We start from the raw sequence: 288,358 nt of genomic DNA, 5'->3' as shown, positions 1-288,358 counted from the left end.
AAGGGCATGGTCAGGTTGAGTTAACAATGTTAGACAGACCTTGTCCTTAACAGACAAACCATTAAACCAGCACACAAATGAAAAAGTTAATAAACTTGATAAAAGTTTTATAAAAGTTACATCAAATTTCCTTGCAGACACCGAAAGAGTTTAGCTTCCCTAGCAGATGAATTATCTGCTGCCCCCTCATGACTCTATAGGCCCTGACACACCAACCCGATAGTCGGCCATCGGACAGTCTGGCGAGGTCAGTGACTCGAAATTGTTCGGTGTGTTCCGTGCCGTCGTCCGTCGGAGGTGCCGTCGTCCTTCATTTTGGCGATTTGAAATGAAGACAGATTCAGCAACTGCATGGCCTATTTCTCGCTTAAAATGTTTTCAGAAACACGTTTCAGTGAACTATTTTCGTAAAATATGAGATTGTATTTCGAACAAGCCGCTATTATGTTCGGCTGGAGAAGCCAGACCCACGTGACGCGTTCGTCATTTCCGGTTTTCCTTTTTTTTGGGCGACAATACAGATTAGCGCCGCCTGCTGTTATGGAGACGTATTACGTCTTGCGCACGCGCATAACGTACACTCAAGTCACCGTCGCTTCGGTGTGTTCCGAGGCACTTTTTGGACCTCGGGGAGCCAACTGATCAGTCCGACTGCCTTTTCTGCTGACGGTTGGCCGTCGGGTTGGTGTGTCAGGGCCTTAAAGTCTGTCTTCTCATTACATTTCAGCTGTGAATCAAATGCAGTTACCAGGTATTTGTATTCAAGAACGATATGTACATCTCCATCACGTATGATGCTCGCTTCAGGTTCGACACTGGCTTTTCTGAAGTCAATTATCAGTTATTTAGTTTCCGTCACATATAGGTCTAGACAATTTTCGTCACACCATTTGAGGAATGCAGGTAGGGCAGCACCATTATCAGATTTGTGGCCATGAAGGAGAGACAGCAGGGCGGTGTCGTCAGAGCATTTGACGAGGTAACTGCCTTCCTGAGAGGACCTGCAGCTGTCTGTATACGTGATAAAAAGCAAGGGGGTAAGAAAGTGATCTGTGCAAACCTTAGCAGGGAGTGTTGGTTGCTTTTTTTTCTTGTCGTTAATAAAGTGTTGTGTTTTCAGGACCTTCCCAATGCAATGAATGCAGCTGAGATCACAGACAAGCTGGGCCTTCACTCCCTGCGCCATCGCAACTGGTATATCCAGGCCACATGCGCCACTGCTGGAGATGGTCTTTACGAGGGTCTCGACTGGCTTTCTAACCAGCTAAAGAAAGCAAAATGATCCATCACTCCACCTCCTGTCGGTCCTCTCTGTCTGCAGTATACTGGTTCCTGGTCTCATTCTCTCCTTTTCTCTTTTTCCTCTGAAGCGTTGGACCTTTGGCCAGTGCTACCCTGCATCTGTGTACTGTAGGTGTGTGTTTTTTGGATATGTGAATGGGAGCAGCCATGTTGGGCTTTGAACACAGTTAACTCTCAAGCATCTCATTCCTCCAGTGTCAGCACATCCAAAGCCACTGGTCTCCACAAAGCAAAGAAGGACACAGGATGTTGAGTCCTGTGTACATTTGTTTTTAAATCTGCTAGTGACATTAAGGCCTTTTTGAACTGTTTATTCACCTTGCAAAGACACACAGTATACCACAGTGTCATGTTTGATACGGTAAAATATCCCACATCCCAGATCAGTTCACATTCTTTTGAAAATTTTGAGTTTTGGTGGATTTAAGTTGATTTTGACTGCTGCAGTGAACACTGGATACTTATTTATTTTCTCTCTTTCAGAAATGTTTGAATCCCCAAGTGTGTCTGCTGTACGTCCCGTTACGGTCAGAATGTATTCAGCATCTCTGTTTCTGAAGAAAAGTTGTTGAATCATTTCTTCAGTTTTTATATTGAATTCAGTGCCACCTCTAAATGTTATCCCTCTTATGGCAATAACCTGATATATATTTACATGTGGTCTTGTTTTTTACACACAGAGCATTAAAAGATCCATCAGGACTGGGTCTAGAAAAGGCAATAAATGTTACAGTGTATGTTTACATATATGGAGGTGTGTTGTGTGTAGCTACTGCATTGTTGGTGGATGTGTGTATCCTTCTGGTGCTGTTTGGGTTTCAGCCTTGTCCAGTTACTGGAATGGTGAGGCCTTTTTATTTTGGACTTTCTCCCACTCTCTCTTTTTATTTACTGGTAGTCTTATTTTCTATTGTATATAGTTCTTTGTGTTTGTTTTCTTTTTTTAATGTATCTGTTGATGCACAGACAACCTGGTTTGCTTTGACATGAGCTGACATGCCAGGTGTGCAAATGCTCTAGGGACCAATTGTTTTCATTCAGAAAGTGCCCATTGTGTTTGGTTCAGCTTTTGGTTCGCCTGCAGGGCATGAGTTTTCCCACCTGTGGTTTTCTAGAGGACACAGAATTGTCAGCCTGTCTTTGATTAACGGTATAGTTGAATTGGAAGTATTTGCTCTGGTCCCCTTATGAATCAGCACTGTAAATGCTTCCTTGATGCTTCAGGCTTTATGGTGTTTTCCCCGCATGTAGCCAGGGCACTTCCCCTGGAGTTATTTACATTGTCTCCCAGTAATGCCATTTGCACAACCTCAGCAACTTGTGCAACACAGGCCTATGTGAAGACAGCGGTTTATCTATCAGCCTTTGCAATGAACCCATAGACAATAACCCTTCCCATTGTTCTCCAACAGCACACATGCAAATGTGCAAGTACGAAAGTAACAGAATAATTCCCACACACCACTGATGCCAAAGGCTACTGCGATTAATTAGAAACCAATCTCGAACTGTGCACACCAAGGTCATAATATCACACTGACCTCCAAAGGAAAATTAATTTTCCCTTCTGTTTTTCTAGGACTAGGCATTTAGTTAAGTTTTCTTTGGAGGTTTGAATAGCTAATCGACTCTTCTTTTGGGTTTTTGTTTGTCCTTACGTTGGGGTATTTCTTAAACATCAGTAGAGTTCATAGGATAAGTGATTAGGGCTGGGTATCATTAAAAAAATTTCGATACCAATACCGTGACTTTGATACTGGTTCCTTAACGTTATTTTTATAAAAAAAAGGAATTAACAACGTTACACATTATAGCACAATTCTTTTTATTTATTTTTCAGCTACGTCAGTTTGTGAACATGCAGTATTTCTCCTGCAGGTCTCTACCATATGTAATGTTAGACAGCCAATCAGCAGCATTATTAGATCTTGGTACAAGCATGCTGCATGCTTATTGGCTCACTGACGCTGACGAGATTTGCTCCTTAGGTATTGAAATTGGGTATTGAATGACAAGGCATTTTTCGATACTCGATACTATAGAGGCAATTTGGTCGGTGCCTAAAAAGTATTGAATTCGGTACCCAGCCCTATAAGTGATGTGATCTAGTATACAACAAGAAATACAAATGTATATAATATTTTGTCAGGAAATGTATTTTAACTGTGTCATCCACATACCCTTGTTCAGATGTGAATATTCACTTTTCAAGGTTTCACAAATGATGTATGTGCATATGTTTGTCTGGATAACCTTATGTTTTTTTTAAGCTTGTAACATTTGATAAATGCACTATAATAAAGATATCTATTGTACATCTGGTTTACTGGCATTTTCATTGGAATAACTGATCATTTCATGGTATTCATATGAGAATTAAATACCTCACAGATAATCCTTTCAAATTCCTCTATAGTAACCAAAGTTCACATAAATAACATGATAGTCATAGTTTAATATTTAATTAGGGGCAAATGCATTATAAATTTATGAGAAGATTTAGGTCACTGTGCAAGACATAACAGCTCTAAAAGAGTGAGAATTCAGAATATGAATCCTTTTTATTTTGTAAACCTGTCAGCATGTTTTATTGTTGAGTGTAGATTAAATCAGCCATTTTGTCCGAAATCCACTTTTTTATGTTTTCAACATCATTAAAGATGTGACAGATGTCAACAATGTGAGTTGCCTTTCAGATCGTGTTTTCCTGCTCCGTAACATACAGACATAAATCCGCCACACCATCCTCAGTGTGTCACCCATCAGTCAACAGGATCAGAACACAGAGCTCTCCTCTTCAGGCCATATCATGTTCGTTCAGAATTTTTTTTTTCCAACAAGAGCTCTGTTTTTGTTTGTCTGATTTTTTTTCCCTGACAGTCGAGATACACTAATAATTCAATGTATCCACAGTTACATGAAGAAGTTACAAGAAGATAATCTGACAGCATCTAAAGCTTTAAAAGTAATTATCTACCACCGCATCCTCTCACTCTTAATTTAATTTTCCTTCCAGTGTGCCATCAGCAAAAATTATGACCTTTGATGAACTAGTTATGAATTAGTTTCTTACAGTATAAGCTCCAACATAGTTATTCAGCTTTCACGGTGAATAAACAATGGGTATGTGGCTTGAAAAAGAACAAAGATGTTCTGTTTCCAACCATCTTATTTCCAGTAGACTTGTAGTGAAGAGGTGTTAACATGGGTGTTACACTGACAACACATCTGATTAGGTGAATTCCAATTTCTAAAAGAGTCTGATGAATACAAATGGGCAGTATCAGTGAATCTTTTTCACACCATACCTTTCACCTAGGCGCACACTCTAACGAATACACCATATATATATATTTTAACCTTTTACAATGTATCTGTATCTAGGATCAAACTGACGTTCCCAACAGCTGTGTGATCATTTAACAAATCACTTCTTCATTCAAGCCACAATTTCGAAAATAAATCAAAGAATAAAAAGGTCACAAGCAATTAGTTACAGAAATATACATCTTTTTAAATGGACAAATGTAATCTAATATTGCATTTCCTGACTGTAACCACTGGAGGGCAGTGAACACTCATGATTCTAAATACAGGTAGTTTGAGTCTATGGTAAATTGAGAGAGGAAAGGAGACCATGGAGGAGACGCTACATTATCGGTATATACTTTCAAAATAAAGCAATCAAAAGAGGAAAAGGTATTCACCGGAAGTGTATACTATCATATCTGCCTTGACTTGGCCTTGTATGACCATCTTTAACAGGTAGGCTGATTTCCACACCAGAAAACAACTCTTTATTGATAGAATCATTACCAATATGGATGTTAGTGCTGCTTATTTATTTATAATTTCCCCCACTAATACATGAATTTCCACATTCAAATCTGCTTACAGTATTGGTAAGTCTCCATGGCTACTATAAAAGCATGCACTATAAAAGAGATCTTCTGCTCTGGACTGCAGCCACTTTACACAAACAATGTAGACTAGGAATATTCCAGCATTTTGGGCCAGGAGTTAGATGACAAGATTGATATAGGCTACAAATGATCCAATCAGCAACAGATCAAACACCAAACATAGTTCCTGACACTAATGGGAGTCATTTTTAGACATGCCTCTCTCTCATAGGTCTAAGGCATAACTTGCGGGATAACATATTGGGTTAATGAAGATTGATAGTCCCAAGGGCCACGCTGCAGCACGCAGCTGGACAGACGGTGACGCAGTAAAGATGAGTTTTTTTTTCTGACAATCAATAAGCCTGCAGATCACTGTTCACCCTCCTTTTCCACTCCATCTAGATTTCAGGTGTCCAATTCTCCATAGAGGTGTTACCTTGGAAACAGCACCTTATGTATTTATAGGGAGCAACTGAGTAGAAATGGAGACGGTAGAGCAGGAGACAAGACATTGACTGTGATATAGGTTTTAGCTTGGAGCACACACACTGGGGTGCAGATGGATGGGGACGTAGTTATACTTTTATTTTGCTTAGGCTCTTTCATTGAACAGAGGGTTTATAATCCCATCCTTGTAGACACATCATCCCTCACTTTGCAGCAGCTGCCAGTTCTACTTTATATAGGAATTACAAAATGCTCAATGGCCTGATCTGGTAATATTTTTATGTGAAAGATCCCGCTTTGTAATTGAGGTTGAGCTGAGGTGATTATTATCTTTCCAGCACTGTGGATCTGAATCACTTTCACTGGTTCAACACATTTGCCCTCAACATGACATCTTTCCTTCCAAAATCCACCTCAGTCTCTCATACGCTCTGACTATCAGACAATGCTGAAATTACCTGAAATAATTCTAATAGGATATGTAGAATCCCACTGCTCCCCGCCCCAACACACTGTGCTACACTTGACCTTTGGCAGGCACTCTCTGCAGATCCACTAAATCTCACCTTAATGTGTGACTTCACAGCACATTAACTCTTCGCTCACCCCACCATGATGTTGACTTCTCAGCATCCCTCTTTGCACTAACATTGTTACTTCTCCATGACCTCCAGTGGTGGAAAGTAACCAAGTGGCTACATTACTCAAGTATTGTACTGAAGTGCAGTTTTGAGGTTGAGTATTTTGATGTTATGCTACTTTATACTTCTACTCTACATTTAAGAGGGAAATATTACTTTTTACTTGAATACATTTATTTGGTAGCTTTAGTTATTAGTTACTTTTCAGTTTAAGATTTTACAATAAAAAAAAAAAACAGTAGATACGCTTGTAAAATCTTACCAATTCTTTTTGACTTTGGTAGGCTACCACTCACAAATAAGCAGTGTCTGGTCGGGGGCCCTAGCTTGCCATGTTTCAGATATCTATGAGTTGTTACCAGTTCCACCAAAGAGAGATTTCCCCTCTAAACTTCTTAGATGGTTTAATTCAAACTGATCCAATTATCTAATATTTCACAAAAAAGCCAAAATTAGAGTTAAGTCCAAAAAAATAATAGATATTTGTTTAGCAGAACTTTGTTTTTCTTCTTTCCTACCACATTAATCTGCGCCTTTGCAGTAGTAGCCCCTAAACTCTGGAGTCAATTTCCTCTACATATTAGGTTGGCTCCTACACTGTCTGTTTTCAAATCCCGTCTTAAAACATATTTTTATTCTCAAGTTCTTTCTATGTTTTTGTTTTTCTGATTGTACAACACTTTGGTCAACGGTTGTTGTTTTTAAATGTGCTCTATAAATAAATTTGGATTGGATTGAATTAATCATCTCACAACCCAGTTGTACAACGCCCAGTTTATCTTGTGACCCATTGGAGGGGGCCCGGCCCCTAGGTTGGGAACCACTGGATTGCCTATATAAAGTAGTTTTAACTAGCACCTTGATCTGTTACAACAGTAAAATGCTGCTTAAGCAACAATGCAATAGTATTAAGAATCTAATATTCTCATCTATATAGCTGTACTTGTAGTGGAATATGTTTACATTGTTGTAATGCTCCTTTAACTTCTTCCACCACTGATGACCTCCATCCCAGGGGTTGTGAGGCGCTCAACTGCACCATTGTTTGTCATCGACCAGATGTATCAATGATCAACCCTTGAAGATCAATCAAAGGATATTGGTAATCAACTGTAAAGGGTAGAAGGGAATAGACAAAGAAGAAGTAGTCACAAAAGCTACATCATCCAGCATCTCTTATCAGTTTTACCCTTTGCCTGGTGTAAATATGTAATATTGAGCAACATGAAACAACAAAAACAAGGTGTAAAAGGTTGTTTTAGTGTTGATATAAATATAAATATGTGGTGCTGTTTCCTGCTGTGATTGAGTCTTCTGACAGTGCAGGTAAATCTTTTCTATCCACGACTACATCAACTATCTATCTACAAGCTCAACGCATGCATGCATGTGTAACATTGATGGTCACTTGCATTTCTTGGCGTACAGGAGTCACAGAAGGTGCTCAGCAGTGCGCCTGTGGCTAGGCTGGTATTTTAAATCCTGTCCAGCCACCCACACACAGCAAAGGAAACAGAGTTCACCAATGACTGCACTTTTCTGTAAAGGCAGACATCTTTAGCCTTTCACATCGCCATGGAAACACAGGATATGTCCAGTTGATTGGTAGTGGACTAACGCTGAGGCCAAGAAATCTTTGATTTCACAATGCAGCTGAATCTGTAGTCTTGTATAAACGTAGTTGAAGAAAGATGTCTGCTGTAGGTGAAAAAAGAACAACTAGATCATTTAATATGAATAAAGCTTTGCCAATAAATGCAGCTATTGTAGGCTATTGTAGCCTATTCGTTTGGACTCTATGTATGAACGTGTGTTTATAACATATGAATTCCATTCTATTACCTTCATCCTCTTGTTGAGGTTTATGAAAAATCATATTGACTTAACTTGGGAGCGCACAGTAGATCACACATTAATCATAGGATTGGTGATTCGATCTCCGCCTCCTTCTGTTCACAAGTCAATCTGTCCTTGAGCAAGACACTAAATCCTAAATTGCTCCCAAAGAGCCACCGCCATCAGCAGTGGTAGAACGTAACTATTTACTCAAGTATTGTAGGCTACTGAGTTCCTTGTACTTTAGTGGACTAATTCCATTTTAAGCTCCTACTTTCACTCCATTACATCTTGGAGGTAGCCTAAATATTGTATTTTTTACTTCACTACATGTATCTACTTTGCAGATTCAAAGTATTAACACACACATAGCTATATATATATATATATATATATATATATATATATATATATATATATATATATATATATATAGATATGTGTGTGTGTGTGTGTGTGTGTGTGTGTGTGTGTGTGTGTGTGTTTAGAATTCTGAACATTCTGACATTCAAGTACTCTTTTGGTAGGACCTATATTTTGATGCTAAATAGGCTACTTTTATTAAAATTTTGAATGCAGGACTTTTACTTGTAACAGAGTATTTCTATACTGTGGTATTGCTACTTTTACTTCATAAGACACGTACAGTACAGTAACACTACTTAATATAGCCTACTTCTAAGTGCAGTGTGGATTATTTATTTGATAGAGGAAAGAAGAAATAGTACCACCTGTCAATCGGTACACGCTGTAACGTATATCCAACGCACCCATTGAGATTGCGGTCTAGTTAAGATGCTGCTCCGCCGCCGCGGTCCCTGTTCAGCTCACCTGTTAACATTTGTTCACTCCCCAACTCAGTTCTTCCTAATGTTAGCTATCAACATCAAATACACTTCAAGCCAAATGGCAGAGTACTCATGTCCAATGGTAAGTATTTCTGCTAACGTGGATGGTCAGGTATGTCTTTGCGCTTGACTACATTAGCCTGCTATGAGGCTAATGTTAAGATGCTAGCTGGCGTAAACTATTATCTTATTTCTGCTCTAATACAATAATATAATGCTGGCCCCTTTTATTTACATTTGAATCAATTGTGAATTAATTTCATGAAGTTGATGTGCTCATTTTTCAGTAGGCCTGAGCCTACTGTTAGTTGTTTGGCACATCAACGGTCAGAGTAACTAACACTGCAGTATTTTAACACAAGTAAGTAAAAGCTCTGCATTAAAATGTTTACTAACTTACAAAAGTATTATCAGCAAACTGTACTTAAGGTATCAAAAATAAAAAGTGCTTATTATGTAGCAGAATGGCACTTGACAAGATATATTATTGTATATATTAAATTAGCTATTTTTGACCCGTATAAACTTGAAAACAGCAATTTACTGTTGTTGCTGGTTGAGATGGAGCAATTTTCAATGATATATATTGTTAGGCAATTTATTCTCCAACAAAAGATCACATTTTACAAACCAATTGTGTTTTGCTAAAATTCGCAACAGATAATAGATGTGAAGTAAATGCAATAGAGTAACAAATACAATATGTAGGGGAGTAAAAGTATAACAGGCAGAAAATGGAAATACTTAAGTATTGTTAAACTACAAGTAACTCAATTTTATACAGGTTGTACCAGCTATGACTAGTTTTCAAGTGCCTTAAATTTGTGCTTACGTAAAACACTTGAACACATTTACATAGTTATATTTCACCACTGGTTATGGGCTTTAGTGCTTTTGCAGTATATTTCCCTCTTGGTTGTTGCCTTTTTCGTGGGTCTGCGTATTTCCAAACTTTGGTCTCTAGTAGAAGGTAATAATGTGTATTGGCTTTAGGGATGTAAACATGTTTATTGATTTACACACAGTCAATCTATGGTTTCTGTAGTTAAATGTTCTCTCGTGCTACAGTTCACTGTACGCCAAAACAGTTTCTTCCCACATGTCATCACACTCGTGAACAGTGAAATCATTCATATGTCACAAAACAATCCCTGTGCAATAACGCTGTAACACTAAAACATCTGATATTGTACATAGTGTTTTTTTCTTTCAATTATTTGTTTCTTTGTACCTTGTGTTAACTTGTGGACGCCGTTCAGAGTGAAGAGCAAAGGAAGAATTTCATTGTACAGGGAAACTTGTTTTTAACTGTGCATATACGATAAACACTTTGACTTGATTGAACTTGATGTACGACAAGTCGACAAACCATGTACTGCATATTCCAGTTTACCATACAGATTGTGCCATAACATGTACATATTATCTATCATTGTTAAATGTAAATCTGAACAGGCTGTATATGTACTCTACATGTGTGTACACATACATGTAGAGTACATAAACCACCCACTGTATAAGTAACATATCACACTACCCATTAGGGGTGCATGATATATTGACTCAATATCGTTATCGCGATATCACGCAATATTATATTGAAAGTGTCGCGACAAGTATGCAATATTTTTTTATATTTATTTGTATTGTTTCTAATATGTCCTGTTCTGTAGACATGCTCTTTATTTATTGTTTTTATACTGTACAACCAGTAAAACATGTCCTGTTCTGTGCATGGTCATTATTTATTTATTCATGTTTTACCAGTCCAATATGACAGTCAGCTGAAATAACCCGTGTTGTAAGAAAACTTGTTTTATTTGTTATGAATCTATTATGATGTGTTTTCCCATAAGTTTAGTAATTTTACATATGTTTAAAAATATCTAAATTAATATCGATATCGCAATATTCATAATCGATATCGCAATATCACATTTTGTCAATATCATGAAACCCTACTACCCATGCATGCAATATTTATTTCAGCACTCTTTACATTGAGAACCACTACAAACTAGGGTAGGGACAAAATATTGATACAGCAATATATCGTTGTCCTTCTTCATGCGATACAAGAATCAATACATTTGTGCTTAATATCAATATTTTAATTAATACAATAAGGCACCCTAAATAGATTTCCCTTCTCCCAGCGTCGCTACTTCATGGCTCCTAAAAGGTGGGACTCAACACACGAATGAGGGAAACTTGAACATAAGTTAACTAGCCGAATAGGAAGAGGTTTACAACAGGATGGTGGACAGCATTTTGAGGAAAATAACAGATGCCCTAGCCACTTTAAAGTCCAAAGTCTGGACCCATAGTTGCTCTATAGTTCTGTAATTTAAATTTACAGACTGAAAAACCTGTGCTGCAGAATTGTGCTGTTTTCTAACAGTTTGGACTTGCAGTGAATAAAGAGAGAGAAGCTGCACTTAACCTTTTCACAGGCATTTTGTATTCATAGTTAGACCAATATCATGATGTATTATTATAGTATTGTCTAGCAATATATTGATTAACACAGAATTGCTGTATTGTGATATTATTGGTATTGTGAGCCAGGTATCATGTATTGTGTATCATGAGGTACCCTGTGATTCTCACCCGTCCTACAAAACGGAGTGCAATTCCTTGTATGTGTAAACATACTTGGCCAATAAAGCTGATTCTGATTCTGCATAACCGATGTGTCTTAGCATCCTGCTGTGCCTCAGGTGGTGTGCTGAATTCAAATCTATTTCAATGGGCAGCTGATGCCCACTTCTCACTTTTAGTAAAAGGTGCTCACAGTGTATCCCCCCCACCTTTTTGGTAAGACATGCCTAGCAGAGGAATGGCCACACAGGAGTCGGTGCGCTGCCCAATCGTAGTAGATTCCACATAATAAGTCAGGCTCTGTATCTAATGCAGTTTTATAGCAGACGTTTATTATCGCTCTTTATGAGCTGGCTGACTGAATATGGCTGATTGGCTCCAATAAACATTTTTCTCTATTGTCTCCACTGGACAAAGGGGCACAAGTGCTTTAGCAGCAGTAACTGCAGGATTTCTGCAAAGTTTAAAATGGTTAGATGATAAATGTTTGCCATACAGTATAATTGGAACAGTCTTGGTTCATTGTGTATTGGAGGTTTAGCGGACACGAAGAGTAGTGGTGTCCATCATTGTGGACATTTAGACTTGTACGTTAGCTCTTACCTGTTCTCTCTGTACCTAGAGGATCCTACATTCCGCACTACTAGCTCTGAACGTACAGTGTCATTGTGTAGTGCTCTGAAGGTTACAATGCGACATAAGCAACTTTGTGCATTAGTGCATGATGTGCGTGCATACGGTGTGCGTTAGTGCATGTGTGTGCATTAGTGCATATGCGTGCATATGGGTAGTTTCTGCTTGTTGTGAAGGGAAGGTTGAAATATGATTGATGTGTTGTGATAGTTACCTTTGCTCTCTATCATATACAGAAAGAACACCTGCCAGGTTGTCTTGTCTTACTGCATCCAGGTCATTAGTCATGTTTCCATCTACTTGTCAAGGGAATTTTAAGCAAACTTTTAAAATGTCGCAAATAAAAAAGAAAATGCGAATTAGAAGGGTTTCCATCAACTGGTTTAGAGCGAATAAACTAGACTATGCAAAGCGTAGTTTCGTCACACGTTGATGATACGCATGGTTGTCGATTGCAAACCAGCTTGCTAAATCAAAGAGTTTAGAAGCTAAGTTCTTTGGCTAAATGAAGAGAGGTAGCATTGTACAAGTTGGCCACCTGTGCAGAATACAGGGTTGTGGCAAAGACATTTGGTGTCAGTAAGGCAACCGTACACCGCTGTGTATATATGGTGTGCAGGGCCATACGATTCAAGCTGTTGAACCAATTCATCAATTTACACAGGCACATTTCTATCAACATTTTCTAATGCGATACTTTAAAATGCGCATAAAAATACATGTACGTTGATGGAAACATGACTATTGATAGTCATTCCCAGCCCCCCTCTAATAACCTTAGATGGCTAGTTTCCACTGAAGCGAGGGCAGATCTATTGTGCTACAGAATGTGCCGAAGTGTTTCTGGGTCGATGAGCTCTCACAGCTGAGATGGAGAGAAAAAAGGAGGACAACCAGGACAAACTGTTCCTTTACCTCCTTAGGGACAACCAGACCATGTCTTTCAAGACCATGAATTTAAAACTTGTAAAATGACATCTGAAAAATGGCCACATCATTTTTAGATTTAGCAGCCTGACAATTCACACTGCAATATGGTTAGCTCCAGAGCTAACAATAAAACAGCAGATGAAATTATATTAGAAAACAGTGGCAGAGCATGCTCATCACCTCCACAAAGCTACTTACTCAGCAAGTTGCACACCTGCAATATGTAGCTTTGTGCTCGGTAAAATATAGAAGCCTTCAGGCTAAACAGGCCATCAGCACTACACAATCTCCAAAATTGTTTTCTTAAACAATATCAGACAGTAATATGTTGTTTCACAAATGATGCATGTCATCATAGCAATTATCTCAATATGACAACAATGTCCTTGGGTTGATAATCTATTAGATCTACTGCAGCAGTTTTATGTTTATTTGTTCACTAGTTGTACACAGGTTTACAACATGAAATATAGCCACACAGCATGGTATATAAGGCAAGGTTCAACAATAATGATAACATCATGGTCTCATAAATGACGTTATCGTTCTCTTGCCCCGCTCCCCTTGCCCACATCGCTTGTTGAACGATTTGATTTGAATGTGACGTTGGCCAATCAATAATTGAATTGTGTATTGACAGCGATACACTGGTAAGAGCAAATTACGTTTAACCATGTATCCAGCTAATTTATCAGCTCATGTTACTGTATTGTGTTAAAAATTAACTACATTTAATATTGTACAGTATGTGGCGTTTTCTTTAGCGGGGTGCAAATGTTCCACCTAAACAAGTTCCTTCACGAGACCATTTTGCAGAGCCACGCTTGCTGCGTCCAGAGCTTAGTGCTACCCAAGATGATTGTGATTGGTTTAAAGAAATGCAAAAAAACCCTGACCGTTTATTCTCCTATCCAGGAATGTTGTGTGGACTAGCTAGACCTTCCTCCGCAGCGCTGTGGAGATCTTGCAATGCGAGACTACAAGCATCCTGGAAGAAGGAGTTTTCTTGTGTGGCAATAGAGGATGTCGATGCAACAACTACAATGTTTTCGGAAGTTTGACGCAAGTTCAAGGCAGATAAAAGTATAATTTTCACTTCACGTCATTCAGAAAAACAAATGCTGGAGTGCCATGATAAAAGCAAGCAGCATCTCGCTTGCATGGCAGCTAAGAGGGCTGCCGACAACCGCTCCTACTGAACAGATATTCAGTGGGGTGCAGATATAATTGCAGTAAGTAATCAATTCTGCACCAGTTGTGTTTCAGTGATCAGAGATTTGGTGCCATTGAGGGTATAAGCTGCTAAAATAATAACACCTGTGATGTAATTAGGTACTTATCGGCAAACCTATAAGCCCCCTGCTGACACATCATTTTGTGCTTTTAGGGGAAGTGAAATCTTACCTGTTGCCACTTTAAAACTAATTTGATTTCAGAAATGTTCCAATCTCAATATGGGATCGTTTGCTATAAATAGTAACCAACCCCTGCTGGGTAAAATCGTTTTCAGCACCCAGAACAGCATGGCTTTAATTTAGGTCTTTCATGATGTAATTCAGCACATGAACGTGTCCAATATATCACATTTACAATACTCATTTACCTTTTGTCCTCCTGTAATTTTGCTAGATTACATTTACATTTAATATGTCTCTAAACACACATTGCTATTTGTACATGGCATGTGTGTACTTAATTACACAACATACATACTTGTCCCTATACAAATACACATTAAAATAAAATAATTGACAGTAAACAAATCAGAATTACCTTTTTATTTCCCTGGGCATTTGTTTTATTAAAGATTGGCCATCCATTGTTGTTGTGGTGTATAAGTTCATGTTTTTGTGCAGGAATGTATGTGTTTTTACCAAACATGACATTACCTAGGAGGCATTTTTGACATGTAAATAAATGGTGTTTCTATTTGTATTGCCTTTGGTAGATACTGACATGAGTATTTAAACTTCCCTTACCTTAACTTTAACTTATTGTGTAAATTTGTGCTGTTGTAGGGTTTTGTCGGCTTGTTTTTAGCTCAAGTGGACAGGCGCCAGCTGACAAGCTGATGTATCCTCTCCTTGAGCCTGTGAGCCAGCTGGACATGACGGACAGGCCAGTGTGCTGTGTAAGTCGTGCAGACTGACCATACATTATTCATCACTCTGATCATGAAGAGGCCCTCCATCCTCTTTTATCTCTCCATCTCCTGGCATTTTACTTTCTCTCAGTCTCTCTCCCTCCTACTCTTACTTTCTTAATTCATCAGCACCCATTAGCTACTACAGCAAATAAAAGCCTCTCTCTGTTTGACAGCAATACTCTGAATCTCTCTCATCCACAACACCTGACAGTTTCCATGATCCTCACTTTTTGCCCTTGATTTCACTCCATCCATTTGCTTCACTAAGCCACTTGTAGCTCATTTTTAGTCCTTTTTGTCCTCTATCAGATACAGTATTGTACATGATTGATTTCAGTATGGATTTTTCCCCATTGTGTTTCAAGGGCATTCTTGAATAGCTGACATAACGCTGGGCTCTGCCCTACTTCTGGAGTGTGATTGTTGGTGAGTGGAGGTGATAGAAGCCAGGATTCACAATAGCAATAATTTGTGCTTGAAAACAAACATCCAGCAGGGCAGAGCCACAGGCCACAGCGATGCTGAGGTTGCCCTCCTGTGGCGTCCTTTTCGTCATTCTCACCTGCTACTGTGCTCCGATTGCCATGCCAATCTATTACAACCTCGCCTGGGGCCTAACACTGCTTCATCATTAGCTGTTGTCACTAGGGAATATTTCAAGTGTTCACTCTTGTCTCTCTCTACCTCTCTCTTCCTCGCATCACCAGCACCACCCTCTCCCATCCTCCCCCATTCCTGGTACAGTAAATGCTTCAAGCATTTTTCCACCCACCCCCCTGCTAGCTCAGCTGCTGAGCCCCACACAGGACCATGTCCCTGGACTCCCCTTTATTACCATATCATGAGATGTGCCCTAGGCGTGTAGCAAAGCAGTGTGCCGCCTGCGTCTTTAAGAGAGAGAGTATAATGTGTAATGGAGAGGAAATAAGGCATGGAGCGTGCAAGTGAGAGAGAGTGGGTGTGGGAGTGTGAATTTGTCATGGGCAAAATTTGTGCTTCATTTTTAGCTGGCTGTATGCTGAGCATCCCTGCACCGGCATGCACAGTCTCCCAAGGCTCATACTGCTGAAGAGTACGCCCCTCTCTCTCTCTGTCTCTCTCTCTCACTCACTCACTCATTCACTCACTCACACACACACACACTCAGGCTCTCCCACTCAACCTCTCCCTCACACACATACATACACACACACGTGCTCACAGTCACACACGCGCAGTGCTGTCAGGAGCGCCGCTGCTGGACCACAGCCATCTCGCAAAGGAGGTTCTAGCGGAGGGAAGAGAAAGCGAGAGCAAGACAAAGGGAAGGAGGACGGCAGAAGGAGAGGAGCGAATAGGAGCGCGGGGACCGGCACAAGGAAGGAGAGACCCAGCGCTTTGTGAAGACCAGAAAGCGAGGGACAGGAGGAGGGAGGAGGAGAGAGGAAAAAAGAGGAGGGGGAACAGGAAACGCGATCACTTTCAGCTGCAGCGGTCCGTGTCGCAGCATGGGCAATGCACCATCCCAAGGCATGTCAACCCTATCTCCTTGCATACTTGTGTAGCAGGTATCTTTTTGATTCTGCGTGTTGTGTTACCCAACCAGCTGGCTGTCCTCCTGTTACACTCTATGAAAACGGGATGGGGGTTGGGCTGAGGGCTCGGGGAGCGCAGCATCACTTGAATAGAGTGATGTTGTAGGGAAGCATCGGTTAATGGGTAGTAGGTTAGGAGTGAGGTTCATGGGGAGAGGCTTGCAGGGATGTTGAATATAAGCACGAGGTGCTGGGAGCACAGGGTGGAGACACCATTTGTGGGATTATCAAGAAATGGGAGGGGGCTGGTGTACAGCAGAGGTACCATCAGTGAAGCAGGTGGTGTGTGTGTGTGTGTGTGAAGGTGGTGCCTAGGGAGAGAGGTTTTTGATGTGTGTAGTTAAGCGCAAAGTGTGATTGTGCTTGCCTGTGTGTATGGGTGTGTGTGTTTATGTGTGTTGGAGTGGCAGTTGCAACTGCCGCTGTCAACCACATGGATGACCTCTTAGAAGTAAAGTGCTTCAAGGTGTGCGTGTGTGTATGTGTGTAAAAGACAATAAGATAGAGAAGTAACAAAGACAAGTACAAAGAATTAAATAATTGGCGTATGTAATGATAGCTTAATGAGTGGACTAGGCAGCTTTGCCTTGAGTGAATGGGGGATGGTATTGTAAATGGATGATTGGCTGGGTCAACTCCTTCATGTGATGCTCTCTCTATTTCCTTCGGGTCTCTCTCTCTCTCTCTCTCTCTCTCTCTCTCTCTCTCTCTCTCTCTCTCTCTCTCTCTCTCAATCTGTCTTTTAATCTTTATATTTCACTCTTTTACAATCCCTTAGGTGAAATACCAGTTGCAGGCTTTGCATCCTGAAAATGCTTTGCTTGAAAATGAACTGAAGGTCTCTGATTCCTGGTGAGAGGCAGGCATATTTGCTTCTAGATGTGTATGTGCACATATTATATTTCTGCATGCAGTATGCTGTATATTTGCATTTGTGTCCATGTGTGACACTGTGTTTCAGGAAGATGGAGTGTAAATGAAGAGACAAAGAAAAGAGTGCAAAGGGCATGGGTGTGAAAGTAAGAAAGAATTGGGGAGAATCCTGGGATTGAAAGGAGTTTCTGACAGGAAACAGAGGGAAAATATTCATTATCAAGATGCAAAGAAATAAAGAGAGGGGAAAAGGGGCGAGCGCTTACTTTTCTGAGAAAAGGGCAGCGCCGCACAGCTTTGGGAATACATTCATCAACATTTATTTCCCTCTCTATCTCTTCATTCTCCCTCATCTATTTCTCCCTCCTTTCTTCCTCCCCTCCTCTTCATTCCTTGCTTGCCTCTCACCCAGGGACAGTCTGGTAGCTAGTGGGGAGAAGGGGACAGAGGCAAGAAATAGAGGATATCAAAGACAGGGAAAGAATGAAAGGAAGTTTGAAAGAACAAAAGACAAAAAAAGGGTTGGCACATAGATGGACAGGTAAGTTGCAACGTTGAAGTCTGGCATCATCATCATTGTTTTTAACAGTGTTGAGTGTCAAAATGAGGCCATTACTTGGATGATTGCAAGGGCTCAACAGTCGAATAGTAAACAGCTCTTTAAACCTGTTTGTTTGTCAGCTTCTTCTCAGATGCGTTTGGTGTAGAATATTAATGCACTCAACTTGTTTGGTCAGTTTTCGGCTGCTGTGTGTTTGCTTTTTTCCCTGGATAACCTTTGGAATGTTTCATTTCTCATTTCTACCAAGTTGATATTTAAATTCTCTTGTCAGACACTCATATCAGTGTCTTTTAAACGCAAAAGGAAATCATTTTGAGGCTCAGGTGAAGGCAGACACAAGCTGCAGTGAGACCTTTTGCACTAGCCAGTGGTCTGTGTGTCTACTGGATATATTCTTTTGCTTTATCACCGTAAAGCTTGTCCTTGGAGCTTTGTCTGTAGTCAGTGTCTATCTTAGAGGGATTGACATGGATTAGGCTGAATACTGAGCCATGGCTGTCTTTTTTTCTCCTAAAAACAGAAATTGAGTTGGCTGAATGTTAAAGCAATGAGTTTATTTTCAAAAGAAGAACAGTTTTTAATAGTGTGCTGGAACAAAATATTTCTAGCTGTATGGACCTGCAGTTTAAAAACTTTGTAAAGTGTCTTTGAGTGTTTAAAAAAAAGCGCTATATAAATAAAATGCATTATTATTTTTATTATTCAGTAGTAAGAATTGACACTGCTGTTAGTGGCAGTTCAAGGTACTATTTAACTTAATGCAGCTAAAGACCACTGTCACAAACCATGCTAAGGTTTGGGCTGTGCATTCAGGTTACCAGTGAGCTAGCCAGATCAGGCTTAGCTTTGCCAAGTTGGCCGTTAAAGAAGTATAACTTGTACATTTGGTAGTCACCGTTAAACCGCTGCCTATCACGGCACAAAGAAGCATCTCTATAAGCCCATTAGAGTTGTACCAGTTCACACTGCTAGGCTAAACCATAAAGAATAGATTAAGCAGAGTCAAGCATTAAGCCCAGTATTAACCTGCTGCAGAGTTAATACTTATCGTGATGTCACCGTTGTGCAGAGACGGCAGATCCTTGTAGCTTTATGCCTCCATGCTATACCTAGTATGTTCAGCTGAGGTTTATGTCAACACACATGTCTGTCTATCTGCTGATCCTCTCTAGTGAGGCGAATGCAGAACCGTGTCTGGGAGGGGCCTGCAGGAACTGAGATGCTGTTATACTGCATGCATACTGTATGGAAGGAGAATACATAAACATGCTGTGGGTGTAGATGATATGTGATGAAGAATAGGATGTATTTTTCCAGTAACATGCTGTGATTTACAGCAAATAAACTCAATCCAGTAACATTTGGAGGTGTGTGGTGATGTGATGACCTCTTGACCACCGTGTTATATTTTTTGTGATATGTTTGAACTTGATCACAGAAAATGTAGAGGATTTAGTCTTGACATTGGCACAGACTTGTTGGCAACCGGATGATACAGTCAATACTGCGGATATAATGTAGGATGGATATAATGTAGGAGTATGGATGAAGGAGGATACACCTTTGAGTTCAGCCATATTTCTGACAGGGATAGATTTATATTTACATTATAATACTTAGTACCAAACCGGTAGCTGCACAAAGACAGCTTTAAGGAAACTAAGCAGATAAATTCTTTTCTGATGGGATAATATATTTTGTTTTTCAATCAGCTGAGCTCTGTTGGTCTGTTTACCATCTTTTCATTTTCATTTTAGAGGACAATACTGAAAGCAATAGACAGGTGGACTGTACTGGGTCATGTCATCGTGTTCCTGTCTGATATTTATCTAACATGCAAGGACACAACCTCAATTGAACCACATTATATCCTTCCTTTGTTGAAGTCTATTTAAGCAAGGATCAGATCACAAGTAATATGAATTTTTGAAAGAAATGTTTGTCTGTTACTAAATCCACAGCTGATCCCCAGCTTTTAAGGATTATGTTATTGACAGCATGCAGTCGTGTGGATCTCAGGCATTGTTTTGTACTTACGCACCTGCTTTTTCCCTAGGTCTGTGCCACACAAAGCCATATGAATGCCGCCCTGTGATTGGCTGATGGTGATGCAATGTTTTTTGGCAGAGGAGCTGCATGTTTTCAGGGAATTTCTGAAATAATTGACCCTGCTGGGAAAACAGTAGTGCCAGAGTTGTACTGATGTTAAAATAAATCTGCTAAACAAAATATTAACATGATATACACACCCCACACATTCTGAGGCACAACCTTGTGTGCATGAAAGGGGGGCTGAGCACATATTGATGGGGAAATGCCAGGGTTCTCTTTCCAAACCAGCAAGCCGGTCCTTATGTTAGGTTTGCTTCATGCAGTGTCCTTGTCACAGCAAGTTGCAAATGCACCAGGGCTTGAGCTCACAAATGTGCCTTGTGTTAGTGTACAAAGGAGCGATGATACACATGCAACATTTTAGGATTAAATTGATTGAGGCATGCTTCAATATAAATAGATAAATAGATGATAGTTCTGTGATAAAATGATCATTATATATGCTGGAACTGTCTTCACATCTTATTTAAGAGTTTGGGCCTTTTTTCAGTTTGGTAATTTGGTAAGGGAATCCTTAATGTGTGTCAGGGACCCAGCAGTTAGGCAAGAGGAGTCACAAGAGGATTTCAAAAAAGGGGTTTTTTATTTTACCCACAAAATCATTACAACAAAATAAAGATAAAGTTTGGGCCCTTAAAAGAGGTCAAACAAACAAACCGAACTTAAGCTCTGAACATAACAAACTCAAAAATACAACTGACCCCCTATAAGAGAAACAAAAGGGACTTATATACTGGCTGATCAAACCAGGTTTGACACCCAGGGGAAGACTAACAATAACACTAATACATAAACTACAAATAACAAAAAAAACAACTAAACACTTATTCCAGAAGAAATGTAATCTTAATTAACATTAACCGAATAAATGTACTAAATACAACACAAATCAAAACTCAAATATCTTGGGAAAAAATAAAGCTACACCCCCCCCAGACATAAGTAGTGGTAGAGTCCAATTTGGCCACCACCCCTTTAAAGCTGCTGTTGTTCCAGACGCCACCCCTTTGTCCCAGCAGCCTGCATGCCTCACTCCAGGGTGTGGAATCCGCAACACTGGTAAGCTCAAAAGAAAACCGTTATAGCAAAAAGACAATCCAAAACTAATAAAGTATATATGTAAACCAAATCCAGTGTCTTGTACATTATTTAAACTAAATAACTGTTTACAACAAAATATATAATGTGTCTGAAAATATATAGAAACCAATCTTAAGGAAAACAGCATGAACTAAGATAAATGTTAGTGTATGAAGTTACCGCCTTTAAGATGGCTGTGTGGCCACGGCTGTGGCCATCACAATGTGAACTGAGGTTGCAAGTCAAAAATCAAACTCTATGTGAATGGTTTGTTCTTTTACTCCAGGGGTTTGTGGTCTATATGATGAGCGTCTCACAGCTGCAGTGGTAATCACACTAGTTAGCTAGGTCATATAGCAAGGTCATTTATGATGCAGGAGTTTTAATATTACTTCCATTCGTCAAAGGTCCTTGTTTACATGCCACAATTATGTGCAGGGCAGAGTTTGATATCTGTGCATAATGATGGACTGAGGGAAACATCATGGTTTGGGTTAAACTGAATACTTTGCTAGGGTTAGGGGAGCATCATTGTCACGGTTACAATAATACGCAAGTGGTTAAGGTCAGGGAACGATTATGGCCTCATGTTTAAAAAACAAAACAAAGTAAAGTCGGCTGGAAATGAACAGCAAAGCGATTGCAGTGTGGGTCTAGGAGGCCAGTATTTACTTCATTATCCTCTAGATTTTCCCTGCTTGCAAAGCTGTAGTTGGTCCACAGTGATCTGGTAGAACAGTATTGCTGTTCTAATGTGCTCCAGCCTGTGAGTCATAAAAACAACTTGCTGTGTATTAAAGTGCTCATATTATGCTTTTTGGCTTTTCCCCTTTCTTTTATTGTGTCATATATCTTTTTTGTGCATGTTATAGGTTTACAAAGTCAAAAAGCCCAAAAGGGACTTACCATCTCCAACAGGAAACACTGTTCACAAACTGCTCCAAACAGCTCTATTGTAGTCCAGCCTTTACGTCCATGACAAACGTGCGTCACTTTGTAACACATGTTATAATGCTCGCCTAGCTGCTAGCGTGGCACGCCCTGATACTGTGCAACTGACTAGCTAGTAGTCCTTACCTAGTTACTGTGCATGTGCGACTCCCACCAAAGATGGTACAGAAGTGAGATGTCTCACTCTGTAGCTAAAACAGAGAGCTCAACACACAGGGTGAAAAGAGGAGCTGCAGCAATGTGCAGTACAACAAAAATATGGTATTTTTTGAAAATTAAACTATGTAAACCTATTCTGGTACAACCTCTAAATACAATTATGAACCTGAAAATGAGCATAATATGAGCATTTATAGCGAGACATAACAAAATGGACCCTAAATCAAAAGTAGTTTTCTGCTGACTACTTACTTTGTGCTGCAGCAGGAGAAGGGGAAAAGATGTGTATTTCTTAGTGTAATGTAGTGACAACAAGTATAATCGTATAATGAGAATAACACATCTTGGCATGTTAACGATGCAAAATTAGACTTTTCTATTTGTTTAATGACTTTTAATTTAATGACATTTTTAGTCTGTTGTTTAAATGTACCCGAGCAGTAATTGCAACACTTCCAGGCAGTATTTTAAAGCAGCATCTGTTTTCTACTTTAATGATAGTTGGTAGCGCAGATCAATTTGTGAAAATCTAGGAGATAATGAGGTAAATATTCAAATTTGTTAGGCAAAGGTAGTTGTTTGGCTTCAGAACTCAACTTTTCTTGTAGTGATTAATGTTGACTTGTTGCCCTTTTTGATCTTTAAAAACCTTCAGTTTGTCTGCAGGAAGTTATTTAAATAGCAAATATGAAAAACAGACTTGACCAACATTTTCATTTTGGTAAATGATAGATAAGGCTATCCTCTCCTTCCACTACCCAGTCAGTATTTTCAGGATTGTGACATCTTACTCATTTGTGTTCCCAAAGTGTGCTTTTGCTGTATATAGACATCAACTTATAAAATGTGCCTGTGGCGACTTTAAAACTGACTTGCAGCTCATTGAAGATTATGTGCGTGCATGTACATTCTGTTTGCAGTTTATTTTGGTCTAATTAAATAAACCTGAGTCAGTCCTGCTGTACAGGATCAGGCTCAAAACTGAAGGCCCTCAACCACACTGTCTGACTTTTAGCTATTCCAATCTACATGTAAGTATAAGTAATAAGTAATGTTTTAGTCATAAATGTATTAATGTAGCTTAAAGCCCATCTTGCAGGGTTTATTTTCTAATGAATTTGCGCAATGTGCTTGTTGGTAATAAACATTTAAACTGTCACCCAACAACATCAAATACAATGGATATCACAAAACGGAATAAAATACGAAAAAGTAGTACTATTTTACAGCAGTTTGCAATGATTCTCTTTTCCCCCACAATGCATTGCATTACGTCACGTTGGGGAGACAACAGACGAAAGCCCCGTCTCGGTTCACTGTTTATGGGCTCGGTCTGTGCCACTGGTGTTGCAAAATATGGCTTTTGGTCTCGACCGAGTCCATGTGTCTTTATTATGTGTATAATAATATTGGAGGGAAAGTGAAACACTTGGACGGGGATGCTGTTCGGCGTTCGGTTAGCGCAACAGCGTTAGCCTAGACTGCTAGGTAGATATTATGATTGCCTTCAGAGTTTCCTATATCTGCGTCCACGTTGTCAACATAAGACATGTGGCGTTAGTGCTCCTTTTGTACCATAATTTTATTGAATGAAATGTTAAGCTTCGCTCCTACGACATGGGTGGGTTTTTGTTACGTTACACACAAAGCTAACTGGCTATAGTCATGGGCGTAAATCTGATCTAACAGTAGGGGGGGACAATAAACAAAATTTCTGAAGAGCAATTTTTGAAGGGGACACAAATAATGCAGCCACATTTATACTTGTAGAGGACATGTGTACACAGAGGAAAACCTTAATACTATCATTAGTGTAGCATGGAGACTGTACCATTATCCTTCTTTTCAGTGTATCTCTCGATTCTGTGAAAAAGCTGACTAAATTGACCAAAATATTCTTCTTTAAAACCATGTATTTATTTTTAAGTTGTTTACAATCAAGCCACAAAAATTTTGAAAAAGTGTCCCCATATAAAAGAAATACAATACTTTTGTACACTTGTTAAATTAGCTGATCATAATGTTAATTAGTTAGCCACTGGTAAAGCTCATCTGCTCACCCTGACAGCCACACACCTCCAAAAATATGAACTAAGCTCAACACACTTACCTGAGACTCTACACCTGACTGTCCCTGGTCTCCCTGTTCCTCAGTTCTTTCTGTCTCCTTTGCCTGTGACATAGTGACGTTAGTATTTCCATAAGCACCCATTCTTATAAAGATGTTACCAAATTGTCTTGATATGAGGACTTATTGTACTTACTTGGCGTTTTGGTGTAAGCCTACTGAAAAAGGATCTTATGTCTGTTTTTCTTTTCTCTTGTCATTTCATCTGGGCAACAACAACACAAATCTTTAACGTCAGATGTCTAAATATGAGTTAGGTTCACCATGCAGTCATATTAGAATTCTAAAATGATCTTGCGTCCTCCACATAAATATTAGGTTTCGTCTTCGACAGAGGATATATATTTAACTGATCAGCCACTTAACTTCATATTCAGCAAAACACAACTCTAGATCTTTAATATTAACCCTAATATCAGTTCACAAACATAACGTTAGGCTTATCACCGTGGTAACGTTAGTTATAGTGGGTGCATTTCTATCCAACAAGCTATTAAACAAGCTAGGTGACATTACATTATATTACACTAACATAGCAAACTTTTTTGTCATGACTAATTCATTAATTACTCAGCATCATTTCTATTTGAGAAAAGAACAACTTCATCCAATGTTTAATGTGAATAAAATAGCCTTGAACCACCTACTTACTACATACCTGTCACTACCCGATGTGACTGTGAGTCTAGTGCAGATCCTCCTAACGTACAGCAGGCAGTGGACCAAACCACTGTGAGGCAAGGGAGGGGGGACTCAAAATGTTTCTAAACTTAAAAAGCATTTTTTGGGGTTTGTATTGTTTTACTACTTACACAGATATTTTAAGTATACATCATTATGTTATTTACAATACACCGCATTGTTTTAATGATATTTCTAGGGGGGGGACAACCCTTAGATGGGGGGGGGGGGGGTCCTGACCCCCCTGGGATTTACGCCCTTGGCTATAGTTAGCCTGTATGTATGCTAGCGGTATTAGCTAACGTTGCGTAGCCAGCAACTTCGGCATTCGGCAGTAGTTTCGGTGAGCTAACCACGACAGTATTGTCGCCCACAATCAACGTCTGCTGCTAAAACCAGTCAACCTGCAGTGATATTTGAAATGGAGACGTGGATGTGTTAGCTGTCGTGGTTAGCTCGCCGAAACTACTGCCGAAGTTGCTGGCTGGCTACGCAACATTAGCTAATTCCGCTAGCATACGTACAGGCTAACTATAGCCAGTTAGCTTTGTGTGTAACGTAACAAAAACCCACCCATGTCGTAGGAGCGAAGCTTAACATTTCATTCAATACAATTATGGTACAAAAGGAGCACTAACGCAACATGTCTTATGTTGACAACGTGGACGCAGATATAGAAAACTCTGAAGGCAGTCGTAATATTTACCCAGCAACGACAAAAACTGGCCTATTTGGAGACATTTTTAACAATGATACATATCCAGGTTAAAGGAATAGTTTGACGATTTTGGAAAATGCCCATATATGTCTGTTCGGTGAAGCTACAGCCAGCAGCCGATTAGCTTAGCTTAGCCTTAAGACTAGAAACAAGGGGAAAACGCTAGCGGGGTTATGTCCAAAGGCAAATAAATCACCTCTAGAACTCAATTATGTCAAACTGTTTTATGGTGGTCCAGTCTTTATGCTAAGCTACAGTAACTGGCTGCTGGCTTCAGCTACATTTTTACTGCACAGATGTGGGGGTGGTATCAATCTTCTCATTTAACTCTCGGCAAAAAAGTGAATAAACTAATTTCCCAAAATGTTGAACTCTTGCTTTAATAGTTTTTGCTAATAGGTATTTATACCTCAGCTGTGTTACAGGATTCATCTGTGTTTGTTTATTGCCGTCAAGTTAAGATCCATCTTCTCTGCCAAATCAGTTGCCTTCTCTATTACTTTCTCCTCAACCACACACACCCCAGTATGAAGACATGCATACAAATAAAATACTATCCCAAGGAAATATTAAGATTTTTTGAAACACACTCCCTGGCCACTTTATTAGATACTTCTATATAATTTAATGCAATCCATTACAAAAGATCTAGTCTCGCATTGCCAGACCATCCTCCACAGCGTCGCGGAGGAGGGTCTGGCTAGTCCACACAGCATTCCGGGATGGGAGAAAAACGTGCTGTGGTTTATTGGCATTTCTTTAAACTAATCACAATCGTCTTGGAGGGCGCTAAGTGCTGGACGGAGCAACGGTGCTGCTGCAAAATAGCCTCTGGAAGGAACTTGTTTTGGTGGAACATGTGTACGTTCAAAGGTTGTTTTAGTCGTGCAACAGAAAACTCAGATTGGACAGATAGTCTAGCTGGCTGTCTGGATTTACCCTGCAGAGATCTGAGGAGCAGTTAACCATAGTCCTCATAAATCAAGTTTAAAATGCCAACACAAAGAAAGCGGAAGGTAACGGACATCCGGCCGAAAAGAGGGACATCTGGCGGAATTTCCGGCGGCACCTGATAAATCCCGGAAATTAAACGTTGTCGATATAGACTACAAAAGATCTACCACAAATTCTACATTTACAAAGATTGTAAGATTGCAGTTTTTGTTGATACTGTGAGAGAGATGTTAATTCCACTATACGTTCATTTTTTAAGGTTGTAGTTAGTGGTAGTGTTGTACTGGACTGCATTATTTTGAAATGTGTTTTTAATATATTTCTCCCCTTATGCTTGTAAATATGGTGGGCAAAGCATCAGAAGAACCCAATATGAATAGTGTAGTGTAGTTATTTTAAAGGCTGCCATCTGTGCTTTTTTTGTCATCATGGAACAAAACACGCATTTAATTTCTTCCTGTAGGTTGTTATCATTATTTGTCACTTGTAGGCTGCAAAAAGAAATGAGAAAAAAGGAATGAAAAATAGGTCATGAGTTCACTGACGAGCTTTGTGTACCAGAACGCTACTTTCACCGTGCATCCATACCTACTAGTACAACTAAATGGTATCTCTCCTTGTGGAACAAAGACGTCTAACATCCAATTGAGCCTCACCCGGTGTTTTGTTGGGTACATGCAATAGCAGCATGCATACACTCTGCTTTGAATACTCGTAGAAATGGGGCACACAGTGTCAGATTCTAATACATCTGCTTCCTCTTTGCACGGGCCATCGGTAGTCTGAGATGCAGATCATTTTGCGATGTTCTCTTTCCCGCAAGGTTGTGTTTTGTTACATGTTTTGTGGTTGTTATTAAACATTAAAGCCAGGTGAATGCCTAAAAAGGTTCAGAGAGAGTTGAGGTGAATCACTTACAAATGTGTCAACTCCTGAGTGTAGGTTGGAGTGCATTTCATATTTGGGAGAGCCTGATTTAGCGTGCATTTCAGATACCTCTGGGCTAAAGAATCATTTCTGGCATCTATGTTACTTCACAAAGGGGGCTGAACTGTAAAGCAACTGAGAAACAATCGTTTTCTGAAACTTCCCCAGAAGAAAGAGAGGAACGAAGAAAGGGGGAGAGTTAGAGGAAATGAAGAGGGTTGTGTAGTAATAGTCTTCTTTCTTCTCACTCAGACCGTTTCCTCCTACGTTCTCCTCCCATCACTTCTGATTTTCATTCCAAGTTGCTCACGCAGGAATACAAAGCAGGCAGCGCAGGCTCTGATGAATTTGGGCAGATGAGCCGCCTCCTGCTACTGATCCACATATCCCTCACCTCATTCTGGTCTCCGTCTCAATAGACTCCTTCACCATCTCCCTATATGCCCTTCTTTTCTGCTTGAAACTCTACTTCCAGATTAAAGGTTGATTGATCAAATTACAATGAGAGATTTAGCATCACTTTGTGAAATTGAAGCATCTGCGCTGCCTTTGGGCTCGGCTACAACTTAGATTTCCATCTTTGCTCTCAGTCAACATTTAAACCTCCATCGCATTTACTGCCTGTTGCATGCTAGTCTTAATCTCTTAAATCACTCATTTATTTTTGTATATTCTCATGTGCGGATTCTGTGCTGCACTTTTTCATGCCATTGCAAGTCTCTGCAGTCAAAAAGGCTATGCTCTGCTGCAACCTTGTGGATCACTTTGCATTTCCTTCCTCATTTCCCCACTAGGAGCTACCCTTCTGACAAGGAAACCAATTCCCATGTTATCGCCCACTAATATATATGTAATGGCTTGTAACCGGCTGGGGAGGAGATACGGACTTGCATTATCCAGTAGTCCAGCCAAGCTTAAAAGATGGATTTTCTGTAACGGGGGCTGCTGCCGTCACAAACATTGCATGTGAAATCCAAGGATGAGCCTAAACACACTGCCATAAACTATTAGAGCAGTGTGTATGAAAAGGTCAGTTCTGTTTTCCACTGAGAAAGACCTGTATCCCCCTCGTTCATCCGATGCCGCCTGTGTTTTGTGTCTCCTCATCGATTAGCTGGGTGGCATCCATCTCCTCAGTTTGAGGCATTAATGGGAAACCAAGGGCTCTAAAACGTGTGTGTCATTAATACAGCATCTCTGACTAATATATGGAGGGAGTTTGTGTGTGTGTGTGTGTGTGTGTGTGTGTGTGTGTGTGTGTGTGTGTGTGTGTGTGTGTGAGTGAGATACCCGACAGGCGGGAGAGATATTAACACTGTGCAGAGATTTTCTGAGATCATGAGCTGAGAAAGTGTTGGGATGGATTGGCTTTCTACTGTAGTGAGCAGTGTGTGAGAAAGCGGGAGGAAAATGCCAAATATAACTGGATATGTTTGTCTGGTTTTGTGCATAGCGTTGTTTTTGTTGCTGGTGGTAGTGAGTCCACTCGATGGTCATAATTTCAGCAGCAAGGAGTTTCCTGCTAATGTTTGACCTTGTTCAATAACTAGAGCTGTGTTGAATGAACACAGAGGTTATCACTGCCAACGCCTGAGCTCAGCCTTTAGTGTATAACAAGCATGTTTATTGGTTGTTATGGTGTGAACATACTCCTTCGTTTGGGTTTGGTTTCTGTTTATTTTGTTTTATAGTTATTCTTTTTTTTTTTTAGAGCTGCAACTCACAACTATTTTCATTATCAATGGTTAATCATTTCATCCCTGAACTCAAAAATATTTTTTTTGTTGAAAGCCCAAAGTTATTAAATTTACAATTATGTAAAAGAGAAATGCTGCAAATCCAGAGAATATTTGGCAAATTTGTTCAACAAGTTGCCAGTTTATTAGGTACAACTAGCTAAAACAAATGCAGTTTAATACAATAAATACATAAATAGTAAATGAAACAGTACAATAGTCTACATTTATGAAAGGTATTATGTTCAGTTTTTGTTGAAACTGTTTTTAATTCAACAGAACGTTTGGCAGATGTAGTTTGTGGTGTTGTTGAACTGTATTGCACTGAATGGTGTTTCTAATATTAAGTCCACCCTTATTGACATAAACTGTGTGGACAAAATTAGAAACACTTCTAAAGCGGCAGGACTATAACCATAGCTGAACATTATAACCTACATAAAGGTAGACTATATTACAAGGTTATTGCATTAGACTGAAGTAGTTTTAGATACATGACAAACTACCAACATAGGGTATATTCCCATGTTACCATAGACATTCATGTGTTCATGCATACGCACATACACACATAATCATTTGGAACTCAATGCATGCGTGCACACAACTGAGAGACACTTGGGGATTTCTTCTTTAAGCCCTACATTTCTCCCACAGTTACTAGGAAACAAGAGGCTCACAGAGCTGATTGTTGAGTCTGTGGAGGTGCTGTGAGGAAGCAGACCGGCAGTGAGGGGTAACGTGATTATGAGAAGTAAGGCTCTGGGGTTGAACACTAGATACTGTACACATTAGAAAGATCACTGTAACCACGTTTGTTGGCATCACTTCACTGACAACCTGTGCACATGCTGCACTCTCGCACGTACACATAAGCGCGATCTCCTTCACTTCCCCAGCTCTTAAACTCTACAGTCATTCAGTGCGTTTTCTTGGGTTTGCCCACTAAAAACATACCTTCACAGTCTCTGACATTGTAGATTAATGCTACTGTGTAATACAGTAAATGTGTAAACATCCCTTATGACCCCACTTACCAGTTCTTTCACACTGATAAACAATGTTTAAACCTAATTGAGCATGCATAATGCATCACCCAGCCATTCATAAAGCAACTCATCCTTTATCAGGTGTTAGGAAACAAAGTGCAGCAATCTTGACCTCTGTCTCTCTGTTGATGCACGCAGATGCATTTTTATGTTAATCTGTATAATGCATTTTATTGCATTATACATTACATATTATTGCATGCATTGTATTTTTATTTAGTTTTTTTGTGAAAATAGTTATTGTGCAAGATTTTAGTGTCCATTATTTCCCTCTCTGCAGAAGGGTGGCTCCTTTAGCCTGCTCCTTTTGGTTTGGCAGATGTGTTTTTGCTTGGCCAGGAACTGGGGGCTGGCTATTTGTCCAGTGTTGCAGCTTTCTCTCCTTCCTCTTGATTCCTCTTGGCACACCAGGATGCCAAAGGACATCACAGTACAACACCAGCTCCACCTTCTAGATAGCAGCAGGAATGTTGCATCGATGGCTGCAGTGAGAAGCTCCAGGGTTTGGCAGCGGGGCTTATCCAACCTGGCCCGCTCCCTCCCACTGCCAAACAGATGCACTGAAGATGGAGGAGTGCACACAGATGGGTCACTGCCTGTCATTCAGACCGCCATGATATTTGTTCATTGAGTTAAATATTGCCAGGAATGCATATGTGGGTTATGAGACAACGGACCCCTCTACACATGTAAAAGGCCCCCTACCCCTCATACAGAAGAGCAAATTTAGTCGTTTTGCGTCTCTATGCGGAGGTTGCAGAGGAGTCGTTTTGTGTCTCTTTGTTTATGTTTTGCAACCTTTTGTTGTGCGTTTTTGTGGTCATTTCTGCATCTCTAGGCGTTCTACGTCTCTTTATGGTAATTTTGTGTCTTTTTAGTCATTTTGCAACTCTTTGTGAACATTGTGCGTCTCCTTGTAGATGTTTGGGATTTCCTAGTGGTTGTTTTTATAGCCTGAATGATACAGGATTTTTAAGGCAAATACCAACATTGATATTTGAGAGTTTAAAAAAAAAATCTGATAATCATACACTATATCTATGATCTTTCTCTCTCTCTCTCTCTCTCTCTCTCTCTCTCTCTCTCTCTCTCTCTATCTCTCTCTATCTATCTATCTATCTATCTATCTATATATATATATCTATCTATCTATCTATCTATGTATGTATATGTATATATATATATATATATATATGTGTATGTGTGTATATATATATATATATATATGTGTATGTGTGTATATATATATATATATATATATATATATATGTGTATGTATGTGTGTGTGTGTGTGTGTATATATATATGTGTGTGTGTGTGTGTGTATGTATGTATATATATATATATATATATATATATATATATATATATATATATATATATGTTTGTTTGTTTGTTTTTTTCATGAGTAAATATTGGCCTGGCTGATGCATCTGTTTTGCGAGTCTCTCTCAGTGACACTTTGAAGGCCTGTTGAGTAATCTATCCTAGCAGAACTGTCGTTTCTAAATGGGGATGGTGCTGGGTAGGTGGTGTCAGAGATAAGTCATAGTGTTTATGAATATTATTGTATAAGGTATTTATTTTCCATTTATTCCCTGGGAAATCGCTTCCCTGCCCATATGTGATGCCTCTTCAGGTTATGCAGGCAATGTCTGTGCATCCGCTCATTGTACATCAACATCAATCACTCATTTTTTCAGCTTTCGCAAGTTTCACTGACACTCACCCTGAAACAAAGCTTCAAATATTCATAACTATGTAGAATTATAAATGCATCAAGTGTGCTTGAGGGAGTTTGTCTTTTACTGGTTTCATTAAAACATGCTGTGGAAAATGCCAGAAAAAGCTTGCTGAAGCCACGGAGGACCTCTCCTTATTGCTCTGTGTCTTCCCCGGTGTTGTCTTTGAAATTACACAACTGCCATTTTTGTTTCTTTCTCACCTTCTGTGATGTGTCAAGTGCAACTTGAGAACAGTGAAGCCACATTTTGAGTGGCGAAAATCTCCCTTGGATACAGTTTGAAGCGTTGCTGGGAGAAAAGATAATTATGTGCATTCACATTGTGTGTTTACAGTATATTACTGTACATTGTATCCAGTATAACAACAATACACTTTGACTCACTTATATTGGCATGCAAACACATCTGATGTTGTAATGTTTTAAAGTGAATGGAGCCCTCAATAGGCATTAGATGTGATGTGGCAAATACATGCTGACTCCCAGCCAGGTCCAGCACAAATAGACAAATGGGTTTTAGCTCACTGGGTTATCATTGACTGTCTTGTTGTTTGTTACCGCATAGTGCTTGTTATAATGCGATGAAATGTCGTGGACACAAAGTTGTTGTGCCTTTTTGTAGTTCTGCATCTCCACTGAGCTTGTGCACTCTGACTTACTCGCACACAAACGCAGAGAGATAGAAATATCTAAAAGATAAATAGGAGTATCTTCATTTGAAGTTGATCCTTCCTGTATTAGTAGTCTGTTCTGGTTCGGTGTATAAGCACGTTAACCACAAACTGTTGTTGCACAGCATGCAAATGTGGTTCTGTAGGAGAGAGGTTTCACCTTGTGCAGGCAAACAGAGAGCTTTTTGTGTGTGTTTGACATGTTATTGTCTGCACAGACTCATAAATGTAAATATATTTGCTGGTTTTCTCAGTCTTCTATGACAGTAAAGGTAATATCTTTTGGACAAGACATTTACAAGACTAGGGCTGCAACGATTATTACTATTTTGATAATCAAACAAAAATACCAAAAATGTGATGGTTTCAGCTTCTCATGTGATCATTTGCTGCTTTTTTTTGTCTTCCGTTATATTAAATTGAATATCTTTGGATTTTAGACTGATGGTCAGTCAAAATAAGACATTTGATAACATTATCTTTGGCTCTAGAGAATTGTGATTGGCCTTTTTCACTATCTTATGATGTTTTAGAGACGAAATTATATAAATAATTGACAAACTAATCGATAATGAAAATAATTGTTAGTTGCAGCTGAAGACGTCACCTTAAGCACCAGCACATTGGAATGGAGATTTTCACTGCTTTCTGTTTAAAAGACAAAACCTTTAATCAAGAAAATAATTGGCAGATTAATAGATTTTAAAAATTGATCTAAAAAAATCATTAGATTAATATTTTTGATTAATCGTTTAGTCTCTGTCAGTAAACAGTGAAAAATGCTCATCACAATTTCCCAGAGCCCAAGGTGACGCCTTCAGACTCTTTTCATCCATATTTGTGCAGATTTTTGGGCATATTTTTTGTGTGTATCTCTGCGTGTGTCCCTTTCTTCTGCTGATAATGACAGCCGGCTGCGTTTGAATGATTCATAGCTGAATACTAATGAGACGTGCTGCAGATGTCTTGGAGAAGCCAAGCTGTGCCCTTTAGGTGTCACTCAGCCCTCGGGAATGTTGGTCACCTGCAAATCTCGCTCTCACAGCTTCCGACTAACAGAAGCTTCATGGAAAATGCCAACTGATGCAGCAAGTTCTTAATTTCCTTTTTGTTCTGGACTTAATTTAACCTTTCTAACTTTGTGTGTTGTTATGGTAATTTATGACACTTGCACAATGCATACATGATTGAAAGCAATATGAGGAGCAGATTGAAATAGATGAATCATTTCTGCAGGCACTCTCTTGGGAAGAGAGTGCAACAAGATCTAACAGAAGAAGGTCACGGGTAGAAAGAACATCAGCGTTGTGCAGTGGAGGGTGGATAGGGAGCTGTCTAATAACAATAGGGAGCAGCGTTGGCCTTCAAAATGTGCCTCATCGCTCTCTTCCTCTCCTCAGCTCATCTTTTGCTCTCTCTTTTTTCTTCTCTTGTTTCGTCTTCACGGTCGAATATACCTGATGCTGCCTGGGCATAGCATGAGTCGGTATTGATTTCTCCTCCCTCTGCTCTGTTGGTGGGTGTTTGGCAGAGGAGTTCAGGGACACACAGGGCTTTGTTGTGGCCTTTGTTCCTTTTCCACGTCTTCACTCTGGTCCAGCCTATCTATACATCACAAAAATGCCCTATCTCTGCATGCTGCCCACCTGACAGGACGCCCTGTGAATGTTGCCCTTGCCTGGTGTCACAGTCTGGAGGCCACAGGGCCTGTAGGACTTTCCACCGGAGCAGCAGGGTGCACTAAAATCTTAGCACAGTCTTTGAATAATGAAGAAAATATCCCACTGATTGACTCCAGAGCGCCTTGGAAATCCATGTATATTAAACAGTTTGAAAATGCGAAAATTCAGCAGCGGACTAATGGAGTTTAAAATGGCTGTCGATACAGTTACTTGACTTGAGATTAGAGCCAAAAGTACCTATAATGTACTATTTACTGCTGTAAACTAGGAAAAGGTATCACTACATTCTCAGCACTGCAAGATGGAGAATGTAGGTATTTGTGGAGAGCAGCACATGCAGGCAGGCACCACACTACTGTTTATATACAGTAATGTATTTCATGTAAGGAAATCAGTGAGGCAAAAGTGATAGTTCAGGTTTGTAGTATATATATATATATATATATATATATATATATATATATATATATATATATATATATATATATATATATATATATATATATAATCACTTTGTGTTCAATGTCCAGTAGAGCACGACTGATGTCAATATTTTTGACTTTAGGGTTTAATAAAAAAAAAAAAAGAATGATATATTGGTCGATGTTTTAATTGCACAAAAAGCATAAACAAAAATGTTTGACAATAATCCCACGTTTGGTTAATTTGTCAGTGCTCCATGGGGAGCTGTCCTGACATTTTTTTGTAACTTATTGGCCGGTAACAATATCAGCGATAAAATTATATTTGTCAATAAATTAAACTCCCAGACTTTTAAGACTTTGCTTAGCATTTTGGCGGTTTCAGTCGTGGATATTGTTAATCTCCTATGATTAGCTAATTAATCAGTTAGTCAAAAAAGACAAAAAAACTATTTTAATAATCAATTCATCATTCAAGATGATTAACATTGGCTGGTTTCACTGTCTCAAATATAAGGATTTCCTGTTTACCTGTTTATATATCTTCCTAAATTCAGTATCGCTGGTTTTAAGATGACCGCCCGACCTATATAAATCGGCCCTTTCTGAAATGACAGCCTGGTTGCACAGAATTCCGTGAAATGATCACGAATTGTTAACAGCGCATTACGTGGTGGTGGCACGGAATGTGTGAAAAATCCGTGTGACCTTTTCCTTAACTTAAGGGGCCATGTTTATTTAATGGAATTCTTCCGTGGGCCCATCACGGAATGTTTTGTGATTCCGTGAAACTGCCACAGATTTTGAGTTAAGGAGCCGTGTTCATTTCACAGAATTCTGTGAGATCAGGTTGGAACTTATTGCTGATGTATGATATTTGCGTATCACCCAATAAGTAACAACACATTTTACTACAGAAATGCCAAAGATAGTTTTGAGGTAATTTACAGTGTTACCATGAAATAGTTTGTCCACCAGAGGACACTGACAAGTTTATTTTCAAATGTAAAATGTCCCGCTCAGTATGTTTCTTAGCCACAATTCTTTAAAAAACAAATGAAGGTATCTTTGTTGCACATGTTTGTGCATGTTATGTGTTGCAGAAATATATAGTTTAGCATAACTGTGAAACTCTCAAATATCTATATTGGCAGATATCTGCCTCAAAAATGTTGTATCACTCTGGGTCTGTTCAGGATGGTTTCAGCAAGCCAATATCAAGATGTCACATTGGGCTCTAAGAAATTGTGATTGGAATTTTAAAACATTTTATTGACTGGCAGATTAAGCGATTTTGAAAATAATCAGTATTTGCAGTCCTGAGAACACAGCAGTTGATTTTATCTGATGCTGATTTTAAAGGCATTGTCCACTCTCTGAACATACTGTTAACATTGTTAGTTTTGCATTAATTAAAATCACACCAGTTAACCATCATAATGAATTCCAGGCACTGTTCAAACCCTGCAGACCACTTAAAAAGAAGCTGCTGGCACCAGCTTCTGTTGTAAAGCAGCCTAAGTGCATATAAGAGATATTGGGCTGTGACACTTTGTATCTCCTTTCAACAAGAAGTGTGTATTACTGTCTCTGGGAGTTCAAGGGTCGGCTTTTATCCCTCGTCTCTTTGCCCCATACGGTAACATATTACTGGCTCTTGTGTGCCAAATAAACGCCTGGGATAGAGCTGCCTGGGTCTAGCTTTGCACCTGGGCCTCATTGACAAAGAGTCATGTTTGGTTTTCATCATAATCATCATATTACGCTTCCCTTTCTGACACATAATCACTTTAATTGGACTGAAGCTAAAAAAAGAGGCAATTTTGTGATGGATAAGAGAGGAGAGAGGCATATGGCAGAATTGGGCTGAAAATCCTCTGTCCTCTCAAATATATGAATAGGTTTAGGGGTTATGTTTATGTGTGTTTGCATATTATCGTTGGGATTAAGAGGGGTAATAGTCTGTCTTTCTGTAGATTTGACAGCAGGCTTTTGCTGTAGCCATTTTGTGCATGTGCAGTATAACATTAGCAGAGCTCGCTTCTCTCACTTATCGTCTGTCACTGGCCTCTGGAAATCTGATTCACTACACACTACAGCTCATGTCTCATGACAGCAACACATAAGCTGTAAAGTGGGCACGCCGGTCAGTTAATTTCAGTCACATCTGATTGATATTAATCACTTTCACTGTAGCGTCTTTGGCAGATTTAAACTTTATACGTATTCATCCTGACGCTGAAAGAAAAGTATGTTTGCGGTTACATTACGGCAACATCACTCTGCATTATCGATCTGCAGCCTTGCTTATTATAGAACCACCAAGGGTGCGCTACTGTTATAACCAAGACATATTGAGGAGGACTCTCTGTGCTTCTGTGTGGTTCTGTTATATGACTTTAAGGATACAATTAAATCTTTGCTTTTCAATATTATCTTTTTACATTTCACTTTGTATGTTTGAGAAAATTCAGAGATAGACTACTCGCATCATATTGAGCAGAACCACTTGTAAAGTGTGATTTAGCATTGCTGAGTCACTATGGTTGAAAAAGCTACTTGTTATAGGTATGACATTCACAGATATTAGCCTCAGATGTAACAATAACAGGAAGTGAAATAAATGTTCCCAATACATTTCTTTCATGATTTGCATGCTATCTGTGCTAAGCCTGTCATGATCAGTCCTGTGCAAAAGTATCGAACACAACGTGCAGTGTCTGAGCAGATCACACCGCCCTTCACATTGATTTCAAACTCAGCTTTTCTGGTGGCTTTTGCCCACAAAAGCGAAAGTTATACTTGATTTCTCCAAAACATTTCCACTCACCACAGAGAGAGGTGGATATAGATTTTTACTGTCTGGGGTTCTGGACATTTTCAGACAATAAGTCTCATCATCTTGGCAGTTTTGTCAGTCGAGTGCCCATTGTCTGGTTTGTCCTGGTTTCTCTCAAAGTACTCAACTTTACATAAGCAGATGTTTGTGTCCTGCTGGCTGCTCTCTGCATCAGTCCCCAGGCTTTTTGCTATCAGATAAGCAAATTAGAAAAGCAGTCCATAACAAAAAAAGTGTGTGTATTTGTGTATGTCAGTATATGTGTATGCATGATGACTGTGTGTTTGTGTGAATATGCTGACACTAATTCAGATGTCACAGAGAGCAGTATTATGCAGTAGGTGTGTCTACATTTTACTGCCCGTGGTTATGTATCTCAATGACCATTACATCATCTTCATATGATATGGGGTTCATATATATGTGATTGCACAAACTGTGGACAATGGCAGTGTGCATCTTTGTAGGGTGGAGCGACTCTGAGTGAGCAATTCTGGTAGCACCTTGGGCCGAAAGCGCTGTCTCTGCAATCACGCTCCCATTGAGGACAGCCTTTCATCTCAGGCCTTTCATAGAAACCTTTCAGACGGAGAAAGAGGAGGATGGAAAGAGGGAGATCAAGGCAGAGAGAGAGTGCAGAGGAAAGGAGAAGGGAAGTGCTTCTGCAGCCCTGAGCGCTCGTGAATAAGCATGCTGCTGATGAAGAGTGCAGATGTTGAGAGAATGTATAGCTGTGTGTGTGTGTGTGTGTGTGTGTGAAGAAAACGAGAGCAAGATGTGCTGTTAGTGGAGCTCTCCAATTGTGTGTGTTCACTGTGTAATCTGGCCTCTGCTATACTCTAACTGCTTATAAACATAATCATTGAGGCATGATGTTACTGTGGGAGAACAGTGTTGCACAGTATCAATACAGTAAAGTACATTACAGTCCAGTACTGCGATGCATCACTCAGTTGGCTGTAGAGGTTTTTCTGTGCTGAGCTGAGTAAAGCTGTGCAGGCTGAGCGGATGGATAGAGGGTGTTTGCTGGCAGTGCAGGGGGAGGGGATGTTTGATGAGGACTACCAGGTGTTCCTATCTGATGGGCGGGCAGTTGGCCAGGTGTTGTTGTTGGGACACAGGCTTCCTGCTGCAGGAGGTAAGCAGGGATCCATCCCACTTAAAATTCAACGGCAGTCACTTCCTTTAAAAAGCTAAGTTTTTAAAAAAAATCTATTGCACTGTTACAGAAAACCCCTTTCTGCGCCAAGGTTTGCACACCTTCCAGGTTTGAACTTTGGACCGCTCCCGAAATGGCAATGTGCAGCTCAGGAAAACTAGGTGCTCTTTGTCTTTGGGCCAAAAACTTTCATCTTTCTTTGTTTGCCATCATCAGAGTTCTTAGCTTTTGCTTTGTGTAGCATTTATCTAAAACAAACAACTGGCAAGCTTTGTTGCCTCTCATAAATCATTTAGACCTACTTTGTCTGCCAAGTGGAGCCTGAGAGAACATTTCACACAGTAGTGTGAAACAGTTTTTGCTTTTAGTCTCTCTTTGCTCCTGCATTCATACTCCTCTCTGTCTTTGTCATTTCTGTGTGTATGTATGTGTGTAAATTCAGTGGTTTGAGTAGGGGCAAACAGGATAGGCTGTAGAAACCTAGGCTGTGAATGATCACCGGCGAAGGAATGGGAAAGGAATGTGCAGCTTCCTGTTTTCCTCCTTTCTCTTTTAAAGTCACCGTCTGCCTGTCTCCCTATCAAAGGCGGGGATGGCAGTGAGAATAATTAGCCTGCTCAATGCAATTGAAAATGTTCAAAAGACTTTGAAGTCAATGGAGTCAGTTATCTGGTAGAAAAATGAGAATCGATTGTAAGGCAACTATTGTATCTCCTTTCACTATCATAATAATAGGTGTGAAAACTGTCAGTAGACAGGAAGGAAAGGCCGAACAAATGTCACTTCCTCTCTGCATCCAGTGTCTTTATGATCAGCACCAGGGTTGATTTTTTTCAATAGGATCGTAATATAGATGTGAATTAAACTCACCCACAGTGCATTCCCATTGCGAACATCTGCTTGAGTTTTTAACCACTATATAGTGCATACACAGGGAAATTTGATGGTAATGACTTCCACCTCTGCGGCAAGACAATCAAACGCAGTTAATTAGTTGTGTGTGTGTGTGTGTGTGTGTCTGTGTGTGTGTGTGTGTGTGTGTGTGTGTGTGTGTGTGTGTGTGTGTAGTTAGATGGTTATTATGACAATTATTAATCATGATTATCAGTCTTGATGATTTGAGCAGCAGAATTCTGTCCTGCACTTTTGGCAACTTACGGTATATCAAGAACCATAGATAGTTATTGAAATATTTAAAACATTTGTTAACAACATAATGTAACAATAACATATCTTCAGTCAATTGGAAACTTGACAATTTGTCAATAAAGTAAAAAGAAAAAAGAAGTTTACAGACAATCTTGAGTGCAGACGCTTCGCACCACACAGTTTGGTGTTTGAAGCCCCCAACGTCGTCTTCCAGGCAGTCCTACCTGGAAGGCACTAGGATTAGGCAATGGTTATGGTTGAAGACGACAGTCGCAGTACTGCCTTGAAGGTTTGGTTGGGGGCTTAAAACACCATCGAGCCAGCACAGCAGCTGAGCAGACCGATAGCAAAGTGGGCGACTCGGCGAACAGCAGTCCACTAACTTGTTACTCTCTCTAATATAACCAATATAAGCTGTTCTGTTTAGGCTACAAAACGTGCATGCAGGCTAAAATTCAACCGTGCGGTTTTGTTGGGATAAAGGTATAAGCAGAAGGAATATCCGCTAGCTGCTAGGCTGATGTGCAATGGTAAACACACAGAATATAGTACACGCACATAGCAGAGCTTGCAAACTGTGGCTTTTTTGTCGACAACGCAAACATTGTCAACATAGCTCACTAGAAATCCAAAATACTTCCACACTTTCACACACTTCAGTGAAAGAGGAGGGGGTTCAAGTTCTGTTGATGGGTCTCCAGCATCTGCAGTTGCGATGCTATCTTTTGACTGGCTCTAGCTAAGTTACAGGAGGTTGACTGACTCGCAGCACTTCAACACGTGTGTTTTTTTCTGCTTGACAAGCCAACCGGACGTATCGACGATTCCATTTTTTTATTCGATATTCAAGATTGTGACTTAATTTCGATCAATTTCAAATTGAAATTGTGACACCCTTATTCATAGTGATGTAAAAACCTTCATTTTCATGACAAAGCAGTGTCAAGGCGTCAGCTGTAGCTGTGACCTGTTCTCTACAGAGCCTGGATTCATTTTGAAAAAGATTTGAGAGGAATTAAGGAAACAAATGCCTCAATTCAGTGTCAGTCATCATCTGGGTGACAGACTGAGAAATGCCCCTTTGTTCGAAAAAACAAAGCGAAGCTGGGCAGAGCTAAATGAAAGAGTGATATTTTGCTGTGCGTGGCAGCAGAGAGAGAGAGAGAGAGAGAGATTGGGAGACAGTGGGAGGGATAGCAGGAGTGTGCATGATTGAGATAAGCGACAGATAGATGGGGAGCCAGGCAGAAGTCCTCTCCCACACATAGGATCCCAGAGATACCTCCCACAGAAACGGCGAAGCACACTGCAGTCGCACTGTCACACAAGGACATGTGAAGGACAGAGAGAGAGAGAGAGAGAGAGAGAGGGGGAGAGGATGGCTGTACCTCCGTGGCAGAGAGCATTCAAACTGAGTGAGAGGGAGAGAAAAAGACATGTTTTACTGAATTGAATGATCGTACTGTAGCTCATGTTCTCCATCTTAAAAACCTATTACTGCTCGGTTTAAAGGACAAATTGAAAAGTAATACCACCGTCTTTTTTAAAAGGTGAATGAAGGTGAAATTAAATACATTCTCCTATACATAGTGATTGGTACTGTGGTTGGTAATTACTCATAAATACAATTTTGCATGCAACACCACAGGGAATGGAGAAACAATGGGAATTACTAGCATAATATGAATATTATGGAAGAAAGAGAACCTTCCTCTGCCTTGAAAACAGATTGAATCCTCAAATAAGTTCTTTTGCTGATGTTGCATCTTTCTTTCAGATAGAGAGCCTTCCGTTCTTTGTCAGGAATTTATCATAGTGATGTTCTCATCTGCTCATACCTTTATTTTAGCTGAAATCTACTTCTAATTAGTATTCTACATGACAGTACTTGACTTTGCAGCTGCATTTTGCAATTGGGATTCATATCTTTCAATGTTTTATGTTTGTTTGTCCGCCAAATGCAACTTTGTTAATCTGAATGAAATTGACTGCATAATGGTATCATTACAGTGTCATTACAGAAAGAGCTCTCAGGTCAGATTAGATGTCTAAGGTTCAAATAAACAAGGTTATGTGAGCTATCGCTCTCTTTAGTTTTCCTTGTTAATCCCTGTTAAGTGGCCATGTAACAGACGCTGTATCAGGGCCACATGCTAGCAGTGTGGCTGTAGGGATGGCAAGGTCAGTCAGTCGATTGGTCAGTTGGGATGACTTAGGTCCAGGTTGAAATATATCTCGACAAGTATTGGATGCATTGCCATGACATTTGGTGCATTATTGTCCCCAGAGAACAAATTCCTTGGCAGATTTAAGTCTTATTTTTTCTCTCGACTCTTTTTCTGTGTCCCATCCATGTCTCCACCCATCCTCCCTCCCCAGTGCCTTCTCTCTCTGCTCCTTCGTGCCCTCCTTGGTAACAGTATCTATGCAGCAAGGTGTTGGCAGGGCCACAGGGGATTCTCTCTGATTGGCACTGAGGTTGGCATTTTTGATCCAGGATCACATTTGACTGCGGACTACAAAGTTCAGTGGTTTTTGCCTGGCACACACCAGTAAGCCAGTTAACTACGTCTCAGTGGCCTTTATACCGTGGAGCTGGCCATGAATAAGTCAGCACCCGACCGTGGGTTACTGGCTTAATGAGATGGCTGCTGCTGGTTTGCATCACACTTCAGTCAGACTTTTCAGTAGTGTGTGGGCTGAAGACGCTTCCTCCCCTTGGTTTTTCTCCCTCTTGCTGAAACTCATCTGGGAGGTGAGCTGTTATGATTGGAGAGGATGGGGCCCATGGGTGAAGGGCTGAGATATCCTCATCACCTCATTCACCATCCTTCTTACAGAGTGAATCTGGGTCAGACCTCGCGTGACTGACAGCCTGCCATTATCACCACTCAGACACAAAAAAGGAAAGGCTAAGGCCAAAAGCTGGAAAGTGCTGGGAGGTTGTAGAGGAGGGGTTGATTGAGAGGAAGAGGGAAGAGTGCTTTCCTCCTGTTCTGCCTCTGGCAGGGCGACAGGATTGGACATTGCTCCCATGGGTGTCTGGTCCTTTCTCCCTTTGACACATTCACACTCACGCATCCCTGAAAGTAGATGCAGACATGCACACACATAATAAGATCACAGCACTGAGCCAGGAGAGTCGGTAAGACGAGTGTATGATGTCTTGGTTTTCTTTCGTGTTGGACTGTTGGAACCGGGTCTTAGGGTTTAGTAAGTGCAGGCTCTCATTTGTCCAATTCTCACTTTAATAGCCTTGACTTGTAGTCATTCTGTGGTTCACTACACGGGCTGTCATCAGTCTGATGTTGAGATGACAAGGGCATGCGCCCCCACTCTATTTCTAGACTGTCAACACATGACAGTGGTCAGACTCAGACCTAACCTCGCCTCTCTGTTTCCCCCAATTTTTTCCCTCACCGTTCACATCTTTCATCCTTTTTTCATTTCTTAAATCTCTTGCTTTCACATTTACAAATCTCATTTCAATAACGTTAAATGCTCGGCCTTTTACCACTGCCTCTATTTCCCTCACTCAGGCATTATTAACACCCATCTCACTCTGCATGCTCCCTGATTTGTTCAGCCAGTGACCCTGATGTGCAGTCAGGTAGAAGAGACAAACAAAGCAAATGTCAAGCCTTTCCTGTGACCTGAAGAATTAGGAGTTGATTATACCTGCTTTGGTGTTCCAGGTATAAAAAAAACACACACAATCTGACGTAGACACACACAGTCTTCCATATTCCAGAGGATTGAGACAGATGAGGAATCTGGGCACCAGAGAGGAGGATTAACCAGGATAGATAGCAGCTATTGATTGGAGTCCATTAAATGTGACTCTGAGGGTCGAGATGACCAAAGGACTGGGAACCTTAAATGCTGCTCACGTGAAAGTGTCATGATAGCAGTAATGTACGAAAACATGACCTTTTTGCAACCTTATTCTGGTTTTAGAGGGATTAAGTGTGAGAGAGTCACAATATTTTGCTCGTCTGCATCAAACAGACAAAACATCCTAGAATCTGCTCTAAATGATGGCTAATGTCGAGGTGCAGTGGAGTTCATTTTTTCAAATGGAATGAATGACAGGTAATCTTCTTTGTTGTTTCCATTTGGTTAGGCTGAAGGAGTGCAAATGATTCCCTATATTCCAGGGCTAGCCTAAGGCTAAAGCCTAAAGCCTGAATGCAAGGTTTTAGGTAAAGGCTGGGAGTTCCTCTTGGATCTGTCAGGCTTAAAGTAATAAATCCACACATCTCCTTTGACAGAGGCCAGGATTACTTGTTCTGTTACCCACCCACACCCACAGGTGAGTTTGCTTTGGTTTGCTTTGCTGTTTCGGAATGACAGGATGATAGGCTTCAGTTGTGTATCTGTTTGAAATTATTTTGTTCACTTTCCAGACTTTTAAAGATCAAAAGCATGATCAATGTACGGGAACTTATTTGTAGCTGAGACAGTAGCTGTAGAAATCCCCAGGGAGAAAACGGATCTGAGAGCCAAAAAAGGTTTCTTAAGAAAAAACAGTGCGTGTAGTTGTGGGTGTGTGTAAGTGTGTATGCAGTCTTCTTCTTCACTGCCTTTTGTGGCGCATTGCTGGGTTTCTTGACATGTTGCCGTCACTTGTTGATCACTAGAATAGGTTAAGACCATTGGCTGGAATGGGTATGTGTGTCATCGTGCGCATGCACAAGAGAAAACAAAATGGGGACCCACACAAAACAAAATTACTCCACAGGGAACCTTTAAATCTTTAGTGCGTAACTTTTTTTTTATATTAATGAACATCCGTTACATTCAAGCCATTGCCAAATGAGTTGATACAAAGCTAATTAAGACTATCAGCTTCACAAAACACTCTGTATTTCTCAGTATGGCTATGTTTAGAACATGGTGTCATCCAGCGACTTTCGCGCGCAGAAACTCGAATGAAGATAATTACCTCTTCTGAAGACTCCATCATGTTATTTTTATCCTCCGTGTCCTCCTTGGCTACAAGTAACTGTGTGGAGGAGGGGTGGCGGCGCATGCATGATTATGAAAGGCTTGTGTCATGTGGATGCAACAACAGTGGTGTTGTCATTGCTTAGAATTCCTCACGGGGCGACAGAAACTACGTACTATAGCTTTAATTATAAATCAATTCACAGTAGTCTTCTTTGGCAGGGCCGCCGGAACAAGTAAGCAACTTGACAGCAGTATTAATACTATTTAGCTTTTAACTCTGCCAGTCCCATTGGCTCGTTGAATCCATGGTAGAGCACCTAACAACAACAATTAGCTGAACCTCTAAGGTCTCCCATGCAGAGCATCTTTCTCTGACTCTTTCAGTGCCATCAGAGGGCACTGTAAAGGCTGCATTTAAAAAGTGCACACAACTTTTTGAGTGGAAGTTTGTTTTGTTTTGGATATAGCCCATTTTCTTAGAGGAAAAACTGCAGCATTTGATAGATGAAAAAACCTTTTGTAAGTTCTTAATTGGAAGCTGCACTCTGCTGTAGTGAGGCTATGCAGATTTCTCTCCCAGATGGCTGTACTTGCAGCTCTCCACCGGCTCAAGAGACAGACTCTCCGCCCACACTCATGACTATCTGACCTGTCCACACACACACACACACACACACACACACACACAAACTCCCTCCATATATTAGTCAGAGATGCTGTATTAATGGTGTTGATTTTCCCAAACTGTGCCTTCCCTCTGAGCATGTGGCTGCATGTAGTCTATCTAAGTAAATCTATTCTATCACTCCCTAAATACCTTTATTTATTTATTTTCCCACTGGCCTTTTTTCTGATATTTGAAGAATATCTACCCAACAAGTCCTCCAAATGAAATGACAAAACACGTAGTTTGTCCATGTTTTCTAGAATGACACAAAGAAGCGTTTTCTGATCTTACGCCCCTATCGGCAGGACAACATCATTTACGTGTGGCTTTCAAAACCATTACAAATAACTGTTGAAAGATTTTGTGATGTGACACTTTATTTAAACTAAAATGACAAAGTTAGGTTTAGGAAAACATAGTTTGGGTTAAAATTACTTTGTTAAAGGGGTGATAGAATGCAAAACCAATTTTACCTTGTCATAGTTGAAAAATGACATTTGGTGGGTAAATAGGACATACACAGAACCTCAAAATGCCATTGACACCTCTTTCCTCTGCAAATCTCACAATTTGAAACTGCCTCTGAAAACAGGCAAATCCCAACGAGCCCCCGAGTTGACGTCAACTCGGTGGCTCCTCCTCATTTGGCTCTAGTCTCTAGTCTTCGTCACGCCCCAACATTTACATAGGCTACACCACTGAGCTGACCTCAGGTGGTCAGCTAGTCTTCTGAATCTAGGTCGCGCAGATCTCTTATATTCCATTACTAAATTCACAACGGAATAGCCTACTGGCCCAGAGAAGTGTTTAGAACAAGTATATTGGACGAGAGGGAGTTGTGGATCTAACACAGCGCCGCAGAAGCACTGGCAGAGGACATGTTTGCAGGGGTTCAGTCTCCGCTCCCCGTGCTTACTAGCTACAAGGTGAGTTGTGATTCTTTGGTGGAGGTTTTTTTATGTCCCAAGGGTAACGTTACAACAACACTAGTTGTAATGAAAGTCAGTCCCTCCAGGATTTCGCGGCCTTTCTTTGAGATTGTTGTGGCCCAAAATGCCTGATTTTGCAGGAGTTTTTGTAAAAAATTGCGATAAAAGTTGCGATGTCTTTTGTATGTTTGTTGCAATGAAGTTGCGGAAGACAGTGAAAGTTGCAAAAAAAGTTGCGATTTATTTATTTATTTTTTTTTTTTGTATAGTTCTTTAAAAATAAAAAGGAAACTTGTTTCGTGGAGAATAAAACTACTCTGGGCTGAGATTTCCTAGTAACCTTACCAAAAAGGCTCAGGATGCTGCAAATATTGGTATAATATGAAAATGGTTGGTGGATTTAAGACAAAATATAATAATGTATTGAATGAATCAAATTTGAACATATGTGTCAGTGGCTTGTTACATTGTTAGTTAATTTCCTAACCTGGCCTGGGACACACATTCATACGGTTTGATAAAGTACTTATTGGACTTCAACTTATCACTTACAATAACCAGAGTAGCTGTCCTCAATTTAGGTCATTGTGTCGTCTCATCTCCGGTTTTTCCTGCATCCACCGTGTGTTTGCCATGGATGTATTAAGAGAACGTGTGTGCGGGGAGAATTGTATGAGCAGCAGCCCCGCCCGCTGCAGAGAGCCGACAGGGTTGAAACAGCAGCCGCAGACTTTAGAGTGAAAAAATGTTACAGTGTACATTGATAAAATGTATACAGGTTGGCAGGACGGTCTGAAATGTTTTGCATGGTCTTTCGCTGTATGTTTTGTTGGTAAATGTGAAATGTTCGAGTCTCGTCTTCATATCGGAAACAAGCTCTCTCTCACTCCTGCTTGGTCAGTGGCACTCAGAGTCACATTATACTGACGTAAAGTCTGGCACGTGGGACTGCTGGGATTGGTTGAACTTGCGGGAAACTCCGGTTATTGGTCAAATTTGCGGAAAAGTTGCGGTGATTGGTCAAAATTGCGAGTCGCACCAAAGTCACGGTGATTGGTTGAATTTGCGTGAATTGGTGCGATCGTGACATTGCGAAATCCTGGAGGGACTGGAAAGTGTCGAAACGTGTGTGTGTGTGTGTGTGTGTGTGTGTGTGTGTGTGTGTAATATGAGACCTGCTGTATCGTCTCCAGTGTTTGTGTATGTGGTTCCTCAACCCAATCAGCGCGCAGCTCATCCAAATATTCATGAGCATACCATATTTGGAAGAAAAGCTGTTGTTCCAAATAGAGCCAAAACACAGGGATGCATAAGGGCCAAAAAAAAATAGCAACCAATGTTACATACCCTATTAGGAGACCTTAAGGAACAGTGTGAAATACCCTATAATATATAATCATTCTATCACCCCTTTAAGGTTAGGGGACCTTTATGGTTATGGTCACTTGACTTGTTTCGGGCATTTGCTAAAACAACTGAGGCTATTGGGGAGCAGAGTCACCTGCCTTAATGTGTATAATAAAAGTGAGCAAAATGCAAAAAATATGACATAGATGAAGTTCACTTCGCCGGGTACGACTGTGGCTTGAATCTGCCTTGTGTATTCAAACAACCTGAGGAATCATTGAGCTCTCCCTGTGTACATTTAAAGGGGCGATTATGGTACAATATGGTCAACACAGTGCCAGTGTTGACAGTTACTATTAAGCCATTAATTAAGAAATATGATAGAGAAAGAGCTGAATGTTTTACAGCTAATGTAATCAAGCTGTGTTGTTAAGATAACAAATTGGGCATACAATATTTAATTCATTTAAAAACAACTCATTTTACAGTAGCCAAATCAGACATTTTTGAACAGTAACTACTTTGTTGCTATAGCCTATTCCAGGGTTATTTTTTTTACCTTGATAGCAAACACATGTTCTAGTGAAACTGACTCATGCTTTATAGGTACACTGCTGTGGGTGTTTTGAGGGTTGACACAGAGCCAGGAATGAAGAGCCCAAATTAAATTTCATCAAGGGCCCCCAGTAGATCCGGGGCTGCCCTGTTGAGCAGAGAGAGCAGAACATAAACTCTCCAATATCGTTCATAAAACACACATTTCTGGCCTCATAGACAGAATAGAATGAGAAATGTTTTCATATAAAGTAGACAAAAGACGGTTCAGTTTGATGCTCCTCTGTACATTTTTTTGCCTTTTTCACCACCATTAGACATTTTACCCTATACTATCTTATCCTCTCCCTCCCTTTGCCCCCCTGTGATAACCTTGAGCCTCTCTCATATGGTATTCTACATTTTTACAGATATGACAGCTCATTACTGCTGATTTTAACTTGCTGTTTAATACAGATGTCTCTAACTGCGGCAAATTAAATAGCTAATTAGTGGCTTCATTAGTGATACAGTCTCTTTCTCTGCACACAGATTATCCAAGTCAACATTTGCGCGGACAAAGACTAAACAGAAATGTCACTTTTACAATGTGTAAAACTGGTGCCTTATTGTCAGCAGAACCTTGCTTTTTTCTTACAAGGACGTCTGGATTTGCACTGATAAAGTTGAGTACAACAGTTGAAAAGCTGCTTGCTGAAGCCGCAAAGCCTATTAAATAGGAAGCGTTTATAATTTACCACTCTTGAAATATTAATACATTAATACAGCACATCAATAAGTGTAGGCTAAAGCAAATATGAATGTGTTTAAGTGACATTTTTTGAGAGGTGGATTGAGGGTAACGCAGAAGGACAGATATCAGACATAGAGTATGGTGGAGCAAGTGTAGGTACACACACATTCATGTACAAAAGCATCAGTGTGGATTTGAGCTACGCTATTTCCCCCCCTTCCGAGTTGTTAAAATTCCTCATCTGTGTTGCACCGGCAATTTTTTGTTACTTTACAATGTTTTGTCCTGCCTTGGTTACACCGGATTGTTGTGGTCTGTAGAAGCGCAGAGAACTCTCTTTTTTACCTAGTTAAAATTCCTGTCGTCATAGCAGCGGTTTGATGTAGTGGGCTTCTCCTTAATGTGATGGCTGCCAGAGTGTAGGTTGGAATGTAAAGATCCAGACTACCACAAATTAACAGCTAAAAAGTGGGAGTGACAGAGTGTAGCCGTGATGGTGATGGAGCCCACAGTGCAGTACTGCGTAGCCAATAGCCGATCGATATGTCACACAGTCCTGTCCAGCTTCCTGATGAAAGAGCCGGCCCACTCCCTTTGGATCTCCTTCAGACCTCACTGAGTCTTTGTATTATCCAGTGCTGAATACTAATTTGTCCACTGGGCCAGGGACCCACATGCACACTAACAGTCTTTAAACAGCTGCTTAGGACATTACAGAACCATGCGCTTGCATTTTGTTGATTGATTGTTTTAGTCCTTTGTGCAACACAATCTACATAATTAATACACTTTAAAGCATCTTTGGAGTTTTGTGCAGGATGTGTGACAAATATGGGTAATTCAACTCTCAGTAAACTGCAAAGAGAAGCTTTCTCTCATCCATGCTGTAATAATTGTAGAAAACACAATGACAGCTCTATCTGGGCTACCATCCTGGAGTCAAGCATTTAGTGTTTTTTTTCAAAGGATGAAGACTGCTCTCCTCCTCGTCATAGAACTGGGCAGTCATCAGGGATGGAGGATTGATGGATAGACCTTGAGAGGGCAGCTTCACAGAACTGCTGACGTATTACAGCATCACGATTAATGTAAAGCCCTGTCTATATTTGGAAGCCTATGTAACAATGGTGGACTTGTGTTGGGTATATTAGGTTCCTAGTTCTTTTATACAGCATATTGTTGCTCATTTTGGTTCAAAAAATAACATTCATTAGTGTTTATTTTACACTGTATAAAGAAACCAAAGTCATACAGAACTTTGTAAAAATTGTATTTTAAAAATACCGTTTGCAGTACAAACACTCTTTGGTTTAACAGTTTGTTTTTCACTCACTTAGAGGGACTCTGGTGCATAATCAGCAGCTCATTTGTATTTTGTCAGCCTTTTTCACTCTATTAGTGGAATATTTTCTGAATATTCAACGTTGCAAGACTGCAAAGACTTTTTAAACTGGTGGTGGTGAGTCCTCCTGCAATAGGAGACTTGGAACATGTTTTGGCTGTGTGGAGACATAAAAAGGGAGTGAAAAGTAGTTTAAAATGTGCTCATTTGAAAGAGTCTTGGTAGTTTTTGGAGAAAGTTGGTAAAAACTGAAATCAATTCAATCAATCAAATCATATAAAGTAAAGTATATAGGATACAGATTTTTGTTTTATGGGTTCTCTCTGCTGCAGAACATCATGACAAGTCTTTAGTGTCTCTCCTGACACAAGACTCTTTCAGACCCACATTTTCTTTAAAATGACTAACTGTAGCATACAGAGAGAATTTAAGGCTGCCCTCCTTCCACATACATATTGATTCTCTCAATGATGGATCAAGGATCAGATAATGTGCTTCAGTTGTTTACGGTATGATGGTATTAGCACATTGCCTTTATCCTAATCTTCTAAGAGCTGCTGTTTGCTTGTCTCTTGAAAAGTCGTTCATGAGGCTAGGAAATGCTAATTAACAAAAACCAAGGCCTTACTACCCTATGTTTATTACAAGAACGACCAATGACGAGCAAACCCAGCGTTTGAATGTCTTCCCGCTTATGCTTTGGTGTGTGCCGTTGCAGAAGCCCGTAGTTAAGGGAGAGGAAAAGCTGTCGGGAAGCACTGTGAGAGCAGAATAAACAGACAGCACTGTGATTCACTTGCGTTCTTACATTGTTTCATTTTAAAAAGCTAACATCCCAACATGGCTCTGCTGTCTGTTTTGGATTCCTGGTGGACTGATCACATTTCATGTTAATGTTACTCTGCAGCACCAACTCTTCAATGATGGAGAAACTCACTTACACAGCGACAAACACTGACACGCATTCAACACCCAGCCTGGAAAAAGCAGAAATAAAAAGGGTTTTAAAAAGTTGGTCTCATCACAGCCTCTTGGTGTGGCTGACTCTTTGATGCCCCGTCTGACTTAGCTCATTTGTCACAAGGTGCAGCAGCCGGGGCTGTGGGGCTCCTGATCACATTAAACTGAGTTATAGCACCCCCAATAACATTGGAATACTGCAGTGTGGGCTACAGTACAGTCAACAACATCTCTGAGGGTAGGAGGGTAGATACAAAACATAGATGCTGTCAGGGATAAGGAGATAAAAAACAGATTAACGTAAAAAATATAGAAGAGGGACAAAGTTTTTGAGAGAATGGGATACCAGAAACAAAAGAAGTAAGTGCTGACATAAAGGAGTCCCTGGTTTGTAGTGTATAGCAGAGTGTAAAGGGCCATAATCAAGGGAACAATAATGGTGTTTTGTGTGTGTGGATAGTTGTGTATGTGTGGAAAATCTTAGTGAAGGGTGTTCAGGGTCGCTGATCTTATTTTGTGGTCTGCCTCCAGCTGAGGATCAAAGGAGGGCAAAACTCCAAAAACACATTTTAGGTTTCCTCTGATTTTGTGCGCTGCCTTCATTCCATGTCAACTCACACCGAGATGGATGGAACTACAGTATTTCTACACTGCTTGCATCATCAAATACCTGATTACAGACCTAAGGTCAAGCATTTTTACTACTAATAGAGAGAATAGTACAACACAAAGGTGGAAATTTGTTGTTTTGTGACTTCTTACGTCGTATAAGAAAGTCGGGAAAAACTATTTGCCTTTTCTTAGTACAGACCACTCTGTCTTCTCCGCTCACATCCATTGTGAGTGCGTCAGAGAGATTACCTAAACGATACTCAAGTGTCCTTAAATGAGGTAATCTGGACAGCCCTGCCTATCCATTACAGTTAGCGTCATGATTAGCTTGCAGCCATTTACTCAGCAATCCATCCATCCTCTCTCTCTCTCTCTCTCTCTCTCTCTCTCTCTCTCGGCTTCCTTAACTCGTTTTTCCCTTGCTCTTCTGTCAAGCTTATCTTCCATTTTGTCAGTGTCTGCGTTTTCTAAGACCAGTTCTTATCGGCTCAACGGTTTCTTCGGGCTTCCTCTTATCTGTGGCATAGCTTGGCCCCGTGGTTTAGTTGTCCTGTGTGGCCATGCTGGGGTATAATGAGACAAGTGCTTCTTCTTCAGCCACCTTCTCACACATAGATACCAGCTTTATCCCTTTTCCACCAACTCTGTATCTCTGTGTGGGACAGACTGCTTACGAGAATTGTCAAAAGAAGATCAGGCCCAAAAGGTCACAATTGTTTTTGCTGATTTGTCATTTCATTTGTCTCTCTCTCTCTCTCTCTCTCTCTCTCTCTCTCTCTCTCTCTCTCTCTCTCTCTCTCTCTCTCTCTCCCTCCCTCCCTCTCCCGCTCCCGCTCCCGCTCCCTCTCACTGTCTTTCTCATCCCAGGATGCCACATTTGAAGTCAGTAGCACTGAGGTTGTTGAACTGGAACTAGGCAGCGTTAATTAGCTGCAGTGTGAGAGCAATTCTAGGCAGCAGGCTCATCTCCTCCTACTTAGCCCATAGACACTATTTACCCTCACCCAGTCCTGATTGGTATTTCATCTCCTCTTTGCCTTCTTCAACCAGCCCACTGACGCTGCCTTCACTCTGTTTCTGATATCTGGATTTCAGACCCTCAAACTGGCAGTTGAGCCTGAATCTTGGAGTGGTTTGTCTAAAAATCTGGTGTGATGCTGCAAATTAATGAGCGGGACTGCTTTATGGCCATATTGGATGTTGGATTTTTAAATAAATATGATGATCACCCTTATATTTCAGGTAGTTAATTCACTGGATCATCCCCGTCTGGTAATTTTATTCATAATGATGATTTTATAGAAATGTTACTACTGTATATCACAATATATATTATTATTATTATCTCAATCTGAAATTATACACAATATACGTGACAGAGGATTTTATTTCCACTTCCCACTCCTACTTGCATTGTTAGAATAATTAGAGATAAAATACCTATCTGATGTGAGAGCATAGAATAACAAGCAAACCCTTTGAGGGTAGTCGAAGATGGGCGCTTGTTTTTTACTTCTTTGAGGCTGGGTTCAGATGGTCGCACTTGCTCAGCTGTGCTTACTGGTTCCTGGACCTGCGACCAGCACTGGACCATATTTTCTGTTGGTACACACAAGATATTAGATGAGGAAAGTATTAGAAAATATGCTATGGATTGAACGAACAATAGAAAAGTATAGAGCAGACCAATGGGATTAGGAGGACGGATGACATTTAAACTCCTAGTATAGTCACCACCTACTGTACAGCTACAATCCTGGAAAAATGGGTGCACCTCAAGCTTTACTACATCATGTATGATGGAGGTACTGTATAGCTTCAGAGGGGAAAATGCTCACCTGTACATACTGCATCCTCCGACAATACAAATGGTACAGCATCTTCCAGGACAAAAACACTTTGAGGCAGAGAGGAAATGTAGGAGGCAAAGGCGTCAAGCAGAGGCAAGATGGTGGTGAAGAAAACAATTGGAGAGAGATAGATAGAAATGGAAAGATGTAGGAATGTGATAAGCGATGCTATGGTTTAGAGCAGAGACATAGTGAGCTTGGAGAGGGAGGCGGGTGGCACAGAAGGAGGGAGAAAGGGAGGTGGAGGGACGGTGGAAAGGGTGGAGAGCTGAATAAACATCGGGATGATTGAATGTGATGGAGAGAGGCGGAGACAGAGCCTGTTTTCCAGATGCCTCGCTCTGAAGATAAAGGGAAGGAAGGAGCATTGGTCCACTCCAGAGAAATGCTAAGAGGAAGGACAGGAGGAAATGGGGAATGGGAAGAGGGGGCAAACAGGGGGCAAGTAGAGTTCTCCGGTAATACAAGCAGCAAAGCGGAGGACAGGGAGTTAACCAGCTGCAAAGAGACGGACAATATATTGTACCCTTTGTTCCATAACCAATTATGGCCTGTAATGGCCAAATCATTTATTTGCTGATAGAGCATAATTGCACGTCAGAGAGTTTGACTAGTGGTAACTGAGCTAATAAATCTCAGATGATTTACTGCAACCATACAGGCACGCACACAAACAGCCACACACACTCACAGTGGATCATTTAGTGTACACAAAAAGAGTGTTATCCTATCTGCTTACTGATCACAATTCCCTCTCTACTGGAACATTAAGTAAATCTGCAGAGATGCTAATGCAATTACAGCACGCTTGCTTTGTATACAAATCAGAATAATTAAAAGGTCAAAGAGGATGTAGTAAGCCATTAATATCTCATCTGTATGTATTTGTGGGTGCTAAATTGCTTGGTGGGTAGAGGGTTGTTTTTCAAAGGTAGAGGATACACTTTTATGTTTGCTTGTTGTTTACTTGTCCTTGTGAGGCATTAGCTCACAGCGTTAGCTTATGAACATGCTTTATGTGTGTCACTTATCCACACAGGCACAAACAGACAGTATGCACACCAACACACATCCCACACAACACATACATGTGCATGGAGGGAATAGTTAAAAGTGTGTGTGTGTGTGTGTGTGTGTGTGTGTGTGTGTGTGTGAACTCTGTGGGGAGTAAAACTGCATGTTCAGCAGTTGTCAAGCCCTATGTGGCCATTGTTAACCTTGCACCGCTCAGCAGGTGCAGCTCTGCATAGGGTAAGATATCTGTGGGTGTCATCCTCTGCTCTTCTAATGGTGGGTGGGCCTTTGAGAGAGACACACACACACACACACACACACACACACACACACACACACACACACACAGGCTAATGACAGATTTTTTGATAGCAGTAAAAACAATGTGTAAGAACAGTAAGTTCTGCAAGTCATCCAAGTAATGCACCAACATAGTCAACTTAAAAGACTACAAGCTAGTAAAAATGATGCAACTATGCATGATGAAGGAAATGCATTCAACCTGTATATTATGCCTCAAGGACGGACACAATGTTTTTTGTTGACACTGAATGTTAACATAACTTGTCCACTGGGCACTTTTTTAATGTAAAAAGCAATGGAATCTACCATTTCATTTTATTACTTCTGTGGGATCATTGTTTTGTCAGAATTAATGATTTTAAGCAAATTGTAACAAAAAACTAGCGAATTAGTTAATGAAGTTTATACAAATGTTTTGTCTGATCAAAGTTGTAACAGTAGAATATAGTTTATTGCACTGAACATACATTTTAATAATTTATGAGAGTTTGCATACATCTGCCATATTACAATATTCATCAGTATTGCAAGATTGTGAAATATTAGATCTGATAAATGACTGACGCACGCACGCACACACACACACACACACACACACACACACACACACACACACTCTCTCTCTCTCTTGCTCATTCAAAGCAGATTGTCTCACTGTAGATTGGTTTCTTGCCATGCTCTCTGTAGGTTGTCTTCACCTCGAGGGCTGCCTTGACCTCTCCCTGCTTTTTATGAAGGCGTCTCAGGTCCTCTGAATCTAACATGTTAATTAAACATCATCACTATCTCAGAGGAGCAGAAAGCAAAGCATTCATCTTTCTACTCTGATTTTAACCGTGGTTGTTGGTCAGTGCGGTTTCTGAGATTTGCCGAGTGTTGATATAGACCTAAACCCAGGCCCGCTGGTGTTAATTACCACACCATTCCTCTTGCCTCTGATTGGCTATCTTTATCTGAGCAAGGAAACACCCTGGGGGCAGTGTGTGTATACACCACTTTTTATTAGAGCAGATTGAGATGCAGAGATTGACAATCTTTACTATTCCTGTGGGCTACATGAAGTTAGCTCTGCTTGTAAAGATTTCGGAGATGGATGAAATTAAATTTAAAGAGTTTCTCAGGTTACGTCGAGAAGAAGGAGATGGGGGAGGGAGAGGTGTAGGCAGAAGGAGGAGAAAGGGGGAGGAGGGGAGAATGATGAGCGAAAGACGGGGGAAGCAAGCAGGGGAGCGGAGGTGTTGCTGGGGTGACAGGAGAGAAGGATGAAGTGGGACGTGCCAGTGGAGCGTCAGTAATCTGCTGCTCTGGCTGGCTGACAGGACAGTCGTCCATAAACACGATCCATGACCTCCAGCACACAGCCAGTGTGCACAGGTCTACAGTCAGTGGCCAGCAGGAGGTGGCCAGTCTGCAAGGTGTTTTAAGGCCATAGCGAGCCATGTTTTCTCCTGCTTCCCTGCTAGCTTGACACGGCCACTCAGATGGACATAATGAGGGAAATGGAGAGGGAGGCGAGTGAGACAGATAGACAGGGACTCTCAGAACGAGAGAAAAGAGACCATGTTCAGAAGTGGCAGCCTTTCTTCTCTCTCTATTACTCTCATGCTTTCTGTATCTCTCTCTCTCTCTCTCTCTCTCTCTCTCTCTCTCTCTCTCGCTGTGTTTCTTCCCATACTCCTCCTCTCTCCCACCACTTTCACAATCCTTTTGTCCCTCCCTGCCTTCCCTCTCTTTGATTTTTTTTTTTACACAATATTCTGCCTAAGCCAGTGTCCCAGTGAGGTGGCGACGGCTGGGGATGAATGAGGAGATGGGTGGAGGAGGGATGGAGTGACCTAGACAATAGAAGTGAGTTAGGCATTGAGGGCTGAAAGCAGCGCGGATGGAGAATGCTGGGAAACCCTCAGGTGGGCGCTTGGAGATGCTTCCCCTCGTCCCTCTTTTGTATGTCCCAGTCCTTTTCGTTTTAGTCTTTTTTGCTCAATTTTCTATCTCATTTTCCCCTCTCACATTGTTTTTAAAGCATGCTTTTAGTTGGTGCATTTGCGTGGATACTTGTGATATTTAATCTTGATAACCCGCAGCATTGAGGGGACTCTCTGGATGTGTGTGTGATGGTGTGTTTGTCTATTTGTGTGATTGTGGTTGTTGTCATTAGAGTCACGTAGCTCTGCTGTCTGCCTGCCTCCTGTATGTTCAAAGGCTGTGGAGCTTGGTAGCTCCTCCAGGACTCAAGCTGCTGCCTCATTTGTGACAAGCTTCTTCACAAACTGTCATGGCTTTTTGTGTGCCCTTTGGGACTTTTTAAGCCATTTGTAGCCAGTCACTTTTAATTCATTTGATTTCTATTGTTGCTTCTCCTGCTACCACACTGATTCATATTTGCATGTTCACGAGAGCGAACATATTTTTCATATTTGGATTTATTATTGAGGGCTCCTGCTATACGTTGTATATCGAACACGTCTGTTTCCAAGGAGATGTCAGCATGGCAAAATAAAAGCCCTCAGTCACTCTGCGTTGCTACTCCCTTTTCCCACTATGCCTCATTTTCATTTCCCTGTCCCTCTGCTGTCGGCTCATATTTAGTGACAGTGAATGATCTGCGGGAACTAGTTGGATGATGTTAGCAGGACAGCTGGGCCAGCTAGACTGGTTATTCTTCATAATTATACCAGTCTAATTACCTCAGTGACAGCATGGGTGTGTGTGCGAGTAATGTTGTTGGGTGACCACAATGCTCAGAGCGACAAGGACACTGACAAGCAACTAGCCTTTCTCTCGCTAGATATTCCTTCATAACCTCGGGTGAAGGACTGTGGTGAGATGCTAACACACCGCCCTCACACTCCGACACAGCAATATGACAGTAATGAGTGTGTAAGGGGGTCTTTTGTGTGTGTCTGTGTTGGAGTTCTCATTAGCCCACAGGGTTTTAGTCAGTGGAGGCCAACACCTCTCTTTTGTTTTTCCCTTCAAAACACTGAATTGCAAATTAAGAGGTGCGTGTATGTGTGCATATGCATATTTTTTTTTTTTCAAGCGTGCATGCGTCGGTGTGTATGAAGCCTGTGCAGTGATCCTTGATTTACTGCTTGGCCTTCTCTTGCTTTCTTGTATTGTTGCTTCTCTAGAAGAATCTTTTCCCCCTTGTTAATTAGTCAAGTGAACCTCCAGAGCTTAAACCATTATTTATTCATCATGCCCTTAGTTCGATCTCATCACTGAATCGTGTGTGTGTGCATGTTCGTGCGTGTTTGTGCTTGTGTGTGCATTTAGGATCAATGCCAGGGGGATGCAGGGTTCACAGAGTCTGAAGGAACTATAGGGGTCGGGTGGAGTGAGGGTTTGGTGAGCAAACGGAGTCTCGGTCAGAAGACGTCAAGTGATATGGAGTGATGAATAAGAGCAGGGAGAAGGCAGAGTTTGATGCAGCACCAGTGGTATCTTATTTTCTTATCATTCAAGGTGATAATGATTCATTGCATTCAGGTCTGCGTGCTGCATAAAGGGAGAACAAAGAGATAATACAATTAGTGACAGTGGTCAATCAACACATAAATTAAACAATTATACAAATTAACAAAGGAGATGTGGGTTTACTACTCACAAATGCACAGGCTTTAAAAGATAATTCAAACAATCTTTCCACATGAACCATGGCACATGTCTGGCAAACAAAGGAATCCAGTCAGCAGTGCACATGTTAGCAAAGTGACAGTAAATCATGACAAGGCATAAAGAAGGAGAGACTCACATTGACTTATGAAGATGCACACAGGATGCATTGGAGTGCCGGCAGAGAGTGCAAAGGATGAGCTAAACGATTCACAAACAATTTATAGCCAACAGGTGAGGTGGGCGTGGTCAGGTGACAGGTGGCAAAGTATCCTTGAAAGAGCGAAATGGAATTGAAAGGAAATGGAATGGAAGGAGTCTTTTCAGAGTAAGACCATCTAAAACACACACACACACACACACACACACACACACACATACTTACACTCACTCAGAGGTGTACACTTTTAGCAAAGCAACAGCTGACACTTGGGTTTTGCTGGGATTTGTTTAGAGTAGATGCATGTGAGCTCTGCGAAGTATCATAGACGATAAGTAGGTGTAGGTGTGTGTGTGAGACGGAAGAAGCTTTCTTACTATCTTTACTACTACCTCACCTACTTTCATCCTACAGTAAACATTGCCTGTAGCACTGTAGCTTACAATTCTTTTCATTATGAATGTGATATCTTCAGCTTGTTTTTATCTTGGAAATACAAAGATATTCAGTCCACATTGTATAAAACAGAGAAAAGTAGCAATTTCTGACATTGAATAAGCAAGACACAGGGAATGGTTGGGTTTTTTTCCTTGGTAAATGACAATTGAAAAAACGCTTAATATTTCTGAGGATCAGCTAAATTATTTCAGCACTAGTATTGCTTGAGATAACCTCTCAACAAATGTTGTACAACTAACTTCGAATTCGGCACGAAGCCTAAACGAATGTGCACTAAACCAAAGTTTATGTTGTCATTTGTGCGGTAACAAGTAAGGATTTACTTTTAAGAGATGCATCTTAGCTTGGCCTCATTTTTCTCCAGGCACGGGTTGAACTTGAAACTCCGGATATGCACTGTATGTCACTACCGTGGAAAAGAGAAGTGAGATGTGAGGGTGAAATTGGTCGTGAAGAGAGGGGAGAGAGGAGATGATGAAGGGCTGTGGCAGTATTTGTGAGAGCTCCATCTTACCCTGAAAGTGATGTTTCCCTTTGATATATTTTCTATTTCCTGTGCAGTCACATTGGCACCACACGAGCAGTCAACCTCTGTGGGGATGTGTTCTCACCACAAACGTTCCAGCTATATTTTGAATCTATCAGCAATGGCAATTTTCTTAAAACTTTGTTCTTTTTCTAACTTTGTTCGGTGTTTCACTATGGGAATCGCCTCAGCGTGGCCAACTATGGAAGCTCCAATGACACCACGTCTGTCCGTGAGAGACAGGTCGAACTGTGCTAGGGCCACACCCCCTCATATAATCACAGTCGACCAGCTCCTTACAAATCATTCTCGCTTTCTTCCCGTGAAGAAACTATACTAAGCTCCCTCAGCGCTTCTAGGCTAGCTTGGTTGGTTATCTGCTAAACAGTTCACAGACGGACCGTTAAGGACTACATCGCCGAACGCAGTTCCCGACCCAGTCTGGATTTGCTGAGTAAGTACTTCGCAAGAAGTTTTTACCTTGTGGTTACACAGTTTGAAAGGCAGTGTCCGCGTCAAGGCGAACTGCTCTTCTGTTGGCTAGTCGGTAAGATACTGGAAAGGCGACTGAGGGTGGCGGTGGCCAACAGTCATGACCCATGTCTGCCGGGAACCACCTCGAAAGCCACAAACAGTACCCATCAGCCGCGAGCTACACCTAGCTGGGTGGACATGATGGACGAGGAGACCCCGGACATGCCTCCGCTTTTCGAGGACCTCCTCGAAGTGGAACCGGGCTGTGAGGACGCAGAGGGCGATGCCATCTCTGATCTCCTCGATATTGATGGAATGGAGGACGAGGAGGAGGACTCCACGTTCCCCGTTCAACAGTTAAGGCCTCTTAGTGCATCCAACGCTGCTCCCCCAACGGACAGCAACTTGTACAAGGTCTGTAAACGGGTGGCTGCCAAATTGGGGATACAATGGCCGGCAGCCCAGGACCCCGAGGGGGCAGAGAGAGACCTGTATGACGGCAAGATGCTCCCACCAGCCCAGCCGCCTGCGAAACAGCTTCTGCCGGCAGTGCCTGCCTGTATGAAGGAAATGAGCCGGTACTGGTCCAGCCCATTTAAGAGTAAGCTCCCAACCAAGGGTTACTCTAAGCTTGAGATCCACGGGATGGGGGCACTGGGGCTGGCCGAACCCCTAGTGGTGGAGCCTTCAGTGGCTAATCACCTCCACCCAAACCGCCGCTCTCTTTCAGCCTCCCACAGCATTTCTCTGCCTAACAAAATGGGGCGCCTCACCGCCTCCATGTTTCAGAGGATGTACAGATATGCAGCACAGTCCATGTGCTGCATACCAGACTGAAATCCTTGAGGAGATGGGCCGTCAGCTGGACTCAAGGGCACCTAACCCGGTCCTCTGGGACGAAATCTGTGTGGTGAACGACCTTGTGCTGCGCTCCTCACGTGGTGCAGTGCAAGGCTGTGGCCATGTAATGAGGCTTGCAGTTGCAGGTGAGAGGGCCTTGTGGCTGAACCTCTCGGGCCTGAGTGACACACAGAAAGCAGAGGTCATGGACGCAACATACAACCCCACCAAAGGTCTGTTTGGTCCAGCTCTAGAGAAAATGAGAGAGGCCAGCACCCTCAGAAAACAGGAGGGCGAAGCCTTTGACCTCTGCCTGCCCTGAAAACACCCCCGCCCCCAGCAGGGACAGAGAGGTGGCTTTGCTGCAGCAGCAGCAAAGGTAAAACACGGGGCTGCAAGGCCACAGAGACAAGCTGCTGGTCAACAGACTATCCACCAGTCTCGGTCAGACAATCACAAGCCGTGGGGGAAACACTCCTTCGCTGCTGTGGCAGCAAGGAGTCACCCCTCCCACCCCGGAGAGGGGAAGAATTCAATTCAATTCAATTTTATTTATAGTATCAAATCATAACAAGAGTTATCTCGAGACACTTTACAGATAGAGTAGGTCTAGACCAAACTCTGTAGTTTACGAAGCCCCAACTATTACAGTGGTTGCCTCAAGAGCAAGCATTAGCAGTAGCTATTGCGACAGTGGCAAGGAAAAACTCCCTTTTTTGTTAGGAAGAAACCTCGGACAGACCCAGACTCTTGGTAGGCGGTGTCTGACGGCACCAGTTGGGGGAGTGGTGAATGGTGGCAATAATAGTCATAATAAAGATAGTGAAACAGTGATCACAATGGTAGTCGTAGTAGTTCGTGTCATAGTAGGGTACAGCAGGGCGTTACGGGGTGTAGTGTGGCACAGCAGCCTGGGTGGACGCGGTTGGATGCGGCAGGACGCAGTCGGACACTGCGGGGAATCGCAGAGCGTAGCAGGGTGTAGTAAGTCCATAGCGTCAGCTGCACCCAGGACCCCGGTGTAGGTGCCACCCAATTCCAAGGCGATGTTCTGGGTGAAGAAGCAAAGGGACTCCGGGGAGAAAACTCCCCAGAGCTAGGTTAGTAACAGGCATTTCTGGGACTAAGATGCACACAAAAGGAGACAAGTGAAAAGAGAGAAGAGGGAGCGGCTCATTGTGTCCTTGGAAGGAGCTTCCCACAGCAGTCTAGAGTTATAATAGCATAACTAAGAGAGGCAGGCTAAAGAGAGGGGCCCTGGACTGGGCTCGTACTCTCCCCTGCCGGAACGGGCTTGTACTTCCTGCCTCCCTCTACTCTACTCTACTATGCTGCAACTCCTCACTCCCTAACTATAAGCTTTATCAAAGATGATGGTTTTCAGTTTATTCGTAAATGTGGCGACGGTGTCAGCCCCCCCGAACCCAAGTTGGGAGCTGGTTCCACAGGAGAGGAGCCTGGTAGCTGAAGGCTCTGGCTCCCACTCTACTTTTAGAGACTCTAGGAACCACAAGTAGCTCTGAGTTCTGGGAGCGCAGTGCTCTAGTGGGACAATAAGGTACTAAGAGCTCTTCTATGTATGATGGTGCGTGACCATTTAGTGCTTTGTAGGTCAGGAGAAGGATTTTAAATTCAATCCTGGATTTTACAGGAAGCCAATGCAGAGAAGCTAATACAGGAGAAATGTGATCTCTTTTGTTAGTTCTTGTCAGAACACGTGCTGCAGCATTCTGGATCAGCTGGAGGGTCTTGAGGGACTTATTTGAGCAGCCTGACAGTAAAGAATTACAGTAGTCCAGCCGGGAAGTAACGAATGCATGGACTAGTTTTTCTGCATTGTTTTGCGAGAGGATGTTCCTGATTTTGGCAATGTTACGAAGATGGAAAAAGGCTGTTCTTGAGGTTTGTTTTAAGTGGGCGTTAAAGGATAGATCCTGGTCAAAAATGACTCCTAGATTTCTGACAGTAGTGCTGGAGGCCAGGGCAATACCATCTAGGGTAGCTATATATTTAGATAATGAAGTTCGGTGGTGCTTGGGTCCCAGCACAATAACTTCCGTTTTGTTTGAGTTTAACATCAGAAAATTGTGGGTCATCCAGGATTTTATATCTTTAATGCACGCTTGAAGTTTAGCTAACTGACCGCTTTCGTCGGGCTTAATTGACAGATATAATTGGGTGTCGTCTGCGTAACAGTGAAAGTTAATTGAGTGTTTCCTAATAATATTGCCTAGAGGAAGCATATATAAAGAGAATAGAATTGGTCCAAGCACTGAGCCTTGAGGAACGCCATGGCTAACTTTAGCGTATTTGGATGGTTTATCGTTAATATTAACAAATTGGGATCGCTCAGTAAAATAGGACTTAAACCAGCTTAGTGCGATTCCTTTAATGCCAACTAAATGTTCCAGTCTCTGTAAGAGGATGGTATAGTCAATAGTGTCGAATGCAGCACTAAGATCTAATAAGACAAGTATGGAGACAAGTCCTTTGTCAGCAGCAATTAGAAGGTCGTTAGTGATTTTCACCAGTGCCGTCTCTGTGCTATGATGCATTCTAAATCCTGACTGAAAGTCTTCAAATAGACTATTTCTATGCAGAAAGTCACACAATTGATTAGCGACTACCTTCTCAAGGATTTTGGAGAGAAACGGGAGGTTAGATATAGGTCTATAGTTGACTAAGACCTCAGGGTCGAGGGTGGGTTTTTTCAGAATAGGGTTTATCACAGCTACTTTAAAAGACTGCGGTACGTGACCCGTTAATAAGGACATATTGATTGTATCTAGTAATGTGGTATTGACCACGGGTAGTGCTTCTTTAAGTAGCCTCGTTGGAATGGGGTCTAAGAGGCAGGTAGTTGGCTTAGCTGAAGAGACCCTTAACATTAATTGTTGGAGGTCTAAAGGATAAAAGCCGTCTAAATAAGTATCAGGTCTTATCGTTCTCTCTAGCCCTCCTGCGCCCAATGGTGAGCCGTTAGAAGCTGTGGGCAGAAGGTGATGAATTTCTTTCTCTAATTGTTATAATTTTATCATTAAAAAAGGTCATGAAGTCATCACTACTCAGAGCTATAGGAATAGATGGCTCAACAGAGCTATGACTCTTTGTCAGCCTGGCTACAGTGCTGAAAAGAAACTTTGGGTTGTTCTTATTTTCTTCTATTAGTATTGAGTAATAGTCTGATCTGGCATTTCTGAGGGCCCTCCTATAATTTTTTAGACTAGGATGCCAATCCACACGAGATTCTTCCAGTTTGGCGGAACGCCATTTACTTTCAAGTTTTCGTGAGATTTGTTTTAATTTGCGAGTTTGGGAGTTATACCAAGGTGCTAATTTCCTTTCCTTCATCATCTTCTTTTTGAGAGGAGCAACAGAGTCTAAAGTAGTCCGTAGGCAGGCCGTAGCAGCGTCTACAAAGTTATCAAGTTGGGAGGGACTAAAGTTAACATAACGGTCCTCTGTTATATTAAGGCATGACATTGAGTTAAGTGCTGTTGGAATATCTTCCTTAAATTTAGCTATAGCACTGTCAGATAAGCATCTAGTGTAGAAACTTTTATTTAATTTCGTATAGTCTGGTAGTAGGAATTCGAAAGTTATTAAAGAATGGTCTGATAATAAAGGATTCTGCGGAAATACTATTAAATCGTCAATTTTGATGCCATATTCTAGCACAAGGTCGAGGGTGTGGTTAAAACAGTGCGTGGCCTTATGCACCCTCTGACTGAAACCAATAGAATCTAGCAGTGAATTGAAAGCAGTACTAAGGCTATTGCTGTCAACGTCCACATGGATATTAAAATCACATACAATAAGTACTTTGTCTGATTGAAGGACTACGCATGATAAAAACTCTGAGAATTCAGATAAAAACTCAGAATATGGACCTGGTGCTCGGTAAACAACAACGAATATAATTGGCTGTACTGTTTTCCATGTTGGGTGTTGAAGATTAAGAACAAGGCTTTCAAACGAATTATAATTTAGTTTAGGTTTAGGATTAATTAACAGGCTCGAGTCAAATATGGCTGCAACTCCCCCTCCTCGGCCTGAGCCTCGTGGAATTTGGGTATTATTATGACTGGGAGGAGTGGCTTCGTTTAAACTAACATATTCGTCATGGCCCAGCCAGGTTTCGGTGAGGCAGAATAAATCAATGTGGTTATCTGATATCAATTCGTTTACCAATAATGCTTTCGATGACAGAGATCTAATATTTAATAGTCCACATTTGATTTTCCTATTCTGTTCTATCGTTGCAGTGGTTGTTTTAATTCCAATTAGGTTGTTTAGTATAGCACCTCTTTTGTTAGTGTTTTGTTTAAACGGTCTCAGTCGGGGGACAGACACGGTGGTTATGGGATTATGAATGGGTGATTGCTCTGAAGGGAGCACAGAGGGGCGTGTAGCGCTGTATCTCTGATTATTGACTTTGGGAGAGTGTGTCTGGTCAGTGTGCTTGTGGGAGTGTTTACGGGATGTAAACAGTCAATCAGAGGTCTGGGTATGCAGGGCGTGGTGCAAATTTCCACGTAGCATCTGGCTTCCGCGTGTATTGGGATGAATCCCATCCCTGCTGAACAGGGAGCCACGTTCCCAAAACAGATTGAAGTTGTCAATAAAACCTATCCTGTGAATGCTGCATGTGAGCTGGAGCCAGGTGTTAAGGGAGAGTAGTCTACTAAAGAGGCATGATCCGCGACCTAGAGATGGAAGTGGGCCCGAAATAAAAACCGACTTCCCAGTGCTTTTTAAAGCCTCAATGAGAGTGGTAAAGTCTCGCCTTGTGCGCTCACACTCCTGAATCCGAGTGGACATGTCGTTATGTCCACAATGGACCACGATGCGTTTGATAGAGGTCAGAAATGAGGGTATCAGGTCCATAACTTTAGCCAGGATGTCTGCAACTTTGGCTCCGGGAAAACAGTGTGTGACAGCATTATGAAACCGTAGGTCTCTAGTGATGGAGTCCCCAATAATTACTGTGGTTAGGGGGAAGAGCGGACGAGGAGTGGGGGGGTGTGGATAGCCGGTGACGGGAGCAAAACAGTCAGTGTCGGTTTCAGATGGGCAGGGAAAAGAAGAGGAAGATTGCTTACCGTTCGGTTGTGGGGATTGTTTTTGAGGAACGTTGTCATTTGGCTGATCCAGGCAGTGTAGGCCACCGGACCGTCTGACTACCGCATCCCTCAGAAGCTTTCGCCGCGCGGTAGCAATCGTCTTCCGTGACGACGGCTGGTCAGTCTGCTTTGAAGCGGGGCGAGCCCGGTGAGCCGCATTGGCCGCTACCGGCTCCGACTCCGACAAGGCATTGAAGCGGTTGGAGAGGCTGAGGGCAGGAGGCGATGGAGCCCTACCCGAGGCTCTCTTTCGGCCGCAAACCACCTCAGTCCAGGGTGGCTTGATAACCGGTGTCGAGCAGGACGATGGCCGTGGGCAGGCAGCTGGGTCCCATGGCGCGGTATCCTGGAAGGCCGCCGAGAGAGATGAGATCCGGAGCGACTGATTATGAGCCACGTCCAAGCAGGCGGTTAACAAAGCATCTTTGGTTTTTAAGTCCTCGGAAAGCCAACGAACATCTTCCCTGAGGTCAGCAATTTCTTTGTTTGTATTATTAAACAACGAGGAAATCCTGAGGGGGAGTGGGGACTCGCCAGATGTAGAGGTTGCCATGAAGCTAGCGTTAGTTTAGCCGGTAGGCCTAGTCTTGATAAATTAGCGTGAGGCTAATACTTACTTACACGTAAAAATGTATCTTTGGTTTTAAAAACACTTTATTAGTATAATAAAAACTAGGCGATAGAGCCGACTGTTAGGTAGGAGGTTGAAGGCAGCTGCCGGCTGCCTCGTCCCCGCCGACTGCTGTCGCTTGTGGATGACGTAGGTGGCGTACAGGATACAATGTTTCCAAAGAAGAAGAAGAAGAAGAAGCGTCCAGCCTACCCCCCCCCAGCTTCTCCCTCCACCCCTCCTACAAAGAGGAGGAAGGTTGGAGAGGTAGAGCAGAGCCCCGAGGTTTGTGGTTCAGGGGCCGTGGTGTTTCACAGTTCTCCAGGAGCCCCCTCTCAGTTTCTCTCCCCCCTTATCCAAGAGGAGAAGAGTCAGGGGCAGAAAGTATCCCAGTGTCACCAAGCACTTTCACCATGTTCAAAAAGGCAATAAATAAAGCCTGAATTCTCGCGTCCAGGCGCAGAGCCAAGGGCTAAATGCTCCCCTCAAAACAAAATAAAACACAAAATAAAACTGAACCAATGTCAGGTCCCCTTAATCCCTGCAGGGGGAACTCACGCTCCTCCCAGGGCAGACCGCTCCCTCCAGGCCGTGGAGGTGACGTCACTGCAGTGCGACTCCAGGATCCCCCTCTCTGCCCAAGCGGACCGGTGGCGCAATGCGCAGTTCACCCGTGGGTTTTGTCCACTATTTGTCAGGGGTACATGCTACAATTTGCTATGAAATCACCCAGATTCAACTGTGTGTTAGTTTCAATGACAAAAGGGGATGCAGCATAAGTCCTAGAGGACGTAATAACATCCCTATTAAACAAACGAGCGATCAGAGCTGTGCCAAGCGAGGAAACGCATCAAGGGTTTTACTCCCGCTATTTCCTCTTTCCCAAGAAAGGGAGATCTTCACTTCGCACTATTGTTTGGTGCAGAGCAGGTAGTGTACAGTGGTTTTTTTTAGCGATTTCTTGCTGAAATCTTGCCTGCTGTGGCCAATAACTACGCTATGAGAGCGGTGAGAGTGAACCAAAACCGTAAAGTTGCGACCAGACAGCTAAACAATGAGCTGAAACTCACTAACAACGCTGCATAAAGTGGAGGGAAGCTGCAGATTTGGGTGCTAATTCTCTGTAGGTTTATCACTGCAAGCTAAACCTTTCACATTATGTGATACATTGTTGTTAGACAAATATTGATTATAGCTGCTAGTATCAAGGATCTTTAGCAACTAGATCTGCAGCCTAACAAGTTACTTTCATTATTATAATGGTTGCACATCCCATTATTATTTCTGTCACTGGTGTTTTAATGTATGGAAAATTGTAAATGTTTATGTCTATATGGAATATGTCACTTACCAGGGGAAATTAGATGTCACTAGATAAGGTGTCAGTGAGGAATGAGGGGAACAAACAGAATCATTAAACCAGTCATTAGTAATGATCCGTCAGTTTAAAGCGGCTTGGGGTTAGCTATTGGCTGTTTGCTTCAGGTCCTGATTGAGCCGTGTCTCTGAGCCTCCTTTATTCATTCCCTAGGCTCAGCGACAGCTTTATGTCCCCTGATCCACAGCAGGGCCAAAGGGCCATGCTGAGGTCAGCAGGGGGGCACCTGGGCGACAGGTTTTGTGGGATCCGTGCTGATGCTTAGGGAGACTGGATTTATGGAACTTGAAATAGTCATCTACAGACAGAGAAAATGGAGCACTTGTGCACATCTGCTGCAACTGGCCAGAGGGTGAGCAGCAGGTCAGAAAAGGCAAATAACCAGATGTCAGCTGGAGATGAGTGGTTAGTTTTTTCTTTCTAATTAAAGGCATTGCGAGTGATGCTTTTTTTCAGGGGCTGTAAGGAAGGGATGCAAATAAGAGTAGAGCGAAGCCTCAGAGAGACAAAGAAGTTGGAGAACATGCCGTGAGTGACTGACAAGCTTTTAAGCAGGAACCTGAAATATCTTAAAAGCGTCTAGCGAAGCGTGAAGAGCTCTACAGTCGGAACTCAGAGAGATAGTGAAAAGGCGGCCAAAAAGAAAAAAAAGAAAAACCTCATTCCATTCTGTCTTACCATTGATGGTAAGACAGAATGGAATGAGGTTCTGCTTTTGAAAGGTTAAATACAGACATGTATTTCAAAGGGTAACTCAAGGTCATTTTGGCATACATGTCAGGTGTACATAAGGAAGAGTCAGGACAGAGTAAAACAGGCTGGAGTGAGAGAGACAGTCAATAGGAGTTGCTGACTGATAAAATATTGTGCTTGTTTTTGGGGGATCTGTCTGTTTGTCGATCCATCTGTCTTCCGGGAGTTCTCTTGTGAGATTAATGTCCTGCCATCAAATCCTAGACTCCCTCCTGTCAAACACGCTCCAAAGCCTATTTATAACCAGATGCCTACTCAAAATTACTAATGAGTCTCTGGGTGACAAATGGTTTTGGAGGACACCTTGCACACCCCCGCTTCCTCCGCTCCCTCTTCTCCCTCTTCTCCCATCGCTTATCTGGCCCCAATGTCCACTTCTTTCTTAAGTTTTTTTTCACATCTTACACCATTCTCCTGTGTCCAAACATCCTCCTGTCCCACTTCTCCCTGCTCTTCCTCCAGTTTTTACCTGATTTTTAACACCCATCTTAAACCACCAATTTGTCTCCTCTTCACTAACCTCTTTCTGCCAGCCTCTGTATTCCCTTTTCGTCTGTGGCTTTCTAAGTGTCACCCACATCTATTCTTAGCCTCTCTCTTTCAGTAGCTGCCTTTGTCTCAGTCTCCCTCTCTGTCAATCTCCATCTCAGTTTGTCTCTCAGCTAGTTGTGAGTCAGTGCTATTGCTTACTGGATTAGCCATGGGCGGCTCTGCCAAGTGCTCAGGGGCTCCGGGGCAGAACACTTAACAATTGTCAGATGTCAGTTTCTTTTATTATTATCTTTAATTACCGATAGAGACATTTCTTGATGCCTCTATTCATATTAAATGGCTATAGGCCCTTGCAGGAGTCCTGCATTAGCTCCAAAGATGTGAAAGTCAGTCTAATTCTGTGTCCAGGGAGGCAGCTTTCCCCTAGATGAGATTGGCAGCATGATGACTGTCTCTCGTCTGTGGGTGGGACAGAGTGTACGCCTATTTGGTTGTTGTTTTTAACACCAGGCTTGTCAGGGGTTGTCTTTGCTCTTTTTTTGTTTGTTGCAGTGGGCGCTGTGTTGTGTTGGCAGTGACAGCTTGTTAACGTCTAAAACTTGTCATCTCCTCCTCTTTCGTGCCAACTGGTTGCACACCAACCCAAATGAGATGCTCAGAACACATGTGGCGCCGATGGAGACGAGAGATAGAGAGGGAAAGATGCATGACAAGGACAAGGATGAAGAGGAGAATGCAGTGTTGGCAGCTGATACCCTTGATGCATGTGCACAAAGATTATTGGACTTCTGATGAGTGAATGGAAAAACCTGCATCCAAACAGACACACACTTGATGTGGCATACATTACTGCATGGCCATTAGTGTCTGGACAACTTGGTATATAGTAGGACAGCCAATGCTACACATAAGAGGCAGATAAATACAGTAATGGATGAGCAGGATGTATGACTGGAATTTCTTTTAGTCAAGAGTATACAGTATGCAGTACACAAGACATTTCAAAAGCACAGGGACATGTATTAATGGTGGAGAATGCAGAAAGGGCTGCGTGTCATAATTGCAGCATACTGTAAGTGAAACTGAATAAAAGCGATACTAGCTACATAAAGTGCAATTGTTCATCATGGGAAATGTGTTCCATTTGTTCTCTAAACAAGCCACTTGCAGCAACAAAACTCTTTAAACCTGAAATACTGGAAATCAAGTGAAAGCCTTTTGCTGTGCCATCAAAACCAGAAATGTCCAAAGGGATCATATAACTTTGTGTATTCTGAAAAAATCTTTATTTATTGTGGCCTACACATACGAGTGTCGAGCCCACATAGACTTATAAGACTGTTGCAGTGGTGAAACACTCTTCAGACATTAAAGGGAAGATATTAAGCTCATTTTCTGCTTTGTTTTTTATTTTGGGGGTCTACTCTATATGTTACCATCCTTTAATGTTCATAAAACGCATTATTTTCCTCATACTGCTTTGTACATTGTCGCAAATGTACGCTTAACTTTTTCAACATTTTGCATGCCGTTAATTTCAGCTGAGTGTCTAGCACTCGTGGTCAAACTTTCAGTTTTGGTGCTGGTAACGTTAGATGGTAGCTCAGGCCGGGCACCAAGATGAAGTGAGACAGACCTTGACATGTTCTTCCCATCTGTCTGTCTGTCGATTTCAGTACCCGGGACAGTGCCGCACCTAGGCCTACACACACAACAAACTGCGCTTCGTCTGAAAATAACTAATTTAGTGCTGTCAATCAATTAAAAAATGATATCAAGTTAATCACTGTCATGGGCTGTGATTAATAACGATAAATGGCAAATTTAAAATACTAGGATTTACTTGGAAACGTGCAGTGTTGAAATAAATAAATGCATGACAAACTGGTTTAAAGAAACAGATTCTTCGGTTTTATTATCTCAACCATTAACATTTATTAAATGTAACGTAAAAGTGTTGAATAACAATGTTAATTTGTTGAGGCATCCAAATGAACTGCTGACATATTTAGCAGTAACCAACAGCTGCTACAAAGTAATGTCTGCTACAAAGTCACAAATAGCTTACCTGTAATTTTTTTGCATAGTAACATCAACTCAAATGAATGCAACAATAAGTAGGCCTATTTTAGAAATAGAATTCCATAATGTATGTGAAGAGGCAGAAGGAACAGTCTCTACATTCTTGGTGAAAGATAATTACTTCAAAAAGTGTGCATCTGTGCAACATGCCTCCTGTCAACCAATCAAACAGTCTAGTCTTCTTTCAATCGGTTGCTCAGGCAGACTAGCTTGTTCAGATTTTCAGATGATAGAGCTCACCTCTTCTTCTGCAGAATGTTGCCTGCCAAATAGAACAGTCTCTCACATTGCACTGTTGAGGCAGGTGTAGCCAAGTACCTTTTTGCAATATGGGCCAGCTTAAAAGTACTTTCTGCCTACTGCCTCACTTTCGTAGCCAGTGTCGTTTGACGAGCATGGCTTGTTGACCCTGTCTCAGCACTAGCATCTTTGCTAACAACAGCAAAAATGTGTTTTGCCTGAAGATGGTACTTCAAACTCGCCGTGCTTCGGTGGAAGGACAGTTCATCACTGCAATAAGTGCACACAACTTTGGTTTTTCCAAAACTTCCATCTCAAAGCTTTTTATAACGAAACTTGCAGAAAAAAAAAAAAAAACTCATTGTTTACTCACGCTTGCCATGCAACACGTATCACACAAAGCATAACATCTGCGCTGCAATAACGGGAAGAGGTTGGGGTCAAACTTGATAAAATGCTTACTTTGTGTTAAAAAAATAAAGCGTGATTTTTTTTTTTAGATTAATCGCATGCGTTAATGCGTTAACTTTGACAGCCCTACACTAATTATAATTCATGTTGATGCATACATTAATAATGTGGGATTGCTATTCCTTATTTCACGGGCTATTCAAGATAATGCATTATATAATAATAATAATAATAATAATAATAAAATAACGAAGCATTCCAATACTGATTTAGACGTTGATTACCATGGCAACGATCAAAGCTTTGGGTCAGCGCTATTCACAAGTCAGTTCCAAAGTCGATCTCACATTAAAATCCATCCTCAATCCACTAATCCACTAATGGCCAAAACTGATCTCAGAGTATGAACTCTCAAATTAACTCCTGTAATGTGCAAAAAAACAACAACCATATTTCTCAATAATATAATGACAATGAGTATAATATAATTTCTACTCTCAGTGGCTGGCATTCTGACTCTACACAGGGCCACACACTAAAGTTAAAGTAAAAGTCATAGTGGTGGTATTTTCTTGTCCTCTCTGTAACAGGCAGGCAGCAGAGGCTGATGGGATACGGAGATAGGAGCTGCTGTTTTGCAGGTTTTTACCGAGCTTCTCTGCAGACCACTTTGTGATATCCTCTGGGGACTGGTGAAACAAGCAATTACTCTAACACCCCACTAGGGACTGCTGTGTGCCACTCATCTTCGCACTCGTTCTGTGATCAAGAGGCTTGACAAAATCCTCCCAGACAGGCTGGAATGCTAGATACGGGATTTCATCTCTCATCTGTGTCACAGTTTTCACTTTACATCAAATACAGTAGTGTCTTTGTATTTGTGGCACTGTTTCAACATGTTTATTTTGTGATCTATCTGTCCTCTTAGATCAGGGTTTAGTGTTAACAAAATTACAATTATGGCTACAATTATCTCAAAAACATGATTTTAACATAAAGGAGGGGAGTTTAATTTTGATTCTGTTAACTTCACAGCCCTCTACAACATTTGCTGTAAGGCAGCCTTAGGAAAATCCACCACCTACCTCCTGTCCTCTGATTCTCCATTTGTCTCATCTCTGATGCCAGTTGACAGAAAGCAGTTTGTACTGTGACACATGACTATCAGCATCATAACACAGATCTGTGCCATGCTGACTTGATAACTTCTAAACTTTGCGCCCTGCTTGTGCCACATCTGTCTCTGGCTGTCTCCTCACCATCATGCTTGTGCAACCTCACACTGTATGCTTCTTGGATAAATATGAGTGTCTGTGTGTTGGGCCAAAAACAGCTTTGTGGAACAGCTGACCTGTTGCCAGGGTGACCTATCTGCATAGTCGGCCACTGTCATTCTCGTCTTAGCTAATGTCGGGCTGTTTTGATTGATCCCTATTTATTTTCTCCAGTTTCTCTGAGGTATTTTTTGCCTCCTGCTCTTTTGATTTAAAAAAAGTTAGCATTACAATTAAACAAAGAGGAAAAATTGCTCATGTTCTCATTTTTTAAAGAGAATCATCACTTCTGTGAGTGTCTCCCCCTTCAGGTAGCAGTCAAGAGATACTAATCATACTATGAACCCAGCTTATTTCCCAAGGGTAAGAAAACCCTGTACTGATGAGGACAACTGTGCTAAAGAAGCAGGGTTTCGCTTTTAGCAGTTCAGGCTTGTTCTAAGGCTATTACGGCCATTTATTGTCTCTTTCTTCACCAAGTATCATCCCAATTTGTGCTCTTCAGTTTAACCTTTGCCACTGGGCATTGGGGCATTTTTAGGCCTTTATTTGACAGGACAGGGGAGAGAGGGAGAATGACATGCAGCAAAGGCCCGCAGGTTGGAATCGAACCCACGGACACTGCAGTAAGGACTGAGCCTTTGTACATGGCACACGCTCAACCAGGTGAGCTACCAGGGCGCCTCGTGTTTGGCCTCATTTGCAGGGCCTCAGCTCTGCATGCCTTGGTCTGCCACAAAAGCTGTACATTTTAAAAATCAAACATCAAGGCGAGTGCTTAGATGTAATATCGTATAAAGTACAGTGATACTTGCAAATGTTATAAACCCATTAAATGATAATGCTGCTAAGTGAAATGCAACCAAATTGTGTGCCTGCCTTGCTTTTGTCACAGACAACGATGAACTCAAAACTAATTTTTCTCAGTTTCATTGCCCACAGTCGCTTCTATTTGACATTCTCCTTGTCTTTCGGCACCTCTCCATCGCTCCTGCCTACAGTACATCTGTTCTGGTAAATCATTTAATCAGCTGATGCAAGTGAAGAATGAATTTTAGTTTGTAATGTAATACACCACTTTGATTGATAACCCATGGCCAGAGCCTAACTAATCTGACAAAGTTGTTCCTGTGGGAGAGCGCTTGTTAGGTTAGCCCGTTGGCTCTGTCTGGAATAAGAATGGCAGTGTGCTAATACTACAAGAGGCTTGGCAGCAGGTCTGCTGGGAGTGAAGGTAACTAACTACATGTCGGAGCCAGCTCAGTAACCCTGCCCTGTAAAAGAAGTAACCTTAACAGTGCTGCTCCATTAGCAGCTGAGATCCCCTTATTCAACCAGCAGCAATGACAGGATTTACTGCAAATTACACATCATTACATGATCATTAGGAAACCTTAGGCTCCCGATCTAAGCAGAACAAATCGGGTTTTGGCTCTCACTCTTCTGATATGATATTAGAATAATATTAATCTTGTTTTGGTGCTTAACTGTTTAATTAGACACAAGAACAACAAAAAAACATCAGATGCCGTTTGCAATTACCTTGCATTTCTACTGCAGTGCTGTGTTTGTCTCGTTGGGAGTGGAACCTGCCAATTACTATGGGTTAATTCAGTGTTAGATGCAATAATAAATAGATAATAAATTGAGCAATCTCTTTAGTGTTGGCAGTCAGCGTCTAAACATTAAGATCATTTTTTGGCTGCGCAGATCTGACAAGCTCACGCTTTAGTTGTTATCGGAGGGGGGATTTTAACTGTATCACCGTATCATAACGGTTGTTTTGTCTGTGCCATCCTAAACCTTCAGTGTGATTTATTGATTTTTTTTTCATTTATTTTTACTTTTTAGCAGCTCTTGATACTCCGGTAATTAATTTAATCTATCCACCCTGTCTGATCGTCACAGCAATGTGAGATAATTTCTTTCCCACTGGAAGAAAAACACTTCCATCTTGTACACAAACCTTGCTTTGTTATTTTACACCTCTTCTCATTATGTACCTGCTGGTTTTGCCCAAGGGAGCATTTTAAGAAATGTTGGACCTTGAAACTTGGTTCTTGCAGTATCGTTAAAAAGCTATCCTAGCTCTCACTCTCCTACATACAGTTTGTAAGTTCTGACACTTCTGGTTTCATATTGACAGTTTTGGCAAAATGTTTGCAGAATGCTGTTGTTTAATCAGCCTGATGCTGTCAGAGTATGTTGGCCTCTGGAAAAGAGAACCAGTAAGAGGCTCTGACCTGTCCAGAGCCAGCCTAATGAACCTGCAGTCAGTGATGTACAATAACAAGAAATACTGTCTTACTGTACATAAATAGGCTTCTAAGAATTTGTTACTCAAACATTCCTGTTTTTAATTACTTTTTCTTTTATTTCATTGCATTTCAAAAGTTAAACTGTTATTTATTTAACCTTAATTTATACAGGCTTAGCGTACACGCTCTTTTACAGCAATACCCTGTTAACAGTTAGCCTAAATGATATTACATTATTATTTAAACGGAAATCGTACAGTAAAGTATGTCCAGTGAAAGCACTCCCAAGCACGTAAGGATTTTTGAGAATGTTCTTGAAGTTACAGAGTTAACAGTCTATTAGCAGTGGTATTTGCGTAAAAGTAACCTGTTTTTATGGTGTGAACAATAACTGTGATTGGTCTTGATTTAGTATATTACTAGTAAGGTGTTAATTTGCTTTTACTTAAAGGTGCCCTGTGGAGTTTATTTTAATTTTACATTTAGTTTTACTCACCAAACTGCATTGTGTGTGTCTTCAAGGTCTAACAAACTAAGAAAGTCTTCATTTCCTCCCTCATAAAACTTCCTCATTGTTGACCTCCATGTTTACTTGCTAGCAGTCTTCTTCCTTCCTACATTTTGTTCTTGATTTTGGTGCGTTACTCCCACCTGTGTGGAATGATGTGAAACCATTGGCAGGCATGTGTATGCGTGCACAAGACAAACAAAACAGGGACCCACATATAAAATCATTGCTCTGTAGTGCTAATAGTGGTACCTTTTAAAGCTGCATTGGTAAATGCTTTTCTACTAGCCTCTTGTGGTCAGAAGAATAACAAGCTGACAGAAACACAACCCTGACATTACGTAATAAAGTTAAAGCCTAATGTGTAATCAGCAACTGCCTATTTTCAAAATAAATATTAACATTCATTTGGAGCATATTAAATAAAGGAATGATAATTTTAAGACTGAACCATAACAGTACTAGCCTGACAAGCCAGACCCACATCAAGATGTTGGGTCTGGGAACTCACCATTGGCAGGGCTCAATCCGAGGGGCGGGGTAAACAGTTGTCTTTCAAATTCCCTCTGCACTCATAGCCAACCAGAGTAACGCTAGTTGATAGATTAAACTTTTGCCGTATCCGGTCAGCAAAACTCCAAACACATCTAACTTTTTTAAGAAAGAACTTCAGTGCTTAACTCCAAGTCTTCCAGAGTCGCGGCCAAAGCCGATTCGAAAGACCGCTGTTCGCCAGCAGCAGCAGCCATCTTCTTTGTTGTCAAGTAGCAGGGAATTCACGCGGAACCGTCGCAACTCTGCCGCCCTTATGTTAAGCCCGCCCACCGACTCTATACACAATGTGATTGGCCTGACCAGAATTTGGTTTTTCCAGCTCGCAAGCCAACGGGGTGTTGCTAGACTGACCCTGGCTGCAAATTACATTTGCTGCCGCTAGGGTGCGTCTAGATTTCTAGGCTATAACAGTAAATTTGTAGGAACTAAAATAACTAAAAATGACTAAGAAGCTCTGCAGAGCTGCAGAGTTGGATGATAATTCTCAGTGGGTTCATCACTGCGAGTGACCCTTTCACATTATGTGTATTTATTTGATTCATTGTTAATATAAAACCTATAGTGCAGCTGTAAGTATGCATTTTAATGACTTTTTACACCACTGTCTGCAATATGTATTTCAGGCTAGACACTGGGACACACTCATAGTGTACACACACAAAGCAGAAACACAGAAATTGCTTTCTTCTTCTGGCGTTGCCCCCTTCTTCATAATAACCCTGCTCATCTCATGAATATGCAGACACTCGGTGTATCAGCTCAGATAGAGAAGGCTTCTTAAATCTTCCATTTATGTCCTAAGATTTTCTTTGCTGCTTAAGCTACTCCACCAAATTTCACCCCATCAGTCATATTTCAGTTAGTGGGTGATTTGCAGCATTTTATGCACCCCCATGCATCTAGATGTCTGCATGACATGTCTGTGTGTGTGTGTGTGTGTGTGTGTGTGTGTGTGTGTGTGTGCTGTTAATATCATAGGGCCTATGGGATAGATAATTATAGATAATTAGATATATTAGACCTGAGTGATTTAGAATGGAGTCCTTGGCAACCATCACAGGGGTATCTCTATTACCACTGACCTTCACCTGAGTCTTTTTCTGCTCGCTTTTTATTTTTTATCAACTGTGGCTCCTTTGTCTGTCTGTTGTGCAGTACAGTAGCTAGAATGCCTTTAATGTGTGCACCTTTCGTGCTTTCCCATGTGGTTCACGTGTGTTCTGTGGGAGATATGTGGCGATGTGTGAGCAAGATAAAAAAGTACCTGACAGATTCTGATTGGATGGTTTTCATCCATCTGCCTCCGACAGCGTTGGCCTATTTGCGTGATAAGCAGTCATGGTCAAGGAGTCCTCAGGAAAGTCTGGCTTTTCTCTCTCTCTGTGGTCTGTATGTGGAGGTTCCTAGGAGGGCTGGGCAATATGACAATAAATCCAAATAATATAAAAATGTCTATCGTATGTGGGGTTGGGTACCGTTTGGATTTTTACGATTCCGATGCCGAACCGCTACTTTTAAAACGATTCCGATTCTTAACCGATTCTTGAAAAACTGAAAAATAACATCAAAGAAAGGCTCTTTTATGGAGTTTTTTTTAAATTGAAAATTATTTAAATTTAACAATATATTAACGTTTTAAAGTACTTAAATATATAATAAGTAAACCTAAGTCACCTAACACATAACTACAATAATTTAACAAATAACAGTTACACTATTAACAAGTAACAACAAATTAAATGTTTTTGAGTTGGTATGCCAACCAGCTTCAAACTTTAGCAGTTCTTTTGCAGAAAAATGACCATATTTGCCTTCTCTGGCAAGATAAGACACCTCTCCTGACGTATGGCATGTCCTGCACAGGAGAAAACTATCAGATGGTGTCCAAGAGGCCTGTACACACAGGTATGAGTTTGAAAGGACAGACAATTTGGGGAGGCTGTCCCGCTTCCCCCACCACCAGGCTACAGGGTCGGCAGAGCAAGTTTAATATGTTTACTAGCGATCACGTGCAGTGAATGGTTAATATGCTTTTACGTCTGTTTTGGTGAGCCCAGAGGGAAAATATGGCGTTTTAAAAGTAGCCTACATTTACGATAGCTAGCTAACGGTAGACTACAGAGACAGTGTGATATTTTTACGTCCGTTTCGGAGCGTGTACAAAAAGCTGTCTATCAGCAGTGATTGCATGTCGGAGAATAGCGCAGACACACGCTTCACACCCCGAGCGGGCACGTGCACCACTCGAAAAGGGAGAAAGAAAAAAGAGTCTGCCGCTGCCTGGAGTGACAGTGGGAAAATATTTCAGTCTGAACCGAAATGAGGAACCGAAATTTGCGTTCTAATCCGATCCGAATACTACCGTTTGCGTAGTAACCAGTTCCATAGTGGAACCAGGTTTCGGTACCCAACCCTAATCGTATGTATTTTTCTATATGGTTTATGTCGCAATGTCAAAATAAAACAGCGGCCGAACTGCATTACGGCAATATTAATGTCATTTGAACAACGCTTTACATTCTGATCTTTGCACGTTATTTTCATTTTTTTATATATATATATATATATATATATATATATATATAGCTTTATTTCACTCTGCACATAGGAGGTCCACTGTGGTTATGGTAATACTGCAGAAAAAAGGACAGTGGTGTAGAGTGAGCTGCCTTAAATTGGAGGACCTGGATTTAAGCTTTTAATACTGCAAGAATCTGCCCTGTTGATGCTTAATAACAGCACCACAGTTCTGTAACTGACACTCTGATCGCCATGTGGGCAGGGTCAGACAGGAAGAGACATTTCCAGCCATATGATCAATAAGAGTAACAATAATAATAATGGATGGTTATTTAGCATGTGCAGTGGGGAGAACAAGTATTTGATACGCTGCCGATTTTGCAGGTTTTCCTACTTACAAAGCATGTAGAAGTCTGTAATTTTTATCATAGGTACACTTCAACTGTGAGAGACGGAATCTAAAACAAAAATCCAGAAATCACATTGTATGATTTTTAAGTAATTAATTTGCATTTTATTGCATGACATAAGTATTTGATACATCAGAAAAGCAGAACTTAATATTTGGTACAGAAACCTTTGTTTGCAATTACAGAGATCATACGTTTCCTGTAGTTCTTGACCAGGTTTGCACACACTGCAGCAGGGATTTTGGCCCACTCCTCCATACAGACCTTCTCCAGAGCCTTCAGGTTTCGGGGCTGTCGCTGGGCAATACGGACTTTCAGCTCCCTCCAAAGATTTTCTATTGGGTTCAGGTCTGGAGACTGGCTAGGCCACTCCAGGACGTTGAGATGCTTCTTATGGAGCCATTCCTTAGTTGCCCTGGCTGTGTGTTTCAGGTCGTTGTCATGCTGGAAGACCCAGCCACGACCCATCTTCAATGCTCTTACTGAGGGAAGGAGGTTGTTGGCTAAGATCTCGCGATACATGGCCCCATCCATCCTCCCCTCAATACGGTGCAGTCGTCCTGTCCCCTTTGCAGAAAAGCATCCCCAAAGAATGATGTTTCCGCCTCCATGCTTCACGGTTGGGATGGTGTTCTTGGGGTTGTACTCATCCTTCTTCTTCCTCCAAACACAGCGAGTGGAAACAAAAAACTCTATTTTTGTCTCATCAGACCACATGACCTTCTCCCATTCCTCCTCTGGATCATCCAGATGGTCATTGGCAAACTTCAGATGGGCCTGGACATGTGCTGGCTTGAGCAGGGGGACCTAGCGTGCGCTGCAGGATTTTAATCCATGGCGGCGTAGTGTGTTACTAATGGTTTTCTTTGAGACTGTGGTCCCAGCTCTCTTCAGGTCATTGACTAGGTCCTGCCGTGTAGTTCTAGGCTGATCCCTCACCTTCCTCATGATCATTGATGCCCCACGAGGTGAGATCTTGCATGGAGCCCCACACCGAGGGAGATTGACCGTCATCTTGAACTTCTTCCATTTTCTAATAATTGCGCCAACAGTTGTTGCCTTCTCACCAAGCTGCTTGCCTATTGTCCTGTAGCCCATCCCAGCCTTGTGCAGGTCTACAATTTTATCCCTTACACAGCTCTCTGGTCTTGGCCACTGTGGAGAGGTTGGAGTCTGTTTGATTGAGTGTGTGGACAGGTGTCTTTTATACAGGTAACAAGTTCAAACAGAAGAAAAAAAACTAAAACTAACAGGTCTGTGAGAGCCGGAATTCTTACTGGTTGGTAGGTGATCAAATACTTATGTCATGCAATAAAATGCAAATTAATTATTTAAAAATCATACAATGTGATTTTCTGGATTTTTGTTTTAGATTCCGTCTCTCACAGTTGAAGTGCACCTATGATAAAAACCACAGACCTCTATATGCTTTGTAAGTAGGAAAACCTGCAAAATCAGCAGTGTATCAAATACTTGTTCTCCCCACTGTACATGTGCAAGTAGTTCAGGAAACAATGGACTGATCTGCACATTTCTGCACTGCCTTCAGGTCTGTGCCAAGCTCTGTATTTGTGCGTATGGTCGATGTTTACGTACATGTGGCAGTGGACCAAGCTTATTTCATTGCTGTAAGTGAATTGTCAGCAACAGCCTTGCTGTGATGTTATGATGACTTAGGCCTGGAGTCGGCTGCCTCTGTTCTTCATACTCGCAGTGTGTAACAGACCCAATTTAATTTATGGGCAATATTATTAGCCACATTTTGGACCAATGGTTAGAACAGGAAAACTGAATGAAAAACTAAAGTCCAGAAAATAGGTGTCACTATAACACCACCGATTTCATTAGCACTTCAGTGTTTTGAGCTTTAAACCATTGTTCTGATGTTTTGTGTCATTACACTTTAGATTACTTCTAAATTCCACCTCATACCATAGTTTTCTTGGGTTTTTGATAGCCACTGGTTTCCAGTCATTGTCGTGTGGTGTAAAAATCTACTTTCAGAATCTTTTGATCGGTAATCCACCGTAAGGAAAAGAAATGTCTCCTTTTATTTTTGTCAGTTTGGTATTTTCTTTGTTTTCTTTGCAAGATAATGTGGTGCAGACTTCAAATTAAACTATACAACTGAATAACTACTAAATTAATTTTATTACGTGATGAAATTACATGAAATGTCAACAACAATGACAATTTTGTAAATAATCATGGAAAGCACGGAAAAAACCTTGGTATGGTACTTTTAAAGAATGTAATGCCAATATTTAAACAATGAGTAAAACAACTGAAGGTTGATGTATGCTGCACTGCATCTCTCTCCATGCAATGCAGGTCTTTGACTAAGGCATCTACCACCTCTGACTACAGTCAGTGTTGCGCCCTGTGGAGATCAGAGGTTCAGGCGCCGCTGTTAGAGGAGGTGCAGCTGTTTGAAGTAGCTCTGTATGCAGGCAGACATGGGGTCTCCATGCTCTCCAAACATCTTATTTCTCATCTACCATCTCTTAAACTCTGTTACCTCCTTCGTCCTCATCTAGCGTCTTATTGAAGGTAGCATCAGCCTCCCCAGTGAGGTAAACTGAGCAGCACTGATGTAATGAGGTGTGGCCAGAGTGTCTTCTTTACACCCAGTACTGTGCTGACTGTCCTGGTTGAACAACAGGCTGTAATTAAGAGGCTCTCACTTGCTGCTGGACTGCCTGTCCAGAAAAACACAGCCGGCTTTTAACAGGATGACAAGTGAAACAAAGAGGTGCGTTGTGCCTACCTCCACCCGCCATCTGTCACATTTATATATCCTCTCTTGCATTCATCCTCCAGTTGAATACACATGCACATTTTTGTTTTCAACTGTAGACATCCCCAGAGATATTTACGTGGAGTCGTAGCATGCTCGATTTGTCTGAGAGCGTGCGTGCTTTTGTGTATTAACAGATGCTTTACTGGATCCACATTACTGCTGCAATTTTAATGTGGCTGCCTCCACATTATTCCCCAGTGTTGCTCAGGGAAACTAAGTTTTGAGGTGGGAGGGTTGGTGGGTGGGAGAGAGGCAGTTGATGGATAGACAGAGGAGAGCAAAAGGTGAAATGTTGGGCACGTCACTTCTTATTGTACATGTTTTAATGATGAAGAGGGCGTTCCCATCACCTTGTGCAGAGCAACAGATTGCAGTTGTCAGTTTTACTTGAGGCGGTCTTCTGACTGTCTCGGCCTGTTACTACGTCCAGCAGCACAGACGTGCAGGCCGACCTTCCTCTAATGCCTTGCTCTTGCTTGCCAGCCGTCAATTTCACCCCTTTTAACTCTCCTCTCCTGACACAGCAGTGCCTCGAAGCTTTCAGAGATTACCTTAATGTAGATATAAAAGTGAAGTGCACATGCCTGCTGGTTTATGTGTCTTTTTACCTGGAGCCTCATTCTTTTATATGTAGAGTAAGCACAACCAGTGAGAACATTGAAAGAGTGAGATAAGAGAGATGGTTCTCTTTCAAGTTCAGAGTCGCTTTTTTGCTATTCATTGACATTTGAATGGCTACTATTTGGGTTGGTAAATTTCAAGGTTTGTGTGACAGCTTGCAGTCAATAAGAAGGGAGTCACTTGTCAGTCCTTTTGCAGGATTAGTAATGTTCTAACAACAACATCATCGAGAGTTAACCTTACAGGCTCTCTTTACTATCCTCTTATGGCTGCCCGTGATATGGCCCACAGCTGTCATTTTAAGATTTAATACATGTGGAACTGCAGCCCCCTAGTTGGTTTTTGAGTTGTGACCTGCAGGGATTTTAGAGGCCTGATTGGTGGTTTTTCAGAAAGTTATATTTAATCCTGCCATGCCCCTCTCTCCTTCCAGTTATTTGTTTTAACTGTTTCCACTGGAGTGTATAGAGATACAATTGCTGTACAGCTGTAGGCCTTGCTGATTGTCTTATTTTCTGTTGCCATGAGCCCTAATAGACGTGCCGGATTAGCAGTTTGCTGTTTTTACCCACTTGTACTGGATTTACCTCTTCTTTCCTTCTTCTCTGGTTAATATTCAGCTAGTCTATACGCCCTGTGCTGTCATGGCCGGCATCCCACAATGGGCCCTTCCATGCTTGCAGTAAATTAGGCTGTGTATCAGAGGGAAGAGCCTTGCCTTGCCTTCCCAAACCATCTGCATAACGACAGACCTTCTGGGGAGGACTCACTGCACTATCAGAGAACTGGCTCCCTTTTTATAACCCAATTCAACATGGAAGAATAATTAAGACGGATGATTGAATGCTTGGTTTTATATAATATATATAAAAATATATAAATTATCAAGTAAGAAATGAGCCACAGAACCACACAGAGAGGCTAAAATCAATGGCTGCCAATTTCCCCTGTATATTCCCTCTGAATAACCAAATGAATGAATACATATTTATGTCAATCCATTCAAAAGTGCATTTGAACGGAGCTATATGTTTCAAGACAAAAAGTGCATATTGCAACATTAATTTAAAAACTGAGACACATAACAGTAAATTGCCTTCAAAAACAGTAATGTATTGGCATTACTAAACATATTTCACAATACACACTAATAAAAGATTGCTTTTCTTTTGGAATTTGGTATCAGGCTTTGGCACATTTATTAATACAAAGTTTGTCTGATACAATGAAAATGTATTGCTGTAATCTAGATAGTCTAATTATTATACTTATCTGAAGTGCAAACACACACTTCAATGTTGTCTTGACATAATGTTCTGGACAGAGAGTTCTGTTTCAGGGTCTTTATTAAACTAGATTTATTACCTTCACTAATGCTACTTCTTTCCCCTGATGTCTAACCAGCGCACAGTCGAGACTATTCAAATCACAGCTAGAGAAGACCTTGTGCTGTATGTGCCAGAGAGATGAGGAAGACGGTATTCAGAGAGCTACATCTTTAATAGTACACATAAGTAATTAACATTTCTCAGCCACAAAGCCTTTAAAAACAATCTGTCTGGGAAACTGCTTTACCGAAACTTTTTCCAGTTTTTATTAGAGCTGAAACATTTAATCAATTTAAATAGTCGATCGATTGAATCGAACGAATGGCCAACTATTTAGATAATCAATTAAACGATTGTCATATTTCAGCTTCCCAAGTAATATTTACATGCTTTTCAAATACAGCATTTATACAAAAGTAACTCATGTAGCCACACGGTGTAGCTGCATATGTGACCAACAGGTATAGAGTCAAAATATTTGAAGTACCTGTGAATTTAGATTTAGCTATTAAAAAATCCAGAGCTCTGATTGCATATCTGTAGTCTGCAGCGTTCTTGTCATTTCAGACTTGAAGCCTCTCTTACACCCTCCAAACTCCCTCTGACCCACTTGTTTAACATGCCCAAAATATAAAGCTACACCGCCTGCCTCTTCCAAATCCATCAAAGCAATCCCAATCCACTTTCCTACTCACCTCCCGATTCTCCATGCCATACTGTATGTCCATGCATATAATGAGCAGCAACTTCTCTTCCTGTGTTGAAAGTCCAGTTCAGCAAGTGACTGTAAAGGGAAAAAAACACTTTCCTTTTGGAAGTATGTGGTCCAAGATTTGGCTAGGATGATACAGAATATCATTATGGATGTGTGATGATAGTTGTTGTGGGTGGGTTGGCAAATGCCTCATGTCATGGACTGAATTTCCCTACCTATATAAATAACCTACTGAAGGCGGTGGAGACTGGTGACTCAAAAAGTTATAAGTTGAGAATGTGGCTCAGGGAAATGCAGGGCAGGTCTTAATAATTGTGATAAAAAAAATGGCTGTTAATTACATTGTATGAAACAATAGCTAAAAAAAATCTATTTGTCATCTTTTTTATGGTTTATCTTCAATCTGTGAATTGAACCTCCCCTAATAGAAGGAGGTTTTAGGCTTAATCTATTTTGCATTAACCCAGAGAAACACCAAATGGAGTTGGACTGCTTAATCTGACTGTATTGGTTGTTTAAGGTTGTTTTTTTGTTAGTTATTTTCCTGGCAGTATCTTTTTCTCCACACAGGTAATTTCTCCTTGCCTGTTTGTCTTGTCTTATCTCTCAAGGCCCACCACAGCTGGCTCTTTTTATTTAGGCAGGTTAATGCTCTTGACTGTGCTCTCTATCTTGGCAGTGCAGCCCAGGCCTCATTGGCTGGGCTCACAGATCTTATCGGTTCTGATTGCAGGCTCCCGTTGTCATTCAGATCTTCTATTATTTCGTTGACCAACATGCTGCATCTTTTCCTGGGGGTTCTCAGTCTTTGTAGTTCCAATTTGGCCTGCTGCAGACCCAGACTTGCTGACAGACATTGCTTTCCTGTGATAGAGCAGTCACCAGAAACCCACCCCATTACGGCTCTTTTATGTAGGTTTAAATTATGCTGGCATTGCGTGGGCTTGCACAGATTGTTTTGGCTGTCAGGGTTATTGTCTCCCAGCTTATGTGAAAATATATTGGCTGTGAATGACGAAAATAAAGATGAATAACCTGTTCCCATTTTCTATTCTTACTCTTCTGCCCACACAACTTTTACTCCCGCTGTGTTCAAGATGAAGGCTTTGTATACAGTTTTGGAAAGTATATCCACAAACTGCAGTTTGGAAAGTTTTTAGACTGTATTCCAAGCCAGTGGTACAAAGGGATGCAAATCTTAATTTTTTTTTTTTAATTCATATCTTTTGGCAAGCCATTAACTTGTTTAGCATTTAAACTTCTGTTGGACTTTCTGCAGGTGATACATATAAATGTTATTAATATTGTTTTGTTAATGTTTAATTCTCTTCGCAGCTTCATGTTTATCTAGAGGCAGCATAGCCTACTCAGCTTTTCCCTGTCGTTGTGGATGCTCAGTCACAATAATAAGCCTTCGTACATAGGCCCAGCTTTGCCAGCCATTGTAATTGGGCCCTTGAGTCAGGTCCTTGTCAGCTGATGCACAATAAGCTGTAGCCTAATGAAGTGTAAACCAGAGATCTGGGAGGCTGTGAGGGGGCCAGATGAATATGGCCGGCAGCCTTGGTGTGCAGCGGAGAGCTCAATGCTAATGCTATTAGCCAGGAGGTCAGTCCATTTTGCCTCACCCCTGCTCAGTTTATCAGCACTTCATAATGTGTCGAATGTAAAGGGCATGGTGTTGAAACAGTTGATCACACTTGAGTGCGATATCTCTCCAAGGATGAATAGAGTGAGAAATGGTTCACAACTGGTGTGCAGCTGTGTTGGAATGATTGCAGACCTTTTGCCCTTAACAGGCTTCCTCTATGTTAAGGTTTGTCCACTTGAGAGCGTTGCAGCTCTGTTTGGCCTCCATCTGGCCAGCTTCCTCTTCTCTTCCTCTGTGTTCATTAACAGTCCATTTGTTGCTCCTGCCCTGAGGAGCCATCCTGTGCTGCTTACTTACTCACACAGCTCCTCCTAATGCTGCTGATGAGCCTTTAATGTACAGATTGATCACTTCGTTTAGCCTCAGCACTTTTTATACTTTTAGTTTCACCTGTGTTTTTTTATTAGCCATCTCTGATTGTATTGTTTTTCTACCTGCTTAAAGCCTGAAATGTATATGGAGCTATTTGGTCAAATATGAATATATGTCTCGTGATTTTAGGAAATATAAACCATGAACTATTTCTGTGTAAAAATGCGTGACATATGATATTCTTTTACCATTATCCAGGTTACTGTAAGTCACTATTGGTATTCATAGCAAACCATTGCCCCATATGTTAACCCTTATGAATACATTATAATGCATATATAATGCATTTACCAATTGTAATTCAGAGAAAGAACCATCATTTCACAATAGATCTTTTCTGATGGTATTGTGTCCTGGCGTGTTTGCTTGCACATCTGTGCACAAACACACAAATTAACCCTTGGCATGTTTCTCTTCTAGCCAACGCCGGGGCCTGTTTTCCTAAGCAAGGTAACTCACCAGGCAAATGGCTCCCTGCTCTTTGATCACGCTTTAAGTTCATTCTTTTTTCAAGTCACATATTTTTTTGTGTAACCATACCTTTTCCTCCTGGCTGTCTCCCTTTCCTGTCCTGTGTACCTTCCACCTCGGGCTGTGTTGTCTGTCAGAGCGCTGATAAAAGGCCAAGGGCTGTCAGAGTGATGAGCCTCGTTAAAAATGGACAGCAGAATCAGTAACCTCCAGACAAGAGACAGTGAGAATATCTAGAGAAAGTTGCATAGGGTGTCAAGGGATGGAGGGAAAGCTCAGATAGATGGACAGGAGTTGGTGAGAAAGAGCGAGAACAAGGACATAAAGTATATGAAAGAAGTGTTCCTTCATATTCCCAACTGACTTTCAATTTTCAGTATTTTGTTTTTCTCTGTTTCCTAAGAAAACAATGAAAGCCACTTAAAATGACAAGCGTGCATATCACAATGGAATATCCAGCAAAACAAATTCAGTTTGAGCTGCTTCCTTTGATCTATTGCAGAAGCATTTTACTTTTCTCATTTTTCTTCCCTTCAGATCTTGAAATCAATAATTCTGCAGGGAACTGCTCCGTCCTGGTGGCAAATAGTCTAACATCCCATCCCATTTCTTTCTCTCTTTCTCCCTCACTTTATTTCTCTCTCTCCTGTCCCCTCTGTGCCTTATTTTCTCTCGCTCCCTCTGCTCCATTTGTTTCCACTTATGTGTGCCTGCTCTGTGTACGTACGTCTCCTTCCTAAAATCTTTCTGCATGCTGGTGTGGGTGGTGATTCACCTCATTCTTTGCACACTTTTTACCCTTTCCTTCCTTCTTTCGTCCCTTCCCTTCTTGTCTTCTTTTCCTTTATCCTCCCATTCCACTCTTCTGTCCTCGTCCCTCAGATCCCGAGCGTGGTGGCAGTCACATGATCTCGACAGATGACTTGGAGTATCCGCGAGAATACCGGACGCTGGGGAACAGCGCTCGCCGTTTCTCCAATGTCGGCCTGGTGCACACATCGGAGCACCGCCACACCGTCAGCGCTGCCCAGAGCCTGGAGGCCCTGACCAACCTGCACAAGGTTGACATGGAACGCAAGAGGGACGCCTTCATGGATCACCTGAAGAGCAAGTACCAGCAGCAGCAGCAGCAGCAGCAGCTGCAACATCCGCATCATAGCCCACACCACAACCCACCATCTCCCTCACCATCTCACGCCAGCATGAGGGGTACGTCAGAGCGGTCTGCACGAGAACAGGTACGCAGCTCACCGCCTCATAGTGTCTGACAATATACCATCCCAGTGCCATTGTCAAATTAATGTTAATTTATTAATGAATATGTTTCAGGTGGCGGTTTTTCTCATATCATTTTACTGCCTTTTGAAAAAAACTTGGCACTCAGTACATGTTTTTTTTGGCAATCAAACAGGTCAAAACTGTCAATTTGGTGACAGATAAATGACGTCACACGTAGAGACAGAAAGAACACGTATACACTTAATAGTTTGGGTCGAGTTATATTTATTGTGAGGAAACATAAACCTTGTCAGATAACATCCAGAGCGAAAGCAGTGAATTGTTTCACACTGTGCCCATTAAAAAAATTGAGAGAGAGAAAATATGTGAGGAAAGGCTGACAGGTGGTCTTTGTATCTGTGTTATTAGAGGTCGTCATTAAACTGTCACAGCGAAGCGTTTCTTTGTTTTTCTGCTGCCAAAGCCTGCAGAACTTTACAAACGCACTGTTGAGGTGTGAAGGAAGATGGGAAGTCACGCACATAAACATACTGAATGCTCATATGCTAATGCCATTCTCTGAACACTTGGGGATAATGTTTTTTTTTTTGCTCTTTGTCTTTTTATTATTTTCCTCTTCCAAATGTAGTTTATACTTTGACCCGTTGCACACAGCTTTCTCTCGCTATGTTACACACACACATACACACACACACACACACACACACACACACACACACACACACACACACACACTATACTGTGCACAAACACACACTCTCTTTGTGTGAGCACCACTGCTGTGTGTGTATTAAAAAAGGGTGAATTCAGTGAAATGACGTAACAGAAAAGCACATCAGGGGAGAGGGGAGAGAATGAAAGGGAGAGAGAGAGAGAGAGAGTGAGTGAGTGAATGAGGGAGGGCGGGTGAAAGGCAGGTGGAGTCCATAGTTGCCATGGCAACCTCTCCCATAAATGGCAAGTAGGGATATCGCGTTTCAAAGGTCAGGTTGTGTAGAGAGGCAGGAATTGTACAATGATGAAGACTGAAGGGAGAGAGGAATAACGAGGCAGACAAAAAAAAAAAAAAATGTAAGCAGTAGCCGGGGTGAGTGGATAGATCCTAAAGTGACATGGTATTTTCACTGCACGGGGGGGAAGCAACAGAGGCCAGGTGTCATCTCGTGGATGATGTGCAGAGCATGGACAGTGAGGAGGGAGGGAGGGGGGAGGAGGAGCTGGAGAGGAGCGCAGCAGCCAGTCAAGCAGCCCACTGCTCAATTAGCCAGCACCAGCAGGAGCCAGCCACCCATCTGCGAAGGAGTTAATCGGCTGGTGTTGTAATGAATTAAATAAAGAGTTTCCACCGCATGTGCTACCCGAGAGCGAGACAGAGAGAGAGAGAGAGAGAGAGGGAGAGAGGGGTAGACTGAGCGAGGGAGAGGGAGAGACGGGCAAAAACGCGATGAGGAGTTGCTGCACCTGACGGACAGCCTGGGATGACTGGAGTGGTGGACAGGCACAGGTGCACTGCAGGTGAGACGGGACTGGAAGCTTGAAACTGGAAACTGCAGCCTGGTGTAGAGAGATGTGTGTGTTTGTGTGAGTGGGATAAGGATATACCAGCTGGGATTAGATTCCACGCCTGTTGTGTTTATTGTGGTTGTTGTGGTGACGGTGTGCCTATGCTCAGCAGGCTAGACGAAGGCTGAGTGGATGATACTGTAAACTGTACACAGAGCCTTTTGTGCATCTGGGTGAGTGTTAATTTTCTGTGCAGACTAGTGTAGGTGTTTTTTTTAAACAAAGAGAGAAAGGCTGCGACGGCGAACTGGACCAGAGGAGGATTGAGGAGGAAAGAGTAAGAATGGTTGAAATGGGGGGGCAGGGGTGCAGAGAGGATGACGACATGAGAAAAAGACGGGGGTGGAGGAGGGGTGGTGTGAGTGCAGCCTGCTTTACATGCTGGTCAGGTAATGCAGCGCTACACTGCGAGGCTACGTCGTTCTGTAGGAGCTCTGTGGCCAACTCTGAGTGCACATACACGCCTGTGTGTAAATGTATACATGGGGGTCTTTACTTGCATTTAGCCCCTCAGCCCCAAGTTTAATCTGACATCTTAAACATACATCAGCACTGTCTCCTTGGGGCTCACAGCATATTTAATTCCACAAGAGGTTAAAAATGACGAGGTTTACATTTGAGCTAAGTAGTAGAGCCTCAATCAAGAGTTTTGTCTATCATCTGGGATTACTGCTGAAAAAGGTAATGTGATAACGATTGACAGTGTAAAACAATGTCTTTAATAGAATGTCTGCACAGAAGAAATGGATTGATTTCAGTGATGATTCCCATAGATAGAGAATTGTTAAGGGGTAGTGACACATTGAAATAGGCCCTCTCGAGTTTTTCGTTACACCCTCTCAGTGCAGTATTTGTGACTCAAAGTCCAAGTTCAGTATGTCTGCAGTTGTCAGCACAGCAACGGTTAACACAAGGCGCTAGAAGAATGAATGTTTACTTCAGCTGAGAGCTGTGAGTAAGCCTCATTAAAGCAACAAACAGAGAAACACTGGCAAAGACAGACACACAAGACCACAAATCACTTCTGCACCATTAAAGCCAGCCCTCAAAAGTCATTTAGCTTTGTGGGGAAATTGTCTGAACAAGTGAACAGCAATTATTTATAATGCACCAATAGTGCCCCTGAGCCGTCAGTTCAACAGATGGTCAAGGACGAAGCTTAACTGACTGGGCTACACTATATAAATGACACATGATCAGGTATTCAAGGCCAACACATGTCCTACCTCCCCTCATGTATTATCTCATCCCTGAAAGTGAACTACTTTACCCATGACCTCTCACCTCTGAGTCTTACTGAGAATTAGCTTTCTGACCGGAGGTGCAGATTTTTTATTCAGATCTCTCACTGTCCTGTGAAAAACATGAACTTTTTATGAAGTAAGACAAATAGCCTGGTTAATTAACCCTAGAATGTAAGCCTTTAATCCTCCTGGACAGTGACAATATGACATTAAAAAAAAAACAAAGAGAACAACTAGCTTGGAGACAGAAATATTCCTCAGCGTCACATCAAAGAGTTGTCTTTAATAATAATTGCTTTAACATATGTTGGTAGAAATGTATATGCTATGGGAAAAAAGAAGTGTGGGTGGAGATTATGCTCCATATCATTTTCAGTGTCCTACTTGTCTCAGTGCCAGCGAGTGTAGGTGGATATGTGCACTATTTTTTATCATTTAAAATTATAAACAGCACATCAGCATTATTTGTTTATTATTTGACAGAATAATAAACAATAAAATGCCTTGGAATAGCTACTACCATTTAGAATGAAGGGTATAATGTTCAGTTTGTTCAATTTTCGTTTTCAGATAATTGAACTCGGTTTTTATGTCCGAGTTAGAGTTGTAATAGCTTTCATTATGTTGCTTTTATTGAGTCCAACTACGAGTATTATTATACAATGACTATGTTGTGTCCCATTTCCATACTATTGCTCTACTAATGCTACTACTATTAATTCCCAGCAGGTTTTGAGTAATATAGTGCATTTACTCTGGGAAAGTGACAGAAGTAGGTGTACTCAAAGATGCCAGTATGTGTACTAAATCTGCTTGATTTTTAAGTGAGCCATTTCATTTATGTTACATTCATTCAAAGTCTCGGTGAGCAAGACAATTTGGGACATTTCCCACTGTTCCAAGAACCCAAATCACCAGCAGATCCACTTCAACATATCCCATAGGACATATTGGATGCCTCAGAAGAGATACGTCTCTAAAGTCATTCCCACTCCCTACTGCATGTTCTGTCAACCTGAACAAACTGGAACTTTCCTGCACATGGTCTGGGAGCGTGAACAGGTGCATGAGTTCTGGAATAAAACAACATTAATAATATCTGATGTGATAGGATGTCAACTTCCTACTGACCCGATTCTTTTGTTACTTAATGACGACTCTAAATTACACCTACTTGAGAGACAGAAGAAAATTTGGCTAGCCAGATTAACTGCGACCAAGAAAATGATAGCTCAGCGCTGGCTCTCAGCTCTTCAGTTGTATTTGTCTGTTCTGTATGTTCAAAAAATATATAAAAATAATAAAAAGTTGATCTCAGTGAGCAGAGCAGCAGCTGCTTCAATGCTCCGTGAGGATGTAGTGTGTTTACACTGCAAAAGTGACAAATAGAGTAAACTCAAAGCGGTCGCTAAAAAATCCTTGATTTTTGAGTGTCCTGTTGGTTTACTGTACATTGTCCTCCCACTTTGCAATGCATGAAGTAGGAAGGAGGAACAGCTCACAGGGTTAACGGTCCGTGTACTTGGTGGCCAACGGATTTTCGTTTTGAAAGGAAAAAAACAAAAACGAAAAACGGCCAGTTTCCCAATTACCATTAGTAAATAGGAAAACAAAAAACGGAAAACAACCCATTATTCGTTTTTTGTTTTGATATTAAAAAACGGAAAACGAAAAACAATCTCGTTATCCGATTGTCTTTGATGTATTTGTAGATGGAACTCGGAAATTAAAATGTGTGTATAAATCTTATTCCTTTGTCAGTACCCGATCCGTACCGCCTGTAAAATCGGTTCTGTGCACTGCCTGATCAGTTCTACGCTTGCGCGAACACCGGCAAACTTCACAGCTCTATGCACGCATTGGCATAAGGATGTTTGGACATTCCCGGTTACCGGAAGAAAACATTAGACAGTGACAGTAGACCGTTATGATGGCAGAGATGAAGTTTACAAGGTGTTTGCTGGAGTTGCCTAAAGTATCTGTTAATGATATACGAAGGGTCGTCTGGCCATCCAGTACAACACCATGTAGCAAATTGAATAAAGGCTTCAAATTTTACGTTTCATCATTTCTTTGCAACTTTGAAGGTAATTTGCTAACGCTAGCTAGCCTGAGCTAGAAGCCTTGCTTTGGTGTTTTAAGTCATGACTCCGTCCTGCTTCAGGTTAACCATGCTTTTAATAAAGTTTAAGCATGTGTATACCTCTCACTTCATGTGTTTGTACTTTTATGAAAGTATCGGGTAAAACAGGGCTACAAATGAGATCTCTGTGAGAGACCAGCATACTCCTAGTAAACTATTATGTAGCTTAATGCTGGACATTTCACCCCTAATTCCGGTCACTTTACTGTATTTGTATTTGTTTAGTATTTGGTTTAGAAGCCTTTATTGGTGATTTTTACGGTACAAAGTCCTGCTACATACGTACATAGCTAGCTATATGCTCCGCTATGTCGCGTTAGCATGCAGCTACAATAGTTATGAGTATGCTAATGTTAGATTGTAGTGGAACGAAGCAGCACTTTCTAATGTCAAAAATCACAGATAAAGGCTTCTGAACCAAACACTACACAATCGGACATGTTTCAGCAGGAATGTGACCCGGAATTGGGGAGAATTTAACAACATTGCCAGCTAAGATGACCGTTAGCATGTAGCTACTATAGTGTTTACTGCCGTTAGCATGTAGCTACTATAGTGGTATACAACAGTGGTGGCTGGGAGAGCTGTCATCCCATCTTCAAAAGGACACTTATGTACGTTTACACTTCATCACATTAATAATAGACAGTCTATGGTTATTAGTCAAGACGAAGTATTAAAGGTAAAAACATTAACGTAAACAACACAACAACGATGTCGCTATACGGTTTTGGATCAGTGACAAGTTTTGAATGTTTGTAGCTATAACTATTGTATAATAAAGATTTAATAAAAACAAATTTAATAAAAAAGTTGTAATGTTTGGTCGTAAAGTGTTGACACATGGTACAAACATAGACTGTAAATTGCACATGGACATAGAATAGGAAAAGATGTTTATATGTAATTTAGACACGAATACATATTAATAAATGACATGTTGATGTTTAAAAAAAAAAAAATCGCACATGGACATTGTTAGTTTTCTACTACGTAATTATGCGCATGCACAGAACGGATCTTACAGGCGGTACTGGCCAATAAATGGTATTGAAGGGCGGGTCTTGGCGTGGCGGGAGTAACTTCCGGGTTACGAAAAAATACCAATGCAAAATTAAGGAATACGACTTATATACACGTATTTTAATTTCCGAGTTCCATCTACAAATACATCAAAGACAATCGGATAACGAGATTGTTTTTCGTTTTCCGTTTTTTAATATCAAAACAAAAAACGAATAATGGTTGTTTTCCGTTTTTTTGTTTTCCTATTTACTAATGGTAATTGGGAAACTGGCCGTTTTTCGTTTTTGTTTTTTTCCTTTCAAAACGAAAATCCGTTGGCCACCAAGTACACGGACCAAACATAGACTGTAAATCGCACATGGACATTGTTAGTTTTCTACTACGTAATTATGCGCATGCACAGAACGGATCTTACAGGCCAATAAATGCTATTGAAGGGCGGGTCTTGGCGTGGCGGGAGTAACTTCCGGGTCACGAAAAAATACCAATGCAAAATTAAGGAATACGACTTATACACACGTATTTTAATTTCCGAGTTCCATCTACAAATACATCAAAGACAATCGGATAACGAGATTGTTTTTCGTTTTCCGTTTTTTAATATCAAAACAAAAAATGAATAATGGGTTGTTTTCCATTTTTTGTTTTCCTATTTACTAATGGTAATTGGGAAACTGGCCGTTTTTCGTTTTTGTTTTTTCCTTTCAAAACGAAAATCCGTTGGCCACCAAGTACACGGACCGTTGTAGATGGTGGTAAAACAGCTCTAGGAACATTTCTGAAAACAAAAAATTACTAATGCATATTTGGAAAAACCTTTTGTGAAGTCTAATTGGCAGTGTTCTTCTAAAGTCAGTTCAATTGACGAGCAAAAAACAAGTATTGCAATTTCATGTTAGTATAAAACAGTTAAATATGTTGATTTCTTGTATGCTAACTGCAGAACAGTATACTATAAAGATGCACACAGTTTTTTACATTTAACATTTAGTTTGAAAGTGGGACACAGCTCTAGCCTGTATAAAATATGTAAATGGTTACACTGTGTTAGACTATATGTTGCTTTATCATGGCTCAGTGTCTTCTTGGCCAGGAAATTGCCTCTTTGGATTAGTGTAATTATGTCATTTAATATTGTATCAAAACCAAGCAAGAAGTCACACCACAGTACATTAAGAAAAGAGAGAAGAAATATAGAGCGAGAGAAGAGCATAAAGTAAAAGAGACTGTCAAAGAATGGAATCGGAGCCAAATGAGGGACTATTAAGTGAAAGATTAGATTACAGTAAGAACACTTCCTCTCATGCTTGTGTTTACTGAAATAATCTAGGGTTTAGTTGAGATGGTATTAAAATGGAAAGCTGATGATAAAAAAACTACCAACTATCATAAATCAAAACTTGCCTGTCACTTTTTTTCATCCGTGCGCCAGGAGAGTAATGTGGTTCCTGCAGAAGGGAGGCTGAATGGACTGAGAATTGCCTGCAGATAAGAATAAAAAATAGAATAAGAGTTTGGATTAGAATTAAAATTCATGAACTCTGCCCAAGGTTTTTTTTTAATTTTCCTTGTCATTTTGAGGAATTTCTGGGCCATCAGTGGCTTGGCCTGGTTTTGACTGTGGGGTCATTATGTTTAAATGGAAAGCTCACTTCCTGAGGCCTTGGCCAACATGCGAGCATCTTTTCGTAGATGGCAGAGCATCAGGAAGGGCGAATGGACACATGAGAGATTCAGCATGGGCTAGTGAAAATAAGCAGGTGAGGTGGCGATGATGAGATGGAAAAAAGTATGGCAGGTGGATTGAGAGCGAAAGAGACAGCAGAGAGCGAGGAGGAGACAGAGCGGTGGCTTGCCTGTGGTGGAGAAGTCTGGGATAGAGGCCAACATCGGAACACCAGAGTGGGCTGCTGTTTGATTCGATTTCACTCTTTTCATTTCCTCCCCTTCCCTAGTTACAGCCAACAGCACAATCTTGTTTGAGGTGCGGTGTAACCTGACGCCTGCAAAATACTGCCACCCCCTGCATTAACACCAATCAAACTAAATGATTGTTGTTTAGATTAGATGAAGCTGTCAACAATATAAATGAGTTTCATATATTGCCTGTCAGAAGAGGAACACATTACAAGAAAATTATTTAGGAAATGCAACCGATTATGCTTTTTGAGGAAGATGCATTGGAATTTTTGTGTCAAAGGCCTGCATCTCTTCTCCAGTCCAGCATTTTTTTGCACCGATAAGTTTCATTATGTCGGTTAATTTATCTAACGTTTTTTCTTTCTTTCTCCCTTCCTCCCCTTTTTTGTCCTTCATGAACTCCACAGCAACAGCCCAACTACTGGAGCTTTAAGGTCAGTGCTGCATGTCTAAGTGTCCCTGTGTGTTTGTCATTCTCCTGTCCATCGTGCGTGCATGAATGTGTCTGTGTGTTCCGTGCTGTAGGATTACGTCAGACTTCTCGGGCATCAGCAGTCTCCTTGGTCCTCTGGCTTCTGCAACACCCAGCTCTCTTGACATCTCTAGGCTCTTTGGGCTGTGTGTGTGTGTGTGTGTGTGTGTGTGTGTGTGTGTTTGTGTTGTGTGTAGGATTGCGATGGCAAAGGTGTCATGGGTGGCGACAGCTTAAACTTCTCCAGCTCCATTTAATCTGCAGAAGACGATTCTCTGGGGATTTATGATATCTCAGTCATCCGACATTAATGGCTAGAATCCATGTGACCTTGCTGAAGTATTACTCAGACTGACTAAGACATTAAGAAGGCATTTCATACATGCCACTGAGGCATTACTGAAATAATACTTTGACACTAGCACAGAGGCATGAGTCATGGTCGGGCTGCAGAATGTGTTTTATGCACAGGTTGCAGAGGGGAAATATGGGCTGACTAGAAGGCCAGAATCAAGATGTATTGAAAGTGTTTATCACATACAGTATGCTACATTTAAAGAGGTGAGCCTATTTGTTAGCTGGTATGCCTTGTAATGTGTATCACTTTTTTGTGGCATTACACCTCACAGAGGCAGGCAAGGAGGTGTGCTATCTAAACAGCAAGTTAAAGAACTGAGGGCCAGATGTATGTACATTTGAATGTAGTGAATGTAGCGCCATGTCCAACCCGCAGAAAGCGCACGCTGTGATACTTCAGTTTACGTCGTATTTACCAAACCTGCAGTTCATCGGGTAATCAGCGCCTTTCTCCGCCCACTATACCGTAAATTGCGCTGTAGCAAAGCATTAAGTACTTATGCTATGATACGGCTGAGTGCAGACTGCGATATTCCCACTGCTGATGCTATGACTGTTTGAAATGATCCTGATGCCAATATTTGTAATGTAGCGAGGAGTTTAACAACAGCTGGAATGGAATGTGAACGCTAAGTTGGAGATTCTATGTCATCTTTGATTTCTTCTAGTAACTGTAATATTGCATGCCTGCTTAATCTGTAACGCCTAATGATTTCGTGTTCACTCAACTAAAAAAGTGTGATCCTTGTGGCAAAAATCTTTTTAGCTCGTCTCCTTGGCCTATGTCTTCGTCTTACTCGGATTACTGCTGCCATTTCACCAGGAGGCAGATGCGAGGAAACCCGCTTGCGGCAGGTTTACACCTGCTTTTAAGAGGCGGAGAATTTTCACCGCAAAATAGAGGTGCGCTTTCACGGACGCTTTTTGTACATACCGTGGAATACATAATTAGGCGCACTTTACGCTTCCCCTCCCATCTCTTTATGGGAAACTCCCACTTTCCCCTTGACCCTCCCGTGAATGCATATGCATGACATGGTAAAGCGCAATTTGCCATTTTCAGTTCCCGCGACAGGCAGTCTGCGCTTTTACCTCAGTGCGGCCTGTTTGTACATACCTTGCCATGCTTTTACGCGCACGTTGCAAACAAATACGCCTGGGTTGCAAAAGCGTTAGTACATCTGGCCCTCACTGTATTGATGTGTGTGAGTGTGAGGGGAAGAGCCCAGGGCCTATCTGTGGTTTAGTCTTCCCTGAATCCCTGCTTACAATATCATTTGGACAGGTTGGAAATGTCACTGAATATCAAAAGGCATATGCCATGATCCATAGGGGAAGGCTAAGCAATGTATCCCTCACTCCCACAAGTACTTAAACCTCAAACAAAAGTGATATGAAATAGAACTTAGAACCGTTAATCACATAAATCTGTTACACAACCAAATGATTTTAATTCTGCAGGACTTTTAGGTGGTTTGCAAAACATTTGTGGGTATGTTAGTTTAAAAAGTGAAGCTTTAAACATCAAACAAACTAATTCTGATGTTTGTTGAAAAAATGTCTCTCCAGCAATACTGAAAATGTTGAAACTCTGAGCTTAAAAATACTAGAGCTGCAAATAACGATTATTCTGCAGATTATTTTTTTGATGAATTGTTTAGTCTATAAAATGTCAGAAATAGGTAAAAATGCTCATCATAATTCTTTTGAGCCGAATTAACATCTTAGGATGTCTAGGTTTTTTCTGAATAACACTTCAAAACTCTTCAAAGCTATTCAGTTTACAATTATATAAACATTAAAAGCAGAACATGTTCACACTTAATGCAGGAACCAAACAATTATTGGAGAAAAATTGACCTAAACAAATAAATGAATTACCCAAATAGTTGCTGATTAATTATCTAAATATAAACTAATCAATTCATTGTCGCAATTGTATGTTTGTTATTATTGTATGCCTTGCACCTCTTAAACGTGGGGTATACTTGCCACAGCCGACCTGTCGAGCGCCAGTGTGACGTCATGGGAGCGCCGTAACTGTTTATACTCGCGCATGGTGGTCGCGACACTAGTTGCAGGCTTCTCCTGAACAGAGGTAGCGCTAATGAGGAAAGGCTACCGACTTTGCTATTTCTACGGACTAGAAGAAGAAGAAAAAGGTAAACAACGGCAGAACTGGCAGCAGCATTGACGTCAATGCTTCAATTTGATTCGATGACCTACTTCGTCAGATCACGCCTTTCATTCACCATAAAAGAACTCATCTTAACCCAGTAAGTTTACAAGAGACTTGCAGTCACTCTGAGAGTCCTGGCATCCAGTTACCCTCGAGCTCGTTCATGCTTCTTGTTTCCATTTTGTTGCGCGCCGCTGAAAAAAATAGAGTGGTGCGCGACCTCTCGATTTTGACGTCATATTGGCGCATGCCAGCTCGGCTACGGCGACTGTAAAACGGCCTATAGTACACTAAATTGCTGTTCTGCTTGCCACTTGATGTTGTTTTGAAGCAGCCAAAAAGTGCATCAAGTGAAGTAGTTTAATCACCGAACATTGAGAGTTAGAATAATTTATTGGCTCCTCAAGGTGCTGCAGCGGTTATAAAATGTAGAATGAAAATCAACTAAAATGGTCCGAGTGGTAACAGATCTAAAGCTATTTGCTTTGAACACAACACTGTTGTTGACACCTTTTATGTTGACACCTCATCCGCTTCATTTTGCAGTAAAGCTTGTGAAAGCTCCATCCTGCTTCTTCATCCCAACAGCTCTAATCTAAGCTTGATTCGCCTGTCTGCTGAAAATAAACACTAAATGAAATGGAATGCTCATTTTTTTACCTGTGGAAAAAATGAAAGCGTAACTCTCGCCAAAATGCAACCTAGGGTCTTTTTGTGAATATACCTGAATCAAACTTTCGTTTAAAACCATAATTAGGACAGAAACGACACTTTTCAGATTTCCCGTATTCTCGTTTTCGGTCAAATGGCCTTTTGAACGGGAGTGATAGGGGCACTACTATGATAGCATCAAAATAGCTATTTTTAAAACACTAAGAAGGCTCAACACAACATGAAACTTTGCTCGAAGTATCACCGGGGGCTTTACGCATGAACTCGAGCATTGAGAACATTGTTTGTGTACACAGAGTTAACTAAAAAGAAAGGTTTTAACAACTCACTGTAGCTGTTTTTCCGGTCGCCATCCATCTTGTCAGTCAAAAAGTGTCGATCTCTGAATGCGAATGAACAGACTCCATAGGAGGAAATGTCATCTTATATGAGGCTCCTTTTTCAACTACAAGGTCAATATTGTTTTTCACTAACGACAAAACAACAAATTATCCGTGCATTTATATGGAACTAAGCTTTAAGAGCTTTCCATCTTTACTCTCCTCCCCTGTTACGTTACTTTTTTTTAAAGATGATTTTTTGGGCTTTTCCGCCTTTATTTGATAGGACAGCTAGGTGAGAAAGGGGAGAGAGAGGGGGAAGACATACAGGAAATCGTCACAGGTCGGATTCAAACCCTGGACCTTTGCGGCGAGGCATAAACCTCTCAGTATATGTGCGCCTGCTCTACCCACTGAACCAACCCGGCCACGGAGATCGACTATTTTTGACTGGCTAGATGGACGGCGACTGGAAAAACAGCTACAGTGAGTTGTTAAAACCGTTCTTTTTAGTAAACTCTGTGTACGCAAACAATGTTCTCAATGCTCGAGTTCATGTGTAGAGCACCTGGTGATACTTCGAGCAAAGTTTCATGTTGTGTTGAGCCTTCTTAGTGTTTTAAAAATAGTGATTTTGATGCTATCATAGTAGTGCCCCTAGCACTCCCGTTCAAAAGGCCATTTGACCGAAAACGAGAATACGGGAAATCTTAAAAGTGCCGTTTTCGTCCTAATTATGCTTTTAAACGAAAGTTTGACTCGGGTATATTCACAAAAAGACCCTAGGTTGCATTTTGGCGAGAGTTACATTTTAAGTATATCAAGGATGTTATCAGATAGTAATGTATTACATACACACAATTTTTAAACCTTATTGACAACAATTGCAAGTGCTGGAAATGGAGTAATGCACAGCTAAATGTGTATCCAAGAAGGATTTGTCTGGAACTTGTTTATTCCCACCATGTTTTCAAGTTACTGTTTCTCTATAAAAAAGAGAATCACTTCTAGCAATGTCAGCCATCATCTCCCCTCTCGAAGAGAACAACATTCTGCTCCCTCTCTTTCCTTTAGCTTTTGAGGAAGGGCATGAGGATTGTGATGTTAACCATTTAACACCTGTCTCTCAAGGAATACCCAGGAGCCAAACACTTCATTGTCATTTCACACACATCAAGTCTGTCTCTGACATTTCTGGTAGACGTGTATTCTCTCTTTGCTCAAGTCCATCAAAATGTCATATCGCTTAACAGGGAAATTACTACATTCAGGGTAAAGACAGAGAGAAGAGCCGAGCAGCAGCAAATGTCTGGTCAGCTTACCTCTGTACTCCAAGACTCTCGTATTTCAAACCACTAACCAAACCACAACCTAGACAGTTACAGAATTGCTAGTATACTGCAGAGTTATTCATCCATATTTTCTCTTCTGCTTGTTGTATGTGCAAGAATGTCACACACGCTAATGTCTCTCATATTAAATTGACCTTAACTTAAGTTGGGCAGGCACTACACATTTCTCTTAATATTGTACGTTGTGTTAACACTACTGTACATATTTTAATCTGCCTTTCAGCATGGTCAGAACCTGCAACTTTTATGCTCACACTGTACAGATCAATCTACCGCCCACAGCTTGGGTGCTTGTGAAGAACAGAACTCCCAGTCAGTTTTGTCCAATGACAATCCAAAAAGTTGATTCAGACGAGATAGCTGCATCCTCAATAATTTTCATAAAACGAGAGAAAGGCAGCATTACTTTGATCAATTCTACTATGAGCGGAAAGCTGGATTAACATACTCAAATAAGGATCCAAATAAAGCTTACAATGAATTCCTGTCTTCTCTCACTACCCTGTTTGATTATCACTGCCCGATACGAACTCAAAGAAGGCAACAATATGAAGAAAAGCCCTGGATCACTAGGGGACTAGAAAATGCCTGCAAAAAGAAAAATCTATTATATAAAAATACATTACATTTACTTATACAGAAAATAAGTATAAATTATATAAAAACAAATTAACAACTATAATGAGGTACAACAAGAAGGAATATTATAATAAATCATTAGTTCAACACAAAAGCAATATACAAGGCACATGGAAAGTGCTTAACAGCATCATTAAAAAGGGCACAGCAAACTCAGCTTATCCAAACCACTTCAAAAAAAAATAATGAAACAAACATAACCAATTCAAGAGAGATTGTCAATGAATTTAATGATTATTTTGTGAATGTCGGCTATAATCTAGCAAAGGGTATTGTGGAGCCAAAAGTAAAGGATAATATATGTGAAGATAACATCAACACACATGCCAAAACCATCTTTCTGACGAGAATTGAGGAAGAGGAGATAATTGAGGTGGTAAATAAATTCAAAAATAAATAAATCTCCTGATTGTGATGATATTGATATGACACTAATTAAAAATATTATAGAGAATATAGCAAAACCATTAACATATAGCTGTAACCAATCATTCCAAAAGGGCATATTTCCCAACAAAATGAAAATAGCAAAGATCATACCCATCTATAAAAATGGAGATATGCACTCCTTTTCAACTTACAGACCTATCTCTCTTCTTCCTCAGTTCTCTAAGATATTAGAAAAAGTGTTTTGTTCTAAGAATGGACCACTTCATTGAAACCCACAAATTATTGAGTGATCACCAATATGGTTTCAGATCCAACCGATCCACCACAATGGCAGTTATGGAATTAGTAGAGGAGATATCAACAACAATTGAAAATAGGAAATTCAAAAACTAAAAAAAACATTTGACAATATACATCATGCAATATTAATGACAAAACTAGAAAAATATGGCATAAGAGGTGTAGCACACAAATGGCTTAGTAACTATCTGGATAACAGACAGCAGTATGTACAAATAGGTAATGATAAATCTGATTTAAAGAAAGTAATGTGGGGTTCCACAAGGCTCAGTACTCGGTCCAAAGCTGTTCATATTGTACGTAAATGATATCTGTAATGTGTCCAAATTGTTGAAATATGTGTTGTTTGCTGATGATACAAATTTATTTTGCTCTGGTGATGACCTGAGGCTGCTTTCAGATACAGTGGAGAAAGAGCTGGACGTCTTAAAAAGATGGTTTGATATTAATAAGTTGTCTTTGAATTTAAAGTTAGCGGTTAGTTAAGTTCATGATATTTGGAAATAAAAAAATCAATCATGAAGTGAATATCATGATAGAAAATGTGGAAATAGAAAGAGTCTATGAAAGCATTCTTAGGAGTTATTATAGACCACAAATTATGCTGGAAACCACATATCAAACAAGTGAAAAGTATCAATGTCCATTGCGATATTATATAAAACGAAATATGTGCTCAATTCAAATTCACTACATATATTGTACAGTTCCTTAATATTGCCATACATTACACATTGTGTGGAAATATGGGGAAACACGTACAAAACAATCACTAACCCTATTTTTATATTACAAAAGAGTGCAATAAGACTCATTAACAGAGCAGAATACCTTGAACCAACAAACAGATTATTTATAAACTCTCACACACTTAAATTTAGAGACTTGATGGAAGCCAAAACAATGCAAATAATGTATAAAGTCAAAAATAGAATGGTTCCAGAGTCTATCCAGAAGCAGTTTCAGATTAGACAGAGCAAGTATTAACTGAGGGGAATGTGCATGTTCATAAAGATAAAGATTAGAACAAATGTAAAACAAAGATGTATATCAGCAAAAGGAGTAAACTTGTGGAATCTTTTAGATGAGGAAGCAAAAATGTGTTACACGTTAAAAAGATTTAAAAAAAATACTGAAAAGTAGGACGATTAACAAATATAAAAGCGAGGCATGAATGACAATGTGTATATGAATGGGAATGTATTTTGTATTGTTTATTTTTTATTTTTGCACATACCGTATGTGTGATAATATGTATATAAATACAGAAATTAATTATAATACATTTTATATAAATTGATAATATCCTGAGGGACCTAAGAACAAAAAAAGAATAAAATAGAATGTAAAAAGGGTAGGTGTAATAAGCAAATGCTTCAACGTACACCTTTTTGATCAGTATTGATTATAAACAAGTTAAGATGACACTGCATGAACTAAGGTGACACTTTTTTTTTTTTTTTACCATTTATGTTATGTAAGTGATGTGTATTTATGTGATTGATTGAAATAAACTAAAGTAAAGTAAAATTTGGATCAGAGGATGGCTGGAAGAGGCTGTCTGTCTGTCTGTCTGCCTGTCTGCTCTGCATCAAAGTATAATTTTATATGACAGCAGTCCTAAATAATAATATTAAAACAAGGTCCCTCCATTTTATAACAGCCTGATTCTAAAATTAGTCTTGTTGTTGATCACTGTTATATATATATATATATATATATATATATATATATATATATATATATATATATATATATATATATATATATATATATACATACATACATACATACACTATGTGTGCACCTTTAGTGATGTTGCATGTGCAATTGATAGTTGAATAGATGAATTTGTTAATAAAGTCTAACTATCTTATCTAATCAGGGCAACCTATTCTAGATTAAAACCTGGCTTTTCCATACAGTCCTGCCTGGCTTTACAGGTAAAATGTGCACTTCTTAGAGTATTTAACTGGACCCAAAGCATCCACACTGTTTGATCACAGTATGTAGAGTATGTTTAAAACTGGTTCTCCTGTTATTCTTTTGCATTTTTCACCAAAACATTCTGTGGGTGAACTGCAAATCAATTTGTAAGTTGACATTCACATCGAAGAGAAGCCCATTGTACTGTACAAGGTTAAGAGCTTTGCAGACTAAGTAAGACAACATTGAAGTGGCAGATAGAGGTGGATGAGATTTGCTCTCCCAAACATAAAAATCTACAGTATATACCATTACTTGACCTCAAAATAGAACGTGTGTGCGTGCGTGCGTGCGTGCGTGCGTGCGTGCGTGCGTGCGTGCGTGCGTGCGTGCGTGCGTGTGTGTGTGTGTGTGAGAAACAATAAAAAACATGGTGGGAGGTTGCATTGAGTTGAATGCAGTTTGTAACCTAAGGTCTGTTGTCAGGCTGCTGTGTCTCGCTTTCTACTCCTTTCGCTTCTGTTCCATGTAAGATCATCCTGTTCCCTACTTGTTCCTCTTTTACACCGTGTCCTTATAACAGTGTAGAGTTCTCGACAGTAATTGAGTGCTGTTGAAAAAGTCTGCATCCCTCTAAAAGAAAAGGTTGAGGTAGGGGGAGGGCAGGAGGGGAGGTGTAGAGGAAAATAAGGAGGAGGTAGAACCAGTTTCCCTCAAAGGAGGCTGTGAATACCATCATGTATAACATTGGCATGTCTAGCAGGACCAGATGCATGACCAGATGGTGTGTTTGCATATAATATTCACAATGTAAAATTACTGCAGAGATATTTTCGTTTTTCATTTTGCATAAACTACCAATATGGAAGTCAATGTTTGTAGCCTGTTGTAACAAGGCAAGCTGACTAAGAGCATATATAACGACAGCTGCAGTAAGCTTACACACATTCATACATCAGGTTTCATTGTCTTGTTCAGCAGCACATGCATAGTAGCTGTCGAGAGAGGAAAACATTACTTATTCCCTTTCCCTACACAGATTCTTTTTTTCCAGCTGGTTCAGAAATTAAAAATTTGAGACTGCAAACATTGTGAGACTTAAGCTTAGTCATGAAGCACCATATTCTCAATTCCCTTTTCCTTTTCTTAGAAAGCTCCAACTACGTTATTTAGCGTTGAAATAAAATTCTCACATGCGCTAGTATAATGATTCAAGAATTCAAGAAACAGACTTGTTGTGTGTTTCCCTCTCAGCCATGCAGGAAAAAAATGTACAGATACTCACAGAAGAAATCTTCTTTGACGTGTCTTGGATATGGTGGTCTTATTAGCTATTTCCATTCATACTGAAAGCTGTTATTGATTGATCCTGAGTAATAGGATTGGGCTCAGGCAGTCTGGTTCCACTACAGTTGATTAAGTTGATTAAATACCTGTAATTTGTTCAGTCCAACACATCATTGAATCTTTTATCCATTGCTTTTTTCGTTAGCATTGAGAATGATATGTGGCCTACTGAACTGAGTTTTAGTTTTTTCATTTGCTAACCGAGAGATTATTTAGAGAATGCCCTCTATTTAGAGAATATTGAGTAAGAGGACAAGATTGATACCACTCATTTTTGTACAGTAATTATGAAGCTACTGTGAGTAGCCGCTTAGTTTAGCTTCGACAGAGCATAGGCTATGGCTCTGTCCAAAGGGAAAAAAACAGCACCTCTAAAGCACACTCATTAACATTACATGTCTTAGTTGTTTAATCCTTGCAAAAACCGCAAAAAGAAAGCGAATAAGCGCATTTGCCAAAGTTTTGAACTATTCCTTTAAATATAAAGTTAACTTTTGCTTCCTATTAGGGTTTTCAAAGAGACTCTAATTCATTGAGAGGAAGACAAGATAAAATGCTATCAAACCCTAAACGTACTATGTATAGCACTGTGTCTAACCCCCTAATGTCTTTCATATCCCACTGTAGCTGGCCAGAATATGACACTCTGCCGTATGTGCTGCTTCTCTGTGCTGCTGTTGGCTATGTTGTTGTTCAGTGTGGTCACAGTTAAGATAAATGACCCTATTAGAAAACACGGTGGGGGTTATCTGTCAGCATCACCGTCCTTCTGCGTGCTCAGACACTGTCTGCCACCGCTATCACTGGACACCACCACTATCATTCTGTGTGTGTGTGTGTGTGTGGGTGTGTATGACTGAATTATGTATGATAGTAGTGACAGAAGGGAGCGTACATTATAAAAAGGATTGTTCCACTTCTCAGTCATGATGGGGGGTTGTGACTTGCCTTGTAAACACACATGTGAGCATAGCAGTTAATTGAAAGAGCAAATTACCAGTGATAGTAGTAGTTACATGCCACTATGGCTCATTTAGTTTAATTTACTGTAGTGCATCAACAATTTGTTGATCAATTGATTTTTTAAAGTTAAATCAGCAAAAGTTACACGATTAATTGGTAACAATTTATCAAACAGCAAGACTTAAAGCTATGCTAGTGGCTCTGTGAGGCTCCACTTAGGCACAGCTGTGCTCTGAGCATAATGCTAACATGCTAATATGCTCACAATGACAACGTGCTGAAACATTATACCTGCTTAACATGTTCATCAAACCAATTTTAGCTATTTATCATACTAACATTTGTCAATTAGCACAAAAGTAAAGTTGAGGCTGATGGGAATGCCCTTAGCTTTGCGGGTATTTGGTCATAAACCAAAGTATTGGACAAATTGAACTATGAATACATTACATTACATACATGGACATTGCTATCCATAAAGCCATGCCAGTTGCATGGCTAAGAATTTGTTAGTTTTAATTTGTCCTGTGTGACAAGTTGCTGCTCTTTTCTGATTTGTATATCAATTTGAAGATGCCTACTTGGGTTCTGGGAAACAGAGGTGGCCCTCTATGTAGCTTCTGTCAGACTCTTACATGAATGAAAGCCATAGTAGATCCATGCTGCAGTTTGACTCAGGCAGAGAAGGGAGAGAAGGAAAAATCCTTGGAAAGGGGAGGAAACTGTTGTGTTCATGGTGCAAGAAGGAGGAGACTGGTACAGCTACTGTACTGTGGCTAGGGATGTGTCTGCCTCTGCCATCCAAACACCCAGCAGACAGCATTCTGGGGGCTCATTACAGCAGCCTCTGAGCTGCAGGAAACGCTACAACGGTGTAGGATCAGGGAGCCAGTTCAGTGAGCTCAGCCCCAGCTGCACTAACAGTCTTTCAGCGAGCAATTCCTGGGCATAGGCCAGCAGGATAAACCAACAGTGACAGCCCGGGATTTGCATGAGCTTCTCCTCCCATTCCACAAGCACTCATTTAAAGTTTGTAGCAGAAAAGGGACAAGAGTTTGGATGCGGCATGTGGAAGGTGTGCAAAGTCAAGCAAACATGACGTAACTTATACTGAGCTGGTGCACAGTTTCCAGTTTAATTTTGCTCCCATCATAGGTGATTCATGAAGGCTGATGCCCTGGGGTGCTGTGCCATTTGAGAACAACTATATTGTGCTTTTCTGCTGAAGCATTCAACTGATGTCAGATACTGTGACGCTGGTAATTCTTAGTGAATGGCTGGTAGCTAAACCATTGTCAAGGTCTCGTTAATCTTGTTATGTGGTTGATTGTGTGGTGTCCGATTGTGTGCTCACTGTCTCTTTTTCCGGTTGGTCTTTTCTAATCCATTGGCCCTGTCGAATCCATTCTCTCTGCCTTGATTTCACCTCTTAGTAAATTATTGTGTGTATCCATGTGTCCTCTCCTTCTGCAGAGCCGCAGTCCACGGCATTCCCAGTCTACCCAGTCTGGGCTTGCCGACCAGGCCGCCAAGCTCTCCTTTGCCTCTGCTGAATCCTTGGAGACCATGTCAGAAGCTGACATCCCCATCGGGTTTAACCGGATGAACCGATTTCGCCAGAGCCTGCCGCTGTCCCGCTCTGCCAGCCAGAATAAGCTACGATCTCCAGGTTAAGATTTGAACACTACTGGCAGGCTGTCACAACATCATGGTTGGATTCAAGGCAGAGTTACAGCTATCTGTTTACCTAATGAAGCTGGTGATGTGCACCGCTGTGCTTACACTTAATGGGAGAAAGTGTTCTACTCTCACCTCATTTACCGTAACAGTTTTAGTTTAGTTGAATTGCTCTGCTACAGAGAACTGAAGAGTAGTGAGTCCTCAGATAACACAACTTTCTTAAATAGTTCAACACAATATATTCCTAAAATATTCACGCAGCATGTGTAAGCAAGTGTGCATGTGTAAAATGAGCTTGAAAGTACAGTTTATTGTATTTACTTATAATTATTAAAGCACTATATTGTTTAGGAAGTTATTTTGGTGACTGTTTATTTGACCGTAATACTACACACCTGTGCTAATCACACAGGACTGAGTATATGTTTTTGTGCAACTGCAAGATTAAACAAAAGTTTTGAGGACAGGTTTACTACAAAAGGGCCTTGGGAGCATAGAGCGGGTTAGTGTGAGGCTGATCCAGACCAAGGACTGGGGTTACGTCAGGTACAGTTAGATTAAAAAGTGGCTGCAAACTAAAGTGGCAGTGACTGATGAAGGACATTTTAAATGAGGAGTTCAGACAGAAGTAGAACAGCAAAGCTGCCCATCGTTCCTCTCCATGTCTCTTTACTAATTACTTTGTTTTTTCTCTCCCCAACTCATCTGCAGTATTTCACAAATTTTACATGACTTTTAATCACTGGTCTTTCTTTGCTTTGTTTGTTTTTGTTTTTTGTCCCGCGGGTGTATGAAGATGAATATTCAGGTTAGTCAGGCGTCAGACTCATCTTTACCTGTGTAATCAAGGGTTTCAGCATCTGAAAAAGTTTTCCATGAAGTTGGGCTATTTTGGGGTAATTTAATATACATCATTGCAATTTGATTATTGATAGGAAGTAAACGTTTTATTTAAGGCAAAGTAGTCGTAAATATTCTGCATCTTTGCACCTTAGCTGTAAATTCTCACATGGCTACCACAGTCCTATTCTCACTTTCAGAAAGGACTGGTGTTTACTCTGTCAGTGATTATTCATCCTGACATCTGATGATAAAAATCATTATTTGGATTTCGTATACCAAAAAGGCAGAACATTTTGATCATAATTGACTCCACTTTGTCTTTAAAAAAAAAGGCAGAAAAATGCTACAGTAAAAGATTTGACCGAATCGCTTTGCTATTCGTTCCATCCACAGAAGCCATCGCATTCTGACTCAGCCATCTCTCATTTATCACTCTCTTTTAGGCGTGCTGTTCCTGCAGTACGGAGATGAGACACGTCGGGTTCACATCACCCACGACCTGAGCAGCCTGGATACGCTGCACGCTCTCATTGTGCACATGTTCCCTCAGAAGTTGACAGCAGGTATGCTGAAGTCACCCAATACAGCAATCTTGATCAAGGACGAGGCGCGCAACGTCTTCTACGAGCTGGAGGATGTCCGGGACATCCAAGACCGCAGCATCATCAAGATTTACCGCAAAGAACCCATCTACGCTTCCTACCCTGCTGCTGCGCACCTGGCTAACGGAGACCTGAGGGTGAGGAGAAGGGAGCTGGGGGAGTGGGGAGGTAGAGAGGGCAAACTGGGTTATTTTAGAGAAAGAATACTGTCTGATCCCCTGCTAGTCTGATGTTTGACAACTGTACTGTCAGTGAGAACCGCTATAATGCTAAGCCTTTACATAAAGAGCAACAGTGTGCTTCTTTGGCAAGGTAATAGTGTTTTTTATATTTCAATGGTTACTTTGACTGGCTGTTATGGTGTATGTGGGTTAGTAATTTAACAGGTATTCCTCCTGGAAATGTATTTTCTTATCTTCAAGTAGGCCATCTGTTGCTGTGCAGACACCAGAGAACAATGTTCCTCTGTGAAATGAGCAAAATCTAACATCCAAAGCTATTTCTGCTTCAGTGACGCCTGAGGGAGATATTGTTTTTCAAAATGTTTTTTATACAAAAAACATGCTTACCATCTGCATTATTCACACAATACTGAGAATAAAACTGCTTTTAACCATGCAAACAGGCAGTGAAAAAAGATAATGCCTGTGCACATTGTGTGTGCAGGTACTGTGCTGTATGTTTTATGTGTATGTGCATGCGTACATGCCTGTTTGTGCCTGTGTATATAAAGGAATAAGAGATAGAGAGACAGCTGACCAGTACCCATAAACTGCCGAAGCACATCTACATTTTAATACACTCTCAAACTGAGTTTGAAACCAGTAAATCTTAAATGCATTTTAATTTTAAGTGACACATTTAATCGGGCAAAACCAAGAATCATCAAAATTACCCATCATCTTTCACAGCAAGTGTGAGATGCACAGTACATCTTTTCTTTATAACTGTTGAAGAGTCTCAAGGCAAGATAAGCATCTTGCCATTCATTAAGCTCCTGTGCATGTTGTGTCTGGTGCTGTCTTGTGAAGCAACTTGAGGCTTAACTGTGTCTTTATCTATTTGCTTGTTTAAGTTGTGTCCCTACAGTTTGTGCAAACCAAACCAGTTTGGGCATAACAGCTCAGCAGCACAAATTCCCTCGTCACGCTCCAGTATATTCTCTGTATTACAAGGTGCCGCATGACAAGGTTAACTAGTATGCCAAGAAGGGAATAAAAATAAGAAAACCAGGGCAACAAAAGTAGTTATGTGACAAGGGAAAACCAAGAATTTGACTTTTAAAAGCTGCGGATATGAGAAAAATCACAACAGGAGGAAAACAAAGGCAGAAGTGGGTTGAAAAAAAAGCATTGGGGCATGTTTAACTATGTTATGATGCTCTACTATAGAAAGCTATTATTTTTCCATTACCTGCCTTTCTAAGACAGAGATGTATATTTGGTTGTCGGTTGTTCAGAATGAATGAGTACTAAATAGAATAAATACATATGTTTGGATTTGTGATTGAACTCAATACCTACTTGTAGTAATGTAGTTATAAGACAATAACTTGTGGGGAGAAGAAGGAAAAGAATTACATAAATGGTTATGTGTGACCTCCCGAAAACATCGATTTTGGCCAGACAGTTATTTTTCTTTCGTTCTGTCATTGGCCTAATAAAAAAAATCAAGAACATTTTTAGAGAATAAATTGTGCAATTGGATGTATAATTTGTCTTTTCAGAAATTCATCTTCTCTTGGCATGTACAGACAGTGACAGCCTATTTAGTGTCAGTCAGATCACAGTCAACTTCATGTCAAACTGACACAGGGAAAACACAGCACTCTCATCCGTAGGTCTCCATGGTAACCCTCATCCCTGCTTGTTCATTTTAGAGGGACATGGTGTACTCGTCTCGCGACTCCTCCCCAACTCGCCGCCTCAACACCCTCCCCTCCTCTACAGCCTCTGCGTCCTCTGGTTCTCCATCCCGCTCACGCCTCTCCTACAGCGGCGGCCGTCCTCCATCCTTCACTGGGTCCCACTCCCAGCATGAACAGCCCAGACATCCCCACCATCCCTCAGCAGGCCACAGTGCCAACGTAGGCCTGTCTCCCTCGCCCAGCGCCATCCTGGAGCGCCGCGATGTCAAGCCTGATGAAGAAGTTTCTGCAAAGAATATGGCGCTGATGAAGAACGAGGGGCTGTATGCAGATCCCTACAGCCTTATGCACGAGGGCCGCCTCAGCATCGCCTCCACTCAGTCGTTAGCTGCCATCGGAGACCCCTTTAGCTTCCCTGTTTCCAGTGGCCTATACCGCCGTGGCTCTGTGCGCTCCCTCAGCACCTACTCAGCTGCTGCTCTTCAAGGGGACCTGGAGGACTCCCTCTACAAGCCTGGAGGTTCGCTCTACGCTGACACATACTCCTCAGCCACACTGGGCATGGGTTTTCGCATGCCGCCCTCATCCCCGCAGAAAGTCCCTGACATGCAGCTGAGGGACAGAGACTCGTATTCTAGCTCACCCAGCAGAGCCTCACCTGTCAGGCAGACCTTCCGCAAGGACTCTGCCTCCTCCTCTGTGTTTGTGGAGAGCCCGAAGTCAAGGCCCAGCTCCAGTTCAGAGCCTCTGTGCCTGACAGCTGGGCCTGGGGAGGGCGGCAGGGCCACACCTGGCTTTGGTTCTTCAATGTCTGGACAGGACCCTGACAGCAGCAGGTCAGTACGAGTCTGTGTGGTGAATTTCATTAAGGTATTTTGTATTGTTTAAAGAAGGTCCTGAATTTTTTTTTCTTAAAAGCTTCTGCTTCAGCTTCTGAGTGAGTCCTACATGAACACAACATTATCTGCCAAAATACTAAAAAATACTGGTTATTTTGCATGAAAGGTTTCTGTATTTGTGTTTTCTCAGTTTTGTCCTCACTGGTTTCAAACCACACTCACACAATCCTAATCAGGAGGATCAGCAGAATTTTAAATGTTTTAAACTTTAATTCTGACTGGTGACTTACTTGATTACAAGCATATATTTAAAACCAAGTTTGCATGCACTTTTAAAGCTTCATTCCTTACTCTACAGCACTGTATGTTGAATTTTTATCCAAGTGTTCCTGCCTTTGTGTGTTTACAGTTTGGTGAGAGGTATGTGGTATTTAATTTTGCAGGGATCATCGCCTGGAGCGTATGGAGGCAATGGAGAAGCAGATAGCCAGCCTTACTGGCCTGGTCCAGAGTGTGCTGACCAGAGCACCAGACAGTGATAGCACGTAAGACTCTCCATTATACCCCATTAACCCTCCAAAACTCACAGATACAGCTTCAGGTCAGACACGTATGGAGCATTATCAACAGGAGCAGCGGCAGGCTATTACCACAGCCATTATCAGCTCCATAGCAAATAGTGAAGTGGTACTTTACTTTGTGTGAGCACAGCACAAGTATAGAGCACTAAACATTAGCTACACAGCACTGTGCTATTGATTTATTCATTGATACATAGAGATGTGCTTTTCAGTAGATTTTAAGTTCCTCATTTACATGGAACATTGTTGTCATGGCACTTTAGTCTAATGAACACAACAGGGGCTCATTAACAAGAAGATAACTTGTTAATGTAATCAGTCTGATAGTGTCCAGTAGTAGTGCTGTTAGCGTTAGCACTGTAATTGCCTTGCCCTGTGGCCGTTGATCCTCAGATGCGGCCTGCTGCGTCTCTGCATGATGGCGGGCTGCCCTCCGGACCAAGGGACGGAGTTCTCACGGCCATTACCTTTCTCTTCCAGCGAGAAGACCGAAACCAACAGTGACGGCTCCACCACTGGAAGTGAGTACAGCAGCATAATTGCCACCTTGTTACTAACACCACTGCTGTGCTGATCTGTTTAGGAATTATTTACGCTTTCATTTTCCTGAAAACAATGCACCGCAATTTAAAGAGGATAATGGACACAAACAAGCGCTGATGGTGACCTCCTGGTTTATGACAAATGTATCTAAATTTGACAATGCTCTCACAATGGCCCTGCTTGGTTCAGTTAAGAGTTGCTGAGTTGGTTATTTTAAGGTATTTTTACATTTGTAGTTTAGTCCATTTGGTCCAATCCAGGAGAAAAAAATTATAGGCTGTTGACTTTTAGTTCTGGTCCTGTTTCTGTTCACACTGGCTTTTTAACTAACAAACCAAGAGCTGTAAACATATAGTTATACAGACTGACCGGTAACTCATTCATTGAGCAGTTTTGGCAATTGTCATCCTGCATCATCAGGACCCATGTGGGGAAATTCTGCTCACTCAATTTGAAATCATGCTAAAATCACACAAATACTAACAAATAATTCTGTGGTTCGTCCGTTGGCTTTCAGACTACAAACAAACCGCACCAGAGTTCACTCGGAAACACACCAAGACCCTCCTTTTCATGCTGTCTCAGTCCTGTTGTTTAGTGTGCATCAGAGTTTGATTAACAGCTTTCACACCAGCCTAAATGAACCAAACTAAGCGCACCAGAGTTTGTTTTAACCGAACCAAACCGGCTAACTCATTCATCTCTTTCTTTTCTGTTTCGCTATCTTTGTCTTTCTCTGACTACTGACGTTGAAGATTTTCATTCCAAATGACTCATTCACCATTTGAAAACACAGCTAAAAACATATTACTGGTCAAATTGATTTTAGAGAATTCCTTAGGTTTGGGGCCTTTGCAAGACTTTAAAGTAACAGTCCAATGCTTGGACAATTGAGTATTGTCCTACTTAGTCATATGAGAAAAGCATTAATTTCATCAATTTGTCCAGTATGGATATTTAGCCTCACTAAGCACAAATACAGGAAGCAGGGAGGGAAATGTTGGTAAAAGCTTTGATAAAAATGAAAATGTATACCTTCTAACAGCTTGAAGCTGTTGAAAGGTGTTAAACAAACAAACACACAAAACTGTCAACATAACCTTCTTGACGAGGTAATAAGACAGACAGCTTTGAAGTATTTGGAAGGTTTATTTTTGTCATTTTTTTACTATCACTATACTGGATGCATAGAGATTGAATTTTGTGTTTAAGGGAATTTCTCAAAACATCAGACTTTAGCTTCAAAATATATATTTGTCAGCATAGAATATTTGAAATAGTGTTATGAATTGTTTCAGGTGTAGCCTAATACATACTGAACATCATTTTATCATCCTGCTTATCTTTTATTCCTCTAATTTCCCTTTCTGTCTTTCCTCTATGTCCCTAATTTTGTAGCGCAGTTTTGGCACAAACAAACCTTTTCTGTGGCCAGACCTTCACAGTGCAAGGACACAGTAGTCTTTGAATCTTCCTCACAAATTGATACACGGCCAAAAGACTAAGCCATCACTGGAATCATTTTCTCTAGTGTAGTCAATAAAAAATCTCTCCAGGATCATCATTCTGTAAATATGAACTTTTAAGACTTTCCTCTTCCTCATTGTCTCTCTATTACCCTTTTAATTTCTCTGTAACTTGCTCACTCTTTCTATATTCCAGCAGGACGGCTGAAACAGAAAGGTAGTTGCCATCTCCTATTCCATCGGCCTTTTTATTTCTCCTATCAGACTCATGACTCTCTGTATGGGTGTGTGTTGTTGCTGGGTAGCTGGCGGTGTCTATCCTCACGTTTTCCTCCTGGCTGGTTTCCCAGAGAGTGGACCCCCTCGTCCTGTGTCTGTCTCTACTTTCTGCTTGGTTTTTCCTTTGGGAATTTCAGAAGGCTGTTTTGTCACAGACTATGCTCTCCTTTCTGTGTGTGTGTGTGTGTGTGTGTGTGTGTGTGTGTGTGTGTGTGTGTGTGTGTGTGTGTGTGTGTGTGTGTGTGTGCGCGTGCGCATAGCTGGGGACTCAATGGCCATACTTACAAAGCCCTGTGTTGAGATAAGAGCATGGTTATCCCCCTGTGTGTCACTACTGAATAGACTAATTGCACATCTATATGGGTTACTAATAGCATGAGCAGGTCTGACAGTAAAAAGGTAAAGAGGCCACAGCTTGTTCTCTCAAGGATGGGGCAAAACAAAATGTGTAGTTGCTGTAAATCACTGAGGTCTGTTTTGAAAAGCCTTAGGCGACTGCAGTGCTTCTTCTTGTTGTCCCGTTGTTACGCTGCTATGGCAGCGATAGCTAATTTCACAACTTCAACAAGCTATTCTGATGAGGCTAGCAAGGCTAACATGGAATTCATTTCCAAATAGTCGCTGAGTGTACAACCCTTGCCCCTGCTGAAGTAAGAGCGATACATGTTACATGTTGTAACGTGTGTGTGTGTGTGTGTGTGTGTGTGTGTGTGTGAATAGCTGGGGAGTCAATGGCCAGCCCTGTGTTAAGATAAGAGCATGGTTATCCCCCTGTGTGTCACTACCAAATAGACTAATTGCACTTATATATGGGTTACTAATAGCATGAGCTTACATTTCTCCCAGAGGGCTATTAGTTTTGTGAATATGGTGCATTTTTCGCATTCACACACTGTATTTGTTTCAGTGTGTGCACGTATGCCCAGATTTTCTATATATGTACATTTCTTTAGGCCCGTGTGCGGTGTGTGTGTTACAGTTTGTACTGTGTCATGCTGGCTGACTTCAAATCTCAACGGAGCACAGCCCAGCAAACTAACCAATTTGTTTCCCAACGACGTCCTGATGACCCCCCATGTCCTGCTCTGTGATTGGCAGCTCATACACCGTCGGCACCTCTAGCTCTGATGCCGCCGCCGCCTTCTAATACAACCCCGGTAAACAGTGCCGGCCGCTTGCAGATGCAGCTCCACCTGCACGGCCTGCAGCAAAACGCCACCGACCTGCGCAAACAGCTTGGCCAGCTACGCAAGATACAGGTATATGGTATATCCATCCAGATAATCCATTTAAAAAAATTAACTAATTTTCAGTGACTCAAGTAACATCATTTTAATTAGTCTGAATGACGTAGGGCTATTCTTTGCAGGGTCCATCATACCTCACTGTTGACATACACGTTATACAGAATGTTAGACCACATCATGCACTCTACATGTGGTTTGCTTTTGTTCCACAGATTGCCCCAAAGTTGTAGAAAACGGCTAAATTAGTCTTCAGTATTTGAATTCTGTTATTTTCTACATTCAGCAGTTATCTAACATTTTTGTGATGTTGAAATACGAAATAGTATTCCAACACGTGTACTGTATGCAGGAGCAGTGGTTTTGATGTTTTTTTGATCTTCACTTCAATACTATACCTACAGAAAATAACACCTGCAGGTTCACATAGCTGTGCTGCATGACACATTGAGGGCATTGTGCCTTTTGAGAATTAATAATGAAATAGAATGAGTGGAAGATAAAAGCTCAGTTCACATGGCAAAGTATTCTACAGAGATACAGAATGTCATGATGGATGCAGAATCCGATGAAATGCCACAAAGAAGGATTAACGGAAATGTGGAGATGAGGTCCTCATTTATCCCATTTATCTCTGATGCCAGCGATGCCATGGTTACTGCAGGAAGAGATGATGAGTTAAATGCATTCAGTGGCAGAGGAGGATATTTAAGTCTCTTGCAGGGGAAAAGAGAAAGGAGGAGCAATGGGAATAACTTTTATTTGTTCCCTGACAGTAGTCAAAAAGACTTCTTGAACTGGCTGAGACAGAGAGCCAAACAACCGAGGCTGTGCTGTACCCAGAGAGGACAGTTTTGCTTTTTTTTACCTGTATGTGTGCCCAAGTGTGACCTCTGCACCTGGACCCATATTGTTGCCCAGGGCAATGGCCACCGGCTTAAATGTTACACGCGGCTCATGAAATATACAGAGGGAGCATGCAGGAGAGAGATGCAACTGGGAGAGAGGCAGCACAGTGCTGCAAGATAAGAAAATATCTAAAAATGTATTTTTCTTTCTTTTATATTTTTTTTAAACTCATATTCCCTGTGTTTGGCCTTATGCATCTGCAGCATCATTGGTAGTATAATGGGGAATACTGTGTAATTGCAAATGTTAGTGATATTGTTGTCTTGTTTAACTTCCTGGAACATAAGGCTGATCAATAATTGATTTGTCTTGCTTACCAGGTGTTTTCATCTCAGGGAGTTGTATTACATGCAGTAGTCCTGTAGAATATTCCATTCATAACACTGAGAGGGAGCTCAGTTCACGCTCAGTGCTTCTTTCATGGACAGCCTTTGTTCTCCTCAGGGCATCCAGGCTTTTTCTGTTAGGAGAAACATATATATGCACGAGCTGAAACACACACACCACAGAGGGAACTGCATATGCATCTAGCCACACTTTTAAGGCTAAAGACTCACAAGCAATCGCTGAAAAACACATAAGCAGTCAAGGATAGAACAAAATCTTCTTCTAGCATAACAAGGCAGAGAAGGTCTTACAGTAAAAAGGTAAAGAGGCCACAGCTTGCCCTCTCAAGGATGGGGCAAAACAAAATGTGTAGTTGCTGTAAATCACTGAGGTCTGTTTTGAAAAGCCTTAGGCAACTGCAGTTCTCCTCCTTGTTGTCCCGTTGTTATGCTGTTGTGGCAGCGATAGCTAATTTCACAACTTCAACAAGCTATTCTGATGAGGCTAGCAAGGCTAACATTGATACAATTAATTTCCAAATAGTCGCTGAGTGTACATTATGCCCTGCCCCTGCTGAAGTAAGAGCAATACATTTTATCTGTAATGTGTGTTTGTGTGTGTGTGTGTGTGTGTGTGTGTGTGTGTGTGTGTGTGTGTGTGTGTGTGTGTGTGTGTGTGTGTGTGTGTGTGTGTGTGTGTGTGTGTGCGCGCGCGCGCGCGAGCAGATGGAGAACCAGGATTCGGTGCGAACTCTGTTGAAGCGGACAGAAGCGGAGTTAAACGTACGTGTGGCCGATGCCTTGAGGAAACAGGAGGATCCTCTACAGAGACAGCGCCTCCTGGTGGAGGAGGAGAGACTCAAGTACCTCAACGAGGAGGAGCTTATCATCCAGCAGCTCCAGTCAGTAAAAGGATAAGACTTAGTATTAAGCAATAATGATCCAAATATTAGTTATTAAAATACGAATATATATATATATATGATATAAAATATGAATGATTTTTTTGTCTGCGTGTTGAATATATAAGTTGACAGTTATCTTGTTTAAAATGATCCTACATTACATATTTCATAACTGCTTCAAACATCACAAAGTTCATATCTTTTTTTATAATTAGATGACGCACAGGGTGACACAGTGATAGGATGAAATTGTAACTGTAATTAAGCCCGGCATAGAGCAAGATGCTTATTAAGATTTGAGATATGAGACGGTCTAGCAACTAATTGAAGTGACTGCAAACCAGAGCAGAGAGCTACCTTGAGATTTTTATAATCAGATAACTTGCTTCTGTCTCATATGTGGAAATGTTCTGCGGTAATATGTCCTGGATCTCTCTGTGAGCAGCACAAGAGTTCCTGAATTTCACTCTGAGCGGCATTTTGATTGCAAACTAATTGGTTGTACTGTTAAGATGATCTCTGCTAATCAATGTCAGTTATTCAGCCTGGCTAATGGCCAATTTATTTCAGTTAATTATACATGGAACTTTCATTCATTAAATAACTTAAGGCCGATTTATTTGCCGTAAGTCTGAACAGACAAGACACACACTCACTATTAGAGCTGAGCAAACGCACATTTGTACAGATTCTCTGTACTACTTTTCACCTCAGTTGTTTTAAAACGTCTGAGTACCTGTCCACACTCCTCAAGTTCAGCTGTCCAGAACTGTTGGTCTTGCTGCCAGTTGATTGAGAGACAGTTTATTGGTGGAAGTTTTTTCCTGAAACTCAAATAGCATAATTCTGAGATAAATATTCAGTAAAATGTAGGTGTAGCAGAGGATTCCCTGGTGTTCAGCCTTCTGTCTGTTCCATCTCAGTGACCTGGAGAAGTCAGTGGAGGAGATCCAGAAGGAGTCGTCTGTCAACCACAAGCTGGTGACAGTGCAGGAGCTGGAGGAGAAGGCCACTGTTCTGAGAAAGCTGGGAGAAACACTCACAGAACTGAAAAGTGAGTCATGCTGGTGCATTTCACATTTTGTGCACAGGCAGGTAATAGAAAACACAGTTTAAAATGCACTCAATGCATAATTACTCACCAAGGCACTGGTTGTCACCCACAGTCATTCTGTCAAACAATTAATCAGTCTCAGATTGCTCATTGTTTTAATGAACTCCCTGACCATTTACAGTGGTTCAACGTGTTTTTTCTTGATTACCAAAAAAGGCGTTCAAGTGGAATTGATTTGTTTGAGGGAAACATGGTTGGATTCTTGTGTTACTCCTCTCCTTTCTCCTGCAGATCAGTTCCCAGGCCTGCAGAGTAAGATGCGGGTGGTGCTCAGGGTGGAGGTGGAGGCCGTCAAATTCCTGAAAGAAGAGCCACACAGGCTTGATGCCCTTTTAAAACGCTGCAAGACTATAACTGATACCCTCGCCACCATGCGCAAGTATGAACCTGCTCTGACTAAGAGCAACAGTACAGCAGTGCTTTATATGCTAGTTAAGGAAAGCCAATTTGTGTTGAATTAAAGAAACTAAATAATAAAACTCGTATGAACTGTCCTTACATGGACTTGGAGATGGAAAAGTTTTAAGTAATCCTATAAATACTGAGTGCATTTGTGTGATAAATTCTTCCATAGTGATATGTAGTGAAATATGTCGGGTATTAGCTGACACGAAAAAACTTACCCATTTGTAAATCAATTCAAGGAAGGCTTTTTCATTTGTACCTCTGCCAAAGAGATTATGTTTTCACCCCTCTTTGTCTGTGTGTCAGCAGAACATTATGGATTTTTATGAGGTGGACAGCCAGGCCTCGGACCAAGGAAAATTGATTAGATATTGCTGTAGAATCGGATCAGAGATTTCCACCAGTAAACATTTATTAGACAGAGCGATGTTTTAAAATCATAATGTATGTAGAATAAAAGGTGTCCTGAAGGGTTCATTCAAGTAGCTAGTATTAATGTGACCACTTGGCTTTATGGGTAACACCCTATAAAGGCTATTTCAGGCACATGAATAAATACTTTTTAATGTCATGGTGAGTGTGACTTTAGGCATTCTGTCCTCTATCCGTCAGTCATGACACGTCTATCACGTCACGGGAAAGCACCCACAGTTTAATTAACCTCACTGATCAAAAGAGCTTATCAAATTAATTGTATCCTCTCGTCTTTGTGGGTAAAAGAGAGAGAATTGGAGAATTATTGGAGAATTATTCAGTATTGGCAGAGGTTTGTACCCTTCACAGTGTTTTGAGCTTTGAAAAAAAGGCATTCAGCAACACTTGTTTTCACTTCAGGTGATGGATTATTCATGTTTTTTTTTGTGTTACATTTCAAAAATGTGATTTAAGAATTCATCTTCAATGTTTTACCAGACAAGCAAATGATGGAGTGTGGAAGAAGCAGGAGGACTTCTCTATTCCTTCATCAAAGCACAACGACGACTTGCGAAAGTTTTCAGACTTTGACCTCACCACTAGCCCACCACTCACCATCAATGACCTTGGGGGAGGCAACAGCCTGTCCAACTGGAGCCCCCACTCCAGCCTCAGCCGTGGCCACGGGAACCTGTCTGGCCCTCACAAGGACAATCATCCTCCTGTTCCCCACAAAGGCAAAGCCCTGGAGGAGCTGGAACGGCGTGCTTTAGCTGACAAAGCTTTATCCGTGGAGGTCCGACTGGTAGGATTTATTTCTGTTTTCATCTTTTTCTTCTCTGGTTTCACTGCTCACATAGTCTGCATTACAGATCATATCACATCATAGTTACAGCAGTTCTGCAACACCACATTGGCTGTGTGTTTATAAAGTGTTTAGATCAGTGTCTGCACTTCACAGGCAGCAGAGCGGGACTGGGAGGAGAAGCGGGCCAGTCTGACCCAGTACAGCGCCCAGGACATCAACCGGTTGCTGGAAGAGACCCAGGCTGAGTTATTAAAAGCTATTCCAGACCTGGACTTTGCTGCCAAGCAAATAAAGCCCTCCTCTAACACGGCATCCTCCCAAATCCCCCAAAGTGGAGTAGGAAACCCAGAGCACCGCGTCAGCAAGCCCCAGCACAAGCTCTCTGGTAAAGATGGAGGATCCAGGCGTGGCTCTGGTGAGATGGAGAGTTCAGTAAAACAGTCTGCATCATTATCAAGGAACCCCAAATAGGAAAAATATCAAAACTGGAGATACAGTATAGATTCTGAAATGCAATAAGTTACTCAACATAACACTTAATATTGAGTAAAGCAGGTTTTACACACTACACATAATGTCTGCAATTGCCTCATAGCTTGTCCTAATTTCACTGTAATGCCACTGTCACTGTATGAGTCCTTTCTCAAGATGCCTGAATTACTTCCTTTTCCAGATGAGTTGACAGTGCCGCGGTATCGCACAGAGAAACCCTCCAAGTCTCCTCCTCCTCCACCACCTAGACGCAGTTTCCCGTCTTCTCCAGGCATAACCAGCCGCAGCGGAGAGCCCCTCATTCCTGGCAAAAGTATAAAGGTAAGACAGAGATAATTCACAAAATACATTTGTAATATGAATGTTTATCACATAAAGTAAGGATTGTGCCATTAAATAAATGGATTGTCAAATAGGTGTTTTAATTTCACAGGGATGTTCCTCAAATGTAAATATCAACACATTAGTTTTCCCACTTAGAAAGAAGGTTATCGGTGCTAATCTATTGTTTTGTAGACCTAAACAATATTCTTGTGAGATCAAAACATGTTGAAGCTGCATGCGTCGGAGACTGGCTTCAGATGTGTTAAAAGCCTTTTTGTGTATTTGCGATTGTAGAAGTCTGAATCTGAAGAAACTGAAGGTCAGAAGCCTCATGTAAAACTGAGGAGGACCCTGTCTGAAAACCCCCGTCCTGCGTCTACACCCCCCACACTTGCCTCTGGGGACAAGGAGGAAGGAGAGGAGGAGAGAATTGCTGCCGAATTGGAGGTAAACTGAAACATGGGATGTGTATTATGTTGATCGTATACTTAATAGGCTGTTGTTCAATGGCTTAGAAAACTGCTCTCTTTTTATTATTTATGTTACGTCCACAATCTGCTACTGGCTTTTGCATGCACACATACTCACAAGCAGACATGCTCACCATCATTACCACATGTTCAAGCAGCAGGTGCCATATGTCCCCCTGCCCCTGGCACTGGGAGAGCCCAAAGATCACATACTGCTCAGTCACACACATCATCACCCAGGGCTCACAGATCACAGCCAGGCAGATGGACCCTGATGGCTTCTTGGACTGTGTTTGAGATGGCTTGCCTGAAATTTGATGGAACACAAATTAAACAAAAACAGATTTTTGATTATTCAGTGGCTGTTGTGTTTTTATTCTACATTTTATGACAGCTTTTGAACCTGCCTTTCCTCTCTCCAGCTGTTTGAGAGAGCCCCGCTCAGGCTCGCTCTTCCCTCTCCCCTTTCCCTGCCTGTTAGCCCTCGCAGCAGGAAAAGTGTACCCCCCAGCAGACTGGACCTGTGGCCTTCTGAGGCCCCGGGCCCTGAGGTAACTCTGAGTGCTGTGGATTGCTGCCCTCTTAAGCCTTTTTTCCTCTTCACCCCTCCGCCACTCACAGAAACCACCAGCTACTGCTCAGCCTCCAGCCACATCCACTTCTCCTATCTCTTCAAGCAGAAATTAACACAAAGTCGTCCTTCTGCATATAATATTTCTCACCAATTATAAATGTGTGTGCATATGCTGTGTTTGTGGAAAGTCTTATTTCCACACAAGCCTGTCAGTAATCAATTTTTGCTGTTGCTGTGTCTTAAACTGGTGTGGACCATGTATAACCACCATATACAGAATGTAATTATTTGATATTGTGATCATTTGTACACACACAACAAAGTTAAACTTGCATTAATTATTTTTTGGCCACTCGGGGGCAAGAAAAACATTAAAACCTGCTGTCATACAAACGTCACCATATCACTGGCTTATAAAGTTAACAGACAGTTGCATACACATCCAGCAGACAAGGAGCAACATTAGCATTCATTTGAGAGTTATGTTTCTTGCCACTTCATGAATGTAAGATCTATATTCCCTCTGGTTTGATCTTCCTGAAGAAAGTATCCGCTGCTCAACTTTCCTTATTAGCTAATTGCTAATTTTGTCTGTTTGTTGATGTGCAGGTAGCACGTACAGAGTTTTGCTGGAAATTTAGCTGCCTATGTTGATGATAGTTTTGAGCTTCAACCATAAAGCAAGATTACAGCACAACAATTAGCTAAAGATGCTAAAATAGTTGTTTTATGGCTAGAATTTTTCAGCGATTTTGGCATGCTTTTAACGTTTAACATCTTTCTTCATCTATTTTATTTGATGTAATGTGAAAATTGAGAATATTGATTAATGCACGTTTATCTTTGCACAAAATTAAAAAAAATAGTGTTATTTAGTAACAGTGCACACTTTGCCTTAGAAAGCATCCTTGGCACATTAATGCACTTTGGACACAAACTTAATGCACATTGAGTTTCTTTGTATAGAATGCATCAGTCCTTCACAACCACATGAGGACATTCTGTGTGAGTGTTTTCTGCTGTGGGTTTACAGTTGATGTGGTGTGTTTTTGTGTGTGTGAGAGTGAGTTAGTTTGTGTGACCAGCAGTAAAAACTTGTGTCAAACAGCTGTCCAGCTGTGCCTTAGCGGACTGCTCTAAACTTGAGAGAGAGCTGCATGGGGCAGACCACACAGGCAGCACATCAGTTGCAACAGTAAGGAGCACACACATGTTTACACACTGATACTTATGTCAAGAGATAGTGTTCTTTCTTTTGGTTGTCAAAGTCTGCAGTGATCACAAACGGAAAGTTGTTGGATTGTGCTGAAGCTAAGAGCAGTTCATTGTGTTTAAATTTAAACTGCAAGTTCTTTACTTATTTATAGGGAAGGCGCTTGTCTCCTGTTCCTCACATCGTGTTGACAGAGTGTTTGCCAGCTTCGCCGACTGCCTCAGAGGATCCTGTCAGAGATTCAGCAAATGACCCTGTAGAAGAGAGTCCATCCCGAGATTGGACTGATCACCACACCGTCTACCAGACTAAATTTTCAAAAGAAAGGGATTCATTTGGAAGCCCTCCTCAGCGAGAGCAGCATTGTTTTAAGGATGATATGGAGTTAAAACACGAAGTTGCTCTGCTGTTGACAGAGCTGGAGGTGAGGGTGGTGTCTCCCGTTGAGGCCAAGGAGCTCTGCAGGACTATCGGAGAAGCTCTGCAGATCCTGATTATCTCACCACAGACTAATGAAGTCCCTGAGGTCCAGCTGACTGGCCAGCCTCTCCTAGTGCTACTACGAGAGGAAAAAACTGTCAGGGATGCCTACAGGCTGCTGTATTCCCTTTTGGAGTCATCCAAGCCAGTGCCCAAACCCAGAATAAAATCCTCCCTCCACTCGGGCCAGCAGAGCTTTCTGGTGGAGGCTCTAAGGAGAGGGATAGATACAGGGGATCGAGTGCTGACACTTCAGCACAACACAGAAATTAAGATTCCTGAGGTACAGCAGAAATCAATAAACATTCATCTTAAGTCCAGTGGGTCATGTAGCTCTATGGGCAGTCTATCCAGCCAGAGCCAAAGAAAAACAAGAGAAGACATCCGATGCAGCACCTACAGGAGGCTGGACAGCTTGGAGGAGACTATTCGTGAGCTGGAGAACACCTTGATAGAGATCAGTGGCCATCCAACTGCAGAGCTGCTCTACACTGAGACAACCATCAAAAGCACTCCTGTACAGATGACAGGTAGTCCGACCTCAGAGACCAAGAAGCCACCGGTTCCACCCAAGCCCTCCTCTTTCAGCCCAGCATCGATCCAGGTTCATTGCTCACACCTGCTGTGCAGATTCCTGCTCTGAAGCAGCATGCTATTTCTTTCTTCACTGCTTCTCTCTGGGTGACTGTTGGAACTTCACTTTCAAGCTTCTGATGTCTGCTCCCTAACTAAATCGGCATCTAATTTGATTTGAAATCGAAAATATGTAGAAGGGGACAGACAACAGACTTCCTCCTTACTTGCCTGCTCTGTGATTAGTGCTGGAGCTGCTATCCTGCTGAGCCCAGAGTTGTTAATTGTGTCTTTATCAATCATTCCTGGCATCTGTTTTCTGTCTGTAAATCTAGCCAATTTCACCATTTGTTACACCAAACAGGCAATAAAAACAAATGCATAGATGATTTATTCTTATTTTTTCTCCTCTTTACTCATCAGCTCTATCTTCTCATCTTTGTTCTGTCTTGAAATCAACTCTCTTTGCCTCCGAAATAGTTTAAAAAAAATGATGTGTCAATGTACATCAGCTGTTGTGCTGTATTTAAATAAGCTTAAGAGCATATTGTATGTACTGTGTCACATTATTATTGCACACGTTAAAAGTGACTTGGTGAATTTGTTTTCAGAACATAGAAAGACGAATAATTACTTTAATGTAAAAACATTATTTAAAAATAAATAAAAAATATAGAGCGAAAAAGTCAAGCTAGAAAATTGGGAGCAACTTCATTGTCAATCTTACTACTCATGAACCTGTATGAGGACAGAAATCCATCTCTTATGCCGAAACCAAATATCACTTCTACCACGTTAATATCTAATGACCACATGTGAACACTAGTAGTTCCTTTCACCTCCAGTTGACCGTAACACAACAAAAGATGTGTGATAATCAAAAGACTCATTTGGTTCCTGTGTCAGCTGCCACTTCAGTGAGATGTCTTGACAGCTTGCGTAGTATTGCCTGTTGCTCTGAATGTAGCTTCCCACTCAGGGCAGGGCTGCAATAATTGACAGTTGCACTGTCGTGGTGAGTGTCAGTCCTCTGATGTAGAGCCAGGGAGCATTCCCGCAGGCATGGCTGAGGATTGCAGTGTCTTTACACATTATTTCATCACTCCAACTTCAACTGCGTTCAACATTTCAACATGATCCTTCTTCCTACTCGTGTCCAATGTTGTGTACTCACCGAATTCACACTGACAAGTGATCTCCTTTCATTCCCCATTACACTTGAGTTTTTAATAAGCACATTAAATAAAGCATTAAATATACTGTATATTTTGTCTGCTTTTCAAAAATTCAGCGTTGCATCAAGAGAAGAATGGGCTCAAAAGGAAGACAAACAGGTTTCTTTGCCTTGAATTACTGCAGCAGAGAAAGATTTGACAGTTTGACGCTACTACAGTTAATCTTTTATTAGTTTTCCTTTCAGCTAATGTCTCTGTGTGCAGAAGATGCACAGTTGGATGGATATTTGACTACATTTGTATTTGTTTTTGTGCGTATTAGAAACAGTCGACAGAGTAACTCAGCAGGAAAGATCATTAAGCACACTGCCTTGTGGATCCTGCGGTGAGGCTAGGCTACGCAACGTCAGTTTGATGCTGCATTTCTATATTCTCGTCTTTGTCATTTTCTACTGATGGATTATGAAACTCTGTGAACTGGATTGATCAGTTGGATCAGCTACTGTACAAGCTCTGATCTTAAAAACCTCATTGGTCTCAGGAGACCGACTTGCTTGCTGGGACCAAACTCTGTACTCTGAGTTAATGTGTGTCTGATGTGTGTGCGATGTGTAAACTAAATGCACTGAAGAGAAATAAAATGTATGAGCACGTACTGTGTGTCCAAGGTCTGATTCACACGTCTCTTGTCTCTGCTCTTCTTTCAGGGAGGGAATAGTTCAAGTGTTGGTAAGGTCCTCCACTCCTCGGCTGCCTCCAAGCTAAAGCACCTGCAGCAGAACAGCACAGACAAGACTAAAAGTGGCAGAAGAGAGGACATCCTGAAGATCCAGGGCCAGCACCAGGTATTATCTTTATATTTAGCTCTGTCAAGGCCAATGCATGCTTTATCTGGGGGCACCTGTCGAGACGGACTGTACGGTATTTTCCGGACACTCTGTATTGGTTGCCTTTTGCGGTGGTGGCAGCCAAGGCCATAACCCTTATTTAGGAATTAAATAAAAGACTTGCACAGAAGAGGGGTTTAAAAATCATAAAAGTGAAGGTGATGATTGATATAAAAAAAAGGTTTTAACTTTTTTTCAGTTTCAGATCAGCATTTTAATATGCCCTCTATCTTAAACTGAGGCAAAGAAAGGCAATATTCTGTGCCTGCTATAAATCAAGAAATATGGCACAGTTTGTTCTGTTTTTTTAAATATATAGGCAAATTTGATGACCTTGTTCTGGATATAGAAACATGATTTCTAATAAAGGTGGTTGCACCTTCATACACCTCCAGCAAGAATGTATGCATCTGAACAGAACAGAGCCATGCAGCCTCTGTATTTACTCACCAGATCAAGCATAGATTAGCCTTTATCATCACTCTTCATGTCCGCTCAGTCCCCCCCTTGCCCCACAGAACTACTGCACATCCCCACCATGCTCCACTCCTCAGTTTACATTTCACATAATGTGTAATATTTAAGATATCTCTTTCATTTTGGGGGGGGGGGGGTTCAAAGACAGTGGCTATGGTAATATTTAAATTCAGAACCAGTTTAGCTAATGATCATAAATGCTTTGATGGCAAAGTCACATTGTTGTGGCAGTCTCATCTTGAGTTTATCGAAACGGTTCAAAGTATCCTCTGCAGGCTTTTTGTCCCACAGAGAAGACGTGTCAGACAGGTCACAGTGGTGGAGGATGAGCCATTCAATTATCTGAGCTGTGTTTTATGTCTGAAAGTCATGAGCGATCTCTAAATATATAATTTAAACCAATTAAAAAGATATAAAACACATTTACTTAGTATTATACAGTATATTCCCATACTAGACCTGTTTAGGTCTTGCATTATGCTTTATCTCAGAAAATATAAAACTCTGCCTGTTTGTTTTGAATGAGAAATGAGCCTGGTCACACAGACATACAAATACATAGTTAAAGTCTGGTGCCTATTATATTTAATTGTAACAGGCATTAAAAAGTTTAATTGCAGAAAACTTGCAAACTTCCTGCTGCAGCTTCTTTCTATACATATGTCGTTAAACGTTTGCCTGATAGCTGGCTCAGCATCTTTTTTTTTTTTTTTTTTTTTGGTTTTAATTTGCCAGCATTCCGTGTTATAAATTAAAGGACTGGACACAAGGATGCTTGATGGCCTCTGGAGGGGAGGAAATTGAACTGTTGAAGCATGTCAGTCCAGAATAGCCAAGAGAAGATTTTTGCACCATGCCTGTGCACAGGGGGGAAAAAAGCTTAATGTCAATGTAATTTGAAAAATAACAGGAGCAGTGGAGTGAACCTAAACCTCCTTACCCCCACAAAATTTGACAGAGCATTCAGACACAAATTCAGTCTTGAAGATTGCAGAGAAATGAATGTGTTAGGCAGAGAGGGAGAGATTGGAGCGATGGGGACGTAATGAAGCTTTGGTCACCTCAGACTGAGAAAAGATTGGGAGGAATCTCTGCAGTGCCATGTAATAATCGCCCCTTAAGTCACTGGCAATCACTGCTCATTCAATATGAAGAGGACAGCAACCTTTTTCCCCCCACCATTAAGTCTTTCACGTTTCCTCTTCTGTATGTCTCTTTCCGTCTTCCATTTTCGGTACTCAGCAATTTATGCATGCTGCCCGTTTCTCATTTTCACTCTTCCCCTGTCAGTCTCTTTGATTCCCTGTGCTTTTAAAGTATAGTGAATTCCTACACTTGTCTAATGAAAGCAAAATTAGTCCTATTATTTCATTATGACATTCGCACACGGCACACTCTCTTTGTCCACAGACTGTTCAAAACAGCCATTGTGAAAAGAAGCTGTATGTGTGAAAGCTCTATCCTCCGAGGGACAGTGGGCACTCAGAGCTAATTGTCAGCGTGGGAGGTCAGTAGTCAGTGCGTTTACCTGCAGTTTAAAAAAATAATTATATGCCAAGCCGTTTAGAGTGGCAACATACAGGAACTGCATGACGAATAACGACAATAAACAAAGAACCAGCAGACTTAAACCAAGAGAATTAACAGTCAGCTGTGGCAGCTTTCACAATAGCCAATAACTCTTATTTGTGGCATTTTGAAGTATGAGGAGCAACAAGTAGTTGAGAGGTCAAGTACTGTAGTCCATTAGTGCACCAGTAAGAAACAAGCACAGGCCATTCATTGGGGAAGCGGAGGACTCAGTATACAACTGTCAACCATCGAGGTCATACTATAATCTTTTACTACTCAAACTCATATCTACTACTACAGATGAACAATCTAAACTTGTTTGGAGCCCCAATGTGTTCAATATTAAATAAATGATTATGAAATAAATAATCACAAAAATAAATTGTGTGAAATCGTGTGAAAAATAAACAGAAATTTAAAAAAAACAATTTGTAAAATAATTCAAACTGAAGTGATTATTATGAATATATATATATATATACACTTAAGTGTACTTACTTACTCTTAATTAAGCTAGCAAGCCTTACAACTGCTACCAGTTTCAACAAGTTAGCTACTGTATAGCCAGAACAGCAACAGTGTAATTCTGTATCAGCTTGATTGGCTGAAAGGTGAGAGGACGGTGCAAACACCACTTTCATGAAAAGTGACAGTATGAAATAATAAAAAGTGCCATTGTCAAATAATTGACATGAAATAAAATTGTAATTGGAAAAAATTAAATAAAAACAGACTTTCGAGCCAGTAAAAAAGCCTTTATAAGAAAGTGGTTTACAACAGATGTACCCAAGGTTGAAGATTGGTTTGAAGTTATCCACGACATAAATGTGATGGAGAAGCTCACTTTTACTGTAAGACTTGAATGAGATAAATTTAAAAACTGTTGGGAATCCTGGGTTGAATTGATATCCTCAGTTAGATCAGACTTTACTTAATTTATGATGATCTTCATCTTTTTTGTGCTGTATTATGTACACCAATGTGTTCCTAATAAAAATTTGAATAAAAAGCAAACAGACTTTCGAAAAAAGGACATCTTAAAAGGAAAATGTCTAGTGAAATCAAAATGATGATGATGCAGTTAAAGCTATAGTGCGTAGTTTCTGTCTGCCCCATGAGGAATTCTAAGTAATGACAACAACACTGTCAGCGCATCCACATGATACAAGCCTTCCGTGATTGCGCACACGCCCCCACCCCTCCTCCATGCAGTTGCTAGTATGCAAGGAAGACACGGAGGATTAAAAAAACATGATGGACTCTTCAGAAGAGGTCATTATCTTCACTCGAGTTTCTGTGCCAGAAAGTCGCCGGGCGACACTAGTTTCTGAACATAGCCATACTGAGAAAAACAGAGAGAGTTGTGTGGAGCTTTGTAGCAACTCATTTGTCAATGGCTTGAATTTAACGGACGTTCATTAATAGCAAAAAGTTCTGCACTAAAGCTTTAAATTCTGATACTACAAAATGAGTGATGAAATAACATTACATAATAATAAGATGAGTTTAATTATGTCTTGAATTATTGGTTTATTTATATATTTCACATATAATTTCATGATTATTTTATAATGTCTTAATTTATTATTGAATACACAAACTCTGTTAACCATGCAGTGCCATGTACTGTAGCATGAGCTTGGTTGGAAATACCAACACAAATATTTTATCATGGTATTCAAACCTTAATGAAGCTCGATGCTGATAAGCTAGCATTGCGTTATTGGTTTCCACAAGCGGTTGCTTTTAAAATCACTCCTTCTCTCTCCGATTCCTGACATCTTTAATGTCAAACCAAGAAAACAGCACAGATCCTGACAATTTAGCTTACAGATGGATAGAGCAAAATCTGTCTTGTAATTAATTTAAAATTCTGGATAATGAAACAGCTGAGCATGGACTATGCTGGAAAAACACACTGATTATCTGCAGCTCATCTCGTCAAATTATCAAGCCGGCTGGCTCATTTGCATACAGCCTTTGAGTGCTAATTAAGAACTTTCCGATGTTCACTTCACCTGGTGTTTTTTTAACCCGTCACTGACATTGTGCTTGTGATCTTTTTGAAGAGAAATCCTAATTATGGCAGCTACTTTTTCACAACTAAAACTCAAGCAGGTTATTTTTTAAGTATATTTGTGCAAAATGTGTCAAAACAGTCAGTCATCAGCATCTGTCTTTTTAGGATCCACATATTATTTAGGCCTTATTATTGAGCTGTAACGTTGAAATTATCCCTATTTAGGGTAAGCCACCATAGTGCTTGCCCTCACCTCATTTCTCCCTCAAACTCACACGTTGATCAAACTTTTGACTGATACTGTTGTTCTGATAATCAGACGTGCCCACCGTGGGTGACCTCTCTGCTCGGCCCACAGATGAAGGTAAAGGTGTCTCTTCTCTTAAACCTTTCCTGGATATAATTCCCTAAATGTGACCCCATACTTTTACCCTAGTTCCAGTTCCCAATGGTGTTTCTCTTTTTGTTTCCTCTGGCCAAACAATTACTGACATTTCTAGGGCATTTTGAACTCAGAAAAATGAACACATAACTTCAGAGTCTCTCAGTGGTCCCACCCTCAGCTTATACGACAATAGTTCTATATATATTTATACCTTTTTAGCATCAGTGACATTATCTGCCAATACAGATGAAAGGCAGCTAGTGCACATCAACATGTCATGAAACCAGCTGGAGGGAGAGTTAATTATCAGCTAAAACAAGATGGACTGGCACCACATCTTGGTTTGATGTTAGTCCTGCGTTTAGCATTGCCAATTTCAAGTTACTCAGTTGTTTTTCATCAATATAAAATATGCTGGCTGAATGAACATTATGCCGTTCAACCAATCATAATTTGGGATCCCTCCTGGACATGCTCCTGCAAATAATGTGTAATGTGCTTGTCCAAACATACTTTATTATTGGAGCAAAAAAACAAAAAAGCCTTAATGCTCAGTTTTTTTTGCAGAGCATCAGGTACTTTTGTTAGTTTAGGCTCTGATGTTATCTGTGTGTGTTAAAATTAACAGAGGCTTTCTGATGGTGCTCTGTGCCACTGTGCCCAGGCTGCCTGCAAACTAAAGCTTTACTAGAGCATTCCAAGCATTAGGATCTTTCGAATCAATGTGCTGGATAAAAACAGACAGTTCAAAGCCACAATTTCTCCCCATTTGCCTTGGCACAGATCAAGGAGGGCATGACAATGTGAATCACTTTCACACCGCAAAACTCGATTTCCCATTTGGCCTCTTATTACTTCTGGCGGTAAAACAGGCTAGTTAAAGGTGTAGGGTGTGATGTGGGGGTTGTGAAGACCTATCCTGGGAAGCTGTCGTCTGGCAGGCAGCTCCAGTGTGCGTGAGATGAAGGGCAAGGTGACTACTCTGCTGCACTCACAGACCAGAATAAATGTGTCGGCCAGGCTTGAGAGGAGTTCCTCAAGCAGAAGGACGGTTGACAGCACAGGCTCTGGAACTGCAACAGAGTAGGTGATATGCCTCCCAGCAGCACAGTGTAGACTAGCACACCTGCTCACCTTTCATACAGAACTAATCCCCATAATCCCTACACAAACACCTTTTAAAACTTTTAGAGCCTCTGCAAAAACTCTCCTCCTGTTGCTTCCTATGAAATGCGTAAATAAAAACCTGCCTGAAGTGTAAAAAGGTTTACAATAAAAAGCGAAGTTTGGCTCTTTCTCGCTCTTATCTCAACCCTGTCATCACTGTATGTATGTATTTTGTTTGGTCTGCCCCCTGAAGATAAAACTTACAAACTGTTTCTGTTTGATGCATTCACCGTAGTTCCACCTGCAAAAAAAGAGAGATACTGATAAAAAAAAGAGACCAATAGATGTTGTGACAAATGTGTGACCCACAAGTTTCATACTGTTGGAACAGTGCCATCTACTGACTCATTCTAGCATTACACAAAGGGATGGGACGTGTGATGTTGTCTGTCCATCAGTATATTTTGCATTTTTTTAATGAGTAAAAATCATTAAAACGTGCCAAGATAAAGGTGGTCAACACCAGTGTAATCTACATTGTCACTTAGTGTTGCACCCTATGCCAAAATGTGGGTTTATCAATGGTTTGTTCATCATCATGTGTAGATGGCAGCCTGTCTCATGGTTTCCACCACACATGCTGATATCAACCTGAATAACGATCTCCTGTGTTTGTCTCTTGTTCTGTTCTCACCTTTCCCTCACCCTCCCACCCCTTACCCCTCCACTACATGTTTCTTCTGATACTTCTTCCTGCGGCCAACCTCACCCACCCTGCCACCATGTGTGAACCTGTGCCGTCCTGCACCCCCCCGGCCTTCCCACCTACTGTTTCCTGTGACCCTGCAGCAGTGAGCGACTTGTCCTTGTCCAGCCTCCTTTTCCTCCTGTTTACCTGACTAGAGAGCTACACACATCCATCTGCCCTATTTACTTGATCAGCTTCTTTCACATCTCCAGTGTTTTACTCCAAATATACACTGAACCCGTGTGTGTGTGTGTGTGTGTGTGTGTGTGTGTGTGTGTGTGTGTGTGTGTGTGTGTGTGTGTGTGTGTGTGTGTGTGTGTGTGTGTGTGAGAGCAAGCATGCATGCACATGTTTGACTGTAATGGTAGGGGAAGGTGCTGCAGGGGACACTGCCTAGCCAATTTTAAGACTTAATGATAAGACGTTCATGATTTTTCATTTGATCCCTGAAAACCTCCATTCCCCCTTGCCCCACTTCTGTGTCCCCACTCTACCTGAAGGCCTTGGGGACCAACAGCACCAGTGGCAGTATTGAGCCATACCTCTCTGATATCAAAACAGGAATTTTCTCAGGCCGAGTGCCCTCTCCTGCAGCAGCATTTGCCCCTGGCCTGAGGAAGTATCCCCAAGAGGGGTCAATGCCCTCCCTGACAGCCTCCTCCAGCCAAGCGAGGGCCCTGCTGGCAAGCCTGTCTGCCTCCGGCCTGAGTGCTGAGGCCCTGCTCCTCTCCTCCACCCTCCGTCATCGCCGCCTTCTACGTGAGCAGCGAGCCTCCTCCTTGCCCCTGCCCAGCAGCCAGTCTTCCCCTCCTACTCCCACTGCTACCTCCCCCTCCTCTTCCTCTTCACCCACCACCTCTACTCCCTCCCTGTCTCCCTCCTCTCCCACCCCTTTGCGTTCCCTTACCCTCTCTTCTGCGGTTCCCAAGCCCAGCGGTTGTAGCTCCAGCCTCAACACCTGTAAGGAGGGGGCCAGCGAGCATGTGAATAAGGGCTTTGCCCCTGGCAACTCCCGGTAATAAAGATGAGGATGAGGACATGGGAGAATTCAAGCACCGTCACATCATGAAGAAAAAACAACTACAATAAGGACAATTTCAGCATTTTTTTCATGGGCTTTTTCATCTTCTTAGTTTTCCTCTCTACTTTTGGCCTCACTCCAGTATGCAGTCTTCATGTTTCCATGGCAGAAACTACCGTACTGTAAATTTAGTCACAATCTTTTTTTTGGACAAGTTTCCTACTCTGATCTGGTTCCATAGTTGTTAGTGGAGACATCATTTCTAGAATGTGACTTTTATCATAGAAATAAGAGCTGCAATAATCACCAAGTGAGTCCAGTAGTTGTGTGTGTTAATATTGCTCTCACTTTCCTGCATCACCTGGCAGAATGTGCTCAGCAAAAAGAAAATCTAAAGTAGATCAAGGTGATGATTGTGGTTTCAATTTCTGTTTTGTGTTAAAAGGCATTTCTCTGGCTTTTCTTGCATCCCCTGTGTTTTAAACTCTGAACTGGTGCTATATTTTCCCCTCCGTTTGTACACACTGTGTAAAAGGTTTACATGAGTGTCCTCACTCTGTTTTGCTTTGTTGCAAGTGTACATTCCACGTTCTGACTTTGATTTTATGTCACACTGTTTGAATATTTATATACATCACTACAGAATGAGATCCTTGCATCAGAAATTACGAACAATTATAGGACATTTTCAACTTAAAAATGAGGACGTATTCACAAAAGCACATTGTAGGGAGCACATTTCTATTTAAAATAGAACCAGAAGGTACAGTTACACAAACAGAAGGAATGGATGCAAATGGTGAATTGTATAGATATTGAATTCATGTATATGTGTATTTACTAGTTAATTATGACAATCAGGAGGTTTCCGCAGTAGCATCTTATAAGTTGATCTGGCATTTAAGCACCTGACATCACAAACCTTCCCAAAGACTCAAGCACACACAGTGATGAATAACACACAATCTCTCACACATTCTGCACTTGTAAAGCCAAGCTGTTTGCAACAGCAAGTCTTGTGTGATGATTCATTTTCACATCTGTTGCACCAATGATAAAGAGCACCCTGGTAAGATATATACCACATCGACCAGAACATGGTTTCACTCTTTAAGGAATCTAATCTACAGAGTGATGGATCAAGTGGTTTCATTTGGGACATTTGTTTCTTTTAAACTTCAAATTTATTCTGATGAGAAGCAGCTTCCAAAGTTGTCAGCACCTTCTTTGAACAAGACCAAAATGTATCTTTCAATGCAGTGAATCGATCACACTTCAACATCTATTAAACTGTTTCAACTCTTGAGCAGTGTTTGAAAGATAAAGAAAGTTGATCAGCACATATTTACAGACTTCAGATATAGCTTGACCATTAAGGGGCCTAAAATGAGAATATAAAAATATAAAGCAAGCACAGTTTCCTCTTAAACACCCTTTCCTCTAATTTTGAGCTTGTGAATCTGCTTAAATATGACAAGCACAAAGCTACAAATGTTCCTTGAAGGAAGAACAAAAACATCCCTGCATATTTAAAATACTGTACGTTAGATTTCTGATATTGCTGTTGCCTCATTTGGTTTTATTTCCTGCATGTTGAAACAGTTATGAATGTTAGGCCTTTGGTGTGCCTCAATGACGGTAGTTGAAGTTAGAACTATTTATAGCGCATCAAAGGCCTGTCAGCGATTCCCTACGTGTGAACCCCGCACAAGGAACCATTTTGATGCTCCCTGTCCTGTGTTATTGCCTTAGGGCTGCCCACTGGGGAGGTGATGAGGTACGGATAGGCATAGACAAAGTGATTTTTTTTTTCAGTGGTTCACTAAAAGGACTGTGTGAAATGGATTTTTTTGTGGCACTGAGATTAAAACGTGCAAAAGGGGATTGTGTCAAAGAGTAGGGAGTTTGAGGAGAGGGGATTAGTTTGGGGACATGTGTTTGAAGGCTTCTTTAATAAGGCTGGCATTGACTTGCCTTGTCTCCATCGAGAGTGCTTATGATATAAAAAGACCCAAAGAGATGCGAGGAAGGGTCTGACAGTCAGAGAGCCATTAAGCGGCTGTTCTTTCCCTGCCCCTCTCGCTTTGTCTTTGTCTTTGTCTTTGTTGTGGGGCGTCTTTGAACTAAAAACCACTCAGTTGAGGTTATCCTAGGACAAAGTTTGATAGGCCTCAATATGAACAGTAACAGCAATTTTGCCAAGGCAGTGCTCTTTGTGAAACTGTCTGTTTGTCTTCAAAGATCAGTTACCATGTTTTCCCAGTGCCTCTAAGACTTTGTTCTTATTAGAAATCCCCAGTTGATCTTGTATTACAGTATTAGATCAGCACAGCAATGACAGAATAACACTTTTACCCAAAGAAGAGGCTGCGGGAATTGCCTTGTTCCAATTTTTTTCACAGAAAAAAAGAAAATAGCACTTGAAATGCAGAGTTTGTCAGGTTGCAGCGGTGGCATTTGACTAAACACTCCCGGAGCTCTAACAATGCGCAAAACTGCAAGTTCACAGCACAGCGAATTAAGCCTCACCCTGGGTGCTCTGTAGCTCTGCCAGACAGGTTCAAGCCCTGGGTTTCATATTGAGTGAAGTCAAATGAAAGAAATTCACTTACTCATGCTGTTCCACACTCAAATCCATAACTCTCCGAGTTAAATTTGCTGCATTTGCGTCTGGTGAGCGTTGAAGAGGAAGTATTCACGCTTGGCTGCTTTCCCCAAGTAAAGTCTGAGATGAAACCTCCCTGAATTGCATGGCAGTGCTCGCTGGAATGATTCTTTCAAGACAAGTTTTAGTGGGCTGTGATTTCAACATGGCTGGAGGCTTAGAGGGCATGTGGCAGACACTCACAGGAAATGCCCCTGGCAATCAGAAAAACATGCAAACTTGAAATCAAACATAGAAGAAATATACATATATAAATATATCTAAGTGAGATGTTTGTGTATGATATAATTGTGAAGAAAAGTGTGATATATATATAGGCCTAGATTAAATTATATACTGTAAAATGTCATCTCTTCAGTTTTATATATTAGTGATCATTTTGTACAGTTTTCTTTTTTAATTCATTGAGAAATATATTACATTTCACACTGAGATTATTTATTCATATGCAGAACATTTTTATATTTGTTTAAATATCTTTATAGATAACAGTTAGCCTCTGTAATATACGCTGAAGTTCATTTTTAAATTCTAGGGTTTATTATTATTTATTTACTATTTTAGATTTTATGTAATTTTGAAGAGCTTGTCCCTGAAATTGCTTGTCCAGCTCATCTGCACCTTTGCCTCCTTATGTGAAGGGTCACTATTGAGGTGTAAGAGGCTGGATCAGTGCCTGTGCTTAGGGGCTTATTTTGCTACTATGTTTGTTTTAGGGGGTTGTTTTCTGTACCTATGGTCTGTTTTTGTTTTGTTTCACCCCATCCTGTATTTGTGATTCAGCTGGTATTAGTGAGTTAGAGATGGTCAGAAACACAGATATTGGGGTAACTACTGTGAAAGGGCCCAAAGGCTTCATATAGAGCCTTGCTGCTTTGACAAAAGTAAGTTACATGGCTTTAATTTTCCTCTGGGTCATGTCGGCATGTGAACAGGAGTGGAAGCAACGTGAATGTGGATGCTCAGTGCAAAAGCATTCAGAGACAACAGGTTCTTAATCATTAAAACAGGAACATTTTGTTGCTCATTCAGTTCCAGTTGTTGAACTGAGTGGCTTTAAGTAGGAGTTAAGCTAAACCACAGAAGTTGTTAAAACCACCAAGACGGATCAATAAGGGAATTATGTGGCGTTGTGTGAATTAAAAGTTTTATCTCTTCCTTTGCCATTGTATCTTTTTTTTTATAACAAACCTACATTCTATAGTATGTATCGGTATATGAGATTTTTACATGAATGTGTGGATGTTCAAAAATCTTGGCATCAAAAGGAGAAAAACAAAATTGACTTGTAAATATGCCGAGTTATTCCTAGCGAGTTCAACAAATTGTTATGTCCAAAAGATGTTTTATTAATAAACTTTGACGATGGGTACAAAGGTATATACAAAATAATGCATGTATAGTCTCAAGCAATCGCACGGTGCAGTTGAAAAAAAAATGTCTACATGTTTTCTCAAAAAAAATGAGAAAGAGAGGAAGATAAAGGCGGTTTTGTGATAAAGGTTTACAAACATGAAGAATGAGACATTATTTTGGTATTTGTGACACAGGCATGTTCAGTCTTACTGTGATGTTATGTGACGATGAGGATGACGATATAGTGGCCGAGAGTGTTGAACGCACCCCAACCAGAAAAGGCACCAGTGATGGTGTACTCTTTCCACAGAGTGATTCTCCCATTTGTAGAGTAGTGTGATATAAGAACAAAAATAATATAGAAAATAGATCTATAATATAATGATATATAAATTTAAAACCCTACTGATACTGGAGATACTAATTTATCAGTGTGGATGCCATGATATTCTGTGAGAAATGTGTGTTTTTCCTGTGAGAAGACAGTAGGCAGTTGAACCTGCCTTCTTTTGTACATAATTTGCTGTGATTGTGTGTCCAATAAAGTGCAGCTCTCTTGTACAGTGGCGGCGTCTGATCTGAGCTTTATAATGACTTGTTTATGTTGTCTTGTCAGGAAATGAGTGCATCGTTTTTAGCAACAAAGTGTGGATACAAACTGTGGATGTTGCATCACGTGTCAGGTCAAAGCTGTCATACAAATACAGAAGTCATGATTTCTTTTATTACTCAATAAGTAACATTACAAATTTGGAGCATTCAAAGCCTGTGAGGCGCCACAAATAATTCAATTCTTTTTTTTAGCAAGATTTGTAATCAAATTCATGGACTGTTGCATTAAAAATATCAAATAATTCCAACTTCAAACTCTATTTACACAGCAAATTCACACTGAAATGTTAAAATACACACTGCCATATGGCTAATTATATATTTTGATATAATGTATATACAGTACATTTTAAAGTGTGTTCTTCTGTCTGTATGCATGAGTGTGATTCCAGTTACATTTATAGAAAGTCATGGACCAGAAGGGGCTCAAGAGTCCTGGCGCTGGGCTGGCCGTCGACCATCTGTCCGCCTGTACGGTGTGTTCCTCAAATCTGAGGCAGGAGTTTAAAGACCGGCACGTAAACATTAAACATGCAACACACTTGCTCAAATGATGCGACTCCTCCAGGAAGCATGGCGTTACCATACCTGTGATGATGTCCTCCAGCGCGCCGTCCTTCCCCTCGCGTACCTGCGGTTTCACCTGCCTCTTCTTCAGCTCTGCGATCAGGTCCATCTGGGGCATCTTAGGCATCATAGGTCCCTAGCATGGTCAAAAAATAAAAGCATTTTAAATTAAAGTAAATTTAGAATTTCCTACCCCCTAGAGTTTAAGTGTCATAGGTTTTAGTCATGGATTTGTTTTAGATGATGGTTTATGTTGCATGTTGCAAGTATTTCTGAGAAAACTGCACCTTTACAATAACACATAAGCCATTAAACAAACAGTGGCAGTTATTAAATCTCTGATATATAATTTCTGAAGACTGGACCTTTAATATCTTACCTTTTGTACCCCAGCCTTGTCTGGAGATGATGACACTTTTTCCTCACTGCTCTGACTCTCCATTTTCTTTTTCTGCTGAATTTCTTGCTGTGCTGTCTGTGTTCAGTGACACAGTAATTGATTAACACACATTGCAACAATTGTAATGGATAAATATCAGAAACCCAGCACACATCCTCACCTTATAGGCCTTTATCAAACGTCCAAACATCGGGAAAAACATAGAAGGCTGTGTGGTTTTGGGGTTCTCTCCGAAATACTCCACCACAGAGCCGTATGCCTCCTGGAGGGAGACAGGCAGAGTCAATATGTCAAAGCATGTAATAATGTGTTGTTGTGTCTTAGTTTCAAATGAATTGCAGGCTAACCTGTGCAGTCTTGCTGTCTGTGACCAAAGTGTCCAGCTGCTCGCTGTTGGTTTTAATGAATTCCTTCAACACCGGGCTGTCATCCTGCACCAGGAATTCTTTTTTGGTCATTTCCATTCCCCGTTCTAATGAGCGGATATCCTGAAGAATGCCATCCAGTGATACTGGCAAAGAAACAGAAATTAGTTTAATACCATTCCTAATTTAAATCACAAGCCACACAACTGAACAGCTTGACTGTTTGTGTGAATTTACCAAGCGCTGCTTTGTCTACAAAGTGTATCTCAGTGTGGAAGTTGACCAAGTCTGGGTATTTTTCCTGGATGATACCGGTGATGAAGTGAAGTAGCGTCTGTGAGCGGTCAGTTGACTTGGTCTCCAACAGCTGAAATGTTGACAAAGTTGATTTGGTTAAAAATGTTTTCTTAAATTAAGACGGGTAACTTTTGCATCTGAAGTTTGCTAAAATTAGCTACCATTGTGTTACTGGTCATCCCTGACCAAGTTAGGCTGTAATGGTTTAAAGCATGAGTGTTTTGTATTGATAAAAGGTTCATTTAATTTTTATGGCATATGGATTTAACTTGATTTATAAAAGGAAGAATATGTTCTAATTTCAAAAGTGACAAAGTCTCTCTTTGAAGTGAAAGAGTAAATGTACAAACAAAGGCTACTTACAAGGTCCAGACTCTGCAGCCGAAAACCGTACGCTGCACCCCTCTTACTGCTGTTCATATAGTTGCCAAAGGCGAGAACAATCTGAGGGGGAACACATGAGATGACTTATGCAAAATCACAAATTTGGAAGCTACATCGGCATGTCGTATTCTCTTTTACTTACTTCTAAGATCTTTTTCAGTTTGGTTGAAGACTTGATGGACATGGAAGCAGCGATGAGGGAGTTCAGTTGCTATGGATGAAGTGAAAACAAAAATCAGTACATCTGTTTAAGAGCTTAAATCTCAGTCTCTTTCAGTCCAAGTTATAATGCATTTGACAAACTGACCGGCTGTAGGCGTTTGACAGTATCTGGGAAGTTGCCCATGAAAGTGAGAGTGCTTATTCTCTGCTTCAGACGAGGAATCTTCCCAAAGCGTAAAATAAATTGATCCTCATCAGTCAGCTCCTCCAGCGGGCGGCCATCCTTTTCATAGTTAACCAGCAGCTTCGTCTCAAAATCTGATGGTATGAAGGGCTCGAGTAATTCCAGGAAGTCTATGGACAAAGACTGCTGGTCATACCTGTACAAAAGAGTAGTGAAAGTCACACCAATTAGTGTAAGAGAGAGAGTGGAGGGTAGCTCAAAAATTTCAACAATGTAACTGATTTTCCATGAAGCACGTACGTCTCTATGGCGGTGCAGATGTCAGACGGGTTCATTCCCCCCTTGCGTAAAGTGATGGCCAGATTTTTAGCTTTGTTGGTGTCAATCAAGGACGTCTTGCTGGGGACCTTCTGGACCACCTTTGTTTTGATAGTGGACAGGTCTTTTGGATTACCCTGGGCCCTAGTTTTAAACTGGTCCTCAAACATATCCATATTCAACTCCTGATGTAGACAGAATGAGAGACAGAGAGAGGAAGCTGTGAAGGTCAGGATAAAAAAACATTTTCACACTGCAGTTTTCTGACAGCATGAACTGTACAGCGCAAGTGAAAAAAATGGATGCTGTACGTTCTTACCCCTAAGACCTGCTCGTCATCCAGCTCGTTGAAGACGGTGCCTGTCACCTGGTTTGGTTTTAAGGCCTGCCAGTTAAACAGTGGCATCTTGTACTTGGTCTGAATGGGCTTCTTGCTCTTAACCCCTATGGAAACAAAAGAAATTTGAGGAATGACTAAAAAAAGAAGATCTTTACTGTTCCATTGCTACCAACTCGTGACAGTTTTCAGTACTTTTCAGATTTTTTTGTCAACCTGGTTGAGTGTTTGGTGCTCCAGGAGGGGGCGGGGGTCCAGCACCAGGTGGGGGCGGAGGTCCAGCACCAGGTGGAGGAGGTGGAGGTGGAGGTCCAGCACCAGGTGGGGGAGGTGGTGGAGGAGGAGGTGGGGGCACAGCACCACAACCTCCTAGAGGAGGTGGAGGAGGTGGAGGAGGAGGAGCGGCAACTGCCCCTGGACCACCAGGAGGAGGAGGGGGAGGAGGTGGCGGAGGAGCAGAGCCAGGAAGGCTGGATGGTAGGGAAGCAGACTCAGCGACAGAGTGCGGAGCACTGGGCTGGGCAGCTGAAGCTGGGGCTTGGATGTATTCGATCACTGTGACAGGCACAACCTGGATGTCCAGGGCTCCGGAGGCACTGCGTCCCAGTCGGATCAGCCCCTTGTCCTGCAGCTCCTGGAGCTTCTGCTCCAGCTCTGAAGGAGTTGGAGGGGCGGAGGTGCTCAGACGCTCCCTGTCCCTCTCCCTCTCCCTGTTCAGCTCACGCTCCCGTTCTCGCTGCTGCAAGGTACTAACCTGGGAACAGGACTCTCGCAGGCTTTCCTATTAGACACAAACACAAATATAGAAACACAGCTCATCTCCACAGAGAAAATATATATTCTCAAACAAGATCCAGATAGCAAATAGTCATTGAAACGATGTTAAATCAACATCCCGCTGTCAACGATAAAGTCATTGAATCAATGTCGAACTCTGATGTTGATTCTTCATCATGTTGCACCCTCCATTATCATTGAAACGTTTAAATCATACCTAGAAATCAACAGGATTTCAATGGTATTTCGATTACAATGAATATTGAAACAATGTTGAAATCCCAGCATATCAACAACTTCAGATAACCAAAGTAATTAGTATTCATCCTCTTGGAACAATGAATGTCTGGACAACATGTCATGGAAATCTGTCAAATTATTGTTGGGATATTTCAGTCTGGAACAACAGACTGACCGACTGGCATTGCAATCGCAAGAGCCAAGGCCGCTAACAGAGCTAAAATGCAAGGTCATTTACAGATTTGGAGTGGAATCACTCATCTTTCTTATATCATATTGTAGATGATTAGATTTTACTTTTATATTAAGATTATTAAAATAAAGTGAACTGCCACTCTTTTGACCTCATTATAACTAATCACAGTGGAATGGCACACCTTGCCTGGCTAATTAATCGTATTAAACGTTGTACATGTCATGGAGCAGCACTTACTTTGAGCAGCTCAGTCTCCTTGGTGGCCTGCAGGAGCTGAGTCTCAAGTTCAGACATTCTCTCTGTGGTCTGCTTCTCAATCTCCTGAAGCCGGGCACTCAGCTGCAACACAGACAACATTGCTTTAACATCACAACATCAAAGCGTCTTTTTGTTCACCGAGATTCCTATTTTTCTTTCACTTGTGGCTGACCTCTACGTTGTGTTCCTGCAGTTCGTCCACATGCTCCAGCACCCCTCCTCTGCTCTCAGCATCCTCCAGCAGGGCTCCCACATCTAACACATTGTCCAGGTAGGCCTGGATCTGAACCTGCAGCTTCTCGCTCTCTGTTTGTTTCAGACACTAACACACAAATACAAACAATAATGACATATTAAAGTATGATAAAGTATAATATGATCCATGTTTAAAGTAATAATGTACTTATGGCATAGGGATTGATTCAGGTTACCTTTTAAATAAAGATTTATAGAAGATATTTAAAATTACAGAAAATAAATTAAAATAAATTACCGAAACGTATGTGAGATATTATAAATTTCAGCAAAAGTGTGATGAACAAAGATTTTCATTTACCTTATGTTTTAGGGCTGCAACTTAAATATTTTTACCATTGATTAATCTGTAAATATTTTACCAAATAATTATTTGTTTTGTCTGTAACATGTTTGAAAATTGTGTTTCAGTTTCCCAGAGCTCAAGGTGACAAATATAAATATCTTGTTTTATTCGATCAACAGTCCAAAACCCAAAGTTATTCAATTTACAATTTTATGAATAAAAGAAGAAACAACATTTAAGGATCTTAATTTTTTGTAGATTGACTAATTGATTCATAGTCTAATCGTTTCATACTGTTAGATTTTTTTTGACATAGAGAGACAATGTTAGAATCATTTAGACATTTTATCAAAACCAACATTTGCATTGTATCAAAAAGCTTTTTGTATCAGCAAAAAGTAAAGGGAAACTGGATGAGCATGCAGCAGCAACATCCTATTAAATGAGGAAGAGAATGAGCTTTAGAATGGACCAGCTGGACACCACAAGTTGCTTTGTTCAGTAGGTAACTGTTATCAAAAATAACTTTTTGTAATATTTGCTGAAACTGTCACTACAATCTGACAGTACTACATGAGACAGATGATCAGTGAAAAAAGAAAGTTCCTCTGCCTCCCCCTAGTGCTTTAGTTTTTGAGATACTCCTACCAGAGGTAGGACAAAGCACAATGTTTTTTTTATATTCTCTTAGGTCTCCCACATATAAAATGGCTTCTTGTATAAAAATATTTTACTGGGGCACCCTGGTAGTTCACCTGGTTGAGCGTGCGCCCATGTACCAAGGCTCAGTCCTTACTGCAGCGGCCTAGGTTCAATTCTGACCTGTGGCCCTTTGCTGCATGTCATCCGCCTCTCTCTCCCACTTTCCTTTCTTAAGCTGCCCTATCCAATAAAGTCAACAAAAGCCCAAAAAATAATCTTATATATATATATATATATATATATATATATATATATATATATATATATATATATATATATATATATATATATTAGTGCTGTCAGTTAAACGCGTTATTAACGGCGTTAACGCAAACCCATTTTAACGGCGTCGCAAGATTAACGTTCTTTTTTCATAGCAAACTTTGTAGTTTTTTTCAAATGCTGTTGCAACAACTAGTAATGTTAGAAAAACTACAACACCACCCCGGATCTAGCTAGACCGGAAACAAAACAACAGACACGCCGCACACACTTGTTTGGGCTTGCGAGCCGGCCAAAGAGTAGTAGGCTAACGTTACGTTTTGAGTGGATGGCGAGTGCGAGATGCCGAAATGGATGCCAATAAGATTCTGAATGGAAAGTTTACTTTTAAAAAGTTGCCAAATGGTTCCATTGACAAGACCAAAGTGATCTTTGTGTTTTGTCGTTGTGAACTGAGCTATCATCGCAGCACATCCAGTCTGAAATAGCCTACCACATGATGGCCAAGCACACAGCTGATGCAAATTCTCCGCCACCTCGTCAAAGCCAGGCGACAAAAGCACAAAGCAAGCCGATCCACTTTTCCATGTTAAGAGCATTAAAATGAGAAAAAATAATGGGACAAAAAGAAATCTAGGGACATTTAGAATAGATAAAAATGTGCGATTAATTGCGATTAATTGCAAGTTAACTATGACATTAATGCGATTAATCGCGATTAAATATTTTAATCATTTGACAGCACTAATATGTATATTACTGAAAAAGAAATGCTAAATAAATCTAGGCCGAATGGGAGATGATACACCTGAATTTAAATAATTTCATATGCCATCTTAGAAAAAATTGTGAATGTGAATATCTTGATGCATTGAGGAAATACAGTACTACAAACGCATAATTACAATAAGTGGAAATTCTGAAATGGAGTACTTACATTTTAGATACTTTAAGTATATTCTGATGCTCATACTTTGCACTTTGAAAATCTGATGCATTGTTACAGGTTAAACCACCAAGCCGTATATGAAGCATGCAGTTAAAATTAGCTCCACCTCAACTAACTACAACAATACAATTATTTTTACATGTGACTGCATCAATTATACAGATACAATAATATAAAACGTATAGGGGCCATTCTGCTGTCTATTGTGTACTTTTACTTTTGATATTTTAAGTACATTTTGGTGATGCTGTAATATGACAAAAGTTTTTTTTATAAAAGTTACTAACTGAACCTTTAAACCAATGACATGCATAAATGTTATGTGAATTGCAATATATAGATATTTCATATATTTAAACCTGCAATAATGTTTTAAATTTTTTTTTACCGCTTTTTCCGCTTCCAACCTGTAGGTGGACCGAAGCAGGTAAAGTTCTCTAGTGTTGCTTTAAGTTCATATGGTGAACTTGTTAGAAAACAGTTACTTATTTACACATCCAGGCATTATGGAGCAACATTAGCATTCATTTGTTTCTGATCACTAATTTCTCTGTTTTCGCTTTGTTTTTGGTCTCTACGAACTCCTGAAGAAAATATCTGGCTTTTTAGCTGCTAAATGCTCCACACGCAATTTACACTGACCACTGAGATTTGTATGCATACTCACCCCGAGATACTTGTCTAACCCGAGGTGAGTGAACTCGAACTGGAGATGAACACGGAAGTTCATGTTCTCCACTGAATGGACCACAATGTTTATAAACTGCATGCAAGCCACCTGGAGACAGACACAGTGACAATTAATTCTCAAGGACATCCACAATTTAAAAGTCTCTTTAGCTGTTAATCAGTCAGGGTGTAGGTAATACATGTGGCCCTACCATGAAGTCAATGTTGCTGTCATCATTGATGAAGTACTCCATCAACTTTTCAAAGCGGTTCTTTTCTCTGCTCACCTGAGAAGAAATAGAAACTTATCTGAAAATGCATTTTAATTGTTGCCTCAGATGGGTGCGAAATGGGGGCACCAATGCAAAATGAGTCTTTTTCTGACAAGGTATATCAATTACATGTAGTAGCTGATCTCAGCTACACAAATATGGCATATTTCTTACCCTTGCACTGTGCTTGCAATTACACACCGATGCATGACTGTTCTACATGTGCTAAAAGTAGGACCCCAGTGCATGTGATGGGTGGATAGTGTCAGTCATAAGATGAATAATCAAAAAGGGGAAGTCTAGAACAACAGTGTGACTGAAAGAGAAACGGTCAAAGTCAAATGAGACCCTCACAATGTAGTAAAATTACAAATAAACTTATTTCACCTCTCTGAAGTTGTCAAAAGCAGACAGAATGATGTCATGCCCTCCTCTGACAAGACACACTGCAGCCAGCAACTCCAATACAAGGGCTTTGGTCCTGTTGCAGCATAGGAGGGGTTAGATATGGATACAGGCAGACAGATAACACACACTTTGTCTCAAACAAATACACTCACCTGGGATTCCTGCTATTGAGACTGAGGGTGATCTCATTCACACAGCGCGGGTGAGTCATCACCAAGTTAAAACCAGACTGAAAGCAGAAGGAAAGCATAAACAGCTGCTCCCTCCAAGGGAGCTGGTGTGCTAAAATATGCAGAAATAGTCTTTGTGTTTAGTTTGAGAAGCTTTTCATAATACTTTAAATCAAACATCTAGTTTCATTTTAAATTATGTTTAACTTCAAACAAGCTAAGTGAAACAGCAGTGGAAAAAAGTGGATTTATGTCAGCCCACTCGCAAAAATGTTTTCTTGGTACAGTATAGAATATACGGTAAGGTATGGTTTTTATGACAGAATATGAGATAAGTGACTGTTTTTGCACCATAGGGAAAGCATCAGTATGTTCAGGTTCTACCTGGTAGTTCATGATGGCTCGCAGGCACATTATGCACACATGTACATCATCTCTCTGGCTGGATGAATGGGACTTCTTATGCATCTTGTTCCCCAGAGTGGAGCTTATTCTGTAGAGGGATAAACATGTATAAAGACAAATTTAAGGAATTCTTAAAGAGAAGAGAAGCTACTGTATATGCAAATGGTTTGAAGTTGAGGCCCTGAACAGCACAGTTGGCCAATTATAATGACTTCCAGCATTGTTTTGGACATCTGCTGTGTCTGTCTGACAGCTGAAATGTGGCATCATGTGGAAAGGAAAATAAAGAATAAAATACTCAACAAATGAGCAAAGGATATGAGTGAATGATGGTGTGAGAAATGGAGGTATTCATCATGGTTGTAATGTCTCAGTTTCAAGATGAACTGCTATCTAGCAATAAGATGGCCATGAATTTGAATAAGAAGGGCAGCAAAAACGGAATGATTTACAATAAATAAATGAAAGCATATTGATTGAGTTAAAACAATTGACATTTAGCCTGCTGCACAGTTTGTTTAATATTTTACAAAGATACACATCTTCTGTGGTTGGTTGGTCAATCAGGGGTTCCACTATTTATGAGTATTTGTATCAATAAAGAAGATTGTGTAGAGTTAATATATAATATTGAATATTCAAAATAGAAATAGATGAGGATCAGTTTGACACAGTTCACCACCTCTAATAATAGAATGACATGGCATCTGGTCACCTCTGTTGCACTACAATATGCCACCACCACACCACTTCTGCCTTGCATAATTTTATTTTCTGACTATATGTGCAACTCTATAAGCTGAAAGTTTCTCTTTAATAAGAGTTCATGATGTATCCAATCCAATCCAATCCACTTTATTTATATAGCACGATTTTAACAAACACAAGGTTTCCAGTGTGCTGCACAAAAAGATAAAACAGAAATAAGTAGAATAAATAAAATACAATATGACAAACACAATACAAATATGCAAGTATACACATAAGATCAACACTCTACCTGGTGTTAAAAGCCAAAGAAAAGAGGTGGGTTTTAAGAAGATTTTTAAAATTAGACAGAGAGGAGGCCTGTCTAATGTGCAGAGGCAGTCCATTCCAAAGTTTTGGAGCTGCAACGGCAAACGCTCTGTCCCCTCTGAGCTTAAGCCTAGCTTTAGGCACCATCAGGAGCAGTTGGTCAGCTGACCTGAGAGATCGGCTGGGAGTGTAGGGGTGCAGCAGCTCAGAGAGGTAAGGTGGGGCAAGGCCATTCAAGGCATTAAAAACAAATAAAAGAATTTTAAAATGAATCCTCAAATGGACAGGCAACCAGTTGATGTATGCTGATGTAGTGTATATATATATATATATATATATATATATATATATATATATATATATACTACATCTCATATATATATAATCATATTAATAGAACATCTCTGGGTCTGAAACTCTGTAGCTGCTGTACCTCTAACACCGTTCATGTCTGAAGCTTCTTACCTTACAGTCAGTGCACGAGCAGCTCTGGTCATGCTCCCATGTGAGTGGGAGCCACCGGAGCTTTTGGTCAAGTCCTCCATCGCCCTATCTGCTGGCTTTCCTCTTTCTGACAAGCTGCCACCATTTTCAACACTCTCCACATAAAACCTACAGAGATTATACAAAATAAACATCCATAGTGATACATTTGACATTTGCAAGAGCGTTATCAGTTTCTGAGAGTTTTTCACACCCTGCCTGTACTTACGAGGCGTCGCTTTGTGCATGGGACAGGTATTCCACCAGAACATCCAAACCTTTGTTCTGATCGTTGAGAAAATCTTGGGCCCATCTACAAAAAGACCCACAACAAAATAAAGAATGAGGGATGATACAATGATAGAGAAATGGTTTGTTATTATAGATTCTGCGTTCAGATTAAAGCAGGAGTATGTAACTTTAGAAAAAGAAATAACACAATCTTGCTCTTACAAAGGAAATGCTGAATTCATGAGCAATAAACTGCACTCTTGCTCAAATCAATAAACTCAACTGCTTCAACCTTACGTACTTGGTCTGGTGTAACCAGTAGCTTATGGTGGTTAATGCTAGAAAACTTTAGATAGTTATTGTTGTGTAACTGCCATTACTAAGCTAGTTTGCTAACTTTAAGTGCCACTGGTGGTCTGCTACATTTTAAACTATTATCTTGTTATTGTGTCTTGTGGATACAGTGACTGGTGTTCAACAAAAGTTAACCGTTGATTGCTCAGTGAACTTAAACTAACCTTTAAAGCAGCCATATTATGCTCATTTTCAGGTTCATATTGTATTTTAAGGTTGTATCAGAATAGGTTTACATGGTTTAATTTTCAAAAAACACCATATTTTTGTTGTACTGCACCGCTCTCTCTCACTGCTGCAGATCCTCTTTTCAGCTGGTCTCTGTTTTAGCTACAGAGTGAGACCTCTTTTCTTCTTCTTCTTCTTCTGTACTATCTTTGATTGCACTCGCACATGTGCAGTAGCTCAGATGTAGATCATGTCAGCTAGCTAGCTCCATAGACAGTAAAAGAAAGGCTGTTTCTACAACTTCAGTCAGTTACAAGGCAGGATTAGCTGGGAGACTTCTAAATGAGGGCGCACATGTAAGTAGTTCTTTTGTAGATTATGGTGAACTTGTGTGTGTTGTAGCAGTGCTTTGCTATTGAGAACGAGGTAGCATGCTAGCGTTAGCATGCTAGCGTTAGCATTAGCATTAGCATTACGAGCTAATGGTTGCGGTTAGCCTGCTCGTTTCGGCTTGTGACGTCACAAGCCGTGCTGATTTTGAACAGCTCACCCAGAGACTGAAGGCAGGACACATTCAGAAACCGTATCTCACTCTAAACAGCATGGATGGATTTTTTTCAAAGTTTGTATGTGTGTGGAAGCTCCAGAGACACAAAAGAACACCCCAAATCCCAGAAAAAGTGATTTTTTCATAATATGGGCACTTTAATTATAATAATGACATCAATGATTGGAAACTTCTTCAGCATCTATCTTAAAGGTACCCTATGGAGTTCTTGACTTGAGTGTCATCAAGCAATGCTTTTTTCTTTTGTTTCTAAAGTCCACAGGCATGAAAATGCATGCACCTGAGCACATTGGCAACCCAAAACACATTTCTGCCATCGGTTTCACAACCAATTCCACGGATTGACAGTTGGCGTTGGCGGCAATAACGCAGAAAACAGTGTATGTAAACATAACTTTATTTGCTAATGCTTACCCAATGTGATTGGTGCGAAGGGATATCTCCAAATCCTTAAGGACTTTTGTGGCATCTTGAATTCTTTTCTTCAGCTAAAGAAGCAGAAGAGGTGAAGATCAAGACATCATTGCGCAGATAGAAAATTAGGACATGTCAAATATGAAAGGAAGGTGATGCTTCACACTGACCCTGAGAGACACCCCTCCTTGATCCTGGTAGAAGCTCTTGATCTTAGCCAGGTAAGTGGACGCGGGGCTCTTTACCTGGAAACGCTCCTGGGGAAGAAGGATTCACAGAGTCAATAGGAGTTTTTTACTGAGTTCATTTTATCAGCAACCCTGAAAGATGACTGGACTGAAAACACATTTACCAGCACACAGCATCTGAAAAGCTATTATTGCCTGTGCTAATACAACAGACACAAACCGCTCTCTGTTTCCATGCCAACGCCTTCAGTTGCCACCACAGAAACTGTGTTGCAAGGTTTTCACACAGCACAATCCTGCTCTTTACCACATATACACTTTGGGTATTTATGTACTTTGTGTCAACTCTGTCCCAGAGAAGCCGCAGGTGCAAGAATCACCCTGTGTTTGACGACATATCAGTAGTATGTTGAGGGTTAATTGGGAAACCAGCTCATCATCAATGAAAAAAAGGTCTTACCTGATCACAGACTAATTCCCACTTCTTTTCATTGTCATACTGACTCAACAGCTCCAGTTTGTCTGGAGGCAAGTTCATGTAGCTCTGAAAGAGAGAGAAAAAGAGAGGTTGTTTCAATTTAAAGAATCTGAAGTGGTCAAATAAATGTATGCAAGAATATGACTCAAACTTTCTGTTCTACAATTCAATTTAACCCCTCCAGTGTCATTCAGCACACAATTATACAACATATACAATAAAAAACATCTTTCCTGCTTAGGCAACAATATTCAAATCAACCAAACCACAAATACACTTTCTGAAGGGTGTTCAACTCCTGCCGGAAGCACAGATGACTCAGTGTTTACACGTACTGTATGTATGTACAATGATGGTTGTCAGGAGGTACCATGTACCTCAGAAAATACATATTTTTGAGGGCGTGATGATATATCAAATTTTACACTATGGCCAACCTTTAATAAAGATGATGAAACAGGGCACATATAAAAATTAAAAAACCCACTCCACTACTAACTATTTGTTGGTTTCTTTACCATTTTATTTATGATCAAGGTTTGAATATTAGAATTATTTATATAGACTTTCTAACAAGATTGACATTTTATCTTATCATAACATCATATTTCTATAATCCTCTCAACTGTTTAACAAAGATCAAGAACCCCCCCACCTCCACAACTCTGTGACTCAGAATAAAAACATAATGTTTCACTTCGCCCTCAACCTACAGTGAAATGTTTGACTTCTGAAATAAAGGTTATTCCCCCCATTCAAATGGCTTAAGAACTGAATGATTTAATGAACCCAAATGATTCAGAACCTAATTGGGAGTTTAAATGGAGAAAAAAGTTATTAAAGGGAAAGATATTTGAAATATTCATTGGAGCATGAATTACATAGTTCTAGCGCTTTCTTTGGTCACTGATTTAGTTGTTTTTTAATGCAATTTTCCTTTACAGCACTGCTAAAATCTACACAACTGGGTATGCAAGGACAAGACCAATTGTTTCTGTTGATACTGGGTGTTGCTTAGTTTTTTTTTTCACACCTTGAAAAACAAAACAAAGAGAAGAACGGAAACAGGCGGTTGCCTTTCTGTTAAGGAGTTGAAGTTTCATCCTTGGTGGGGTAAGGGAGGGGTTGCGTTGTGGGTTTTGTGGTACAACACTTAAAAAAAAAAAGTAAAAAGACACATGAATACAAGTATAAATTCACTAAGTTTAGAAACAATGTCATGCACTTCTCATTTCTTTGTAGAGCTAGTTACGCAAATATAAAATCCTGAATTTTCACAATAAAGGAAGGTGAAGTGTCTCTCTGAAATTCACATTGAAAGTATTTTGCTAAAAGAGGAAGTGAGGACATACTTTCATGCAATGCCTGTGAGGGCTTTGTAGGCATGAAATGGCACAGGCCACCGTTTCTGAGCAAAATGTGTCACATGGGTATTATGAAATGATTAACCCTAAAGCCACACTACGTATTCATGTTTTCTCACATGACGACATTTCCATACTCAGAAGTTTTTGTCAATTTATGTGAAATAGTCACATGCAAATTTTAACATTAAGTGAGTGTTTATGTATAGTATATACATTGTCAGTTTCAAACAATACTCTGATCATGACTCTCCTAGGCCTTGAAAATTCTACTTTTTCCAGTAATTTTTAGATAAGTTACAGAATTTTAATTGGAACAATTGAATGATGTTAGGATTTTATGTTTGCTAATAGTTTGGAAAAAAAAATGAAAAATGAAAAACCTTCAAAACCTATTTGATAATTGTTCATGTTAGTAACAACAAACGCCACAATTGTCATTGGCAAAAACGTCTTGCTTTCCTCCATCCTAAATAAATAAAAGCGATTACCTATTACCAACTAACTCTCAAAGTAAAGTGAATGTCTAATATTATTTTTTTAATGTTTCATTTATGGATTTCAAGTTTATGTTTTGTTTTTACAACATTAACAGAAAAAAACAAAAACAAAACAACAACAGCAGCAGCAGCAGCAAAGATATTACCATGGGGTAAATAAAGCCCATTTAGGTGTAAAACATGAGACAAATTGTGAAGGGTCTTACAGCACCTGTTAATGTTGTTAATGAAGCAGCTGCAGGCTGCAGTGTGTCAGCATGGCATCACAGTTTATAGTCTTGTTTGTCTGCAGTTCACTTTTATGTTCATTAACATGATTTTTGTTGTTTATTTCACTAGCAAAATATTTAAAGATGTAAGTGCTTCAGCATCTTTGATACTAAACAATAGGTGTTGATGTGTTATTCTTAATAGTGCCTCAAATGCTTAAAGTATTTATAATGAGGTGTTGTGTTTTTCAACTTGTTATAAGACTGTTGAAAGAGTGGTGCAACAGTTGCTTTCCGGTCTTATGGTCTCACCCTTGTAAATATGTTGCTCAACTTCCTCTTGGCTAGCCACTCGAGCATGTACTACCACCCTGTTCCTAGCCTGACATTTTCAAATCTAACTGTACAGTCAAGAAGTACTTGAATTTAGCAACTTGTTGATAACATTGTTTTTATTGTGATATCCCTGCTTTAAACGGAGCACTTGCTGATGACATTTGTGCAAATATGATTGGGAAAACTATGTCTTTGCTGGATCACATTTAAAGCTGGTATTTTGCTAAATGTGGCTCTCTGGACCCACCAGACAAATTGGCATCTGGATTTAGATTCAGATTAGAGACTAGATTAGACTGATTGTGAGACAACAAAAGGGAAAAGGCTGACATCATATCCAGTTGATATTTAGTTAAAATAGTTTTGGCAGCATAAATTAGTCACAGAGGTTAAGTTTTCACAACAGGACTCAGAACGCATAAGCTACTTAAAACAACTTGTTTTTGTTATGTGGCTCTGAATCATTTGCACCTGCATAATTCTCACATACTTTACATTTAGCCTCTAATACAAAACCTTAACTGCCATAGGAAATACACCAAGTGCATAATATCTGTTACCATGTGCAGTAAGGGTGTGTGCCTTTATGTCTCCTGTGCAGCCACTCACCAGCACCACATTGAAGCGCTCCTCCAGCTCCTCCTCTGGGGGCATAGGTAGTTTCGGGGGAGCCGTCTGCTTCTTCTGCAAGGTTGGAGTGGGGTCACTCATTCCTAAAACTCCAATGACTGAGTTGCTGGCCTCTTGGCCCTCAGTCTGTTCCTGCTCCAAGCCCCCTGCAGCCGCATTCCCCATTACAAATCTCCACAAGTAATCCAGGAGTAAGCTTTACACAAACCCTTTCTCCTGAGAAATCTTTGTATTCCAAAACAGAGTGACAAAAAGTTATCACTCTGAATGACAAGAACAAGCAGGCCTAAATCAAACCAAGTCTTTAGGCCTTCAGGGAGATAGACATCAAGCCTCTGGTCTACTGAATCTGCCTTGGTCCTAAAAACAGGGTGGGTAAAGAAAGAAGGTAGTTCGTCGTCATGTCTGTCCTCTCATCAACTGTCCCTCTTCCTCTACAAGTACCTTTGAGAATACGGTAACACGCCTTGTTGGGGCCTGCTGGGCTCTAAGAAAAGACCCACCTCTCTCTTCTCCACTACTTCTCTACACTTGTTGACCGAGAACTCCTCTGGTGAATGAGTACAGAGGGCTGCGTGTGAGAGGAAGGAGAGGGGAGTATGACACACTCTGTAACACAGACAGAAACCACAGAAGCACAAAAGCAGAAGAACAACTTCCTGTGCATGATAGCAACAGAAGCTGGGGTGGAGAACAGGGTGGAAGATGAATATGGTAATTGTTAGGTGTCGTTCAAGCAGTAGGTGAATGATGAGTAAGATAAGGTAGCACAGTAGTGGAATACAGCAGAAAGAGTGTCCAAGGTTAAGGAAACATGATAACCAAGCAGGTGCAGATGTAAAATGAACCAACAGGCAAAGGAAACGTTCTCCCATTTTAATCCACTTTCACTAAACTGGAACCATTCATTCTCTTGAAGCTAGCTTAAATTAGTGAGCCTGGGGTTACATTTGTTTTGGTCATTTCATCACACGTGAGACCAGGTTGATGTGAAAGTCTGCATGTATGTGAATGTAAAGAGACGGTTGTCCAACCATATGTCTATGTGTCTAACAGCGTCTCTCTGTGTTTGAAGCCAATTACTACATGTATGGTTGCTGCATTCGCTGTCTCCTCGGAAATTGCTACCTATGGTTCTCAACGTCAGAACAGACAGCAAGTTTTAAAGGAATGCAGCGGCCACGGACCCTGTAAAGAAGAATAAGAGTTATATGAATAAATACTGCACTTTATGACTAAGCCTACCTGTTGTTGGTAATTCGTGCACACAAATTGGGTCCATTGGGGGAACTGATTGTGAATCAGCCGTGGATTATTATTATTATTATTATTTATTTTTTTTATTTTTTTTTTTAAAGAAGAAAGTTAGCCTAGAAACATAGACTGTATAATATATACAGTCTATGCCTAGAAGTCTAGACGCACCCTAGCGGCAGTAAATGTAATTTGATCTTGATGTGGGTCTGGCTCATCTCTATATGTCTAGGGTCTGGCTTGTCAGGCTAGAAGAAAGTAGGAATTTACGAGAAGCACACGAAGGCAGCAGAGCTATTAGTTGTTTTACATTCTAAAATGACGGACCCGACAACGTCGCCAGAGGACCACTGGAAAGTAAGTGACTGATGTTAGTTAACCTCAACTATTTTGTAAATCGACTCTTACGTCTTCCGTGTGACAGCAGTGATAAGTGACAAACATTGTTATGTCTATAAGTTAAAGTTTTGCTAACGTTGTGGAGGAGCTGGGCTTTGTTAGCTCGCCAGCTAACGTTAGCTATGTGACGTTTGCAACTAGCTATAGTTAGCTAGCTAAGTAAACAAAACGTCCTTAAGGGCAACACATGTTCCTCGTTTTGGCTTAAAATTGATTTGCACCCACCTAAAATTACATTTCTTTTTTTGCATTTCTTACAAACATCAATGTGGAAGTGAAGTGCAGATTTGTTGTAGTATAGTCTGCCAGAATGGTGCAGTAAATTTACCATTAGTAAGCTTGTATATCTATATAGGCTGTCCATCGGGCAGGCTAGCTATTGGGTCTATTGTAAACTTATTTAGGGCAGCACGACTTTTGCCCTTTTTATCCCAGCATATCAGCCTCTATTTTCCTCTTTTTTTTCTATCTTCTGTTGTCTGATGATGGCTTGGCAGACAGACGGTGCTTTCAGCGACAGTGGCTTTGACCCTAGTGAGTATTCAGTCAGATCACATCCTGTTGTTTGTCATATCATTTCATATTTAGGCTATGTGATGGTGACCTTGTGTTTGTGGTTTTTGAGATTAGCATGCCAATCTGTTTCTGGCCTTGCAGTGAAAAACCGTTGATGTCTGCTGTCTTGTTGTGTAGGTTTCTTTGCTGAAACTGTCAGAAAGGGTTCAGTTGTGTCCAGGGCCAACAGCATCGGCTCGACAAGTGCCTCTTCAGTACCAAATACAGGTATTATGTTTTGTAACACAGGGGAACTGACATGGCTGACAGTTTTAAGAGAGAATTTGTGCATTTAGATTGTGATGTGAATGTTTGCTTCGCTGACTGAATGTTTGCTTCGCTGACTGTGCTTCACTTCGAATGACTTTCCTGTAATGCATAATATATGAAGTCTAAATATTTTAAAATTGCATTTCAAAGAATAAAATGCCTTATTTGTATATCACCTATTATTCAAAGTAAAAGCTCATTAGTAAATGGAGACATGGCCTGCTTTTTTTCACTTTTGCTTCCTGCTTATAAAAATAAAAAAACAGTCATCCTACTCATTACGACAACGATTACAAGGCATGTAGGTACTCTTTTAACGATATAGAATGACAGTAATTCTAATAGAGGGGAGTATATACGATGTATTTATGTGTTTAATAAAATGCAGTGCATGCAGAACTGTGTTCAATCTTCATAGCTTTCAGATTCTGTCAGCAGGTTTTTATGAGTTGCCTCCATTGAATAATGTCTAGTGTAGGCGAGTTTAAAGTGCATTACTGTCATCGATTGAACTAGATTAATGAATCAGCTTGTGGTGGTCCAGTGTTGGCTACATCTCTGTGATGGAAGAAAATAGACTGAAGCTCCAGGATATGCATTTTAAATAGATCTATAAATTCATCTTCCAGTCTCAGAAAAAAAAATCGTTTTATGGCTTTAGGCCAACTGAAATTAGCTTAATCCTCATCATTATGTTTCCAAAACGTTGTATTTAACAACAAAATTGTTCACTGTGCATTTGTCAGTATGCCATAGGGGTGGGAAAAAGAATCGATTCTTGGATGCATCACGATTCTCTCTAGAACGATTCGACGATTTAAAAAAATAAATAAATAAAAAGTGTTGATTTTTATTTAAAAGTTACTGTCTCCAGACAAGTACAAATCAGAAAACAGAGTGTCTGAAAGAGGATGGGATAATGGACAACAACTTAGAGTTTAGGCAAGAGTACAGAAAAAAAAACACACAAAATGGCCAAAAGGAGAAAAAAAATTAAATTTTGTATATATACACGTGATCTAATAAGACATACATAAAATAATTAGGCATAACACATATAGGCTGTTCATCTACTTTATCACATTACATCTGACAGCTTCATGTTCTAAGAAGCCAGTTACCCACCTTTAAACATGACTGAGCCTCTGACATGGAAGATTACTGGGACAGAAGGTGACTTTCACAAGCATGTTTAAGGCTTAAGCATGGAATGACTACAAAATAAACACCTCAGTAGACAAAACATTTCATTAAAACTTGCGTGTGACAAATACCGTATATGTCAAAATCTAAGCTTTGTCTAGCTGCTTTGTCTAGGAAGTGATTAGCAAACTCTGAGTAGCAAACTCAGATTTATATGTATATATTTAAAAATCATGCATGGAAATGTACATAAAAAAATTGTTGCATCGATAATAGGTTTAGAATCGAATCGTTGGCCTCTGAATCGGAATCGAATCGTGAGGTGCCAATCGATTCCCACCCCTAGTATGCCAAGTGGTATTCCATGTCACTGTCAGGTCAGGGGCATGTTTCTTAATCTAAGTGTTAATATATTCTTGAATAGATGATGAAGACAGTGACTACAGACATGAGACGTCATATAAGGACTCGTATAAAGATCGACGGAGACAAGCGCACACGCAGGCTGAGCAGAAGCGTAGGGATGCTATCAAGGTAAGGCTACAATAGACTGTAAATGATGTGTGTCTTTGTGACTTACTGCAGATACATCACAAACACCTTTGAAAAGATTTAGAGTTGTATGTTTTCATAACTTCATTTGTTCAGTACTTATACATTTTTTGTTGTTGTAACGTAAGAAAGGCTACGAAGACCTCCAGTCCATAGTACCAACCTGCCAGCAGCAGTCTGAATTTGCAGTGGGAGCACAGAAGATCAGCAAGGCTACTGTGCTACAGAAAAGTAAGCTGTGATGTTATTAGGTGAACACTTAAGGTCACCCTTGTGAATGATGTTTGTAATAGTATTTAATACATCATTTGACATCTCACTATCTCTATTAGGGCAAGATAGTAAATAGCAGTGTCAATAAAGGTCAGAGTTTTCTGTCCAACTTTCAGCAGTGGCATTATTATCTAGTATAGATACACACATGCTCACATTACACAAAGCAAGCAACACATTTTTTTTTTATCGTCATCGCAATATCAACTGGCGCAATATACATTGCGACATATCGCAATAGACTATAGAATAGAATAGCAATAGAATATGTTAGTTGAAATAAAGTAGAAAACTGCACAATAAAATGTAACAGTCATTCTTTTTTTGTGGTGCCTTTTATATTCAATATAATGTTAAATTTGTTCAATAAAAGAATGTTGGAAATGACTTCCTTGTATTTGTTTTAAAAAATGATTGGTTGTATTTTAGCAGAATACTGAAAGCAGCAGAACTGAGTTCACTTTAATATCTGTTTATTTATCGTGAGTAATATCGTTATCGCGACATTCAACTTTATCGCATATTTTCCTCATCTCGTGCAGCCCTACAACAAATACAATAATTGAAAAGAACAAAGGGCATACATGTATATAAACTAGCATGTTCCAATCACTTGAGTTTAATAGAAAGATGGAGACGAAAATATCACGCAACAGAGATATCTGCTCTTGCTCATATTTCCTTATTAGGGGATAAAGAGGAAGTAGCAGCATTTATTATTTGTGAAGGGACAACATTTCTGGGAAAATTGATTAAATCTGTGTGGAGTGCAGAAATCACTAACGGATGCATTTCTGTATTTGTTTGCAGCAATCGACTACATCCATTTTCTTCATAAAGAAAAGAAGAAGCAAGAGGAGGAAGTTTCTGTACTAAGGAAAGAAGTGATGGCGCTGAAAATCATGAAAACGTGAGCTAATAGTTCACATACTTTCTGTTTTTTGGCAAATTAAGACCTCCCTACTTGTTCTGCATCCAGACAGATGAAAAGATGGATTTAAAAAAAAGAAAAATGCTGATCTTGTACAAAGAGAGAAAACTCTTGAGTTAGAAATGCTTTGATTGCAGCGCTGAAACAACACATTGTAAAGGTACGATTGGATCTAAAATTAAAAAGTGAAACAAAATATCCTCAAATAAAAGCTTAAAATGCAGCGTTTACATTTTTAATGTGACACTTGCTGTGGCGGCAAACCAGTTAATCTAGCTCAAGTTAGTCATTTCTTTATAAATTAGTTGTGGCCATGAATTAAATTGCATATTTTGTGATGCCTGTGAACAGTGATTGTCTTTCTTAATAGGAACTATGAGCACATAGTGAAGGCCCACCAGAACCACCCACAGCAGGGAGAGGATCAGGTGTCTGACCAGGTCAAGTTCAACATCTTTCAGAGCATCATGGACTCCCTGTTCCAGTCTTTTAGCACTTCTGTTTCAGTGAGCAGCTTTCAAGAACTCTCCGCCTGCGTTTTCAGCTGGATTGAGGAGCACTGCAAGCCACATGTAAGGAATATATGTGTGTTTGTTTTTAGAGTATTGCACACACACATGACATTGCCAGTTCTTTCTTGTTGTTGGTTACATAGAGTAGTAACAATACACACACAGTGTAATTATCACTGTTTGAGACCAACATGGTCACGATACTCATCTTCCTATTTCTTGTTTCTCTCCTTTTTAAATAAGAAAAAATATTCCTAAAAAATAAAAAAGCATTTATTCTTACATATATATATATATATATATATATATATATATTACACAGTGTTGGGAGTAACGCGTTAACAAAAGTAACGTAATTACAGTAATGTATTCCTTTTTGCTGTAACGCAGTAATATAACGCATTACTAATTAAATTTCGGTAATATTATACTCGTTACAATCTCAGTAACGCGAGTTACAACGCATTTTAACGCAACATTTAGTGGTGCATTGTTTTTTTTAAGAATTCACCAACACCGCGACACATTTCTTCACAGGAAAAAAAAAAAGCCGTATTGTTTTCCTGTCGCTGTATTCGATGGTTGAGATGACTGCAGAGACAAATACATTTGCGAGATGGACATTATTTTCAGGAGTTATTACGCTGCGTTGAAGTGAGCTGTCCTGTTTCTGTTCCCGTGGTCAGAGCCAGAACCAGAGACGGTACGGACAGCATGTATGTCCCAACAGGTGACGGTACGTCAGCGGCTGACAGATATAAACATGTCGGGAATTAATGTTGAGGCTTGCTACACGTAAATATCATTGCATTTTTATCAGCCGTGGAGAGTAACTATGCCTGTAGTGGAATGGCTTCGAATGACGACCAAAAGCGCTTGTCTTTTACTGTGACCATTTACTGTTCAATATGTTGCAGTTTTACAAACAAGAAAGTGAACAACTTGAGCTTGTCGGACATGTTGCATCTCAGTAAGCTAGCAAGAGTAGGCTACACAACAGACAACTTCCGTGTAGCTTACTTCAAAATAAAAGCACTTCCTGTGACGGTTCGCAGTAAAACTAAATTACTGTTAAATAAGGTTGTGTAGGCTACCTTTTCACAAATCAGCTGTAAATCAAGTACTGTAAATAATGTTAATAGTGAGTTTTAATCACACTATAATTGAACATTTCCTTTAGAGTGTTTTAACCTAAACAACATGAATTTCTTATTGAAGTGCTATAAACAAACATTTTACAACAATGCCGTACTTTTAATTGAGTATTTTCATTTTCTCCTACTTGCCTATTATACGTTTTACTTATCTATTTTGTATAGCTTTAGTTACTTTGCATATTTATATTAATTATACAAAATATGAATAATCTATGATGTATTAAAGTGGATAAAGAGGAGACTTTATTGATCCGGTGGTGAAATTCACAAGCTAGCTGCCAAATCAAACTTCCCCTGTTATTTTGGTGAAAGTAACTCAAAAGTAATGCAAAAGTAGTGTAACGCATTACAATTCAGAGACAGTAATATTGTAATATAACTAATTACTCTCAAATGACAGTAACTAGTAATCTATAATGTATTACATTTTGGAAGTAACTTGCCCAACACTGTGTGTGTGTGTGTATATATATATATATATTTAAATAGGTAGAAAAGAAGGAAATAAATACAAATAAAAATGTATATGCACATGTACACACACCCACACGTGCCCATATAATAACAGAACAAAGATCTAGCAAAGATAAAGCTTCTTTAAATGCTTTATTAAATATGTGGAGGAGGCTTGGTTTTAATTCGGTCCTAAAAGTCTTGTACCACTCAGATGAGAATCCTTCCGGTCCCGGTGACTTGACTCTTCTGTTGTTATATGTGCTAAACATTTCTCATTTTGAACTAATAGAGTTGTTAGGTTGAGAGAGTTTAAAACGTGTCTAATATTTTGTCCCTCCTCCAAATGTGGTTGAGTATATAGTTGCTTGTAATATTTTTGGAAAGCTGTCTGTATTTCCAGTCTTTTGTGTTCTAGGGTCTTTGTAGTTGAGTTTCTGATTTTATAAAAAGTGTTATCAGCTTTTTGTTTTTGAAGTTTTCTCGCTAACAATTTAGCAAATTTTGGACCAGCTTCATAATATATCTTTTTTCTATAGATATGTGTGTTATTTATTTTTTTTTTTACCTCTTGTCTTGTTGTACCTGATTTCCTTTTAATTGTACTGCAAAATTTGTGTTTGGGTCCTTTTTTGTGTTTTGTTTCAAGCTCTGTAAGGAATATCTTTAACGCTTTGTTGACAGCAGATCAGACACAGTGAGTGGTCGGTGTTGCTTTGTTAATGTCGAGATAATAACAGTTTGTGTGCTTCTTCTGTTCTTTCTTAGACGCTGAGGGAGTTTGTCGTAGGAGTGCTCCGGCAGCTCAATGGTCAGCTTTATTGATTGAGTGAAACCTCTGGACTTAATTCCCCAGAAAATTGACTTTGTGCTTGCTCTGGCCTCTCAGGGTGGAGAAAAAAAACTTCAATCAGCCTCAGGCCACACACTACACTCACTTCAACTCATCAGTGACTCCCTGGCTGCAATTGGATTACCTCAACCTCACACTATGGGCAGGGATGAGAAGTTGCATTGGATTGAGCAGTCAGGGATCACTTTCTGATTCTAAGTGTACATACATACAGATAGCTGAGTATATTCCAGCCTCTGCTGAATGTTCGTAGTTCTTACTATTGTTCTGCTAAGAAATGCAGGGGACACACAAAATATAAGTTTGCAAATGAATGCATCAGTTAGACAAGACAGTGTAGTGTGCATTTAGTTGGAGTCACAGTCTGAAGTAACTAGAGTTGCCCTTAAATAAATCAAAACCAAGACTGCTCTTACAGATTGAGTTGATTGATTGTGTTGCTTATACAATCTATCAACTCAATCTGTAAGAGCAGTCTTGGTCAAAAAATAGAAACTGAGAGAAGGGTGATGAAAACTGTAAAAACTCATGAGCCCACACCCTCCCCTCTGTTACATCAAGCATATGTTGGGAGCCTAATGTTTATCTAAATGGCTCCTATCAGCTTCAGGGCACAAACATCTGGAGTCAGCCATAACACTCTTGAACCATACTGTAGCAGACAACGTTAAATACTATACTACTGCAGGGTAACTCATTTCTCCTAACTGTGCAATCAGGAACACGCTCTATGGTGCGTCAGCATTTTAGTACTGAGGTTTAAAAACAAACTCTTCGACCTTTTTATTGTGACAAAATTTGAGTTTTTTTCCCCCCCATTAACAGAACTGTGACAAGCCGACAAAGATGCTGTAATCTCATGGGTGACAGGTGTGCAATGTAGACATCAAGATTTTTAATCTCATATATATATATATATATATATATATATATATATATATATATATATATATATATATATATATATATATATATATATATGCACATTGTGAAGTTATTTAGGAGATGTTAAATACAAAATGTTGATTTTGATTAACCTTTCAGATTGCAGTTTACTCTACAATAAGTACTTAAATTGATGTAAATGTCATCTTTAAATTTCAGTTCTTTTTAAAACCAACACGACCACATGCTTTACTTTGGTTGTCAGTGGCTTTTATTATCAGTAACAGTTTACTCAACATGAATGAATATTCAACACCACTAAGTGGAAAATGTTCAGACTCTTCAGGGCTGATGCTTTGTAAAAACCATCACTGTAGCGAGATTTATAGTGACTAATGAAGTGAAAAAGATTTAATTTTAAGCTAATTTCCTTGATGGCTTTGTTTCCACCATAAGTAAAATCTGTCATACAAATGACTAATCTATTTAATACAGAATTGCTTTACTGTTGTTGCTTTAATCACAGGGAAGTGTTACTTTTTTATCCTGTCTTGTTGCTTTAAGTATTGTCTTTGATAGTTCTAATTAAAAAACAAAAAACAAAAAAAAAAACACCTATATCACCAATATTGAATGTTTGTCCGGTTTAATTTTCCCCAATTAAAATGGAAATAAAAGTGCAGCAGAAAAGGACAAATCATATGGCTGGGCACTGGTCCCCATCTCTGCAGCAGTAAAATATCTTTATTTTAAGATAGTTAAAAAAAAAAAAAAGAGTTTGATTTTTTTTGTTGGAGAAATTCTTTTAGCACAACAGTTATTGTCATGAACATTTAATAACTTGGAAGCAATACCGAGTTAAACAGTACAAAGGATGATTAACAAAAGGAGAGGGGAAAACATGACAACCCTCCATAATACCTGAAGGTCATGAATAACCCTTCATGCTTTATACATTGTGGTTCTTTTATGTAGTTTTCAAAAAACATGGCAGCAATATGGACTTAACCATATGAACAAAGACCATACAGCTCTCAAAGCAATGACCAATTCATTTGACATTTTCATCACAGGCTCAGGATTGGTTTTACGGCTTTAAAAAGGTAAAAAAATAAACCAACGTTGCCTACGAGGTATCAAGCATCCGTCAATGCTGTGTAATGATGTGACGTAGTGTTAGTGTCTTGAAAATGACAGCTATTTTTGTATAAATATACTTTCAATTACAGTGGAAGTTTTTTTCCATTGAACTTTTATTAAATGTGTACTATTTGTTCAAGAGAGACTATAAATAAAGAATGTGCTGTGGCTCAGACTGCTCTGATGTATAATCTATATTCTTAGCTAAGCACTGCACAGGCTTGCATTGATGACGTGGTTGAACAAGTGTTTTCTTGTTCTTTCAAGTACTTGGAACAACCACCTTGCAGTCCTCATCAGTCTCCACTCCAACTTCATCCTGTGAGGGAAACAGCACATATATTATTCATTAGTACTGTGAACAAAAAACATTGGCACACAAGCAAAACCCATACTGTAGGTGGCATAAAGTTAAGTTTTGGAAAGTAGATTTTATGAGCTTGTTCCACTCACCAGGAACTGCTTTTTGCTCTTAGGATAGCCTTCCAGGATTGCATTCATCATGTCAGAAGCCTGAGAGAATCAAAGCACAACAAAGTTTGAGAATTTACTGGTAACAGCTTGTAATTTTACGATAACGATGTCTTTTTGTCTACAAATCTACAAAACTCCTTTCCTTTCTTCCTTCTGTTTGTAATACTAGCACTGATAGGAGGAACAAAATATAGCTTTTTTATTTAATAAATAATTTAAATATGGCAGTACAGGGGCTACAGTTGCAACATACACAAGTTATTTTGTGGCCCTCATTTAAATGTACTTTACTTAAAATAAACACGTTTGACTATTTTCATTATTTCGCGATTTAGTTTAAAAACGTAAAAACCCCGCAAATTGTCATGTTTGAGATGCTGAAACCAAAACATGTTTGCTTACAAATGTACAATCAATGGATTATCAAAATAGTTGCTGATTAATTTTCTGTCAGTCAACTAATCATTGCAGCTCTATATACATTACCAATCTTTTCCTCTTTTTCCACTCTTTCACGTAAGCATTCTGCTCTTTGTAAACCTGTGTAAATCAAAATATGAGCATTGAACCACCATACTGTACATCAACAGACAAAAACAACAACAGTAGTATCTTCAGTACTTTTCCTAAGATGTTTTGCTGTAATGAGAAAGCATAAATGCATTCCTAACCTTCTCTTTCTCTTCTGGTGTGACGTGATTCGTGGCCGACTTTATCTTCTCCACACGCGCTCTGTACCCTGAACACTCTGCTTTCAGCGCTTTGATCTCTGACATCACTTCCTCTGTTGTCAAAGAGCTGCTGAGCTCCTTCAGCTCTGTTAGCGGAGATTTCACACAAATGTACACAACAGCCCCTTTTCAGAATGCAGTACAACAAAAACACGGTCCCTTAAGCATCGAGAAGTCATGTAAATCATTTACACTGGCCTAAAACTGCACAATGCACATATCTTGGTACTGTGTAGGCTCTGTGAAAACACTGGAGGCACCAACTTTAACAAGTTTACTACACCTGAATCTAGCTGTCTGCAGCTCTGGTTGAGGGAATGCATCTCTGCACTGAGCTGTGAGATCTGAGAGTCCATCGCCTTCAGGTCTGCATCATTCACATCTTTGAACTGAGACTGTAGGGAAGGTTAGCAGCAGCATATTATTCTAAACAGCAGTGTTGGCATACATTACTTTCAGTGCCTACTTTCCACAACAATACTGTATTTCAGATGAACAGACTAACCTGATCAGCAAAATAAATCTTTTGCTTGCCATATGCTTTCTCCTTTATCTTGCCCTCTAGAGCCAACAGCTCCATGGCTTTGACCACTGCCTGGTGAATCACAAATATGCAATCAATCAATAATAACACACACACACACACACACACACATCTTATTGGAAAGCACTAATCTCACGGTTTTGCCCAATCCATGTTGCTTTTGTAAATTGCAAAAGACATCCTGAGAACTGTAGGGTCGGTTCTTCTCATTCAGATAGGCAAGGATGAGTGTCGTGCCTGTGGATGACAGCAGAATGTCTGAATGTGATCATATGGGCTGACACAAACATTCCCAAATGGTGCTTAAAGTTAATATTACTTGATACTCAAACATAGCTAGAAATACAAAACTAGAGTTGTGTGGTCTTCGAAAGTTCCTTGACGCACTTTGATGGTACTCTAGCACTTAGCTACTACTGTATTATGTTTAACGTTATATGTTTTATATCATCTTTGTTTGTGTTAAGTCATAGTGAGCCTACGACACTGGTAAACAATGAAGATATAACTTATTTTATGTAACTTAATAATAAAAGATCCCACATAAGGTGCTTTAAAAAATTTTTTTGTAAAAGTGAGCGTATTTGGAGTAAGCTCACCGAATGTTTGAGAGCTAATGTTAGCGTAACTTGTGTTTAGGCTATGTAGCTAACGTTAGCTGATGGCTACATCTTTATTATCGGTGGAATTAAACGAGCGTCGTTCGCTCGATACGAGTGTCAGTTACGACAGCTAGCTTGCTACAGCCAAAAACATCCTGACATGAAGCTAACTCTTACCGTTATCCTTTTTACTCATTTCTAACTTCTCCGCTTTCACTTTAGCTAGCTTCCAAAACCGAGTTTCGCGCTAAATATGCGTCACGGAAAAGATCGTTTATGCTTTAAGATGCATCACACTAGTAGAAATATCTCCTGCTCTGCGAGGGTGCAGTAGAGAACCCTCGCACATGAGCTCTTCTCCGTTGATTTTATTTAAAAAAAAAAAAAAAAAAACCTGTTACTTCTACATATCAAGAGCGCTCTAAAGTTAATTTATTTGCCCAAAAACTATTACTTTGTTAATAACTTTGGCTGTGAGTGACGTACTTTAGATTTGAACTTTTTCATAAAGTTTGCAATATCCAGAAAAAGAGCTGAGTGAGAGTTCTGCCATTTTGGCTCATCTCAGACAGTAAATGCAAGGGTCCTGGGCCTAAAGCATTTTAATAAATAGTACAGTTTTAATGTGGGCTAATGTGTTGGAAACAAAATAAAAACAAATATCAAACGTATGGCAATAGAAAAAACACATTTGGTAATATCATGTAGTACAGTGTGTCACATATACTGTTTAATAGAGAATGGTTTCCCTCAGGAAGTTGTTCCAAGTGCAGAGCCTTTTATTATTGTAAAGGGTTTTGTTGATTTTCTTAAATCTTCCTAAAACCTTCGTCATCTGAGATTACTGTACACCTTTCACCTCCTATCAAGTGAAATGACACCAAAGACAGATTGGCACACACATACCAAACAATCTCCAACATACAGATGTTTGTTTGATGTGCAATGGCGTCCTTGTTTGGAGATGTTTAGTCAAATTCAACATGTTCAGTCCGTGTTTGTCAATGCTTTCCACTGACAATTAACCCGACAGTACGCATATAGTACATATCCACAGCAAAATCCAGAGCGAAGTCGTGTCATTGCTGCTGTGCGGGACACACAAAACCTTCATTAACAGTAACCTCAGTCAGGGACCTGTGATAGAGCAACTGCTCACAATTTCCTCAGCTAATGAGGAGATTGATCCCGGTTATGCTGCATTTGTAGCTAATGGTTATGTTTAACTGGTTGGGAGTGACAGGAAAAGTTCCTGTAAAGATATTAAGAGATTCAGGGGCACTTGACTCATTTATTGTGGACTCTGTGCTATCTTTCTCCGGTTCCAGTATTGCTCCCCGGGGGAAGGGTTTGACTGTTTTTTTCTGCCCCACAGCATACGTTTACACTCTCAAAATGTTGAAAAAGTCATAGTATAGTATGTCGAAAAAAGTAATAAAAGTCATAGTATAGTATGTCGAAAGTCATAAAAAAGTCACAGTATAGTATGTCAAAAAATGTGATAAAAAAGTCATAGTATAGTCTGTCGAAAAAAGTCATAGTATAGTATGTCGAAAAGAGTGCTAAAAGTCATATTATAGTATGTCGCAAAAAGACATTAAAAAGTCATAGTATAGAAAAAGTCATAGTATATTATGTCAAAAAAGTGATAAAAAGTAATAGAGTATAGTAAAAAATGAATAGTATAGTAAGTAGTAAAAAAGTCATAGTATAGTATGCCGAAAAAGGCATCAAAAGTAATTGTATAGTAAGGCGAAAAAAGTGATAAAAAGTAATAGTTGAGTATAGTAAAAAAGTCATAGTATATTATGTTGAAAAAAGTCATAGTATATTATGTCAAAAAAGTGATAAACAGTAAGAGTATAGTAAAAAATTAATAGTATAGTAAGTAGTAAAAAAGTCATAGTATAGTATGCCGAAAAAGGCATAAAAAGTAATTTTATAGTAAGCCGAAAAAAGTGATAAAAAGTCATAATATAGTATTTTGAAAAAAGTCATAGTATAGTATGTTGAAAAAAGTGATAAAAAGTAATAGTTGAGTATCATGAAAAAGTCATAGTATAGTATGTCGAATAAGTCATAACAAAGTCATAGTATAGTATGTCGAAATAAGTGATAAACAATTCATAGTATAGCATGTCAAAGAAAGTCTGGAAGAACATGCAAACTCCACACAAAAAGGCCCAGCCTGGACTGGGTATCGAACCAAGGGTCACAATCTGTACTGCCTACCTAATAATTTAATAATAAGAATTAAACATTTTTATTGATCCACAGTGGGGAAAATTACAATTTTTTCACTCTGTTGTTAGAACTCAAAACACAGGCCTGAAATACAACACATGCTCAGGTCCTATACATGCACAAATGGAGAGATGAGAGAGAGGGGGCTGCGACTGCTGGTACATCTCCAGCTACCAGTCTACATTCCATTCTTTGGTCCGTAGGGGAACTTGAACCAGCGACCTGCAGTTAGTAGTATGTGACTGAAAATTGTCTGAAAGAATCGGATAACAATACTGTTAATGTTGCTGAATCAGCATTCACAGAATAACAGTCATAGTATAGTGTGTCATAAGTTATAAAAAGTCATAGTATAGTATGCCATAATAAATGTCATAAAGTCATTGTATAGTATGTCATAAAACATAAAATAACATGCTATATTTATTGTGTGTTTAAAGATGTCTTGCCACTTTTAAACAGTAGTAAGAGTATCTCTACATTACAGTATCCCATTTACTCTCAAATTGCCCTGTTAAGTTTGGTCAACTGTTTTGATTGATCAGTGTGCCATGGGAAGTTACGCTTTAAAAACACATTCTTCAAAGTGCCACCATTCGAATGTTCCATGTTGTTGGAGAATGTAAGTTATGTATGGTGTGCCATGGGCTGAGAATGGTCTCAAGACCTTCATTTCAGATTACTGTACACCTTTCACCTCCTGTCACAGAAATAATACCAAAGACAGACTTTATTGGAAACATTTTATTCAATATGATTTGCACATCAAAACATATCAAAACCAGTTACAGCGAAGAAAATACACTACTATGCACATTACATTATCAATCCTCATACTGAGGAACTGACTCTTCATGGAGCAGCAATGAGCAACATTCTGGTTAACAAAGGTGACCAAACCAAGTCAAACAACTAAAACTAATTCCTCCTCCTCATCTTCTTTCAGCCTTAAAATTCCAGCAATTTCAGTCGGTGCACTTTTTTTCTACTTTACCTCCATGAATGTGGATCCAGGAGTATTTTCTATTGAGCTAAATCTTTTGAAGCTATAATTTCCTCTTAAAGTAACACAATTAAAAAGAGCAATGTGTTTTCCACTTTTATAAACCCAGCATTTATATTTCATGTTTAATAAAGCTTAACTGTGGCTCATTTAAGTGTTAAGTGTCAACTCCACAGTAAAGTTTTGACATACTGTAGTTTGTCCATCAAAAGGAAATCAGGCTAACCAAAACATTCAACCTACGAACACTTAAAAAGAAAGGATATAAGGATAACGTTCTATACCTAAATTTGATGTAAACATGTTTCCCCATTAAAATAGTAAAATATCTATGAAATGAATGTTTAATTTTTCTCTAAAATAGTTCAGCATGTCAACTACATGAAATAAAAGGATGATACAAAGCTATTAAGACATTTGTTTAAATATTACTTTCGAAAAAGATAAAGCTGAGGGCTCGTTCAAGGTATTAAACATGGACATCATATGTCATTGAGCTGTATTTAAGGGCAGGAAAATTAAAAATATTCTAAACTTACTCACACAGAGAAAAGAAACAGACCTCCCCCTGCTGGGGCACAAGTTCATAAATACAATGAACAAGCATAACATCAAGTGTTACTCCAGTTCAGATATTATATTATATAAGATTGTAATAGGACATTATTTAAGGAAAAATAAAATCAGCTCCCAAAAATGCATGAAATGTCTTCATATGTTAGACAGCAGAAAGGAAAAAAGGAAAGAAAATACATAGAAGTGAAACTTATCCAAATAATATTCATCTTCATCATGGAAGAAAATTGCTGTGTTTTAAAATCTAAAATTAAAATCTGTAAACCTGTAACATTAAATATATCATCTAAGAGCCACGTCACTTGAAAGGATGGCAGAACATTAACATCAACATAAACTGCTGGTTCTTGTGATGGAAAAAAGAAAAGGTTGATTTATCTAACTCAGCTGTTACAATGAACTTTAAAATGTAATGATGTTCCATAATGTCATTATCAAAGTCACATGGCTCAGCTCAACCAACGGGAATGTCATATTTGGTCCGATGTTGAATAGCCCTGTATGTCTCGATCTCCAGGTAGAAAAAATTTGATGGGCACTGTTGTTCTTTATTTAAAGTCATTAACATGTACCCTAGGAACTTATGGGTGCACATACTGTAATTGCAAGACTGCAATGAGGCTCAATAATGCTGGTTTTTAAAATAAATGTCTGAATATGTTTATTGTTGCATTTCCTATTGCTCAGCCTACAAAGTAAACGTTTTCTGAATGATCAGGGTTTAAAAGAAAGGGAGGAAAGAGTTTGTTTTTTTAAAAGGAAAAAAAAATTGAGTTCTTCACAGTGATAAAACTGATGCCAATCAGGAGCAGGGCTGCTGGATCCTAAAATCATTTCACACACTCACAGCTCATCAACACTGCCCAACACTGCCCATGAAGTTTTACACACACACACACACACACACACACACACACACACACACATCACTGTGGTTTACCCAGCAGGCTAGACAAGAAGTTAGACCCCTGGCTCTCTCCCTGTCTAGTACCCGCTCCTCCTCCAAGTGGATCCATCTGGTTCAGTTCAGACTGATCCAGCATTTCAAAGTCCTCTCCGTCCATGTCTGTGTCTAGCTCGGAGCTGGACTGCTTGCGGTAGCTTCGGCGGACCCCAGCCCTGGGTGGGCCTTCTCTGCGCCGGGTAGCAGGACGCTGAGGTTGCATTGCCCCGGCCAGCGCTGCCTGGATCATGTTGCTGGCAATGACTCCAGCCAAGTCACCGGCGAAATCAGAGGCAGGTGGCAGGCCGCTGAGAGAAAGTTCTTCATCCAGATCCTCCTGATCTGAATCAAAATGACCATCTACATCCAGCACTGAAGCCCGGTGACTAGCTAGCCCAGACAAAGCCAGACTAGGTAGACCTATGCTTGTGTCATCGTCATCATCCATCAAAGTGGCATCAGGGTTTATGGAGGGGAAGTCTGGCAGGTCTTGAGCAAAGGATTCCTCAGCATCACTGTGTCTGTCAAAATCTGACCAAAATACAGACAGGGACACGGTGAGGGAAAAGAACCAACCAGAAAATAAAGGAGGGGTAAATCTGCAATGTCTGCGTTCTTACCCTCAGAGCCCTCTGTGAGTGGGGTCTGGCCACGCGATAGGTTAAATGTTCCATTGTCAGTGTAGGACACCTCAGCATCAGAGTGCTCAGAGTCAGTCAGTGCAAGTTCCTTGGCAACAACAGCATCATCAAACTGTGAGAAACGGCAGATTTTAAGATTTTTTTTAAGACGTTAAAAAACTTTTTATATGCTTTTACCCTTTGCTCTGCTATAAAAGGGTTGCAAACTTTCTCTGTTACTGTTTAGTTCTATTCTCTCTCTTTTTGTTCTCATACCTTCTGTAAATACACAGGCACATGACAGACACAGCACATCATGTGAATTTTCTTAACCCCAACAGGAAGTGGCTCAGATGCGCTACTATAACTATACTATAACACTGTGCTGAAATACAAAGCCATCGCTATATAGTGAATGTTTTATCTGTATATTTTATTTTATAACATACACCGTCCACACTTAGGGGGGTGCTTAATTTAAGATGCCTTTAGTAACCAACAGTCCATTTATGGAGCCTTAAGTGCAATATCAACAGAATTAGTGGCAGTTTGATTAAAATATAGAGTTTGGGAGTTAAACAGACTTACCGTTGGGCAGAAAGCAGCCAACTCCTCTTCCTCGCTATCACTGTCTTTACCTGAGGCGAAACCACGGAGAGGCCTCCGCAGGACTGCAGAGAAGAATGACAAACATACAGAGAACACTTTTACATTTACAGTCACAAACAGTGCATGTAATCAGCTTAATGAGTAAAAGCAAAAGCATGTGGTTTTGTGCCACCAGAGGGCAATAAAGCATCAACAATATGTCAGTTGCTGGCTACAAATGAGCAGCCTGATGACATCACTTATATCTAATGCAGTGAAACCACGTTGAAGTGTTATGCCACGTTCCATTTACCTCGCAACTCGTTTTTTACGAGGTCAAAGTCGTAAACACGCCCCCTGACCTCGTATTTACGAGCTCGGAACTCGTACAACCTCGCAGTAGCCCGAGTTCAAAATCCAACATGGCTGCCCCCTGTATCAACAGTTGTGAAAGCTGCAGTAACATAAAGTTATAAGCACTTATGTCTTATTTGTGTCTCACTAAATCAGTCGCTCACACAGGCATGTTCAACTTCTATCTGTGGACATGTTGTTACGCTGTTTGCATGCACAAAAAACGGCGTAATGCGTTGTTATCAACTGGTATTGCTAACAATAGCTAACCGGGCTAGAGCTAATGAAAACAATGAAAATCCGACTTTTAAATAGAACGCATTCAACTCGGGTATGACGTCATTCCCAGTTGCGGCTTCTGAGTTCCGAGGTAAATAGAACGCGGCATTATTTGAACAAACACAACACTGTTAGTAGTAAAATAAATGTGAAAGTTATGACGTTACATTTATTGTTATGGTTCAGTTGTGGCTTTGACTTTATTTTCATTAAATTTGCAGTGCCAAATCTGCATGCAAAGTTTTAAATATCAAAAGGTAGTCGGATAAAAAAAAAAAAAAATTAATGTACTACTTACACTGATTATCAATAGGCTTTGACATCATGTATCCACAAACACTGAAGTCCAGTCGCTGCAGGACCGGATCCAGCTTCACACACACATGCTGAAAAACCCTGTGATAGGCTCCCAGAGGAGCCAGGAGAGTAGCCCACACTAGAGGAGAGAAACATAGTACTAGTCATTATAAAGAAAGAGGGAGTTGTTTAGTATACATGGTAAGACAAAGCTGTGTTTGTTTATGTTCTGTACAGATTCAGTTTCTGAATTACTAGAGACAAAGGCAAGGTGAGGCAGAGGGAGCAGCAGGGAGTTAACATGTAGAGCTGCTGTGGATCGTTTCAGACGTCAGAGTAGAGGGCCTTGGCAGCTCTTGCCTCCCAGGCTCTCCAGCCTACATGGTTGGAGGTTAGGAGATTAGCCCAGTCTCAGTCTGACCTCCTTAACTTTCTGCCTGGCTCCCTTCCCTCACTCCTTCCTTCCTTGTGTGCCTCTTAATGGCTTTAATCACCTCCCAGGCTAGGCCCCACAGATCTGGTTTCACCACCCATGTATTTTTTAGTTTAGAGTTTCCTCGCCAACGTGGTCCTGTGAAGGAGTCTGGATCTGTAGTTAGGACTGATTAAACTGCTGGGACTCACCAGCAGAGTATGAGAGCACCAATCCAGGAATGTAGCGTCCAACCACAGCCAAGCAGGCGAAGACTCCACAGGTCAGGATGCAGAACTGACACAGGGCAACAACACATAGGGAATCAAGTCAGCACCTACAATACATGTTGACTATGGTGCATGTATCCAATGCTTACAACCAGAATAGGGCTGGACAACATGTTGACATTCGCTCATTCATTCACTATAATTATAATATGGGGTGGATTGTGGTGCCTAGTGTGAGAATAATGAGATTAGATGAGAGTAATAAGATTTTGCATATTTATGAAATTAAATGTGACATACAATACACACACACACACACACACACACACACACACACACACACACACACACACACGTTAAATATACATTATATATGTATATCTATATGAGAGATTTTCTTCATATTGTGTGTTGTCCTTACCTTGCCAGGGTTATGTTGTTTGTACTGCACCGCACTGGATGCGATAACGGCTCCACTGACCCAGGCCTCAGCGATGTGGTGGCACAGTTCAGGCACACTGAGGATGCCAGGTTGCACCAGACCCCAGCTGGAAAAAATAGAGAAAATTATTAAAACCTTTACCTGCTTTCTACTTTTTTATTTACCGTTATTATTGTTGTTGGAATACTAGCTGGTGGTTACAGTAACAAACCTCTCATTTTCTGATTCGTCCCGGTTTCTGACTGTGGAGAGAGAGAACATTCATCACTTTAGGAAACAAATTGAGAGTACAATATATAAAAAGTAGTCCAAATTGTCTGATCAAGCATGTCTCCAGTCTTTGATCTCTTTGGAACCCTGCACACTTGGTATGTTACATACGTTCAAACACAGGTTTGGGAGATTAACTGTTCCAGATGTAATACAAATAATTTGCAAAGTCCAGAGTTTAGGGCTGCTGACTGGTGGCATATCTATTCTGACAAAGTTCATTTGTTGCAATCACAGCAACATGGGGAATGCTATATATGGTACAATTAATGCAAGAAAGAAGGAAAGTAAAGGAAAAGAACAGAACATGTCAGAGTGTGTTAGAGAGATATAAAGAGCCCCCATAAAAAGCAACTGGTACCACCTCCAATCTCTGGCCAGATCTTATTTCTCCAGGTATCAACAAAGACAATCACAGCCAGACCAGAAGCCAGCAGGAACAGCAGGCGCAGTGAGGTCAGGGCGAAGAACCTGAGGGGAATAAAAACAGAGCAAACACATGAACAGACAGTACTTCTAATGCCTGTTACCCCATGAGTAAAGGACAAACAACGTTACAAAATTCAAATAAGGGAAGAACTGATAAATAAAATTCCCATCCACTAACAATGGAAAAGCTACATCTAAATAGTGTTGTTTCAGGTGCTTGTTGCCCACTTTTACACAAATGGATTTCACTTCCTTGGGCCTCCACAATTAAAGTGTTGCTCCACTTCACAAAATCACAAGATCTCAAAATGTGTTGACCACAACAATGTTACAGAATTCTGCCAATCAGCAGTTAGAGATTAACCTAACCAAGATTTTGTTGGCAGAGCGAGGTGTGTTGGTATTTGGGGTAGCAGTGCAATTAGTAGCTACAGTTAGTTACATAAAATACAAACGTCTAAGTAATCCTAGCTCTATAAGAACACAACAAGATGTACACTTGTAGTACAAATTAATGCAAAAAATTAAAATGGAATCATTGTCAAATGCTTGAACTCACTTAAACAGCACTGTTTGAAGATGCATTTCATTGTGCAGTGGCATTGGATTTTATTATTTTGTTAGATTTATCCTTCTCCCACGCAGTGCTTTAAGAAGGAAAAATAAGACAACCTCAGTGACACTACAGTCAGAAAGGTTGCCCATATTGCCTCCCCATCAACATGTGACTTGCCATCGTCAGTCACTTGCATTTAGTATATCATGAGTGCATTATCCTTGGGAAGAAACTAGCCTGCACCATCATGTGTGTGCTGAAGCACAAGTAAAAGGGAGACAGGACAGGGCGGCCTAACATGCCCAGTGGTCTAATCGAATAAAGGTTGAATGCCTGAGCTCCACAAGGAGGCTGGTGAGCCAAGCTTCCCCTCTCTATGTCCCAGGTCAGTGATTCTTACCATACAACAATATCAAGGTCACCTAATTAAGCCAGAACTTGTCCCAGTCCTACACTTTCTCCTACTGATTTATTCTTGGTTTTCTTGTTTGAGTACATTTCTGAGTTTAGGGCTGGCCTAATGGCTGAGTGAATACAATCACACATGATAAAAAAAATAGACTGATATTCACAGACGTGCTTAATTCCTCATTTTTGTACTGACAACACACTGATCTGTAAATTGCAGATTTAACCTAAATGTACAGCCTCACACTCGCAGCAACAAGGGCACTGGTAAAGAGGATAATCCACGACATCATGCTGTTATCAAGATTAAGAAAACAGTTCGGTTAGGAGAAACATTAGAGTTAAGGTAGAAGTATTTGTAGAGTGTGTCTATAAATAGTACTACTAGCCAGCCATCTGTCTTGTCTTGAATTGACAGGTGACACATTTGCATCGTGTAAAAGCACCAGTGGCTGGCGGTCACATTGGCTTTCGCCCAACGACCAAACAGCTTCTGTATTGTCTGAATGTAGGTTGCTATAACACTGGTACAAACTACAAACAAACAGACTAGGGAGACAGAACAATTTTACCATCAAAATGAACTAAGTTTGCGCTGAAACTCACCAGAACACAACGTTGACCACAGTGTAGAGAAGCACACACTGTAAGGGTCTTTCCCACACTAGGACAGACTGTAGGTAGGTCAGGACGGGCTCGTAGGGCCCCAACCTAGACTGAAGAGCAGCTTTGACAGCCCGTACCTGACCGTCTCTCTCGCTGGAGCATGGTCGACTTCGCAGGCAGACACTGGACGCCTGCTGGGCAGAATAATCATTCAGAGATGCGTCTTCCATTGCCCCAATGTACGCCATTTTAGCGTTTACGGTCGATAAAGTCTGCCTGTAAAATAAAGGCATAATAGAAACAGGTAACGTTAACATTACATGAGGGACACCACAGCGCCACGGAGCAGCACCACTCACAACATCGACTTAACAGCTAGCTACGCCAGCTGAATCATCGTGTTAAACACCTAATTATATTATAAACAAGCATGTTATCAAAAACTGTGTTCAAACGTTTTAAAATAAGATGACACGTACTATTTTGTCATGTTTGCAGAAATGTTGCGCCTGGTTGCGCTTTCTTCGGAAGCTGACAATATGGCGTCACCTGTTTTTCCTCAGCACTCAGCAGCCCAATCAGAATCGGCACGACGAGCCCGTGTCATGCTGCGTTCAGGTGAAATAGAAATCTTTAGGAATGTTGTTTGCTTTGAAGCAGTAGGCTACATTGACAAACAAGTCAGCAAGCCATCATAAAAACATATTTTAGGTTAAAATATTCATGTACCCATTTTATTTTCTCTTGTGTATGCTATGGTTTTGTATGGCTTTGTACGAACTAAATAAAGTTTGTTTGTTAAGAGGCTCTGTCGGTAGCTATGTAACGTTAGTGGGTTTTATGTGCAACAAGATGATGATACATAACATGTTATGTATCCTAAATTATTGAAATGTCAATCAGAAGCACAAGTCCGCTGTGACCTATTTTATACAGTTTATGCTTTTGAGCTGTATGCAGCAGAGCTCTGATTACAAGTACGTAAATAGTACATATTTCCCGGATGTTCTGCTTTGAATGTGTCTGCTTGGCTTAACACGCTCCGATACAGTAGGTGGCGGCAGGCACCTTTAATGTCGGTTAGCAATCCGCCAATAAAGGGAAGAAAATTCTGCTTGGAGCGTCATCCATGCGTCACATCAGCACCAAGCGCAGAGCGGGAAGCGATATTTATTTTCCTAGGATGGCGAAGGCATAGCCCGCCCTACTCTGTCTTTGATTGGCTTACCCTGGCATTCTTTACTCTAACCCTAACCAATCTCACTCCTCATGCCTAAACTTAACCAATCCAACCAAGGTAGGCAACGACTACTAGCCAATCAGAGGTAGAAAAGGACGGGTCATGTCTTTACCATCCTAAAAAACGCAAATTTGCAAGCGGCAAGGACTAGTGGTGGTGGTAAAGTGGCTTGAGCAGCAGTCTAGCTACATATTTCTTGTATTATTTAGCTAGCAAAGAGGCTAGCTAAATAAAGAGCAACTGGAGACTGAACATGCCGCGGGAAATCATAACGCTGCAGCTTGGACAATGTGGAAATCAAAGTACGTGAAAGACGAGGTTAAGGTTAAGATATCCCTCTGCTCACATGAGAACATTATAACGTTAGCCAATGTACAATAAATGAACTAGCTAGCTAAGATGATCTGTCATGTAATGGCGTTAGCTAGCTAAGTGCTAGTATCAAGCTACGATCAAAACATAACACAAAAAGCGACAGTATAACCTAATTTAGCTGACTTGTGTAATAGGCTCTCTAACGTTACATAGCAAATGTGATCTAACGTTAACGCAAGTTACCGTTAACTAGCGTTAACGTTATCTATGCAGTGTCATTCAGATAACGATACTGTTTGTCTAATAAGTTCGTAACGTTACAGTCACAGACGACATATTAACGTGACCTAACGTTAACGTTTTAGCGAACCTGCTCCTCTCTGTGTTTTGCAGTTGGTTTTGAATTTTGGAAGCAGCTGTGTGCAGAGCATGGCATCAGTCCAGAGGGGATTGTTGAGGAGTTTGCAACTGAAGGGACCGACAGAAAGGATGTGTTCTTCTATCAGGTAACTGGTGCAAACACTGACTGCTTCTCTTCATTATCTCTTACATCATGAGTTACAAAATTAGTATCTTTTCTGCACACCATTGTAAGTTCAGTCTTTTTCGGATGATGCTTAAATAGCAACAACATTATGTGCCACTAGATGGAGTGGTTGTAGTTTGATATTCAGTTTACTGTCATAGAGGAGTGAAAAACCAGACAAATATTCACATTTGAGAAGCTGCAATTAGAGAACTTTGACTTTTTTTCATAAAAAAAGAACTTGAACCAATTAATTATCAAAATAGTTGGTGAATAATTTAATAGTGGACAACTAATCGTTTAATCGATTCATCTTTACAGCTCTCTTGTGCAGTATGACCAGCTAATTCCTGGTTATTCATAAAACTCCACAGGCTGACGATGAGCACTACATCCCCCGCGCAGTTCTCCTGGATCTGGAGCCGAGGGTGATCCACTCCATCCTCAACTCTCCTTATGCCAACCTTTACAACCAAGAGAACATCTACCTCTCTGAGCATGGTGGAGGCGCTGGGAACAACTGGGCTAGTGGATATTCACAGGTGATCACTGGAAATGACATGTTTCTTTCTTTAACCCTAAGAAATAAAAATGTTATGCATGTAAAATTCTGCGGATTTTTTTGTTTCCTCTAGGGCAAAAAAATCCAAGAAGACATCTTTGACATCATTGATCGGGAGGCAGATGGCAGTGACAGTCTGGAGGCAAGCTTTCCAAATTATCACATAACGACTGTCCCTGGGGCTGGGAGTGATCGGGGCTGTGGCTGTTTGGAATTTAAAAAAACGGATTTAAAAGTAATGTGATATTGCTGAGACGCCTGGATAGCTCAGTTGGTGGAGCAGGTGCCCATATATAGAGGTTTGCTCCTCGACGCAGCGGGCCCGGGTTCGACTCCGACCTGTGGCCCTTTGCTGCATGTCATTCCCCCTCTCTCTCCCCTTTTATGTTTTCAGCTGTCCTGTCAATAAGGGCCTAAAAATGCCCAAAAAGAAATATTGCATAGTATAGTCAACTTCAACTCTTATCTCACTCAATAGCAACTTGCAACTGGAACCTGAACTTCGAACATGCAAGAAAATATTCGTTGCTTGTAGTTAATGTGATGAGTTCATTTCCGGTTGAACCTGTAGAAACGGAAGGAATATCGTCTGAATAATGGACAAATTATGAAACACCGGGGCCCTGGACACAGAAAAGGCCCCTAATTCCTCCAACATAGGAGCAAAATACCCAGACTGAAAGATGCAGAACGACTACAAATAACATTTGTTTGTGGTTGATTTTTGTTTCTTTTAGTGACATTTTGGAGGTGTAGCCCCCTGGCCTCTTGAGCCTCTGGGCCTGTGCCCGGTAGACCCTTTCAGTAATTCATCCATGGTCTGAATAATAACAGGGAAGTCTTGATTGTACTTAAACATTACTTCTTTTATTCTTTCAGTCAGACTCTTGCATATTTGTTGTGGTAAAATAGAAAAGAATGACTTGATCAAAACTATGTTAAAATGGTGCCAGTGCCTGACATCTTAAAAATGGCAAAGGCCCACCAATGCCTCACTATTATTCTTAGCCTCTTTCTTTTTGGTGAACTTTCTTCAGCTGCCAGCCTCCCATAAAATAACACTCGCATTTCCCCTCTCATTCACATTATGACCCCACATTATTATTTAGTGTGTGCACTCATGTGTGCATTGGATAAGAAGGTAGGCCGAGCTGCCGTGAGCATGTGTATGTTGGCAGGGTGTGGCGTGTAGAATGTCTGGTGATAATAGCCGGGCGAGTGTAGAAGGCAGGTATTACAGGGCTGTGTTGGGGGGGTAAGGGAGCCTATTTGTGAGGTGGGGCTGCACTCCCATTTATATAAGTACCTAGGAAGAGAGGCATTTGCTCACCCACGCACAGTCGTTTTTTTTTTTTGTTGCATTAGTAGAGGTTACAGTAATCTTTATACACACGTGGCACATGCTGTAGCTGTAAATGTGAACTGCAAGTAATGAGTAACTCTTTGTCTTTGTAGGGATTTGTCCTGTGTCATTCCATTGCTGGGGGGACTGGTTCGGGGCTGGGATCCTATCTGCTGGAGAAACTCAATGACAGGTCCACAAACACACATGCAACAACAACAACAAACTATTTGTTTTAGTGAAAACATTTTCTCGTTACCTGGTTTGTGTGAATAATATGCATGTATATTTTCTGATCTCCAGATACCCAAAGAAGCTGGTGCAGACTTACTCTGTTTTCCCAAACCAGGACGAGATGAGTGATGTGGTCGTTCAGCCGTACAACTCGCTGCTCACACTGAAGAGGCTCACACAGAATGCAGACTGCGTGGTGAGCAGCAGCACTCATGGATAGATGTTGCTTAATCCCATTGCTCGCTTTGCTTCACAATGCAGCCATGGCTCTAAATAACCTCACAAGATGGAATGAAACACATTTTTATTCAAGCCACGGTTAGCTTGTAATTGTGCCACTTGGACAAACAAAGTCAAAATAAACATGGTAGCTTAGCAAAACTAATTTTACAAAAAAACAGCCAACAAAATTATGATGTGATGTCAGACTGTTAAATAAATTTGGCCTCATGTGCTCTGACGTAAATGTTACGGGTCAAAACGCAGCAAGTAACTGCTAGTACACATGTCAAGCTGTTAAGACATCAAAGACATATGAAACTCTAAAAAAATAAGTTTAATTAAGTCTCACAGGTCTGTTACACACTTCAGTCTCAGTGCCAGGAAAAAAAGAAAATCCAGTGGACTAGTTTTGGCTAGGTTTGTTTAATGTTGTGATTGAAGGAATACTCCACACGAAAAAGAAAAAAAAATCATCACAAATATGAAGACAGATTGTTACTTCACCCTCTGTGGTTTTGTAATTTGACTACCCAGTTGTCACTTGTCTTTTAAGGTTATGTACCTGATATTGTGATACATTTTAGGCTTACAGTCCCCTTTAGATATAGTCTAATGTTTACACACACACACACACACACACACACACACACACACACTCTGCCAGTTCGTTTGTTGAAAATCTTACTTTTTAGGCCACCTCAGTGCTTGTGTAGCAGACTAATAAAGAAGCTAACTGCAGTGCCAGCTGCAATCAAACTTCATAAAACTCAGTCTTAAATTGGTGATTATATTAGTCTGAGATGCTCTAACAGTCTAATGGTGTTTCCTCTCTAATACCTACTTCCTCCATGGTCTTGCATAAGGCCCTCATGTTGATTAAATTAGCCAGAGAGCTAATAGAATCGGCCCCCCTTTTGCAACTGTACAGTGCGTCTTTTATGTTCAACTCTGCTAACAACCGCACACTGTGTTGCTCCTTAAGAGGTTCTTTGACTGTGTCATTACTCTGATATCCTCGTTCTTCTTCTTTAACATGGCAGCAGTGTTTTGACCTTCTTCATTATGTTGTGGTGCTGAAGCTCTTCTTTTCTGTTATGTTTTCATTTGTCTAATAATTGCCCCATTTCTCTCATTGTGTGTTGTATATTAGGTGGTGTTGGATAACACAGCTCTAAATCGCATCGCCACAGACAGGCTGCGTATCCAGAACCCCTCGTTCTCCCAGATCAATCAGCTGGTGAGTGAGAGACGCCACTCAGTGTTACAACCTCTACCTCCTACTTCAGTTGTTTTCACAGCTCGTCAGTCAGCAGGTTTTAGTCTTAGTCTCAGAGATTGCAGTCTACCTGACTGTATTTAAACAAAGGCAAACGTTGAGACAGGCTGTACTAGATTCATGCTGCTCACTTAAAAAACTACAAACTAGTTTGGCGAGTCGGTTGCACGTCAGACTGGATTTCAACTTTCTTAGAAATGAGTTGCACAGGGCTGCACTTTCCAAATGGTATGTCAGCTTGTTTGGAGCCACTCTTAAAGATTTTGAATTTAGGCTGCATTCCTTTTTCGGGCTGGTCGATGTGGCCAAGAAATGAAAATCTACATATTTATTCCAGATTTTAATACAAAATGTTATGCAAAATGCAGGAAGAATTGAATTGAAACCGCATTAGACAGCTAATGTTGTCACCTTTTGACTGAAAGTACTCTTTTTGTGTGTTGTAAGAACAATATTTCATGAAGTAGACATTTTACATATCGTGCAGAAACAAAAATTCAAATTATTTTGATATCTCGCTCAGCTCTTACTCCTTTTAAAACTTAATTGTAAGCTGTTAGCGGATTGTAGTTAATTGAAAGCTCTGTCTAACTGAACTGTCATACACACAGGTTTCTACCATCATGTCTGCAAGCACAACCACCCTGCGTTACCCGGGCTACATGAACAATGACCTTATTGGCCTGATAGCATCCCTCATCCCCACACCCCGCCTCCACTTCCTTATGACTGGGTACACTCCGCTTACTACTGACCAGTCGGTGAGTGAAATAAAACCAAATGGTGCAAAATGTTTTCATGGTAACCCAGCATCAGTGGATTGTAATGTAAAGTATTCTTGCAATTAGCAGTTAATATTTCAAATACTGAATGTCCATTTTCAGGTTGCTAGTGTGAGGAAAACCACAGTGCTGGATGTGATGAGGAGGCTTCTGCAACCCAAGAACGTGATGGTGTCCACAGGAAGAGAGAGACAGCCGAGCCACTGCTACATTGCCATCCTTAACATCATCCAGGGAGAGGTCGACCCCACACAGGTACGAGTGCACAGTATGTGTGTGAGGTGTCAATCTATATTCTTATAAATTCCAAATAACTTAACATGTTTGGAGAGTATTCAGGCGTATTATACTCTACTGTAGGTGCATAAAAGCCTCCAAAGGATCAGGGAGCGCAAACTTGCCAGCTTCATTCCGTGGGGTCCTGCCAGCATCCAGGTGGCTTTGTCCAGGAAGTCCCCGTACCTGCCCTCGGCCCACCGAGTCAGTGGCCTAATGATGGCCAACCACACAAGTATCTCCTCTGTAAGTCCTCATCTTAGAGTTGCATCACCTCAGCCTGTTCAGTTACATTCTTCACCAGTGTGTATTTATACAGTTGAGACCTTTGCCTTTGTTTGTTCTGAGTCAATACTTGAGGATATGCATTGTCCTAAAGCTGAAGTTCAAGCAGTTACAACAATTTGGCTTTTCATCATCATCCTGTCAAATTTCTTTTTTTCCCCCTTTTGCTGGTTTAAAACATGAGCTGTGAAGTTGAGGGAAAATGCAGTCCTGTGATGTCAAAACTTAATCTGAAAAAGCCTTTACAGACTGTCATAATGCCCAAATCAAACTTTTTTTCTTTCATTATTAAGTAAGGGGAAATACAGTCATCCAAGGAAGTTTCAGTGAAGTCATACATTTCATTTTCCTTTCTGGTAGCCTGGAAGTTAAAAATAAAACTGAAAGTGTGCAAGTTTTAAAAGAATAAGAACCTGAAACGTATCCGTTGCTGTCCCACAGCTGTTTGAGCGGACGTGCCGGCAGTATGACAAACTGCGTAAGCGTGAAGCCTTCCTGGAGCAGTTCCGCAAAGAGGACATATTCAAGGAAAACTTTGATGAGCTGGACAACTCTCGCGAAGTGGTCCAGCAGCTGATAGACGAGTACAGCGCAGCCACACGGCCTGACTACATTTCCTGGGGCTCGCAAGAACAGTGAACAGACTTTCTTTTGTCTTCTATCTCAATTACAACTCAGTCAACATACATGCTTAGCTAGTTTATTCTAACTCAATTTAAGTCCCTTCTTCAAAAATATTTTCTCCAACATATAGGTGTCCCAAAATAGACAGGTATTTGGCTATAGCTGCTTCTCTGAAAAACTATTTATTGGCTTGTTATAGCATTTCATAGTATGTGTCTCAAAATTGATAAGAGACTGAGGGATGACTGTTAACAGCCAATTTTATTATATTAACCAAAAAGTAAAATGGACTGGACTGTGTCACATCCATGAGATTCTCAAGCCCAGTTTAAATAAAACAATCCTTGCCCAACAGTCCAGTGAAGTGAAAGTAAGAGTACTTTTTTTCCTGCAAGTATGTGCAGAAAGCATCAATATATTGTACAAAACAATCTGTACATTTCTGTTTATGGTTGTTTTTATCCTTTTTTCCTAAACTCAGCTTTCCCGTCTTTGTAGCCTATTTCTTTCCAGCAATGTAACCTGTTGCCTTTCTTTGGTCTATTTTATACCATACTTAAGTTTTTGTGCAGTTGATTTACAGTAAAACGTCCACTGTCTACAAAATGATTGCCTTGAATAATGGGAATAGGATTGCCAGAATGTGTTGCGTGATATTTGATGTAGGTTTTTTCATCCTATACATTTCTGTCATGGTTTTATTGTACCTCTTTGTCTGCTGCTGATACACTTTGCTCATTTGTTACCGCTGTACATGACCAACAAGAATGTTGAGTGGAAGTTGGGCTTGAGCAAGAAGTGATGTTAAAATACCTACCATACAAACGGCATCAGTATTTAACAGCATTTGTCACATACGATAAAGTAACAGTTTGCACAGGTGAACATGGAGTACAAGGATGGATCTCGTGTTAACACTTCATCTCGGTGCCTGTAAATATACTTCAAGGAATAGCTGTTTTACTGGTATTCACGGTATTGTCTAAAAAGAATATACTGTTCCATGTTGCTTTGCGTGTTGGACCTGTTTGAAAGGATGAATAAACACATTTTCTATTTTCCATTTGAAATGTTTTTGGTGTTATCTGAAGGCACACTTGTAGGTTATATGTAAAAGGTCATTTTACTTCGCATACAAAATAATAAAACACCACTTTTCCCCCCCCTCACCTGGAGCTGCAGTGTATTGGTGGCCATTCATCTAACTCAGTTAAGGCTCATTACCACAGGGGAACGTAAAAGCACTTAGCAACGCTTGCTCAACCAGCTTTTGTTTTTACCCAGAAAAAGCTTCGGGGGAGGCAGCTCTCGGCTCTGCTCCTGGCGCCAAACTTCAGCCTTTTATAAAACGTCTGGTTGAAAACAATAGTCTTACACTGCTTCACTAGTCAAGGTACAAGAAAGCACATTTTCTGAAAATGAAATGAAGGCTGAGGCTGAACAACACTATTAAATATGGTAAAATGGTGCCGTTTTATTAATTACATACAGTATTTATAGTTTTTTTTATTGCACTTCCAGGTTAGTTAAAAACAAACAATAGTGCAATTAACTATACACACATGAACATAAAAAGGTACCATGCAGCATACAAACAAGCTTAATACAAAGCAACAACATCTGCAGTTTGATTTATTTTATTTTCATACTTGTAGCTTGGAGCTGCCTGCAGCTGCAGTAAAAAAAGCAAAAGACCTGATTGTGAGCAGGAAACGGGGCTGACTGTGCAATGACGTTCGTAAGTCTTGAGGCTGGTTATTGCATGGGGTTGTGTAAAAGACAGTACTCTAAAATTATATTTACAAAGTCTATGATCTCGGATTTCTAAAAAGGTCATCTACATTAAAATAAGGTGTACAATGTATACAACAGGATGTTTTTATATTTCACATTCAAGTTTAAAGAAAAATGAGTAAATGTGAAAACACTCAAATATAAATTGGGGGATCTGTCTGCTTTGGGATCATTTCTTGTTATAAAAGCTTATTTAAAAAAACATCTTTGGTCCATGCTCAAACCCTTGACTTGGCGAAACTTTGGCTTCACAAGAACACTTGAACAGTGAACACAAAGATGGAGCTACACAGGATTTACACATCTGAACTGCAGGAGGATCAAGGGGAACACAGCTTGGAACACAACCAAAAGCATTTATGGCTTTTGGTTAACATTTTATCAGAAAACACATCTGGGTCTGCATTTAAGACAAAGCACAGAGAAAATAGCAAAGTTTGCATAAATAATACTACAAAAGCATCCATGGCCTGATTAAAAAAAGTTTCGGTTTAAATAGCAGGGGAACTGCATGGTAAATATGGCGTCACTTCTTCTCTTATGATCCCAATCTCTGACTAGGGGTTTTATGTGTAGTCTAAGTTTAATTTCTTCCGTTATATATACATTGTGAAAATAACAATAATAAACAGAGAAGCACCTGATATTTTCAGCAGAGTAGAGCTGCATTAGGATAGAACCAAGTTTTGTGTCGAGGATTACAGCCAAGACAAGCAGCACAACGAAGGACATGAGAGAGCATTTGCTGGAAACAACTAAGAAACAGCTCCGAAATCCTTTTTGTTTCTGTGACAGATTCAGATCCTGAATGTAATCCAGGAAAATTATTTTCTTGATCAAATAGAGACAGACAGACAGACAGACACACACACACACACACACACACACACACACACACACACACACACACACACACACACACACACACACACACACACACACACACACACACACACACACACACACACACACACACACACACACACACACACACACCCATAGGTAAGAATCTATATGGCATTGGCAGCCAAAGTGACTTAGCTACAGAGTTCAACATCTGTTTCCAGTTCCAAGTTCACATGGCTCACTGCATCAACAGTTCCAGGTAATGCAAACCCGGCCGGGACCTTATGAAAACGGACCGTCTCTGATGAACATGTCAGCATAAGGGCATGTGAGAGAGTGTGTGTGTGTGAAAGAGACCACTGAGGGAGGGTGTGTGTCACTGAATGTTCTCAACACTATTCCAGCAGTGCATGAGGGATGACTGCCTTCTAGGAAAGGCAAAACAAATATGGCACACTTCGAGAGAGAAAAAGAGAGAAAGGAGAGAGTAGTGTTTTCACTCTAAGCCATACCTTCATGAGGGGAGTACCACAGCTTATTGCTGCCATAAGTCCTAACTCTTGTGATGCTATCTCTCCCTGATGTAGCAAGGCTCATGCCAACGTCTCACATTGTCTAGGGGGTGGGTGGGGGCATGGGGGGGGGTGTTGCCATGTAGGGTAACAGAGTTGGTTGCGTGACAGGATGGGGTGGAGGGTGTGTGACAGCTCATCAGCAACCGCATTGGTTTCTGTGGGTTTCTGGCCTCACTTGCAAAACAGAACCCCCTTGCCTTCCCGTCCCCTCCCGCACCCTCCCTCCTCCATCGGCCAGCTCCCTTAGCTGGAAAGCTCAGCAAGGGTTTATTTTCACTGATGGGGAGCGAAAACAGCCCTCTCTTTGTTTTGGCTGCCGTGCCATTCCCAGTGGAGGAGGCGTGGTGTCCTGAGGACTGGGGCTGGGCCTCATAGGGGCCATGTGGATTAGGATGGTGGGGGGTGGGGGGTGTCCAGGTATGGATCCCTCTCAAACTGGGTGCGAGGGCAGCTCCAGGAGGGTGGGTGTGTGTGTCAAGGCCAGGTGATGGAATCCCACCTCTGTGCTTTCTGTGATGGTGATGTCCGCATCTTCCCCTTTCCCTCGCTGGCGATGGATGGCACTGAAATACGCATTCATCAGCTGCATGATCTCAGTCAGCTGTGACAGAGAGAGAGAGAGAGAGAGAGAGAGAGAGAGAGAGAGAGAGAGAGAGAGGTCAGATTGGTGGCAGTCTCAGTGTCTGTCTGGCACTGTCACAGGAGGGTGGAGACCGATGATGTCATCCAGCTATGAGAAAAACTGGATCCTCCAGAAGCTGAGGACGGTGATTGGCAGATTCTGGAGGACACACACACACCCCTTGATCATAAAAAAGAGGCCTTACATGTGTGGATATTTCATCACTTTAACATATTTTGTTCAGCAGCTGTTGCAGAAAAAAGAAAGGGCACTGCGGAGGAGTTCATCTGTCTCGCCGTTACCCTGACCTTGGTGGACATGACCACCAAACCACCATAAGCCACCATGACCATTACTTTAGTATTGCTAATGCTTGCATAAACATGGTGTGTGAGAACACTGACTAAAACAGTTTGAGTTTTAACCTACACCTACTTTTTAACTTTAACTGTAACCCTTGAATAAGTAGCTAATCTCGCCCTCACCATTAACTCCAGGTCTAACCATAATCACCCCCTGCAAATTCGTTCTCTTTTTTCCTGCCCAGAAGCTCAAAACACTGCACATTCATGTCAAAGCAATATGAGGCCCTAAGTTCATAAAAGTAGGAGCCTTACTGGGCTCTGCTTCAATTCGCTTATGCGTCCAATAAATAAATAAAAGCCACTTTTGTGCCCCACGAGAGATCAGAGAGGGATTTTTTGTTCCGTGTGGGAAGATGCAAGCAAATCTGCCCTGTGAAAGGCAAGATTTGTTCTCTACTGAAAAAAAATCTGTGTTTGGAAGAACATCCATGTTTCTGAGAAATGTTGCCTAATAATTTAATCTAACCGCTGCAATAAAACTCACCCCCCAGTTGCCATTTAATGCCAGGAAGTTGGTTAGCATCGGTTGGAGAGCAGGGGCAGGTTGTGTGCTCTCTATTTAGACCAACAAATGAGTGTTTTAAAATTGGGTCAGAGAGCTGGAGGCAGGGGGGTATCATGAGCAGACAGCACAGCCAGTACACAAACTGAATCCTGACTACAGTGGAGATATATAGTGAAACATATGGAAACAGCTCCGGTAATAAGAGACTTTGCTTCATTTAACCCTCAGCCTGTACATTCTAAACTGGGGCGTGAGCCACTATACCTTGGTGGTTTCAAACAGCAGATCCCGATCCCCAGCTGTGATCTTGAAGGTGTTGCTATCGGATACGCCATAAGAACAGATCTGGCCATAAGGGAAGGACTCCAGGGCCTCTGCCTCTCCCTGCCGATACAGAGACACGGATGTAGCAGCTACACCCAGCCACAACTTCTGGGAAAAACTCCCTGTCGAACTCTGGAGGCAGGAAGAGGTAAGCATATGTCAGACCAGCTCAAAGTTATCATTTAGTTTACCTCAAGAGTCCAAGTGACTCTTCAGCACTGAGGGAGCAAAATCTTTCAGTCCAACAATAAAACTAAAGGTGACCTCACAATACTCACAATATAAAAGTCCACTTCATAAAGAGTGCATCCAAAGCCTGACCACTGGCGTGCAATTGTGAGGTAGGCAGCCATACTGTCCCTGCGGCTGTAGCCGGCTAGACCTTTCCAACGTTCCAAGATGGATACCATGACAGTCGCTCCCTCCTCCTTCAGCCGACTCCGCAGACGCATGTCCTGCTCCACCTTTTGCTTGTGCGCTGCTATAGCTGTGTGGCTCCACAGCGCCCCAGCCAGGAGGCCCGTGTGGAAGCGCTGTGTCGTGGGGCAGCCTTGGGCAGCCACCTGACAAGGAGGCAGGGTTTGGGGTGCAGAGAGGGACATGAGGACTCGGGCTTCTAGAACATGACCTGGGAAAAGCTCGTCCAGAGGTGGGCAGGGGGCATGTGTACTGAAGTCACCCATCAGACACTGAAGCCTCAGGGAAGCTAAGGCATGCAGGTCCTCTTCACAGGCTGGCAGCTGGCCACGCACCACCATCTCATGGCACTGCAGTGCAAAGGCCAAACCCAGGACAATCAACGAGAGACAGAACGGGACGAAAAGAAGGCACAATTTGTCAGTAACAGCCTCAGTCCTGCCATCAATCCTTTCTACCCCACCCTATTTTATTATGTCCCATAACTCTTTTATGAGAGTCCTCAGAAAAAGTGTTCTAATGAAGCCAGTGCTGGCTGCCTTTTTCCCCCTGTGCACTACAGCCAGTGCTCTTAGTCATGTTTTTTTATGCACTGTGCTTTACTGCATCACAGCCCATAAGACATTAAAGATTGTTAAGTAAAAACAATGAAATACGAGGAATGAATCACTGCAGAACAATAAATTATATATCATTATCAGCACTGAAATGGCCACTCATAACAAAGACACTCTCAAAGGTAGGACTTTGCCCTTTGAGGAGTTGTGTTCTGCTCCATTACCTGCTCAAAGAGGAAGAGATACTCAATGCTGTCTACTGATATGCTGTCAGCATCCAACAGGCAGTAGAGCTTGAAACACAGTTTCCATTGGGATTCAGACTCTGACTCTTTGGTGGCGAGGCTGCACAGAAGAGGGACAGAAAGGGTTATAAAGGGAATATATACAAATGGTATACCAAGAATTTTAAGCCTAGATGTTAATATGTTACAGGATATTGCCTCCTCAATGTGTAATATTAATGTTTAGTAACTCAACGGTTCGCTGAGTTTCATGTTTACTCTGTCACTAAGCACACTGAGGACACAGAAGTCCACACAGGTCCCTTTTATTCCAGCTGGATGCCTTATCGTTTCATTCGAGACTTTGCCTTGTACAATCAAATGACATCAGCTTCACCTTGGCTATCCAGTGACTGGCTGGCTTTGCTGACAGAAATAGTGACACAAGTCCAGTTTCCCAGCATGGTGTCATGTTTGACCAACAAGACCAGACAAGGTCACCAGTTATCAAGGATACTGGATAACATTCAGCATGGGAGTTGGGCTAGGGAAGATAAATATACAACCAACAGCTCTGGGCGCATTCATCTAACAAGTGAGAAATAGCTCAGATTCCTGCCAGACTTAGACAAGGTGTTTGATAGCATGTCTGTCTGCTTGGTTTTATTGTGTCTGACTTCCTCGCCCTTGTCTGTTGTCTTGTTCTGTTTTATAAGGTGAAAATTGACATTTACTTTTCAAACCTGGTCAGGATGTCAGCAATCAGAGAGCTGCCTGTGACCGGCTGCTCCCACAGTGCATTCTGCTCGTACAGTGCAAACGTGTTTTTGCTCTCTTGCAGGCCGAGCTTCTCCTGCATCCTTCGAACCACCTGGTGAAGGGCAAGGGGAAGTGAGTAGAAAAGACAGATGGACACACAAATGGTTCCATTTTAAGAGTGAAAACAGAAGAGGCAGAAATGCAATTTCTGTGGTTATTATGGTTTAGTAATGTCACTAGACTGATTAGGCTAGGATGTTTTAAACTAGGACGTGAGAAGCTGAAAGATTGAGAAAAGTTGTGTTATGATGTAGAATACAGATAAATGTTCCCAAACCTCATTGGCGGTTGTGTGTGAGCTGATGTAGAGCTGGCAGGATAGAGGGCCAGGATAGTGCACAGTGCACAGCATCTCCTGTCGGCTCATCAGCATCTGGATCTCCTCCCAGGATGGCACACACTCCCGACACTTGGTCTTCTCCAGAGCCTCGCTGATGAATGACGCATAGTTATCCATCTCAGACTCAGGACTCTGGCTCTGGATCCTGCAAGAAAGAGTGAGAATGAGACGGGTGGATACGTAAGGTGTGTGCGAGCACATTTAGATTTATTCAATACTTAAAAGGGAAAACGTGTTAATGCTTGTGATGTTAACAGTGATTTAAAGTCTGTAAAGTGTTATGCTTTGATTACAGACTTTGCGTCATCCTTTTGATTCAACAGAGTTCTTTATTTTCTTTGGGCTGGCAATTCTCGAAAGTCAATGAGGCGAGGAATGACAAATGTTCTCACTTTAGCTCTTAGGGACTTAAAAGGCTCAACATTCCTCAATCCTTCAAAGAAAAAGGAAAATGGCAAAGAAAACATGTTTGACTTTGGGTAGCACACGAAACAGGAAAAGGTGTTTCCGCTCCTGTGAACCGGAGTGACCTGCCACTTCCTCCCAGTGGTGTCCAGGAGTGGTAGGTGAGTGTGTGTGTGTGTGTGTGTGTGTGTGTGTGTGTGTGCTGTTGTTGTTTCAAAAGAGGGGACACAAAGGCAGCGGACAGCACACTCCAACTGGAGCCTGAAGTCTCACACACTTTGCGGAGTGTGAAAGGTGTGAAATTCAACCTGACGGAGTAATGAGCTCAGCCCTGTGTAAACAAAGGGAAAAATAGGAAGGAAACAATTATATTACGATATTCGTCCCAAAATACACAAAAAGGAGGACAGAGAGAGGGGAGCATGAGGGCCTCAAACATTCTGCCAGACAGAGAGAGGCCCTCTCATTCCCTCCAATGTCTTGCTCTCTCATAACGATATGGCCACAGGGTGGGATTTGTCATGCTGAAACATAATTAGGAATGTTCCACTGAGGCTGTGTGATCCTTCCTATACTCTCCTGTCTTCACCCCTTTCTGCTCTTTCCTCCTTTCTTACCCCTTCCTCCTCCTCCTTTGCTTTCTTTCTTCTGGCCTGTTCTCTCTGACAGCAGACATTCCCTGGGGGTTTTCTCAGGGCACAGGGGGAGTGGAGGAGGGATTCTGGGCCCAATTCCCAGCTCCAGTCTTAGCTCTGCCCAGCTGCAGCCTCAGCACAGATCCACAGAGTGAGAGAGTGCGTGAGAGCGATAGCTATACGTATCAAAACACACAGGCAGCGAGTTCCACAGGGTTATTATGAATTGCCATTGCATGCAACTGTTCCATTAGCTAGAGGGTGGTTCCCAGTACAGACATATAGATAGAAAACTGTAGTGGTTTGATGGTATGGTGTTAGACAGAAAATCTGGAGCAAGAGATTAGCACTGCTAATAACTTAGATTAGCATGCTTGACAGAGGGGCTAATTCAGACCTGTAAATCCAGCCCTAAAACACTGGATCTGTCTGGGGAACATGCTAACAATGTGAAGGCATATCACGCTACTATATCTAAACTGGTAGTTTGCGGGGCTGGCGCCTGCTTTTTGTCCGCTGTCTAGACCCCGTGTTTTCCCTGCTACTACACACTACTGGTTCACCTTCATCTCCCAGCATTTAACCTGTTCTCCCTCATAACCAACTCCTGGTCTGATGTACTATTTTCATGGGACTGGGATTGCATCATGTTGCTACAACTTGTGTTCACATTTGACTCTGATCACTCACATGTAAAACCATTTTCATGAATATAAAATAAACACTGCAATATTACAGTTGTGGTTTCCATTACTTTAAACTGTCAACAGAAGGCTTTGCTGTACTGTTTTCCACCTGTCTTCCACAAGTCATGTTTCCCATTGGGACAAATCCGAGCCAGCAAAAACAGTAACATTTTCCATTTGTAATTACAAGCAGGAGATGGTGTGAACAGCTTTATCCAGTCAGCAGGATTTCACATGAATAAATCCCACCTGAATGTGGCATATGCAATTTCTAATTTTCCAAACAATAAAGCAATATTATATATAGCACTAACGAGAAGATTCACACTCAAGCGGTATATTCAGCTGAGGTAAACCACTTCTCAGTACATTTTTAATTTGTGGCCAGTATTTGATTTTAATACTATGTACATTATGTGTTATATTATTATATCTAGGAGGTATCGCTTACTGTTGGCAAACACATTGTTCAAAGTTAAACTTGTGCGTTGGTATGAGACCCCGAGGGGCATGACAAAGCAGCGGTACCTGGGAATGAGAACACAACCTGCATGCTGTTATTGGCTGGGGTTCTGCTCTTTGCTGATGCCCAGAACGTCCCCCACACACAAGAAAATACAGGCAGAGGGCAGGGTCTCTGCAGATACAGACAGTGCCACACACTTCCAGTGGGTCATAAGGGATGACTGGAGAGGGATTATTTTTGTATTAATCTATACATTGTTTTAGTAAAATACTGCATATTATATCTTTAAAGTCAACTGTATCAGCACTTCAACATTTGAGTATCCTTTTTGTGTATCTTACCTCTTAAGGTGGAATCGCAGGTACTTGAGCACGGTGGGCCCAGGCAGGAAGGTGCAGCTCATGCAAGTGAGAAGCTGCCAGTAGCGGAGGTGTGCGGCAGTGTACGGGGCAGGCGTGTAGCTGGTCTGCTTCACTAGCTGGCAGTAGACCTCGTCACGGAGGGGCCGCAGGTCCAGGCAGGTCTGCAGCACGCCCTGGATGATGGGAACCGGCTCCCATGCCGACTCTAGCTGCTGCAGGCAATTGAAGAGCTTCACGGCCTCCTCACGCACCGAGCCGTAGCCTTTTCCACTGTGGTCTGGAGAGAGGAAAAGAGGACTTCTTAATTCTTTAGGATATGCTAACATTTTGTTGTGTAAACATCATTGAGTTGCAGCATTCATTTAAGTTATAATACAATAATATATTACATATATTGTTCTGTCTTTTTTTAATTTTTGTTTTGTGTTGCCGCTGTTTGCACTTGTATTAATCAAACAGCCAAGCCAATTAAGGTCCTGCATTGCATTGTGCTAAATGCTGCCTCTCAGCAATTCAAACACAATGGAGATTGCACTTACTTCCAATTAGCAATAAAGCCTTTGATTGGACAGTTGCTGAAAATGGTTGCTAACTGGATATACATACAGGCTTGAGTGGTAAGTTTCTGTTAGAGGCATAAATAACTGTTAATATATTCAAGATTACAACAGCTTTAAGAAAGACTCAGCCATCAGCACTGAGATCTGAACCTACTTGTTTTATGATCTAGTTTCAAATGATTATTAAAAAAAATATGTTTACCATTATTATCATTTTCACCTGCAACTTCAGACATTGTTGCTATGATAATGTATGATGTGTACATATTAACTACTTACATGTGTGCTCCAGGCTGCCGTATGGGAAGGGCAGCAGAGGAGCATACAGGGGGCCCTGGGTGTACTTCAGGATGGGATTGTGCTGGTACATGTGCTCCACTGCCTCAGGGTTGAACTTATTCTCCTAAAGAACACAAGTGGAAAAAAAATGTGACGATAACATCGATAGACACAGTAAAGAACAAACTTTCATATGCCTTCAATATGCCTGTAGCCAACCTGGAAGCAAGTCAGTGAGTGGGTGATTGAGTATGTGCGTTTGTCTGTCAGGGGTGACTGGGGTTGATTTGACCAGGGTCACAATTCAGCTCTGGCAACTTTCAAAGCAGCAGGAAGGTCAAATGATGACCCAGCAAACCACACTAGCATGACTGACACGTTACATTTTATCTGCTGGTGTCAATGAGTTTAGTGTGCGTGTGTCTTTAGCTGCCTATGTGGATAGATGCCTTTTAGTGGTACAGATGGCTTTCATGCTACTGCCCTCTAGCACCTGTTGCTCATTAGTAACGTTGCCACTGCTCTGGCTCTCTCCTGCCTCTGCAACCCCCTCAAACCAGCCATCCTTTCTCGCTGGCTACAAGACAAGCCTGTTTCCCCTCCTCCTTAGTGGGGCAAAGTTGACACATTCTTCTAAAGTGTTTGGTGCACACAGGCTTGTCTGTTTGCAATGTGGGAATGAGATGCTGCTCTGTGAATCAGGATACAGCAGAGCATCCCAGATAAAATTCATACACTGCACATACATGGTTAGGACCACAGAGTGTCACTTATTCCCTTTGGTCTTCCCCTGACACGATTATTCTCTATCTTGGCAAAAGCTAGATGAGAGGATTGATACCACTCTCAATTCTGCACGAAGATCTAAAGCTACAGCAGCTGGCTAACTTAGCTTAACGCTAGCACAAAGTAATGGGGAAACAGCTAGCCTGGCTGTATCCAAAGGTACCAAAGTCTGCCTACCGGCACCTCTAAAGCTCACTGATTAAAAACCGAAACTTATAAGGACAATTAGCTGTTTTAGGTAGGTAAGATATTACATGTTAAGTAATGAGCTGCTGCTAGGCCAATTTAGTTACATTTGGACAGAGCTAGCCAGGATAGTTGTTTCCCCGTTTCCATTCTTTATGCTAAGCAAATTTAGCCGTCTGTAGCTTTATACTTAGCATGCAGACGTGTGTAGTATCAACCTTCTCATGTAACTCTCGGCATGAAAGTGAATATGTCTTAAGTTTTCCTTGAAAGGATAATTATCGTTAATTACAACTTGGTACTTGTTATCACAGTTTTGCCCAACACTCTGAAAACACTGTGCTCACCAAAGTTATTGTTAAGATCTGGTGATACAGATTCAAGATTCAATACTTTATTGCCATACAGCAACATTGCTGAAGTTACAGCAAGGTCAGAGGAGGCAAGACACAAGCAGTCAGATGATAAAACAGGTTGTAAACACACCAGGAGTTTAGCTAAATGATCTAAACCGCTTTATTTGAAGGTAAATCCAAAACTGAGGTGGACCTGAAATGTCGCTCGGTACACAGGAAAAGCGTGTGTTGACACAACTACATCCTAGTAGGTCAGAGTTGAGCCAGGAAGTCTGTGTCTTAACTGTGATGGAAAAAAACGGGTTAGTCGAAGTCATAAATTCACAGTTGGTTTGTCTTTAAAATGTAATGTGTGGCAGATTTAAAATTTAAAAGCAGTTCACCCATCTAATCTGTTCTTCTCTCGATGTTTCTCTCTTTGACACATGGCCTCTGGCTGTAGGTCCAAGGCTAATGTTGTAATGCTAATGCTAACACTGCAATCCCTGCTCTCCCTTGTGTCTGTGGCTGGAACATGAATCTATGCTTAAAAGATAAGCGAGCTGTCCTGTTCACACAAAGCCTCCTCTGTTCATTCTCTCTTTGATTTTTGCAGCAGCAGTCCTAATCTCAAACTCGAGAGGTAAAATATCTCGCCTATTTGAGAAAGTGTGCCTGTGTGTAAAGGTGAGGGAGAAAGAAAGCAACACACAGAGTGTTTGAGAGAAAGACTAAGGAGGGGAAAGCAAAACAATGAATGAGGATCACTTTAAAAGCAGGCCCCCTCTGCTCCTCCAAAAAATAATCTTGGCCCCTCCTGGCGAAGCAGACAGGGGCAGACGGAGGCAAGCAGATTAAACACTTTCTTTGAGATTAGAGACATGACGGAGACAGGAGGCCAGGCAAAAGACTGCTTATCTGGCCCTGCTGCTTCACACCGAGCCCTCCTCCACCTCCTTTGCCAAAACTGCCCCTCTCTCCGCCCTAGGGGCAGACTGATGCAAGAGGAGTCATCTGTCTGCTCAATGAGATTCCAGCATGCTGTGTTCTCTAGCAACCCCTGGTCTAAAAATATAGCTGTGCATTATAAATGCACTTCACTCTCCTTCCATGCAAGAAGGTAAAGCAAAAAAGTATCCTTTCAAATCCCACTAATCCAAATTTTCTGAGCACACAATAACTGGAAATATCTTTGTCTTTAAATGACCTTTCTGCTTCAGGTCTGTTATTATGTCCTGTCCTGGTGTGGTGGAAGAAGATGAGCTCATTCAAAAGAGAGAAGCAAGCAGAGGAAACTTTGGACTCCCGAACCCAATGAGGCTGTGTGGTTTCCATGGTAACAGAGCAGGGGGGAGCAACAGCAACTGTGTGTATATATTTTTGTGTGTGTGCTGCGTGGCCCACCTCGATGTCTCGAATAAGGAGCTGTGTTGGTGTTTCCACTGGTGCTTTGGTATCAATGATTTTCTGGATGGCACATGCCCAGTGCACAGCCTCGTTGAAGTGCTTGGTGTACAGCCTGTAGCAGTGCTTCCGTCCATATACTGTGATGCTCCAGTGGCCTGAAAGAAACACACAAAATAAAAATGTATCATGTTAAATGACATTATGGCATTGAAATTCAAACTGCACCTCATCTTAAAGGGCATTTTAAGTAAATGGGGACAAGTGAACAGTGAAATGTTCTCTGCATGGGACACCTTGCATATCTGGCGTGACTCCCTCTCCCTGACTTCCTCTATTGGTTTCATTGAGGATCAAAAGGTCAGCCTGAGAGGAACCTCAGACCACACCAAAACCAAACAACATCAGTTATTCTATACATGAGTTAGAACACAAGTGTTAAACCTCTCAGTGAGTCTCTTTGGATAACCTGCAATAAAAGTGAAAAAAGGTCTGCTTCCTCCTTGTGCAGAGGAAGTATTAGACATACCCCAGGCAGCCTGGCCTGATCTGCAGCCTCACGGCTGTTATCTGCTTTTCCTGCTACGTGACTTGGCACCACATCCTTCTTTGTTTAGGTTCTTGGTAAAGTACAAACCCAAAATTAAGAGGTTTTACAACTGAGATTATGACATGGTGGTTTGCCATTGCCTACATTCAACCTGTGTTGTGCCCTTACATTAACGCTGCTGTAAAGTGTCAATGATGCCAAAGATGGAACCCTTAAAGGGAACTAATGTGTCATGGTGACAACCAGAAAATACACAGAGGAACTAAATATATAATGCAACTTTCTCAGTGGCTTATGAGGAACATAAAGTTATTCAGTAGTGAAACAGCCAATAGAGCTTGTGACAAATTAAAGCCACTGTTGAAAGTGCACTTCTGTCCAGAAAAGTCCCCTGGAATATTGAGTTAGTAAGAACTATGTTTGGATTTATACAATGGTTTGGACATTTTAAGTGGTTTTTGGACATAATCCCCTCCATTGATGGACAGGCAGACAAACGAAGACGACATGGATGACATGTTTGTGTACTACAGAGACTTTAAAAAGGACAAGTCATCCCCTGTGTCTCTTCCCACACAGCAAAGACTTTCCTCTTTATGTCTTTCATTTCTTTCATTCCAGAAAGGGAAGGGTGATGCCCCTGTTGATTACTCAGATGTGAGGTTTCCAGACTAACCTTGAGCCACATTTTGGACCAAACAGAGCTGGGGCTTCCCAAACTTACTCAGAATTACAGCACTCATGGGAAGGGAAAGGGGACCACAAGGCGTCACTTATATTAAAAAAAAACCCTGAACAGCTTACTAAAAATGTCTATGATCACTACACCGCATAGGTAATTAACACAGGTCTTACACTGGACTCTAAAGAGATTACGGGCAAGTATACATAAGCGTGGGTCAGCTATGCATCAGCATGTCTGTGTGCCCCTCACCCGTTTCCTTGTATGTCTGCTTGTCTGGCCAGATGACAGAGCAAAGGTTGGTGAGGACTAGCGTGCCCAGTCTGCGGGCTCCTTTCTCTGGTCCGGTGTAGTAGTCGAGGGAATCCTGGCTCAGCATGAACCAGTACCGACGCTGCTTGATCCAGTTTCCTCGCACCTCCCGCAACAGCCACCCTTTAAATAACATACACACACGTGTCATATGACAAGTCAACTTTAACATAAAATAAGTATGTTACATGCCAGTAGAACGGCCATGATTATTTGATTAATCGATTAGTTGAATAACAGAAAATTAATTAGCAACTTTTTTGATAATAGATTCATGGTGTACGTAATTTATAAAGCAAAAATGTCAAACATTAGATGGTTCCAAATTCATCAAATGTGAGAGCCTGTTGCTTTTTCTTGTCCTATTTTATAGTACAGTAGTATAGTATAGTTCTGGACTGCTATTTGGATAAAACAAGACATTTGTAGATGTCACCTTGGGCTCTAGACATTGGACAATTGTAATGGACATTTTCAATGTTTTCTCATCTTTGATAGACAAAACAATTGAGAAAATAACTTACTGGCAGTTCTACATGGCAGCATACATTACTGGGGCTGGGTATTGTTGACATTTGTTGATACTCATGCTGAGACCCCAGTTTTGATATTGATGACAAAACAAAACTTTTTCCAATACATTACTTAAGTTACTTTATACCCTTATTTCAATTAACATAATAAAGCCAACAATTTTGAATAGATAGCATTTTTTTTAACCTGCTTAGAGTCTTGGGATAATTTTTCCAGCAACAAGTAAGTTGTCAATCATTAAAATGCTTTTTGATTTCACTTAACTCATACTTTCTGGCACACCTTTTACTATGCTATCAGACACACAACAGGACAAGCATTTCCCTTGAAAGGTCTGGGTGGTAGATGGGCAAGTCCTGGAGCTACTAAACCAGTGCTGCTGCAACATGTCTTCACTAAGAATAATCCCCAAGGCATGTACCATAGTAATTGTCCATAACGTGTGTTGCAGTCTGTATGAGACTTCCTTGTTGGGGTAAATACTAGGGGATAAAAATACAGCCACCTAATGGCATAGGCATTAAAGCCTGCATGCAGCCAACATAATTACCACTTTAGAGGTCGACAGAGTGCGAAAGAGAGAGAGAAAGAGAGTAAGGCAGACATGCCTTTAGCCAGCTCATAGGCATGCTCATTGGTCTTGCCAGGCTTGGCTCTACTATGCAAGACTGTTGTGTTCCCAAAGTCCTGAGGGTTTGGAAAGACTGCAACAGCCCAGATCCACTGTTTCACGGCAGTTAACTTCTTCTCCCCCCTCAGCTATGTGTGCAAATTGTTCCTAATAAATATTTAATCTCAGAGTAGATAAATAAACTAGCCTGGCAGAGCTCTGTCCAGATGCCGCCCAGAGAGAAACAGACGGAGGAGGATTGAAGAGTCCTGGTAGGGGGTCATAGTTCATCCAGAGGGCTGATGGAGAGGCTGGCAGAGGGCTGTAGCAGGCCACCTGGACTGCTACTAGGCAGGGTGGGGCTATCTGCGGGGGCAGGGCACTGCAATATACTGGCAGTGTGCCACTTGTGGGGTGGCTGTGCATGTATGTTCATATGGCTTGTACACGCATATTTGAGTGTTTTTTTAAAAGGAACAATCCTTTAGCTTCCTACCCTGTAAAATTGGCAATGACGCCACGCCAGCATCACTGCTTCCTCTGTGGTTAGCAAGCTGTATGCCACCTGTCAGACAGCGCTCATTTCGTCTGCTTCTTTCTTCCCTCTGCTCTCACTTACTTCCTCTTTACTTTCATCTCCCCCAATTCTCTTCTATCCCGGTTTTCGTCCTTGCCTCAAAGTGGTTTTCCCAGGCAGTGCAAAGCCTCCACTGCCTCACTGCTACTCCAAAATAAAAATAAATAGAGAGAGAGGGGAGGGGGGGAGGGGGACAAAGGCTCAGCCTCTCAGGCTAGGTTTCCTGTTTAAGAATGCTTCTATATGATATAAGTGGAAAGTTTGAACCCAGCATAAACTCACCCAATATAGCCAATGCAAAACCCTGGAGGCACTTAACACCACATCAGAGGGGCACAGCATCAAAACCCGATAAATAAAAACCATGAGGTAAGTCGGGCTGAGCTTGCTGACAGACTGGATGTACGACTGGGGAGGCAGACAGGCGGAATGGGTGAGAGACATGGAGAGAAGTGCATGCCTGCTACCTTGACGCCTCTGTCACAGACATGGGACGTCCCACAGATGCTGCTCTTTTGGGAACTTTAAACAGTGTGATGAGGAAAGGCAAAAAAGGAGAGAGACAGAAAGAGGAGTACAGTCCCCTGTATACCCCTCCCATGGTCTCCCATCTGGATACCATCTCTTTGGCCTGCTAATGTCTCCCCTGGGGGCCACGGCTCACCCTTAATTTGTTTCATTTGTGACCTCTGATCCCCAATGCCCTACCTCCTCAAACACAGATTGTGCAAACAATCTCTCTCTGTGCATTTCCATCTCTTTACTGCAAACCTCCCATGACTGAGTACTGAATGTTTGTTCCATGAATGTTTAAATGAAGTGAGACACCTCACCTCAAAGTTCAATTCTAAAAATGTGTGTCATGCACAAAGCCGGATCAAACAGAGCATGAGAAGCTCTGCGTAACGTGAGGAGGAGTTCATTTTAACTGTAAATCAACAAGGGTATCTCAATAAACCACCGACTTAAAATCTCTGTCACCACTCCATGGCCTTTACAATTCATCCTCCCATCATCAGTCTATATCTGCAATGTTTGTGGCCTATTTTAGATTCCCTGCTAAAGAATTAAACATATCCTTGTGCAAAACACGCATAAATGAGAGGGATTATATAACGCCCTGAGGTGTTGTGGTGGCTGTTACAGTGTGGTCGGTCGGAATATGGGGGCGTGGTGCAAAAGCTAAAATCCCAAGCGATAGTGTAATCAATGGCCCAAGGAAAGTAGCTGTCCTCTGTTTTGGAGGGAAACCCTTCTCCTCTAACAGTGAGACAGGGACAGAGAGGGGACAGCAGTAAGGGAGGGGCACTAGCCAAGGGTGCATAGTAACTGCTGTCAGAATTAGGCAATCAGACTGCCGCCATTCCAAACAGGACGTAACTTATCCAAGTGCTGGCATTTTACTGCTGCCTTTCAGTAGCAGGCCAAGAAGAAAAACTAAGAAAGAAATCAAACAGAAATATCCTATGAGATCATTCCTAAAAAGCATCAGACACCAAAGACGGCGCTCATGATGCCAGTAGCTATCCTTACATGAGGACATAGAGAGCGGGGGAGAGAGTGGGGGAGAGAGTGGGAACAGCGGTGCCACATGTGGTCAGAGAGGGGTTAGCTACGGGGCGAAAGTGCAGCATGGAGCTATGACAGTACTAGTAAAGAGATAGAAAATATTACTATATTTAATGAGATGAACAGCATCAACCTAGCCCTGCAAGGACCTCATCTATTAACTGAAGGACAAAGTAGCAGTATTAAATGTTAAGTCTGTAAAATGGCAAAAGAAAGTGAAAATGCCCATCACAATTTCCAAGAGCCCAAGGTGATGCCTTCAAATGATTTGTGTTGTCTAACCAGTCCAAAGATAATCATACATTAACATTAAACAAAAAACAGCAGAAAGCTGAATGTTTAGCAACTAGATGACACCATGCTCACCACGCCATAGCAGGTTTATGCATTCAGGCAAAGGTTATGTGCCTTTGTTTGTGTGTCTTTGTTGTGCGAGTCAGACTCACCCTTGACCAGCACTTCAGGCTCTTCCTCCAGGCCCATCTTACTCTTCTCGATGACCAGGCTCTTCATCTCTTCATTTACCTCTGAGACAGTGTGCCTGTGTAGAGGAGCAGAAGGAGAATGTAAATAACTGCTTCTCTCTCAACTCAAGTCTTCCCCTGACTACTCCCTCCCATTGGATAGCTAATTGGCCCAGAGACACACAGTTGCCCCCCCATGTGACACTGTGCCAACTAGAAGCCTCTCTGATACTCTTAGGTGGGGGTCACATAGGGGGGACTGGAAGAAGTGCCACGAATATCTGTCCTCCTGCGTTCTCCCAGTTTCCCTCCCTAGCAGCACGCAAGCACACAAACACACACTGATACATACCACGCCACTGTGGACAGCTCGTCTCTCTTTTATCACTTTGGCTGCCGCGCCGAGCGAGCCACTGAAAATAAACGTGACAGAGCGACGCCGGCCTGACTCCCAGCCAGCCAGCTCACGCCAGTCAGAGGAAGGCAGTAGGTTCAAGAGGTCACAGCCTTGGATAGTTAAAACTTAAAACATCATCAAAAACATCTGTAAATCTGCTGAGCCGCTGTTCTTATTTTCTCTTTAATGCCTTACGAACACATCTGCAGCTACCTCCACATACAATGATGCTTCAACAATTTGGTCCAGCAATGTTGTGGACAAATTCACACTATCTCAGGCCAAGGCCCATTTCCACTCTATTAGATTGTTTAGAGATTTAATCTCTCCTCGTTTACTCGTTTATTTTCTCTATTTCCTGGGTCTAACTAGCATGTGAAGTACAAGTGACAAACCCCTCCTCCCTTCTTGTTCTCTTCCTTCCGGGATCATTGCTCAGGAAATTAATCGAGCCGTCCCTCCCAGGGATATTCGGCCTCCTGTTACCTACTCCTTCGCCAGCTGATTTACATCCTTATTGATCTGATAATTTCTGAAGTTTCCTCCTCGCGGAAGGCAGCAATAATCAATGAGTCCAAATATAGCCTTATCTGCTTTGACCCAGCTTACATAACTGCAGAAGCCATTTCCTTTTTTTCTGTGTGCGCTGACCTGATGTTATCAATACCATGCTTTATCATGTTGACCTCTGTGATATTATTCTCTGATAGTGCTTATTATGCATAAATGCATACAATTTATGTATTTGCAGTTATAGAGCCTAACCGACTGGCATCTCTAAAGTCTCTAATTCAAGCAGACACAGTGAAACTATATGGTGGGCCAGCTTTTCTGTAAGTGAATGTAAACTGGTTCAGGGCATCACCAGAGAGCAGAAGTGAGAAGAAGAGAGTCAAGAGGATCCTGTCACATTATACTCAGTCAGGCTGTATAACTAAGCCGGCTCGCCTGCTACAGCAGCAGCCTTCATGGACTTCTGAAAGTCACTGCCTCCACAGACTCCACTTATGGGCAATAAAATAAACACAGAACGTCTCTTATTTGAGGTTGTTAATAACCCATGCTACGTAACGGAGACAGGCATGCAGACAGGCAGAGGTAGTCTATATGTAGCCCAAATGAGAGAGGATTTAGATCTATAGAAAAACTATGCCTTGACTGGAGAATATAGCCTGCTGTGTAAGTGTTTAGGATAATTGCTATTGCCTATGATAGGCTTACATCCAAAATGTCAAGAGCAATACAAAATAATCCTTACACTTAGTTTCTAAATCTCAATATCACAACTACTAATACTGAAACAACTGGTATAACCTGCTGCAGGATTTGAACCAGCAGTCTTATAGAAATTAAAGATGTGACTTTTAATTTTACAGTTTATTGAAGAGGTAATGTGGTACACACATGGTCGTACATCTTGGAGGAATATTATTTGAGTAAAAAATGAAACTTGGCTGTAATGTGTGCAGATTCTAAGAAGGGTGGGCATTTTGCCATTTACTGCCAGAACAGACAGAAATCCCTTTTTCTGCCCCAAACTGGTCTGCCCCCATCTTTAACCTGAAATACTTTATAAGTCAACTTCAGTGCTTCTTTTAGGCCATGAAGAGGAGGAGGGGTTAAAACTCAGGTTTTGACCTTTAGCAGCACAAACTATCCTGGCCTTTAGTTTAAATGCAGCCTTAGCAGAGTCAGTTTGATTACTGTGTCCAAAAACCCAGCTTAATGTTGATGTGGGGGCTTTGGATCTCCACAGCTGTCCAGCAGCCCTAAAACACCCCACCTCAACTCAACCCCCGCCAGCCCCCCATGCTACCGCCCCCACATTCCCAGAAGCCCCAGCAAAGGCCGTGACGGTGGGGCCTTTAGCGGGCAACTTCCTGTGGAGTGCAGGAAACAATTTGACATGGGGATTAGACAGCACGGAGAATGGAGCGAATGCACATCGACCAGCACCTCTCTCTCTCTCTCTTGTCCTCGAGGACTAAACATCAGCTACTGCAGAGGCGGAGCATCATTTGAATGTCACACTACTTAACTGTTAAAACTTGAAAAGTGTTGAAAATTTTAAAAAAGCAAGGCCCTCTGATATTGTGTGAAATATGGCTAATGATGAGATGAGCTGTTCAATAGTCATCTATCCATTACTAATTGTCACCACTACTAGTTCATGTGTGCCCTACTTTCTCAATTTTACACATACAATTTCACATCTCTTTTATACCTAAAAAAATATAGAGCTCAGATGTGAGACGGAGTGACTACAAGCAAGTATTTGAGAGAACATGGCAAAAGAAAGTGGAAGAAAAAAAGAAAACAATTGAAAGAGGACACATTAGGGTATCCAGCACAATCAATAAACACCAGGCCGACTGTCGTATACAGTAGCCTTTACTGGACTATTTTGTTCTACTCATCAATTTGGAAACATCCAAACTTCCATTTTTCTCTTTTGCAAAGCCCAATAGCTTGATATTGTCAAGCATGATTCATGTTGACACCATTCCATCCCATTAATAAATCGTTTCTTAATTTTACAAACTATTAAGTGATATTAATCTGCAAAAAGGAAATTTACTGGGTTTTACATGTGGTCACCAAATTCCATGTACTTGAAAGAGTGATAAGGTGTACCGCCCTAACAGGTGCGGCAAAACTAACAGCAGGAGAATTAGCATGATGTCAATCAATTACAGCCTGTACACGCCCACACAGTCCTGAGAAGAGCCACAATAGGGGGAAAGCACCTGTGTGGCTGTGAGGTTAGGTTGTAAGTTTTTTATCAGCAGATTTTTGACGGTACAAAGTGCTGCTTTGTTCCATTACAATCTAACGTTAGCAAACTGCTAACTATTAAGTAGCTGCATGCTAAAGCCAGATAGCTTTAATCTTGGCCACCATTGCGTGAATGCAGCATTGTTAAGCTACATATTGACCCAAATCAACATATGCATAACAACAACATATGGATGGTTCCTACTGCACATACTGAAATAAGGTCATTACAACTGATGAGCATATTGTCTGCAGTCCTTTCATGGTGACAACGATGGTGACACACTTAAATCCACCAAGTATGAGCAGGACAATGAGTTGATTCGTTTGTGAGCGTCTGTCTGGTGGTGGCTGCTGGAGCGATGAGTAATTGATTTCAGTCCAGGGTCTAATCAAAACGCCGAGATGCTAATTAAAGTCAGAAAAGTAGTGTCCTTGCTCTCGGGCTTGAATGACCGCAGTGGAAACAGTGGAGACATGTTCCAGCATACAGAGCGGGTCCTTGTGACAACAAGAACATGCACAGTTGGAAAAATGACCCTTGTGTGGATGTGTCACAGAATCACCTGGAGAATTATAAGTGATGGATGAAATGTCTGGATGGGTCCAAAAAGGCATTCAAACAAATGACCTCAAACCAGCTGCCTTTTTTCTGTGATGTTTAGGCTCACATAACTGTACACAAATGACAGCCATACATCAAGTTACAGTTTTACATCTGCAAAAGCACCAGAATAAACACTATTGGAGACGTCCTTCATTAAAATACAGTGGGTCATACTGTAGCAGAAAATTATCAGTTTCTCTTTGTGGGAAATCCATTCCTCTCTCAAGTCTCTATCCCCTCCCCCACATTGCTTGGGCTTGCTGCATGGGCCTCTGGCTGAAGCTGGGCTGGTGGGAAAATGGGAATGTGGTGATTAAGACTGGGCCTATATGACCTCCCAGCTAAAAATACACTGTTTACTCAAGACCACTGCCAAGAAACTCTGGACTAGGCAGAGGGGAGAGGAAAAAAGTCATGTTTTGAGAAAGGAGGAGGAAGGGGACAGGAAGTCTGAGTTTGCGACTGAAAAAGGGAGTGTTGATCAGCAAGACATTTTATGATTGGGAGTAAGTGATGTCTTAGTTTGAATGAAGTTAGCCTGATGGTGAGACTTTGTGATGTCAATTTAAACTTTCTATATTTGCTGATGTTGTGAACAGGGCTAGTTTGTGTTGGTTGAATGATTGACCCACTTCTAAGCCTTTCACGCAAACACCCACATGTTTCATGCATACACACATGCATTAATTCACACACATGAAACACATTCTGAAAAAAGTAGTCTCTTTCAGCCATTGCAGCCAACACCAAAAAATATCTGTCAAAAGCCTTCAAAGCAGAAGGGGGGCTAATGAGAAAGCAGACAGAACAAATGGTGAGAAAGAGTGATGGAGAAGTCCTCAAGTGTTCCCTTTCTTTTGGTATAGTTTGTACTCTGTTCTCTGTCCCAGCTATGAGAAGAAAATTGAGTCAGGAAAGTGAGGATAAAAAAATAGTGATGATGTAAGACAGATTTGAGTGTGGGCACAGCAGGAGGGAGCAGGCTGCTTGGCACTTTGTGCTGACTGAGAGACAGACAGGGGAGACCTGCGCTGTCCACCTGCAGAGATATGTCCATCACCCACACCCTCAGTAAGCCGCCTGCGACTGCGAGAGGTCAGTGCAAACGCACAACGAATTGTTAGCACTCCTGACATAGGCCAAACTAATATTATCATTTGAAAACTTCCCAGCCTCTCCAGATCAGCCTCTGCAGTTACACATTAGTCAACTAAAAGAGCTTTTCTGTCCTGAGTTCAAACATAATAATCCACTGTGTTGTGGTATGTTTGATATACAGAAAAATACTTCGCACATCTACAACGTGAGACAGGTGCGTAGGAGGTGGACAAGTAGGTCAAGAGTTGCAAAGAAAACCTCCCGCACACTGTCTTACTTCCAAAAAATATAAATTTTTAATAATAGTCAACGTTTTGGTACTGGACCATCTTCAGGCATATAACATTGAATTGTGGTCATTTTAAAGTTGCTGGGTTCACAAATCACAGAATGCATACCTGCAGAACCATGCCAGGTTACTTATCACAGTGATGTCCCGTCTCTTGAAACCGATGCAGTCCAATGTCAGTTATTTAAAAAAATCTATCTTGTAAAATAAATCTCAATAAATGGACATATTAAAAAAAAAACAAAAAAAAAAAAAAACATCTAAAACTTTCCACCTTGTTACTGAAAATGTACACTAGCTTGTTCTGTGTCACATTTTCTGAGTGATAGCAAGATGTTTTGAGCATACTTTGTGTGTAATTTTTACTGTATGAGAAAAACATAGTACTGATAATGACTAAAGTTGACTGTGCATGTGCCCTGCAGCTATTGGCTCAAAATACAACACACAGAAATTATAGTATTTTCCAAATTGAGAGTGACTATGAATGTGCATACAATGTTAGCATACTGTATACAAAATACATTGGTAATACTCCATTATAACCAGGTATTCTGGGAGAACACTTTACGCATTGTAAGACGACCATGGGTGTTCTGAAAGGCGCCCTAAATTTACTATTATGATTAACCCTGAAATGGCCTACACTCAGATGTGTGTACCAACCACTCTGTTTTAACAGAGGCCGGCCTATCTCCATTCTTAACCACATCAGGCCAGCAGCATAATGAATTATCTGAGCATTACCATATTGACCTAAGTCTAGTAGGACAAACATAAACCCCTCCAATTCATCACCATCACATCTGGGCCGTTATTTAAACTAATAGTTTAGATTAATGTCTCCTACTGGACAGTTCAATTCAATAGCTCAATACAAGTTAAAAAAGAAGTAAAAGCTGTCCTGCCTGTTACATTAGACTGAAGATAAAATGATATGGCACCATCTGCTACATCACAATGCCCTCACTTATCAGAGCCTGGTTTGGCTATCCCTCTATACATTTGAACATCTGGGCGTGTCCAGTCATTGGCCAGGTAATGACCAAGCAGTACACTCTCTAATCTCTGCACTCAGTGTGATGATTACAGCCAGGCTTTTATCACACTCCCTTCAAAACCAGTAGTTAATTATGCCATGTGGCCTGGGGCCACCTCCACTACAATCTAGAAGACACACACACACACACACACACACACACAGACACACACACACCTCTGAGCCACACCTCTTCTGGGAGTGCTGCTGAGGTAGGACTGAGTCACCTAGCCTCCCTCCTTACTTCGTGCCTTACTTCTTTCCTTCAAGCCTCAAGAAACAGCAGGTCCTGTATGACTGTAACAAAATGTTACAGCTTCAGCGCCGCTACCCACTTCCTGATGCAGCTCTCTTCTTGTTGAGAATTGTTGCAGACCCTCATCTATTCACATTTGTGGTGTATGATAGTCCGACAAGTCGAGCTTTGTGACTCATTGCCTATGAGTCGGCAGATGTACAGTAGAGATTGTGGATGAGGGAAGAGGGGTGGGGGGATGATAAGGGCATGATGCCAGAGACAGAGTGGAGCAGAGCCTGGCTACATCACTGTCTGAGATCACAGCCCTGCACTAATAGTCTGGATCCAGCCCTCCATGAATCACTCCTTTTCATTGGCACTAGCATTCACTTGTCAACCCCATGACCATTTGAATTTAATTATTTGTAAGACGCATAGTGGTTCCTTGTAATGGGCAGTTTTAGCATACCGCCTTCCAAAGTGATTGGATTTGTCGATCTGGAAGCTGGAGTTAACCTGTGATTGGTCACAATCACCTATAGATTGAATATTGCTATATTATTGGCCAATGCAACCTCAAACAAAAGCAAAGCCAATGTTTAAATGGCAAACATCAAAAAGGTCAAGAGGTTAATGAGCTGTCAGTGGGATTATCCATAAGCAATCAAAGTATCACTGCAGAGCATCAAAGATCATCTGTCAATATACATATGAGTCTGTACCGCTTGTATCTTGTGAGCATGTGCGCGAATTTGAGGTTGGGCACATGAGGAGAGCCCCATGAGAAAACAGATGAAGTGAAAATCAAGTGATTGGCCAGTACTTGCACATGTGCCTGCCAAAGATACAGAATTTCCCAGCAGTAAGAGCAAATATAAGAGTAAAATAAGGAACTATCACTTCCTAAAATTCAAGTTTAAAAAATCTGTTTCTATCTCTCCTTACCCATTTGTTCCATTGGCTGTGCGAGTTGGTTGAGAGACAGTCACTTCAGCTGGACTCTGTCAACAGAAGAGAGAGAATAGGGTAAATAGATGATAATGCAACACAAACAGTAGTCTGTCCTTAGAACTAGCCAACAGGTTGGAGTGATCCCTCAATAGTTTGCGTTCAGTGGCCACGTTACAGTAGAGCATGCAGCCATTCCTGGCAGTCTCAGCACATTGCTGCTCTGTTCCTGTAATGCTTGGCTTTCACTTGCAAGGGGTGAGCTGGTGGGGAGAAAGATGGCATGCAAAACAGGCTCATTTAATATAGGAGCGGGGAACAGAGGAATCATTTGTGTAATAGCTGCGTGCACCCCAACCAGCTAACCCCAAAAGGCTTTTATTCAGATCAGTCATTTCTCTGAGAAGGTTGTTAACCTAAAAATAACCCTAGTCTTTGAGATTGCACTTACAACAGGAACTGTTCATCTTTTCTATCCACATGTTTATAGTGTCACAAGTTGGCTGTTAGCTTGATAAAAACAAGTGGGAAAGACAAAGAGCCTCTGGACAGGGATTGCATAAAATCAGCTCTTGGTGTAGTAAAGTGATGGTGTACTAATGTTGATTATCTAATGAACACAGCCCAAAATCTTACCTTACACAAATTACTAGCTAAATGTTGAAGTTTTCTCGACTGTAATCCAGCTGCTCATATTAAGTCGCATTCCCCCTTTCTTGGATATCAGTTTTGTATGGAAACTGGGGTTAATGCTTCTACCGACTACAAATGGGGCTGCCACTGGCAGACACGTAAAATCAAATTTCATGGGTGGAACAATGAACTTTTCATTCCAGAACTTCCCTGTTAGGCAGGCGATGGGAGAGGATGTTTCCTTTCACGGCACTCAGGCCCCTGGATTCCCAGCTTGACCTTGGAAAACCCCATCAGACATCAGAGCTTGCCTGTATGCAATTTGGACTGATTCCCTGGTGTGCAGGGCAGCACTGTGTGTCCCCGTGGCCTGACTTGTTGTCTCTGTGAGCCACAGCCTTGAGCCAGCTCCTGTGGCTGCCCCGGCCCAACTCGGGGGTGTTGGCCTACCTGAAACTCTATCCAGGTCAGGTCTGGGCCCCTCACAGTTCACACACCACACTTTACTACTGGGCAAACCAGCCTAAGTATAGCCCTTGCCCTGCAAAAAAAGGGCGGCTCTAAAATAACAAAGAAAACATGAACTGTAAATGTATAGGCTAGTATGGAGACAGTGTTAAATTTATAAGGTAGATGGACTCTGGCAAATGAGGGAAATATGAGGGTTTGGATAATAAGATTTGATTAATGTTTAACTCTGTATGTACTGTAAATGTCAAAGCAGACAGGCAAGAATAACTGAACACTGTCAGAAAGTGACTGGTGAATGGAAGAGAGAGTGTATGGTATCTCCCTAACGCTGTCTGTTAAAGCATACATGATTTAACCAAGCCAACAGCCCCAGAGGAGAAAATTCAGACAGACAGCCATGACTGAAAACGACAAATCCATACTAATCACTTCAACGACTGCAAAGCTGTAATTCCATGATATAAACTAATCAGATTATCAATAAACTAATGGTTCAGGTCGATCAAGTTAGAATATTTTGAGTCATCCTCTACAAAACGTGACAATTTACAGAAAAATAGCTTTCCAATAGAGTTAATGGGCTGTGGGATGAGGAACAAGGATAGCGTGCGATGCAGAGCCCTGGCAAAAGCTCTCCCTTTGGACGGGCAGGGGATGAATCACTCCAGACGAAAGCAGAGCATTGAGGGAAAGAGGGAAAGATGCCGTTATGTGTTCGTTCCATGGCTGACTTCCGCTCTTGCTCAACCCAATCTCTCTCTTGCTCAACTCTCTCTCTCTCTCTCTCTCTCTCTCTCTCTCTCTCTCTCTCTCTCTCTCTCTCTCTCTCTCTCTCTCTCTCTCTCTCTCTCTCTCTCTCTCTCTCTCTCTCTCTCTCTCTCTCTCTCTCTCTCTCTCTCTCTCTCTCTCTCTCTCTCTCTCTCTCTCTCTCTCTCTCTCTCTCTCTCCTGGGAGGTTGAGTAACCAGGAGGAAATGCTTGGGCTCAGCCAGTGTCGGCCTGAAGACCAGATGTGTGGCCTGGAGGTGGTGAGGCAGAGACGCAACGGAAACCAAATAGAAACCAGCGTACCAGTAGTGACGGTTAATGGGACCCGCTCTCAGCAAGGCCGGACTGTGCCTATTTGTTCTAAGTAACAGGATGCACTGTGGTACTCCGGCCCATACTTACAACAGTGCAGGCCTAAACACCACTTGTGGTGGTGGTTTATTGGTAAACGTGACTTCACATTGCATAAAAACTGAATAAAGTTTCAGTGGAAACATGGAAAGAAGAGAGAATGACAGATGTCCTGTCCTAAAATTAGTGCCTTGCTGTCCCAACACTAGAGGCATTCAGCTCAGTGTAACTGTTTGGGCAGCTGTTGGAGAGCAGTTTCTTTGAATGAGGACTGTAAACATGCAGGGGAAGGGTTCTGACATGGCCCTGTGCTCTTAAGGGCAAACGTCATCACTGACTGATGATTCCAACCACAGTGAGAATAAGTCCTGGCAAAGAACAGAGTGTCATCTATGGCTTTGGTGCTGTGGATGCTACACATCATGGCATCCTCTAGAAGCGTGTTGGAAAACAACACAACAGATCATGGTGAAGGTTTTAGATGTGTTGAGCCAGGAAGACTCCCCAAGACCTGTGGGTTACTGTGGTCACCCCTGGCAGGAGCTGGACATAGGCCTACTAAATGGAGTATTTTAGTGTTACAAAGCCCAAAAGACACAGACAGACAGACAGACACACACACACACACACACACACACACACACACACACACACAGACAGACAGACAGACAGACAGACAGACAGACAGACAGACAGACAGACAGACAGACAGACAGACAGACAGACACACACACACAGGTCTGACCTGCTCTCTGAAATTGTGGCTTCTCAAGCTCTGGACAAAATTGAGCTCTCTGGGTAAACGATGGAACGTAGCCCTGAGGGGCTAGGACACATTGTAGACCATCTTCAACCCTCCACCACACGCCCTCCATTCACACCATAGAAAGCCAAACAGTATCAGTTAGATCTGTATATTTTGAGGGGAATGGCTGTGGGCTAGTAACAAACTGCATTGCTGAAGAGAGGGTCAGCTGATGATATTGGCTTAGAGTGTTTCAGCTGTGGTTTTAATTATTGGCCCAGTGTGAACTATTGACACAGTTACAATACCCAGCATGAACCAGTGACACAGATCAAGAGGAAACCGGATTTGTGGAAGTGCATTGATTACCTTTGAGCATCAGGAAATCAATAACTTTACAACACCTGGGTGGACTTATAGCAAAAAAGGCATGTTTAGTCCAAAAGAGCAGTTTGCTTTGGTTACTAGATAAAACACTGTCAATTACATCAGTCAATCAAGTTGTTCCTCCTATTACGTAATCTGATAAACTGAACAGACCCCAATTATAGATTAATAAAACGTTATTACAGGGAGACTATTATTTTTATGACTTTTTAAGTCAATTTATATGAATATGTATTAGCAAGAAATGAATAAAACCAAGACTAATCAGTGATGTAACACCACTGTAGGGGAAAGAAACGCTCTAAAGACAGAGAAGCATTATGAGCTTTACATGAGTCAGTTTTGCACTGCCATGTAAACCAAAAATTATGGCAAAGGGAAACTTTTGTTTTAGGAGTTATTCTCCTGTAAAAATTACACCAGTTTCTTCAAATTTGAACTGGCCTCAGGAATAACCATTAAAATGCAGCAGTATCCTATGCGACTTATCTTCTAGTGAGACGAAAGGTAGGCCAGAATGCAATCCCTCAATCAAGGTCATCATCATATAGAGCCACGTTCTTCTCAAACAACACATCAACAATTCAATAAACCAGCGTTGCATCCAAGCCACCCAGAGGACACAATTCTGCAGATGGAGCATAGGTTACATTTTAATGTGGGATCCGGGAAAGTTACAGGAAAAGGAGACCTCTGTGTCTCACTTTAAAAGGCCATCAGGCATCTCCATTGGGACATGTTAATGATCTCGTATTGATCGTGAATATGGAGTACAGTTGGGTCTCTTAGACAGCCAATGCCCAGGCAGATGGTGCATTATGACCAAGACTGGGATGTTTGCCAGGGAGAAGAGTACTACACACCAACACCTCTCTTGATACCCTTGAGCAACAGATGTTGCTCTTATCTGCCGGTTGCTGGTACTGTTGGACTTCTGTTCAGGCACTGTGTAACACTTATCTGTTACCAATGTTTTCATGCAAATCACTGGGGTGTTGCACTGGTTGGTTGCAAACAGACAAAAGAGCCAGTAAATAGATAAGCAGGATATGCAAGTAGGCGGCTCCAGGTGGTATTACTTTCATCTCCAAGACCATGCACGCTGTTAGTGTAAGCCATGTCTCAGCAGCACAGAATACCTAGGCCTATGATACCATATAACACATAATGCAAATTAAGCTTGCAAAGGCAAAACAATGTATGTATGAGAATGTATGACAACATACTGCTTAAAAATAATGAGTCTGGTGTGAGGAAAAGCGCACAGTTCCAATAAATATTTAAGGGTGGATGTTTATAAGAGACTGTACATAAAGAGCTGTGCGTTGGGTCATACAGATAGAGCCTACCTCAATTCAAACAATGCCCCCTCACAAGTGGGTGGACAATGCTGAACTCTCTGTGCCTGATCAGATGACTAACATTACAGAGAAGACAAGGCAGCAGTCTTATTTGCAATTGAGCAGAAGAAGGCCAAACACACAGGATCACTTCAACACACTGGGTTTACAGCGTGTGAGCGTGTGCGTGTGTGTGAGATTGCTCAATGTTGCCCAAGCCTCTTAAGACCATGCAAACCTAAACGTCAAACTGGCCAGCAGCTGCCCATTCTCTATCCTGCATCTATGATATCAGGCTTGCATTTAACAAATTGTTAATTCCCACAGACAATAAAAGAATTCCCACAGACAAAGTTAACAGCCAACATATGAACACTGTAGCTTGCAACTTTAACATATATGCGCAATCTTATGAGCACAGGTTGCATTTCCTATTATACCTTTAGGTTCCAATCCATATGTAGTTTTCAAAAGTAATAATTTTCATGTCAAAAACTGTAACCATATCTGTTTGCACAAAACTGAAATGATGCTCGTGAAGCTGAGCCTGTTTTATGAAATGTTGTTCAAGGTATACTGTGCAAGGTATACTGTGCAAGGTATACTGTGCAAGAAGTTTTTACAGCCACTACTTGAACTTTTAAATGTAGCCTATATAGGCCTATTCAATAAAAGTATTCTATGAACTGTGTATGTGTTATGTGTATATGCACAGGAGTTGTAGTCTAGTGCAGGTGGAGAGTTTTTACCCGTCCATTGGGAGTCAAGTCCTCCTTGTTGCGCAATTCAAAAGACGCTTCCTCCTCTTTCTCCCCATAGTCCCGTCCGAGCAAACTAAAGCCCTGCCTGCAGCACAGAAACCAGCAAACTCCTTGCAAAGGCATTCAAATGAGGTTATTGTGTCGTCTTCTGCTATCCAGGTCGGTGAATTCAACATTCACGGTACTGTCTCGGCCGCAAGTAACTCCAAGAGCTGCGTGAGAGCATACAGGACACCCTCTCCATAGATATCCAGCGAGGAGGATGAAGGGTAGCATAAGCTTACTCTCTCCTTTCTGTCAAAGAAAATGTCTATAGGCTAACTGTACATGACAGCAGTCATACTCCAGCAAAACCAACAGAGAACTGGGTTAAAGGAAAATCCTTCCTTCTACTCCCTCGCCCAGGACACCTTGCTGTCCCCGTTTGAACAACTTGAAACGATCAAAGTAGCCTACAACAAAATCAAATTTAGTTCCCAAAACTGGCACTGTAGGTTAAAAATCAAGTTGAATGCGCTTGACAAGAGCGACACTGTTTTTGTCAGCGTTTTAAAAGCACATTTGGTGAGTAATGTAGAACTCGCACCTCTGTAAAGGACCGACTGTCTGACTGACTTCTGCGTTTGAACAAAAGCGTGCTGCAGCTGGGACAGGATAATGTGGGGTGCGGTCACGCCCACCGATCTCACGGATAAATTGTGATTGGCTGAACACAGACACTCCTCGGAATGACACGCCTGCAACTCACGCCCCTCCATACTGGCAAAGCGTCACATGTAGCAAAGTTCTAAACCGTCTCTGATGATAGTTATTAAATCATCCAGAACACCATGATGTCCCGGCAATACTCGTTTAACTGTCTATAGTGCTCATTAGTAAGGGTATTTTTTTTTAAATCACTGCTGTAGTAGACCTATACATACTGGAATTACTCAACAATGAGTGTAAACAGACTTAAATTATGCTTGGTCTTTTAAATCTTCTGCCTTGTCCTCTGAGTGTTAGGCTATTATGCTATAACAATTTTAAATTTGACCTACAGTTACAGATAGGAAAATTGGACATCTGAATAGCCTACAGTTAATTCAGAAATCTTATAAAATTATAGACTCTAAAAAACGCAAAATCTGTTTACTTCACTGCACTTTATGGTGGAGTAAGTATTCAGATAACACTACACCTCTTTACCAGTTAAAGTCCTGCATTCAAAATTCAATTTCAGTATTATTAAATATGAAGTATTATCAAAAGTAAGGTGTACTTAGTACTGCATTAAAAGTTAAGCAGTAGCTGGTTACTTTACTTGTTGGGTGGTTTATTATGTAAAAATGAATCATATTTTTAAATATTCACATCATATTTGTATGGGTCCTCACTGTCAGTGTAGACTGTAGACTTTTAAAGTGTTACAGCTTACTATACTATGCTTACTACCTTGAAAGCAATCTTCATTAGTAGTGAGTGAACATTACACAGTATTTGGATACAGCTTTTCTATTCAGCTCTTTATTTATTTATTCATTTATTTTGCATATCTTATTCTTTCTTGTACTTTACTCTCTTTCTCTTGCTTTTCTTGCACACACACACACACACACACACACACACACACACACACACACACACACACACACCGCCCCCATTTTCCTCTTCCACTTTACTGAACAGTCTACAAAGATACAGCAGTAGGAGGTAGGAGGACTGGTGCTAAATCCAGACACGTGATATATCAAGCCCCCTCAGCGCTCATGCTTATTTCTCCCTTAATATCCTTTCATTTCCCCTTCTTTGCACTGTGCAAACTCCCCCCACACATCTCAGTCAGCTGGCTTTAACTCGTTCCTCACCAAGATGAGCTCTTAGCTGCTGGTCTTCCTGCTTTAGCTTAATGGCTTGATGGATACGCTTCTTTGACTCAGTTATCCCCACAACAAACACACACACACACACACACACACACACACACACACACACACACACACACACACACACACACACACACACACACACACAAGCAAGAACACTGCCCCTTCTTCAGATACTTTAACCCTTATCCCTACTGGTTCCCTGAGGGCTTTGTAAATCAATAAAAAGGCTCATGGATGCACCTTTTCAGCTGGGGTGTACTCAGCATTATGGGCAGTAATCCTGACCACCCCTCACCCCATCTGAGACACAGTCCAGACACTTTCATGTGACACACACAAACATACTGCCCCACATTTCAACCTCCAATGGTTACAGGAAAGGGGAGAAGGTAACTGAATAGAATTTCAATTTCCTTTCCTTTTGACATGTATAAATTACAAAAAAGCAAGCACATATTTGTATGCAAGACAGGATATTTTCTTAACTCTTTTCTTGAAAGTACAGCAGCCCTGCCCCCTCTACTCTTCCACTGTCTGTATCCACTCTGAAGTATCTTTCTCTAGGCCAGATCCTCCCTGTCCTCCCCCATATCCCAAAACAATACGCTGGGGCCCCCTGCTCCCACAGACCTGGAGGAACATATGTTTTATTTTTAGAGCTCACTCCCTCAGTCCATGCTAGTAAAGGGAAAAAAGAGAAAAGCCTTCCCTCCATATATGGTTTCTGAAAGAGCTGAAGTCAGCACAAAAAGCATATCAGCATAATCTTCAAAAAGCAATACAGGCCATCACCCAAATATTGTCTGTAATTTCCTCTTTGACCATTTCATGAAAAATGAAACAACTAGAAAAACTACAATGGTATTCTTTGTCTTATAAACGCTCCCCCAGTCTTTCCTTCTCTTTTACTGTCTTCCTTTGCCCTCTCCTCTGCCTGTCTCTTCCCCTCTTTCCAGGAGATGACACATGATTCTCCATTAGCACACACACACACACACACACACGCATACACACACATTTGGATACACGCAAGATAACCTGATACAGTGTGTCAGGTTGAGGCACCAGATCAGGAGAAGGGCATATGATTTGGTTGGGCTCCCAGTATGAACACAAGCCAGGCTGGCTAGCCTTAAGTCAGAGGAGAGGGATGTGTGAATCTGGAATAAAGTAGTTATTGAAGGCTTACAGTATAAAATCATGGAATGTTGATGCTGGATGTTATGGAGCTGTGAAATGTGCTTGGATATCTCCAACAACAAGACAAATGTGATTGAGCTTGAAAGCATTACAGTGAATAGGGTTCTATTTCTTGCTAATCAAATTTGGCATTACTTTTTTTGCTTTTGAGATACCCTATCTTAACTGTGGTGGCACAGTAATAAAACTTTGTCCTTCATCTTCTCTTTTTTAAATTTCTGGCTGATCCCACCCACATCCTGCCTGCCACTCCACACAACACCGTTTGTTGAAATTGGCGTGCAGGGTTTCCAACGGAGACGTAGACACAAGTCGCAAATGTCAAGTTGATTGGAGACAGAGCTGAGCGGAGCACTGTTTCCTCCATTCTCTCTCTAACTGTCTCTCTCACTTTGTGCCTCTCGCTATGTCTCTCACTTTTTCCCCTTTGAGCTTCTTCCTGCAGGATCTAGTTTCACTGCAGCCTGCATCACAGCCACACTCTTATGTTGATGAACCAGATTGATTGGGATTGGAAATCTAGTCTGCCAAGGAGCTCCCTGCATTGTTCACATTTGGATGACTGTATGTTATCTTTTTCTTTTGCCTGTTCTCTGGGTGGTGATTTTTTGATATGTTTGAGGAGTACTGTGGGATTTATGCTTTTGAGGTTTTATTTCAAACTGAGCTTCCAATATGGTCTGCAGGCACATATAGAAACGAGTCAATAAGAAGCTGCTTTGCCTTTGGTGATCTACGTATGTTTCTCTTCAGAACATTGGTCCAAGGTCAGAGTTTATCTGACAACCCCGAACTAAGGATTTAGGATAGGAACTGACCTCCAGTGACCCCTAACCCAAGACAGACAGGATTTCCTCCCCATTGTGTCCAGCATTGAACTTAACCCTCATCCTGCTGTGCCACCACCCCCTCTACCACCAGCCCAGTGTGTTTACGTCCAGCAGAGATTCAGGCTATGGGTTAGTGAACAGAGGACTGCTGTTTGACGGCTGTTGGCCCATGTAATGGGATAGGGCTGCTGTGGAGTCCTCTAACTACTGCACCACTTGACCTGAAGTTCCCACTGTGAAATATCCAGCTGTGTGCATGTGGATCGTTTATGACAGACATGGTTTAAATGAGGAAAATGGGATGAAATGATGATGGAAGATTCATTTAATCAAATGAATGATAAAGAAATTGGAAAGATCTGCTTTCAACTGCACACACCCCCCGCCACAGAGTCAGACTCTTGTTACAGGCTTAATAAAAAAAGAGAGACAGTGGGATTGATAGGTACGCAGTTGAGGTCCCATCTATACCATGTCCAGTACCTTCTGTCTTCCCGTCCTGTGCTTCAGGAACAGTGTTTACCAGTATCAGGGACACCACAGGGTGGTGTTTCCAACCCTGGCTGTAGACACATCTGTTCCTGGGGACTGTGTGGCACACATGCTTGTGTCAATGAAAGGCCAGGCTGGAGAAAACATTCCCAGCTTCATCTTCTGACCCTCTTGCCCCAGTTAACCCCTCGCATTCCCCCTTTCCCTCCTCGCCTGGCTTCATTACAGTAACCCTTAACACTCCAGAATCTTTCTTGCACACTGGCTCAGCCTGTCAACACATAAATTGCCTGCAGAACTTGTTCAAGGGGTGAAACTTTGTGTTGCAAGGAGACATCTCAGGTTTTAGGAGACTGAATGATATTTTACACCTGAGGTATCTGTTTTAGAACTATGGATCCATTATTGACTACATATTACGGCGCCTAGCTATTTTTCTACTACAGTGTGATACAAAATTCAAAGAGTGGCATTGCCCTTGCTAGTTATTTTTGAAAGAAAAGTCCCGGTAGTTTGTTTAATACAGCTGTTTGGTGTATTTGGGCAGCAACGTCAACAAAACATATCACATCAGCACTCTTTAAAAATATTTACACCTGCAAGCTTTTAGATATGCCAGGGCCATCATTCATGCTATTCATTAAATCCATGTAGTTACATAATTCAGCTTTTCATAGCTCTGCACCACAATTCACCTAATATTGTAATTTGAAAAGCAGACATTCCTCAGCATGGCAAAAAATACCTCCAGTCCAATACCTGAATCATTGTTATCTGTAACGATCATCAAAAGCCAAGCGAGGAGGAGTTGTACTGGAATCAGAGAGGCAGAGAGAAAGATGAGGAGTTGATAGCGATGGATAGTCAACCACAGCAGATAAAAAGGCAGGAGACCTGAGACTAAAACGTGGAGGAGACACAACAACCACAATGCAAACAACCAGCAGATATGCTCCCATATTGTCTGGTATTTTCACATCAAAGAGGAAATTTAAAAAAAGACATCCCCCTAGACACTAGTGGCTACATCCTCATTTCTAGTTAAGGATTTATAAAAGGTAGTCTACAATCAAGTTAGCTCATCCTTATTCCTGTAAATATTCCTTGATGTTATGGTGTATCGTCACATTCTTGAGCTAGTCCAACTTCGAATAATTTACAATTAACTTGTGGTGCTTGGAATGGTTAATGGTTGTGGTACTGTAGTTAAAGTTGAGTGCGAGTGAGAAGATAACTTATTGACAGTAAGGGAGGCTGGGCAGAGAGCCAAAGTCTTTCAGCTATTTTTAGTATGCTGACTGTGTGAAAGTATGCTGAATACAGAATTGATGACACATTACCAAAATTTGAACCTGTGCCGGATAAGTGTATAAGGTGTATGTGTGCACTTGAATTCATGCATGTGCATTTTTGCACAGAAGCACATGCATGCATATGCATCATGAGCTAAAAATGCAGAACTGAGTGTGTGTATTTTTGTGTGAAAATTAACGGCAGGGCTTGTGGTCACTATGGAGAACTACTGAAAGATGGGCAGGTCAAAAGGATTTGTAGAATCATTGGAAATGGTCTGCTATTTGTGAAGGAGTAGCCTTGCTCGGTCTCGCTCTTGTTTCCTGTGTTTAGATATCAGCCTTGAGAGTGGCTCTTAGCAGTACAAGCAGTATATTTACTGAATATGGAAAAAGTGCCCACTGCTTTACCTCAGTCTAAGCAGCACCCCTTCACAGAGCAACTGAGTAAACTTCTATTCTTTTGGTCTAATTTGCGAGTATGTATCTGGGTGTCTTTACAGGGAAACCCACCCTAAAACATAATTGCGCACTCCTGTGATTTTCCACACTTAAAACATTATTGTATACAGGAACTCTGCAAGAATCAAGAAAACCAAGGCGCCAGTGACAACGAATGGGAAGCTAATCTGGGTAATTACTTATCTTGTTTGAATTTCTTTACAATTCAATTAGTTAAGTTCAAAAGTTCAACAAAGATCCAGCATTTATATCTGCAGGAAATCATCAAACATAATGTGACACTGCACAAAATGGAACTCTGCTATTCATAATTAATAGGTTGGCTTGAGAGACTATTAAGGAGATGGAGTCTTCGATGCATTTTGTAGTTCTTCATAGTTCAAAGTTCAAAGCAGAGTGAGACATGAAAGACAAGGACAGAGAAGGGTAACATGTAACAAAGATTTTAGGCTGGTATTCAACTCTAACCAGGAGGTTAAGTGAATATTGTGCACTTAATGTTTAAATTATTTTGCATTAAGTTTAACATTGCTCTATATTCATTGAACTGTTAATGTGTCACATAAGCCTTCAATCAAATCAGTGATTTGATCTCAGATAACCATGTCAGTCGTGCAGACACATGCACACTAAAAAGTGAAACTGTTTTTCTACACTACTCTGCACTCCAGGTCAACATCATATCAAGCCAACAAAGTCAATTTAGCATAGGTATGATTAGGAAATGTATGCTACCATATAAACTGTGTATGTGTGTGTCTGCCTGTGTGTCGTCTCGTGTTTCCTTTAGGACATGATCCAGGCTGTTGCTAGGTGCCAGGACCTCCAAGAGCAACATTCATGGATGCAGAGGGTGAACCCTGCAAGGAGTAGGGCTGTATTTTAGTTCTGCACCATCCCCCTATAACCCAAACACACCTCCTCACTTGCACGCACGCACGCACGCATGCACGCACGCACGCACGCACGCACGCACGCACGCACGCACGCACGCACGCACGCACACACGCACGCACGCACGCACACACGCACGCAGGCACGCACTGTACACCACAAACTCCCCATGGGCTTGGCTTGTGACTAGGCTTGTTCACCAATGGTTCATCATCAGGCACTATATCCACTTCCACCACAACTAATGATCTCCTTTTCTGTTTTTTAAGCAAAGGAGTTTCTCATTTGACGAGGATATTTCTGTCTTTTTCACCCATGAATAAAGGTTTTAGTATAAAATCATTGCATATTGTTCTTAAACACTTCATACACAACAACTGTTGTAAGAAATAGGCCTCCCCTATATTAGCTACACCGATCACTCCCCTCCAGATGCCCCAACCCCCATCCCACCTGCAGGCTGTGAGTGGAGTGGGGCCCAGCATAAAGGACAAGCCGTTCTGTTGCGTTGCTGCCAAAGGTACTTTACTGGAGCTCAACTGCAAGGAACGGAGCTGGGGAGGGAAAGCACACAGTTTGCATGTCTGTCCAGACATCTGTGTGTGTGTGTGTGTGTGTGTGTGTGTATGTGTGTGTGTGTGTGTGTGTGTGTGTGAGAGTGTGTGTGTGTGTGTGTGCATGACTCACTGTAAAAATGGGCCAGCAGAACTTGGCCAAAAAAGAAAAAGAACAAAAAAGACAGACCTTAAGAATCATCCATTGCATTACTGCTTTAGACCTGCTTGCAAACGTGCTAAAACTCTTGTCGAAGTTAGTTTGGATGACTTCCCAGTATCATCTCTTCACTGAATGTGAAGAGATCCATTCAGTTGTCGCTTTTCTAACACAAACACAGAAATATTTATCCAACCTGACCACCTTCATACTTTGTCACTTGGCGTGACCCTTTTCATCCTCACTCATCATCCTCCCAGCTGCAACTGTCATTTGCTACAGTCAGCAGGTCACATCAAACAAAGCCCAAGGCAGAGTAACAAAAGAGAGAAGACAGTGGGCAAACAAACTGGGAGGCAGACTAAATAACTGCGGCTTGTCTGCTGCGTGAGGGAAACACAACCAAGTGGTGTGTGTGTGTGTCTGTGTGTGTGTGTGTGTGTGTGTGTGTGTGTGTGTGTCACTGGCTTTGGCTCTGCATCTGTGTATGTGCGAACTTGTGTGTATGTGTGTAACAAAAGTGTCTCAGCTCCATGCATCTCCATTAGGCTGCAGCTGTTTTTGGTATTTAAACTTAATGCAGGTGTCAGTGCTGTTGTCTTTGTGGAGCTGTAGTTGTGCATATATTCTATGTATCCTCTGTAAATAAATCAACTTTGAAAATGTATGTGAGCGTGTGTGTGCATAAAGATAGGTCATTCACAGCAATAGGTGTCATGACTTGTACGTCAACACACATGCATCACTTGTTTTAACAGAGTAAAGTGGAATCTGATGAGAGCTTAGATGGCTTACAGACTCTTCCGTTGTATTGACCAGGCAGACACAAAGGAATAACCTTTCAAAATGGATAGAGGACACTGACTAGATCTTTTACTGCTACATCACTTATACTTTCTTGACAGCTTTTGCAGTGGACAAGTGCTTCACAACAGAACAAATATCTAAAACAGAGAGAGACAATAATGCTAAGATAATAACATTACAAGACGGGAAAACACGAAAGTAGAAAACACTAAAATTCAAACAACAAAAACAAGGTACAACAGAGATAAAAACGGCCAAATTTAAATGCTGATATGAGAGTGGTATCAATTTCCTCATCTACCTAGATAGATAGACATTTATCGATCCTTTCGGAAATTCATCTTGCACCATACAGCTCATCAGATAGACAGACAGACAACAGACCACAGACAACAGACAACAACAGGACCACTAAACCCTCCCTCCCCCCGCCGCACAACAACAATACACAACACCAAATATCTCTACATTATAAAATAGTAAAGTGCAGTATCATTAGCACCAGCGGGCTATCAATAATAAGGTGCAACATCATCAGTGACATTTTAATATTATACCAAAGTGCAGTATTATCACACAGAAAGGATCAAGTTATTTCCCCTAACTTATTCAGTAGTGTAATGCTGGTAGGAATAAATGATTTACCTCTACACAAGAAAGCAACTAAGCGTTTTTCCTGAAATGTTGAATTATTCCTTTAAGTTAAGATCCACAGCCGAAGCCACTGTCACTTGGTTTTGTAACATTTCCATCAGTCAGTGTCCTAAACTGAGTTTGTTGGTGTGTCCACTCTGAATAGTGAGTGGTTGAACAGGTTGTAGCAGCTGTCTTGGACACAGCATTTGAGCTAACAATGGGGGGAGATCTTCAGAGGTGGGATCCCAATCTGGGCATCCCCAGCTGGGCTTATTTTCAGCTGGGATTAGCCCTTTACCAGCAGGAGGTCATGCCGGTGCATGGACACCTGAGAGCAGGCTGCTTTAATAGCCCTGTTTACAGCAGCACACCTGCCAGTATGCAGGTTCCCATAGGTGGTGGCCAAAATAAACAAATAAACACCTGTCTTGGAGTCCAACAGGAATACAATCTTGCTGAATTGCCCAGTTTCTGACACACAGTTTCAAACCAACCATTGTCAGCTTTACTTACTACTGTTTTGTGTTTGACATATCAGATACAGAGAAATAAATGTCCATGCTCATCATACAAAGCTTGACAGATTCCTTTATCCATCTTCACGACAAGTAGCAACCAGCCATGATAACAGATCAGCAACACTATCTCTTGGAAACATCTGGGCGTAAGTCATGACTTGACCCATGTTTGTGAGTAGGTGTGTGTGTGTGTGTTTGTGTGCCCCTGTTTGTGGTTTTGGTGGTTTATGTCTATGTGTGAGAATGTCTGCGTGTTTATGTGTGTTTTCATGCTTGTACACTTAGCACATGTTCTATGCAGTGTACAGTGGCACCCCTATGGAAAATAAACATAATGCTTATGGGGGTAGACCAAAGTACAATCTGATTCCAAAGGAAAAAATCCCTGTAAGAAGCAAGGCCATCACAGGTCTCCTCCACCTGTGAGTTTGTTTGTGCATTTGTGTGCAATTTAAAGACTTTAGAAGAAGACACAGACAGCGTGGCGTTTTACAGTGTGTGTGTATTTGTATTTCAATTAGTTTAAAGTGGGATAAAAAAGTGTGAAATTAGATCATATATCTTGATGCATGTGCATATTTTTCAGCTTTCTTTTGGTAACTGCTCGCAAATGATCTGGCATATTTTACTGTCAGACTCATTTTATTACCCAAAGATCATTTGCTCATTCATTTATAATTGATGTAGGCCCTACAGGTTCAAAACATTTTGGCAGCATGAAACATAATATAAAAAAATAAGACGTGCAGAATAATGTTAGGTGAATAGCTCAGTCAAATGGAGCAAGCTGACATGTGAGGAACATAGATCCAAATCTGAGCTTAATCTGACATCTAGTGGTCAGTTGTGATTTGACTCTGAAATTGCTGCTGCAATCACAAAATATAAATTTAGTTCAAAACATATTGTTCCTCTTATGATTCACATTACCGCTTAATTTCGTAGCGACTGAATGTATGTTTCCATTAAAATTTAACTTTAGTCTAAACAAGCTATTTAATCCTGCATTAAAATTGCATTCTTAAAAATGTCCACCAGTGAGGTAACATAGCTATTTCAATATTAAGTCATGTATATCACTTGACAGCTAAATATCAAATGACAGCTGAATTTAAATAATTAATTTAGTGTTCTGCCTTATTTTAAGATTTTAAAAACATGTATGTATGTTCTTCCTTCAGCCTTCATTGAAGTCAATGAAGTCAGCCTTCATTGTGAATAGTTGGAATGATGTCACCCCATTGGCAGAACTATTCACATAATGGAAATAAGAGGATTGTAGGACTGATGTTGTATATTTTGTGTATACAGTATTTTGCAGCAAACATGATGCCAAAATGACTTTGTGAGTGAGGTTGAGCGTTGGAAAGCCTGAATTGTATTTGCTGGGAATTCTGCCTCTGGTTGCTCTTGTTAATCAGTTTATCACTTGAGCCTTTGTGTTGTTTTTTTTCCCCAGATGTGTGGTTTAACCCCAACCAGACCTCATTAGGTCTCCTCTGAACCGGTCTCTATGGTTACTATAAGGTCAAATATAAAAGGTCAATGGGGAAACAGATGGCAATCCAGCCTAACCATCAATAAGCTATAGGTGCAATGTGTGCTTGTGTTTGTGTGTACTGCACATGTTATCTGAAGACAACACTTGGTTTTTAACTTGTTTACTAATGTTAAGAGTCTTATAGTCTAGACTTTCTAATAGTCTAACAGAGAAATAAAATAATGCTTTTGCTTGCTGTTTTAACTTTAACACAGTTCAAATTAGTGTATGATAAACCATACATAAAACATAGCAGTGTAGTGTGGGATACTTTAACACTTATGAATGTCATTGCACCTCGTTTGAATATCTGTGAAATAGTATGGCTCACACTTCACTATCAATAAGAAAACCTCTCGTATATCCAGAACTTTTGAGTAATATATTGATTTCCGCTGCGATTGAGATAAATGACCTCACCAAATCATTTTGGTACCCGTCTCTTGTCAGTTAAATACTGTAGATGCCTCTGTAGTTCCTGAGCCACATCTGCAGCCAGTTTCCCCTGCTGATTTGATGCCCTACTTCACTCTCCCCTGTCATTTTCTTTCCTTGGCCATTGTCTTCTCTCTGCAGATATAATTCTATACTCTTATGGTATTTCAGGGGAAAAGCAGCGGCAGGGAGCTTACAAACTGACAATCTGATTTGATTGAAAACACTTTAAATCCCACGCTGGCCCAGGCATTCAATCTCACATCATCACTCACACACTGCCGTCCCATAAACCCACTTCTTAATCCCAAAGCCTTTTTTTTTATTTTGTGGTCAACGTGCCACCCTTTGCCACAAATCCCCCTCTGCCTCAGTCTCACCCTGCCCCCACCCCCTGTGTATGCATTGGGATGAGACTGAGTTCAGGCACAGCTGGCATCATCATCCTGTAACCTGTTCTTCTCTGGACATATTTATGAATGCACTGGCATGGACAGAGTACCTGGACAAGGTCAAACAGACAGCCTGCAAAACTGTGCAGCCTACTGTGATTGTCATTCTATATAGTCCTCCTGCTGACACAGGATATCAAGGACTTCCATCCTGTTTTGGGGTTCAAGTTTAGATGTGCGTTCCTGGAGGGAAAGACTTAACCATCTCCTCACTAGCGCATGCAGTGCACTCTAGTTGGCAGCCACGAAAAGTGTACCAAAGGATGATATGAGATGCCATGAAAAAAGAGAAGAGGAATAAATCGTTGGTGCATTGGTGCATTGGTGATATGACCACATCCTAGATGGAAATTGTTGTTTTTGACCAGTTCCACAAGACTTATTTGGAGATTTAAGCAACATCATATTATTTTTAATTGTGTTGGAAAAATACTTTCATTCTGCGGCGGACTAAAAAAGTTTTTTTTTTCCTTCCTCCCTTCCAGTCTCTTCTGCATCCAGACTCCTGCGGAACGGACAATACAGAACCCCACTCCGAACTGGCCTACAAGCACTCTGCTAGTTTACAAATATGTTGAATTATATCATGCAGGAGCCACACCATTACATGACGGTCATGTGAAAGAAACAATTTAAAGGATATAAAAGAAGAAGTGCGCGCTCTCGGCTAAGCGCAGCATCAGCACCAGCATCCGATGCGCGTCCCCGACCCGGTAGAGGCTGCCCGAAATCCCGGGAAGAGGAGTTGAAGCTGCGCGAGTTAAAGTTGGGCTAAAGGGAGGTTAGAGGATGCTGCAGAACAATCTACGATCTAATTAACATAGCATATGCGGAGAAACGTGTCCTAAGTGAAGGATGACTTGCAAAATACTGAGCATATGCCTCTTATTTTTGGGTTTTCAACATTGCTCATCACGTAAGTCTTGTGAAACAGCAATTGTTCATCTATTATCTGCTGCTAGAATATTATTAAAATATTTCAAAGTATGTATATTATATAGTATCTGCATATTGTTTAGTGTCTGATCATATGCTTTGAAAAAGTTGCATTATAACATTCGTTGATAAGTGGAAAAAAACACTGGAGAGCAAAATGTAGCCTGAGGTGCTGAGATCGTTGAAGGGCAACAACACAGGTTGCGATACAATCAGACAGCCTTAAAACATAGATCATTAAATGTCATAGCTTGTCTTGTGTAATGTAATTTCAGTAAAGCATTGTTTAGTGCGATCACAAAAAAAGTGTATAAGCAAACCGCGTCGGTCCTGCAGAAGGTGCGCATGGTTATCCCCATCGCACTGTCTGCATTGCAGTGCTTTCTCTCAGCCAGCACGCAAGTTTCTGCACCGTGTGGCTTCAACTCTCGACTTCTTTGCAGAGCACGATACTGCTTGGAAGTCTATTTGGTTTCTAATATAATAATCTCCGAATGGCTTTGAACGTGTATGTTGTTGTTGGGTGAAAATCCGCTAAACACCTTTTCAAAGTGGCGGTTGAGAGCGCAGGGCACAGTGTCCTGAGCGGGACCAGCCCACTGCAGTACTTTTTTTTGCGAAGCCCAAAAATAAATCCCTGCATCTTGCACACGACTAGCGTGGATTCACCCGGCAGAGAAATCATTATCAGTCAGATCAGTCGGGCAGTCATGTGGTGGGTTTAGTTGGACCACCGTAAACAGAGGTGGGGCTGTGTTTGGGGCTAAATTGCATTGTGATACCTTTCTATCACAGAGCCTGTATGCATACTAATACGCTTTATGCATGATGTCAGTGTCATGATGACCTCACAGGGTCTTGACTGTTAATTAACCCCAAACAGCCATTGTATGAGTCATTAGTTTTTGATATCAGTGGGAGATCAGGGAGGAGGAATGCTTTGTCATTTGACTTCTTATACAAACAGCAAGTTTATAGTTCTGGGTGTTAATGTGGATCATCTTTACATATGTATTGTGGACTTTTTGGAGCTCTTTCTGTTAAGTTATTGTAGGGAAATAACATTTACTGAAAAATGGTTTGCATAGGACGCCATGCTGCTGCCCTGTCACATGGTAGTCTGGGAGGTAAATGCTGTTGAGAGAATTAAAAGTGAATGAACGGCAAAGTCTGAAATTGAGTGGGAGTTTGTAAACGTCATTGGATCACTGAATGCTAACCAGTAAGTGGGGGCCTGGGCCAAAACCGAGCCCTGCTAGATTAAAATGGAGCCTCAGATCCCAGAGCACAGAGAGCCAGGGTAGGGTGAGGCCAAGGCTCACTTAGTAAGATGTGTGTTTTATTTAGGAGGCTGTGATGCATATGCATCAAACTCAAGTTTATGATTTGTGCATTCTGTCATGGTTTAGCAGCCCGGGCAGCAGGAGACATGTGGTCCATGTGAGGGGAATTGATATCTAGAAGGAAGTAAATAAAGGAGTTTGAGATCTGAATTTAAGTCTGAATGTGATTCTGATGTGCTTCATTGTTTGTGTTTTTATCTCTGGCAGTAGTCAGACACCACCCACTGTGATACCTGCCTGGGTATGAATGATTTATTAAAACCCCTTTAACAGAGCATGCTATACTTTACTACCCCTATGTGCTGTTGTGTTGCAGTTTTCGCAGCAGTTTCTTGATATATTGTTGTGGTTATCTGCATTCAGTTGACATCAGCGCACATACAGGGTGTGCTGTCTGAATCCTCAGCTGTCACGCATCACAGGCTAGAGACAGGCAGAGGAGGCACCTCTTTGCATACTGTATGTAACCAACAGTAATGATGTGTCAGCCCAGACAGACCAGCCTACCCTTACAGCAAACTGATGATTCAGCAAGCATGGTGCTAGAGCTCTACACAGCCACACTGTTCCCCACTCCCTTAGTGATAAATGGAGAAAGAGACTACTCTGTGTGGTGCAGAGAAGGGAGGGAGGGGGAGGGGGAGGGGGGGGGGGAGCAGGATCACAAGGAGAGGGGTGAAAACCTGGTGACTGGAAGCTCTGCACAGGCTTCAGGTACACTTTAGCTACTGCATCACGACAACGCCCACTTGGGGAGAGAGAGGCAGAGAGAGAAGTAAAAAATAGCAAGATGATGAGAGAGAGTATGAGGTAATGGGACGCAGTGAGAGCAAGAAAAAGAGTGGATGATTTTCGGAGTTGGAATGGAGATAAAAAGAGAGAGGACTCAGAGTGAGGGAAATGAAGCAAGACGTTGAATAGGTGGGGGTGTAGAATGCGTAGCAGTCTTGTCATAAGGAGGAGCTGATTGGCCTGGGTTAACCTGCTGTAGGCTGGGATGGAGCTGCTCTCCACATTTAAAGTCATACTCTCCTCCTACTACTACATGAAGAATTAAAACAAATCAATACACCTTAAGCTATTGGTAGCAAGTGAGCTTTGCCTGTGTAACTGCAGCGCCACTCTTTTAAATATTATGAAGTGATGCAGCAGAGATCTGTTATCGATCATCTGCAGCATAGCAGGGAATTCTGTATGATCAGGATGGTGAGAGAGCCTCTTAGAGAGGCACTCAGTAGCAGAAAGTCAAGGTCACATTTCACTTGCTCAGCACATTTACTCCACCTGAATGTGCAGCGTGTCCTTGCATCAAATGTGACAGAACTCGTGCTCATGTGACAAAGTCATTCTTACCAGATGAGGCAGAAAATGCTGTTTCAAAATTTCATGCTGTGTCATCGCTCACGGATGTTTCATGTGTTATTTAAGGTAGTGTCAGGCAGTGGATGAAGCTCTCCACTTCCTAATTTCTGTAGAATTTGCTGTGATCACTCAGCTTTCTGCTCTTTGACAAAGTTATTTAAAATGTGAGTCAATGCTCCTCATCTTGCTCCATCTGCAGCCTGCATACTAATTCTGCTAACGGCATCTGTTTCTAGCCACTTTCTAATGCCTTTTCTCCTGTGCTTCATGACCTTTGTAATTGTAAGAACAGGAATTACAATGCCAGAACTCTTGTTAAGTTAACAACTCCAGAAGTTTAGAGAAGATTATACTTATAAGTAAGGAAGAAGAGGAAGGTCAGATTGAAAACGCTTTCATTTACCTTGTTTTTTTTTAAATTTTACAGTAGTTGGTCCTGTGCACACTGAGATTAAAACTGATTTCTTTGTTTCTGCCTACCTTCATATTGAAATAAAACTCAATTCATCTATAGTTTTTAGCCTATCTGTATTATATCTTTTGGGACTGTTAAATAACATACTTTGGCACTTAAAATAGGCCAGTGTTTCTCTTGCAGCTAGAGGTGAGGGCATCACACATTTATCCTCAGCAGTGACACAAGCAAGATTAGGTAGAATTATGGGCAGTTTTAATAGCTGTGGCCTGGGGAGCGAGTCTGAGCAGATGGGTGATGGTCCTATCAGTCTCATAACCACATGCAGAATAGCAACTCAACATGACAAAGAGACATTCTCAGTTTGCCTTTGACTTTTCTACCCATGACACTGCAAGTACTTTTTTCAGAAATTACACAAAAATGTATACACACATGCAGGCACTGACAGGCACGTACACACAGCCACAATCATGTGACGCAGCAACATTTTTATTCTGCCTCTGCAACACCAATAAGCACAGACCTGACCTCTTTTGAAATTGTAAGGGGGTGTTGTGTAACCTCATGACATTCACAATAGTTTATCTCAGAGATAGCGTGCATAATCAGTAGCTGTCAGTCTCATATTTCACCGCTCCTCCCACCCATCCTGTGAAGAAATGAAGATGCAAAGATGATGCACGCTCAGAGTAGATGTCAGGACAGTTAGATTTGTAGTCTTGGTCCACCACCTTATAAGCAGGCTATTTAGGGACTGTGTTCGACTGTGGAATATGAATCTGTGACCTCACTATCTGTATACCTTTACCAGAAGAAAGACTAAATGTGTTTGTGCTGTGCTTTGAACTTAATTGGATTGATCTGGCCACATTTGTATCTTATGTCTAATGGAGCATGCACTAGCCTCTCATTAATCAGCATTTTTTTCTTATCAAGCTGCACAGATGTGCCAGTATTTGTTGCCCATAACTGTATCATTTTGAAAGTAATGTGTCAAAGCTGCATAATGAGAAGGTTTAATAACTCCTGACCTTGGTGTCTTCCTGATTTTCACTGCAGGAGAATGCGTTGATCCGCTGATCTCTGGGCTCTATGCCTCTTCCTTCCTGGCCTCCTCCAGATACAACTTTCTTTACTCTGCCAATTTTGCCAAATTGTATGGTAAGTAGTGTTGAGTTCATCCATGTTTTCAAAACATTCACTTTACAGACCTTTCTCATGGCAGTTTTAACTTATGACAGCAGGAAAAGCACAAATCTAACTAATATAACAAGTCAGGTGCATTTCGGTGTGCAGGCACATTAATGTTATTAGTTCCACCTGTGTTTTACAGTTCTAATGCCCATCGTAACAAAGGGTTATTCTCACAGTGGCAAAAAACAACAACTTCCAGATACTGCTGTATCAGAATGCCACAGGCGGAGACTCCTTAAACTCCTTGGGGATCCTAAACACTATGTATGTAATCTACTGTCACTTTAGTACAGAAATAAGGACGTCAGATTACAAAATCTAGCAATTGAAGGAACAACCATAGTGACTGTGGGAATTTGCTTGTTAGCCAACAGATAGAGGCCTACAGTATAAGTAATGGGCTACAATCAGCTAAATAGATTAGTGGTATATTGTGTTATCTGCAAAATACTAAAGTCCAATTCCAGACAAAACAGTAGAGTAGCTGAACTTTACCAGCTCATTCAAGTTCTCCACCCCAAATTTGACAGAAGTTTAAAATGGCTGCCATAAATTACAAATTCAGTTGATATCGCAATTGCTTTGGACATGATTTCATCCCAGTCAAACTGTGTCTGTGACCCCTCTAGTCAAACACTCCTCTTTCTCCTTCTCCTCCTTAGGCAGCAGTGGCTGGTCCCCATCCCCCAGGGACAGACAGCCATGGCTGCAGGTAGACCTGGGCAGGAAGTATCGACTGGTGGCCATTGCCACCCAGGGGACCTTTAACTCATATGACTGGATCACCAAGTACACCCTGCTCTATGGAGACCGACCAGACTCCTGGACACCATACATCATGGATGGAGGAAACTCTGTAGGTGTCACTGAGACCGGATGGTTGAGGTGGGATGAGGGCCATAACAGGGATGAGGCGAGGATTATAGTCAAATGTAATCTTTATAGCCGATTCTCCAGTAAATGGGTGTTCTATTAAATTCATTGTCACTGGCACTGAAACAAAGACAGCACAGCGTATTCTCGCTCTCAACACTGACAAAGCTAATCTTATTATCAGTTCATCTCCAGCCCCTTAATAAGGCCTTAACACCATTGCAGTGTCTCAATAACTCTTTTTCCTATTTCCCTCTTTCATCTGTTTGCAGACGCTGCCTGCAAACTGGAATTATTATCAGATAAAGAGGAATGTCTTCCATTACGCCTTTACTGCTAAACACATACGCCTGCTGCCTCTGGCGTGGAACACAGAGAATGGAGGGAAGATCGGTGTGAGGCTGGAGCTGTTTGGCTGCCCTTATGGTAAAAATGACTGATAGACACTAGTCAGGGATTTACTGTCTCTGATTCACATCCAGGGAAATTCTACAATCCCAGTGCTTACTCATTTGATAATATGTCACTAAATCTAAGTGCCAAATATGCTACAATTTGTTCCTAGTTAATAGATGACTAAGCTCAGTATCCCCTGATTCATGCTCAGGAACATCATACATTAGCTAAATGCAAACACATCTGACGAGTGCCAGGAAATGTTGCTACATAAGACTTAAAATGCATGTCACATCCTCTGTAGTGATTTTAGAAATACATTTTGGAATTTTGTCTGCAGATTCTTATGTGCTACAGTACAACGGGGATGACTCAGTGGTCTACATGTACCCAGAGAAGAGGTCTCGTACACTACAAGACCATATCGCCATAAACTTTAAGACTCTGGAGCAGGATGGTCTGCTGTTACACAGTGAGGGGATTCAAGGAGACCTGTTCACCTTGGAGCTGAAGAGAGGTCGTCTTTACCTGCACATCAGCCTAGGTACAGCTATTTTATAGTAGAGTTATTTGTTGGATAAATATAGTTGACATTATTTTTATTATGCCTACAGGGGCGCCCCGTAAAGTTGAAATTTACGGACGAGATCATGTTGTAGAGTTATGGGTGAATAAAATATTGGCATTTGTGACCATGACATCCATCTCATAACGAACTGGGGTTTTCTCAATCCTGACAAAAAGCTGAGTTGTCTGGGGTTAGAGAGCTTAATATTGCTGATTGTTGACTGGAGCCCTGCAGCGCAGCATTTTCTATCAGTGTTACATTACTTAGAGCTGATTTGAGCTGATTTGTTTTCATGTTTAATTCCCCCTGTCCTTGCCCTGTTTTTCAGGAAGCAGTGTAATACACAAAGTTGATGGCCGAACTACACTAACTGCTGGCAGCCTTCTTGATAATCTACACTGGCACTATGTCACCATCAAGCGCTATGGTCGACAGGTGAACTTCACAGTGGACAGTCACACAGTCACAGCCATCTGTAAAGGAGAGTTTACACACCTGGATCTGGATACGCAGGTACCTCATATGTATTTGTATTACAACATAAAATATAAACTGAAAGCTGTGATAATTAAAGGAAAAGATCACTAAACTGTATGCTGAATACATTCCCTGATGCTTCCTATGAGGATACTTCCAAATGCATTTCACTTACAACTTGAAGGCAACTCAAATATTAATTTATGCCTTTATTTTCTGGTTAATAATGATGACTGAGGGCCTTCATACCCTTCTCCTAGTTATATGTAGGAGGTGTCATAGAGCAAAATATGCATCACCTGCCCAGTACACCAAATTTCCGGGGCTGCCTGGAGAACGTCTTCATCAATGGCGTCAACATCATTGACAAGGCTCAGAGAGATGAACCTGACATCCGAATCCCACGAAAGGTAGGGCTTTATACTGCATTCTAGTACACTGTTACTGATGATCACCATCCATTGTAATTAAACAACATGACTTTATCTGTTCCATGCTGACAATACAATAACAATCAGTGGAAATGTTTTCACCGTAACTGAGGTCTGATTTCTCTTTCCTCCCTTCAGAAAAAGATGCATTATGCCTGCAGGGACATTCTGCTCAAACCAATGACTTTTGCTGGGCCCAACAACTACCTGCAGGTGCCGGGCTTCTTTAGGAGGCCACGTATGTTCGTGAAGTTTAAGTTCCGCTCATGGGACTACACTGGGCTGCTAATGTTCACACGATTTGCTGATGACCTGGGTGCCCTTGAGCTGGGCCTAAGCGAGGGACAGATCAACGTCACTATATTCCAGCCTGGGAAGAAGAAACTCCAGTTTGCTGCAGGTGGGCTCATGCAATTGTTTGGCCTTGTCAGACACAACAAGAAAGATAACATTTAAAGATTTTGTAACATACGATGCCTAATGCTTCATGTTATTGACAGTTCGCTAAGCACCTCCCCTTAGTTACTGTTGCTATGCCTGTCAAGCTTTTCCTTCACATGCAGTTATAGTGATAAAGGTGGCAGATTTACTACTTGCAATTCATAATCTTTTGTTAAGCAATGGGTGCATCTGATCTCTATACTGAATCTGATTGTAGAAACATACAGTAGCATGACAGGCATTTCTCCAATCTCTAGGATACCGGCTAAATGATGGTTACTGGCATTCAGTGGATTTGGCAGCCAGAGACAGCCTGCTGACTCTCACAATTGATGAGGAGGAGGGCTCTCCACTAAAGATCACCAACCCTTTCACAATTCGGACGGGAGACCGCTACTTTTTTGGAGGTGAGGGGATGACTTAAAACAATTGTTGACAACTCCTGAATTCAAATTCAAATCTGTACTGTCCAATTCATACATTTACTTTCCTGCGCTCAGGTTGTCCGAAAACCAATAACACAATAAGGAAGTGCGAGACTAAGCTGAACCGCTTTCATGGTTGCATGCAGCATATCTTCATAGACAACGAACAGCTTGATATTGACATTATTCTGCAACGACAATGGGGGCGCTATGCTGAGCTACTGTTGGGCACCTGTGGCATCACTGACAGGTGGGAAATATCACCTAATTTACAATATGTAGCATAAAGTATATCATTTCATAAATAGGAGGGAAATTGCAAAAGGAAACACACAAAACTATCTTATGTTATTTGAGTCGTAAAGTTACACATTATGTACCCTTATCATACTATAAAATACACACGTTCCTATAATGATTCATTATGAGAACTATAGGAATTATTGTCTTGGCTCTTTTATGGTGTTGCCAAAGTAATGTGCTCTCATTCAAGATGTTTGTGAAGCATCTGGCACTGAATTGTTAGTCTTTAGAGTGAGACATCACTTTTTTTTAGATCTGATGGCATCATCTCATGGTAAGGTTCACCTCCTAAACCTGACAATAAACAACTAACAGAGAAAATTGAGAAAGAAAGAAAATGACACACTTGTGTAAGTCTCACTTTTGTAACATCAAATTACTCAGTATAAGCATATATTTTTGTTTATAGATGTAGTCCAAATCCATGTGAACATGAAGGCAGATGCATCCAGTCCTGGGATGACTTTATCTGTCTGTGTGAGAACACAGGCTATAAAGGAGAAGTGTGTCACATGTGTAAGTGCTGGCTGACAATCCTATCACTGTAAAAAGTATTTCTTTAGATTACATTTGACCCGTACCATATTTCGTCCTAATAATAACAAATTGATCATCTCCTTTCTCGAACAGCGGTTTATAAAGAGTCATGCGAGGCCTACAGGCTCAGTGGCAAGTATTGGTCTGGAAACTACACCATTGATCCTGATCTCAGTGGACCGCTGAAACCATTTCAAGTGTACTGCAAAATGAAATGTAAGTAATTATTGTCACTTATAATAAACACAGCTTCATTAGCACTGTGTTCAGTGTTTGCTGGATCCTCTTTGGGTTGTTAATGAAAAGTTGGAGAGTCACGTTATCGTCTTCCTGTTATGAGAAATGTGTACTGAAATTTAATCGGAAATTAAAAGAGTTTAAAAAACAAAATAGGTCTAGCTGTTTCTCTGTGTGCGTGTTAGCAAAATGTGCATTTTCTATTTCTAACCTTTCTGTTCACATTCTTATAAGACAGTCACTTGCTTTTCATTCTTCTTAGATTAATATTCCCTCCTTCATTCTCGTTTAACATTTAATCACTATGACCTATATCTGTCACAGCATATAAAGCTTGGACAGTGATTCTGAATGACCGTGTGGATGGTACCAAAGTGACTGGGAGTTCAATAGACCGGCCGTATATAGGAGATGTCAACTACTGGAACGCCTCCTGGGATGAAGTCACTGCTCTAGCCAACACCTCCGTGTACTGTGAGCAGTGGATCGACTACTCTTGCTACAAGTCCCGTCTCCTCAACACCCCCAGTAAGTGGGATTAGTCAGTTTATTAATTTGGTAGTGTGTTCATGGAAAACAAGAAAGATAGTAAACTAACACACCATTTCTTTATCAAAATAGATGGAAGACCTTTTGGTTACTGGATTGGTCGTAACAATGAGAGTCACTATTACTGGGGTGGAACATTCAGAGAGGTCCAAAAGTGCGGCTGCGCTATCAACCAAACCTGCACCGATCCCAAGTTTCAGTGTAACTGTGATGCTGACTATAGACAATGGTGAGCGAGGGATATTGTACATTGTGCAGGTTTAGCTTTTATCTGTGACACTGACGATGAAGTCTTAACATCTCCACTGTGGCTTTTCAGGTACTCTGATAAGGGCTACTTGGACTTTAGAGACCATCTGCCTGTGAAGAAGGTGGTAGTCGGGGACACCAACAGGACCGGCTCAGAAGCACAATTTACTGTCGGGCCCCTCCGCTGCCATGGCGACAGTAAGCTTAAATATTATTGGTTGTGCTCACACAGTGATGTTCAGCTTTGCTGATGACTTGAGAGTTGTTTTTTTCATATTTCAATGTTTTCCACAGGAAACATCTGGAACACCATAGCCTTCACCAAGCCCACCTACATAACCTTCCCCACCTTCAGGCCAGGCTCCAGCGCTGACATCTCCTTCCACTTCAAAACCTATCGTGACCACGGTGTCTTCTTGGAGAACTCTGATGACCAACTTCGAAACTTCATACGAATAGAGCTGAATAGTGAGTTGACTCATCTGCTAGCAGGGAGCTATTCACCTCATTCAACTGAAAGATGTATCTTATAATTACTGCAATTTTTTATTTTTTATTTCTATGTCTTCTTTTCTCTTCCAGCCACCCATAACCTTGCGTTTATATTTATGGTTGGTGATGGCATCCTTAATGTGACTCTACACTCCCCGGTGCCGCTCAATGACAATGAGTGGCACTTTGTTCAGGCTGAGCTTAACGTGAAGCTGGCCCGCATCAAGGTTGATTATCAGCCTTGGGCTGTCACACGTTTTCCAGGTCAGACCTTCGTCACCATGAAGTTTACGCATCCTGTCCTAGTAGGTAGGTTTCCTGAGGTGAACATGACATACAGTGCACTTAATGTATCCTCTCTAAACATTAAGGAAATATGAAAAACCACTGATAAAAGTATTTTGTGTATTAGGTGCAGCCAACCGCACCCTGAGACCTTTCTTGGGGTGTCTTCGAGGGTTGCGGATGAACGGTGTTCCTCTTGATTTAGAGGGGAAAGTAAATGAAGAACAGGGTATAAGGAGGAACTGTACTGGAGAATGTCTCAATGCTACCATACCATGCCGAAACGGCGGCCAGTGTATTGAAGGCTATGCTTGCTACACTTGTGACTGTAACAACACAGCTTTTGATGGTTTCTACTGCCATAAAGGTGAGTTTCACTGTTATCCCGAATTAGTTGACTTTACTAAAAAATGTGTGTGCAAACCTGTTGCCTTAAACCATCTAAGTTTTTACACAAGGTGAAACTTAACAGGTCAAGTTGTATTGACACAGAGCGTTAAGTTGTTACAGTAGACAAATCAAGTTTACATTAGTTAGTTACATTAGTCATTACTAAAAAATCATAAGTAAACATAAATAATTTGTATTGTAACATGTTGTTCAAAATAAGCATGTTAAGTTAAAGCTTTAGTGCATAACTTTTTTATATTTTAAGAACGTCCGTTACATTCTAGCCATTGCCAAATGAGTTGATACAAAGCTAAATAAGACTATCAGCTCCACAAAACTCTCTCTGTATTTCTCATCGAAATTGAGTGAAGATAATTACCTCTTCTGAAAAGTCCATCATGTTTCTTTAATCCTCTGTGTAAACCTGTTTGAGTTGTGATTCACTCAGATCTTTCACCTATGTCTTTAAATTAACCCATGAGTCGCGAGTCTCTAGTATCATTAACTTGGATCAGTTGAGTCCTACTACAGTTCGATCTAAAATGATAACAGCACCACACACAAACCTCTTGCAACAGATTTAACATTACAATTTCACAACACAATGCACTGCAGAAAGTTTCACTCTGGAGGCAGAGCTATTAATTCCCAATTTATGTATGTTACATCATAACTGCCACGGTCCAGACGCCATCCATCCCCACCTGGGTCTCGGTCATGGTGCAACAATAAATGTAGATAAACATAAACACTGAATCAACCATACAAAACTAAAACCCAGATAACACAAATGCACACCCAAACATTAACAGAACATTATTAAAACACACTTTAACTAGGACAGAAACCATTCAGAACATATTTCTTTTCCCATGCGCCTTTGCATCGCTTCAGCACAGAACAGTTAAAATGACCCCACCCATCCCATACAGAAACTTAACATCCTTAGTTATCTCTGCTTACTAATATGATCTATGCACTGCATACTTAAGATGATTATTACAAACAATTAATGTGATTTAGTAATGAATATGTTTTTTATCAAAACATAAAAAAATAAGTAGTGACCACTAAAAAGTTTAATTACAACTAAATCTGGGTTTACAGTGTACATGTTTCTCTAGAGCCCTGACAAGACCTTCACATATAGCAACTGACATAATCTGCAGCAGTACTTTGCAACAGATATCTAATTCCACAATGATCTTTTCTGAAGACATCGGAGCCCACTTTGAGATTGGCTCGTGGCTGAGATACAACATACGAAAGAAGCCTATATCAGACGAAGCAGCATGGGCCAACTGGATTGACCCGCATTACGACAACTTCAGCCTGGGCTACAATGACACAGCAGATGACATAGAGTTCAGTTTCAGCACCGTTCACACGCCAGCTGTGTTGCTCTACATCAGCTCCTTTGTCCAAGACTACATTGCTATCATCCTCAAGACTGATGGTAGGAAAAGCTCAGAATAATCTGAGAATCGTTGTCTGAAAGTTGTCTGAGAATGTAAAAGCTGGAATATTTTTAAGTAGAATTACATATGTAGAGCAGCAGATTGATTTCATTCACAGATTAAAGACTCGCACAAAACTACCCCAGGAGTTGATGTAATGCAGCTATTTATCAAAAGAGTAGATGCTATTAATGTCTTTTGTTTCCTTTCTTGCTATAGGTAGTGTAGATCTGAGGTATAAGCTGGGACTCATAACACACAAGTACCAGTTGACTCATCGAAACCTGGCAGATGGATACCCCCACTATGTCAACATAACCAGACACAACAGAACCATCAAAACACAGGTTCATGCTGCTACTGCTGTCACTGTGTCAATCCTGATCTGTGGTTTATGGTTCTAAGAAATTATGTGTTATTCCTGGAAAAATCATAGACTGTTGTGCACCCACCTTAGCTAAGCATAAAGACTGGAAATGGGGAAACAGCTAGCGTTGCTCTAAAGGTAACAAAACCCTTTATTTTGCCCACAGGTGGATTACATGGAGCCCATAGTAGAAAAGATAACCTTAGTGGAGGACGCCAGATTTGACTCTCCAAAGTCCATGTTCCTGGGCAGAGTAATGGGTAAATATCTAATTTACCACTTGTTGATGAGAACATGTCAGGTTTTCATCTTGCTGCCAGTATAATTCATAATTCATTAGTTTAAGTGGAACTGTATTGATGTTTAATTGTTTCCATCTGCTCTTTCAGAGGTTGGCGACATTGACTATGAGATCCAGAGGCATAATGCTCCCGGCTTCATAGGCTGCATATCTGGGGTAAGATACAACATCTACGCCCCTTTAAAGGCCTTATTCCGTCCAAATGAAACAGACCCTCCAGTAACGACACAAGGCTACGTGTCTGAGTCCAACTGTGGCGCCTTCCCTCCTATCCTGGGCTATGTACCATGGGAAGTAGACCCCTGGTTTACCACCATAGGTGAGTTTATATGTCCCATAATGCCTCCGTACAAATAAAGAATATTATTTGGTGTTCATCCACTTATTTGTGTACCTCTCTCTTTCAGAATATTTTTATATCCATGATGACCTAGGCCTGTTTTGGATAACAGGTACGATTATTTATTTTTCTATTCTTTAAAACTCTCTGATGAGACTTTGCCCTGTCTACACAAATACAGCATATCTGCCTCGTTACTGAATTGCTGCAATTAAAAAATAAGATCGGTGATGTGAAATTTAGCACCGCTTCCATCCCTCATTTCTGTTTTACTCACTGTTTCCCTCCTCTTCCAGATGACACAAATCAGCGGTTAGAAATTTCTTTTTTCCTAAAATCCTCTAATCCGTAATTAGAGCAGGGTTGTCAGCGTGGGCTTTTTAGTGTTTATTCAAGCGTCTGACTTCAGTCTCAAATGTATTACATGTGGGACAAAAAAACATACAAAAGGCAGACATTATTATAATGCATTATTATCATACTGGAGACTATATTTGATTGTATTCAGTTGAGTTCTGATTATCTTTTTAATCTAAATGAGTGTGTGAATGAAATGAATTTAAGTAAAATAGACCTTTGTCTTTGCAAGAGATTTCTAAACAAATATTAGAAATTATCAGTCACTTTTAAATATCTATTACACACTTAGACTTATACTGTATACAATAATTATCCAGATCATTTACAATGAGTACAATAACTTTAACAGTACATTAAGCCTCTATTCCCTTATCACCATAATAGACATTTCCTAAATGCAAGACAATGGAACAATCATGTAAAAGCAACAGGCAATGGAAAAGATAAATATGATGACCTAAGGAGAGACAGACAGGAATTTTAATAGGTAAAGTGTAGTTAAAATAGAGTAAAACATAAATATATTTGACAGTCTACAAATATTTTGATATGGTTACATTTAAGAATGCTATGAGACAGTTAATAATGGTAGTACATGTTTCATAATAGATATTATGTTAATTCATTCTGCTGTAATTCATCATTTTGATATCAAACAATAGAGTGAATATATAAAAAAATAACACAATTTATATCTGTCAACACAGAAATGAGTACATTAAAACAAAAGCGTGAAACTGAGCCTGGTTTCTGGAAAACACAACAATATTTAATGTACTTTTTTTTTTACCTATTTAATCCCCCATAATTCTGCACCATGTTACAAGAGAAGTGGTGAGACCAGATGAGAGGTTTTCAGGACACAATTATGGATGACGGACAAAATTAGAGCAGGTCTCCCTGATGAGCAGGAGAGGCTGGAGTCTCAGGATTAAACTCCATCCCTGTCTGAGACCTTCACCGGATCAGCTATATTTAGTCTGCATGGGCCTAGCTTACTATTCATCATTGATAGATGCTTCAGTTCCATAGATCATTCAGATTTAGAGGTATTATGCTAATGCAGTACATCAGCATGTCATTAAAGATTGGTGCTCCTTTCAATCATCCCAACAATGGTCCCCCCCGGTTATCAGACATCATCCCTGTCTGATATACTGCTCAGGATAAAATGGTTATGACTGAGAAATTACACCACTTGTTTTAAATGTACTTGATAAAACAAAACTGCTGGTGAACAAAGTAATTCGAAATGATATTGAAGACATATATTTCCTTCATTCGTCCTGATGCAACATCACTTTAAATACAATTCTTGCTTTTTTTGCTTCTCTAAGCTCTGTGTTGGGTGCAGTACATATTTTCAACAGTACTGAGCCATTCTCTATATCCATTTATTGAGGGTATGACCATGAGGGACTGAGGCCTTTCCCAGCATACATTGGCAGAAAGGCTGGGAGACGCTGTCGACATTTGGCCAGTCCATTACAAACAAACACACACCTACAGGCTATTTAGTGTCTCCAGTTCAGCTGACCTGCATATCTTTGGACTGTGACATGAAACCCAAGCAAACGCAGGGGGAACATTAAAACTACACAAAGGCTGAAGTCTGAAACTTTAGTTGTGAATCGAAAGCTAGATCTACTAAACAATAATTCTGGTCGTAGGTGCCAAGGCTTACAAACAACTGTTTGAGAATACTCAGAGTCACAGTCTTATAAAACAAGTGACCACATTATAAATCTAAGTCATTTTGGAAGCTGACTTCACCTTTAACAATCATTTAAGTAGCATTTGGGAAATATCTCCATCCTCCTCCTGGTGTAAAAGGCCTGGCTCCACAGCATATATCAGATAATGTTCTTAATTTACAAACCCAGCAGACCTCTCAGGTCACAAAGCCACCAAGCTCCTCCATGTCCCGAGAGCTAAAGGGAGATTGCATGTAAAACCAAAAATATGGAATAGCTAATCTGGTATTCTGAGACACAGAATTAATTTATAATCAAACTCAGGATATGTTTATTCAGTTTAGCATTCTCATTAAATGTTTTTCTGTCTTTTATCATTACTGTTATGTATACATTTTTCCAAATACATCTCTTTATTTTCTTTCTGTTCACTTATATATGCTGTGCTTTCTTTCCCTGTGGAAAACACTTTAAACTGCATTTGTACAGTATGATAAGGTGCTATACAAATAAACTTGAACAAAAAGAATGATAATGAATGAAACAAAAATAACAAAGGAAGTACTAGTACTGGTCAATTTGTGTCAATAAGAGGTGGATTTTGGGATGTGAGGTGCATAAACAAACTAAATACAAAGCACCAAAGATTGCTGTGTTTGCAGTTTGGACTGACTACCTTATTAGAAACCTGACTCGGATGGTTCTAGCATTGGCATCTTATTGTCATTGTAAATAATATCAGACCTACATTCACACAACAGGCTGATACAATGTAATAATATAGCAACAAAACAGTGCCTGCTCCTCATCAGTATTCTTAGAAGCACCTCTTTCCTCAATGTGTTGCAGATTAACTCTGACTGCGCTATTTTTATCCTTTAGTCATTGTCATCCTGGCACTGCTGCTGCTCTTTGGAGGCCTGTACAGCATCTATGTCTATGCGTATCAGCAGAAAGGCAGCTACCGCACCAATGAACCCAAGAACCTGGAGTCCCCCAGCAGCTCCAGGCCGCTGACTGAGACCTTGAGGAGAGAAAAAAAGCACCTCCCGGAAATTGAAGAGGAGTTCAGGAGTGACTAGCATCACAGGACCTTTAGGACAGTGGGTGGGGTTTGACTGGGGGTTGGGGAGAGGGAAATAGCACTTACAACAACCACAGATACCTGCATTAGGTTTTCTAATTCTTTCATTCTCTTTTTTTATATTTTGGTTTGTGTTCCTTTTCCCGGGTAAAGTGGAATTAGACCCCTGGTGCTCTACGTAGTACGTATTTTGGTAAGGGTTAAAAGTTCACATCAAGCCCAATGTTGCGTGAGTAGCCAACAAGTCTCACACTGTATTGCAGGGTGAAATACTGAAGTGCCTCATCTGAGCAAGCTTGATCTGAAGTAACATTATAGCTTATTCAGATAGGGTTTAGATTAGACACTGTGGGATCAGGATTTAAAGTATGTTAAGTTACAGTTGGACCATCAGTTTAATGTATTCTAACCCTTTTATTGATTGATTTTTCTTTCTTGATCAATTTTTGAGACCGATAAAAGCTACCAATATCCTACTGTATAGATGTATTGCCATCTAAGATATACCTTTTGGTGACAATCTCTCATCTTCATCTTGGGTTTGAGCATTAAACACATCTGAGAACTAGTGAACTTAACTAGTGCAACAAAAATCCAGATCACCGAAACAAAACTGGTGTTTATGAATAAAAACAACCAACCGAAGAGAGAACACACTGGACAAGCATGGAGCTTTGAGATGTTAAGCTTTGAGATGATACATTTAAAGATTGTAAAAGGTATATATGCTTATATTTGTTGTATGGCAGCCTATAACAGTGCATTACCTATACAGAATGGCACACATAAGTGGTTCAGAATTGCCATAGTGTCAGTAGATAGCAGCTTTGCCGATCACAGTATGCTCAGATTCCTAAACACATTCTTAACTATGGGGCTTCAGAAATGAGAGTGTGATGATATGAAGATACTCCTCTAGGTGTGAAAGCTAACAGGCTGTTGGTGTACTGCAGAATCAAAACAAAAGTTGAGGTGATGAAGCTCAGCAGAGACAGGGTGACCTAAATATCCAAGTCCTCATTCCTTCTGTCTTACTTCTGGTTGCTTATATTATGGTCAAGCTGCCAACAGCTCGGTGCTACAGAGAGTTTGACTCGGCAGACATTTCTAAGAACAATATTACATAAGAATCTCACAATCCTCCCGTCTCCAATAATAATCATCTTTCAGGAAACCGCTGCTCCATGTGGCCGTGTGGAGAAGCATACATATGAACAAACATGCACACACACAATAACATATGTACAGTGGACCACAAGAGTGTAAATGCTAATCTTTTACTTCTAACTCATACTGCTCAAATACTTTTGCATAACGCTGTAGGACAGTAGCCGACCACGCTGACATCACTGCTGTTGCTCATTTAGCTGCTTCCAGTGGGAAGTTGAAAATTCTACCTATATAGTCCAATGAAATGTTCTTCTGTGGCAAGATGAAATTTCGTTTGATGTGTGGTGCAACCAAAGCTTCAGGCTGTCATTATCACCGCAGCTCTCCTTGATACTGAAGCACTATTGTGTATGTGAAAAAAATAGGAAAAAAACATTTGTAACATATCAGCTAGAGCATGACCGCACTTTGCAGTAACATGCAATAATATGAGCTTCTTTCAGCCACCAATGATATTAATGTTTAATTTGCAGATGCACAATAGCAAGTAGGATGTAATGAGTGTATACGTGAATATATGAATAATGTGTTAAGCGACTTTTATATTCCTATGGTTTACATAAAACAAGTTAAAAACAGTTAAATGGAGTGCTTTGAATGTAAATCCTCTGACTCTGTAATGTATGAGCAGACACTACAGTGAAGACCAGCTCAAATGTTTTCACTGTAGGCTGCTTAGCACTGAAAGTAAACTAATCCATGGTAGCTGCTTAGAATGCTCAGGATGAAGAAAGTAAAGTACTTGCTCTCTGTAGCACAAATAGCCTACACCTCAACATTGTTGGCTTCTTCCGTTGCAGATGGGCAGGACTGTGCGAAATTGACATGTGACAAATAAAAAAATAAAATTGTAAAAAGAATGAAAGGATGTAAAAACTGCAATTACTGTAAAGGCACGACTTGTTAACAATGTATGAAAATGTATAGTTTTGGCCAAAACTGGCATTTACAGGCTATATTTTTAAGAATGCTGTAATGAGATAAATGATTCCGAAAAGTAAGCAGATGAAACTGTTGATTTGTGATCGACACATAGGATGGTTTGTGTTTTTGTTAAATGGACAATCACCACTCAAAGTTCATATTAGGCACAAGCCAACAAACTTGGGTCAAATATGCTTTGTTGCCTATTAGGAAAGAGTCGACTTATGTATTATATAAATGTATACACCTCACTGTATTCATTGGTAGGTTGACTATAAACATTCAGCCTAGCAATGTCACTTCATTTCCACTCACTAGTTAATCATGCGTGGTCCCTGGAGCATGTGTATGTGTGACTGACTGGATGTTTGAGATATATTGTGTATTCATAGTTTGCCCACCAAGATACAATCACCGATGTTAAATAATGATTCTCATTAAAAAAAAAAAAAAACGTGCACTGATGCCAACTCACTTATTGTAGTGCACCAACAATAGTACAGTGAGACAGAAACAAGGCCTGGGTGTTGTTTAGAGTGGCTCCCCTATGTTCAGGTATCAGGTGTTTGTAAATTACAAGCACAATGACTCTGTGCTGAATTGACCCTGAAGTGTTCCACCTTGCATCCTTATGATGGAGACAAGGGTGTGAATAAAAGGGATTTTAAGATAAAATGGCCAATAGAGGGAGTATATGACAGAAGGATGTTGTTAGCAAAAACAAATCAAAAACAAAACATATATTTAAGGGGGCATAAAGTTAAATGCGGGGTTGCAAAAAATCATGATTTGCATGTAATTCTATTCTGAGTTCTATGAACATTTATTAGATATTTTAATACTTATAAAGGCCTTAAGACCTTTTCATACTTTATATGAATCTGCAGATACCCTGTCAACAGTGATATCATTTATGAAATTTGACGATAAAGCAACAGAGTGAGTTGAAGGCAGGTTAGACCACTTACCTGCACCATCAAACTGAATCCTTCTGCAACAGGTACCAGAAATGATCATTACATTGTGTCCGTGATCACACTGAAATTTAGGATTTTCTTCTGTTCTTCAGTCCGCTCGATTTTGTTTTGTAATACTTTCACTGTAAATGACCATTACTGTGTAAATCAAGGCAAAGCCAAACTGTCACCTCAATAAAAGAAGCTTAAAGGAAGTTGTCAATGTGTTATTACACTCCAACTGCTATAATTATTATGAATCATATTTCTATATATCTGTATATCTGTATTAGTGTCTGTGTCCAAACCGGCAGAGACAGATGCCGCCCACAAAGAGCCTGGGTCTGTCCGAGGTTTCTGCCTAAAAGGAAGTTTTTCCTCACCACTGTTGCACCAAATGCTTGCTCGTGGGAAATTGTTGGGTCTGTGTAAATTATAGCGTGTGGTCTACTACTACCTACTCTATCTGTAAAATGACTTGAGATAACTCTTATGATTTGAAACCATAATACAAACTGAATTGAATTGAAGTTATTTTAGGTGAGATGCTTTTTGCACAGAGAAAGTTAACACACTCAAGGACTAGGACAACATATTTTATTGTATAAAGTTAAACTTTTATTTTTATAGGCATACACTGTACAAAGCAGTAAACTCCATGTTGTTCATCCCTATTGAGAAAGATCTCATTTCAAATTGGGTGTTAATGTTTTATAAATGAAACACAGGGTGAATAACAAATCTGGACATATAAAAAAAATGAAGAAAAGATGATAAAAGATATTTTACATTCACATGTGGGGGACTTTAATATTTGGTCAAACACGGATAATTTTGCTTTTCCCATGGTCAAAACCCTGCAAACACACCTCTGTTAATTATGCAACACATCCACACTTCAGCCGTTTTCTGTGTGAAATCATTTGGCACTTATACGATTTGTAAAGGAAGACATTTTACTGTGTGACTTGTTAATTTATTAATTATTTCCTTCACAAGGTGTGAAGGCCTCAAGATCATGTAAACATGATGATAAATGTTTGATGTGCATGTACGTTGCTCAGAGTACCAGTACAATGGGTTAAAAATGAAAAGAGGGATGAGATCTCTTCACCATCATCTACAGGTTACATTCAGTCAGTCGGTTTCTAGTCTGGCTGCCTATATTTTTGCCGAACAATGATATAAATGCACAATAACTAATTTTACCATAAAGATGTGGTGGTGATGCTAGCTGCTGAAAAGGTTCATAAAAGAACATACAACACTGTCAAACCTAGTCAAGTTATTCTGAAGAACAGGCAGTAACATCACACTACAATACTGAAAGACTGCACAGAGCAGCATCTGACTGAAGCTAATGCTGTGGCTAACATGTTTAATGGTTTGTTTATCCAAGAGACAGCACATGCATTTCACTGATCATCATTAGGTACGATGTAAAAGCTTGCACTACGTATTGAGATGTCAAACAAAAGCCGGTCTATAAGTACAGTAATAAAACTGCTGAGAGAGTAACACACTGTATGATGAGTAATCGCGACTTCATTGCTTTGACAAGATGAAACAAAAACAAACAAATGTGATCATCTTGGTGCAGTAAGCGATACGGTTTAATAGTATTTCCACTTTAAATAGTTTAATTTCATAAGCTTGGCATATATACTCTTGCAGTTAGGTGGGTGGGGTGATGATGAGAGGGAGAGCTGACTGCTGTCACTGAAGGAGGTGGTATGGTATCTGCATACAGCAGGGAGGGACTCTCTATTTTTAGAAGTGCAGCAGAGAAGGCAGAGACAGCGACTGCTCATAGAAACTCATCAGCTACGTGACGCTACAGGGAGGGACAGAAGCATTAGTGGCTGGCTGAGGAGTTAGGGACAGGTTATGGAGGTAGGCAGCAGGTGTAGCTAAGTCATATCTACCTCCCTCTCTATCCCCACATATTTGAGGGCATCCGCTTGGCTGTATCTGTGGAGGGAAGATGAAGAGAAGAGTTCAAGTTATTATACAGGATCTGCGGAGACAAGTAATTCAGTCATAATGTACAGCAGCCTTGTTTTTTTATTTTACTTTGAAGCAGATGGAGAGTCACTAAAAGGACCGTGACTCTACCTGTAGTCAAAGAAGAGCTCCTCTCCTTGCAGGATAGCTCGTTTGGCAAAAATACCGATGCGGTGGTCTCCATTCACCATTACCACTGCAATGGCAGCAAAAGTATTAGCCAACAAAAGACTGCTTTGATCCCACAACATCTTCTAAATTCACATGTGACTCCATAGCAAAACAGATTCCATCTTACCTTTAGCGTAGCAGTTGGGATTAACTGAATGATTTGCAAAGCGGATTTTATTCCCCTTTCGTGTGGCATCCACAACAAAGTCTACTGGGAGACATGGAGTGGATTAAGGACTACTTAAAATACAGCTGTATGGTTTTGAGCAGAGGAGAAATGGGGAACACTTGCCTTTGTTCAAGTTGAAAAGGAAGCTAGACATGTATTTGTCATAGATCCTTCCACGTCGGTCTGCCTCATCTTGGGAGATCAGCTGCTCATGCACACACACAGGAATAATAAACACACTATATTACTCTATACTCTACTCTATATTCTTTTATCTGACTTAACTGCCTTGACTTGCCTCTCCACAGTATTCAGAGATGAACTCATTCTTCTGAACGGACTCTTTGATGAAGGTGCCCCATCCAGCGACATCTGATGGAGCTAAAAGCAGGTGCTGAGAGAAGTCAGATGTATGTTAGGACACCACAAGTCATATGAGTGATCTAAACACCACTAACGTGTCTCCAGAATAACAGAATATAACGCAATTAATTGGGAGACAGTCTGGGACATTTTCCATTGTTCCAAGAACCAAAATCACCAACAGATTCACTTCAACATATGCCATAGGACATATTGGACTCCTCAGAAGAGTCAAGTCAAGAAAGTCATTCCCACTCCCTACTGCACGTTCTGTCAACCTGAACAAACTGGAACCTTCATGCACATGGTCCTGGAGTGTGAACAGGTGCATGAGTTCTGGAATAAAACAACATCAATAATATCTGATGTGATAGGATGTTGAATTCCTTCTGACCCGATTGTTTTGTTGCTTAATGATGACTCTAAATGACATGTGCTTGGGAGACAGAAGAAAATTTGGCTAGCCGGCTCGACCGCAACCAAGAAAAGGATAGCTCAACGCTGGCTCCCCCCCCCCCCCCCCCCACTCTCTTTGTATAAAACAGTGGTTGGCGTATTCTTTGTTCTGTATGTTAAAAAAAAGAAAAAAAAAAAACAATAAAAAATGTATCATTAAAAAAAAGAATAACAGAATATCAGGTTTGATATATTTAACCCATTTAGACCTTCAAGTGTCCTCGTCTACCTTTTTTAGGCCTCTCTGGATGCTGCAGTTCTTGCAGGAGATCGCTTTGTTGTCCCAGTGGTCTGCAGTGCCACAGGTCATGCACAGATCTGGGTCACATTCCCTCACGGCCAGGTAGCAGGGACACTGTTTAGTGTTACACTGTGTCTTGCACCTGCAGCCTGGGAAGCGGTTCTGGCCTGAAAAATATTTAGACACACAGCTGCTGTGAAAGGGGACGTGCTTAGAAGGTTTATGAGCAAACTGCATGCAGCAATACAGAAAGATAATACATTATATGACGTGGCAGAACACATATGATTATGATAAATAATTCCATCTAAAAATGCAGTTGCAGCACAGAACCTCAATGGGTGGATAATGCTGAGAAGGCCATCACTCAGAGACCTCTGCTGGCAGATATGCTGAAATACAATTTTGCAGAGTGAAACACAACAACCTCCGGGCAGATAAACGGAAGGATTAGGATAACTGGAACGTCTTCTAAGCAGCCTCTGCTTGGGGAAAACTGTCCATAACAAGAGCTCCAGGCAGCATTTGTCTTCTCTGTTGTGCTGTTTTTAAGCTCCCAGTCCCAGCCTGTGTGGGTTTTTGTGCGTCTGTATCATCAAGCATTGTTTAGCTGGAGCTATCTGACTCATACGGATGTTGGATATGAGGTTGTATATCAGACACAAAGCCTGTCATATGCCTTTGATTTCTCTCCGAGTCTTTAGAGCACACACATGTGCAACCGGGGGCTGCTTCCTGTTTGGCCCGGGCTCTCCTCTACTACGGGAAAAGGCGAGGTCATTTTCGGGTAGGGAGAAGGGGGGGAGAAAAGGTGACCGAACCACAACGGATGAACAAATGAGGCAAAGCTATCTTTTTCAAACCACAGCAACATATTTCATTTGTTTAATCCCATTTCTCTGTTGTACACTTTCCAGAGGACAACATACGAAATGCATTCCTCCACCATGTGGTCATTTCAGAAAACACAGTTCTGGGTCATTGCTGCTGCAGCGAATGCTTCATTGTGAACGCAGCTCTGTATTAAACAGACACCCACCTATCTCCGCCAAAGGACAGTTTCTCCTCTGACCGCTGCCAGAATACTGCAGAATCGTTTTACATTCTGCTGCCCTGCTCTATTGTTGCCTGGAAAAAAGGCTTTAAAGCTACAGAGAGCTTTCAGTGGAAAATGTGGTATGACAAACAATTTCCTTTTAGCTTTACAAGGCAGAGCAAGCTACTTATGGTATGTCTTTTTGTCTGTGTAAGAAAGAAAGAAGCATACAGTACATGAAAGTATGGTCACAGTTGAAAAAGAAATGTGACACTCACACTCATGCGCACACTGGCAGAACTTCTCACAGAAATTCTGGGTCATCACACACGGGCAGGAGCTGTCGCATGGATGGTCGGGGTGATCACATGGCTGATAGTTGTACACCTGATTGGACAAATTATCTGGAGCAACAGAGGACAAAGCCCTCAGACAGGCACAGTAAGCTGTGTTGTATTTCAGAAGACATAGGGTAGTTATAGTTGTGCTGTGACGTTTTATTTTCAGGTGAACATACCTTTCTTTAGCTGAATCTTTGCCCATAACCTGCCCCAATAAACAAACACAATGACAGGGTCAAAAACTCTTCTAACTTGTTCCACATCTATTCAGTTAATTCACTTTTCATGACTTTTAAGTGACAAATATTGAAATGTGACAGGAAGACCTAATGCAACAGTGTAGAGTACATTTATCTCTGCATGACTTTATTCATTTTAACCTTTATCTATTCTTTATCTAGGGAAGTTACACTGAGGGCCAAGCTCCCTTTTGCAAGAGATCATGTTATGATTATGATTCCGTCATTCAGCAAAGGGTGGACAAGAGAGGGAGAATAACTAATGACATCATGCCTGTGTTTCCGTTTCTTCTTTTGGGGCTCGATGCCTCCATCAACCAAAGGAACACGATGGATCAGGACCTCCTTTACTGCAAACTCATACACCTGTGGGAAACGAAAATTACATTAATCTAATGAAATGTTTTTTCTCTTTATTGTAATTCAATTTTGTAATGTTGTGCCCGCTCAAGCTGAAAAGCACATTGTCGTAATTCAGCACAGAACATCCTGCCCCCTCCATCCTCTGTTTTCAAAACTCCACCACAGAGGCCAAACACACACACACACACACACACACACACCAACTTCTGGCTGCCAAACCCAGATTTGGCCTCTTCCCTAGGACACAGACATACATAATGATGCAGCTGGTTTCAGCATTTCCTCTCAGTTAAGCAGTGGGCGGGGCCCTCTGGATACCAGCAGGGCCATGACAGACAGTCCAATACAGACACTGAACTGGTCTAGCCATGTGACAAGAGGCTCTCCAAGGGTGGATGTAAACGGGCAAGGCTGCATCAACATATTTGTTTCACCTGTTCTTTAATGCGTGTATTGTGTGTGTAAGTAAAAAGGTTTGAAATCTAATTTAGTTGTAAGTTGTAATATGTTCTTACCACAAGCCTTGTTATGCACAGCCCACATGACACTCAATTGACATAAGTCTTGGAATGTCTAAGGCTGAAAGACTGCATCATGAGAAAATAAAAGACGTAACATCTGGTAAGCATTCGTGTTTATGGTGTCACATGCCATTCTCTCTGTAGTCAGTCCAATTATCCACACCATAAAACCACAGGCACAGGATGCATGTGTTATTACACTTGCACTGACTCAAATGCAACAGAAATTAGCAACGCAAGTATGTTGTCTACTTCATTTCAAAACAACTACTTCAGAAAGTAGTTGTTTGTTCATTATTTAAGATTTAAAACTACATGTAATGGCTATTTTATCTGGTTAGTAACAGATGAGACAGCTAAACACTCATAATTGCTGTACACTAGTGCTGTCGCTAAAATTAAGACCTCAATTCTCATAAATCCTCTTGCTTCTATTTCCTATTTGTCACCATATCCTTTCTATGGGTTTGTTTCATGTGTGGCTCCACTGAAGTCTTTAGAACTGTGACATCTATCTCCAGCCTTTATCTATGAAGCATTTTGTGGCTCCAGAGGCAACATAGTTTTGGTCTGAAGACTTCAAATTTTAAAATTAAAAATATCTGGGGGTGTGGAGTTAGTAAGAAATGAGCCTACCAGACCTCTGTATGGCCCCTACTCATCTTTGCTTAAATGGTTTGTAGCTACATTAGCCACTACTAGCATAACACACTCAGACTGAAGTGTCTGAGGTTTAGTTGCATTGCAGGTAATGTAGGCGGCAGAGTAAAATAGACGATATCTCTGGTTCTGCATTGTCGTGAGTCTGAAAATGTTAGGTAGGAGTGCAATGCTAAATCAGTAGAGTATTCTTTAAAGAAAATTTCAAATTTTGATCCTATATGTAAAATAATTTGTTCTGAGACATAATTTATGTGCTAATATTAGTATATTAAATTTTTTGGGGGAAAACTGTGTTAAGTGAGTAAACATTTTACCTCCTTGCAGTTCTTTGAACCGATGAGACGAGCGATGGAGCAGAAGTTGTTGAAGTAAGTGCCGTGTAGCACCCGAAAGAGTGACTCCTCCGCCCCGCTCCACTGAACCACACAGCCCGCCTGCTGCTCTCCTTCATCATCCCTTAGACGCATCTTTGTGGGAGTCTGGCATCGCGAATTCCCCTCTGTTACACACATACAGACACACACAGAAAAACATGTTAGTATCACTGACCAACTATTCTTGGCAGAGCATGCAGCTGCGCACACACACTTTTCTTTTACTTTGTCTTGGCAAAAGGTTTTTTGACAGCTTTTTATCTGCCCACACACACATCAGTCATGGTAATTTAACCCTACACTGACACACATACAGCTATTTCTGGGTGTCAAGCAGGCACAAACGCACGTACCCACGCATGCATGCACACATGCAGGTGACCATGACTTTGATTTAGCTTTTTGGATATTCAAGACTGATGCTCGTACACCCACAGCTTGAGGCAGAGAGCCGAATGTTGCTTGGCAACTGGCTGAATGCAGCATTGCTGTGGCCACATGCTCCAGCACTGAGTATCTTTATTAATCTGCTCAACAATCTGTTTTTTTCTAAATTATCTCAACACGTGCAAGAGAGTCTGCTGTTGTGTTTCCAGAACTAACAGAGACTTATAGTGAGGCACTGATGGCAATGAACAACAACCATAAGGAGGGGTGAGCCAGAGGAGATTGCTCCTATTTCCTTCCTGCCACTCTCCACATGAAGATGTCAACAGAAATGAAGAAACAAAAAGCTAAAAAACTACAGTAGGAGGAGGGGGAGAGGGAACAAAGTGTTTATGTTGGGCTGAAGCATGCAAAACTAATGGCTGGTTTATTTTACTTGGCAAAAGAGAGCTGATATTGAGAAGAGATGGAAGGAGGGAGACAGAGGAGAGAGTAGAATATGACTTGTAAGCTATCATCTTCGGCCAAATTTCACTTTTCTGAAGGGCTGCAGTCAGTCGGGGCAGACAAGCTTCCAGAAAAGGAGGGATTTGGGGGGAAGTTATGGTAAATGATGCATCCACTCAGTCATACAGTGACTCAGAAACACATTCAAATAACTGTGTCTATGCTGTATAAGGCCTCAAAGCAGACAGTCATTACCAGAGTTTACCAGATGTGTACATTTATGTTAGAGTAGCTGAGAAAATGGAAACCACAAAACAATAGGCAATATATAGCAATAAGCCAAAGTTAAAATTATAAATCTAAAAATTGGTTTTAAAAGCAGCTTCAAAACCCAGTTCCTGTAAGATCAGAGTCCTACCTGAAGAGGAGGTGGTTTCATGGTCACTGTAGCCCTCCTTTCCTTCCTCAGCAGATGCAGACGGTCCAGGAAAGCTGGAGCAGGTGGGACGCTGCTGCCTTCGGCGCCTCCGAGACCTCTGTGACCGTAACATATTCTGATCCACAAATTCTTTAGCCCCTTTCTTCAGAAGAGGACAGGGGATGGGAAAAACCGTAATCAACAAGATAGAGCAAGTACTACTTAATGCATGAATAGGTTAAATAATTGTGAGCTTGGCAAACCTGTAACAGGAAGCAGTCTACACCACATGGTTCAGTCTCAATGCGGATCTCCTTGCTCTTCCTCTTATAAACATTGGGTGTAGCATGGAAAGCTTTGTGAAAAGAAACAAACATATTTTTACTCTCTATTGTACATCAGGTAGTTAGTAGTTAGCAACTGTAAGCAAATAAGTAAATAGAACATGTGTTATTTATTTATCTATCACAATCTCACTGGGAGTCAACAAACCTAAACTAAAATTAACCTACAGGAGAAATAATAATAATAATAATAATAATAATAATAATAATAATAAGAAGAAGAAGAAGAAGAAGAAGAAGAAGAAGAAGAAGAAGAAGAAATCAAGCCATTACGGTGGAGGAAACAGTCGTATTTGAAGCAACGTCTGCAGAAGAGCGTGTGGAAGGAGTGTAACGACTGCTCCCGCTGTACAGATTTAGCAAAGGGTCCGTCCAGGTTGGGGGTGCAGAGTGGAGGCAGCTTCACCGGACTGGGGGGCTCTAGGAGGTCCTTGTACCTGTTGAAGTGACAGGGAGAGTTTTGGTAGTAATATATCACCTGTTTTTAGTTCTTTTATTTATTAGCATGCTCATTTGAAGTTGGTGCTGGGTGAAGTTGTGGGTGTTTCTTTCTAAGTAAAGCTCTTTCAGATGCTGATGCAACTGCTCCTTTGAGTCAGAGAGCCTAAGAGGGAGACACCATTATTACTTTTCGTCCTGACAGCTTGCGTCTCCATGGTGAACACTAAGCAACGGCATGTTCAGCATTGTGCACATAGATTCCAAGTTTCACTGCACTTCTCTTACTTTTCCTTCAGTTCCTCCGTGGTGCCCTTGTAAGGGAACATTGAGGCGATGGCTGTAAATATGTTATCGTTGGGGACCTTCTTGCTGCTGGACAAGTCTCTCACTTTGGGAGACAGAAAGAGAGTTTGTTATACAAATATCCCAGTTTCCCCGCATCAGGTTTTGATACAGATTCACAAATAAAGCTTATGCAATATGTTCTTTTAATCATTTTGCAATGGTACAGACGTTTTCCCAATGCTCAAGGCCAGTTAGCAATAACATGTTCTGAAAACAGTTTTCAGAGAAAATCACGATCTAAAACAGATCATGTAATTTTCATTTTTCAGTATCTTTACTCATGGACCCCTTATTCATTGATGTGTTTGTGTACCAGTATCTGAAAGACTGTGTGGCCAGGTGTGCTTCCATTTCACTATCACTAATTGTGTATACAGCCTAGTTTCCCATAACGCTTGGTGCAAAAGGTCATTAAGTTCTGTAATTAGAGCCAGGCCATATCAGTGTCATTGACAAACAGGTTCCCTCACACAGTACCCATGCAGGGGACACAGGGGGCAGCTTTAAAGTAAACAATGCCTGTGCACAGGCTGCTGTCGCAGGGCGCCCTTGTGGCAGCTGTACAGTGTAATGAGAGGAACAGTACCAGCCTTGTTCATGCTGCAGCCCTCTTGTTCTCTCACAGGACAAAGTCTGAACGAGCAAATGCACAGCTGAAGACTTGCTCACCCTCCGTAGTGCTCCTCCTCTTCCTCCTGATGGATGCCACAGTACCAGGTTTGGTCTCTTCTGAACCCTCCACTGAGCTCCTCATCACTCTCTCGTCCTCCTTCTTTCCCGTCACCTCAGCCGTTGCCGCTGTCGCCGCTGTCACCGCTGTCACCGCTGTCACCGCTGTCACCGCTGCTTCCTCCTCTTCCTCCTCCTCGTGGTCAGAGTACTGGCTCAGGGCCTCCACTAGCTCTTTAAAGACCTCGTCACTGATAAACCCCCCCTCTGGGACACAATTAACATGTCAGAATATCAAACAATGACATCAGCTGCATCATCAGCATATAATACACCAAAGTCCCAAGTGAATTTTGCAGTGATATAAAGTATGAAAGGCGTAGATTATGGGATCTGTGCAGACATCTTAATGGGACAGAGCATTCAACACACACCTCTGTCACCATGGACACCATCATAGTTGTCGATGAGTTCCTCCAGGAAGGCCTCGTCCTGTTCCAGCACCTCGTCGCCCATGTATGGGATGTTGTGAAGGAACGTCTCGTCCTCCACCTGAGAAACAAAAACTCCCTTCAAGACAGGTATGCGACCAGCTGATGGTGCATGTCAACCCACCACCTGTGATGCTTTTGAGGAACTAAAACCAAAAACGTCAAAATAACAAACAAGCAATAGTTCACAAAATGTCCACATGGTCCTGCCTCTGGGCATTTCACAGTGGAACAAAGGTACACACATGAACTGGAAATATAAGAAATGTAAACCAAGTTAGGTTGCAAGAGAGCTTTTGCCAATAAAAACTATGTATTTTCAAAATAAAACTTTTTTTGGAACACAGAGTGCTTTCATTTTGATGATGTGTTCTTGAGTTTCTCCAACATGTTCTATCCATTTAATCAACTCAGAATCATGCTATTTCCATTGAACACATGAACATCTTTAAAATTGGAATCAGGTGAATGAGTAATATGATATATAATGTGCTCTGCACCTGTAATAACACTGTAATTGCATCACCCACAACAAAATGTGGTTTATGTCATACCATGAAGTTGTTCTGCAGAGGCGACCAGGAGTACATGAAGGGGATTCCTGCCACCGTTGACAAGGGTCTCATGGCAATGGCTTGAGCTTTGAATTCTGGGAAGCCAAACTCCACTGTACACATCTGCAAGAGAACCAGCGGTGGGTTGGGGTTGACAAGACAATAGAACAGTCCTAAGCATTACTGGACAATTTCATATAATCGAATAAACATGCTGCTCGACCCCCAACAGGGAATATAAACCAAGTAAACACAATAAAGCGGACCCTGACAGCACGTGGGAAGAGAAAAATGCAGTCATGCCCTCAAGGTGTGCTCCCACAGGGCCAGAGACCGCTTTTAGGCTTTGTCCAGCTTTGTCCTCAGATACTTTAGGAACACCTGACAACCAGGTGGGAATCAGAGCAGAACCTTGGTGATGGTGACGAGGATGCAACATTATGGAGAGATGAGTTTTCTCACAAAACATTCACACTATAGTAATAGATTGGATTTCAAGTTAAGCCAGAGCAGCCTGGGCAGGAATAGGAACACAGGACAGTGCAGGCTGGGGTAGTATGTGAAGTTATGTGTTACAATGGCTATTATTTCACACACACACACACACACACACACACACACACACACACACACACACACACACACACACAGAAAATTACCCTGATGGTGAGACTTCGTGATGTGAATTAAAACTTTCTATATTTGCTCATGTTGTAAACAGGGCTAGTTTGTGATGGTTGGATGGTTGACAGACAGGCCGACAGACACTCAGACAGGCAATTACCAGGGGCCCACTTCTAAGCTTTTCACGCAAAAAACCCACGTTTCATGCATACACATGCTCACAACACACAGACACACACACACACACACACACCTTTTTGTTGGCCTGAGCTCCACCAGACGTTGACAGAGGGATGGACTGTATCCTGAGCCTGGACCACTCTGCATTCAGGAGATCTGTCTGCTGTTCAATCTTTTGCCTGTTGGACATGAACAGGGTCTGGAATCAAACAGAACAAAGAGCATGTCACACATACTGTAAGACACACACAGTGAGTGCTGCATGTAGAACACACACCTACTGCAAGTCCCCCACACCATGCATACAGTACATAGGCATAAAGTGATTTTTTTAAGCAGAACTATCAATAATTTTGTTGACCCACCTTGACCTCCTCTACTTTTTTAAGGCGTTTTAATTGGCGAAGGCGCATATACTCAGACTTGACCCTCCGTCTCCACTCTAGCAGGCTGCGGGAGGGCACAAAGGAGGGAAGCTGAGGTCTTGGGGTTGGTGGGGCAGCACCGGTGCCAAGGGCTGGAGCTGCAGCAACTGTTTCCTCCATGACTCTTTAAAAAGACAGAGATATTATGTGGCACAGAACAGCCTTTAGATCCCAAAAGGTGTTTAAAAGGTAAAAGGAATATTGCATTTTGGACAAAGATTTTTTTTTGCAATGAAATTCCAATAATATTCCTTCAAGGCTTTACAAAGTGTCTGTGGGACTCACTCAATAGTAAGTGTATTCACAATAATTCTCAATAATACACCTAATAGGTATTGGTATGCTCATAATTGCTAGTATTGGTGTAATAAGCTATACATCGCTTTCTGTAATTTATGTTAAATTACTAACTATTTATTACTACAGTAAGTACAACATACTCTCTCCCTCTGCCCCTCACAGACATTAAACTTCCCCATTCACTCACCCTCACTGGAAGTCTATCTGAAAGAGTGCCCTCTTCTGTTGGCAAAACAAAACTGACATTTAATGTAAAGAAATGCCTTCCACACTGGTGCTTTAAACTGCTTAGTGCAAGACTGCCGTTGCTTCTTTTTTAATCATGGATGGCAACTGACCAAATAATAAACAAACAGACTCGTTTGCACGCAAATAAGTCTCTAATCATTTAACAGCACGGGGCACACATTGCTCAGGAGTGGGCGTGCCTCTTCAGAAAAACAATATGAAGCGGAGCAGAAAAGTGCGTAGTACAGTTTTTCTGTGTTTCATAAGCACCTGAGTGAACATCAACTTCCCTATCTGAGATAAAACAGAATCAAAAATAAGTACAAAGACAAAACTGAGCTCGGGAAACTGCTACAGTGCATTTTTTTCTGGTTTATGAGTCGTGCACATTTCAGCCACAGCTATGAAGTGCGCAACGTCCTGTAGCTGCAACCCCGATGAGACAGAGCCACACAGTTTCCATTTAAATGTTTAACACTTTAAAGACGTGCGCACCGCGAGCACCACAATGACAGCACGTTATTCCAGCGGACGCGTGTGCACGTCTACCTCTATATCCAGTGTCGCAGTTATTAAATACCTTCAAATCCACGGCTTGCGTCCTATTTGTGGCGAAGAGAATGCAACGCGAAGTCCCTTTCTGTTTTTGTTTTTTGTTTTTGTTTTTTACAGTTGAGCGATCCGGAGCAATTAAAGACTGTCTTTCCTATGGATCTGACGCAGATATCGTCTCCGCACGGCGAGGGAATCTCAGAGAAATCCCTACGTTATCCATGGGCATGGTGCTGGTGGTTGTTGTTGTTGTCGTAGCTTACAAATATCTTACAAATAATGCGCACTTGGCTTTGTCGAACCAACCCGAGCAGGAATATGACGTCTTATAATGATCACTGCCTTTCCTAGCAGAGGAGGATGTATTACTATTCTGCGTCCTGGAAATAAATAGTAGCGTGGAGCAGCAGCCACAGCACAGCCATTTACACGCACACACAGGAACTGATGCAACTGTCCAGTCAAGAATGCTAGATCGCCATCTAAATGCGTGAGGGCACGACGCTCTATGGGTTTGATCGGCGTAATAATGCAACGTTTTAAATAAAGAAACGAATCTCACAGGCATATTTTTAGTGATTTTTGAAATAGCAAAACAAATACACAGGAACACCGGGATATAAATTCACATAATAGGACTAATTACCCCGATTGCGCTGATTGTGTTGATGAAATAAACTGTCCAAAAATATTAGGAATGAAAAATGATCGATAGTTGAAAACTCCTACAGTGGAATTCTATCAGATGGAAAATAGTTGAGTTGTTGTTCTGCACTCCACCTCCAGGGAGAGCTCGACGCATTTTATCCTCCGTTTTTAGAGAGAGGACTGAATGACTGTCCTCGGGCCACTGGTGACATCACGTAGCCTACTCCACGGAAAATCCTAATTTAGCCAACTTCAGTTGAAAAACTGATAAAAGCACGTTTTTGGTTTGTATTCAATTTATAGAAATGATCGACCTGATGGGAAGAAGGAGCAGCATCATTTGAAGCCATCATAACAATATACAAATATTTAAAGTGACAGTGTGAAAACAGGACATAGCCTAGTTATTTTTTTTAAGTTCAGGAAGCAACATACATCACTATAGCTATTTCCATATAACTAAAATTATGCATGTTATATACAAAAAATGTCCATGACTACTGAAGACTGAATAGGTATTGCTGCCTCTTCTGAACTTCTCACACGTTTTGGCTGTTTGAGAAGACTTGACAATATGTTTGGGCATATATCAAGACTGTTTCCATGACTATAAAGAAAAGGGGTGAATGCATGTATCTACTTCTTTAATGGGTCTCTGGTATGAAGATAGATCTAAAAACAGGGAACCTGATTCAATATTCTGTTTAATTTTCTATCATTATATTCTATATTAAACTTAATCTTTAATCTAAGCCTTTGGTGCCCTTGTGGAAAAGGACATAGCCCTTCAATTATTCAGTAAAAAAACATGGCTCTATTTATTTACATATTTATAATAGGTTGTTTCGTTGTTGTGGATGTACAGTACAAGGGCAACGTGTCATATATCAATTTAGGGATTTAAAATGTAACCCTGCATCCTATCCCACTGGCTGTAAAAATATAGATGTTTATTATTCTGTTAATATTCACAACAGTTTAGTTTATTTGTAGTTTATTTTTTCAAACTCTTAATGGATAAAAGGAAACCACATGAATGCTACTCCTCTGGCACACAAGATGGCACTGTTCAGCTAATTTTCACCCCATAACACAACATGTGCCCATACACATATGTCTAATTTGGATGAAGAAATCTGGCTTGACATGGTTTGGTCTGATATCATGCTATACCAGCATGACTGCCTCAGTATGTTTCTCTCTGATCAGCATGCTGTTGTTGATCTTTTCTGTTCTCTGGTGCTGTTTATGCCGTGCAATAAAAAAAAAACTGGTTAGTAATTATGCATTCAGTGAGCAAAAGTATCTCAGATGATATAGCATGTTTGGCGTGTCTACAGTGGTATTTAAAGTAGCCTAACTCATGCCATGTTGATACCGACCTGTCAAACAAAAGCAAGCACACACAGGAAGATAAGCTTGTGGAGCTGTTATCAGCAGGAAGTTTTTAATTCTGTATAATGTAAGCAGTGTGTGTTTGTCTTTGCATCATTGAGGGGATTCATGTCTCCTTTTATGATGTGTGACAATGGCTTAAAGATGAAAAGATTCACAAAGCAGCTGATAAAATACTTACTTCAAGCAATTTCAAATATTATATGTAAAGTATGTAGTATTTATTTTATTATATTTATTATTCATAGAAGATTGATGGTGCTCAAGGTGCTCTTGAGCAAGGCACCGAACCCCCAACTGCTCGGGGCGCCTTACCATGGGCAGCCCCCTCACTCTGACATCTCTCCATTAGTGCATGTATAGGTACTGAGCATGTGTGTGTAATTCAGGCCTGTGTGTAATGTGTGTAATAACAACAGAGTGAAAACGTTGTAATTTCCCCTTGCAGGATTAATAAAGTATAAATTATTATTATTATTATTATTATTATTATTATTATTATTATTATTATTATTATTATTATTATTATTATTATGTGCCAACTTAACGTTTCACTTATCCTGTCCTTAACAGAACATTTGAAACATGTCAAGCTCTTCCTTGCAGGTAAATTTATTCAGCTATTTAACTCACTCATACTGAAAGTTTGATGCATATGTATTAGTTTGTGTGATTTTTTAAAATGCAGTCAGTTATATATAAAAACTGGCCTCCTTTTTCTGAAATGAAATGTGGAAGCAATTTTGGCCCCAAGCTAGTTGGCTCTCTCCCAAGTCCAGCAGCTGAGATAGAGCACTCATCCTTCAAGTGACGTGAATGAGTGAATCATTCTCATACTGGAGATCCCTGCCGCCTCTCTTTACCACAGAGGCTCCGTGTGACGTCAGACCAAGAGTTTGTGGGAAGGGGGTGCTTGTAATCAGCACTGATGGTGTAACACAGCACAGCACTCACCAGCAGTGATATACTATAGTCTCATGCTCTACAGCAACAAAAACAGAACGTCATAAAAGTCTGTTTATATGTCTTGGGGAGTACTACTGCATATGTGAATGAAGTTGTATAAAGCCTTTTGTGGCTCCAGGGAGCCGTGCGAAATGTGTTGCCTTAAGTGATGTCATTTGAGTCAGCGATTGTTGGGACTAAAGCCTGCAAGTTTAAAAATGTGGCGGTGAGAAGTTAAAAAGAAGTGAATTTACCAGATCTCTTTCCAGCTCCTTCAACATTTGCAGCTATTAAGCTGCTAACACCCACATCTTCAACCAAACTCTCTGTGGTTGAGTTGCATTGTGGGTAATGTAGGCGCCAGGTATTGACAAGGAATTAAATGTGTGGAATAAAAAAAGACAATATCTCTGGTTCTGCTGGATCAATTTTGATTGAGTACTCTTTTAAAATGTCATACAAAGCCGCACAACTTTTTGTTTGTACGTTTTGTCATTAACTGCTATTTTTGAGTAAAAAACCCCAAATATCTCATATTTGCAGTAATGGTAAGTAACTGTAATTAACAACCATGCATTTATCTTATGCTGTAAGTTGGCTTCATGGCTCCTGGTGATAAAATTCACTCAACACAAAATTACTGTTCCAAGTTACATTTCAAGCGAAGCATGCAAAACATAAAAAAGAAGTTGTCAGATATTCAAATAGCAGCATGAATCCTTTTGGTCCAATACGGCTCACACGCTGTTAGTCCACTTAGTGTGTGAACCCATTATTGACATCTAAATATTGCCTGTATTGATTAAAGTATAAATCAAAGGTAGAGACAGAGAGAGTAAGAGAGAAAGACAAAAAGAGAGGGTGGGGCTCTCCCCAACTTCTCTCTTTCTGTTTGAAAACAGAGGGTGGGATGAGAGAAAGAAATAGATAAAGAGAGAGAGAGCGAGAGAGAGAGAGAGAGAGAGAGAGAGAGAGAGAGAGAGAGAGAGAGAGAGAGAGAATGAGTGATGGTGGTGCACCAGTGGACCACAGTAGTTCTAACCTGATCAGAGGCTCTCTGTCCCATTGTGTGAATCCGCCCATCCTAGGAAATGAGGGCTTCCTGTTGTTTTATAGAGCCTTCCTGCAAAAAGGTTGAGATATGTAATCCCTACCCACCAGGGAAGACAGACAGAGCATTGTCAGGCAAAATGACAGCCACTAGCTTCTCACTTATGTTTTCTTGGTCTTTTGTGACTCTATTCATCTGGGGTAAGTAGAGGATTTATACAGTTCATTTCTTCACTCTTATTATATAACTTCTTTATTTGCCCTCTATCTCACCTCTCAAGAATAATGCTTAGGGGCTTTCAGTGATTGAGTGGCTTTTAGAAAGGAGCTTAGCGGGTCTTATGGTTGAGTTTTACACTTAAACAGTTTGGTTTAAGGGTCATAGAGTGACCAAGCAGCAACACGTTTGTTTAAAAAAAAAGATTATGCTGTAGAATAGATGTTGAGATATTTGTAGTTTATTTTGTGATTCATGCTGTACTAATGATTTGCTCCTATTTATTAAATATGATCTTTGGTCTTTGTGGAAGGGGAATGTAACGTAAGTTTAAATGTCCTTGAGTTGAAAGATTTCCTCAAAGGACTGGCAGACAAAGGGAGGATGCATTGACCTGTTCACTCCCTACTCATTGTTATTTTCTTTAGCTCCTCTACTTTCACAAGTTCTGAAATTGGTATACACAGGATTATGTATCATAATTCAATTATATAATTTCTTTATTTAATTTCACTTACAGCAGGATCCACAACAGTGGTTTGTCTGGTTGATGTAAAGTTAGCGAAACAACCGGCCACAACAATAGGTAGGCTATGTGTATTTTGAATTAAAAAGATAAAACAAAAATAATACATGACCACAATTACTTGGACTAACATGACCTCCTTTCTCTACAGGGTATCACTCAACAGAGATGATGGTTGCCAGTAAGTTTACAACTTTTTTTCTATACACTTATAACTGATAATATAGTGTCTCCCTAACAAATTAAATTTGCAAATGATCAGGTTCTGATTTAATCTCTTTTCAGATATACATGAATCCTATTTACATGTTCTATATTTTACAGTTACGAATAGTGATTATATATTTGTGTCCATTGGGGGATTGTTTTGGATCCGTTCCTTAAACTCATTTGTTTGGCCTGGAACTGACAAACAGAAAGCAGAGCACAGAGATCCTGGTTGCTGCCAAGATCTCCTTGCGTGTACTATCATGAGAATCCAAGACAAACTCCTGGGGAGGTCTCTACCAGTGAGGAGTCAACAGCAGTAGACACGAGGCCCATAGTGGTTTGGGTTAAAGGTTAACTCAAACCTCATTATGAGCAGACCCCACCTGGCTCAACTTCCTGAATTTGTTCGTCATTCACCCCATGCAACGTCTGTGATCAACGCATGAACTTCGGGTTGTGAAACAACTGGAACTTTGGAGCAGCGCCCCTTTCACTGTTCCTCCTCCTGTGCCTTCCTTTTTTTTTCTTTTCCCTCACTGTCCCCCCCTCCTTCCCCTGCCAACTCCCCCCAACTCTGAGCTCCTCCTCTGCTGAAAAGACACATTTCCTGATGTCATTACTAAATCAAAATTCTGCTCGGCAAACAGATGTTGTGAGAGGCCCAACATGTGGATTCAGTGACATAAATTAACAAGTTGGTCGTGAGAAAACATAAACCATTCCATTTTTCATTCAATCAATGAAACCACCTCTCTCACACTGCTCTTTAAAGTGGTGAGGGGAGACAGTGAGAAACTACCTTACATATGTAGCACACTCATGAGCTGCTCATGACATAAAACACCTAAAACTTTCCCACACTTGTGGTGGAAATATCAGTTAGCTGGCCTTTTAAACAGCTGGTCAGCTCTGACTAATAACTTCTTCCAGGTTTGGTCAAATTAACCTAAATATGAAATCATGGCTGTCTGCACAGAACACCCTGCAGAGTCATGATTACATCCACCCCAAAACGCTAAGCCCTAAATGTTTACTTATGTTTCCTATTTGGCAGAGGCAGCCCAAAAGGCAAATAAATGACATGCTGTGAGCTGGCCAGGCCTTCGACTGTGAGAAACTGAGACTAAAAAGCAGAACAAGAGTTAAAGAGTAAAGGGTTTTCAGATGTGAGTCCAGCCCAGCTTGGGTGTGCTCCCTTTTATTTGGGAGAATGGAGAGGACAATCTTTGTTGCCTCCACCCCTTTAAAAAAGGAAGAAAATCCTAAAGAAACGTGTGTTGGAGAGGGGAAGAGCTGCTGCCAAGGCACAGGGCCGTCAGACAGATCTTCGAAGAACATCTGGTAACCGCGGGTAACACTGTTTGGACATCTGGTAACCGAAGGTTACACTGCGTCTCTTCCATCCTGTCGAGTTTCCTGTTATGCCTCGCTGTACACAGTCTAAGAAGTTTAGGGTTATTATATATGGTCACCGGTTGGGGAAAACGTACCTTTATTCATTTTTTCTGACATGAAGGGAGCACTTGGTTTCATTGGGGTATTCCTCTCCTTTCTCTGCGGTGAGTGTGTGGTCTCCCTTCTACAGCTGTAAATGCCTGCCTCAGTACTAGGCATGTGAAGGAACTCATGAGCTACAATAGACAAAAATACTCTTGCATTGAAATTTGTTAGGATGTATGTCTTTGATGAACTTATTTAATGAACTAAATCCGAAGGGCTTTACATGGCAGATTTGAAGAGTGTTTTGTCAAGTTTTGTAATCCAAAAATCTTATTTTACTCTGTTTTAGATGCCACTTATGGAAAGTCTACCTTGAGTCGACCATTTGGTATGTGACATAACTTCATAGTCGTACAACCTTATATCATTCTGTGAACAAATAAGTTAATGGAGATCTTTTAAAAATGTCCAACACATCTTTGTTGTCATTTTCTAATCTGTCTCAATGTGTTTCCTTTTCTTTTTCTCACTCTTTAACTCATGCAGCTTGTGGGAATAATTCTCACCATTGTCAGACGTATTGCGGCATCTGTTCTGACTTTTATGGTGCACCAACAATGGAGTGCCTTTCCTTTATGCTTGAGGAACTATGTCTCCTCAAATTTGATGAAGCAATGGCATCACTAAACAACACTGACTGGTGCACTTGGGGCAATGTGAGCATGTAAGTAATGTGTGTTCTTATTTGCAATTCAGTTGTTCTAAACGTTAAAAATATTTGCTGATGTGTGATTCATCTTCTGCACCCTCCCTGTCTCCACACTGCAGTTTATATAGTAACCTAAGCCTTTGCACAGAGGAGATATCTGACTGTCTAGTGATCCCATGGCCCAACCCACTGGTGGAACAGACCTTTGTGAACATTCACTCCAGGTTTTTCAAGGATTGTCCCACAGAGCAGCTAAGCGACCCACCCCCAGTCATCGTCTTTGCCTTGGTGATAACTCCCATCTGTCTGATCCCTGTCATGGTTAGCCTCGTGGTGCTTAAGACCAAAAATGCGGATGGTAGCTCCTGAAAATCCTGAATCTTGGCCTTGCTCACAATTCCCAAGAATATCATGTTTTTGACCTGCGCTCTCCCGCCTTTCCAAACCTAAGGACTGCTGCGCTTTCATCCCACCAGTGACCTTGAAGAGGACTGAATATTTCTGAGGAATTCTAAAATATTTGCCACAGAGGAACCCTTTTGAGAAGATGGCACTGATCTATGTAATTATAAATTCCTGTACCATACTGTGACAAAAGTTTGGTTTTCAACCAACCCACTCGAGATCTGAACATTTATCTAGTGGTTACATCCAATTAGCAGATGTTATTCAGAAAACAAAGTTTGGTTTTCTACTTGAGAACCCAGTATTCAGGGTTATGATGACAAAAGCTCTGGAGCTTGCAAAAGTAAAGTCAAATGTATTTGTGTTGACGCTCCTCTACATGTTGGACAGCAGTTGTGTTGATAAAAGACAAGGTCATTTTTTATTACTGAACTCCTGAACTCTTCTAATGCAATTTTATTTTGCTGCCAATCAAACTTAACTCTGCATTGAGCCACCGATTCAACAATGTACAATATGTATGCGGAGTACATGTGCAACCTAAACTGATTTTAAGTCTGGATTAGATAATAAAAACGTTTGATCTAGAAAAAGTTATCTATATGTGTAAAGAAAGGACAGGAAAATGAGTATGGTGTGATGCATGGATCTGGTTATGTGTGTCATAGTGTGTGTAAAGTTTGAGGTCAGAGGTTACAGATGGGACACAATGAGAATGAGAAAGGGAGATTTCTTTCCTGGTATTGTCTATTTTTGGACAGTAAGAAACCCTTTAGCACTTTCTCCTGTCCAAACAACGGCAATCCTCATGATCACACAATAAGCTAATTGAAGTAAAGTTTATCTAACATCTCCATCCAGATCAGACAAAACACCACAGACAGACAGACAGACAAACAATTGTCTGTGCAGCATAGCGATAAACACTGAGCAACGACACAAAGATAAAATGTTATCTTTCACCTGATTCATGATAATGTAGTTATGTATTGTTTAGTCTTGGATGACGATAAAGCCATTGTAAGTGCTTTCAGATTTGGAAAAAAATGTGTATTTATATACTGTGTTATATTTCTGCCATTGTCAGGGCTTAGTGGACTTACTGTATCATCTGAGTGATAACACATTCTGCCTGCTCTGACACCATTTACTGTATGTATTTTGATATACTTTTTAAATATTTTATACAATTAAATCTACAGTTGGATTGTTGGCTGTTGCTTATTTTTTACTCAAAAACCCATCAAAACCGGTTCTTTTCTAGCTAATCATAACATGAAAGAAGCAGACTGTATTCAGTTCAGCTCATGTTCACAAAGATACATTAACAGAGTTGCGGCATCATTCTGGCAAAGGTACTCTTTAACCTTTGTCAGTATTTGATTAAACACCTGTTTCCCTTGAGTGCAGTGCAGATGGCATTGCTTTGTGCCTCAGGTAGTGTTTCACTGTATCTTCAGTGAGCATATTGTGGTGCAGTTGCTATGCTGCACAAGTGCTAATGTACTGTAGTAAAGGAAGCAGTGACAGCAGTCATGTATCACACCCTCATCTGGCAAACACAACACTGCAGGGTGGGCCTGTGTTTGCGTGTGTATGTGTGCGTCTGGCTGGGCTGGGCTGGGTGGGAAAGTGTGTTTGGTGACCTTCTTCCTCTCTAGATGTCGGGTCATCCTCGTCCCCACCCCCTTCTGATCTCATTCAATTTGGTGTTACTCCTTATTGTACTCCTTATCCTACAGCAAGCCAGAAACAATTTGTGATTGTGAAAACAGTATTAATCATATTTTTTAGTCACGTTACAGCAATTGTTTCAGCAAACAATATGTTTGTGTTTTCAGTACTCAAGTCAAATACCCATCGTCAAGTTACAGTAATTAGAGTGCCCTCTAGTGGTTTTAGGTTTTATGTGATACAGTGACATTTCATACCAGCACTTACCAACATGACTGTCATCTCTAAAAGAGTTAAATGTTAAAAAAGGTTAACTCAAAATTTCCTTTTTTTATGAGCAACAGTGGTGTCACCAAAACCCCAAGCTGTTAATCTTTGTGTACAGACAAAATGCTTATCTGTATATGTGTACATGTGTAGTCTAGAGATAGAAATCAGGAACAACTAGTGAACAAAGACTCTGTATGTTCTGTAGTGTGTCAAGTCATTCTTGGCCCATTGCATCTTCATCATTGAAATATGGACCAGGGGTTTTCATTGTCTGAGACTGTGCCCTCCCCCCAGAGACTAATGCCTTATTCCCACTGCATGGTTTGCATCGACGCAACTCACTTTTCACTCACTAAAAAAAGTATTGTCGCGATGGAGAGAGTGAGTTAGCTGGGCTGCAAAGTTTTTTTTCTCCAAATTTGTTTACATTTTGTCAAACTGGCACCATTCAGAGTATGCCGAATTTCCAATAGCAGTTCCTGTTTGCAATGTAGGCATGTACAGACAGCTATCACTGGATTACTATGATTCTGAAGAAAACCTAAAAACATGATGATTCTCATCATTTGTCATATGAAAAATGAATGACAAAAAAATAATGTCAGCTACTGTAAAAGCTTACAATGCAAAATGAGTGTTTTTGGGTAGATCTAGGCATCTTCTTGCAACAATACTTTGAGGTATGCTATCACTAGGGATCCTTCAGGGAGTACATGAGGCCATAAGGTTATTCTCCAGTCCCTCAGCTATGCCACATCACAATTACATAACATTTTGAGATGCCTTAACTCGTATATAAATCAGCTGATCCAAACACAATGATCTGAGCTGACACTGAAGTGAGATGACTTGATGCTGTGGGGTTGGAATTGCTCTCTGAACTGGAGCATGCCTGCAGTCCTCCAGCTATATTGTACTAATATTATGTAAAATCTGACAGTAGTTAGTTAGTAGATAGTTTTGATTGACAAGTTAGATAGATTGGGTAAAGGAACCAGGACTACTTTTGAACTTTAGTCTTTCATTGACACCAAATTAATTGACAAGATTTTAAATATTAAAAACGGAATGTGTAATCGGTAAAGGTAATTATTGTAAAACATATTAAAAAAGAAACACAACATGAAAAATGAAAATACATTTTGTTCTATTGTACAAAGTTTGTTGTACATTGCAAAATCACAAGTCATACACCGATTTTATTATAGTTTGATGATATCATGATGATCAAAACAAATGTAAAAGTAGAACTGAGCACTTTTTTCAGTTTTACTTAACTCATTACTCGTGTTGGTCCAAAATAAAACAAAAACTAACAATTCAATTTCAATTCAATTTTATTTATAATGTCAAATCATAACAGATGTTATCTCTAGGACACTTTACAGAGTAGGTCTAGACCAGAGCTAGACCACACTATAATTTACAGAGACCCAACAAACTACCAATGCCACAATGGATATGCTACGTTAGATATAGTTAGCTTAGATGTAAGAAAATATATATATGGCACATCCATGGATACATGAATATATAGTTCTAGAACTGAGACAAAGACTGTTTTCAGACAAGACCAGAGACCTTCCTCTCTCTGCAATAGTGATCACACCCAAGAGCTGCAGCTGCGTCTCCAGTTGCAGGTTTTGGCTCTGGAGCCTCTATCAGGGCCTCTGGGTCTTCTCACCGTGGGAGCCGATGACTGTTATGTCCCAGAGATCTGGCAGAGTGGTTGGAAGGACAGCGGGTAAGGGCATCTGTACATCAGCTGCTGGTTCCTTTGGCAGACTTAATAGTGTGGCTGGGAACTTTGGCAGTGGAAACAACAGAGGTAGCTGACAGTGTCAGCTCCACTGCTTCATATGAAGGAGCATTCAGCAGCATCAATGACAGCTGGTGAAATGGTCAGCGTCCTGGAGTCTATGCCAAGTTATTGATGAGTTATTGATATCTCAGTGGATTTATAGATGCCAATTTTCATAAAAAGCTGTTTGCATTACACATTTTCTAGTTTATTTGAGCACTTGCAGACTGTAGTTTTGCCAGACTTGATGAAAATTAAAAGATTGCACCCACTGGTGCGTGTCATTCAGTGTGACATGAGTAATTACTTTGTTGTGCGAAATCCAGGCAGCTGGCACGGCTGTGTCAGAGCTGACCCTACATCTGGATGACACCAAGCTGGCAGCGGATTCAAGTAGGTTTGACATCAAAACTGCTGCTCGATCAGTCAGAATGAACAACCGTTTTCCACTGCCAGCTGAAAATATGAGTGACAGGAGGCAGCAAAATTCTTCAGTTCTTCGACGATGATGGAAAAGGAGCAGGGCCTGCACCAACCTGTAAAGGTCAATCCCTGAAAAAACAAGACATAGAGCTGCAGCTGAATAACGTAAAGGAATAGCTACTGTACCTGAGAAACAACCAGAGGGACTTGGGATAATTAGAATCAGGAAATTAAAACAATTGCAAGGTATTGCCGGCTATGAGAGTTTACCTAAAAACTGTGATTCATGGCAACAGAGAACAAAATTAACAGCAAAAAAGCATGTACTGTACAAATATGCAATAGTGGCAATGGTAGTAAGAGTTAAATTGCAGTGTTTTACCAGCATTCACATCACCATTGCAGATTTGAACCTGGGTTTGTAGACACTCAGCATTATGGAAAGTCTCTAGAAAGTAATTTACTTATGGATAACTTATGGATAACTTAGTATATATTAAATATTATAATATATCTTCAATAACTAATTTTGTTGCCAGTTGGGGGCAGCGGAAACGAGCTGTGAACACAAAACTGACACATTATCACTTTGGCATACTTGGTTGCAAAAAGTTTCCTATTGTATTGACACATCAAGCAAACTATAGACCAACATTAGCATTCAGTTAGAGTTGTGTTTCTGCCACCTGATGAATGCACTGTAAATCCATTATTCCCTTTTAGATGTTTTTGTCTCTGTCTCAAACTCTTTAGGGAAATGCAAGACTCTTTAGCTGCTGGATGCTACACTATATTCACCAGCTAGTCCCTAACTTCTGCTGTTTGTAAATGTATCATGTAGCATACAGCAGGATTTTAGTGCTTCTTTTTGCTGAAAAAAAAAGCTGAAAACGACACTATAAGAGCATGAGAGTGAACCAAAAACAGTAAAGTTGGAATACTGAAACAATGAGCTGAAAGTTGCTATAAAGCTCTGAGGGGAACAGCAGAGTCAGGTCATAATTTTCTGCAAGTTTGTAACTGTGAGCGTATTGTGATTCATAACTAACATCAAATATTGATTATAGATGCTTTGAGTACTGTAGTAACATTGTGTGGGTGTTTGCATTATCTTAAAATAAAACAACAGCTCAATTTCCATGACATATACAGTAGGTGACAATCACTGCTCATGATAACATACTTAAACTTGTTTGTGTGTGTGTGTGTGTGTGTGTGTGTGTGTGTGTGTGTGTGTGTGTGTGTGTGTGTGTGTGTGTGTGTCTGGTCAAATTAAGTACAGTCTCAAAGTATCACAAAATGTGGGGTTATAGTATAGGGATGATAACATAACTGCCAACATTTTTTGATTGATTAATACAGGCTAGGAAATGGAATTGAATTAGGTTTGTGTCATGTAACAAACTGACATTTTAAAACAATATTGATTACAAGCTTCACCAACTTTACAACCTTAGACACATTAAGAAAGAAGCATCATGGCAGTTCAGTTTTTTTTATAATAATGTAAGAGTACTGTGTGTCCTCCCTCAGGTTCTCTGTATTGTTACATTATAACACATCTGCATGATAAGAAGTTCCAAACTAACAAACTAACATGAGACAATTTTCAAAGCCTGCCACAAATAACGTGACCTTAGACCCTCATATCTTATCCAAAGGAATTATGAACTGAAAAATTTTGCAGAAAAATGTCTGTGAAATATGATCCAAAGAATTTTTGAAAAACAAAACAAACATGCAGAACAATGCAACTCCAGCTTAGTTTAAAAATATTTGACTTTATTGTCTTACCCTTGTAGACGCACTAGAGGGGAACCTGACTGAGATTGAGGCCTGTGATCGAGATCCGATGATTGGGCTGCAGGCGCCTATTGCCAGCCTGACACACATCAGCTAACACAGAGTAAACTATTCAAGTGCCAGGCCCTGCTGGATGTCAAGACCTGTTTGGAGCCAGGATTAGCAGGAGAAGCGGGTGAGACATAATAAAGCCCTGTCTGCTACTAATGATAAGGTTTCTAGGAACACAGACAACTTTTCTGCTTATCAACCAATCATTGAACATTCTTTGTCACTATAGTATCCATGTATAGTGTTTTAAAAAGACTTGCCTAGAGTGTTTAGAGCATTTAAGGTGGAAATTGTGTGAGTACACTCGATATCAGAGGGGGCCTCTAGATGGCAGTCTTTGAGAGCATATTTAGTAGTTGAAGGCACTCAGAAATGGCACCTTTTAAGTACACTTCTATTCTTTTTGACGAGAAAAGAACCCTGTTGTATATTGCTGATTGTATCTTTGTTTTAGGCTGTGAAAAAGGGCTGCTGCTTATGCCCATACCCTCAGGTCACTGGAATTCAATAATTGTATGATTTGTTTGGACACTCCCAGTTTGAGTCAATACACAAGTTAGTTCTCATGTTTGTAGGCTTAGTTTTAAAGCAAATAGAATCACTGAAATTCAAACTAACTTGCAAGCTGAAACTTTGATGCAGATAGATTATGATGGGACTCACCCAGTTAATGCACTCTGAGCTTTGTGTTGATCAGCCCAGCTTTGTTGAGAGTCTGACAAATTCAAATATTCTTTTATACATTTGTTCATGCTCTGAGGAGACACACTGTACACTCTTGATAACAGGTGGGGATGATAACAGGGGAAGTAAATAGAGACGTCAAGTACAATGAGAGAGGATATGTTTACTCTTTCAGCCTTTTCCTTTTCATAGCATGAAAACTACAAATCAGTTCAACAGTGTGTTGTCAAAATATAGAAAATACCATGGGAAAATGCTTGCACTGTTTAAAAAGGCTGTAACAGGCAGTAAGAGTTTTTTTTTTTTTTTTTTTTTGCCATGGTAACATTTTCAGGCTTTGTTTTTTTTTTCTCTCACCTCTGCTCATCTTCTTGCAGTGGCTTTAGCTGGAACCTTTGTTGTTTTAGTGTGATCAGCTGATTTTTGTCTTATGAAGAGACAACATTTCGATGGTGTGCCTGCACTCATCCACTTCCCTTTCCTCTGAACATCCTGGTAGGATTTTGACAGAAGCGTTTACCATGAGAAACTAGATTCACTCCTGTTTAGTGGCAAATAGCATCAGATTCAATCCACCACTGCTGAGCTTCTTATCTACACAGGAAAATACATGTATTGTTTCCCGTTTAAGAAGCCTAATCCCACTCTGTTCTTGAAAGATCTTTTCAGACTTGCTTAATACAAATTACATAATGCACAAAATATTGCATTTGATAGAAAACATCCTTCTCTGCATGTGCAGATGCACGTGTACCTACACTCAGAGATGCTCAGAGATCACTCACTCACAAATACACACAGTGAACAATATAATACAAAACCTAAAAGAAGACTTACGTGCAGGTATAGTAAACATAGAGGAGATATTGAAAGGAAAAATATGAAAGGAATGTGTGGGAATTTATCCCCATTTTAAAGCTGTGACAAACAAAAGTTTCTGCTTAGTGTCCCTCATCTGTTTATAGGCCCCATGTGACATTTCTCTAGTACACTACTCAACAATGCTTCAGGGATTGAGCCTAAACAGGCCTAGTATATGGCTCTATATTATTTATGGCTTTTATACAAATGCAACAGTGACAGTGAGCAAAAACCTTTGATCTGGGCTTCTTTGTTGCTTCTACAGTTAATGCAACAAAAGCATCATGAATCCAACGGGAAAACAGATTCAGGAATGCAGTGATGAGATTCTAAACAGAATCAAGGGAACCTGATAACTTTGCCTACAATGTAAATGAAGAGCTGATACTGCCTCCTGCTTTAGAAACACATATTTATCCTAAGGTTAATGACTGTATCTGGTCAGAATTGGCTGTGCCATTACCACAAAACACATTGTTAGATGATAAGATAACACGTCAAGATTGTCATTTATTACCAATTAAAGAATTATAAAGCTTTTAGTAAGTGTGATGAGTTACTGAGCAGTCACAATAATAGGGGGTCTTCATCTAAATCCATTCCTGTCTCATTTACCACTCATAGTCTCTGCCAAGATCATAATTGCAAAAAAAAGCAAATGTATCTCTTCATTTTCTCATTGAGTTTACCGGTTCATAAAAATGAACCAGTGAATGTGTTTTGAATGATAACCACATAACTGAAGACATTTTAATGTTCCCTCTAGTTCTGCCAGGACGGCAAAGCAGGCAATTAAAAGCCTCTTTATCTCAAAATTCTGGGTACAATTACTGTTCTACTGAGTCTCCTAAAAACAGATTTTAAAGACACAAGGTTATATTTAGTCAAGAATTTAATTTGTTTTCATGCAGGTGTTTGTTGAGACATTATTTAGGATATATTTATAATGATAATAGTAATTATTAAAACTAATTTGTAGAGATCAGTCTGTTCAGTCTTTACTGCTATGCTATGCTATGCTATGCTATTAGCTGCTCTGATCTTTCACAAAATTGTAATTTTTAGCTGTAGGTTTATTAAGAAAATGAGAGGAATCAATGGAATATCTTAATAGAAATCCACATAAAAAAGGTGCAACATATTTTGTGATCATATGCTCTGAAAAATCATACAGAATGTGTCAATTTTGAACAAAATGCCAACCATGTTATTAACTTTTTGCATTAGATAAACAATTTGAATATGATGCATGTTAAACCAACCTGTTTAAAATGTGTTAGATTTTCACCTGATGTTTGGTGTACTGTGAATACAGTATAAGCAATGATTGATATGCTTTGATGTTGGGCAACATCAGACAGGGTGTGTCCCTATGCTGCTCTCATACAGCCCCTGCGGAAAAAAAAACTGCTCACTTTTGTCTCTGTTCAAATCTTAATTTTGCTTCAAAATGATCCTCCTGAATCCATTGCAAACAGAGCATGCCTTGGATTGTACACATGCACAAAAAACATAATTTTGTATTAAAAACAACACTTTTCTAAACTCAATCAGCACACACACACACACACACACACACACACACACACACACACATACATACACAAATAGCTTCATCAAAAAGGTTTATTTTTATTCCTCAGAATACAGTGTCAAGGTAAACACAGACGTGTGTGTTTTATTAAGCTTGTGTGCCCTCGTCCTCCGGGTGAGTCATGCTTTGATTTTCATTTCTAAAGATGCCATTTTAAAACCGTATGCTGTAGAAACAGACAGAGGCGTCGGCTATAAAGGGGGGTTATTGCCACATGGATTTATAAACAAACTAAGCAGATTTACTGAGGGGTAATACCCAGGTATACAGACACATGTCAGCAACAACAAAACTGTTAATTCATGTGTGTTGACTGTATTTAAAACAGTAAACGCTTGAGGTGGAGGGATGAATTCTGCTGCTGGGACACATGACAGAAATACTGGTTAGGAGGGGTCTCTAGTGAGCCTGCTGGCCCAGGGGTGTGAAGAGCTTATCCCACACCTCTACCTTCATGATGGCATTGCCCAGTGGACTCATTGTGGCCTTGATATCTAGATAGTTTCCCACATAATTGATTCCTGATCCAATGGCTTCCTCCCTGACAAACCCATGTTCCTGCTGGTTCTTCTCGTAGTACATTTCTTTGTACAAATCCTTATCACAGTTACGGCCCTTTTTATAGATACCCACTGAAAACCAGTTCTTGTACAGGTTGTAGTCCCATGGAACTGAGAACATGATGGCCAGAGTCTCAATGTGGTCGTTCTGAGTTCTCTCGAAAAGGTCGTAGGTCAGCACACCAATGCTGCCGGTTGCTTTTCCGCCGGACTTGGTGAAAGTGCAGACCTCTGTCTTTAGTGGGCGCACTGTGGGTTGAGGTGGATTGTATGTCTCCCCATTCTCAAGGTACACCCTACACAAACAGACACATATATTACACATTTTCTTTTGCATCTATGTAATACATTTCTAACAAGCCTGAAAAATAAAGGACAAAACAGTCAGGGCTTACCTGGGGTTGATGAGGCAGTAGTTGGTAGTGACATTTACAATTTCAATGGTAACGCTTCTCTTGCTGTTCACATCGGCTGCTACAGCTTCAGCTGACTCCGTCATGTTGGAATGGGTGTGAGATCGGCTTGTAAAACAAAGGTAATTTAGGTGTTAGGTGTAACCATCTGAACCGAACGACATAGCAGCTGTGACAAGCACTTCCCTCCACTCCTAAACACACTGGGAATCATGACAATCCCCTCTGCTCTGCTGACTTGCTGTATTGGCATTACACTCACCTTCAAAAGTACACATGAACAGGCACTGGGTATGAATGATGCATTTCAAAAAGGCTATTGAGATTTCAAAAACATTTGTGAACAATCAGAGAATAACCTTAGACTCCCGTTGCCTCATTAGTTATTACAGCACTAAGGAGCATGTGATAATGCAGTTAGAGTAAAAACTCTAGAGAAAATGATCACCCTTTTTATCAACAGATATACGATACACATCAAACAAATGCCCCATCAGGCTTCTGTATGTCTCTACAAATATCTTTTTTAATTTACATATTTATTTTGTCTCAAGTCTTTTTTCCCAAATGTTCTAAGTGACCTACCTGCTGAGAACTTCTGTTGATGCTACCAAGTCCCAAAATGGGAAAAGTTACCTAGAAGGGAGGCGCCTGTATGTTTTTTTTTTTATAAACAAGGATGTATGCCATCACCCAGGAAACCCTCCCACTTGTAACACAACCCCAGTTGGACAGCACACACCCTCTTTTAACACAGAAGAACAAATTTTCTTGTGTTTTCTCCTGTGGGATAAAACTGCCACACCCTAGCCCGTGGCAGAGTTGAACAGTTTGCAGCGGTTTCTTATTGGATACTGACCTCTTAGGTAAGCCAGGATGATTCGCTCAGCACACTTATTTTCTCCTACAAGATTGTGGCTACATGGACTGAGGTGGTTTTGAATATCTCATTCCTGTGGTATTGTGCAACAGAGACAAAAGCAAACTGAACAAGTTGAGACAGACATCGGTACTGGTTCTTTACTTTTATTCTTTCTTTGGTTGAAACTCTTGCATTTCAAATACCACACAAGATCTGCACACATTAGAGCAAGATGGAGAGTGTGACAGTCAGTGAAGAACAATATTATCATGCCAATTAAAAAAACATCTATGCACATATTCCATCTGTTGCTACTCATTAGAATTGGATGGATCCAGCTAAGAGATTAAAACATGATTACTGTTCATCAGTAATAATGAAAGCATACTGAGTGAAAACATAACACACACAACACAAACATTGGGTTTGAATGTTTTATTACCATTATCAATGACAAAGGGAGTGTACAATATACATTAGCCCAAGAAATAGCTAATGGGAAATCCATGAGCTTGCTGTCAGATATTGATATCTTTCAGTGGACACAAAATACAGATGACAGCAAAATCAGTCTTCCTCTCCTCTGGATGGCAACATGCAGCAGTAGTCAAATCAAATGAAGTATATTTGTTGGGTACAAAAGTAAAACAAAACATAAAGGCAGAACACCAGCAGACTCTTAGCGACCCATTTTATCATACAGCTCCACTTTAACAATGGCTTTGCCAATAGAAGACATTGTGGCTCTCAAATCGACATATGTAGCTTTATATTCCAGCCCACAGCCGTGTGTCTCAGAGCGGGTGAAGCTACTGAGATCTTTCCCATCATACAGCTGGTTGTACAGATGTTTGTCACAGGCACGGGAATGCTCAACCACACCCACAGCCAGCTTGTTCTTGTACAGGTTGTGGTCATAGGGCACAGAGAACATGATGACCAAGCGCTCGGAGCAAACTCGGCTCTGCATATGGAACAGGTCGTAGGTCAGCAGGCCAACAGAGCCCGTGGCAGTGTTGTCATCCTTAGTAAAGGAGCACACTTCGGTCTTGGTGGTGCGAACCGTAGGCTGGGGCGGGTGGTGACAGAAGCCGCTTGACATGTATACCCTATACAAGAGAGCAGGAGACAAATCCTTACCACTACTTCCCAGACTTTTGATGAAAAAAACAGAGTTTTGCAAGTTTTGTTGGAGATTGTCAGTGTACTTCTCGAGTGTTGGGCTTTCCAGGGTACCTGAACTACCTCATACTGATGGATGGAGTGTGACTGTGCAAGTACTGCTGTGGACTTCTAAGCAACAGTGAGTGTACCTGCATGTAATGTGCAATGAGGCAGTGTGTGTCACCACATGATGGATAGGTGGATGTTTTTAGCAAAGTGATGTCACATGTGAAAACCACCCATCCAAGATATGGTCTGTCCTGTCACAGCTAGATAAATGTAGAAGTGTGGTAGAAATTCCAATAGACGTGGGTCTTTTAAATTTATTTTATTGTTTTGTTTTATTAATTTTCCCTTTTTTATCAGAAGTGAATGAAACTGACAGATTTTATTGTTGAGGAATAGGCAGCGACCAAATCTAATAATGTATGATGCATGTTAAATAGATAGTATACTGACATTTCACTTGCAATATCATTGAGCTTTACTTTGAATGAAGTACAGTATAACCATAAACAGACGTCTTATGCTTATGCGATCTGTGCTTTTTCTATGACTTTTAGAGAGAAAAAAGTAGTGGATACTTCAATTATTTGAAATGACTGCATACTAATGCTGTAAACAGGCATTGCAATCTCAAAGCACTTCAAAGCAGTGCATTAAGCCTTTTGAAAATGAATACTTCTCCCTGGAACCAATCGAACTTGAGTACACACAGGCCGATAGCAGAAGCTTATCTTTAAGTGCAGAAAACAATGTTCATGCAGGTGACAAAAGACTAAGCTAACCTGCACTGAACTCTAATTTAGAGTGTTTTTTAAAAGTGTTTTATCTAAAAGAAAAAAGTTACATAAAAATTACATTTTTTTTAGTTTTTCATAAATTATCTTTGCATGAGGTCATTCAATAATTTGTACTTCGTCTTTATCCAATCCACTTTGCTCTAAGATGTTATGTTTATTTAATCACTTTTGCATGTATTAAATTGGTAAATACAGTTACAGACTTACTTGGGGTTGATGAGGCAGAAGCTACCGCTGACATTGGTTATTTCTATGGTGCAGTTTCTGTTGGTGGTAAGAGTGGCTGACACAGCTTCTGCTGTTTCTGGCATCTTGGCTCCAGGACTGAAAGCTTAGAGCAGTATATTTGCAAACAGGTCACCATTCAGCAGGTATTGTGCAGTATGGAAATGGATACTTTCCTTTTTTATAAAAGACATAAAAACAAGTTTTTAGTTCTTAAATCATGGAAGATCAAAAGAAATATATAAATCTTTTATTCTTGTAAAAACAAATTACCCTTTTATAACCAAACTAAGCTAATTTTCTTTACTCTGGATTACAAAACTACTGAATTTATGTAAAATGTGAATATAGCTTATATGAGAACTGTTATTAACTGAGAGTACAGGATAACCAATACACAGATTACATGTACTGTAAATTATAATCTTGCTATAAATAGAAGAAATTATATTCACCTTTTGGAGGTAAATGCACTAGTTGTGTTAGGTAGCAGAGTCAAGTTTCCTTTTTCCCAGATCCTGCAGAGAGGTGGAGAGCCTCCCCTGTGTGATTACATCTCCACAGAGCTTGTTCCAACACAAACACAGGCGTGTCCACAGTGAAGTGAGCAGCATACACCATCCCTTATGGAAAATTATATCTCAAAAAGAGGCACTTGGGCCACCTGTGATCCAGTGATCACAATATAAAGTAATGTGTTTTAATAATGCTAATTAGGTGAATCATTAAACTAATTCATATATTAACTAGACATGTGTGTCAGCATTTGCCTTCACATCAGACATGGGTGGTACTGATATCACTCTGTATGTTGAACGTGAATGTATTGTACTGTATTGTATTGAATGTATTTTACTTTACAAAAGTGTAACTTAATGCAGCCCATTGTTGTGAAATCGTATCAGATTGTTTAAACCTTATTCCAATTGTTATTCTTTAGTTATTTTATTAGTTTAACTGATTTCATTAAATTTTTCAATGAACTCCCCTCTTTGCTCTTATTGGACCCTTTGGAGCTCAGTTCAGTATATTTCATAAAGTTCCTTAAGGACCATTTCATATTCTGACTTGCTTAGAATGTAACCTCAATCCCTCAGGCATTGTTCAACTGATTACTTGTTGTTGCAGGTGATGGCTAGCGACAGATTCCTGCGGGAACCTCCCAGCATCAGCCACAAATTTCAACACACACATATTTTACTGCCGACTCTGCTCCTACTGGAGTGTAGAGTAGAGGAGATACTCCCTTCTTCCATGCAGGAGCAACTTCCAAAAGCAATGCATTATGTAACACATCATGGTATACTACAGTGTTATATTTATCCATACAATTATAGGGCCTTTCCAATTAAGTATGCTTTGCAAACTTAATGTGTTTTGAGATGTGTTCATTATTCCACCAACCAACCATTATGGCAACTGTGCTATATCACACATCAGGTGCCTGGAACTTGATTTAAATCCTTTAACTCCAAGGATTGAAGTCACCAGATGGCACCAAACATGCACTTACATGTTATTACACAGACATTGTCAGTTAATGTTTGCTTTCTCAGCCAGTGTCTGTGGAAGGAAATCTCTGACAAACATTACATATTCAGCATGCCCTTCATTATGTCTTGTGAAAAGGGCATGGCTGCATTTAAATAGTTGTAGGTGCCAATACTATATATCAAGAGCTTTATAAGTCTACTGGAAAAGAATGAAATAGAACTGATTTAAACAGACTCAAATTTCCATTTTTTGCATCATTAGCAGTAAAAATTCAGAAATCTTGACAGATTTTCACATCACAGCCTCACAGGCCCCTAGAACCACAGAACCACGGTCTTGGGTTGTATTTTTTTAACTACACTTTAATGTATTTGAAATGCAAAAAAAACAACCATAAAAAAAAACTTTCTACTTACTACAAGAAGTGGGCATCCTCTATTCTGTAACACAAAATCACCTATTCAGTCTCACATTCAACCATCATCAATTGATTTATGTTAGAATGGAATTAAATTCCCTCCTCATTTTTATTAAGCAAGTGTGTAGAGGTAGTGTTATCTTTGCAGTTTGTGAGAACAGTTGGTAAGAGGCAATTAAAAGTGACACAAAGACAGAATGTC

The 288,358-nt window shown here is 40.8% G+C and overlaps 13 protein-coding genes and 2 long non-coding RNA genes across 31 annotated transcripts in view; 6 read left to right on the top strand and 9 right to left on the bottom strand.

Annotated features, from left to right (window-relative positions):
• arf2a (ADP-ribosylation factor 2a) overlaps positions 1-3,030 on the top strand; it is a 7,607-nt gene extending 4,577 nt beyond the window's left edge. The window contains exon 5 of the mRNA XM_031312593.2: positions 1,121-3,030. Within this exon, the coding sequence (XP_031168453.1) occupies positions 1,121-1,282 (162 nt within the window). The 3' untranslated portion in view covers positions 1,283-3,030. The remainder of the gene's footprint in view (positions 1-1,120) is intronic.
• A 54,454-nt stretch (positions 3,031-57,484) lies between these two features.
• On the top strand, positions 57,485-141,352 carry si:ch211-278a6.1 (SRC kinase signaling inhibitor 1). Of its 7 annotated transcripts, none has more exons than XM_035997067.1 (23): positions 57,485-57,628; positions 89,253-89,608; positions 97,913-97,939; positions 109,896-110,091; positions 110,899-110,910; positions 111,389-111,684; positions 113,427-114,250; positions 114,697-114,798; positions 115,228-115,355; positions 117,040-117,060; positions 118,221-118,381; positions 120,328-120,503; positions 121,430-121,560; positions 121,852-121,999; positions 122,938-123,244; positions 123,401-123,662; positions 123,921-124,060; positions 124,358-124,510; positions 126,216-126,302; positions 126,475-127,404; positions 129,256-129,393; positions 133,824-133,868; positions 136,245-141,352. In XM_035997067.1, exons 1-23 carry the CDS (start codon positions 57,604-57,606, stop codon positions 136,761-136,763), a joined length of 5,184 nt encoding a protein of 1,727 aa, XP_035852960.1. In that variant the 5' UTR covers positions 57,485-57,603; the 3' UTR covers positions 136,764-141,352. The 7 variants fall into 7 exon arrangements, with proteins under 7 accessions (XP_035852960.1, XP_035852964.1, XP_035852965.1 ...); XM_035997068.1 differs by lacking the exon at positions 57,485-57,628 and adding an exon at positions 88,267-88,349; XM_035997069.1 differs by lacking the exons at positions 57,485-57,628; positions 89,253-89,608 and adding an exon at positions 90,862-91,124.
• On the bottom strand, positions 81,549-100,427 carry LOC116059646. Its single transcript, XR_004107346.1, has 3 exons — positions 100,303-100,427; positions 83,513-83,519; positions 81,549-81,559 (listed from the first exon to the last, which is right to left on the bottom strand). It is a non-coding gene; the product is annotated as an uncharacterized LOC116059646 (long non-coding RNA).
• A 286-nt stretch (positions 141,353-141,638) lies between the features above and the next one.
• On the bottom strand, positions 141,639-157,761 carry fmnl1a (formin-like 1a). Its single transcript, XM_035997074.1, has 25 exons — positions 157,141-157,761; positions 154,105-154,188; positions 153,627-153,713; positions 153,457-153,530; positions 151,951-152,034; positions 151,704-151,850; positions 150,201-150,309; positions 149,799-149,875; positions 149,626-149,719; positions 149,179-149,253; positions 148,965-149,075; positions 146,056-146,205; positions 145,863-145,964; positions 144,629-145,193; positions 144,395-144,519; positions 144,058-144,260; positions 143,719-143,953; positions 143,554-143,622; positions 143,391-143,471; positions 142,968-143,097; positions 142,713-142,876; positions 142,526-142,627; positions 142,345-142,440; positions 141,987-142,101; positions 141,639-141,889 (listed from the first exon to the last, which is right to left on the bottom strand). The coding sequence occupies exons 1-25, from the start codon at positions 157,324-157,326 to the stop codon at positions 141,825-141,827; spliced, it is 3,330 nt and encodes a 1,109-aa protein (XP_035852967.1). The 5' UTR covers positions 157,327-157,761; the 3' UTR covers positions 141,639-141,824.
• A 910-nt stretch (positions 157,762-158,671) lies between these two features.
• On the top strand, positions 158,672-165,928 carry mlx (MAX dimerization protein MLX). Its single transcript, XM_031312873.2, has 8 exons — positions 158,672-158,772; positions 159,312-159,348; positions 159,508-159,597; positions 161,207-161,316; positions 161,463-161,565; positions 162,418-162,517; positions 162,909-163,110; positions 165,429-165,928. The coding sequence occupies exons 1-8, from the start codon at positions 158,734-158,736 to the stop codon at positions 165,483-165,485; spliced, it is 738 nt and encodes a 245-aa protein (XP_031168733.1). The 5' UTR covers positions 158,672-158,733; the 3' UTR covers positions 165,486-165,928.
• A 704-nt stretch (positions 165,929-166,632) lies between these two features.
• LOC116059644 (PSMC3 interacting protein) lies at positions 166,633-170,336 on the bottom strand. Its single transcript, XM_031312874.2, has 8 exons — positions 170,067-170,336; positions 169,424-169,524; positions 169,249-169,338; positions 169,027-169,138; positions 168,684-168,829; positions 168,499-168,552; positions 167,992-168,051; positions 166,633-167,857 (listed from the first exon to the last, which is right to left on the bottom strand). The coding sequence occupies exons 1-8, from the start codon at positions 170,083-170,085 to the stop codon at positions 167,801-167,803; spliced, it is 639 nt and encodes a 212-aa protein (XP_031168734.1). The 5' UTR covers positions 170,086-170,336; the 3' UTR covers positions 166,633-167,800.
• A 2,526-nt stretch (positions 170,337-172,862) lies between these two features.
• On the bottom strand, positions 172,863-190,518 carry LOC116059681. The gene is made up of 2 exons (XR_004107352.2): positions 190,485-190,518; positions 172,863-174,581 (listed from the first exon to the last, which is right to left on the bottom strand). It is a non-coding gene; the product is annotated as an uncharacterized LOC116059681 (long non-coding RNA).
• retreg3 (reticulophagy regulator family member 3) lies at positions 174,456-180,791 on the bottom strand. The gene is made up of 10 exons (XM_031312922.2): positions 180,626-180,791; positions 180,147-180,422; positions 178,512-178,618; positions 178,089-178,119; positions 177,857-177,983; positions 177,418-177,502; positions 176,795-176,932; positions 175,864-175,946; positions 175,276-175,408; positions 174,456-175,186 (listed from the first exon to the last, which is right to left on the bottom strand). The coding sequence occupies exons 2-10, from the start codon at positions 180,392-180,394 to the stop codon at positions 174,639-174,641; spliced, it is 1,500 nt and encodes a 499-aa protein (XP_031168782.1). The 5' UTR covers positions 180,395-180,422; positions 180,626-180,791; the 3' UTR covers positions 174,456-174,638.
• tubg1 (tubulin, gamma 1) lies at positions 181,448-188,900 on the top strand. Its single transcript, XM_031312923.2, has 11 exons — positions 181,448-181,688; positions 182,095-182,207; positions 182,602-182,769; positions 182,863-182,931; positions 184,245-184,324; positions 184,435-184,561; positions 185,738-185,824; positions 186,475-186,624; positions 186,748-186,900; positions 187,006-187,167; positions 187,648-188,900. Exons 1-11 carry the CDS (start codon positions 181,640-181,642, stop codon positions 187,843-187,845), a joined length of 1,356 nt encoding a protein of 451 aa, XP_031168783.1. The 5' UTR covers positions 181,448-181,639; the 3' UTR covers positions 187,846-188,900.
• A 451-nt stretch (positions 190,519-190,969) lies between the features above and the next one.
• On the bottom strand, positions 190,970-220,105 carry plekhh3 (pleckstrin homology, MyTH4 and FERM domain containing H3). Of its 2 annotated transcripts, none has more exons than XM_031312919.2 (13): positions 219,455-220,105; positions 214,009-214,064; positions 206,603-206,697; positions 202,807-202,989; positions 201,323-201,480; positions 198,612-198,735; positions 197,752-198,049; positions 195,156-195,363; positions 194,794-194,930; positions 194,060-194,180; positions 193,140-193,628; positions 192,802-192,993; positions 190,970-191,646 (listed from the first exon to the last, which is right to left on the bottom strand). In XM_031312919.2, exons 1-13 carry the CDS (start codon positions 219,587-219,589, stop codon positions 191,476-191,478), a joined length of 2,367 nt encoding a protein of 788 aa, XP_031168779.1. In that variant the 5' UTR covers positions 219,590-220,105; the 3' UTR covers positions 190,970-191,475. The 2 variants fall into 2 exon arrangements, with proteins under 2 accessions (XP_031168779.1, XP_031168781.1); XM_031312921.2 differs by having other exon boundaries at positions 194,803-194,930.
• An 11,500-nt stretch (positions 220,106-231,605) lies between these two features.
• Positions 231,606-251,111, top strand: cntnap1 (contactin associated protein 1). The gene is made up of 24 exons (XM_031312905.2): positions 231,606-232,522; positions 236,725-236,826; positions 237,522-237,715; positions 238,005-238,158; positions 238,469-238,672; positions 239,025-239,209; positions 239,434-239,583; positions 239,743-240,004; positions 240,303-240,452; positions 240,546-240,720; positions 241,183-241,289; positions 241,404-241,526; positions 241,872-242,075; positions 242,169-242,325; positions 242,416-242,543; positions 242,640-242,813; positions 242,928-243,146; positions 243,250-243,489; positions 244,729-244,968; positions 245,189-245,316; positions 245,503-245,596; positions 245,726-245,956; positions 246,045-246,089; positions 248,914-251,111. The coding sequence occupies exons 1-24, from the start codon at positions 232,462-232,464 to the stop codon at positions 249,111-249,113; spliced, it is 3,927 nt and encodes a 1,308-aa protein (XP_031168765.1). The 5' UTR covers positions 231,606-232,461; the 3' UTR covers positions 249,114-251,111.
• Positions 251,112-252,760: 1,649 nt separating this feature from the next.
• ezh1 (enhancer of zeste 1 polycomb repressive complex 2 subunit) lies at positions 252,761-266,331 on the bottom strand. Of its 6 annotated transcripts, XM_031312907.2 has the most exons (22): positions 265,540-265,997; positions 264,919-264,953; positions 264,372-264,555; positions 264,080-264,205; positions 263,203-263,325; positions 262,592-262,709; positions 262,158-262,424; positions 261,429-261,531; positions 260,976-261,139; positions 260,622-260,713; positions 260,359-260,521; positions 259,047-259,231; positions 257,460-257,551; positions 257,123-257,151; positions 256,884-257,009; positions 255,558-255,736; positions 254,808-254,903; positions 254,633-254,714; positions 254,468-254,548; positions 254,281-254,365; positions 254,091-254,136; positions 252,761-253,999 (listed from the first exon to the last, which is right to left on the bottom strand). In XM_031312907.2, exons 3-22 carry the CDS (start codon positions 264,549-264,551, stop codon positions 253,973-253,975), a joined length of 2,364 nt encoding a protein of 787 aa, XP_031168767.1. In that variant the 5' UTR covers positions 264,552-264,555; positions 264,919-264,953; positions 265,540-265,997; the 3' UTR covers positions 252,761-253,972. The 6 variants fall into 6 exon arrangements, 5 of the variants coding, with proteins under 5 accessions (XP_031168767.1, XP_031168768.1, XP_031168766.1 ...); XR_004107351.2 differs by lacking the exon at positions 264,919-264,953 and having other exon boundaries at positions 254,239-254,365; positions 265,540-265,996; XM_031312908.2 differs by lacking the exons at positions 264,919-264,953; positions 265,540-265,997 and adding an exon at positions 266,158-266,331.
• Positions 266,332-269,518: 3,187 nt separating this feature from the next.
• On the top strand, positions 269,519-274,263 carry ramp2 (receptor (G protein-coupled) activity modifying protein 2). Of its 3 annotated transcripts, none has more exons than XM_031312913.2 (6): positions 269,519-269,750; positions 270,290-270,352; positions 270,444-270,473; positions 272,292-272,330; positions 272,489-272,666; positions 272,771-274,263. In XM_031312913.2, exons 1-6 carry the CDS (start codon positions 269,591-269,593, stop codon positions 273,018-273,020), a joined length of 720 nt encoding a protein of 239 aa, XP_031168773.1. In that variant the 5' UTR covers positions 269,519-269,590; the 3' UTR covers positions 273,021-274,263. The 3 variants fall into 3 exon arrangements, with proteins under 3 accessions (XP_031168773.1, XP_031168772.1, XP_031168774.1); XM_031312912.2 differs by having other exon boundaries at positions 269,521-269,750; positions 270,287-270,352; positions 272,771-274,229; XM_031312914.2 differs by lacking the exons at positions 269,519-269,750; positions 270,290-270,352; positions 270,444-270,473 and adding an exon at positions 270,621-272,061 and having other exon boundaries at positions 272,771-274,229.
• A 7,972-nt stretch (positions 274,264-282,235) lies between these two features.
• On the bottom strand, positions 282,236-283,964 carry apnl (actinoporin-like protein). Its single transcript, XM_031312915.2, has 3 exons — positions 283,776-283,964; positions 283,173-283,298; positions 282,236-283,073 (listed from the first exon to the last, which is right to left on the bottom strand). Exons 2-3 carry the CDS (start codon positions 283,274-283,276, stop codon positions 282,617-282,619), a joined length of 561 nt encoding a protein of 186 aa, XP_031168775.1. The 5' UTR covers positions 283,277-283,298; positions 283,776-283,964; the 3' UTR covers positions 282,236-282,616.
• Positions 283,965-284,472: 508 nt separating this feature from the next.
• On the bottom strand, positions 284,473-286,855 carry LOC116059745 (bryoporin). Of its 3 annotated transcripts, none has more exons than XM_031313005.2 (3): positions 286,700-286,855; positions 286,227-286,350; positions 284,473-285,161 (listed from the first exon to the last, which is right to left on the bottom strand). In XM_031313005.2, exons 2-3 carry the CDS (start codon positions 286,328-286,330, stop codon positions 284,732-284,734), a joined length of 534 nt encoding a protein of 177 aa, XP_031168865.1. In that variant the 5' UTR covers positions 286,331-286,350; positions 286,700-286,855; the 3' UTR covers positions 284,473-284,731. The 3 variants fall into 3 exon arrangements, with proteins under 3 accessions (XP_031168865.1, XP_035852973.1, XP_031168866.1); XM_035997080.1 differs by having other exon boundaries at positions 286,227-286,366; positions 286,700-286,833; XM_031313006.2 differs by having other exon boundaries at positions 286,227-286,420; positions 286,700-286,817.
• Positions 286,856-288,358: the final 1,503 nt, after the last annotated feature.

This window comes from Sander lucioperca, chromosome 21, assembly GCF_008315115.2.
Source record: "Sander lucioperca isolate FBNREF2018 chromosome 21, SLUC_FBN_1.2, whole genome shotgun sequence".
NCBI lineage: Eukaryota > Metazoa > Chordata > Actinopteri > Perciformes > Percidae > Sander > Sander lucioperca.
This window is presented reverse-complemented; position numbering and strand designations above follow the sequence as displayed.

Excerpts from the sequence above, each read along its gene's own strand:
- si:ch211-278a6.1 (XM_035997067.1), top strand. The coding sequence starts at position 57,604 with ATGGAGAATGCTGGGAAACCCTCAG. Across the intron at positions 118,382-120,327 it reads GCCAGCTACGCAAGATACAG|ATGGAGAACCAGGATTCGGT; the intron begins GTATATGGTATA and ends GCGCGCGAGCAG. Across the intron at positions 127,405-129,255 it reads TCAGCCCAGCATCGATCCAG|GGAGGGAATAGTTCAAGTGT; the intron begins GTTCATTGCTCA and ends CTCTTCTTTCAG.
- fmnl1a (XM_035997074.1), bottom strand. The coding sequence starts at position 157,326 with ATGGGGAATGCGGCTGCAGGGGGCTTGGAGCAGGAACAGACTGAGGGC. Across the intron at positions 154,189-157,140 it reads AGCGCTTCAATGTGGTGCTG|AGCTACATGAACTTGCCTCC; the intron begins GTGAGTGGCTGC and ends TCTCTCTTTCAG. Across the intron at positions 142,102-142,344 it reads ACAAGGCTGGGGTACAAAAG|GGACCTATGATGCCTAAGAT; the intron begins GTAAGATATTAA and ends TGACCATGCTAG.
- mlx (XM_031312873.2), top strand. The coding sequence starts at position 158,734 with ATGACGGACCCGACAACGTCGCCAGAGGACCACTGGAAA. Across the intron at positions 161,566-162,417 it reads GGCTACTGTGCTACAGAAAA|CAATCGACTACATCCATTTT; the intron begins GTAAGCTGTGAT and ends ATTTGTTTGCAG. Across the intron at positions 163,111-165,428 it reads AGGAGCACTGCAAGCCACAT|ACGCTGAGGGAGTTTGTCGT; the intron begins GTAAGGAATATA and ends GTTCTTTCTTAG.
- LOC116059644 (XM_031312874.2), bottom strand. Across the intron at positions 169,339-169,423 it reads AACATGGATTGGGCAAAACC|GCAGTGGTCAAAGCCATGGA; the intron begins GTGAGATTAGTG and ends GTGATTCACCAG. Across the intron at positions 168,052-168,498 it reads GGAAAAAGAGGAAAAGATTG|GCTTCTGACATGATGAATGC; the intron begins GTAATGTATATA and ends TGATTCTCTCAG.
- retreg3 (XM_031312922.2), bottom strand. The coding sequence starts at position 180,394 with ATGGCGTACATTGGGGCAATGGAAGACGCATCTCTGAATGATTATTCT. Across the intron at positions 178,120-178,511 it reads GATCTGGCCAGAGATTGGAG|TCAGAAACCGGGACGAATCA; the intron begins GTGGTACCAGTT and ends CTCTCTCCACAG. Across the intron at positions 177,984-178,088 it reads GACGAATCAGAAAATGAGAG|CTGGGGTCTGGTGCAACCTG; the intron begins GTTTGTTACTGT and ends TATTTTTTCCAG.
- tubg1 (XM_031312923.2), top strand. The coding sequence starts at position 181,640 with ATGCCGCGGGAAATCATAACGCTGCAGCTTGGACAATGTGGAAATCAA. Across the intron at positions 181,689-182,094 it reads TGGACAATGTGGAAATCAAA|TTGGTTTTGAATTTTGGAAG; the intron begins GTACGTGAAAGA and ends TGTGTTTTGCAG. Across the intron at positions 186,625-186,747 it reads CGCTTACTACTGACCAGTCG|GTTGCTAGTGTGAGGAAAAC; the intron begins GTGAGTGAAATA and ends GTCCATTTTCAG.
- plekhh3 (XM_031312919.2), bottom strand. The coding sequence starts at position 219,589 with ATGCCTTTGCAAGGAGTTTGCTGGTTTCTGTGCTGCAGGCAGGGCTTT. Across the intron at positions 206,698-214,008 it reads ACAGCCAATGGAACAAATGG|GCACACTGTCTCAGAGGTAA; the intron begins GTAAGGAGAGAT and ends TCCTCTACACAG. Across the intron at positions 194,931-195,155 it reads CACACACAACCGCCAATGAG|GTGGTTCGAAGGATGCAGGA; the intron begins GTTTGGGAACAT and ends GCCCTTCACCAG.
- cntnap1 (XM_031312905.2), top strand. The coding sequence starts at position 232,462 with ATGACTTGCAAAATACTGAGCATATGCCTCTTATTTTTGGGTTTTCAA. Across the intron at positions 241,290-241,403 it reads AGGAGAAGTGTGTCACATGT|CGGTTTATAAAGAGTCATGC; the intron begins GTAAGTGCTGGC and ends TTTCTCGAACAG. Across the intron at positions 242,076-242,168 it reads CCGTCTCCTCAACACCCCCA|ATGGAAGACCTTTTGGTTAC; the intron begins GTAAGTGGGATT and ends TTATCAAAATAG.
- ezh1 (XM_031312908.2), bottom strand. The coding sequence starts at position 264,551 with ATGGAGGAAACAGTTGCTGCAGCTCCAGCCCTTGGCACCGGTGCTGCC. Across the intron at positions 257,152-257,459 it reads AAGAAGAAACGGAAACACAG|GTTATGGGCAAAGATTCAGC; the intron begins GCATGATGTCAT and ends TTATTGGGGCAG. Across the intron at positions 254,000-254,090 it reads ATGTGGGGATAGAGAGGGAG|CGTCACGTAGCTGATGAGTT; the intron begins GTAGATATGACT and ends CCCTCCCTGTAG.
- ramp2 (XM_031312912.2), top strand. The coding sequence starts at position 269,591 with ATGAGGGCTTCCTGTTGTTTTATAGAGCCTTCCTGCAAAAAGGTTGAG. Across the intron at positions 270,353-270,443 it reads ACAACCGGCCACAACAATAG|GGTATCACTCAACAGAGATG; the intron begins GTAGGCTATGTG and ends CTTTCTCTACAG. Across the intron at positions 270,474-272,291 it reads AACAGAGATGATGGTTGCCA|ATGCCACTTATGGAAAGTCT; the intron begins GTAAGTTTACAA and ends ACTCTGTTTTAG.
- apnl (XM_031312915.2), bottom strand. The coding sequence starts at position 283,276 with ATGACGGAGTCAGCTGAAGCTGTAGCAGCCGATGTGAACAGCAAGAGA. Across the intron at positions 283,074-283,172 it reads TACTGCCTCATCAACCCCAG|GGTGTACCTTGAGAATGGGG; the intron begins GTAAGCCCTGAC and ends CTGTTTGTGTAG.
- LOC116059745 (XM_031313005.2), bottom strand. The coding sequence starts at position 286,330 with ATGCCAGAAACAGCAGAAGCTGTGTCAGCCACTCTTACCACCAACAGA. Across the intron at positions 285,162-286,226 it reads TTCTGCCTCATCAACCCCAA|GGTATACATGTCAAGCGGCT; the intron begins GTAAGTCTGTAA and ends TCTCTTGTATAG.